The sequence below is a fragment of the Tachypleus tridentatus genome, chromosome 1 (assembly GCF_004210375.1).
Source record: "Tachypleus tridentatus isolate NWPU-2018 chromosome 1, ASM421037v1, whole genome shotgun sequence".
In the NCBI taxonomy this organism is placed as follows: domain Eukaryota; kingdom Metazoa; phylum Arthropoda; class Merostomata; order Xiphosura; family Limulidae; genus Tachypleus; species Tachypleus tridentatus.
Genome location: NC_134825.1, coordinates 37,840,978 through 38,086,758, shown reverse-complemented (window position 1 = coordinate 38,086,758; position 245,781 = coordinate 37,840,978). Strand labels below are relative to the sequence as shown.

Genomic DNA, 245,781 nt, shown 5'->3' with positions numbered 1-245,781 from the left:
AGATACCCATGTTGCCAGTCGTCATATTTGTGGTTCTTCCTCCTGGTATTGTTTAAAAAAAAAGTTGTGATACTAATATAGTTAAAAACTTCCAAAATAGCTCTAAAAGATGATGAAAACTATAGTATGTTTTCACAATTGATTGGGAGTAATTATCAGTTGAAAGTAAAATTATGCTATTTTCACAGAATCTGTTAAACTTAATATTTTACATACTGTATGGAAAATAGTTACAATAAATATTTTTCTGTAAAACCATAATTATTTGTAAGATAAACCACCAGATGCACATCTGTGAATATTGATACTGCAATCTGGAAAATTAAGAAAAATACAAAAGTAATTTTAATCCATCAACTGTAATATGTCTTTTATAAGCTTTTTTTTTTAATTGATCTTCAAGAAACTGGATAGGAACTGATATTTTCTGTTGTTAAACCTTGTATGAAATGGAAATTAGAAAGGATCGTTTTTAAGTGAGACTAACATTGATACTTTAAAACGTATTTTACTCAATAACTAATATTCACATAAAATGGCTACTTTTAAAGTATTTGTTATCCATTTATTGAAGAATATACTGTTATGTTATTACACTGAAACTTGAAAAACATAATTTATCTGGATAATTGTTATAATAATAATGGAACGTTAACAAAATGGTTTGCATTGAAATGGAATAGATAAAAAATTGAATTAAATAAAATTTTCCTTTCCTTTTTTGAATTTAAACTGGATTTACACAAACAATAATTCAACCAAAATTATTTAATGTGCGTTTAAAAGATGCGTATAATCTGCTTGGTATTTATTTCAGGCTATTATGATACTCGTTGAAGAATTATTGGAAAAACTACTGATTACTATGAAAATATTAGTGGAAAATAACTGATATGTTTTTTACTGATAAATTAAACAAATTTTTGTGCAACAAAAGAACTTTGAGACGTTCTAAAAATGGCAAATGGATGTTTCTCTTTACACATCTACATTCCCAAAGCTCGGCTGGTAACACAAAAACACTTATTTACTTTAATTCTTTAAACTTCAGCTTAACGACTCAGTAAATCCTTACTTCAGATGCGTGTACTATTTCCTGCTCTCAGCATATATGTTTAATAATCTTTACTGAACTATTAGATTTTACTGCCTTCAGGTTTTGATTCATGATTCATTTATTCAACATGTTAATAAAATCAAAGATCATGTATATGGTTTTACACTTTTACAGTTAATGTCGATCTTTGAAGTAAACATTTACTATACTACTTGTTTCTTATAACTAAAACTGACAATCATCTTTGTCATAATGTCAAAAAGAAAGAACATAGCTTGTCCACAATCCAAACACTGTATAAATAATGTTTAATGATTTGATACAAAGAAAAAATGTCACGAAATTTTATCTTATCACTAACATTCTGTATTTCTTGAGTTAACCAGTTTTAGGCAGTTTGTCTCTTTGGCACTCAGTCTGAACAATAACATACTAAAAGTAAGACAAGTCTCGTGGTAGTGAGCAGCAAGCTTAGATGCATGTTGAATAAAGTAACTACTAGTATTACACTACGTTACGATACCAGGTGTTTAGAATTGTGGTTCCACTCCAGCCCTGAAATTAAAGCTAGCCTTAGGCAGTTCAAAAACTAAATGTTCATGGAAAATAAGCTACTTGATTTACCTTTGAAATTAAGCACATTTTATAATGAAACTTGGATTTTTAACAAACGCACCTACCGGTTGTAATTAATAGTGTTTGCTGGTAGAGCTCCATTAAACACTTACTTTACCTCAGGAGCTGGTAACAGGCACCATGAGACTGCATCCGATAAAGAGCAGGTATCTGAAATGTTAAAATGGTGCTTAAGACATACGAATATTGTATCATAATACGTAAAATATAATTTACAATTGTAATGTACATACTTAAAATGTACATATTTTAAAAGGCTTATTATTTGCATAAAGTATAGCAAATGTCGCTTTTTTCAATAAACCGTGTTAGCAGGACAAGAGAGTTGCAAGTATAAAAGCCAAAGTTAATGCTGTAGTATAGCTAAAAATTTAAAAACAAAATAAGGTAAAAGTTTAAATCTCGTTTATTGGTGAATTTTATGGTAGCAAGTTTTCTCTTTTTAAAGGAAATTGAGTATTGTGTGCTATTTCGGTAATGTATGCATATTTAATTTACTATTAATGTAAATGCTTTCAAATAACTAGTGTTTTTATATATTTTTTTATTGAAATGGTAGTAAAATAAGTTTTGAATATGACAAAACTTATCGTAGTGATGACGTCACATTTATTACACTTTTTGGCAGGTCACTCGTATTATAAAATTTATCATTAGATCCCTGTACATTACCTTATAAATAATTTCATATTCGTAATTTTAATTTATTTTCTGAAGTAACATCTCTCAAATTAAATCTGTACAATTTTAGAGCAACTCGTTACCATATTACATTGCAAATATATATGAAGTCAAATATATGTTTTAATAGTATTGGTGTTGCCTATCACAGCATGGATCCAAATATTGAAAAAGCAACGCGAGATTTTGCTAAAGTATTTAATTGAAATTTCGTGTTAAAGTGAACAATGTAACTTACCAAAGAAATTTGAAGTAGCTGAGGTTTAGCATAATCGTTTGTTTTTGAATTTCACGCAAAGCTACACGAGGGCTATCTGCGCTAGCAGCTCCTAATTTAGCAGTGTAACACTAGAGGGAAGGCAGTTAGTCATCACCACCCACTGCCAACTCTTGGGCTATTCTTTTACCAATGAATAATGGGATTGACCGCAAGAGTGTAACGCATCCACGGCTGATATGGCGAGCATGTTTGCTGTGACAGGGGTTCGAACCCGCGACCTTCGTATTAAGAGTCGAGTGCCTTAACCACCTGACCATGTTGGGCCAGCCTAATTGAAGTGACATAGTAAAAGGAAGAAGTTTGTGAATTATAGAATTTAATATTTCAGAAAAAAAAAATTTTAGTGGTGGAGATTTAATTCAATCACATAATTAAGAGTTATTCAATTTAACATTACAGAGATGTTGCATTCGGTATAGCATTTTCAGGTCAACCGACTTCTATTAAACGTGTTGAGTAAGTCTACTATATAATGTCAAAAATTGTAGATTACAAAGTAAATCTGAGTTTAACTAAGACTGAGTTTTAAACTAAACAAAATAACGAGACTAGCTACAATGTGTAAAACAAAATTAGCATTATTTATCAACTCTGTAACACAAATTTTTTAGAACATTAAACATCGCTTTCCACTAGACTTATGAATTCCCTAATTGACTTCCTTTACACAAGATATCTCAACATCAATGACTTACCTAAGCAACTTAGTTGAACTGTGTGAATCCAATGCTCCTTACATGAATGCAAATGTCAAAATTTAGCTACACTAACTAGAGCTATTCACATCGGGGAGGCTGTAATCTCTAAATATCTGTTCTGCCAGCAACGGGCATTGCTGTTACTGGCCTTGTGCAATGCACAGCATTATAACAATATCTCAACGTGCAGAGCAGGTATATCTGGAGGAAAAAGAAGAGGCTAGAATAAAACCAGTTTAATAGCTTTCTGAACCACGTGTTCATTCAACAGCTGCATTGCTAAGACTAAACGAATAGCGTTGAGAATATTTACATTGAAATAAGAAGGCAAAAAATGCATGACGTACCTACATACCATTATTTTGTAGCTTCATCAAGTCTTTACAGTGTACATCGTCAAACCTGTTTATTTTTTTTTCAGAAAAGCATAATCTTATAAATAAGTTCTGTATTTTTAATGCAGAAGGATCGTAACAATTTCGTGTCCAAAGCACACTACTCCATCCTTAATAGTTCCATAATTCATCTAGTGTACGAGGATGTTGTTTCTAGGTGTTCATTTCAATAATCCATTCAAGAAATAACCACGAAGCATGAATACCCATTTCATTCACCAACTGCTTTTTATGCATGTGTAACTCTTCCAAATAGAGATCCTTTTTTACTACATTATACACTGTTGCTTGAAGTACATGGATTGTTTTTGCCTGTTTTTTGTTGTTTTTTTTTTAGTTTATGGATTCTCATCTGTTATAAGATGACACCCTCAACTTACAACTTTCTGGGTTCAGTTTATTGTAGGTACTATATGGAAAGATTTGATAGCTCAAGTTGATCCATATTCTGTGTTTTTCAATACAATTAAGGGAAAGGCTTGAAAGCTTTAAATCCTAGACTTGAATACATCTTTATGATCTGATTCTATAAGTATTATGTTAAAAAGCATCGTTACTTATTATTATCAAAGAAGGTCAAGTTTTGATGGTATTATGTTACCTACAGAATATCAAACAATGTCAAAATATAATTTTGTTAACCCTATGTGTATCTCCAAAGGATTTTTCTAACACAACTATAAATCAATTTAACTTAAAAATATTCGCTTGAATAGATAAAAAAATCTTCATTTCTATGAGAATCAATTCAAATCTGTCATAAGTTTTAACCACAGAAGTTAAGAATACTAAAATCTACCAGGTATAATAGGTGACTGTAATAATAGTACATTGTAGAAGAAAGAGAGAGAAAAAATTCTTAGACGGAAGCCGCTAAAATTAGCCATAAAATTTAAAGCAATGTAAAATGAACAAAGACGTCACACCTAAGAACCATCTGGAATTTGCTTGTGTTCTAAGTTACTAATCTCTTGCGTATCCAAAAGAAAACCCGAACGTTGAAACTAAATAAAAGAAAGAAGTGGGAAAAGTTAAAGTACAGTTTGAATGGATGATAATATCACTTTTTATTCAGTATAATTCGATATTGAAGAGAAGTAGGATATTTCATAATATTGAACCATGAACGTAGTGTTTCTATTACATTCAGTGATTTCTGACTCATGTGGCACGGTGAAATTTGCCTCTTCTTCACTATTCTCTCAGAGCTTGATCTTGTAGTTGTTAATCTAACACCTGTTGTTAACGTGAAGGTTCTAACTTAGCATTTATTATAGGCAGCTGTAATTACTATTCCTTAAACCTCGATACGTTTTTTGTGGTATCTTCATCTATGATGAACACTCTTTGTTCATAGGTAATAGGCCATTTGACCCGCGTGCTTTGATGGAAGCTGGAGTCCAGCTAGGTTTCCTTCACTCTCAAAGCTTGATCCTGTCATCAATAACCTAATATCTTTTATTTAGCATGGAAACTATCTCAACTATTCCTAAAACTGATACATTCTGGTAAACTTGACTGCAGCAGATCACATAGAGCTCAGAAACAATCTTTGGCATGTATCCCACTTTTAGAAACTACATAGCCTTTCAAAAGACCCATGCCCTTGTCTTTAAAATCAGACATGAAAACCAGAGAGTTGAATTCAATTTCAGCATCTTTCATCGGCAGTTCAAAGACCACTTTGAAACCTTAAATTCTTTTCAGTATGAATAGTTTTGAGATCACTACTGACCATCCACTGTTAGGAAAACTGAACATGATTTATATCAGTTCCACAGAACATCAGTTGAATCAGATATACACCTGTTAAAAATTATACACTATATTTCTCCTGTCTCTCTCAATTCTTGTCAGATAGATTTAGGTGAAGAAGCAATTTCTTTGTTTTTGGTTCTACACTATTGTCACCTCTTTTCCTAAGCCTGGGAAGGATACCAAAGTTCCTTTTAATTGCAGATACGTATTGCTTTGACAAGCTGTCTCTGAGAAGTTATTGAGAGGGCATTTATTGCTTCTAGAATAAGGCAATTTCCCCTCCAACATCCAGTGAGTTATCCATGAACAGCAATCTGCTATAGATCCCCTGCCTATTTTAATTTAAATTGTCAATCAGGTTAGTCTTTCTCACAATAGGGTATCATGTTTTCAACTTTCCTTTTTATAATTTTGAGAACACTTATGATGCTTACAAAAGTTAGATATCTGGTGGTACCCCAATTTTTACTATACTATTTTTACATACACTGCTGGCCAAAATCTTAAGGCCAATGAACATAAAAAAAATATGCATTTTGCGTTGTTAGACTCAACCACTTATTTGAGTAGAGCTTCGAAAGATGAAAATAAGAAAAGGGGAAAAAAACATTTTTAGTGTTTAATAGGGAAAATGTGAACACTATGAAATTAGCCTAAATACAAGCTGGTCAAAAGTTTAAGACCATACCAAAAAGAAGTCCTAAACAGGGTGGGAAATGCCCAACAAGAGGTCTCAGTAGTGAGTTGTACGGCCTTCATTACGAATAACTTCAAAGATTCGCTTTGGCATGGTCGATATAAGCGTTTGCAGAAGGCTGGCTGGAATGTTATTCCAAGTGGTGTAGATGGCTTTACGAAGATCATGCGCTGTTTGGAATTGACGTCCATTTCTATAGACTTCCCTTGCCATCCACCCTCAAACATTTTCAATGGGGCTCATTTCGGGCGAACACGCTAGATAGTCCAAAAAAATCACGTTATTCACCATGAAAAAGTCCTTTGTCGTCCGGACATTGTGGATTGCAGCATTGTCCTGCTAAAAGATACAGTCATTTCCACACAAGCGAGGGCCTTCAGTCAATAAGGACGTTCTCTAGATACATGCCAATGTTGCCAGCTGCTGTTTGACGCTCTGTGTAACCTGAAGCTCCATTATTCCACGGAAGGAGAAAGCACCTCAGATCATGATGGAACCTCCTCCACTGTGCCGTGTAGAAAATGTCTCCGGTGGGATGTCCTTATCGTACCAGTAACGTTGGAAGCCATCTGGATCATCCAAGTTAAATTTTTTCTCATCAGAAAACAAAACCTTCTTCCACTTTTATACGTCCCATGTTTGGTACTTTTCAGCAAAGTTTAACCGAGCTGTTTCGTGGTGTGGAAGGAGGCGTGGCCTTTGAAGACTTTTCCGGTTTTAAAACCTTTCTCTCATAGCTGCCGTCTTATTGTTCTTGAGCTGCATTCTGCGTGCGTAAGGGCCTTAATTTGGTTCGACGATCGGCTGGTGTCTTGCCGGACAACCCGTCGAATTTTCCTGCTTAACGCCAGCGAAATTTTCTTGGGCCGACCACTTGAAATTCTCATTCCGTATCCCTCAGGGTCTTTTAAGAAATTTGCAACAGCAGTTTTACTACGCCCAATCTCACCAGCGATGGCATGTTGAGAGAGACCTTGCTTTTGCAGCTCGACAATTCTGCCACGTTCAACTCTGTCAACATTTTAGCCTTTGTCATATTTTTACCCAATGTAACACGGCAGATGTTGACAACGCTAATGCTTGAACACAAATGACTAAATTTCGTTACGTATTTACTGATTAACGCTTCGTTTCAGTATGGTCTTAAACTTTTGACCAGCTAATATTTAGGCTAATTTCATAGTATTCACATTTTCCTATTAAATGCTAAAAAAGTTTTTTTTTTTATTTTCGTCTTTCGAAGCTCTACGCAAATAAGTGGTTGAGTCTAACAACGCATATTTTTCTCAATATCATTGGCCTTAAGATTTTGGCCAGCAGTGTATATGATATATATATATATACACCTTCTCCACCCTTACTGTGGGTACTTTTCTTATATGTTCTCTGTGATACCCTTATTAATTGTGACAGTGGCATAAGCATGCCCCCGCATTTGCAGGGGACTCGAACCAAATGGGGATCAAATCATAACTACAATTATGGGGAAATAAGTGTTGTAGGGGTTCAATTAATTTTTATATGTGGGCCCATATTTTATAGTTACACCAATAAATGGCGATCACATAAGTAATTCTGTGAAGTTGTGGAGGGTATAGATATAGTTCATCTTCTTTACCTCCTAGCCACAATAAGGTAACTTTTTCATCAGATGAGTTGTCTATAGACAGCACTCCATTGTGGGTTATTTGATTCAGCTTTACTACCTTATGTAACCGGCCATTTTTGTCCATAATTCTTTTACCATTACTATGATATATTCTTTATGGTATCTTCATTCGTGGTGAAAACTTAAACCTTGCAGATCACAGAAGGCCTTGAATTGATATTAGGCTACCTTTAACACATATCTAATTCTTAATAGCTATATCCATTTTCATAAGTCTAGGAAAAATCCCATACTACTTCCTAATTATAAGCATATTGTGAAGTTGTGGAGAAAAAAGGGTTATTACTCATCATCTTCAGATACTGTAAGGCAACTTCTTCAATACCCACCCAGTAAGTTGTTTATAAGCATCAGTCCACCATGAACCACCTGATTCAACTTACTTATCAGCTTTCTCACCTTAGGTTTACGTTAGAAGAGTCCTTTTATTGATTTCTAATGGAATGTAGAATATAAAGTTCACATAAATAACTTAAAGTCAGGTATAGTGGACATGAACATCAGTCGAACCCTCTCTTTCACCTATTAGGGAATGGTCCACTATTATATGTTCAAGGTATCTTGTTCTTCGATTTTATTCAAACTTGCCTATAGTTTTACAGCATAATAATCCAAAAATAAGCTGTATAACAACAGTATAATAAGAAAAAGTTTAAAATAAAAGTAGACGTTCTAAATATTCTAATAAAATTTAATAAATAAAATTAGTCCAACATTTAATTAGTAAAATTAAGAAATAAGTGAACATTAAGTTAGAAATTATATATATGTAAGCTTCAGCAGTGACATTGAGCGTATACAACGCGAACTAGGTTACATAAGTTTGAAGAAGTTAACTATCCTATGAATGATAAAGTGTTATAGGTTAAACCACAGAAGATACGATATTAACTACAGTTATACACTGAAAAATATATATACTGTTGTAGATACAACGTTTTGAGCAATGCCATTTACTTTTTGCTTTTTCTCCTTGTCAGGGTTTTTGTCTTATAGACCAAAGCTCATCTATAACCATTTGGTTTGTTTTGAATGAACTTTGCACAAAAGTATACAAGAGCTATCTGTGTTAGCCGTTCCTAATTTATGAATGAAAGATTATAGAGTGAAAGCAGCTAGTCATCACCACCAACTCTTGGGGTACTCCTTACCAACGAATAGTAGGATTGATGTCACAATATAATGTTCCTAAGGTCGAAAAGACAAGCATGTCTGGCGGGAAGGGAATTCAAGCCCGCGACCCTCAGTTTGCGAGTTAAGTGCTCTATCCATCTGGTCATGTCAGACCTAATTTCTAACTGAACAGTAAAATCGTAAAAGTTCAAACTTGAAGGTCGCCTACCAATATAGCAAATAAACATGTTTAACAATGTTTAGAAACGTTTGAAACAATACGAGAGAATTTCATCTCTTATGTAAACACCCTTTTGTATCACCTTTTATCCTCACCACACGAACAAGCTGGTTAAAGACATACTGTAAACTATTTTCACATTTTAAAAGCATCTGAAACCGCTAAATATTTTTTCCAGAAATCTCCCCTTTACGATTTCCTATTATCACGAAAAATAAATTTAAACAGGGCCTGGCATGGCCTAGCGCGTTAAGGCGTGCGCTTCGTAATCTGAGGGTCGCGGGTTCGCGCCCGAGTCGTGCCAAACATGCTCGCCCTCCCAGACGTGGGGCGTTATAATGTGACGGTCAATCCCACTTTTCGTTGGTAAAAGAGTAGCCCAAGAGTTGGCGGTGGGTGGTGATGAGTAGCTGCCTTCCCTCTAGTCTTACACTGCTAAATTAGGGACGGCTAGCACAGATAGCCCTCGAGTAGCTTTGTGCGAAATTCCAAAACAAAACAAACAAACAATAAATTTAAAATTATCTAGTTCAGAGCAGCCTTCAAAAATTCAACTATTATTCTTGGTAGCTGTCGTGGTAATAGAAGATAGTGCAACACTTGTACTTAAAACGACTCAAGAACATCGGTGCGGTGTCGTAAATCAAGTTTTTACATTAAGGATCAGTGTAACTGTACATAAAAATGCATCATATATTCCACTGTATGCAAGTGTTGTGGAAAATTATAGATGGGAGAAACCAGCTGATTATTAGAACAGTGAAGCCGAGATAAATGTTAGAGACATAAGAAATTGTAAATAGATAAACTAGCGGTTCGACACTTTAGTTTGTACAACCATATCTTTTAACATATTAATGATGTCAGAAAAATAAGTAACTTCAACAAATCTTGATACAAAAGTATAAAAACCTGTAACCAGAACGTTTTCGAAAGGTGGACCTTTTTTTCTTGTCAAACTGTGAATGGTTTGTTTGTTTGTCTGTCTTGAATTTCGCACAAAGCTACTCGAGGGCTATCTGTGCTAGCCGTCCCTCAATTAGCAGTGTAAGACTATAGGGAAGACAGCTAGTCATCACCACCCACCGCCAACTCTTGGGGTACTCTTTTACCAACGAATAGTGTAATTGATCGTCACTTTATAACGCCCCCACGGCTGAAAGGGCGAGCATGTTTGGCGCGATGGGGATGCGAACCCGCGATCCTCAGATTAGGAGTCGCACGCTTTAACACGCTTGGCCATGCCGGGCCCTGGGAATGGTGGTGTATTCGAGTATTGTAATCTCACAAAGTGAGATGAGTGATGTTATGAAAGTATAGTTATAAATAACCGGATGACTTAAGTGTTTAAGTAAAATAAAGGTGATACCTGGAGGCTGAAAAAAAAAGAAATGTTAATCTAATTGATTTATACAAACAGATATGGAAAAATTTAAAACAGTTTTAGGAAAGGTAAGGTTCACACTACACGCAAGAAATCACAAAAGAATAAAAAATATGTCACTTTTGAACATATTAAAAAAATACTTGTTTTGAGGAAAACTTCTACAAAGAAATACAAAAACAAAATCATTTTAACATGGGAATTGTCCACTGCGAACATTTTAGTTTTGAGATACTTCTATCTGATTACTTTTATAGAATAAATGACGTAGTTATCTATTTTCTTTCCAATAAGTGTTTTCTTATGAATTGTATTGACTGTGCCTTTTTAATTTTACCAGACTAATAGTTTATTTATATGTGTGTACGTATATGTTCATACACGTTAGTATGTGTGTATATGTAATGATTTTTGAAATAAACCTCAAACTCGAATGCTTTCGAGTAGTTCATTTCATGCAACTCTCATATTGTTTTGAGTGTTTGTAAACGCTAAGTTTGTTTTGTTTTGAATTTCACTGAAATGTAACTCTCTCTCGTTGTTAACTTGAAGATGACCTAAAAAGGTCGAAACGTGGTTCTGTATCAACTGTCTTAACAGCACGAAGCTACACACTTGTTATGTGCGGGAGCCGTCCTTAATTTAGCTGTTTATTTAGTATGACAGGTATTCGAATCCACGAACCTCATATTACGAGATGAGCGCCATAACCACCTGACCCTCCCCGGCTGTGTTATTAAGACATATTTATTTGTTATATTGGCATGCGACCTTTGATTTAGAAAGTTTTTGTTTACAGATTTATGGTTCAGTTAGCTCAGAATTTCCCAAACTTTAAGGATCCATGAGTTACTTTCGAAACTTCAGCCTTACCGTGTAACACCAGATCGGGGAAGATGTGCAGTCAGCGTTGTCCGATCACTGTCTGAGGGAATAGTATAGTCATATTATTATATGCAAAAAGAAAAATACACAAAAGTTTATGAATTTATTAATATTGTCCATTAAATGTAATTGTAAAATAATAATTGTTACATTTTTTCATGCGAAGGATGGAACCACTTGCGACCAGGCAATACAAAGGAGATATCCGGCTCGATATTGGCAGGCTTTAAACGAAGATGCGACTATACATCAGTAAGACTATTTCGAGTTCAGAATCAAAACTTTATAAACAGCGTATTCTTGTTTATTTTCAGTCCCTACCAGGTACCTTACTTTCAGAAACATCGAGTTACACACCCGATAAAGGGCATTGCTCGACCTATTTAAATGGTTTTACCTACAACGTGTTTAATTTTCAACAACTACTATAGTAATTTATTTCAGTTTTATGACTGACATTATTCACGTGTAATGACAATGTCACTTGTTTTGTAATAGTTTCCACAAATATATCTCTAACTTGTTTTCAAGGGAGTGTTTATATAGCAGGTGTTACGATAATGTCCTCACAGTAAGTGCGTTGATTTTCACTACCCCATGCAATCACACCTCTAATGTGACCAGCGGAAGATTACAAGCTCACAGTTGATAAAAGTAAAGTATGTAAAGTTAAGAAGACTTCAATTTCTTCACTTAGCGCTGTAGAACGCTGAGTAAACAACTAAATCCTTAATCAGTGATGACGAGAAACCCACTTGTTGAGAAATTTATATGCAAAAACGGCTCGTTTGGGCTGAGAAAACACTTTACATAGAAAACTCTTCTATGTAAAGTGTTTTCTCAGCCCAAACGAGCCGTTTTTGCATATAAACTAAATCCTTGCTGACACCAATTAGATCAGACAAACACACTTAACCAAATGCTCAATGTTTCAGTAGGTATTTGAGAGGCTTGTGAATAGATTCATGATGTCTACCTTGAACATTAAAAAGAAAAGCTTGTCCAAAATTAGCATACAATTACAGTAAATTTTAAAAATCAATTCGCCAGCCGCCAGTGTACTCCATCCTCGAGCCAAAGTCTGGCTCACTTCACTTTCGCTGCTTTCGTCCAATTCTCCCGTCCTTCCTCTCACTCACAAATACACCACTACTTTTTTTTTGAAATGTTAAAAATAAAGTAAAAATTCCACGGATATCTTAAAAACATTTCTCGTGTAAGGGGACGAAGAGGAACTACAAAGTTCCTGAACACCCCAGTTGGAGAGAGAACTCTTCTGATTTCTCTCTCTCTAAACTGAACCCCTGCCACGTTAGTTTAGTTTAGTTTAGTTTAGTAAATTAGCATAAATAATCAGAATCTGAAAGCAAGTAGTCATCAGCAAGTGATAAACTCAGACACTGGGGTTGTAAGAAAGTTTGAGTGTTCGTCTTAATCTAGCAACCCAACGTCTTCATAATCTTAAGCAGTAAGTGATTATTTTATTTATCTATTTTTTATGTTGTTTTAGAAGAAACAAAGTAAGAATTAACTTGCGAGAACGTGAATTGCGAAGAGGTAACCAGTTTAAAATTGACTTACGTATGCATAAAATATTTATGATTTAGTTCTTTCAAACAAATTTTATTTTGATGTAATGAATAAATAAAGTACTTTATTTATATTATATATTTTCTTACTCTATTTTAACTCTCACTGTGACAATGTAAACACTTTTAAGAGTAAAATAAGTTTTGAATAATAAGTAACTAATTATAGATTACTTGTACACAACTACAGTAGTGAGACAGTATAGCCTTATCCTTATATAGGTCACGTGACAGGTTAGCAATGGGATAACCGTTATTCTTAGAGTTTAAAAAAAAACCCATTAATATTCTAAAGGTGCAGTGTTTTCTGACATTAAACTGTGAAATAAAGACCAGGAGAATAAAAACAGCTCCAGATAAACATAGAAATAAGAGCATATATTCCAAATCTTAGAAATGGCTACAGGTGGTGAGCATCATAAAACTGAGCCAGAATGAGATGTTAAACTCCATAACAAAATTGACAGCACCACCACCTTCTTTTGCAAGAAGGGCTAGGTTATAACCAAAGCACTAATAATCAAGAACATACTGCTACATCTTTTAGACAAAACTAACAAGTGCTTCATCAATGTAAGCTAAATTTATCAGGATAGTTTCTTAGATGCAACACATGAGGCAGCAAGGATATCATGTAGCCAGGTCCTCAAAAAGCAGATATCTTGAGATTAAAGCTGAAAGCTTCACTTTGGCTTATGATGAACCAAAAGCAACAAATAACTTCTTCTTACAAAAGTAAATGCTAAGAGTTATAGGAGTTACGAGATAAATTATGAGACACTTATAAACAACCAAATAATGTGCAGGACACATAACTTCAAATTATGAAAAACGAATGATTAGTAACCTTATAAGAGTAAATTGTAATGTAGGTAACATCCTCAGACAACCTTAATTAGGTTTAATAGAAATCGGAACTAGGGAAACAGATAAAAACAGGCATATGAGCCAAAGTAATGGATACATTTTGTCAAAAATAAAAAACTAATTAATTTAAGTATACCTGATTACCTGGAAGACATCAAGTGCTTAAAGAAAGATCACTCTGCTAGGAGTTGTTCTGGTTCTGCTTATTATAGAGAAACTCAGAGGTAAACTAAAAGCTGGATACTGATAGAGGCATGAGGAACAGGATGAAAGAAATGTTACAACTGTGGAATGTCATGACATATTGTAGCAAACTCTAGAATCCAGAAAAGTATTTAAAAATAATAACATGTACAGGTGGAAGCACAAGGAAATGAAAGCTTATAAAATAAATTCACCTAGCAAATTGGAAGGCAAAAAGAAAAAATTGCCATTTACAGGCAGGTTGTCATTTTGGAAATTAAAAGAAAATTTTACAAAATACAATGTTAATGTTATTTCACCAATAAGTTTAGAAGTCCAAGGAATAGACTATGGTCTATTGATTGGCAATGAGATAAAAATATTCATTATTAAGCATGGATATACTAAAACACAATACACAATCACTGGATTATGTTTTGCAAAAACGTATCCAATAGCATTTTAACCTCTATCATGAACCTCTTTTTCAAAGTAAAAGGAAAGTATATGGTACAGATACAAATAGATGATATAGTAATAAAAACAGTCTTCTTGTGTGATAGGGCAAATCTAGAAGTTAATAGAATACTAGATCAAGATTTTTCTTAGAAGTTTTGATAGATAAATTCTAATCATATTTAATAGACAGGATATAGAAAGAGGAAGTGACATTCAAAGTCGTAGATTCCGACTCTTGTGCACTTCCAGGTAATGGGAGAATTAGAGATAAGAAACTTGTACACCTTGGTTTCTGCAAAACTAGAAAATAATTACAATGAAGATACAGTACTTTTTATGCAACAGCATGATAGTAATAATCAAGGAACAGAAACAGTATTAGATTTAAGAAAAAAAAGGCACTTATGATACAAATAACAAGGTAGAAAAGGTTAGAAGAAATACGACATAAAGGAAACTAAGAAGAGATGTAGTAATGGAAATACACAAAATATTAAAACTAAGAAAGATGATAACAAAAAATAAGTCAGAATATTTTAGTAATTATGCACCTAAAGTAGGCAACATAATTATACTAGTGAAAGCACTGTTTATTCCAGTCCTATGAGATTAAACAGAGTAACAGAAATGTGTGATCAAGATAATGTTAGCACAGAAAAACATAGATAAGGAGATATTAATAGAAACAGAAGGATCTGTTGTATGTGTCCCTTCAAGCAGTATCTAGAAATGTACTGTAAAGGTGAGAGTGCTAAACCTCAATAAAGTAAAACTATTAAAGAATAAAATAATAGGAAAAGCTAATGAAAAAGAAAAATAAGGAACTATTAATAATAAGATAAATCAAAGCTAGCAGGATAACAAGCAAACTAGGAAATGATAGTGCAATTGGTAAAAGAACAAAACAACAGTGAAATTCTGAAGTTTTGAGTGAATATAACGTTTGTGGAGAAGATGAGCCTACAGAATGTATAAACATGGTTGTATAAAATAGTACCAGAGAACAAGATAGCTGTAGTTCAAATACCTTATACAGTACTCATGAATTACAGAATAGAATTAAAATGCATGTAAATTAGAGCTGGACCAGAGCATTATCAAAACTAGTATTAGTAGCCCACTAAAAAAAGATACAACTGAATCATACAATAAGAAAAAGTAGGCAAGTAAGGATGCATCCTTGGATGCAGAGTGACAAGGGCATGGCAGACCATATTCAGTACATCAGCTACATCCAAAACCTCCTTGTTGTGTACTGATATTGCCTCAAACCCAAGAACCAGGGAAATGAGAACCACTCCAATTCCCAGGTACAACACAAGGATTAACTTCAAGGTATTGATCCAGTAACAGGAACACAACATCTGGTATTATAAATAGGTGTTGCATGCAATTAATTCCCTCAACTATGAAACAGGCCTGGATCTTCCAAATGGTTCTAAAATCCTCATAAGAGGGAATAAAGGATAGCCAAGGATAGAACCAGAACAATCTCATATACTACTGCTGTGACCCACAACACAGAAAGTATTTATGTTGGTTGATTTACTCTAAATCCAACCCAAAGTCAGAGGGTATCAACATCCCACCACTGAATGTATGAGAGCTCCCAATCAAAGGGGTGAACTGTATTTTTAATGGCTTAACTCCAGCAGTTGTGTAAGTGGTATCAAGAGACAACATCATCCAGCAAGGTGACAGCTCCAATTTACTCGAGGCCACATTTACATCATCAGAACACCACTTGACTAAATGGCTATAGCCATATTTTTGTGGAACCATTTTAGGAGGGTGCCTCTACCATTTACCCCTGTGGCTTAGAAGTAGAAAGTGGTAAGAACACTCCCACACACACACACACTTCCTAACTTCACTAGAAGAAAGAAAGATGAATATATAGTTGAAAGTGTGGTGGAATGTCAGCACTAAAGACAGTGCAATGAATGACAACAGAACCATATTCTGAAAAGCAGACCATACTGATTTATTCAGTCAAGGCATGGCAGGGAAGATAGCTGTCACCTTCTGCTTTATCCATGCAGTTCATGGATATACAACCCAGGGTTGGCATGTTTATGAAGCAAAAAACAGCACAAGGTTAATCTTCAAGCAATCTCATGGAAGACTATGCCACTAGTAAGCATTGTGAAACTAGTGAAGAGAGCACACTTCAATACAATTGTACAGTGGGGATTTCAATTGAAGGATATCTGGTCAAGCACTTACCACCATAAAGCAGGATCCAAATTGTGAATAAAGAAGCAAGAGCATCTAAGAGGAAGGAAATAATAGAAATATACCCAGTTAGATACACAGAATATGAAAAATGGTCACAGGTGATTGACAAAAATCCATCAAGGAAGAAACTGCAACATGGTGTAGACAAGGGGAGAGGAACATATTAGATGTAATGATCATACATGAATGTAGGAGTTCCCCCAGCTGCTGACAAAGACAAGATGCCAGGTAAAAGGTAAGAACATTGAATCTGATGAGAAGACACCTGGAACAAAGTCTGGAAAGAAGATGATAAAGAGAAGTAAGCCAATAGGATCAAAAGCTCAATACAAGTGGTGAGAGCAGAATGAAAAAGATAAACTCAAGGAATACTGCTGAGGAATAAAGAGGCAGGAGTGAGTACTATAGAAAGAAGCCATACAAGCATTATAAAAAGAGCACAGATGTTACATAGGAGTCTATTAAAATTGGAATGAGGATAAGATGGGAAATGAAAGGAATTAAGCAAAAGAAGTTACCTCTCTCTAACCCCTGATGTCTTGGGGAGGAAAGAAAAATCCAGATAAATGAGAAAAGAGGGAGTTGGGAGAGAAAGTGAAATAATTGAAAACAAATCCAATCTTGGACATACACAGGCATAGAGAAGGAATTGCTTGAAGGGAAGGTAAAATGTAGAACACGAAGAAAGTGATGCAAATGAAGGTAAAGTGAGGGAGTAAAAGATTACAAAAATATCCTAAGTTGAAATGTTAAGCAATCAGGGTGGATGATTACTCTGATAACCCACAATTAGGGGACCATAGACCTCTGGTAAGTAAACCATAGTAGAAACTGCCACCAAACTAGATAAGTTAGATCTGCAAGAAATTGAACACTTAGATTGATTGCAGTATATTTTTCCATTTGTACCGACAAATTCTCTCTGAAGAACAGGAAAATGTAGCCTTCTTTTTGCTTGTTCCTGCAGGTATAAATATGATCTCCCTGCCAAAGACTGTACAAAAGCCAAGTATGAAGACAAAGGATGTGAATGTCTGGAGGGAGTACTGGTGAACAAAGTGGGGCAGAGGCAGTAGAGGTAAAAGTTGAAGTTGGAGAAGTCATACAAACCACAATTGAGCTGATCATTAAAGAACAATGAGAATACTGCAACAGAATGGTAGGGATGAGGGAAATAACCCATGTAAGTAAGAGGATTGGAGGGATGAACACAGAGCAACTACTGGGGCAAATTCTGGCCAAATGCATCAACAGTCCTAGCTAGAGAAGGAGGTGTAGGATACCAATAAAGGTAATGAGAGGTTAAGAGATGTAGTGTAGGAATCTGTGTGGGTAGAATCCCATGGAAGACAAAGCCACCAGAAAACAAGAGAATCAAGAGACCACGTTGATAGAAAGAATGTGTTGGGACAAGAAAAATGAGAAGAAAATGTAGTGAAAATGGGAGAAAACGGTGTAAGGAATGAATCCCATACGATATAGTGGTGAAGAAAAGCTGAAACTTGAAATATTAACCCATCAATAAAACAGATAAACAAATAAGTTATACAGTAAAGAAGCCAAATCTAAGAAAATTGGTAACAAGGAAATCCAAACAAACTACAGCAAGAATGAAAAGAATGAAAACTAGTTAAGCTTAATGAAACTGTGAAGAAGAAAGGATAAGATAAGAACAAAAAAAAACAAACTTAAAAAATAAATAGACACAGTACTTGAAGTCTGTGTGAATTCAAAGTCAAGGGTTGCACCCAAACCCAGAGGAGAAAAATACTGTCAACAAATAAAGTACAAATGGTACAAAAGTAAGGAAGTAACAAATTAATGAAGGACATGTTTAGTCTAATCAAATGGTATAGAAGAAAACAATTAAGACTAATAAGCAACCATAACATAACTCATTAACTAGTCTAAATAAGCAAATATATATCTCAAGATGGATGGTCTGGGTGTTAAAACTTTTATTAAAATAAAGTAGTGAAAAATGTTTCGACCTTCTTCAGTCATCTTCAGGTTAAGATCATAAATAAGCAATTGTTATGGAATTAAAATAACTACAGATTAAGAATCAAATTACAAGATGACTTCTTTTCAGAGTTGACAGACTGTACAGTAAATGATCAGGAAGCACCAGGTGATGCCCAACAAAAGTTCAGAGAGTAAATGATAAAACTCTCAATAAAATAAGATGGAAACTACCCATTAAGAAATGCAAATGAAAGCCGTTATAAGTGAGTGAAAAGATAGAACCCTCGTATTTGGAATCAAGACTATATAATAACAATGAAGAACAAAACACTGGAAATCTGTGGAAAGTTAATATTTTCCTAAATTGAAAATGTATTTCAAATAATACTTACCTCTGCTGACCATAGAACTGTTTTTCAATTTCTAGGGTTTCCACTATTTCCTGCATTTAAGTATCAAGAATGTTCGCTCCAGCCTTCTATACCCCAACACACACCTGCTCACTTCAATGCCTTATGCAAATTCTAATTTGCAAATTTTCCCACCAACATCAATGTGTCCTCTACCTCGGTACTGTATATACAGTCATGTGGAAAAGTTAGGACACCCTATGAAAGCCTGTGTATTTGTGTAACATTTTTGGATATATAGATATTTAATCTCAATTTCAACAATACTAAGAGATTATAGGAATATAACTAAACAATTAAATTAGAAGAAAAGACTTTTCAAGATCTTCTGTAAATGTAATTCTACAAAAATGCATATTACAACTGAGGAAAAAGTTAGGACATCCTCACATTTATTCCCACTTAAAATGGCTCAACTCACACACAGGTGTATCACACCAGGTGCACATGATTAGAAGATTGTTACTCAGCATTTTGAATGAGATTTGCCCTATTTAAACCTCAGACATTTAGTTTGGTGTGCTCCTGACTGTTGAAGTGAGAGTGAGCACCATGGTGAAAGCAAAAGAGCTATCTGAGGCCTTCAGAAAGAAATTGTAGCAGCTTATGAGTCTGGTAAGGGATTTAAAAAGATCCCAAAAGATTTTGAAATTAGCCATTCCACTGTCTGGAAAATAGTCAACAAATGGAGGGCTTTCAAAACAACTGCCAACATGCCCAAGTCTAGTTGTCCAAGCAAGTTCACCCCTAGGGCAGACCGCAAGATGCTAAAAGAGGTCTCCAAATACCCTAACATGTCATCACAGGACCTACAGCAGGCTCTGGCTACTGTTGTTGTGAAAGTGCATGCCTCTACAATCAGAAAGAGACTGCACAAGTTTAACTTGCATGGAATTTGTGCATGGAGGAAACCTTTGCTCTCTAAGAGAAACATCAAGGCCAGACTGAAGTTTGCCAGAGAGAATGTAGACAAAGACCAGGACTTCTGGAATAATATTCTTTGGACAGATGAGTCCAAAATTGAATTATTTGGACACCAGAACAGAGGACATGTTTGGTGTAAACCAAATACAGAATCAACTGTGAAGCATGGAGGTGGAAGTGTCATGGTTTGGGGCTGCTTTGCTGCAGCAGGACTTGGACAGCTCACAATCATAGAATCCACCATGAATTCAACTGTGTATCAGAGGGTGCTTGAGGATCATGTGAGACCATCTGTACAAAAATTAAAGCTGAAGTGTAACTGGACCCTGCAACACGACAATGACCCAAAACATACCAATAAATCCACCAAGGACTGGCTGAAAACTAAGAAATGGAGAGTCTTGGAATGGCTGAGTCAAAGCCCAGATCTTAATCCCATTGAGATGTTGTAGGGTGACTTGAAATGGGCTGTACATGCAAGAAACCCCTCAAACATCTCACAGCTGAAAGAATTCTGCATTGAGGAGTGGGACAAACTTTCTTCAGACCGATGTCAGAGACTGGTAGATGGCTACAAGAAGCATCTCACTACAGTTATTTCAGCCAAAGGGGGTAACACTAGCTATTAGGAGGTAGGATGTCCTAACTTCTTCCTCAATCAGAATATGCATTTTTGTAGAATTACATTTACAGAAGATCTTGAAAGGTCTTTTCTTCAGTTTTAATTGTTTAGTTATATTCCTATAATCTCTTGGTATTGTTGAAATTGAGATTAAATATCTATATATCCAAAAATGTTACAAAAATACACAGGCTTTCATAGGGTGTCCTAACTTTTTCACATGACTGTAAGTACCTCATTCAAATAACTTAATCACTTTTAATATATTAACCAGCTTTTAGTAGGGGGATAAGGTGGGAAAGTGTCAGCAGAGGTGAGCATTATTGGAAGTACATTGAGTCTAAGAAAATGTTAACTTCGAAAACACACCATCTGCTGAAATAGTTAGAATCCCACATTGAGAAGGTAGAGGAAGTGGTGCAGGCATGATCCATATAGAAAAGGTATGTTGGGAATAGGAATGTACCATGATAAAAAATGGTACAAGAGTGGTGAACTGCACTACATAGAGAAGAGGTATGCTCTTTAACTGGATATTAGCTACTGCAGCAAAGGTGAAATAGAATGAGCAATCATCAGTATAGGCCAACCCCAACCAAATAGCCAAGGTTTTATAACTTGGAGTAGGAATTAAGAGATAATGTACCTATATCCCACTTTGGTGGCTATGGCTTTTGGGCTGTAATGATTGGATCCAAACCTGTAGCCATAGTAATGAAGGTCTCGCCATTGGAATTGTGATGTGAAAGTAACCAATCTCTAAATGTACAAACTTTCTCCTTAACCTGAAGAGGCCCAAAAGACAAAAGGTACACAATAAAATGGGGGTGGGGGTCATGTATGCCACACTTAACCAAAGGAACAGGAATTCATCTTGTTTGGAATTGTGAATATTCATCCCTAACATTCATTGCACTTGCCTCTGGAATTATGGAGAAGCAATGAAACCTGTGCTCAGCCAAGGATTTAGGATGGATCACTTCATGTTGAGTTATTGAAGAGATAAACTGCTTTTCATGAATAATGTACAAAACCAACATTGATAAAAAATAAAGGCTCTGATTCCCCAACTAGATAGCTTCATGTCAAATCTGAACCAAATTTACAAGTAGGCTCCTATAGAGGCTGGTGCCACTCCTACTGACATTTGGGAAAAACATTCAGGGATCCTAGTAATAGCTCCCCCTTCCCAAACTTTACTCTCTTCTTAATGAAAAACTGGTTCATAGTACCTTAAAGTGAGTTAGTATGAATCACAACACTTGAGGTCCCTGACAGGACATAACAAATGATGAGGATTGGAGTGGTCATAAAGTAGAGAAATGGTTGGCAAATGGATTTGTCAGAAAGCTATTTCACTTTCTCTGGTTGCCAGTCTAGGGATGAAAATACTTATCAGGATAAAGCAGGAAAATTTTGGAATGATAAGGATTTCTATGCAAATGGATTGCAAAGGTGTTACTGACATCCATAAGCCAACAGCAAAAAATACAACTTAAGAGAAAGGTGAAACAAACAACACAAAGCTGAAGGCTCAAAAGGTGAATGAGACAATGCATGTAAAAAGTGCAAAATCTCAATTCAGTAATTGAAAAGCTCATTTGGGATGAAAAAAAGTTTATTACACCCAAAAGAACAAGGGATTCAAAAGTATTTGAATATTTAGAAATAGTTGACGAGGATGCCTTATATAAAGGCTCTGTAGATGGAGCAAGATCCTTCTCAAATATCAAAGTCAGAAAATGGGAGATAGTACATACTTTTGGATGAAGAAGGTTTAAATATCTTAATACACCACTGAAGATAAATATTCCATTTCCATTGATGAATGATCATGGTTGTCACATGGAGAGATTGTTAAATATAAAGAAATCTTAGAAGTTAAACCTTCATTTCAGGCAAATGACTGTATAACTTCCATGCATGAGGATTGAGTTTCTAAATATGAGTTGAGAATGTCTGATCACTGTTTCTCCACAGAGACTGTCAGTGTGGAAGAGGTAGAAGTGAACATTCTTCCAGATACTGAAGAAGTGGAAATCCTGCTCAAGCTGGTCAATATGGTGAAACCAAGATAACTTAGTAGGGAGTAAAATGAACCACAGTAGGATACTGGGACAATAGCAAAGTCAGGGAAAGACATACAGATGTAAACCTGTCAAAAATGAATCCATCTACTGCCAATGCTTGAGTACAAGGTATTGGATACAAAAATGGCAATGGAGAATTCCAGTGATTCAGAGGCATCTATTGTTTGAGACCCAAACCAAGAGCAAATCCATTGAAAACCTCATGATTTAGCATCCATTCTGTTGAAATAATCTGAGTGGGTTGAGATAAGTGATCTGCAATTAAATCCACTCCTGGAATATACATGCTAAAAAACTAATATGATGAGATTAAGCCCAGTAGAAAATATTCAAATTACAAAAAACATAGATCTATGGAATGTGTGCCTCCTTAATGAAAAATTCGAGATACCACTATGAAATTGTTGGAATGTATGAATTTCCCCTCTTTCAAGAGAGACAGACTTAGCTACTGTCCAATGTACGGCAAGGAGCTCAAAACTATTGATATGGAGGGTAAGATTTTTTTCCATACACATCCTCTGCAACTCATGGCCTTAAAGATAATCTCCCATCCCTGAAGAGATGGATCTTAGGGATGAGATGATGGATGGGTACCCCCAATAGAGTAGTTATTGTCCAATGGCCATTAACAATCTATGGTGTTGCTCTTGAGTATGGAACAAGATGATTCAAAGGATTAGAATGCATGATCCATTGGTCATGCAATGACAAACCACTGAAGGAACCTCACGTGCTTATCCCAAAAGAATGAGAGGTTTGATGGATGCACGCATCCCCAAAAGAAAACCATCTGTGTGATTGGAGACAGAAGTAAAAGCTAGAGAGCTCTCTTCAGGGCTTGAAATCTGATAGGGGTTGGTTAAGTGCTACTTGAGTATTGATAAATACACCCAGATAGACAAGGTAGTGTCGATGATAAAGTAGGTTTCTCCATTCTGATAAGGCCACTTTTCAGGCTTCTGAAAGGAGAATGAGCATTCCATTCTATTAAATAACAGGATGGAGCCAATCATCCATAATGATGTGTGAATAAACAAGGAATGCAGGCGAAAAGAAAAGCTCAAACTCTACCAAAGACACTAGGTGCTGATGCATACTCAAAAGATGGTGCCCAGAACAGCAGCACACAACTCTTGTGCACAAACTAGAGAAAACTCCAGGAAGATTCTGTTATGGGAATATGGGGATAAACATCAGTAACAAACTTGGTCATCCAGAATCCTGCTGCAAAATACCATCATAAGTTGATAAAAGATTCCATGGTAAAATGAGGAGGATCTGAAAACTGAATAATGATTGTATGACAACTTTCATCTTGGGTACAATGAAGAAATGGGAATAAAATCCTAGATGAATGGAATCAACTCTCTGTCTTTTTATCTAAATTCTCTTGTGGTCTAGGAATGAAAATTGATCCCCAGTAAAAGAGTTCTAGGTGTACAGGTAGTTATGTAATCATGCTCCAACTTCTCCCCCAACCCTAGAAGTGGGACTAGTACTGTTGTCATCAGTCCACCTAATCCAAAGATCCTCGAGAATACAGATGGATCTCATTTTGGAAATCAGTAGACCCAGAAATCAAATGAAGGGTGGGTGAGTGGGGTTGGGAAAACTATGGGCAAATAGTCCCAAAATAACACAAGAAAGACAACAAGCCAATGATTATAAAAAAGAATGTAAACAGGCTGTATCAATTCAGGATTGTAACATCTCTGGAAGTCCAGCATATAACATAGGATGGAGAGAAGGAGCTTTCTGCAACTCCCTAAGGGCAGAAGACTGTAAACATTTTCTAACAAAGAGTCTACCAATAAATTCCAGCAACAACAAAGCCACCAAACCAAAGAAAGAACTGATGAAAACAATATAACCAAGATAGACGTCAGCAAAATCCAAATTTTATTCTCATATTGCCAAGGTGAATTCAGACAGGTTTCAGACAAATTAGATTGAAGAAAAATACCTCAGGACAATTATGAGAGTAAGACAAATCCAGGCCTACGTGGTCTGTGAGATAGCTCTAGTCATGGGCATGACTCCTAAAATGGCAACCTTGCCTTCACTATGAATGAAGGAAAACTTCAAACCCAATAGTCTTGGAAGTTCTAATAAATGAAGACAACTTCAACCATAAACTAAATACAAACGACCAAAACAGTAAAGTACAACTGCTCTCAAATGATAGTTTAGTAGAAGGAATAATGTGTCACATGAATCTATGTATTGAAATCACTTGATGCATTGAAATCACTTGATTCTAATAGGGGGAGTAGAAGGCTTTTGGTGTGTGTAAACAAAGAGTTTGCATATAAGGGACAGCAAAGAATGACAATTGCTAATCTTCTCAGTGGAGAGAAAGCTTTTTATTATCCGATACTAGAAAATGTTTAAAAAGCAGAAGCACATGAACAGTTTTCATAATCTTTCTATTTCATAAATTACTTGTGGTGTTTCAACACTGTGTAAAGGGAAACAGATTTATGTTACAATTTTATTTTGTGTACAAGATATGTTTTCTTATATCAAAGCTACATCAAGATATCTGCTATGTCCACCGAGGGGTATAGAACCGCTGATTTCAGCATCATAAATTTGAAGATTTACTGCTATCCCAGCGGGCTACATTTGTGTACAAGGAAATTTATCATTACAAAGTTAAATGATTATTTGTATTCACTGTATATATTTAACATTGTGTTTTTAAGATAAAACGTAAATATTTTCTCTGTTAACATTGGTTAACGAAGCACATGTTCAAGCTTCTTTTAATTGGTAACTGTTTTGAGACCCTTCATTTGGGAAATGTGAAAATAAACAAAACATTCAACACATTCTAATTACAAAGCATGGTTTTTTTTGTGTGTGTTTACCTCTGCTTCGTATAATTTTGATACTATTCAATAAGTTTTTTTAATGCAAACATCAGTCTCTCCATAAGATACTCATATATATGTGAAAGAAAGCTAACTCACAAAAGAACTTATATAACACTGTCCATTTACAATAAATAAAACTAAGAAAATTAGTAGTAGCATGTTTAGATGTTTTTTTATTTTGAATTTTCACAAAGCTACATCAGGGCTGTCTGCACTAGCCATCCCTAATTTAGCAGCGTAAGACTAGAGGGAAGGCAGGTAGTTATTGCCATGCACTGCCAATTCTTGAGCTACTCTTTTACCAATGAATAGTGGATTGACTGTCACATTATAATGCCCCCATGGCTGAAAAGGCAAGCATGTTTGGTGTGACAAAAATTCAAACCCACAACCCTCAGATTACAAATCGAGTGTCTTATCTACCTGGCCATGCTGAGTCACCGAAGAAGTCTTATATGATTTAGTAAGAAAAAAAAACAACAAATATACAAAAGCCTTGTAGATATGGGTAGATTTCATAAAAGCACAAAATGAGGAAAATGTTTTTTCAAATAATTTTGTTTAGAGGAAACATGAGTAACACAAAACAGCTAACTTTTTAATTCAACTAACAAAACCTTGTACATTGATTACTTCAGTAAATTACTTTCCTGGGATATTATCTCATTTCATACCAAAAAAGTGAAATTGTCAAAATTATTTTATTTTTATGCATTATGAGATATATAGATGAGGTATTCTTAATATTATTTTGGTACTTGAGATAAAACCATTAAAGATAAACTATTCAGAATTGAAATGTAAAAATGTTTGGACAAAATGTTTCACATTTTATTAACTCTTTACAATCTAAAAGTAATACAAATTTCATTGCAATGCCACAATAAAGTCATTACAAATGGATCTACAATTCCAAAATAAAAAAATAAATGACAGCTTAAATTAATGGCCTCAACCATAGAAAATGTAACTTATATATAATAATTTTTACAGATGCAATTAAATGCAAACATTATAAATATTAAACCAAGCATATACATTAGTACAAATTCAAGTGGAATTGTGTATCGAGGCATAGTGTAATATAATATTTTAAAATAAACTTACTGGAAAAAACCATATGCCTATAACTATATTTACATGATACAGTAATTACTTTACAGGTATAACAATTAAATCAGCAATGACTAATTACACAGACACATCAATGTGAGCATGCTTCAGGAAAGAATAGATATAAGTTATATTCTAGTAAACTTTAAAGGTTTTTTTTTCCTTTCCTCTTAAAACACATCTTCTAAAGATACTCATTCTGCATTTTAGATACAGATATTGGTTAGATCCCATTACTGAAAAATGCAAGGAATTCCATAATCAAACTTTTATATTTTAACATTTCATAATATGAACCATTAAATAACATTTGATTGGTAGACATACTTCAAGCTAGGATCAAGTTAATTTCTGGAATTTAAACTGAGTTCTTCTTTTATATATTTAAGTTGCATTGAACATTTACTATTTTTAAGCCTGTAGCACTGAAAAAAGATAAAAAGTATAATCTGATGTTATTAGTGAGAACACTATTTTACAACTATAGACAAATTTTCTGGGAATTTTAAAGCTCATGAAAAAATATTTGCTGTAGATATGGATATATATACATTTCAAAAGCAATGACTAATACATATTTGTTTCTAAAATTAATTTCTCTGAACTTTAGTGCAAAAGCATAAATTATGTATTATACAGTTCATTTTGCAGTTGTTTTTGTTTGACATGCTTGCTTTTCTTGAGTATATTTCACAGTGCTGTAATTAAAATACTAAAATAAATTTATCTATATTAATTAATTTCATTTCAACAAATAAAATTATTTTTTATTAAATTTTACACTTAATTGTTAAATTCATGAAATATGTATATATTTAATTTTTTGGTTTTCATTGCTCATTAAAATGATCTATCAGTAAATGCTATAATCTTAATTTTAAATATTTAAAGCAGTAATGCATGCATAATTTTACTTTTAAAATCTTTCACCTTTGAAACTAAATTCTTTTAAAAATTTAGTGCAGCAAATTCAAATTTCAATATTAACTAGTAATATTTCAGTGTTACATTATAAATCAAGTTGCTAAAAATCACTTGGAAGGTTTTTTTTTGTCAAAAGGCTACAAAGAATACCTTCATAGGCACAACTGTCTTAACTACTTAAGAAGACAATTTCATATTCTTCTTCAGTCATGTTATTTAAAGTTGTTTCTCACCTAGACCCCTCACACAGCAAACTTTTATCATAAAGAGATGTAGTTTTAACAGATGATGAGTTTTATACATGCATTTATGTATCATCAACATGAATATATGTGCAGATTAATAAAACAGTAAATATGTCAAGAAGCTATTAAAAACAAAAATATTAATTACTGTTTTTGTTTCTAAAAATACGAACAAACATATCATTACCATATTAATTTATTTAAGAGGGAAAGAGCATGTACACATTCAATCAAGTCTTCCTAATGAACTAATATAAGAAAAGTTTCCAAAGATAAACCCTTTATCTACAAAATGCTACAAATGCAATGAGATACTTTTAAGTTAAAGGGCACTCTTTAAATTTGTACTTTGTATGTAAAAAATACAGAGTTGTCCTATCACTACTGAAACCAAATAAACATGTTCTCAATTATAGCTTGAAAGAAACTAATTTCATAGTTATATCTCCATATGTTGGACAGCACTTGATATGAATAATTACGTTGAAATAAATCCTCTTGTTATAATATCAATTATATTATTATTTCATATAGCGTTTTATAGATCTCTCAATATTTAGGCGATGACCAACCTGCTTCACACCAAGTCCCACAAGGTCTTTATTGTTTATATTCATTAAGTTCAAACCTGTTATTCCTGCTTCAGTAAATTGAGCCTTGTACTCAGATAAAAATAAACTTTCTAACCAATCTGAAACATCTTTGCAACTCCATTGTGGAAGCGGTTTCTGACGGAATTCTTTTTGGATTGACTTCATAATGACTGTTTCACCAATGCTGCTTCGTTCTGGTGATGAAGAAACAAGATTCAGAGGTACACTACTTGGTGAGATGTGATATGGTAAGACAGGGGTTCCTAGCTGTCTCACAGATGGATGTACTAACTGAGGGCCTTTAAGTTGCATCTGAAGTGTTGAGGGACTATCCTTATATATCCTGTCAATGTGCTTTGAAGCATGGGAAACCTTGGCACCAGTAAGTGTCCTAAATGAGAGGTCTTTATTGGAGTAATTAATCACCTGAGGATTAGAAGAATGGATTTGTTCATATGAGTCACTAGCAGCGTATGAAGTGTTTTGGACATAAGGCATACCTTTACTCAAAGCTTTTTGTGCACTGCTATCACAGAACTCAGGAGGTGGTGCTATAGTTGGTGGAAACCGCTCAGCAGAACTAGTAGAAGAGGAACTAGATGTAGAAGATGGTGCTGCAAACTCAGGAGGAGGAGGGACAAGTTCTGTGAGTACATCTACCTCATTTACAGCTGCTCGACCTAAAGAGTCTACCTGAAGCCTGATCAGTTGAAGATTCTCATCAGTATTTTGATTCACTTTTAATTTCTTATCTTCATCCTTCCTCAAATGCATTTTATTATCTGGTATAGTCTTTTCACAATCAACACTTTTATATTTTGTACCTGTCTCATCAACAACAAAACACTGATATTTACTGACATTTTCATTTTCTAGAGTTTTATTTAGCTTAGCTGCTGAGCTGAAATTCTTATTTTGTTTTAAAATAGAATCACTTTTCTTAATACAAGATACAGTTTCTTGATTACAAATAGTTATATTGTTAGGATTGACTCCGTGTACAAGAACAGTTGAAGAACTATCCTTTTCTCTATTCAATTTATCTCTTTGACTCAATAAATTTTGTTTATCTGGCAGATCTAACCGGGAACTGTTATCACCAGTCTCACTTTTTTTGACAGAAAGGTTTTGTATGTCTCCTTCTTTCGACACATGACCATTTGCTGAAGAAAGTCCAGAAATAGCAAACTCATTTTGAATTTCCACATCTGATGAGACACCACTAGAACTGTTCTCACAGTTTTCAAGATCTTCAGAAACAAAATTTTTAGGAAATGACTTAGATGATCTTATTACAGTACTCACCGGCAAGGATATTTGATGGTGGTTATTTTCCGTACTATTCTGAGCTGCAGTCAGTGCTATACGAATACCATCATTCCTCCTGGAAGGTAAAGTAGCTGACTTATGGAAATTTTTCTGCTCAAAAGCAGATATGTTCTCTTTCACTAAGTTTGAAGTGGAACTTAAACATACTTCTTTGTTATGACTTTTCTGTTCATTTTCTATAAGACACAAGTCTTTGGAACCATTTTTTGTTTTGTCTTCATGTTGATCAGATATAGAATGCATCAAAGCATTGAGTGCCACACTGTGTGTTTCTCTGTTGAGCTCTGATGGTTTTGAATTATTTTCAACTTTAAACTTACAACTTTTCAACAAGATCATTCCTGTATGTCCATCTTTTGTTTGCTTTTCGTTAAAAATCTTGGTCATTTGTTTGGTGTTACTAGTACTAGTACTGGACTCATGAATGAAGTTGGTTGTTTTATTCTGTTGTCTTTGAGTAAACCTGAGTCTTTCTCTTGCTTCTTGGATGGCTTGTTTTGCTTCCGTGTGTGCACTTTCTAGCTGAGAATAACTTGAACCATTAACTATATTTTCTACTCTCTCCTGAATAAATGTCTCATTATCTCTTAAGATTTCTGACAAAAGACAACCTTCTTCATCACTGTTATCATAATCAGGTTCTGGGATGAAAGGTTCAGAAGATTTGGAATATACAGCCTTATGACAATATGAAATATCTGCCTGGTTAATGCTTTCAGTAGCAGCCTTATTTTTAAAAGGTTTAAAATTTCCTTTATCCGACATCATCCCACTATCAGAAGATAAAGAATCTCTTTGTCTGTGGCGTAATCTAGAAGTGGAGTATACTCCTCCAGAGTCCCCACTATTTTCTGTTTCAGAAGAGGTATTACTTAGAGTAGATATAAGTTTTCTTACTGGCATTTTTGGAGGCAAAGAATGAGATCTAAGAGTGGAACTCACACTAATTTTTTGTGGGTAAGAATGATCAAACTTTTGAGTCTCAGTTTTCGTTTTGTAAGCAACAGGCATCAGCAACTCTGGAGAAGTATACAGTTTGGCACTATCTCCAGGACGAAAACTTGACATAACAACTAAGTCCTGTTTTTTAACAACACTGATATTAGCATATTCTCCTAATGATCGTGAGACATCAACTTTTACCACCTGTCCTTTTGGAGGTGGAGGTGGACGGTGTGTTGGAGGAGGACACTTGTTTCTTGATGGTACTGGAACTTTTTCATTCTGATGGATAGGTAGAGTTTCTGCATAAATCTGAGAAGGTACTTTGATTGATATATCTGTCTTTTTCATATTAATGCCTTGGTTATACAAATCTTCAATAGATCTTTGAACCTCATGGTACGAAGCAAAATTTTCATGGACTGAAGAAGCAAGAAGTTTTTTGTAATTATGTGGAGGACAAGCCCATGAATGTCTACTATTTTTAACATTCCAAGCATGGATGTCTTCTTGGCTATGACATTTCTTGTAATAATTCATATCTTCAACCACATCCACCTCAGGTATATCAGCATTTAGGTCTGGTGTGCTGTTGAATGTTTTGTGTAGCTTTGCTATGTCACAAACCTTGGAACGTGTAGCCTTTGAACGTTTCATTGCTGCTACACTACCATAAACCTTTGGCATTTTAGTTGAAGAAAATAAGCTTTTTGACATTGTAATAGAATGCCCTATAAGGTTCTTCTCTCCTTGTCGAGAAAAAATATCTTCCAACTCTGCTGTGGAGATACGTCGTGAACTTAGCCGAGAACGAATAGAGGCAATCTTGTTGGACCCTTCTGCTACAACATTCCCTGGTTTGTTTGGAATACTTTCAATGGAACTACTTTTTGTAGATCTTCCTTCAGAGTCATATTCATTTATTGTTCTGTCAAGCATTTCTGTAACAGAAAAGTACTCTGAGTAGTAAATTAACTGAAATTATTTTTTAGAAATTCTTTTACTTTGTATAACAAAGAAAATTATATCTAAAAGAAAATAAAACCCTACAATAATGCATAGAAGTTTATGAAATTCTTAGTTTAAGTTAAATAGAACTAATTTGTAAAGATTAACTGTACCAATATCATGAACTAAAAAATAGTCTCTAATTTTTTTCAAGAAGGAAAACATAACATTACTATTAAAAATATATTAAAAATCTACATTTTCAAATTATTAAATTATATCCCATATTTGTTCTATTATGTGTTTGACAATTTGTTCATTCACAAATTTCTCCCAAAGTTTTGAAACTAGGAGGATCAAACATGGCAAGTAGACTCAGGGTTCTCTGGAAGTGTTATTATTTATATAGGGCAGTACTATTTTTTAGAAGTACCAAGAGAGATAAAACTTGACTAGAAGATGACCCAGGTAGGATGAAGACTAGAAGTACGTTTGCAAGGTTGCTGAACTGTCTAACTTAAGATTTTATATTCCTGGCCCTCCTCCCAAAGTTCTGTGGTGCTATTTTTGAAACTCAACTCATAATCCTACACACACACTATCAAGGCCCAAACTGGTAAATGTACTATATTTTTTCTTGTAATTATAGATAGTGAAAAAGTTTAATTGATACACCATGAAGAGACCTTTGAACCCTGCATAAGTATTTCTTGTTAATTTGTTTCAAATTGTTTGTTTATTTGGAATTAAGCATAAAGCTACACAATGGGCTGTCTGTGATCTGTTCACCACAGTTATCAAAACTCAGTTTCTAGCAGTGTGAATTCACAGACAAACTGCTGTGCCACTGGGGGGCATTTCAAACTGTAAAATCTCTTGCAGTCAACTAGTTTGATAGATTTCTGAGCCCGACTTCAGTATATAAGATTTTAAACCTGATTAATTAATTATCAACTATACATTTATTGTTAAATATTATGATAAAAACAATTAATTATCTACTTATATCACACTAAGTTCTGTGCCTTTTCCTTTCTAATGAAGGACAGATACAGCTACACAAATGCTGATGAGCTAAAACCCTAGAATGTGACCAGTATTGCAAAATGTCATTCTACACTTCAGCAGTTAATTTTGTGAGTGGAACTCTCGTAATAAATATCTTTGTAGGAACCCATTCATTAACTTCAAGCTATTAAACAGAATAAACAAAAGCAAAACCAGACAAACAGACCTATTTCTGCTAATCCAGCCACAAGAGAACGTGCTCGTGCCCTTCCAACAGAAAGGGTAGTCCGTGGATCACGCTTAGGTGGTGGTGGAGCTATAAAAATAGATTATAATAAGGAAGTTTCAAAATATTATCTAAAAATGCCATACTTACTTGTAATATTTGTTACCTGTGTCTTTGTCAACATGAAGTTGTTGTGTTTTCTCATAGTTGTCACTATATTTATTCAGTTTTATTCTTAATGTTACAAATGTATTGATAAATATAACAGTAAACTGATACAACCTCTCGCACAATAAAATTATTAATGAAAAATACACTTTAAAAATAAACCACATGTTTAACAACCATATTTAAGCAAAGAAGTTGACACAGTGACTGTACCTTTCTTGAGTGAGAGCTTACGAGGTAGTGTAGCACACTGCCGTTGAGCAGTAGCTGATTTATCACTCATATTTGTTGTCAGATGCGTCTGAACTGAAACCACTGTCATAGCAACTAAGTCTCCAGACTGACGTATTATTGCTACAGCTCTTTCATGTGGGGCTTGAGAAACATCTTGGCCATTGATCTGATGTTAAAATAAAACATTTGAGAGCCTAATTAAAAACTTGAGGACAGATAAATCGTTTAATCACAACAGAGATATTATTCTATTTTATATGAAATAAATGCAACCATAACTTTCACATTGTAGTTAACAGATACATTTATGAATGTACCTGATTTTGTTTTTTCTAAAATACAGTGTCTACCAGGTTATCTTTAATAGGTCACAATTCAATTCAGTAGACAGAGCTATTAAAGAAACATCATTATTTCTGATTAGCTCAGCTGAATATTGAAAGGTTTGTTTGTTAAGTACAAAACTATACAATGGGCTATTTGTGTTCTACATACCACAAGTACCAAACCCAATATTTAGTGTTATCAGCTCTTATGCATACCACTGAGCCACTGGGAGGTGTAGTAAAAAAAACCAAAAAACTTATGATTCAAGTTTGGCACAGAAAAGGAGTGTCTGTAACCTTTATTCTTGGTACTTGCCTCATTTGAAAGTGAGTAGACCTGACTGTCTCATCTCACATTTCTTACCATTTGGCAGTATGTAATAGTGGCAATACTGAATTAGATTTCTGCCAAGACCAATTATAAAACTTTAAATTGTATTGTATATTTGGAGTGTTTAAAGTGGTTTGGAGAAGGTGTCACTACATATGTAGTTGGAGGGTTGGGTGGATTGTTGACTTGATGTAAAATATACTTGTACTACAGCAGTGTAAACACTAAAGCCACATTTGTCTTTATGTAAAACTACATGGGCATGGATAGTATGTTTCATAGCATTATAGTTTTTTTTCTTTGCTGTAGCATCATTTTTAGCCATGGAATAGCAGGTCATAAGATGTCTTATAGTTTTTTTTTTCTGCAAGTACAAACCTTTAGCTCATAACATCATCACCTTTTGACTGACATGAGATTTAATTACATTTTGGACTCAAGAGGTCAAACCTTTTCAACTAATGTATCTGATCAGGCTTGGCACTGCTGACTCTCAAAAGTATAGATAATAAGAAGAAAAGAAAAAGAACTCTGGTTGATTTATTTTAATTTTGCCTTAAAGAATTCCAAGTGCTACAGTTATTGAGGATTCACTCTTGTTTTCTTTAGCAGTATGCATACTAGCAGACACCACTTTAACTACTGTATATTTAAAAGTAAACATTATTCACTATCCTACATGAATAACTGTTCCTTTCTTTTCCTGTTGTAAACATAAACTTAAGTCTCATTATAATTTATACAAAGCATAGAAAGTGTCAGCATTTTGTAATGTTTCATTTTTCATTTCTATGTTCCTTTTAAGTTAATGTATGTTATTTATCTCTAAGAGATAAATTTAAGAAAATTATTTAACTACATCCTCATAATGCTGCTTAATTATTTAACATTTTACTGCACAACTTAACACCTTTTTATGACATACATTAGAAACATATAACCAAAATATGGAGTGAAACAAAACTGTTACAAAATGAATGAATCAATTTCTACACATAAATTCAACACAAACGTCCCTCACACTATAAGCTATTATACAGTATTTAAATCACTACAGTTTTAGCAGCGTCTACAAACAGAGCAGTAAATTAAACTATTCAACTTGACATAATGAACTTTTTATATTCAGTTTGTATTTTTTATAGTTTACTGACCTTCACTTCCATTCATAAATGTGTAACTTTGATAACCAAGAGTAAATTATATTACCTGTATTATTTTATTCACAAGTCACTTACCTCCAAGAGAAAATCTCCTTTTTTTAAACCTGCCAAATCAGCTACTCCACCTTTATCTACATCATCAAGGTACTGCAGGCTTGGCCAGTTATCTGAGGGCTGTCTCTCCATTAATGGGCTTGTGGCTATTACAGATTTTGAGACTTTTTTTTTTATCTCATAGAAACACAACTATCAAACCACACTTTGTAAAACTTTTTCCAAAAGCAACAATTTATCACAGCAATATAACCTTAATAATGTTTGTATTATTATTAGCAGCTAAATATTAAAATTCTTATTCAAACATTATACAAAGGTAGTATTAGCATTATCCTATATTTGTTTAGTAAGTAAACTTAATATTAATTGAGTAATGATTAAGAAACACGCATTTAAAGAGAGCAGAGAACATATTAGTCGTATGAATATTTTCCAATTCAATTATTTTGATTTAGCTTTTCAGTTGTTGTTTGCAAATAATTTTAAAATTAAAAGAAACAATACAATGAAAACTATTCGGTGAGTGACAAACTTACAGCTAGTAAGAAGAATAAAATTTTTACCTTGTGCTCCTCTTAGAACAAAACCAAATCCTTTTTTTCCTTTGTGAAGAATTACAGTTCGAGCCTCTCCATACCTAGTACATATTGTAGTAAATAGATAGGTTTATTTAAAGTTTTGTTTATTCATTATAAACTAATAATTTTTTTTCTTATTTTTTTTCCTTAATCACATGTTTATGTTAACAATGAGACCAGAAAGAAATAATATATAATATACTGTTATGCAAAATAGTATGTCTTTAATATTTAATTTACATATATATTTCCAGAGATGCCACAAATTCAAATGATTGAGCATCATGATTGTAGACAGAGCCCTTTATCATTTGCGGCTACTAGGCCTGACCAATATCTCTAAGCTGTTTATTATTATACTATTATTATTTATTACTGCTATAGATTGCTCATTTATGACTATGTTTTGTGTATTTAATAAATAAATTTTAAAAAATTCTTTTGAAATTATGTCTTTTATTTAGTTCAGAGTAAGAAACATACTGGTAAAACAACATTGAACAAGCACAAACAGTCAGCAGAAAAAGCCTTTGTGTAAGGACTGGTTTATATCATGTTTATGACACTTATTGTAATAGTTTTGCAGCTCTTGCAGCCTTTGCTTTCATGAGAATGTCTCTGGATGGTTGGAAGTTATAACAACATTGTCCATTTGACTGCATACACATCTTGTGTGTTATAATACTGTTCATAACTAAGGTGCTCAAGTTTGGTCTGAACTTGCTTTTGTTTTTAGTCACTAAACTAAATATCCTTTCACTGTCAGCATTAGAATGGAAGATTGTAAGAATTCCAAGCATAACCTTACACAGAATGTCATATTTCTGGTCGCCATTTCCATCTTTAACTGTAGACAGCTGAATCCAAAACTTGTCAAAATTCAACTGAAGGGCAGTTTCCGAGAAAGTATCAATTTGATAGTTCAAATATTACCCTTCCAACTTGTCAACGGTGTCATGCTCTTGTGTATTGACAAGGACAGGATACCTGTCTGTGAAGAAGCATAGAGAAGAGAAATCTTTGCTGACTTTCAGTTTTGGATCAGCAACCTCTGTGTGAATCAGAAGTTCATCATTTAGAGGGAAATGTTTCATCATGTAATTTGTAGCTGCAATATAGTATTTTGTGACACTGGTGTAGAAGCTGATCAGGTCCAGGTCCTTTTCATATTTAACAAAGTATTCCTTGGCAACATTTCCAATAGAAACTGCCTCATCAGATTTGTGTAAGGATTCATTGTTGTAGTCAAGTTCAGTGATGTTGCCTTCAAGATATTCTAGCTTGATGTATCTGAAAAGTATATTTTTAACTTGTGTAATCAGAGTTCTGTGCATAATGTGTATGCAAGGTTCTTCTCTTTGCAATATCAAATTGGCTTGCTCAAATAGAGGAATTGCAGACTGAAAAAAAACCCAACAAAATAACAAGTTCATTTTGTTGTCCAAGAAAATTGTTAACTTATCTAACTTGTTCTGTGCATAACTTTTCTTGGTCACTTCCTTGCTAGTTTTCGTTTTCTTCTCTTTTTTCATTGATTGTCTCTTCTTTAGTTCAGAGTCAGACTGCCTAAATATATATTGAGTTATATCAAATGTTTCTTTGTCTGCTTTTGGAGACTGTTGTCTTGTGTTCCTGTGTGGCTGGGAAGGTGTCTTGACTGAGTCCCTGTGTGGCTGAGAGGATATTCTGACTGTTAAAGTCTTGCTGCCTGACTGAGCTGCATGTTTAGATCCTTTTGAATCTAGTTTTTTCCTTGTCACAGTGAAAATACTTCTTCAATTGCTTCCACATGTCCAATATTCTGTTGAAGCACACCCCAAGTGATAGCCATCTTGTGTTAACAAGTTGTAGAATTTTTCTTGTTTCTTTGTCATAAAATCCTTGAAACTCTTTGAAATGGTTTTTCTGCTAGCACTTTTGTCCAGAAAATAGTAGGTGTCTATCAATATATCAGAAACTGGGCAGTTCTTTGGAAGCTTTCTGGGCAGCAATATTCATTAGGTGACAGGCACAGCTCATGAATTAAATGCTAGGCTGTCATCCTGAGATGTGTCCCATCACACCTTTACTTGTACCAGACATAACTGAGGCATTGTCTGAAGAAAAACTAAGACAGTTTTCTCATGGAAATTTCCTCTTTGTCAGTTTGTGGTCCAAAAGATTGAAAATATTCTCTCCTGTTGAAGCTTCTTTCCATTCCACCATTGTCAAAAGAGAACAAACAATTTTTCCAAGCAAAGGGTCAAGATATTGTACAACCACTGGATACAGCAATGTCTGTGGATCCATCTGTGGCTAAACTGTAAACACTGTTAGTAAGTATGCTTGGAATCATTTTGCCATCTTCACAACCCAACATTTGTACAATGGTTGTAGTTTTGGTTCTAGCACAGCCATATTTTTTTGCTATATCAGAGTCTGGGAACATTTTTCTGAATAGATGTCCTGCATGATCGGCTACAGCTAGGGGTAAATTATGAGCAATGACAAATTGCGTGAACATCACTTCTGCATTTATGGTTTCATATTCTGAATTATTACTTATAAATGTGATTATCTGCATCGTTTTTGTCTTCACCTCAGCCTTTTGTTGGTGAGATGCTGATTTTGTATGTCTGGAAAAATAGTTTATCCCGCCATGCGCCACAGAAAAACCAATGTGACAAACTGTACAAAACGCATGACTTTCATTGACTTTTGATGCAATGACTGGATATTTTGCACTATACTCTTTCCTAAATATTTGATTCACAGTTTTAATCCTTTTAGATTTGCCAGAAACAAGACAATCTGGTGAACGAGGCCTCTTTTTTTCCATCTTGTGAACGATCTCACTGGTGTTTCTATGCCGCTTAGGAAATGAGAAATACCCATCTACGCGATGAGCGCTGATTGGCTGACAAGCACTGATGACGTATCTGTGGATTCCCCCACGTACCCAGCATGGAGAAGCACCGCACTCAAACTATTAGTAGGCATCAAAAATACAAATATCTTTTATTATTTCAAGCACAAACATGATTATTGCAAGTAGCTATTTGGACTATGTCTTTTAGTTATTATCAAAATTTATTTGTATCTCACTAGAAATTTTCTTTTCACCCCTTTCAAGCCCTGGGGGAACAATTTATCACTTTATTGTATAGGTCTATATCATATATAATAATTTGGGAGTTGCAACAAGTCTGCAACTTATATATGACTATATATAGTCATAATGTATATACCAAAATTGTAATGATTATGCTCTAATTATAATGGTTGGCATCTCTGTATTTCGTACTTACTTGTTGTGGAGTATAGATCACAAATCACTATTAATGATTCATTATAGTGAAGTGTTACAAATGTTTCTAATGCATGATTGTTGTATTGTTTGAATAAATCTTCAAGACAGGATTTTTATGAAATGAAAAGTTTATCATATACAACAGAAAAAATATTAGGGTTAATTTCACAAACAATTATAGTGAATTATATAAAAGGTATGAGTTATGATAAAAATAGAAAGAAAGAAGCAAAACCAAATTTCTTTTAAAAGCTCAAGTGATTTTTTTACACAATCAATAATTCAAAGAAAATTAAATCAGAAAGTAATTATGAAGAGAATATTTTTCTTTTAATTTTAGCTTTGATACAATGCTTATGAGAAAGGCATGTGCTTTTCCACAGTTAGGACTCTGTAAGTCTACTGTTGTAACATAGTTACAGATCAGTAATTTAATAAGTACAATGCAAGAAAATGTTGTAACCATGTTACATGGCTGCACGAGACTTAAATAAGTATAACATTTTTAAATATAATTTTACAAATGATCTCTTGTAGTTTATTTGTATACATCTACTTTATGACATAAAAATCTTTATTTCTAAAGAAGTTTTAATCAAAAATACAATTAAAAATCCAGTATGTAACAGAAGACACAAATTAATATTTGTACATATATACCTATGTCTGTATACAAGTATATATGGTGCTCTTGAAGTGTTTAATATTAAAACAAGGAGCTGTTCTTTCATTATTACTTTCCTTTTTAAAGTTAATGTCTTATAATATAAGTCACATAACTAATGACAAAATGTTTTAATATTACTGTCAATCAAACTCTTGGCCTTCTTGAAAGTCTTATAATTTCAACCACTTAATGGCAGCCCAACATAACAATGTGACTACTTGGTAACATAATTATAGCTGTCAATATTTTGTTTTCTCATGCTTATAAAATATGTGGTTCTTGAATATAATTGCACTAATGAACTTACCTGGAATTTAATTTTTTGGTTACAGTAAACCTTACTGACATGTTATTGATAATAAATTAATATTTTTCAGTAATTACCCTTTACACAAACTTTTTTGTTGTTTTTTATATGCAAAAAAACAATCCTTTTGTAAGTAATTTTAAAGAATTGGTAGAGAGATAGCAAATAGAGCATACATGTGGATTTGGTATATCTAATAATAAAATCTAGATACTTATGAATTATAAATACAGAATTATTGATTTTTAAAAGAATTTTCAAAGTAAAAGAATAACTTAAAACAAAACTATTTTTACGACATATTATATCACAGATCATTGCCTGCCAGATAACAGTTTATTCATATTTGAGATGACCATAACAATATTGATCTAACTTGCTCTTGGAATCATTACATTTGATGCCTACTGACAAGTTAAAATCAGGTACCAGTATAAAGATATATTTCAATATTTTGCTTATTCAATAATACTAAAGGAACCAAGTGCTATAGTGCTGTGTAACAATTAAGGTATGGAGATTTTGCTATTATAAGTGTCTTAGAGGTGTTTTTCTCAGTAAAAGAGAAAATGATAATATATTTAGTCCATATCAATAAATAGAATGATAATGCAACTCTATTGTATAAACTGCTTGAAATAAGCTCAGTCCATGGGTATAGCCAGAGGTGCATGTCCAAAATCATCATCTGGTTCGAGAGATATTTTAAAATTTGACATAATTAAACTATGATATTTATTGCTTCCAAGGAGTAAAATGATAGAGATAGGATTCTTTGGGTGCCCAGTCAATTTACTGATATAAGAGTGGGAGGTAATATAATTGTTACATGTAATGGCAATAGTCTTACGTTTTTACATTTAAATGGCTCACAGGTTTGATTATTTACTCTGCAAGTCAGAAGTTCTGGGTTCAAGTCTTGGACACTAATTTTTTTTAACCTTATTTTGAAAATCTCTCTAGAGTACATAAAATAACTGTAAAAGAAATATATGTTTCTCACAAAGATCATTATATTAATAAGAGCAAAAGGCAAAAAGCTTACATTTTCCATCTTCTAGGAATAGTATTGATCTTTCTAGCATTCAGTTCTCTTCGTCCTTCAACTCGAGGTTGGTCACTTGGAGGCAGGACTTCCATTTTTCTCAGTTTAACTTCTTGAACACTGGAAGCTGGAAATAAACCTTCCAGTCCATTTCTAAGTCTGCCCTCAAGCAGTCCACAATCAGAGACACCAACAACTATTAAAAACAAAGTGGAATGTACAGGATATAAAACTTATGTTTTTAACAAATTCTTTTGAATTTTAAGATAAACCTCAGCATATATTAAAATATAAAAACTTGAAAAGTAAAAACAAGATACAAATCAAAGGAAGTAATGTAAAACTTGTAAAAATATTCTGCTTAGGTGATAAAAACATGTTACATAAATATTGAGAAATTATAATAATTAACTAAAAAAAATTATTTAAAAAACCTAGACAAGAGAGAGAGATAATTTACCATCTACAATATCTCCTCTTGTTAACTGAAGGTTACCAGGGCTACATGGGTAGTAATCCTCCACACATACACAGGTAGTGCCAGGAAGGATGGGGCTGTCTTCATGTTCAGTAGCAGATTCACTTGCACCACTATTACTTGTGCACACACCTGATGAATCACTAGTGACACTTTTTTCTGAAAATAAAATAAAGTTAATGAATGAATGTTCAAAGAGTTTTAATTATCAAGCAATTAAGGTTCCTTGGTATGCTTTCTGTTATGGTATGTGACCAGTCAGTAGAAATACTTAATTAGTGTTGCATAATCGCATTGTATTAACCACTATTTTTATTTTTGGATTAGTTTCCATATGCTCCAAACTTCAAAAGAAGGAAATTTAGTAATTAGATGAAAAAAATACCTGTTATCACACTTGCTGATGCTGTATCTTCACTGTCTTCTCCACTAATTTGTGTGCAGGTGGATGAGGAACCAGTTGATGTCTCTGAGATTGTGGAAGCAGAGGAGAATGGAGGTAATGAACGATAGGAGGGACATGGAGAGGGTGGTTTTTCACCAAGAGCTAGATCAAGGTGTGATTCACTGTCAGTGTGACTAAATGCTGCCATAGCTGCTATACTAGCCCGCCTACGACAATTATACTCTGGAGTCTCTCTATATGGAACTATACAGTATAAAAGTTATGAATAACAAATAATTTAAGAAACATGATGTTTAAAAGTTTATAACCAGTATTTTTATTGATGGTTGAGTACATTATATTAAAATAACTTAACATTTGTCATGTGACAATTACAGCCAATATGAAGTTATGGTGGAATGGTATGTGTCAAAACTACATTTTGATATTGTTTCACACCTCCTAACTAGAGTGATGTCATTAAACGTTCATTGCTTGAGGGAAGTGTGTGTAACAACCTTTCCTAATGAAAAATATTCACACATTTAGATCATAAAAATTGGTTTAAAATTGAGGATTTAGAACTTCCAAGACAGGGCTATTCTTAACCATACTTAATGGCATTGGAAAATTATAGAATTTGGATCAGTTTGGGAAACTAAGACCATCTGGAAAAGAGACACAAAACAAGTATACCCCAGCCATGGTTAGCAAAGTGCTGCATCTTGCAACAGATGAGGATTTATGAACCCAAAGGGCAGTGGCACAGAGAAAATGATTTTAATTATCATTCGTTTTATAAGAAGAAAAAAGAAATAACCAGCATGCAAGGTAACTGTGCTGTGTATGGATGTTTCAATAATAAGAAAAGGACAAGTGGAAATGGAGATTTGTTACTTTCAGTTTCCTAAGAAAAAAGACATAAAAATACAGTAGATTCATTCATGCAAATGTAGGGACCATGTCAACACTGATAATACTCTCAACATTTCACAAAGAATGATTATGCTGACAATATGAAGTCGTGTCATTTGGGGATCCCAGGTCAAAGAAGTAAAAGACGACTGAAGAAGAATGCAGTGCCATCTTTATTCTTATAGAAATCTATGTCTGCATCAAGTTTAAATGTGTTTATTTACTGAATGAGTAAACAATCTCATGAAAATTTTATGTAATGAATCAACGTAATAATGTATGTCTTAACTAGACACTTTTGCATTTCTAACTTCTAATGGACTTTTTCAAGAAATAATATTTTGACAAAGGTAAAAAAAGATTCCCTGCATACTGTAAATAAAGCAATAATGAAATTACTGAACAAATACACTGTTCCTATCATGGAATAGAGTCGCCAGAGAATCTTCTTTATGGTGTGTGACAAATGCAATACGTATGGTATCACACAAATATACTGATGAAAAGTGCTAAAAAATAAGCAGTGTTGTTGTTACTATTGAATTATGCAATAATTATTTACCAAAAATATTTTTACCAATCTTCATTTGTTTATACTGGTACCTTCTTTTCCACTATACTCTATAATGTTACTTAGTAATTTTGCCCGTATTTAATCTCTATGTAATTTCATCTTAAAAAAAAATATATATATATACACACACGTATGTATGTATATGTATATATATAAACAGTATGTTTATATGTGTTTTGCCCCTTCAATTTTACTCAAAGAGTGATTCATCTGAACTAATTTATATCATGATATAAATTTGTTGGGTCTTTCCTACCCTGTTTAGGACTTCTTTTTGGTATGGTCTTAAACTTTTGACCAGCTATTATTTAGGCTAATTTCATAGTGTTTACATTTTCCCTATTAAATGCTAAAAAAGTGTTTTTATTTTCCCTTTTCTTATTTTCATCTTTGAAAGCTCTACTCAAATAAATGGTTGAGTCTAACAATTGCATATTTTTTTCTTTATGTTCACTGGCCTTAAGATTTTGGCCAGCAGTGTGTATATATATGTATGTATGTACGTATATGTATATAAACAGTGTGTGTGTGTTTTACCCCTTCAATTTTACTCAAAAAGTGGTTCATCTGAACTAATTTACATTATGATAACTAACAAACATACATCATTAAAAAGAATCCCACATCACACTTAATTGTCTAAAGTGTTGTTTATCATCCACTGCATCCAACAATATTGCATCCGAGTTTTAGGAGATCATGCTCTTCAAAGGTATTATTTAGTTACTGAACTGCATCTGAGTTGTGTCTGAGCTTAATATCTCAAGAAATACCTTTCATGTGACTTCACAGCTTCTCACATCTATACAGTAGACAATTATTTATAACATACTAAAAGTTCATAATTCCATCAATAGCCTATAGTGAAATATATTGCATTTAAAGCTGGATCTGGGTTTTAATTATGCCCCATTACTAGGACATTTTCTTTTTTCTCCATATAATGTTTCATCTTGTTCTTTGGATGTTATAAAAATTATTCACATTAATAACAAGTTGATTAATGCAAGATACCAAATATAGCAAATAAGAACAATCTAGAATGATATATGGTTGAATCACAAACATTTACCAGATTCAGAGCTATTTGAATTTGGTCAAAAGGAAAGTAACTGAGTATTCACTCATGGGAAAACATGATAGTACTTCTTCCTTTTCTAATTAGCAAGTTCCTTTTAAAACTCTTTGATTGTGTTGACAAACCTTATATAATGAGGTCAAATTGTAATTTTATATGGGTCTATGATTTGGAAAGGCAAGCAACTGGCCATTCTTATAATCCCCAAAATGGTTCAAAGGTGCCACTTCCTTCTCAATTTTGTTCGATGTTGTCACACCTACACATACAGTCAATAGTCACTCTCCAGGCAACAGCAGCCTCATCAAGGAATTTAGAACTTACAACAAAGGAAACCAAACAAATTTTTGTAAGAATATTATTCCCTTAAGAGGTTTAATCCAGTAGGACAGATTAAGGGGGAGGGTGTTAATGAGGTCAATAAGAACATAAGGAAAAAGAGATATGGATGATATAATGGATACCCAAACATAAATGAAAGGCCCAGTCTGACCTGAGCATTTGGGTTTATGGAGGGAATAACAATGTGCAGTGAATGATCATTTACCAATGAAAAGTTAGATATTCAAAAGTTTCCTGTGAAAAACTAAAATATAAATCGATATTTTTTATTGATTCAGATTCAAATTTAAATTTTTAAAAGTTTTTCAATTTGATTTTTTTTCTTCTGATTTCAGTTCATGAAAAAGTATCAGTTTTATCAGTTTACTGATTCAAATTCAATTCAGTTTCCATCCCTGATTTTAATAAAAAAAATTTTTATTGGAACCAATATCAACAAGATTTTAATCATTGTACCTTGCACCTAGATTGTGGTATGTGGGAAAAGCAGAAGTGAGGATTACTGTAACTTTAAAAAAACTATATAAAAGGAAGTTGTATGTGAAGGTTTTGGAAAGAATAAAAAGATAAGAAATTACAAGAAAATGAACTGATTAAAAGTTCTTTCCTTGGCTTATCTGTAGCTCTACAATGCTATGTGTATTTCAGGTTGTTGAAAGTTTGGTAATATGTTACAAAATGTATAAGATACTTCCTTTGATGTTTCTTTTACTGTTATATGTAAAATGTGTATTGCCAATAACAGTTATAAGCTTAAGTTTAAAATATTATTATATATGTACAAAATAAAATAAATGATGAAGAGTAATACTATAACTTGCTGATCACTTGAATGGTATTATGGTACATAACATCACGTTACACAATTTCCAACAACACCGTTAAAAAATTCATCAACTTAAATGATCATATTTTACATAGCAAATAATGAACTCTATACAACTTCCTGCAATTGTACTTTCACAATTTTTCACAACAATACTGCCAAAGAAAATGTTTAATTCATAAACTGTATTTTAGATATTAATATGAATTGACTTTGTAACTCTTACCCACATCTTCAGGCCTGTGGTTTTGTATTATTTTAGCCATATGATGGTTTCCTGCTATCACTGCTACCTGGTATGGACTTTGGTTAGCATAGTTCAAAGCATTTTTATCAGCACCTCGGAAGAGCAGAACTCGAGCACAACTTTCTTTGTCATTCACTGCACACACGTGGAGAGGAGTGTTGCCACTGGCATTGCGAGAATTTATGTCTGCTCCATAAAACAAGAGATGTTCTAGATGCTGAACTAATCCATGTTTGCAAGCCTGAAAGGGAAAAATGGTCACTTCATACAAAATGTTTTGTAGTTTACCTGAGAAAAAACGTAATATTATCTATACAAATTTAAAGTTCTTAAAACTATACAGTAAATATGATATAAAGTATATATATGTATGTTACAAACTGGACATTTATATTAATGGATTTTTTTTTAAATCAGGAATTCTAAGCAAGAAAAATTATAAAAAGACTATGCACTGAGGAGGGTGATTGATCTATGAATATCAGGTTTTGTAAGTATATGTGTGCCAGATTCTTTACAGTAAGTGTCTGTGGCTTGTTCGTTATAGATTTTATCAACAATCAAACAGTACACAGTTTTCAAATAATATATTAAAACAAGTCAAACAAATATATAAATGTTTGTTATACAGTTGGTTATCACAATTGTATCCAGAGCTTTAAATAACTGTCCTTTTTTCATCAAAGTCTACACAGTCTTGTTCAGTTACTTTAGAACACAGTTTAATAATAATTATTCTCCTCTTCTCTGTTGTTATAATGCAGTCTGTGATAATTTCATTTATGTTACACTGTTGTTTACTACAGCTGTATCTAGAACTTTAAATAACTGCCTTTTTTCCCTTAAAGATTTACACAGGTTTGTCCAATTACTTTTGGAAACAATTGATAAGACAAATTGTTCTTTTCTACCTTGTTGTTACATTGCAATCTGTAAAAATTGCACTTAAAAAACAAACACCACTACATGCTCTTTACAACTAAACTTACAAGCACACAGTATAGATCTATTAGATTATATTTCTCACTAACTTTATCTTAGTTTCAGCCACAATTAGGACACATATTTATAAGGAGTCCAACTGAGACATGAAACTTTCCACACACTATGAGATATTATGTAATAATACTCAAGAAAAACTTAGAATGTTCTAGTAACATGATGCAATAATACAACAGTTGCCAATTTATGACAACTGAACTACACAACATACAAATCACACATTTACATAAACAAACCTGAAAATAACCAAATTCAACACTCATACTACACTGAAATTGAAACAGTTGTGTGTATTTAACAATGAAGTTCTATATTATAGATGAGATCTTAAAAAAACATTATAAAATATAGACTAAATTCGGTAGGAACCTGGGACAAGACAAAGGTATTCCACTTAATGATCTTATTATTAAAAAACTAGTACAACTTTCAGTGTATATTAATCTTTAAAAACATCTTTTAATACAGTCACAGTAATGCACAACTTGTCTAATACTTTGCTTTATAATATTTGGCTTTTAACTAAACAGTATTAATATTCCTCTTTTTTATAAAGTAAACTAAAATTTATTTTGCTGGTTTCTAATTTAATAAAAAAAGGAAAAGTCAATTAATGTTCAATACATTTCTGCAAAAAATAAAGAAGGCTAATTTAATTCTAGGTACATTAAAACAGACAAAGACTGTTTTTCTACGTTTCTTGAAAAACAAAATAATATGTGTGAATTATTTCTAAATAATAAATAAACATTTTACAATCCAATCAAATCCAAACCTGGTGAACTTCTTGCCATCCTTGGTGATCAGCTATTCCAAAATTGGCATGATCACGTAACAAAATCTCTGTCAGCTTTGCATTACGGCCATATAAGACACTGAAGTAAAGAGCAGTCAAACCCCGATTATCTTTATAATTGGGTGATGCTCCAAGGTCAAGCAAGTTCTATCAATAAAGAATATTAATATATTACTTTAGTTTCTATATTTCATAAATGCATATTTTAATGCAAAAAATTACTTGTTTAACAGAAGTGTAACCAAAGGAGCCAAGAGGGGTCCACCCTAAAAAAAATCTAGGCATATTAATCACATATTGTTTTTCAGCTTTTATAAATAATAAACTCAACTTGTATCATCTAATACATATAAATAAAGCTTCTATAAACATTATTACATTTGATTTGATTTAATGATCATTTTATTAAAAAATTTAGATAAATTTCAGCTTTTTAAATTGTTGGCCCCCCTTAATGTTTTCTATCCCACTAAGTGATAAACCTGGCTACACTGTTTAATAATATATATATATATAAGCTATATTTACACATTTTGCTAACATTATTGATCAATAATAAATAATCCTTGCCAAAATAAGGGAAATAAATATCAGCATCTGATACACTTTTTAAAATGAAGAATAACATGTACTTATTAAAGACTTGTAGTACTATTAGGAAAAAAATAATTGATAGTACAAATAGTACACTTTTAGTACTGTTCTGCATTATGCAATGTTATTATTTTACAACAAAATGTAACATGTATCTTACTTGCAGATATGTGTATTTTATCTTAAATGTCAGTGAATATTTGGTATTTTGTCTAATTTTTAATCAAAGAAAATATACAGGATTTTACATGGTGTGTCTTTAAATTTAGGATCAGCAAGAAAATTGAATAGGAAAACAAAAAAAATTCAATGAATCCTTTTTTTGAGATTATCAAACTTTCTTATACTACAGCCTTACTTAGTTTCAATATGCTGTATCCAGTGGCATCAATCCTTTTAACTTTTAAATACTACCAACACCTCAGATTTCAGTTTTACATTAGATTGAGCTCTTTTAATAAACACTTACTGAAGAGATAAAACAATTAAAACTGTTATATTTTTATTAAATTTCCAGAAATAATTAATAAAATATAATAAAGGTAATCATAGCTTATTAACATTGTATCCAACTAATGATACTTATACAATATAATTTATATTGCTCAAAATTCAGTTTTTTGCTTGCTCTGATATGAAATTTATTAACCAATCTCAGATAATGTAACTCATACTGCAATTTATAAAACCAAAAGTGTTAAAACATGTCAATTACCCTTAGATACAGTTGGAAAGCATGGTAACCTTAAATACTCATTCCCTTCACAACTATGAATATATAAAACTGAACCTATAGCAAATATCACAGTATACCAGTTAAGCTAATACTGATAAGAATTCATAAATTCTCAAAGCTGTACCTCTGAGTCTAGTATTGTACATAGCTTAACTCTGATTAGAAGTTAATAGAAATTAATCTAGAGATATTGAAGACAATTACAAGATAATTTACAAATCACTAAAAGAAATATTTTTCTAATTATTCCTGAGCAAAATATCAAGGTAAACAAGAAAAACAGTTATTGAAAAGTGAATCTTATGATAACCTTTAAGGCCTCATAATTGTCTCTCTCTACTGCACGATGAAGTGCTGTTCTTCCATCTTTCATTCTGAAATCTAAATGAGCCCCACCATTGACAAGTTCCATTATCATAGCAGCTGGTTGAGGAAGTGCAGTAGCCAGCATCAATGGAGACTCTTGAAACAGAAACATCACTAATTTACCAGAGCAATGAAAATCACTCAGAAGTTGCAGTTGAATTTTTTTAAATCAAATTATACAATTCTTGAAAAATAATAGCTCTTGCATAGCAAATAGCTGAAATTATTGAGGTATTAAAATATTCCCAATTATCATCATATTTTAATTTTTGAAATGCAGACGTGTTTTATGGTGTGGTAAAATTTTTTGTAACCGTTTATAAAACTATATATTTAAACTATAAATTTAATATCTATTGCAAAACAAGATTATATTTTAAATAAAACAAACTAACAACTACAATTTCTATTCTTTGCCCAGCTCATTACTCTTCATGAAAAATATTTCAGTTAATTTGGCAGTAATTTCGTATGTGAAAGTATATTCAACAATGTCAATTTAACTATGAGCTACACAACGTCTTCTATAGCACTTGAATTAAGTTAGTATTTTACTAATTATATAATTAAAATTACTTACCACCGCTTTCTGGGCAATGAAAATTAGGATCTAACCCTTTAGCACATAGCTTGCTTACTTTGTCAACATTTCCATTAGTTACATGGTCAATCATTCGACGAAAATTTGCCTGGAAACAAATATACCAGCAGTTTTGTTGAGCATTACAATAGCAATAACATTACAGCTTATAAAATGTGAAAAAAGAAAAGGTTAATTTATATTCACTGGAAAACTTTCAGAAAAAAACAACACATAACTAGACGTTACAAATATATACTGTTGCATAATATTAGACTAATTCCCTAGAACCGTCTACAACAGAATGTAATAAAATTTATATATATAATAAAGAAACCGATAAAAAAATTGTAAAAAATAAACTACTAACTATAATATTTTAACAGTTCAAAAACACGATACATGCTATTCTAAACATTAAATAAACAATATATTTTTTACCCGTGTATGTAGTTGTTTATTTTGCTTGTCATCAGTGTTCATCATCATGGAAACACGACGTTTATATCGAAGCTAGAAACATAAAAACAACAAATTATCGCTATTGATCATTTTATAAACAGAAGGATGAAAATAAATACAAAAGTCATCACTACCCATGATCTTGTAATCATGGTGTTAATATCGCAGCTAAAAACAAGCAAACTATCGGTGTTCATCTTTTTATAAACAGAAGGATTAAATTAAATACAAAAGTCATCACTGCCCATCACCTTGTAAACACGGTCTTTATATTCTAATTAAAAATAAACAAACCATCACTGTCAATAATTTTATAAGGAGGAAAACTGAGTTACAAACAGAAGTCAACACTTTCCATCATCTTCTAAACATAGCGTTTAAAGTACAGTGAAAAACAAACCAGCACTGTTGATCATTTTACAAAGTTAGTTTAAATTACTGACAAAATATTACAACAGTCGTCCTCTTGAAAACACAAAGTTTATATTTCTGATAGAGAACGACGAATCACTAAGGTTTATTATTTAATAAGTTTGTTCGTACTTCAGCTGAAAGTAAGCAGAGTATAAATATGTAAATATACAAAAGGTACTACCTCAATATAAAATATTTTAATTTACGGATTTTAGCTATTTTTCGGATTACTATTCCTAAATACGTAAAATATCTCAACCAACAGCTCATGTATATGTGAATATAGTGAAATGTCTTGAATGTATTGTTAATAATTTTTAAAGGAATACATGCACGATTATACACTAAAATAAAGTAAAAAAATAACATTAACATTATAAGCCTGATTTCACAAATACCGAGTTATATTTGTTATTCAGCTATATAACACTGTAATAACACATTATAAGGAACATTACCTTCAAGGCTGACAACTTTTTAATGATGTATTAAACCCTTTGTTGCTTTTCTATTTGAGTCAGTAGTGGCTTTTATCTGTAAATCTGAGTCAACATTATTCTCTTGTGGAGAATCTACAAAATCCAATTTATCCTCCCACTTCATTAGGCTAGTGTTTTAATTTGATTTATTTGCCTTTAAATAACGCTTTTATTCGTTTAACTCACCGACAGAAAAAAACAAAAACAACAACATTCTATTGCAATCGGAGTCGCTAATTTAAGGAAATTTTGTTTATATACTCGAAAATCATCATTAGATCTCAAATACAAAAAGAGTTTACGGAAGAAAATTGCATAAAGCAGCCACTGAAATAATTAGAAGTAGTGATTTGCTAACGTTAAAAACGCTAACGCTAGTCTGTAAAATGATATTAATGGGTGTTTGTTGTGTATTACGAAAATTATTACAACATTTACGCAAATAAACTACCATAAAAGTATTGCTAAAATACAAACCTGTAAATACACAGTCAAATACACCCATCAAAAATAAAATACATGGGGAAAAGTAGAAAAAAATTCAAATATTTTCATTTATACCTATCTTACAACCTTAGTATTACGTTTATTATATTTTTCAACACTTCGTTCTTTATTCAGTTTTATTATTTTTCAAGAAGAAGAATATATATTAGTATTTTACCCACCACGACGTCCTCCATATATCTATTATCGACGACGCGTTTCGTGTGTTACAGAGATCATTAAGGCAGTTGGGATACAACAAATTCTCTTGTTGTCAAAATACTACTTACATAAGCCATTTGTTAGAAAAAACAATTTTTATATTGTAAACTCCTTTTCTAAACTGATGAAGTATTATTATGATTAATTAATCTCATCATAAGATATTAGTGCTGTTTGTTTATTTCTTGAATTTCGCGCAAAGCTACATTATGGCTATCTGCGCTAGCCGTCCCTAATTTGGAAGTGACAAACTAGAAGGAAGGCAGTCAATCATCACCACCCACCATCAACTCTTGGAATAGTGGAATTCACCGTCACTTATGACACCCCCACAGCTGAAAGGGCGAGTATGTTTGGTGTGACGAGGGTTCGATCCCGCGACCCTCAGATTACGAGTCGAACGTCCTAACCACCAGGCCATGCCGAGCCCATCAGTATTACACCTATTACAAGAGTGTATAACAATATTTAAACCTCACATTATTTTTAACCTTAAGGTTTTCATATCAATATACATCAGAAGAACTAGTTTTCTGCGTAATGCATCTATGTAGGTCAAGCTTAAGTTGGAGTTCTTACTGTCTTTAGCAATATACATTTAAAATTAACAAAAAAAAAGGTTGTTAGTTAATAAACTTACTTCAAGATAACCCACAGTATCAATTAGTGGATATTCCGTTAGTAGCCTCTCCTCATCGAGAAATTTTCCTGCTTTCCCGTTTTTTGGTAACATAAACAAACCATAGTTAACACTATCGTTCAGGTCCTGAGAAAATATCAGAGGAAGATTCTAAATACGTTGCATAATTAATATCGGACTACTATTAAACTTATGAAGTTATATTCTTGTTCATAATATTGAAATTACCAAATATTTGTTCTTTAAATAGAGACCTGCCTTTTAATTTAAAAGCACTAAACATTGCAGTTGTTTTTTTTAAATGGCAGATTATCATTAATATTGAGAAACTCTGTGCTGCTTTTGTGGTAGTAGATTGGCAAACATATAGAGAGATATTTGATTTTACAAAAAGAAAGCATGGGATAGATTTCGAAATTTTTATTAGTCTTTGATCACTTTATATCATTTATGATTAAAATGAATATGACGATAACATGTACGTTCTTTATTAAGTTAGTAAAATACGGGTACTACATTTTATTTTTGTTTGCAGTACACAAATGTAAAATATATTAATTTCGAAATTAATCTGAAATTAAGTAAACTTTGATAGCAAAGGTTAAAACAAAATTCTCTACAACTAGCGATAGAAAAGAACAGAACTCAAGACTTACACACTAAAGGTTACTCACTTTCGGAAGAGAAGACAGAATTTGTTGTTTCACATCCCACACCAAGCCGTCTTGATGAAACTGAAAACACTTCTGAAAAATAAGTGGAGACGTATGTGTTTTTCTTTTTTTTTTATTTATGTATATAAACTATACTGGGTTTTTAATTTTTTCACCGTTTAACTACTATATTACAGTTCTTTGTCTTTTTTAACCAAGTTACTTTGTATACACTCAAAAAATACCTGTTAGCACACATTTTTATGGTGTTAGTAACTTTAGCACTGATAAAAACGTGAAAAAGAAAATATAGTAATGAATAATATATGATACGAATATAAAGTTCCGAAAAATACAAGTTGAATTACACAATATGACGCAGTTAAAAACATTATGGTGCATTCATTCTCAAGCACTTTGTTCACCTTCAAAAGTTTCACTTTTGTTTTTGTACTCCACGAGCTTTAAATTATTCTATTACATCATTAGTACTGAAAGACATTACTAACAGCACAACTAAGACCTTTAGACAAAAATATTTTTCTTTGTTTGGCTGTGGAATATATAATTACCTTCATTCCGCTTACAAATTTAAAAATATTACGCTTCCAAAATGGACTAATATAAAGAATAAACCCAAAACACACAAAACAATAACGTTATGTTGAAAATATTTAGATATAAATGAATAGATTAAGTTACTCGACATTTACGACTACTGGTATACTGAGCAAATTAATTTATATATCTTAACAAAGCAGAATTACAAACAATAAAGGTGTTATTAGCTTAACAGTTTTTTTTTAATTATACTCGAATTAAACAATCAGTAATATAACCTCATCCCTAGACATCATTATTTTCTAACAAATTTCTCTAAAACATTCACACACTTTGCATCACAATTTTTTCTCGAAAAAGGCCTCTCTACGCTGCATAACTCATACTCTTTTTACTTTCTATTTCAAAGCAAAACTTGTTTAAAGGTTATGTCAATCAAACAGCTTCAGCGACATTGTTTAGTTGATTTTTCTCTCAAACTCACTTTAGAGTTCAACAAACAAAGGAGGTCCTGGTTACCGTACATTCATTACTTACAAAATTAGATGTCGTGAACACAAATGTTCCATTCAGGCTTCTCTCTGTTTATATTCACATACGGATATGTATATCTAAACATCCCACGTTTTCCCATTTCTCCCTATTCACACCGAAGTAATGTGAATGTTCTCTAGTATCTATCATTGATCCAGGTTTTCAGTGTTATTCAACCACTGTTGCACAAGGTTCTCAGTAGGTGGCAGTTTAAAGCAAGAGAAACAAATGCATGCTATGTTCATAGAAATAGGAGAGAGTCAAGTAAGGAAGCGCGCACTTACAAAAGGGACGAGAGTATACATGTACATAAGTAAAGGGAAGTGTCTATTTACGGAGAGAAGAAACGATTCACAACAAAAGAGAAGAAAATATACGAGTGAATGAAGAGAAGTTGGAGTATGTATAAGTAGTTATGATATTTACTTAACGTCCCTCATGTCATTATTCATTACACCTTGTGTCACAAGTTCTCCTTGCACATATAAAAATGTATAAAAGTATTATATTAATGAAGTGAAGTTTAATTCACAAATAGACTTTCTACTTCTATACGTCCAACCAACTTATGAGTTTTTATCATTTCAAATATTTTGTCACGGATCTCCACTAAAAACTTAGATGTATTGCTTGTTTTTCAGTCGGATTTACAACCCGAAACAAGTGAAGACTGGACTAAATAATTCATACTTGTTTTTCTCATGGAGCGTATAAAAATATAACTAATTTTTTTAAAATCCACCTTGTCTTGAAAACGGGATTTGATCATACAAATGCGAAAATCTGATTAACTTAGATTATTTGAGCATATTTTTAAAGCATGAAGCAATAGGAGAGATATATTTACACAGCAAAATAAATCAATGAGAAAACGAATTGCTTCCATAGAAATTGTAAGTTTGAAAAGTTAAACTAAATTGTGCATGTAACACGCACTTACGCACATACAGTACATCGTCATGGCAACATAAAGAAAAAAAAAACATGCAAACATATCACAAACAAGTATACCTCGAGATGAAGCTCCGGAACAAAAACACGCACATTCACAATGCCCTCACTAGTCTGGATACTGCTGTCATCTGCTGTTTCCATGGCAACTGCCTTCATGACCACCCAATTCCTACATCTGGAAGTAGAAGGAAATGTGTCGTGTAAACATAACACACGACAGTCTGTTTAAACAACTTCTGAGAGAGTTTTATGTAATCATAAGTAGATCAAACCTTCTGCAACCAATAAACTATATACTTTGTCAAATAAAAAAAAAAAAAAAACTATGAATAACATGTTAATATGTTATGGTAATTCAAAACAACAGCTATGAATAAAAACGTCTTTAATTTTCGTGCCTTTAACAACTGCAGAAGCAAGAACAAGCACACACTTGGTGTACAAAACACCCACAAAGAATGTGAAAGAAAGCACCACCACAACAACCACTACTATTAACACAAGTTTATTTGAGATCTCTAGGAGTGTTATAAAGTTACATTCATTGCCAACTTTTTGGTTAATCTTTATCAAATAAAGGTGAGACTGACATGCACACCTAAATTGCGAAAGATTAGTTCAGATTACCGTTAAGTGGTTTTGCATAATATCCAACAAATTGAAATTCACACACAGAAACTTAAATTGTAAGTTCACAGACAACTACCTTGGATTTATAAATAAATAGTAGGCTAATTATTATGTTATAAAATAAACAAAAGGCCAACTAGTATGCATATACATGAATAAAAACGAGAGCTTAAAAACTTACGTTGTTGGTTCAAGGGTATATAGAAAGTGAAAAAAATAGGTTTATACAAGTACAGAAAACTAATCTATACATTCATACGAAAATAGTAGATTTACAAATATACAGAACTAACTTAAATGTTTAAGTGGAAAGTTTCAAAAATCATTCTTGATTTACAAGTACACGGAAAACCAAGTTTCTAATTGTTTAGAGCCTCTGAACTATTTTTAGTCAAGTAGCTTCTTTAGTTAGTGAATACGACTGATAGATTTTGTAGGAAACAAACCAAATAGTTTACTTCTTTCCTTTCACTGACGCCTTTAAAAATGTTTTTTCTGTACAGCTTTTTCCTTAAGCAAAATAAAAAACATTTCATGGTGTATAAACAACATTTTACTTTCGTCTGATTTGTTTCCTCATCAAATAACCCTTTTTTTGAAAAGCTTAAACTTTGAAAAAAATTAATTAATGATTCTATTATTTTTCCTTCATGCACACTGAAAGTATGCTGGCATTATTTTTAATCACGAATATTAATATTTGAGAATTGCTTGGTATTCATTACTAGAAAAGATTGTTTGTTTGTTTGTTTTGGAATTTCGCACAAAGCTACTCGAGGGCTATCTGTGCTAGCCGTCCCTAATTTAGCAGTGTAAGACTAGAGGGAAGGCAGCTAGTCATCACCACCCACCGCCAACTCTTGGGCTACTCTTCTACCAACGAAGAGTAGGTTTGACCGTCACATTATAACGTTCTCACGGCTGAAAAGGAGCATGTTTGGTGTGATGGGGATTCGAACTCGCGACCCTCGGATTACGAGTCGCACGCCTTACGCGCTAGGCTATGCCAGGCCCACTAGAAAAGAAAAAGAGAACTTATTATATTTCATTCATTAAAAAATATGTAGTGAAACTTCTCTCCATTTTGTTTGTTTCAATTCGTCATTCCTTAATGTGGTGGCCCTGCATGTTTAGGTGAGTTAAGTCGTTCGACTCGTAATCTGAGGGTCGCAGGTTCAAATCCCCGTCGCACCAAACATGCTCGCCCTTTCAGCCGTGGGAGCGTTATAATGTTATGGTCAATCCCACTATTCGTTGGCGGTGAGTGGTGATGACTAGCTGCCTTCTCTCTAGTCTTACACTGCTAAATTAGGAACGGCTAGCGCAGATAGCCCTTGTGTAGCTTTGCGCAATAATTAAAACAAATAAACAAAACAAATCCTTAATGTGATAAGTCAATTAGACATAACAACACCTGCTTGTATGTGCGTAACAGTCTTAAAAACAAAATTCTATGTATTTTTTTTAAGCAGCAATGTCAATTAGTATTGTAAACTATACTTTTAAGTTGAAGTTTAGTTACATCTCAGATGACTCCATGTAGCAAACCAACAGTTCTGTATAAAACACACCAATCTCTACCTTACGACGCTATCACAGACCAGCCAAACTGTCGACATTGTAGCTTGTTTCGTATGCTATATCGATCTGTTTTGAAGCTACTCCCAAAGCATTAAACCCAATGTAATTCCCTGTTGATCAACTTTATATTGCAATTAACTATTTTATCTTTTATATTAATTCACTATAAAAAATATTAGTGTCGGTGTTATAACAACTATCTAAACATTATTTTTTATTCAAGTTTTATTAACTTTTTCTTGTACTTAATTTCATATCGTAAGTTTTGTTTCTCATGTCTTAATAAATGTTTGCTAGTAAACCACACAATAAACTAACTTCACCAGAATTTCATAGAAAATCTTCAAGAGATATTTTCTACGTGAAATGTTTTAAATGTGGTAAGAAAAGATAAAATATATGCACACACACACATATATATAGTTCTAGTTCAAAATTAACAATATACCTAGCTTGAACTAAAATAATTCATATTATTTACCTAACAAAATACAATAGTTTTGAAGTATTATGAAGCTAATGACAAATTAAAATTCAATAGAACAGACAAGAAATGCAAAAACAAAATAAATGGAAATAATAGAAAACTACTTATTGAGAGAACAAGTTGTTGTAAAAAGTGTTAAAAGTAATACGCCAGAAGAAGTGTAAAGAAAGGAAACGGTCTGAAAAGCGTAAAAGTTAATGAGAGAATAAACAAAGAGATACAACACAAAAGAATGATAAACCATTGAAGAAACGACAAAAAACAACAACCGTGGAAGAATATAACGTAATTAGTTGACATAATTAGATACCCGACGAGAAACCCAAACGTGATATTGAAATGTAGAAATAATTTGGAAAGATGTGACAACAATGATGCAGAAGAAAAGAATAAAAGACAGACAAAGAACAAGGGATTACAAGCACTGTAAAAGAAAAACAGAACGATTCAATAACGTAACAATTCTTGGAGAGAAAAGGTAGAATATGTTTGTCAGTGTGGAATAAGAGACAATATTTTAACAAAGTACATGGACAGCCTAGCTTACAGTCAGAGAATCCTCCTGGTGAAAGGTATGTGCTAACTTGTTTCTCATTTGCATGGTGATACAATACGTAGACGTCGAAAGTGCGAATGAATAAGTTTACTCCTACGTGCTAGGATGTTTGGTTTAGAAAGTGAAGTTTAGTCCTACGTGTATTTACATAGGAGAATGATGTAAGGTTTGCTTCTGACGAACTTTGAATATTGCTCAGGAAAAAAAAAAAGAAAGAAGGCGTTCAAACTAATACACCATATAAAGCATTAATATATACATCATATAAAACATTAATATATACATCATATAAAACATTAATATATGATGACGATTAAAACTGCAGACAGATATTTAAATAACTAGACCAATAACTACAAAGCTCTTTAAACAAAGAGCAAATACAGACGTTATTTCTGAATTATTTGTAATTATTAAGGCAAGGGTAACGTATTTTAGAAGAGTAACAATATTTTTCTTAGACTTGTTACACTGGTATGTCTTGAAAACTTACTTCAGTACTTTGCTACCTATCTAGAATATTGTTTGGGATATTTATTTTGAAGAAAATAGCTGTAGGATATCCACATCGCCACAATATCTAACTTCCTAACAATCCCAGTTCTCCTTACCAAAAGCCCAACACTTCACTAAACTTCGAAACTTCCATTCGTTGGAAGTTGAGTACATTCCTTGAAGGCAAGAAACCTATAAAAATGAAGGTTTTTCAAGTACGATGGTAAAGAAATTCGATAATATAAAAATGTGGATTTACTTTTCTTATAACAATATTACTGACAAACATGAACACTGTTAAGGAAACGCTTTGTTACTACTTAACGTATGCTAGTCAACTTACTCGGATCAGCCATGCACCATGTGCAGTATATAATGTGTTTCCTGTTTAATAACGTAACTCATCCACCTATACAAACACGTTACTCGGTTTACTCCCCGCGGCCTTTCATGTTACTTGTGGGTTACTCCCATCTCATCAGAAACCACCATGTAGTTTTCTGATTTGCACTTCTCTGATGTACCTAAGATAGCCCTCATGTATCTTTGTGCGAAATTCAAAAACAAACAAACAAACATTACAACTTTTATCTGCATTCAAGTTAAGGCTTAACCTCAACATACTTACAGGTCTTTACTCAAGGTTTTAATAGCTAGCCGTCCATAATTTGGCAGTGCAAGACTAGAGGGAAGGCAGCCAGTCATCACCACCCACCGTCAACTCTTAGGCTACTCTTTTACCAACGAATAGTGGGATTGATTATCACATTATATCGCCCCACGACTGAAAGGGCGAGCATGTTTGGTGTAACGGGGATTCGAACCCGCGACCCTCAGACTTAACCACGTGGTCATGTCTGGCCTGAATATAACTGTTTTATAAATCTATATACAAGTACAAAATATTGTTTTTGCGACCGTTTACAAAATGTAAAGCGAAATTTGATTTCAAAACTCTTGGGAAAAAAAATAAGAAAATTAGAAACTTGCTACTTCTGTTCTATATCTACACATACAGAGGGTTTTTCTTTGTAGCTTGTGATACGTAACTCTTTTAAGATAATATTCTAAATTAATTACAAAAATTTGTCTAACGGCAATTAAGTTTCAGATTATGAGACGCAGAAGGAAAAGTTGCAGCTTATTATTGGGGTTTTTTAACATCAAGAGGTTTTAAATCTAGATTTTTTTGCTTAATTTTTGTGTTTTGAATTAACTATTCTTAATGAACTAAAATTGCTGTAATATTCCGAAGAGTTACTTACACAAACACCATAATATGCTCACTGTAGCAAATTAATGGGAGAATAAAGTCATTCTATCAGTGTGAAGAATAGGAAAGAAAAGTGGCAAAAATTATATTATTATACCTGACCTAGAGTGTGAAAATGTGTAAAAAACATCATGACAAGATGTTGTTTATGTAACTACCTGATTTCACCTCTTGCCATCTGAACAGTTCGGAGATTTAAAGAGACAAGAACAAAGCTTTCTCATTATCTTCTGGTATAGAGTAACTACGCAAGAAAACACATTGTGTACTAAATGTCTTCTTTAGGGTTTACCTGTTTGTTAATAATCACTGTAAAACCAGTCTGAAATAGACAACAGAATAATGACTTTCACGCACAGTCTTGCATAACAAAATAAGGGCAGGCTTATGAGCAACTTCGCAAAATACTTTACCGAATGTTTTAAAAATCTAACATGTTTTTCAACCATCTAGCCGTGGAGGGGTATAAGTATCTGATCAAAGATTGATTTTTAAATATGTCTTAGAGGGGTGTAACTACCTGATCAATGGTTGAATTTTTAAATATGTCGTAGAGGGGTGTAAGTACAGGGTGTTCGGAAAGTCACTGTGCACTTATATATTTATTAACAGACATGTTTCAATATAGAATACAGGAGGTAAATATGAATGACAATTATGAACAATGTTGAAAGTGACCCCCGTTGGCATCAATACAGGCTTGGATTCTTCTTATTTTGTTTCTAAACACCGCTATCAGTTACTGGCTTGTAATAGACTGAATAAAATATGATTACAAAACTGCACAGTGACTTTCCGAACACCCTGTATATGATAAAAGAATGCTTTTGTAAACATAATTTATTTAATTCGTAGGAAGAGCTTATCAAACTAAACTGTTATTTATTTATTTATAAATAAACGAGAAAATAAGTTAATAAACCTCTTCTTTTCTCTAGCGTAATCATGTGGCAAGTTCATACATTTCGATATGTAAGCTTTGAGAAATACAGTGTTTGAATGAGTTTTTAACATAATTATTTTTTCCTTATAAATAAATAGATAATAATTCATTTCATTTCAGATTCTATAAAATATCTCTGCTAACACACAAACACACACAAATAATTTCAATTCTAAATAAAACACAACTGCAAAGCATTATGTTTTTGTGTAAAATTTCAAAACGAAGATTTCGAATACATTTGTTATGGATCAGCAAAGGTTAACGTGACTTTATAATAAAAAGATGACGTGGTTCCACACAATTTTCAAGAGGTTTGCATCTTGTTATACATATCAAGCTGAGATGGTAATATATTTTTACTTCTATTCATCAGTAGCTGGAGCACCCGTCCCCAGAAGTTACATAAATTCACGTTTAATAAAAGGTTACCTGTGTTACTTCCCTTATAGGTAATGGTAAAAAAAACCAAAAACAGCAAAAATGCTCATAAAAAGTTCAATACACAAAAAGTGCAACCACAATTCCCCACGTATTTACAAATGGAACTAACAAACCTCCACGCCAAATTTGGTGAAGATCCAACAACAGAAGGCGAAGTAGTAATAAAAAACCTGAAAACGTCCATAAAAACCACAAAACAGAAAACCACAATTCTGCATGATCTCCGAACGGACCCATCAAATTTTCACGCCAAATTTAGTGAAGATTCACAAACAGGGGGCGAAGCGGTGACAAAAAAAAAACACACGTGAAAACGCCCATAAAAACTGTAAAACTGAAAATCTGTGTGTACCTCGCATGGACTCCCATACTAATTTTAGTGAAGATCCATTTCTTGTGAAGAAGTTACATGGACATACAAGAAACAGTACCACTGTATTTACGTAGATACCTATAAGATTATGATCCTGTGTTTTTGATATTATTGGTTTTGATTAATATAAGTTTAATTAATGCAAACTACCCGCCTAACCATTTCAACAAGAACAAACAAATGGAAACAACAAAAAACAGTGAAACCACGCCTTTGAAATAAGGACATCTATAGATCAATCAAATTTTCAGACCTGCAGTTAACGTTGTAATGGTTAAAAGCTGTTTTCATATAACAACCACACACAAGTAGTAAAGTAGCTAATCAGACCCGCCCATGAGTGAAAAACTAAAAAAGAAAAAAAAGGAAATTAGTTTGTTACAAAAATTTATTTATTGTTACCATTATCTGTCAATCACAGTATATCATAACAGCCGAGGGGAGAGCGAATGTTAATGGTATTTTTTTGTTGTTTTTTCACAGCAGAATGAAAGACCTGTTGAAAAGTGATAGATATTTTGCTAGAAGAATAAAAAGAACAACATATAAATAAAGAAAAACGTGAAAAGGGGTTATATTTTAAGTAAAAATAGGTAATAATAAGGGTAATACAAGTGATAACATTTCTCATAGTTTCGTTCATTCAACTTGCTTATTCTTTAGCCCCTAGACAGTAAGATTGAAGAATTATAATGATGAATATTTGTTTATTGTAAAGTTTTGCACTTACACAAAAACATGCTCATCTCTTTCTATTATAAATGCGGTTATATTTTTGCCCTGGTGAATACTGGACGTTAGTAATTTAGTTAACTTAAGTTACATTTAGTTGCTGTTTTAGTTTGATTGAAACATGTTACATTAAAAAAGTAAAACTCAGCATAAATGTATGTATGAGTTGCAGATATAAATATGAAGTGTATTTATTATTTTAAGGGACTGAAACATCATAGTAACTTGTCATTGGATTTCGTGATAGTATATATTGTCAGTACCTTACTAACTGTATTATATACATGCATACATATATACAAAAACGATAAAACACTTAAATGTTTTCTTCTGTTTACATTCTAGGATTATACACTGTATTCACGAAATCACTTTGTAAAACAGACACGTTAAGTATGGTAATCAAACATATCCGTTTATGTTCCATCCGGAAGTAAAAATTACTTTCAACAACTTCTTGGTAGTATTTGACATCAGAGACATGAGCTGAACGTTAAAGACCTATCAATACAGTAAAAAGAAACGCGCACACACACACACACAAACAGGCTTGTAAAAGCTGTAAAACTGACAAATATCATTACATCCACAGTAATCTAAAATAATTAATACACAAATAACCATAACAAAGTGAGAACTATACAGTTCCTAATATTATGAAAATGTGAGTATATAATACTTCTCCAGATAACTTTGAGGTTTACGTTGCCTTGATTTATTTAGTAATTTAGTCTTTCAGAGTGATTAGCTGATACAATAATGCAGTATTATATGTATATATATCTTGATTTGTACAACAGTGTAGTGACAGTGTAATCTAGATTTAAGTGAATTGTAGTTATTATCAAGTTTATTTAGCTAAAAGAACGCCAAAAGTCAGACAGCTGGTCATCATGTAATAAACTGTATTTAAAGGTTCCTCTTATCATTACCTACGTCAAAGTAGATTTTAATATGTTAGTATTATCCCTGGTTGTGCATACACATGAGAAAAGGCAATAAACGTATAGCCAAAGAACGTCACTGACATTTCTTATGAACTATTTTATTTGTTAGCTCACGTCGATGAAAGATTAGGCAATTAGCTTAACTAAAAATATGATGTGTTTTTTGCTGGAAACGTGCTCACAACAATGGGATAAGTGTTATCATTATTCGTCCGTCTTCTCACACCCATGACTTTAAGGATCGTGAGGCGGGTCTAAACATGCTATAGGTTCAGAAGCATGACTTTGTTCTTTTACTTCTCATAAATCTCCTTGAAAATGCAAGTAGCAAAAAGATTTTTTACTGATGGCACGATGAGAGAGAAAAAAAGTGTCTTTTTCTTATTACGTCTCTGCATCATAACAAAAATCAATGTTAGGTTCTTCTTTCTTCTATTATACTGTAGAGGAGATTGAACAAGTCTTCATTATCAATAAAGCCTTGAATAAACAAAACAGAGACCGAGAGAACCAGCCATGTCCGTATCTCAAGGCAATAATACTATTAAAATTGCAACTCGATAAAAGTGGACACTAGTCGTTTCTTCACGAACTGAAAACATATTTGCGAGCTTCTGCCCTTCTAAGTTAATGTGCACGTCTGGTTTCTAGCCTGAATCGACGAACCTGTGTTCAATTAACATGTCACTTCAGTGCTATTGCTACACTACTTGAAGCAAACTGCTAGTATTATGTGTTCTGCAAACAGACTGTTACACTCTTCTATTCTTTCTTTAATGTTACTTTCATTAGCAGTATATATATATATATATATATATATATATATATATATGTTGTTGTTTTTAATTTATCATATGAAGAATAACAAGAAGTAACATATATTCGCAAACGTTTGTTTGGTTACCTCCTCACATTTTTCAGGCATGAATGTACTGTTTTACATGTTTCTAGACGATCACACCCTTCGAATAGAAAACACTTCTTGGTATAACTTACGTGAGATCCTTATTTTGAACATACATTCAGTCTTTATTTTACACTGATATGCATTTAACTATTTTTGTGTTCACGCCCGTAGTCCTCTTGGCAGCTCATTAAACATTTAATAGGCATAGTTGAAAATACCTCCCAAAATTTTGCTGTGACGTTGAAGGTCACAAGACCATTAAATTATAATTTATTCGCCACTTTATGCGAAATAATCACTTTTAAATTCTTAATACAAAGGAAGGGAAAGTACGTAACGGAACATAAGCTTTTCATTTCTAAAGATTTCACCGCATGGAAAATAATATGGTAAAAAATAATGACAAAAATGTCAAAAATATTCATAAAAGTTTAAGGTTGTAACCTAATTGTAAAATTGATCTAATTCGAACGATATAGGTTTACAATTTTATATTAAAAACTAAAAGAAACACTATACAGGAATAAAAACATAGTTATCTAAAAAAGAGAAATAATTTATTATATTTGCATGAATTTTTTTATAAATTGAACTTTATATGCGAAATGATTTCATCATAAAGCTTCATATATAGCATATAAACTTGCTTGTTTCTAGTTTTATTTTAAGTCTTTGTTCTTCTGTAAGGTACATTACATCCAATCTGTATTTATCATACATTATAGAAGAAAAGAGATTGTTAAATCAGAAACATTAGTTTATTTCTCGCCTTTATAAATCTTACTGAAGTAAATCAATTGATAAAAACGTAATTAATTATATTATTTCGTCGTTGGCTCAGCATTCGTTAACACTGTTGGTGTGAAAAGATATTATAAACATCTGTTTATTGGTTCTCATGGTGGAATAAAAATAATATGAAGTAGACAATGGTAAATATCAACTACAAACATGATGCCAAAATTATTCACTTCATAGAGACTCCATTAGAATTCTGGTCATTTGTAGAGTTAAATTTTATTATAGTTTCAAGCCCTTTGGTGATTTTTATCTGATACATATTTTTGTTTAAACAGAAAACTGTGTTATAATTCACTAGCAGAGGGGTTAATGAGATGAACATTTGCAGTTGGTCAGTGCCAAACCAGGGGTTACTATACCGCGACTGTCATCACTATAATAATACTTGTAACTCTTAGTAACACCATTTAAAAACAATCATGTTATGATCAGATGAAATACGCATTTATAGACTCTTGGTTTGGTTTGAATTTCGCGCAAAGTTACACGAGGGTTATCTACCCTAACTGTCCCTAATTTAGCAGTGATAGATTAGAGGAAAGCCATCTAGTTAACACCATCCACCGCCAACGCTTGGGCTACTCTTTTATCAACGCATAGTAGGATTAACCTACACATTGTAACGCCCCCATGGCTTAAAGGGCGAGCATATTTGGTGTGACGAGGATTCGAACCCGTGACCCTCAGATTACCAGTCGAGCGTCCTAACCACCTGGCCATGCTGGACAATTCCGGTAAGTAAACGCGCACTCTCCAATACCCGTGATTTAAAAAAAAAAAAAAAATTATAATTTAACAGCATAGTAAATATACTGAAAATATTAAACCGCAGTACAATATTTTATGCTGTGTACAGTATATTGCCTTTAAAACTGTTTTCCTATACAACGTACCAGATGATACTTACCTCTGTTGTAGTTTGTCAATACCAAAGCTTACACAGTATTCCAGTTTTATAAATATAATGCCACTTTCAGGTAAAGTAAAAAGTAAGCCAGACTACTCGCCACTTTGTCCATGTCCTTATTAGTACCTTTCCATTCCTTCTATTTCCTTCTTTCTTTCTCTCTCTACCTACATATGCACTACGTTCTATCAGCTGCTTCCGTATTCCAGAACCGTTACTCGATAGAATAAAATATACAGAATTTATATTCTTGCCACGTGTGACATCTCAAATGTTGACAAGAAATGAACGCCCACTTTGTTTATTTATTGGTTCACGCCCGAATGATGGTTGTTACTCAACGTTTAACATACACGTGTCACGGAAAACAGTAGAACGGCGAATTATAAACGATTAATATATTTTGGAAGAAAATACATAAGGACCAACTTTTTAGAAGATATAAAAATATGAATGAATATCAGTGTAATCCAAACCTGTGAATGCGAGAAGTGGTTGTTCTTGTCCCGTTGACGATCAAATCTCTCTGTTTGGTAAGACAAGATTAGTCCAAGAGGTGGTAATGGGTACTGTTGACCAGTTGCCTTCCATTTAGTACGCTATTTTAAAATTAGGGACGGATATATGCAGATAGTCAATGTATAGCTTTGCTTGAAAATTCTAGGCAACAAACAAACCAAACTTGAGAACTTAAGAAGATGAGGTTATTTGAAATTGATTACGAGATTTGAATCGTGAATTTCAAATTCAATTACTTTGTGTAATATAGAAATTAGAATTATTCTGAAATTAGGAAGACGAAGTAACATTTTAAATAAGATGATGGTAATTACTTGAATTATGTATTAAATTACACTCTCAATTCATAGAATTATGAATATCACAAATTAATTGGAATTTTTAACCTGGAAAATATCGTATTCTCATGTTGGCTGAACGATCAAGTCAGAGTCCCTGAGGAGTAATGTATAGCAGTTCTTAATTTTGTGTTGATCAGAGGAGGATTGTATGGGTGAGGTAGCCAGACACCATAACCCCTTGGTACAAGCGATTTGTTTTTGTTTTAAATTGAATAACATGATTGTCTGTCAGTTTTATAATGCGCCAACAGTTAAAACTGAAGAAAGTGTTCAGCACAATCGCGTTTCAAACCTTGGATCCTTTGACCAATTTCCCTGCACGCTAATTCTTGAAGAAATCAAGCCCACAAAGTACTTACATGTACTAAAAAGGTCTTCAAGCTCAGCTTCTAACATTCTTCGCATGATTTTAAGAAGCATTTTAGAGCACATACTGCTTTTTACCAACAATAAATTCACATGTATGCATAGTATCACAGCTCAATAATGAAATAAATATACTGTTACATATTATAATTTATCTCGGACGAGTCTCCGATTTATTGTGTTATGTACGTTACGTTCTACGATTTCAAATAACTGGACATTTTAATTCAAGTTAATTAAATGTTAATAAGTATCAAATTTATTATATTTGCCAACAAGATTGATAAACACAATTTTCTATTATAACACAAATGTATATTTCAATATACAAACAACAATACAATTTAGAATAACGGTTATTACACGTGGTGTGGCCCGGCATGGCCAAGTGGGTTAAGGCATGCGACTCGTAATCTGAGGGTCCCGAGTTCACGTACCCATCACACCAAACATGCTCGCCTTTTCAGCCGTGGGGCGTTATAATGTGACGGTCAATCCCACTATTCGTTGGTAAAAGAGTAGCCCAAGAGTTGGCGGTGGGTGGTGATGACTAGCTGCCTTCCCTCTAGTCTTACACTGCTAAATTAGGGACGGCTAGCGCAGATAGCCCTCGAGTAGGTTTGCGCAAAATTCAAAACAAATACAAGTATTGATATATAGAATATAATTAGCTCTATTCTTGTTTGGTCTAACGCGGTTTACAAGCTTACTTCTCACAGAGGAAGATATATATCTAACGTCTGAAATTATACGGTTCGTAATATTCGAAATTTATAAACGTCTCTGGTAAAATATCTGTAGTTTTCCGATAAATAAGCGTTTATTTCAGTTATAGTCTCCAAGATTTATAGTATACTGACTGTAGCAGACCAACAATATTCTTAAACTCTCTCTGGCGCATCAATTTATACTCTTTAGGCGAATTTCTCGAAAGTTCAGTAAGTAACAATGTAAAGAATATATTGTTGATTCAACACTTAAGGTCCCCCTCTGGTACAGCGGTAAGTTTATGGCTTTACAACGCTAAAATCAGGGGTCCGATTCCCCTCGGTGGACTCAGCAGATAGCTCAATGTAGTTTTGCTATAAGAAAACACACACACTTAACACTCGAGAACCTTCAACAAGAACAGACATGACTTGCGCAATACACATTTAACAATATAAGTTACACACATTTCTAGATATGTATTTAACTGAAATAAACATCAATATTAAAATAGATATACATTAGTAAATTCTTTACAGTACATTTCGTAAATCATCACATAAGTATTTACTGCGAACATGTGATTAAACAGTATTATAAAAGTTTTATAGTGTGTATGTGTATACACACACTATGTATATTTGTATGTGTCTATACTTAAACAACTAGACCAAAACAACTGTGCGAATACATGAGAGACAAATAAAATTATGTGGACTTGCAAGAAATACATACCTCTTCTATCAAATATATTTAATAGAATAAAAAGTGTGTGGTTTTTTTCAAGAGCTCTAATTCTTAACTACTTGGTAAACCCAGATTAGGTCACGGACTAACTAAGCCTTATGTAGTAATCTTTATGGCAAGTTGTCAATAATGTTATTTTCTATTTCAATGTCACTTTCAGTGTAGGGATACTTTAAGACTGTCACGTGGAGGATAGCGGTAGTTTTCAGATTTTGTGCCGCGATAAATTACAGCTGGTGTTGCGAGAATTTGACCAAAATTAATAATAATAAGGTAAAAATCTGTATAATAAAAGCATAGCAATGGGAAGCAAGAATGTCTCACGAATCAAGGTAAGTGTGTTAGGGTATAGACAGTGAAAAAGATTAGAAACCATTGGTTCGTTTGTTTTGAATTTATCGCAAAGCTACACGAGAGCTACCTGCGCTAGCCATTCCAAATTCAGCAGTGTAAGACTAGAGGGAAGGCAGCTAGTCATCACTACCCACCGCCAACTCTTGGGCTACTCTTTTACCAACGAATAGTGGGATTGACAGTCGCATTATAACGCCCCTACGGCTGAAAGGGCGAGCATGTTTGGTGCGATCGGGATTCAAAACCGCGACCCTCAGATTACGAGTCGAACGCCTTAACACACCTGGCCATGCCGGGCCTAGAAACCGTTGGAGTAGAGATGTTTCTTGCGAACCAAACTACAATTAGCTAGTCACAAATATAGAATGATAATTACAAGAGCGGTTTTGACTCTTTCAGACACTCGTAAAAGCTGTCACTTTAAAAATATGCACAAAGATGAAAGTACGTGCTTAACGGCATCACCTCTTCTATCTGTCCACGTGCTTAACGACATCATCTTTTGTACCTGTCCACGTGCTTCACGACATCATTTCTTGTACCTGTCAACGTGCTTAACGACATCATCTCTTGTACCTGTCCACGTGCTTAACGACATCATCTCTTGTACCTGTCCACGTACTTAACGACATCATCTCTTGTATCTGTTCTTTTTCATCTTGTCTGTTATGCATATTAGTTTTAATCCTTTTCATTTTTGCCGGTAATGAGTCAATCACGGTTTTGTTCACTACTTACTACACAAAGATGTGGTGTAAATTACAGTGTAGAGGAAAGTACTTACGAATGAAAGACCTACAGAATGATATGTATAACCTGCCATTAGGTTTATCCTGTTTATATATTGATATATATAATGTATATAGGGATTATATTCCAAGTTTGTAAGTTTTGAAAAATATTTATTTACATTATTTACGTTTATTTAAAATGTCATATTTGAATGTTTTTATTATAGATTATCTAGTAAATTACATCCCGAAAAGTGACTTTCAAGGTCATTAAATCAATAGAAAATAATAAAGACGAGAAAAACATGAGTTTAAGGATTGTAATGTTTTGTTATTTGTATCCATAGGTGGACTTGTAGATATTTTGATTTTTTATTTGGATAAGATATACGACTTCAAAAATAACCCACTATGAAATAATTACGCCAAGATAATTAGTGAGCTTCACTCGTAATCTTAGAGTTGCGAGTTTGAATCTTTGTACTACGAAGCATGCTCACCGCTTCAGTCATGGAGCATTATTATGTTACAATCAATCTCACTATTCGTTGATAAAAAAGTTGTCCAACAATTGGCGGTGGGTGGCGATAACTATCTGCTTTCCCTCTAGTTTCTCAATGCTAAATTAGGGATTGCTGTCGCAGATGACCCTCGTGTAGCTCTGCGCGAAATAAAAACAAACAAACAAACAAGCAAACCTCTTTTACCTTGACACGCAAAGAAAACACACATTATTTTTCTTAATGCATTTCAGTAAACAGTATGCCTGGAGAACGTCACCAACATATTTATAGAAGGCAAGAGCCCACATAAATCCATCGTAATCTGATGGCTGGAAATTTCCCGAGAATCGATCTTCCATGTCGTCTTTTAACCCACATCTTCTCGACCGTTGGAGATAGCGTCAAAGTTGCTTGTTTCCGCGTTTTAAGTTCTCACTGAACATGGAAATCGGCGAAGAAATGAAAGAAGAAAAAAAAAGGTATTATGTGTAGCTACCAGTGACACCGTGAACTTGTATTTATTTTATCCACGTGCTATTTGACAGAACTGAAACTGATAATGGAGAAAAATGAATTAGGAAAGGAAAAATAACTTCTACGTGATAATATTACGTGGTGAAAAACATGTAGTCACTACATAAATTAAAACAAGCTCAACATTTTTTCCTAACTTATCGCAGTATAGCGATTTAATAAAGTGATTTTTACGGCTTGGTTCAGTTAGATATCAAAAATATATTGCATTTTATTTCAATTACTGTGGTGCCTATAGTGTTCTACAAGTAATAGAGATTAAAATTTCAATAGAACATGAAAACTTTGCCTAATTGTAAAACTACTAAAGCATGTGTACAACGGTGACAATGAATTTCATTAGGTTTTTCATTGGATAGAGGGTACAATGAACAAACAAAACCTAAAATAGTGTGAAAATTGCTTGATTGTTTTTAATTTCGTCCAAAGATACACGAAGGCTATCTGCGCTAACCGTCTCTAATTTAGCAGTGAGAGACTAGAGGGAAGGCAGCTACTCATCACCACCCACTATAAACTCTGGGGATATTTTTTTTATAGTTAAATAACTAAGAAGCAGCGGTACGTGAAAGACGTCAAAAGTTGGGGTTGTGGATGGGGCAGCTGAAATTTTTCTGAAAAAGTCAAATACGATGACCGTTACTCCAATAAACTTCTGAACTAATTCTGAGATGTCTGTCATATGATCGCATACTGAATCGCAAAAAATAAATGTGATATTATGACGCCCCCTCAGTGGCCTGACAGACTTTCAGCTCTGGAAATCGGGTTTCAATACTCATGGTAGGAAGAAAATAACTACATATAAAGACATCAGGATATTAATTTTTAAAATATTTGTGTGATATGTCCTCACAAACTTTCTTTGAAATACAATTATAACTGAAATGTTGAGATTATTTTGGTATAGTTTCATTTAAAAAAACAAAACGTTAGCTCTAGTTGTTAATTTCTAAGTTTCTATTGGAATTTTCATTCAGATTGTGGAAAGAAATAACTTCTCTCCCACAAAGACAACTTGTCAATAGACGATACAAAGGCGAAAATGCATAGAGTAACAGCAGTTTTCAAGAATGCATTCTTAAAGTTTCGTCAAAATATTCATCCTCTTAATGTTAAAAGTGGGGAAGGAGTGGGCCTTTTTTTTTTTCAAAAGATGGCAGCCAATGACCTTTTGTCCTTCTTTCTGACTCTGAAGTACATGCTGAGAAGACGTAACAAAACGAAATGTTGATATATCGCAGCTAAATAATATAAAAGGCTGATATGTTGTAGTTTTTAATCTAAAAAACTTACATATTCAAGTGTCAGATATACATTCCTGTTATCTGTATTCTCACGGAGCACAGCCATGTGGTTAGGGCGTTCGCAGGTTCGATTCCCCATAATACCAAACATGCTCGGCCTTTCAGCCGTGAGGGCGTTGTATGTTACGATCAATCAGTTTGAGGATAAGCTCAAGAGTTAGCGATGGGTGGTGATGACTAGCTGCCTTCCCACCTAGTCTTACACTGCCAAATTAGGGGCGGCTAGTGCAATAGCTCTCGTGTAGCTTTGCACGAAATTCATAAAAATAAAAAAAAAAAAAACTCTCACGGATAATCCCATATATACCTAAATTTTGATCACTGGGGTCGTTAATTATTGCTTGAACTGATCAATGATATTTAGCGTATCTTAATGGGTATTCGAAAGTCTCGGGTTCGAGACGAGATGTTATCAAACATACTTCGAATTTTCAACCATTTTTATTTACCAATGTAAGATTATGTTTCTAACTAAATAATTTGTTTTTAACTTCGACCAAAATATACAGATTTGCCTATCATCGTATTTTATTAGATGTACTAATCTATATCAAGGGTCAACCTACATATCTGTTTGTTTTAATCCAACTATCTCAAATATTCTTTTATGCCTTAATTTTTAGATGTTTTGTACCTTAGTTGTTAAGTATGTACCCGTTTCCGTACTCTTGGGATCTCTGAATTGGTCGTTTAGCATAAGTCTGTGTTAAGAAAAATAAATCATATATATATGTTTGTATATCAGATGGTGTATAAACTTTACACATTGTTCTGAATTAAAGGAAGGTAAAATAACATCACTCTCTTCACGTATTTTCCGCTTATCAAGTGTTTTTGAATCTGTATGCATTAATTTGTACATGAAATTCTTAATGTCCAATAAAAATTGTTTCTATACACAGGACTTGTAAATAATATTGGAACAAAATCTAAGTACCATTACTTGAAGTATTGCAGATGTTAATCCTTATGGCAGAACCTACAAGCATGACGCTAAGTCGTCAGAATCAGTGTCCAAACTAAGAGTACAGTCATCAATATTTGAACTAAATTACTTCGTGTTATGTTACAGATTTCAAATAGAATGGCACAAATGAAATAGCGGGAATACCAAAACTGGCTAAAAGTAAAAAAAAAAAATGTTAAGAGTTAAAGCAGTGATGGAACTCAAACAATACATAAGTAACTCGTACAAAACATTCAGTAAACCCCTACTTAGAGAAGTACGTTCGATAATACTTATATTACAGTTTTTACAGGCCATGACATCATTTTCGGATCTTCTTTCTCGGCTCTCTCAAGTAGTGTAATAAAACAACTGAACACATATCTGCAACTATATTTCTTTCTTATCGTTTACTCAGCTATATGTTGCTGTTTTAATAAAACAAAAGATATGCTTCTCTACACGAACATTTACATTAATTAGCCACAATTAACACAGATGGCGTTTCAAGCAATCTATGTTTGGAACAAATTCTACGTGGGTATCGGATAAGAAAAGATTACGAACTTCCTTCAACACGAAGAAGTCTTATACAATTTTTTTTTAATGCTTGTATGGTAATCGTCAGTTTTCTATATATATCATATTCTACAAATGCCCCATTGTTTAGTACGTACTTATAATCTCAAGCACTGTATTTTGGTTTCAATGGTTTTCTTTGTTTAATCGTTCTGAAACCTACGTGTACATGCAGTTTCTAAGTCTTTTTTTTGTGTCTACGTCTGCTCACTTATTTGTCAATTAGTTGTTCAATATACTCATATAAAAATATAGATTCAAACTAAATACCTTCTTATTCGACTATCTAATTAAAACAACTTGTCCATCTTCTTATTTCATTAAATGAATCTAATGCGCATTAAGGATCTATCTGACTTTCTGTTCGTGTGATTATCATTTAATCTATGAAATGATATCTTTGCCAAACAATTTATCCGATCACCTATCAGAATATTTTGGTTAGGATGAATAACAATGTTTCCAAATTAAGTAAATAATATGGAAAGTATATTCCAAACAGTGACGTATTAAAAATATATATCGGTAGACTTTACTATCCAGTACCAATACGCAAAATTATTTCTCTTTTCCTTGGAAAGAGATGGTAAAACTTGGAGAAAAAACTGAACATGTGAAGTGTTTTTAGCGGCTTTTCGGAATTCAGTGGTTCAGTGTTTATAACCCTAAATATATTATTGTCTTTTTTTTTTATAATGTTAATCACAATAAATTTATTATTTTAACAGACTGATTCAGATCTTTGTAGCAAACTCACATCAGATTTAAGTTAGACATGATGGATGTCTAGTTTACGACGATTTGTAGAACAGATCCGTGTATGTTACCCTATGTCTGTCATAAAATTACCGATTACATGATCATTCGTTATCATTTCTATAATGGCAAAATTATTTACATACACACGAATTACGTCGTCTGAAATGTATGATTTTATCTAACATTCACGGACCTATAAAGATTTAGAACTAGCAAAGAATAGTGTTTGAAGAAAGTTAGTCAAACGTAAAGGAAATTGTTTTATTACACAGACACACGTCTTCGCTTGCGTGTATATATATGTATATCTGTGTGTGTGTGTGTGTATTCATGAGTCGAGGGAAAACTAGGTCAGTGAAACTGAAATATAATATACCAACCACTCATGTGTAATTTACATTACAATAAGACTATCAAGCTTATAAAAACTCCTCCAAAAATATACGACATCTTATAAAAATATTAAAAACACAATAATCTTTCATTAACTTAATCTCATATAAATTCAACAGCACTTGCAGTAATGAATAAATTTCGTACTCCGTTTAATCTCGAAGCCTAAGTTCAGTAAAGGTCTAGTTTAATCTGCGCTTTGATCAACATATGGTATTATGTTGTACTAGTTTCGGAGAATTGCACTCTCATCAATAGCTCTGAACAAAGTTGAACAAAGAAAGTTAGTGATGTTTATTGTAGCATGTATAATGTTTTGTAGAATGTTAGTATATCGTGTTCAAAGGATTTATTGTTATGTATTTATTTTAATATATGTGTTTGTTCCAGTTTGATGCATTTAACGTATATTGTTGGATGTGTATTGCGCAAATCCCGCCTGTTCTCTAAATTTGTAGAAGATTGTCTAGACTGTGAATCAACAATATATGTCTCATGAAAACACTAGCGTATCTTCGAACATTGTTGAATGTTCGAGAATCTCGCCTAATTGGTATAAAAGGTAGCCAAGATACAGCAGTATATTGTTTGGTCGCTACAGTCATTAAACTATAAGCCTAGAAGCTATAATTGTAATTAACACTTATTAATCAGAAAACTATGGAATTTCACCAGGAAAATTTATGGATTTCGAATTTTACAAATCGTTCAACTTCAGTGAATTAATTCTAGACGTTAGTATTTATGCGAGGAGATTAAATATCTTCACCGGTAAAAAGTCAGCTTATAAGCATTGTGAGGCCAGCCAAGAAAGGACAGCCAGCTTAAGCGAGGTATAACAATATCGACTCAAAATTAATTTTCTTGTCGTTGACCTGGTCTAGAACTGAATATTTTATCAATGGTCCAGGTCAACGACGAGAAAATTAATTCGTTATTTATATATTAAAATATATTTCTGTTAAAAAAGAAATTTGTGTGTATCAATCTTGTTGGCAAATATAATAAGTTTAATACACATTGACATTATGTTACTTTCTAAATTAAAATTTCCGACTATTTGAAATCGTAATACGTAACATAATAAATCGAAAACACGCCAGAGATAAATTATAATACATAACACGATTGAATCTTAAGATAAGGGTGTGAAATATGAGTCTAGATTTTGTTTAAAAATAGCTTTTTGAACGAACATGATTTACTAATATTATATACAAATCTAGGCATAATGTGGCATCTGTAAAACAGAATTAAATTAGTACTAAAAAACGTTTCAAAGATAGCTGAAACTGATGTTTTAAAAAGGTTTGGGGGAAGCTTTATAAACTGCTCTGATACGAATGAAATTTATTTTATCTTCACGCATTCAAGTTTAGTACAAGCTTAAATTTTTCGAAATTACAATATAATTAACGTAGCAAAAGTAGGCCCGGCATGGCCAAGCGTGTTAAGGCGTGCGACTCGTAATCTGAGGGCCGCGGGTTCACATCCCCGTCGCGCCAAACATGCTCGCGTTATATGTGACGGTCAATCCCACTATTCGTTGGTAAAAGAGTAGCCCAAGAGTTGGCGGTGGGTGGTGATAACTAGCTGCCTTCCCTCTAGTCTTACACTGCTAAATTAGGGACGGCTAGCACAGATAGCCCTCGAGTAGCTTTGTGCGAAATTCAAAAAACAAAGAAACGTAGCAAAAGCAACACTTTCAATCAATGGCGCCATATCCAGAGGATGTCGCACGCCTGCTGGTGAAATTACATAATATTTAACCATTCAGTTTGTTTGCCTTCAAGTTTTACGGCAACTCTGTTATAAACATTATAGCAAGAACTACGGTTAAAACAATTTCTTATTTTCTTAAATACTGAAATGTATTTTGATGGTGCTTTCGTTTTGTTAGCATGTTTTAACATAACAGCAACTGAATATACAGGCTAACAGGAGTTACAGTTTTATTGAATGATTTTAAGCACCCACTACTGTTAAAATTGTCCCACCACCATCAATTTCTTTAATATTAAACAATCGAGTTGGTAGTATGTGGTGTTGACCAGAGGTCTTTCCTCTAATCTGTCACTGCTAAAGTTGGGACGGCTAGCACAGATAGTTCTCGTGTAGTTTTGCGTGAAATTGAAAAGAAACCTATATTGCACTACAATAATAGTGTCTTCTTTTTACGTGTAAATAGGCTTAGACTATTGTTGCTGCACAAGATAAGTATATAAACACTTCTACCATTTTACCAGAGAACTTTACGGTATATATTTTTGTTAAAATTATCATGCAAATTATGATTAACCAGAAAATGTATAACAAATATTTATCTTGTACGATCTTCCAGAACTAACATGTTATACACCAAAATATTAACGTACCTGAATCCTAGAAAGTATATCTCAAATATTATTTTTACATGAACTCGTAATCTCATGACTTGAAAGTGAAGAGTGAAAAAGTTGTTAATGTTGCTTGTGTCAAGTTGTTTTAGTTTTACAGCCAACCAGGATAATTGCTGCTATTTTTAGTTAAACCGAAACCAGAAAAAAAATGTAAAAAACGATATACTTAGCATACGTAATTATAGAGATTAAAGTGTCTCCAAAACATTCATATCAAAATGTTCAAACAAGAACAGTATTTGTTAACGGAAACCGATGATTAGAAAATCTGTACTAACAAAAATTATTACTACGTGTATTTTAATTTCTATGATTCACAATATATATATATATATATTTAAAATTTGTGTGAATTATGAACGTGGTATTCTCTGGTAGAACTTCTACCAACAAATAAGTTATCAGACCACAATAACAAGAGGTTCGAAAATATTTACTAGGCAATGTTAAATTAGATAAGAAGCGATCAAGAACGAGATTACATGAAAAATGTTTAACAGATAAATCAATTTTGACACGTGAATTCTGTGACGTCCGTCAAAATGCAATAGACTGTCTCTTTTTTCTTTTCTTTTTCTGTAGGTCGTGTATTCCGTTTCCAGAAAGATGAAAGAAAAAAATGTAAATACATTTGTTAAACCGAAGAGGATCTCTATACAGTTGCATGCTATGGATAATACATATTTCAATTTCTGATATCTCTACCTCCATTACAGACGACTAACCAGGGTGGCAAAAATGGCAGGCACCAACCCACTTTGAATATTTCTAGCACAAAATTTTCTTGCCATATTTGATCATCAATTCCTCCTTACATGTGCCCCCTTCCCCTACACTTTTAGTAAAATTATGTGCACGTGACCTCCATATCTATATCTATATATATACATGAATAATAAACACGCCAGGGACTTATTAATACGAGATGAACGAATTATCTAGCAAGTCAGTGAGATGTAATAACTGTGGTCAAATCTATGAACGTGTGGGTCATAACCAAAGGTGAGATTAGCATAGTTCAAGGACGGACATATCCTGTTCGCCTATATAAGTCTTGTTAACTAAATACAGAAACCTGTAACAAGATTTTGAAAAATAGTGTCGTTTATACCATTTTTAGACCATGCAATCCATTTCCAGAGAACACAGTATTTCAAAGAATGAGGTCTCACTAACAACTGGCAAGAGAATATAATCAAGTAAAACCCTTATTTGTACTGTACACCAGATATGTGATGTTTGGTAAGATTCTTTTCATTCTTCAGCTCAGAATTAGAATGTAATTAACGAGTAGGCGATTGTATTCAATAAAATAGAAGAGTTGCAAAGCACCAAAATGTTCTGTTTTTTAAAATGAAATATGTTTTTTATTCGAGAACTGCTAGAAAAATGCCATGTTAACTTTTTACAGGCTTTTTCATTAATACGTTTTACAGCCTTTTCAAACTTTTAGGCCTGATATATATTGTGAAATGTTGCGGGACGAAACAATATAAAGCCAAACAAAGAAATAAAGAACGAATATTGTCTCGCACAAACAAACGGCTTTTACATTTTTGTTCTAGTCTGGCTACACTTTTGATATGTCGTTTCCTCGTGTCGTCTGGCTATTTGGAAACCTGGATACCTTTTCTTAGTATGTAGTTTTCTGTAAGACATCATTTTAAAAATAAGTTTGATGTTTATTCGCTTGTTGAATTTCACGCAAAGCTACTCGAGGACTGTCTACAACACTAACCCTTAATTTTAAGGGCTAGGTTAAAAGAAGCTTTTATTTTGGTTTTACAGTACACATATATTCTTTGGCAGCTTCATCAACAGTCATATATTTGAAACTTGATATGGAAAATATGACAAACATCACATTTACTGATCAAACCATTAATTTCGTACATATTGGTGTAATGTTTATCAGTACGATCTCTCTTCAATATTATATCCGTTTCATATCTTTCTTTAACATTTTTGTAAAATGTTCGGTTCCAGTACTAGCCCTTGTCCAGCAAGGAGCGACTTTCCCGTGATGAAAACAAAGTTTTTATACGTTATACAAGTTAAGTGACGTTAGTGATGTCGAACATTAGAAAGATTCTATTTAACATCAGTATTGCGACACTTGCAGTTAACGATGCCACAAATCTTCCAACATGGTCTCAAAAGTATTCAACAGTCAAGACAAAAAGATAATCATTGGAGGAAACTAGTATATGACGTCGATATAACCATACTCCTCTACATATCTCTATGTAACAGAGACACAACAATGGTTCCAGTCTCTAACTTCAGCACTCGTGGTCTGGCATGGGATTCTTTGTTTTTGAATTTCATGCAAAGCTACCCAAGGGCTATCTGTGCTAGTTGTCCCTAATTCTGCAGTGTAAGACTAGAGAGAAGGCAGTCGAGTGCCTTAACCACTTGGCAATACCGGGCCTTTACTGGTAAGCAGGTGATACTTTCAGGCCATACCAATAAGTATAAATCTTTTTTTGAATTTCGCGCAAAGCTACTAGAGGGCTATCTGCACTAGTCGTCCCTAATTTAGCAGTGTAAGACTAGAGGGAAGGCAGCTAGTCATCACCACCCATCGGCAACTCTTGGGCTACTCTTTTACCAACGAACAGTGGGATTGACCACACATTATAACGTCCCCACGGCTGAAAGGGCGAGCATGTTTGGTGCGACGGGGATTCGAACCCGCGACCCTAAGACAGTAGTACTTTGTAGTAAATACGGTATATGTTGAAAGCGTGGTCTGCTATCTAGAGTTTTCCATGTTTATATTTTACAGCTTAGTTATACTGTTGCAGTTTTAAAACGTTATCTTTCGTGGCCAACTGATGACCGTGAATTTTGATTGTTGAATATGAATTTTACAGATGTGTGATCTGTGAGAATGTAAAAGTTCGAACCATATAAATAGAGATGAAAATGTTCGTAGCTACATATGATATAATCTAGAAAGTATTTTTATCTGCCTGCGAATATTTCTTGATACATTATGCCTCCATTCACTTCTGATTGAATCCCTTTATGCCATGACTGCGTATCATAATTTCTATTGACATGAGATTCAGAATCAGATGAAACTATATCGAGAGTCTCTGGTGGAGTAGGTACAGATATGTCAGGTCCATGAGCAACAGGTCTTGTAACAAACTGAAAGTTTTATTTCAAGTGTTGTAGCCTTGCACCTTACATGAACAAAAAATAGTAGTCATCTCAGTGGTTTCTAGACTCACCCCAGACTACTGGAATACCCAACTAATTTTTCTCGCCTTTATTAATTCATTGTCTCAGCTCTCCGACACAAATGATGTAAACATTGTGCGAAGCTCATGATTGGTCCCCAAGTTTCATTCCAAAATAGCCTTTCACAGTGAATTTTTTACTGTTTCGTCTTTGGTTTCTTTACAATAAATTTTCCACTAACGTAACAAAATATGGCTGGGCCATTTTTACAACTTCTTATTATCATAGCGACGAATAACTAATATTGAAAAGACACGCAGAAACAAATACTATACATAAATGACACGTCGTACGGCCTATTAACTGTTTATATACTAGTGATGTGTTTCTTGTGGGTTTTAGAACGATAGATAAGACTTTCACGTCGCGATTAGTCTAAAGAAATCTATAGCCAGTGGTTGCCAACATTTTAAACATAACAAAATGTGACCCGATTTCAATAGAAATGATTCATTTATGTAAAAGTATATGTGACGTTTTTATGCAAAACCTGTACGTGATGGAGAAATATTGATATCATTTTCAGATTTAACGTTTATGATTTGCAGTAGAACGTGTAAAAATTTCAAGACAGTAACACAATTACATGCCCCTGTGTGTGTAAGAGGTATCACACGAACGATGTGTGCTGTTAAGATCACACGTGGCTGTTACGCTACGTCCACTGTGATAGTTACGGACTGTTTCATCGCTTCTGTATACGCTATTGAAATATTAAGTTTTGGTGTTCTTTATTCATCCTTAGTGAAAGCTGATCTGTTAGTCCTTTGATCGTTACGCCAGCTTCACTGATGTTTGTAGAAGTCTATATGTCATAAACATCGGGACAAACGCAATAAATAATATTACTGTCTTATGGATGTTCTATCCAGATTTGAAGCTACTAGATGATTAAGAAACTGTTGAATATACTTATTCTAACTTGTTACTGAAGAGTTAGGGTTAGTATCTACATCATACTCGGATGATTGTTTCAATATTATTGATGCTTCTGTCACGTTGGTATCGCACAAGATGGCTGGGATTGCTTATTGAAATGATATTTTAAATATCTCTTCAATAGGACATAAGAACTTTACAATACTACGCAGTATTTCTTTTCATAAAAAGATCTACCTAATGACTGAGTCACTTTCATATTTACCTTTGTATTGTAAATGTGGTAGGAAGATACGTGTGTGTGTGTGTGTGTATATAAATATATTTTGCAGGTGGAGTTGTTGCTGTCTTAAATACCGTATGCTATACAATTTTACTAATACAAAGCAGCAGGAAATTCGACTTCCCGTCTCATATCATCCCATTCTATGATAACATCTTTGTATTGTAAACACTTTCCCATTTTATACTAACATTCCATCAAATACAGTTTCCTTCTTAACAAAAGATAGGAACGTACGGATTTTCCTGTCAAACAAGCAGCATACCGAACTGCGAAGAACAATTAGATATCAGTGCTTCTGAAATGAAAAACAAAAGAAACGATTGGTTACCTACAACATCGCTTTTACAAATTTAAAACTATTTTTTTTAATGTTGAATATTTGAAAAAAAATACCAATTTCAAATATCTTGTTCTATTTTAGTAGGAGCAATGATACCAGTAATAAACATCAGCCGTCACCGACTCCAGGCAGTATTAAAATTGGTTAACATACTTCTATAGTAACAATCCTTTAGTAGTGATAACTGGTATTTCAGGCTGAGAAAATACTAAATTCAACGGCTTACTGGACATCTTCAGAATCTGAGGTATACCATTTCACATATGACTAGATTTTTCTTTATATAGCAAAAGAAGATGCAAAACAGGGTGAATCGATAGATGAAAGTGTCCAATGACTGCTTATTTCACCCGTAAAGAAAGAAAGACTGTCAAATTATTTGTGAGCATTGGAATTTCGTATACAGTACTCTGAAGGAACCCGCGACAAGATTTGGTTTTGCATTACAAGCCAGCTACAGGTGGGGTCGTTGCTGTCTGAGGTGTTCCAAGTGCAACGACTTGAGCGTTATGTATTCTGTTTCGTTGTAGCTGACTGCTCCACATTTAAACATACAACGCGATATAACTTTCGCTTTCAACACCAGGTGGCCAGAAAAGTTACTGTACACGTGGAAATGATATGAAAATGGCATCAACGTACTGTTGGTGACATAAGTCTGGGCTACATAAGAGCTATGAGCGCTAGCCGTTCCTAATTTAGCAATGAAAGATCAGAGGGGAAGGCAGTTAGTCATCACCACCCGCCGCCAACTCCTTAGCTATTCTTTTAACAACAAATAGTTGGATCGACCGTTAAGTTATAACGTCCACACGGCTCAAATTCTGAGTCAGTCACCCTAACCACGTAGCCATGTTGGGCCGGGGTTGGTGATATCAAGCTGACGAACATTTTATTTAGTAATAAATGTCAAAAAATTACCAATTTGACTGAACAAAATGCATTTCATTATACATATTATATATCGATAAAAAAAAGACAGAGAAACGACTTTATACTCCAGATAATTATAAAATAACTTTTTATTTTAACCAACGTTTCCCATTTGTAGCCTCACGTTGATGAAATTGATTTAAATAAAGTATTATTTTATATAAATATCTGAAGTATAAAGGTAATTTTTATATCCCCTTTATCAAAATGTGAAAATCCCTCCAGTACGCAAATCAAATTTTTGAAAGACAACAAAATATGTCACATTTCTATATCAATGTTTTCAGTCTTTGTCGGCCTGGCATAGCCAGGTAATTAAGACGCTTGACTCGTAATCCCTGTCACACCGAACATGCTCGCCCTTTCAGCCATGAGTGGCGTTATTATGTGACGATCAATCCCACTATTCGTTGGTAAAAGAGTAGCCCAAGAGTTGGCGGTGGGTGGTGATGACTAGCTCCTTTCTTCTAGTCTTATACTGCTAAATTAGAGATGGCTAGCGCAGATAGCCCTCGTGTAGCTTTGTGCGAAATTCGAAAACGAAAACAGTCTTTGCGTAACATTCTTTGCAAATATATTGTCGCACATAATCAAAGAAGACAGACTTTTCAACGTGAACATGTCAAAGATGTGAACGTCAAACCACTTCTTAGGGAATCGACAATTCTCTTTTATCCAGGTGTGATACCATTACATACCTACATTGTTACGTCATTACGTATGATCCTGACAAGGGGAGTATTAGAAAGTTTTTCTCTAATCTATGTAAATATAATGTTTGCCATTTTTGCTATTTTCAATCTTCACCTATTCTAATTTTTCTGTAATCCCACTAATACGACAGGGGAAGCTTGGTCCTGCTTTTTTGTTTGTTACAAGACTACTAAAACTACCTTTCTTTGACTGGTTGTTGCTATCTGGATGATATTGAGACGCTATCCTTATTATTGTCACTGCGACGTAATCAAATCTGAGTAGTCGTTGTAATTATCGTAATATTGTGATTTCGGAACTGAGTACAATTTTGTTCTTGTACTATCTAGAAGTGTAATAATATCAGTCGTGACTTTCTACTGTTGAAGTCCGGATAACTCACTCGGTAGAGCGTTAGGCTTTTAACCTAACGGTCTAGGGTTCGAGTCACTGTTCGCGCGAGGTTATGTTTTGGCCCGGCATGACCAAGCGTGTTAAGGCGTGCGACTCGTAATCTGAGGATCGCGGGTTCGCATCCCCGTCGCGCCAAAACATGCTCGCCTTTTCAGCCGTGGGGGCGTTATAATGTTACGGTCAATCCCACTATTCGTTGGTAAAAGAGTAGCCCAAGAGTTGGCGTTGGGTGGTGATGACTAGCTGCCTTCCCTCTAGTCTTACACTGCTAAATTAGGGACGGCTAGCACAGATAGCCCTCGAGTAGCTTTGTGCGAAATTCAAAAACAAACAAACAAACAAACAATTCTACTGTTCTCTAAGGCAATCTTCAAATTTTAGCAAATATCATATTTTGTCATCCAGTGATCTTCAGGTTTGAAAAAAATCGTCCTATCTCAACGTAATTCAGAAATATTTAGACTCAAGTAGTCATTATTTGTTGTTCTCCTATGGTGTTTTAATAATTTCAGCTGTTCATATTTATTGTTCTGATCTAGGATTTCAGAACTGTCTCACTTAATCATGAGGAACCGTTTTTTTAGTCGCGGCATTATGGCTCATAGAATGGCTCTGAGTTTTGTTTTTTAAAAAACAACATTTTCGCTCATAGCTCCATCATCACTTGACCGGTTTGAGATCTAATTATAGTTGTGGACTCAGGAGGTCAAACCCTTTTAACTGAGGTATTTGACCACGCCCAAGATTTCACAGATTAATTTACTTTAATTCTGCCTAAAATGATTTCCATTTGAGGGTAGACTGGCAAATGTCCTGATGAGTATTAAAATTGAACCCGGCATGTGTACGCTCCACGATTATATTGTTGGCACACAAAAATATAGCTAATAAAAAATCCTGCCTAAAATAAGTTTTAAGTGCCTCATTTGTTATTGAGGATTCCTTCTTGTTTTGTGACTATTCCCTTTTTTTACGTTTTTCAAAGCGTACGTTTTAATAACCTGCATTACAAAAAGTTGGGACCCGGCATGGCCAGGTGGTTAAGGCACATGACTCGTAATTTCATGGTCGCGGGTTCGAATTCCTGTCGCACCAAACATGGTTGCCCTTTCAGCCGTGGGGGCGTTATAATGTTACAGTCAATCCCACTATTCATTGATAAAAAAGTAGCCCAAGAGTTGGCGGTGAATGGTGATGACTAGCTGCCTTTCCCCTAGTCTTACACTACTAAATTAGGGACAGTTAGCGCAGATAGCCCTCGTGTGGCTTTGCGTGAAATTCAAAACAAACAAGCAAACCAAAAAAGTTATCAAATACATCAAACAAAATCACTTGCATATTGCTTCATATACAAAAGCTCATGTTAGTTAATAATTTTACATTAATTCATTTGAAACAAACAAATGACACAAAATTTCGAAATTTACTGAATATTGTGTAGATCTAAAACGAGAACACTGCATAAATCAGTTAATGTGTTCGCCGTTTGTGTTTTTTTATCACAAAACTTACACAGAGTACTTCCTACTCTGTGTTCATTTAGCGCTATAAATCCTTAAGCCTATGTTCAGGCATAAGAAAACATACCGTTAAAACGCTTCTGATAAAGGTTTAGCATGAGCTTAGCTCACATACATATATTATTCTTATATATATGAGAGTCGCGGGTTCGAATCCCCGTCGTACCAAACATGCTTGCTCTTTCAGCCGTGGGTGCGTTATAACGCTACAGTCAATTCCACTACTCGTTGGTAAAAGAGTAGCTCACTGCTAAATTAGGGACGGCTAGCCTATATAGCCCTCGTGTAGCTTTGCGCGAAATTCAAAACAAACAGAAACAATCTTGACAGCAATTTATAGCCATCTTTAAAATATTTTCTCTGCCATGTTGTACGTATTATTTGTTATTTTGTATTATGAAAATAGTGGTAAATAATTAAAAAAACGTCTCCAAAAGATTTGTCACAATACAGTCCAGTATGCAAACATTTATAATGTTCACATCTGCATTTATTATACGTTAATGAATTTTACAGCAATTAGTTTTTCTAGTTAAGAATTTTGTCCAGCTTGCTGTAAAGTTTCAAACACGCCACTCCAATGTCTTATATTCATCTCTAAATCTATGAATGTTTGAATAAGTTAACAACAAGATATATGGGCTGGATTTAGTCTTGTGGTTAGCGTACCAAGTTGCGGGTCGAAAGGTCCAAGGTTCAAACCGTTATGTTACAGAACACACTACGCAATTTCAGCTGTGAACGCGTTATAAAAATGGTAGTCATTCCCTCGCGTTATTATGTTTCAAAATATTGGACCAAGTAATTTTAGTGACAAGTATTGTTGATTGTCTGTCCTTCTTCTGACAATTAGTTACAAAAAAAATTAATCACAGGAGGTCTCCAATGTAGCCATTTAGTCCAGTGTCACATAAGATGCTGTTCTGGTTGAAAATACAGATTTGGTGAGAGGTAAAAAGGAATTACTTTGGGACCCCAAATCAACTGTAACCTGCCAGAAAGGAAAATTAAAGGTATCTAAATAGCTTCTAAGTAACATGTAATACAGAATTTGAATATGCAAAAAATATAAAACTAAAACTTACAAGGGTTAAAGAAAACTGGCTAAATGCGAAACATCATGAGTAACAGATGCAGTCTGACCTTATTCGTCTCGCGAGAAATTGTATAAACGTTTTGGGGATAAAACGTGAACTAAGAGAGCAAAAACACATTTTCTAATGCCACTGAAATCCTTAAAGGTACTTAAAGTCTAACACTTTACGACACTAGAATCAGAGGTTTGATTTCCCTCAGTAGACACAGCAGATAGCCCAAAGTGGTTTTGTTATAAGAAAACAAAAATCACCTTACAAACACTGCAAGTGATTTCAAATGATTCGATGCAAGAATCAAAAATTATGACTTATTTCTTCTACCATAATTAGTTCTGAAACTTGGTGGTCACATTTAATGAAATATAAATAAATCAACTACTGAACAGCTGAAAAAGGGATAAATGTTATATTACAAAAAAAATGTTTTAGAAAAGTTTACATATATAAGACCATATCGTTCGTAACAAGGTCGTTTGTTTGAAGTTAAGCATAATGCAACTCTGGGCTATCTGTATTTTACCCACCGTGGGTATTAAAACCCGGATTCTAGTGTTAGTTCCTTAGACGTACCGCTGTGCCATTGGGGGGCTCATAACAAGATATAAAAATAATTTGAAAACCAAATGGTTTCTTGTTTTATATTTTCCTTTAGTTTCAAACAATGTGAACCCCTATGGTAAAATTACTTGTTTTTTATTAATTATGCATAAACATGACTCAAGGACAACATTGCGTATATAACTGTGTATGTGTGTGAATGCGTATCAATTTCTCTTAGTTTATTCTTCACTCGTTTTTCTGAACGATTATTAAAAAATCTGAGATTAATTAAAATAAAATCTACTCAAAGTGCTAAATTTTTATATCATAACATGAACAAATACTTAAAAGTCAAACGAATGTGAAACAGATTTCCGTACGTTAAACACCCAGATGTTTTACTCCATAAGACAAATCACTTTGCTTTGTTTGTCATTACAAACCAGCTTGCTAGGCTGGTAAAATATTAAAGTCACTTTACAATGCTAATGAGCAAAACCGATATTACTTTTCCAAACTGCTATATACACAAAGAAAGATAATGTATAACAACCCAGCTGCTACGTATTGCTATTTCAAATAAACTGACATTCTAATTTTAATTTAGAAATTAATTAAATGTTAGTATGTATTAAGTTTATAATATTTGTTATCAAGATTGATACACACAATTTTCTTTTTTAACACAAATGTATTTTAACATACAAACAAAAACAATGCAATTTATAATAACGGTTATTACAAATAATGATTATATACAAAGTTTTTTCAAACTTACAAACTATACTGAGTCTTCTATCTAGTCTAAAACTGAATTTTTGATAGACGTCTGCGGAGAACAAATTAATTCTTTGTTGATACACCTATACACTTCTTTTGAAGGCTAGTTGATTGGAGCATCCGTTAGATTCCCCCGACGATAGTATCTAACGTCCTGTAGAAATACTAACGTCCGAAGTTAAACGGTTCGTGTTGTTCGAAATCTACAAACATTCCTGGTCCAATGCTGTAGTTTTCCAATTAATAGACATTAATCAGAATTAAAGCTTCCAAGGCCTGTAGCTGATGGTTAATATTCTTAATTGTTTCTGGCGGGTCGATTTTATATACCAATAACGCAAGATTCTCGAAGTTTCAACAATGTTCGAGCACGTCAGCCTTTTCGTAAAACAAATATTATTGATTCTTATACTCAAGAATCTTCTACACATTTAGAGAACAAAGGAGACTTGTGCAACATACATCTAAAAATACACGCTGCACGCATCAAACCGAAACAAACGTTGGTATAAAAATAAACGTATATCGGTAAATCCGTTACAAAGACAATAAACCATATGCTATGTCTGTGTTCAATAACAGCCTGCTATACTCCTGTGCAAGACAATAAAAATATTTGTTACGAAAACAATCTATATGATATGCTTGTTTTCAAGAACAACGTGGTTTATTAAGTTGGTATGGAAGAAGAAAACACATTTACAATATTCCTATAAAAATATATTTTTTTACGCTTGTGTACAAGTGCAACCCAACTTGCTACGGTGCTTTGTAAAAGCAGAATTTATTATTCTTTCCAAGAACAATCCCCTCAGTATGCTTGCTCACAAGAACAATCTTACTACGGCGCTTGTATGCAAGAAGAAAACACTAACAATACCATTGTATAAGTTCAATCAGCTTAGCTCATGTTCTTTACAAAGGTGCAATCTTGTTGTTAAATATCGAAAACACCATTTGCTACACTGCTATATACAATGAAAATAAAACCAATTTGATAGAACAAACCTGTTTGACATGTGCTGCAAGAGGAACTACAGTTTGATTTGCCCCTATTGAAGAACAAATCTGCTTGACCTATTGTTGTACAAGGATTTACTCTAGTCGCTATGATGCTCTATAAGAATTACTCTTACATTACTTTTACAATACACATGAATAACTCCAGTTGTTAGGCTTCTGTTCAAAACAACTCTTTAAACAAAGCTGCTACACAGAATAACTCTTTAAACAAAGCTGCTGTATAGAATAACTCTTTATACAAAACTGGCTTACAAAGTAACCTGTTCGTTATTAGCTTGAATAAAACCTTTTTTTTTTTCTGTGGTGTTGTATAAATGCAACATATCTTGCTAGAGTAGAAAAAAGTTTGCTGTGCTGCTTTATTGAAACTACATGACGTATCTGTAACGCGAGGAAATAACTTGATTACCATTTACGATTCCATAACAATTTACAACATCAAATGACTCCTTACCATTAATGATGTTCAAAACAGAAGTTTTAACTTGTTCAGTTCTGATGAGGGAAAGCTTTAGATTTGATGCATTTTCACATCTGCCAGTTTCGTTGTAACATTCACCACCGTATCACTTCCAACAGCTGATCCAAGCAAGACACTGATCCAAGGGTGTTTCCTGAGTTATCATTCTCTGGTACAATGTGTTTGTCCTCATCACGTGCCTCACCAACTCGATCAATAATTATTACTGCCAGGAGGTTAATTATAAATCGGGGTTTTAATTCGGCACCAGAGCAACACATATCTTTACTGGCCCCAATATCTAACAACTTCGTGATGTATACACGTCCACGAAGTCACGACTGACCAACTACTTCTGGAATCAAACTTTTTATTGTACTACAGATAAAATAAGATTGTGAGCAAGCCCTCAATTTGAATACACTTAATAATTTATATCTACAGGTCAAACCAATATAGTTAGCCGCCTTATGTCACGTTTACAGTTCTGCTGTTGATTAATAAACCCAATTGTTACAACGTAACACCCCACGTGTTGGGTGACCGCCGAAAACACTGAGCACGTGCGTGATTGACGCTCATTAAGAATGACGTCAAAAACGTGCAAGTGTCTTAGCAACAAATTGAACAGCCTAAAAACATAAATATTCTTACGCTTTCGCTTGTGGAATAGATAAAAACAAAAGCCACTACTTCAGTTGACTCTCTTGTGTACGCGCGACCAATTTTCAGGTGTCTTACACTACAGTACAGAAACATATAACATAATGCATATAAAACGACCCAGCTAGTCTGCACTATATAACTCTCGATATAGTTTCTGTCCCGCACCTTTCAATTCGTAAGTAAGTCATCAGTTTTGTTGCACCTGCTCTTTTGTCAAATTTTGGCTTCTATTCAAATTAACAGACATGTTTTGTACCCCATTCCTCTTAAAGATTCAAACAGAAAGAGTGGGTGTTACTAAAACGCATCAAAATCTGTACTCTTTTTAACTAATCGGTTTACATTTTATAGAATTTCCTAAGCTACCAATACTGAAAATCGCCTTGAATGCCTGAGAGAATGATAAATACATGGGTTCCTTTAGTTGCTGTGTTACCACGTCAAAAATGAGGTTTCTTTAGTTCCTGTATTACCACGTCAAAAATGAGGTTCTTTTAGTTACTGTGTTACGACGTGAAAAATGAGGTTTCTTTAGTTCCTGTATTACCACGTCAAAAATGAGGTTCTTTTAGTTCCTGTATTACCACGTCAAAAATGAGGTTTCTTTAGTTCCTGTATTACCACGTCAAAAATGAGGTTTCTTTAGTTCCTGTATTACCACGTCAAAAATGAGGTTCTTTTAGTTACTGTGTTACGACGTGAAAAATGAGGTTTCTTTAGTTACTGTATTACCACGTCAAAATGAGGTTTCTTTAGTTCCTGTATTACCACGTCAAAAATGAGGTTCTTTAGTTACTGTGTTACCACGTGAAAAATGAGGTTTCTTTAGTTCCTGTGTTACCACGTCAAAAATGAGGTTTCTTTAGTTCCTGTATTACCACGTCAAAAATGATCTGGAAAACCTCAGATAACATTTAAATAAAAACTTTTATTTTTATTGATATACTACTAATTCTGATCATTATCTCATGGAACCCATGAGATGATTTTCTGGGTCTCAAAAAAACACGGATTTTGAAGTTTGAAAAATACTTCCTTAAATGCCTGAGATTCTTATAACTATCTAAATATCTTCAGTTAACTGTAATACTACGTCAAAAACACTCTCCTTTAATACCTAAGATAATTACAATTATCTGGGTTTCTTGAGTTACTAGACTACCAGGTCAAAAATGCTCTCTTTAAATGCTTAAGATAATTAGTTATCTGGGTTTTTCGAGTTACTGGACTACAAGTCAAAAATATCCTTGAACGCCTAAGATAATTATCCTCGTTGTTTGAGTAATTAGACTTCCTTGTTTGCAAAAGGTTATTAGAAATGTGCAATACAATTATCTAGAGAGAGATAACCACAAGCAGTGGTTCTGATGATATAAATATTTTTGATAACTGTTGAACGAGAATTTTATTTCTACATTTATGAACTTCCTTCACTTAATATTGTAATATTTCAGTTACTTAAAAGCTACAGAATAACAAACGTTTATTATTATCTTGTAAGTATAATTATTTTCAAAACGATTTATGAGCACAAAAAATCGTAGTGAATATTTTAAAATGATACTATCATTAAACAACAAGCACATATAATAATAGGGAAGGTTTAAACAAAACTAAGAAATACTGCTACAGTAAAAGGTAATTTTGTTGTTAATGTAAATAAATTTAATACACCTAGCATATTTTGGTGCTAAATATACCTAAAGTTAATTTGTGATTACTGACACATGTACGGTTACTCAATGTAATTCATACAACCGAGTGAGTGTTTGTCTGCTTTAGCATCATTAAGACTTACTACGTTCTTGGGAATTATACAGCATACTTTAATTCCTCTAATACTAGTAATTATTGGCTTTATTACTGTATGTTTAAATATGCTGATGTCACTGTAGGTATTATTATTACTATTCTTTATTTTGTAAGACGGAATATCTTATCATTCAGTATTTTATATTAAGTAATTCATCTTAGTTATTATCGTGAATGATATTCTTCATTATTAGACAATGATAAATAATTGTGCGTTGGTAAAGTATATTCGTGTTTAAAAATAGTATTGTTGTAATGTGTTTTTTTTTTAGTTTGTCATTTGTTAGTATTAGTTGTGTTGTAAAACGTTGTACTCAGAAGGTATAAGCCGAAACGTCGGCAAAATAATACTTTACTGGAACTGAAGTCATTTTTACTTGTATAATTAGTTGTTTACTCCACTATTCATTACGTTACGTTACATACAAATTACTGTTAAGATTTTATAATTACTGTGTTTTTCCATGCAGGTGTGAAAATTACTGTGAGGTCTTACAGTGACCATACAGTTCAATTCGTTCGATATGTGATCTACTTTTGATATGGCTGAATGCAAATTCCCACGAATCTCGACTGATGTAAAATAAAATTATTTCTGTTTGTTTCTGCATTTCGCGCAAAGCTACACGAGGACTACCTTCTAACCGTCCCTAATTTAGCAGTGTAGTAGAAGGAAGGCAGCTAGTCATCTCCACCCACCGCCAGCTCTTGTTATAACCTTTTACCAACGACTAGTGGGATTGACCGCCACTTTATAACGGCTTAGCGGCTGAAAAGTGCGAGCATATATGGTGTGACGGGGATTCGAACCCTCGACTCTCATCAGATAACGAGTTCAGCACCCTAACCACCTGGCCATGCCAGGCCAGAAATTATTTCAGAGCAGTAGTTGAGAGGTGGATTGGGATTGGGGAGTAAGTCTGCAGACCACTGTGATGTCATATCATGTTAAGACAAGATAACTTGAAAAATACTTTTTTCCTTCTAACTATAAGTACATATATGTGTGACAAAGCTGTATACACATGTTGGAATATGGGGATAACGTTATACCCATATACTTATTTCATTTTCTGATTTGATAACCAAGTAAAACAATATTGACTATCTATGTTTAAGTGATTATTATATGTGTGATGATAACAAATATGCAATGCACCGATTTTCGGTTTCTGTGTAATTATATTATAGTTTTCTGCTCAACTTAAACTTCCAAACCAATATTTTGGGTGTCAATGGCATAACGAATCAAATATTGTTCAAATAATTAAGAAAGTCTGGTGTTCTAGGCATTCGTGCAGTGTTATCTGATTAGTATTAATATCACTTCTAGTTACCTGACTAAAAAATGAACATACTTTACTTCAAATTAACCTTCCTAGAAAGTACAAAAATATTTAATAACAACTGTATCTTACAAAGCTATACAATGTTACAGGAAACGGCTGCCTTGGATGTATTACCGGTATTTCAAAAATGAGAGGAAATAACGAATGGTGCATTAGATGCTGTGAACACACGCATATACGCAAAAAAAAGTCTATAAACCTCTGTTTTCCTTGTCCGCTAGAACGTAGTAGTATATTAAGCCATACATCACTTAAATGTACCTCCGCCACCTTACAGCGTTCACTTAGAAAGAGTTTAAAAAAAGAAAATTAACCTGTTTCTGTCAAGAGTATAACGGGTAAAATCGAGAGGAAGTTGCCGACATTGCTAAAAAAAAACAGGGAGGTCACCGCGCGCCAAGCTGGTGCATTGTTGTGTTTATTAACCTCAATAAAGGTCACTGGCACCAAATTAGGTAAATTATTTTTGACGCCCCTTTAACGAATCCTTATATCAATGTATTAAAATATATAGACATTACATTTCTTTATAAACTTCAATTATTGAGAAGGAAAACTTTCTTCTCAGGTGAACAAAGAGATAAGAAATCAGACTGACTGGACAACGCAGTAAACGGGATATGGAAAATGTTGGTGACTTATACAATTAGAACAAACAATAACTGTGAAAGGACTTCAATATTTTGTAAAGTTATGATGAAAAGAACGCATTGTTTTATTTCAACCACTACCACACGTACCGTGTCTACATAAATAGTTACTTGAAATAGAACTGCATAACGCCAAATATGGAAGGATAAAACCAGTTTAATAAATACGATATTTTCCTTGTTAATTACCATTTTAGAGTTTTAGGTCACCTTTAAGTTATACTGGTTTATTATTGTCATGGTTATTTAAAGATTAGCCTTAAACGATAAAAAAAGGTATTTCACATTTATACCTTTGAGTTATGTCGTAATCACCTAGGTCAGACATCTGTGCTGAGTTTAGTTCGTAATGTTAAAACAGTTGTGAATATACAATTCAGCAAGCCATGTGACAACCACGACCGATATCAAGCCTCGGTGGAACGATATATATAAGAACTGCATTTGTATGTTGTTTGACATTTTGTGGATAGTGTAAAGCCACCGAAAACTGATCGCTTTTGGGAAAAGGTGACATAAAATGTTCACATACTCAAGTCGTAAAGATTTGTTCAGATCGGGGATTTTGAATTTCTAAGATTTGGGTATCCACTGTTCTTAATGAAGGTAATGGCAATGATAAACAAATGAAAATGGATCAACTTGAAGATCCAGGACCATACATAAAGAAACTTGTTACAAGTCGTGCTGCAACCGTGGTAAGTAAAGTGTCATGTAACAGGTAAAATCCACAATTACAAAGATTAATGACGAAAGGCGTCCACCGAACAAACAGTATAATACAACAAAGAAGGATCTGTTTGGAAACGAGTCCAATAGATAAAAACGTACGGCTTTCAGTCAACCCCCCTTTAGTTCAACTGTAGCATACCTCAAGCAGCTGTAGAACAAAATGAGTATTCATGCTATTCTATTTGAAAATACACCAGTCAATTCACCTATAGATCTCTGTGTGATCGGGCTGTTGAAACGGAAGCTTGGAAACGACTGTCATTGTATACTAGTTGATTTACTGAAAGCCTAAAGGAAAGTGTGGTGTATTTTGTACATGAGAGCCTCACGATGGAGCCTTTTGCAACGGAAGCTAAGATTCAGGGATATTATTAACATTTACAGTCGTCAGTATGACCGGACGTTGTGACACGGTCTGTAATTACTTGGTGAGGCTCCAAAACAATTCTAACATAATGTACTCAATTTTTGATATTTCAATATTATTAACTGCGAATCTGCTCAACGAAAAAATCCAATAAAAATACTTCTAAACATATTGTTATATATATAATGTTACTAATATGTTACTGTTTAACTTAATTCAAAATTGGAAATATATTCACATAATCTTAAATTAATTATAGTAACTACTAATTATTTTATATGTATTTGTGGAACACTATCTGAACGTCTTTCAGCCTTAGGAAAAAACAATAACAATAACAAGTTTTAGATACTTCAACACGAACAGCAGGTACAGTTTGAATCATGAGTGAAACAGTACAGACCTCAATAACAAATCGTTTTATGAAAAGATAACTACTTCAGGATATAATGTAGGAGTTCGTAAGGTCTTCCAGTTCCTGGAGTTACTGTTATGTGTGTAAAAACATATAAATTACCATACATGCGACACTAGGTAAAATTTCCTTGTCCTCCTTTCTGAAAGGCCGTAATATCGAAAGTAATTACTAAGAGCTTCTGATCAAAGATAATTTACGTATATAGATCGAAAATAAAAAAGGGATTTACAAATTAACAACGCCAATCCCGTAAAACAAACTGATTACAAGTACTTCATCTGGTAAATAAGAACACAAGAAAGTTAAAACATATATTGATTCGTGCAATTATCAGTTGGTTATTGCCGTTCTTAAAGACATTTTCGGCCGTAATTCCAAAAGTCTCTTACGAAGTTTGGTCAGTTTAAAATACTCGTTTAGTTCTAAATCCAGGTTCTAACATAGCAAAGCAAAATAATCTTTATAAGTAAAACACTTATATAAAAGTATTCAACCTTTTTTGAAATATCGTAAACAATATTACACATAAAGTTAACGAAAAAGAAATAGTGAGTACGTCACTACTCTCAAAACTCATAAAACCAATTACTTGTGTCTCGATCTACACAGCTTAGCATTGCGTGAAATCTGAATATAAAAAATAAATGTTCATAGATATGCACAGTACACACCGTACAACAAACCTAACTAAGATAAAAACAACAACTAAATATCGTAAATAAGTAACATTTATTTGTCTAAATAATTTATAGGAATGGTTTTACTGCAAATAATTAAAATTTTCTTTTTTTTTTTCGTTTTTTGTCGTCAAGTGTTTCACTTATGACGCAAATCTTCAGTTATTTAAGAAATAAAACGATCCAATAAAGCTCAGAACAATTAAATAGGAATAGTAATTATGCAGAAAAAGTAAGGAAAGATCACATCATGATCATTAAAAATTACAAAAAAAAATGCAAATGCGAATTGTTTTGTGTGCGTGTATTGGGAAAGTCTTGTAAAATTACATGACCAACAAAATAAGTACCACACATTAACCTTTTTTTTTCTTGTAATTTTCTACAGAAACTAACCAATGTGACCTTATCTTTCTATAGTGAACTTGATCACATATAAAAAAGGTGGTATGAGAGCTTGTTACTTTTTACAGAAGAAAAACAACATGTATGATGATTTTGGATAGTTTTTTTTAGAAACGTGGTTTAACATGTGTTCAAAGATAAGATTAATCAAACGTATGTCATCGTACAGTCTATTGAAAAGATGAAGAAAAACGTGAATTCTTCATGTCTAGTTACTAGAGAAACGAACAAGGTATCAATCTATTTATTTACTAGTAAAACGAACAATGCATCAATCTGTTTATTTACCAGAGAATCGAACAATGTACCAACCTCTTTATTTACCAGAGAATCGAACAATGTACCAATCTTTTTATTTACTAGAGAATCGAATAATGTATCAATCTCTTTATTTACCAGAGAATCGAACAATGTACCAACCTCTTTATTTACCAGAGAATCGAACAATGTACCAATCTTTTTATTTACTAGAGAATCGAACAATGTACCAACCTCTTTATTTACCAGAGAATCGAACAATGTACCAATCTTTTTATTTACTAGAGAATCGAATAATGTATCAATCTCTTTATTTACCAGAGAATGTGTTTTCTTATAGCAAAGCCACATCGGGTTATCTGCTGAGCACACTAAGGAGAATCGAACCCCTGATTTTAGCGTTGTAAATCTGTAAACACACCACTGTACTAGCGGTGGGCTTACTGGTGAATCGAATAATGTATCAATCTCTTTATTTACCAGAGAATCGAACAATGTACCAACCTCTTTATTTACCAGAGAATCGAACAATGTACCAACCTCTTTATTTACCAGAGAATCGAACAATGTACCAATCTTTTTATTTACTAGAGAATCGAACAATGTACCAACCTCTTTATTTACCAGAGAATCGAACAATGTACCAATCTTTTTATTTACTAGAGAATCGAATAATGTATCAATCTCTTTATTTACCAGAGAATGTGTTTTCTTATAGCAAAGCCACATCGGGTTATCTGCTGAGCACACTAAGGAGAATCGAGCCCCTGATTTTAGCGTTGTAAATCTGTAAACACACCACTGTACTAGCGGTGGGCTTACTGGTGAATCGAATAATGTACCAACCTCTTTATTTACCAGAGAATCGAACAATGTACCAATCTCTTTATTTACTAGAGAATCGAATAATGTATCAATCTCTTTATTTACTAGAGAATCGAACAAGTTACTAATCTCTTTATTTACTAGAGAATCGAACAAGTTACTAATCTCTTTATTTACTACAGAATCGAATAATATGTCAATCTCTTTATTTACTAGAGAATCGAATAATGTATCAATCTCTTTATTTACTAGAGAAACAAATAATGTATAAATCTCTTTATTTACTAGAGAATCGAACAAGTTACTAATCTCTTTATTTACTAGAGAATCGAATAATTTATCAGTCTCTTTATTATTAGAGAAACGAACAAGGTACCGATCTGTTCATTTACTAGAGAATCGTATAATATATCAATCACTTTATTTATTAGAGAAACAAATAATGTATCAATCTCTTTATTATTAGAAAGACGAACAAGGTACCAATCTCTTTATTATATTATAGAAATTAACAATATATCAATCTTTTTTCTTAACCTCAAGATGACACGTTCTCTCCTTATCAGTAATGTTAATACCCATACAAGCCGTTCTGAGGTACAAAATATCAATCTCTTTATTATTACAGAAATTAACAATGTATCAATATCTTTATTATTACAGAAATTAACAATGTATCAATCTATTTATTTACTTGAGAAACAAACAAGGTACCAATTTTTTTCCTAAAGAAACAAACAAGATACCAATCTCTTTATTTACTATGGAAAGCCAAACTTCATTTCCTTCTCAAGAAAAAATACACTCGTGACATGGACACCTTTTTGTCTCTCTTCTGTAAGGAGAAAAATGGCACACATGCCATTTCATTTTCTATTTAATATAAACACAACATTTAAGTCACTTTCTTCTTCACTGAAATAGAACTCAAGTCACTTCTTTAGTGACCAAAGAAACAATACTCAAGTCGCTCCCTTCTTCAATAAGTGGAACTCGGGTAACTTTCTTTTTCACTGACTAAAGAAGCGGAACTCACGTCACTTTCTTTTTCACTGACTAAAGAAGCGGAACTCACGTCACTTTCTTTTTCACTGACTAAAGAAGCGGAACTCAATTTACTTCCTTTTTCATTAACCAAAGACGTGGAACTCAAGTCACTTTCTTCTTCACGTTCCCCCAGTAGGTAAGTGGTGAGCTTACGAAATTACAACGCCAAAACCAGTGGACTGGCCACAGATCCATTGCATAGTTCTGCACCAAAGCAATGAAATTTTTTTTCACAGACTGAATATTCAAATAAATTCATTCTTCAATGAGTGAAGAAACGGCACACATGTTACCTTCTCTTCCATTTGCTGAAGAATAGCCACAGAAGTTACGCCTTCTCGATACACTAGTGAAAGGGTACACAATCCTCTTTTTATCCCTTTCAGAAAAACATCCCCCAATCTCTGTATAATACAGTTAAAGGAATCTGTTACCATGCTCTTCTTAACTGCTTACATTGAAGTATTATGTCCATATATTCCGGTATAATTTACACAGTGTCAGCGTAAATTGTAACGCCATTACTGTAATTGTGAAAGTACATATGTAACTTTTAACATTTCACAGTCATGGTTTTGATCCCGGTAAAGTTATTTCCGTTTCATCTGTACGTGATATATGTTAATTTTCCTCTCACATGGACTGAATATACCCGACAAATAGCTAAACTCACGGAAATAGTCAATTACATGTTCAAACGTATGCCTACAGACGTTTCTTATGTTGTAGAGAATTATAAGAACTCATTAGTAATGAATATGATTTGATAAATATGAATACTGCAAGTATATCGTACTTCTGATACAAATACGTCTCTTTAAAACCACATGCTGTCCAAGTATTCAACCTATAATTATCACAGTATTTCGCATAATCATTAACTAAATGCGTCAGAATACGTTAGATGATTAGTTTCCGTTTTTTCTTGTGATTAATTCCAATCAACATTTTTGCAATTTACACTATTCAAAAATACGAATAAAAATTACTTCCTGTCAGAAATTGCCTACTTTCGATTATTTTAATCAAACTCTCAATTTTCTTTCCAGGTGGCACTACTTTTAAAAACAAAGTTAAAAGCTCCATTTATTCTTAATAAATGGAAAAGTATAGACATGTATATATATAAAAGGCACGATATTCACTAATTTATTTCTCACTACCATTGTACTGATCTTTAACTGTACAGTTAGTTAACAAAATTTCCAAACATATAACTTCTCTGACATGACCTGGGGTCATCAGAATCATTGCAACAAAAATATGATCTCAAACATATTTGAACAACGTGCACAGAATGGCCTTAAGAAACTTTCAGTATGCAAACGCAAACTAACGTGGCAGGGGTTTAGTTTAGAGACAGAGAAATTAGAAGAATTCTCTTCTTCTACTTGTTCGCTCTTATACGTAAAATATTTTCTCAATCCAAACGAGCCATATTTGCATATATATTTCTCTACAACTGGTTTTTCTCGACATCACTGATTATACATATACCTATGTGTGTGCGTATGTTTCGTTACCTTCCGCAATCTACACTGTCACACATTTAAAGCTTGAAAGCAGTTCTTACATTTAGATAAAAAGCAAACCTATACTTAAATATATTTTAAGGGAAGAGAGAAAATAATACATTACTTTTCCGCTTGGCAAAGTTGCTCCTGACAACGTAACTGGTACAATTCTTTTTTTCTTTTTTTTGAACAACCCCAGCACAGGTGCTGCTACTATGACCTAATTCCTTAAATTGGGTACCTACACAAATATTCCAAAGGATAGTTGTTGTCCATCCTGATTGATGAAATTTAGCAAGCACTCCACTGCTGCTACAGCTACAAACCACAATCTACCCCAGGGTTTCTATTCTGTTAGAAAACCCTAGCTAAAGTAGGTCATATCTTAGTAATCAATCAACACTACAGAAATTCATTAATTTATGTGTTGAAATCGCTTTCTCGTAACTTTAAGAACGCTTCAATCGGCACAGAAAAGTAACTCTGAGTTTTGTACGTTTTGTTATTGTGTATTTTGTTTCGTTTCTTTATCTCAGTTATTCTGTAAAAACTTCCCGTCATGTTTATCAACCGAAACTTTTCTTCGAAAACACAGTTTTAACCTATCACAGTATGGCTGACGTTAAATGATTATTTATACATGTGTCTGTGTGTATACTAGATGACACACCCAGTCAACGCACAGGAAACACACAGAAGCTCCAGGTGGGTAACATAGGCGATCAGATATAAACGAAGAACTCCCCATGTCGCTCTCCGGGTGGGAAGTGGGGTCCTAAGCTTTGTAAAGACTGGTAAAAAAGCATAGGCATGAAAGGCAGGCATGCATCTAGAAACTGAACATAATATGTAAGCAATATGTCAAATATGGCTGAGGTCGTTCAAGAAATATAGATGTGAAATGTTGATACATAGGCAAACAATGACCCCGGCGAGTGACATAGGGGTCAGGTCAGAGGGCTATTCCCCCAAAGACACTTCCAAGCTATACTAATGGTGCATACCAACTTGGTCAAAAAGTGAAGGTGTGAAAAGGAGATATAGATGACACTTCTGCTTTATATATATATATATATATATGTATATTTTAATTCTGTATATTTAAATTGTATTATTTTTCACAGCCTTAAATATATTTATATATAATAGATATATTTTAAATGTTATTATTTCCAGGTTGAAGAGAATCAAAACAACGAAACCTGTTCTCTAAAGAGTATATAACGTTTAAAAAATCTTCTAACTCTAAAGGAGAACAAAACGAATTAATGTAGAAGAAAATTTGAAAGTTACCACACACACATATATATAAATAAAAAAAGATGGAAGGTATATCTAAAACTGCGATAACGTTTCTAAATTTTTGGCTTCGTAAGTCAGTAGAGAAGGTTCGTACACATCATACAACCTTGAAAATTATTACTTATTTCTAGTTTTTATGGTTTCTGGTTTGAATTTCGCGCAAAGCTACACAAGAGCTATCTGCGATAGCCGTCCCTAATTGAGCAGCGTAAGAATAGAGGGAAGGCAACTAGTCATCACCACCTACCGCCGCCAACTCTTGGGCTACTCTTTTACCAACGAATAATGGGATTGGCCGTCACATTATAACGCCCCCACGGCTGAAAAGGCTAGCATGTTTGGTGTGACGGGGTTTCGAACCCGCGACCCTTAGATTACGAGTCGGGTGCCTTAACCACCTGACCACGCTTGGCTTCTATTTTTCTCCAAAGCTTTCATCAAAGGGATCTTGATGTGTTTGAAGTTAAGCACAAAGCTACACAACAGGGTATATGTGCTCTGGCCACTACGGGATCGAAATCCGATTATTAACGTTGAAAGTCTGTAGATATGCTATTGTATCATTGGAGAGGGCAGGGAGGGGCAATATGGTTGACGTATTTGATTTCATAAAAAATCCAAGTCCTTATGCACTGGACAAATAGTATTCAAAACACCGCTTGTAAAGTAAATAGGGAAATGTCATAAAGTTTGTTTTTTAACTGTTGAGAAGTTTATGTGAATCCAATCTCTACGCCAAACGTTCTTACATTTGATTAACACACTTCTTTTTCCTACAGACTTTATAGCAATAAGAGAAATATTAAAAAATCTCGTAGTAAATGTGGATTTATTTGTTTATTCAAGGAACATCAACACTTGTTTTTTCTAACTCTCAAATTCACCATAATCTTGTTAGAAAACGCTGTAACCACCCCAGCATTAATAAATGTAACTCGTCCTACTTCGCCAAGAACCATGCAGTTTCTTTCTGTTCACGAACTAAAACCTAGCAATGTTCTACAGTTAGAAGACCTCTGCATAACCTGATTCGTATTCTGTAATTAATAATTCAGTGCTGGAAGGGATGTTGGAAGTAACAGGAAGGTTACAAAATTATTATTTAATCTACCTCAATGGTAATTATTTAATTTCAATAAAATAATTTATGGAATTAATTTTCCGTTATTAAGTATGACAACTTTTACTTCTCACTTTGTACCACTCTGTAATAGTCAAGATGAACGAAAATACTTCAACCTCTATCTGTCTATTCATTCGTATGCTTGTAAGATTTAGTATTCGATTCACATTGTAATCAAATTCGACTCCTTAAGCCACAAAAGGAACTTTTACCTCAAGATGATAGGTCTCACTCCAAATAGCTGGTGACCAAAAGAACTGCGTTGCACGCCTATATAACACATTTATAAAAACACCGTTGAAATGCTGCGTGTGTATTTTTTTTTCTTATAGCAAGGCCACATCGGGCTATCTACTATGTCCACCCAGGAGAATCGAACCGCTGATTTTAGCATTGTAAATCCGAAGACGTGCTATGTGGTACAACCTATATGCTGGCACTGTTTGTTGCTGTTTTTTTCTTCTTTTTAGTTGCTGTTCTCTCCCTTCATCTTCAGAACTGGTGATTTAATATAAGTCAAAGCATGGAGACCATGATGCTAATTATGTATGAATATATCAAATCAAAGTTCAAAAGTTTTTGCATATGGTTGACAATCACAAGTACAAATAGTGACATCTGGCGTTCTTATTGTTTTTATTGAAAAGTTCTAAATACGTCCTTTCTAATATTACTCTTAAGTGTACGAAAAAAAGAAAAAATACATTTAGATTTACAAGGCAAATCAAAATTCTCGAGAATTTCTTCTAACAACAGTGACCACGTGACTAATGTGTCAGATCACAATTTTAGTTACAGAAAGTTAGAAAGTTCACTTTTCTTGCTTTCATTGAAACGAAATCGAACATATTAACTTCAAGTCTAATTTTTTGTGGAATTTCATTCTCGATCGAATCTGGTTTCGGTTCAACAAGTCTAGTTTGTCATGGTTTATCTAAGAAAGGTTTTAATCAACATGATTTTGGAAAAATTCTTTCTTCACTAGCAACAGTGATATGTATAGTTAACAGCGTTCTCAGTACGACACAATTTTTGGGAAACAACACAGTAGTACGTACAGTTAACAATGTTATCCATGCAACACAATTGTTGAGAAAAGACACAGTGATATTTAATGTTCACAGTGTTCTCAGTACGACACATTTGTTGGGAAACGACGATGCTTTTCTGTTCGTGCGAATGTTTTGCCGTACACTTGCCAGAATCACTTTAGCCATTTATTGTAAGTGTAACGCAGTTCAAAAACACTGTCTTCAGCTGTCTCGACACCTGATAAGAGATCTAATTTAAGTTACTGTAAAATCAAAAATTTAATATTAATATTTTATTACTTTTACAATACGTATCACTCATTTTCCATCTTTCCAATGGTGTTTTCATCATTTGATAAGCTTGTTTGAAGGTCCATACAGGGCTTCAGTAAGTCCCTTAAGCTAAGTTATATGAACAATTATATGAACATTATATGAACAATGGTTTTTATTCTTCTAGTTGCTGAAATCTCCTGTCATCAAACTGAATAGGTGTGTAGAAATTTTCACAAAGAATTAAAATTAAAAAGTTATTTTGGATCAAGGAAAGGTTAACCACAACGTTTATGAGAAAACCGTACCGTATTTTGTGTGAACAGATCTGTTATTTGAAAAATGTTAAAGAATTATATAAATATATATATTTGCACTTGCAAAATAATTATGCCAATATGTCTAACAGTTAATCTTACATAGCAAATAGTGTCATGCTATAAAACTAAACACAGATTTCAGATTTAGTATACCATTAGTTGTACCTTTTGCTTCTGGATGCGACTTTGTTCCATTGGTTCCTGTGTGGGTGTTGCCTTATACAATGGAAATCAAAACATTGTAGACCTCTCCGAGTTAGTATAAGAATGGATGAACAGCACAATTTATATTTTCTTATCACACATAACAGTTAAAGGAGAAACATTAGCAACACTTTGTAGTGAGGAGTTGTTGTTCACGCAAAGATACATAAAAAGTAATTGCGTTCTTTGACAGATTGTTTCGGCAGAGTATTCATGATGACACTTTGTAGAATGGACGGCAACTGCCTGTTATGGAGACACAAGTGTAGAGGACGTCTTCACTGACCTGAAGAAGAAAGGCGGAAGACTTTCGAAATATCGTCCTCTACACTTGGGTCTCCACAACAGGCAGTTGCCATCTATTCTACAAAGTTTCATCAAGTAATTGCGTTATTCGTTTCTAAGTTTGAAGTGACAGATTTGAAGGAAGTCATCTAGTCGACAATATCCAAGTCCCCCAGTGGAACAGTAGTATATCTGTGAACTTATACTACTAGAAATAGAATTTCGATACCCGTGGTGGGCAGAGCACATATAGACCCCTGTGTAGCTTTTTGCATAATAACAAAACAAACAAACAACCACATCCACTACCAACTCTTTGGCTACTCTAATAGAACAATTCGATTTGATCGTTGATCTTAAAATTAACGTGGGGGGTCCTATAGAGAGATTTTACTGCGGAAAAGGGATTTAAGTCAAGGACCATCAAATCCACAATCCAGTGCTGACCACTAGGTCAAATCCGGCTTAGTGTGAGTTGAAGCAGAAACTAAGACGTATATGCTTCGAATTAACTCGAAGAATCTCACAGTTGGATGCATTGCTAAATACAAGATTAGAGGGTCTGAACTAAGTGCGTGCTACAGAAAAAACAACAAACTAATAGTGTTAAGTTTCTCATTCATTTTTAAAGATTATTGTTCTTGTCTGTTATGTTGATTATGCGGTCACTGCCTTGGTTTAGTAAGTCTTCCGGAATACCACAATTTTTTTCAAGTAATGTTTACTGAAGCTGATTTCACCGTCTTCAGTTGCAAGTGCTTCAACGGTTGTAACAAGCCTAATGATACTTAGCATCTGTTCTGCGTAGATTACATCTGAAGTCCAGTGGAGCACAGCTGAACAACAATTGATTTTTTTTTTTTAGCATCAGTCAACACGTTTCTGTACCTCACTGAACAACAATAAAATCAGTTATGGATGACCAACCCAGATCGTATTTATAGATATATTGTCTAGTAATTATTGTAAAGTATACTTTGAGATCAGAACCAAATATGGTCGGTTGTTCAACAAGTTCCTACAAATATTCATTTCTGGGTGTAACTACCACGAAGAGCTATACTTTAAGTTCAGAGTGTTTAATCAATTGAAGACTTTCCAATTTTAATTTCTAAATCTGTCCATTCTTGAAATACCCCCATATGATCTATTAACTTTTCACGTCGATTTAAAGGTGATGAATTTTTCTCAATTTTCTGTTTTGTTTGAAGAAAGTGAAAAGTCAGTTGCACCAAAAGTCCTGCAGAAAACACACACATATACAGAGAAATTACTTTCAATACCGAGTACGTTTTCTGTTACTTTTTTCTTCAGTGAAAAGTCGTTGCTTTTCTTGTTGTGAAGTTTTTTTCTCGTGTTATTGAGGATGTCGAATTTGTCTTGTCCTTGAATGGACTGTGAGAAATTACCTGGCACACACTCAACCCAGATACAACACACACATGTTTTTGGTACCCATGTGTATATAAAATGGACATATTATGCGACACATGGACTAACCGGCCAGATCAGAAACCACAATGTTCAGACATGGCCATCCCTAGTTTAGAATACAATCAGTAAGTGGCACCTGTCGCCTACATTACTATTTTTAATAATAACGGATATAACCTTCGCTGTTATAATTTCCCACAACTAAACGTACAGAGCGTGATCAGCAACACATCGTGACTCGAACTTTGGATCTTTTTAATTTGCAATTGTACATACATTTTCACTTATTGTCTGCTTTTCTTCTCTATAATTGTCTTTGTTATAAAAAGTATGGTTTAGTTAATTTCTAAGTCAGTGTAGATGCAATTCCTGTTAGATTATTGGCTCGTGCTAATACAAGTTTTCACTTTCTTGCGTCTTGCACAAATTTAAGAAAGTCGCTATTTTGTATTTTCCAAATTGTCTATTCATTTTTTCTTTTCTTTTCCAGTACACTGCTTATAATGTATCAACATTTAAACTTTTTCGTCTTGCACTTTTTCAAACTTAAAATGAACGTTTTAATAAGTGTTTTTACTTTGAGCACTTCGAGAAAAAAGTTTGTTGAGTTTGTACTTTATCTATATTGCACAAATGCCCAGTTTACAGAAGTCGTTTAGTTACATATTTTTTCAATATTTTCTTTCTGCGCGCTCTCAGCACAAAAAAAAAACAAACAACAAAACAAGAGGAATTTACACTACATAGGGAAAGAAACAGAGTGCTCCGCCCTCAAGTACTCATTGGCTACCCGCAGCAGAAGTACTCAACTAAGTAAAACATAACACCACTAGATTACATTATAAATGTACAGTGACCTTGGCAAATAAATTCATAGGCAAAGGTACTTATATTGCAGACCCTATATTTTGCTGCCCTAGGCGGTTACCTATTTCATCTATGCGATGACGCTGGTCCTATTAAACAAATCGACTGCAGATTAAAAGCATTTTCAACGATTCACATTCCTAACCAGTAAAACACAGACTTATTCCAGACTCCTGTCTACTTCTCTCATTAGTCAGCAAGTGTTGGCCAGATACACCTTTGTACAAAGAAGCTTGGTTTGTAGAAAACAGTGAAGAATTTACACGAACAACAACAAATACCATAATTCAGATCTATAGATAAAAGTGTGAAGTATCTATATTTCAAATACTTTTGCTGTTTACGAAAAAACGAATTCGTCTACTTGATCTTAGAAACAAACCTTCCGTTAATACAATATTCTGCACAACTATACGTACAAACACCAAGAAAACTCCAACTTCTAATCACAGTGCACGTCAAAACGTTGCTATTCGTTTAAGATCATATAGGAATCCATATTTTTACCTGCGTTGTTATGTTTTTGAATAAACCACATGTTTGAGGCATAATATTTTTATTTCAAGTTCTGTTGTACTTTCAGGAATCTACTTATCCGTATCAAAATCTTTTCGACGTAGTGTTGACCGGTAATCCGACGGTCATATACCCTAAACACACAAGATAGGACACGCAAATGGCCCTCATGTGCCAGGATATTGATCATCTCATGCGGTCATAGGCCCGAAATGGAGAAAGGTGGCACGTGATCAGACTTCATAAAAACAACTAATCCTGAACGATACGATGCACTAAGCCTCTTTCTTTATACAAACAAGTAACCCAGGCTGCACTGTTTCTTAACGTAACCAAAGATGTGGCTGCATAGAGCAGCATAGTGTATTTTTACGTTTCGCGACTGAGCACAATAAACTAGTGTACACGCAGAACTGTGGTTTTAGGTTTATGGAACTTTCCTCACTTTACTGACTCTATTCTAATACGAGGAAAGTGCATTTCGTGGAGGATTACTCAAGCCTGAAAAAGCTGTTGATTGCACAATAGGAATTCATACTAAATTAAACCAAGAAAATAACACTGTTTTATAAGGCAACGTGCTGCTACTGGTATGTGCCATAAAATTCATGTAAGTAGTGCAGGGTGGATGGGTGTTATTATCTCAGCAAGAAAACGAATCGCTGTTTTACAATTAAACTGTTATAGCGACCGTAGAATCATGAACTGTGATGCATTTTTACAGCACATTTTTAGGGCTACTTGAGCCACACTACAGAGGCATTCTTTTATAATTTGTATTTTGTTTGTTGCTTAGCTTGTTTTTATACTGTTTTCCATTTCAACATACCATCAACTCATCCATGTCATGGTTTACTAAACGAAATGACGTGGAAAATATTTATAAACATTTCATTCTTTTTATATAAACATTTAAGTCGAATAATTCCAAAGTTTACAGAAGTCTACATTCTGTTATTGTAGGGTTACTCTGCTCTCGGTAACATGAAATCATGTAGTATGTCTGTTATACGTGTCATACGCACACGTTAGGAAGAGTGATCAACTACAAATGTCAGACTTTGTACAACACTGAATAACAACAGCGTATAAACAGTTCGTTGTGTCTCTTCTATCCATATATGTACTTAGAAAGATTTATATAACATTTATTGGCCCGGCATGACTAGGTGATTAAGACACTCGACTCGTAATTCGAAGGTTGCAAGTTCGAATCACCGTCACACCAAACATGCTCGCCCTTTCAGCCGTGGGGGCATTATAATATGTCGGCCATTCCCACTATCCGTTGGTAAAAGAGAATTCTGAGAGTTAGCGGTGGGTGGGGATAACTAGCTGCCTTTCCTCTAATCCTACACTGGTAAATTAGGTACGGCTAGCGCAGATAGCCCTCGTGTAGCTTTGCGCGAAATTCCAAACAAACAAACCTGTTGCCAAAATATGTTCTTTGAACCTTGGAGTTGCGGATAAGCTATTATAATGACGATAATCAAATCCCACTATTCAGTCAGACAAGAGTAACCCAACAGTTGACGGCGGGTGTTCTTAACTAGCTGCACTTTCTCTGATTTATCAAAATCATGGATGAATATGCGCAGTTAGTTTTTATACATCTTTGCATAAAAACACTAAATAAATACACGAACCCAGAATATTGTGAATATGCAAAAGAAATGTTATTCTACATTGAGAAGAAGGCGAGCTACCTTGAAAGACTCGCTGCGCCTCAGGTTATTTTTCGTGGAAAGTTGACAAATGTCTAAGGTCAAAAGACTGAATGGGTAGCCTAAAACAAACATTGGCCAGAGTCTGGTTTTTAATTTACCCGTAGTGTTTAATGCACAAGATGAACGAGAAATCCAATATAGATAAATAAGTTAGTTTATTAATTCAAATAAAATTAATTAAATTTGAAAAACTTCCAGATGTTCAGACAATACAATAAATATTACAAAGGCCATAGGTAATACATTAATATTACCACCTATTATACGAATTACTCAGTTAAATATAGATATGTATATGTGTTCAATGAATAAAGTTCGGTTTTGATTAACTATATATTCATATCTTTATTTCACATGAACAGTTACATGTCATTATTTCTGTTCTAATGAGTCTTTTCCAGTGAATACGTAAAGTCCTTTAAGTACAAAGTTCTCAAAACTTCTCAACATAACATCCTCAGATGTGGACCTGTTACTTAGTGACTTTGCACACAATAAGTATTGTGCACTTTCTACCACCTTCTGACACTTTTCTACGGCTCCCATTTTGGGAACCACTGATCTAAACAATGGGTAATGCCAAGGATTTCTATAACTGGTATTTGGGTATGATAGTAGATATTCATCTGTTAGGAGATTCGTAATGAAAATACGTTTATCAGACAAGCTTTTCAAAACTAATATCATCAGAGTGTATTAGCAGCGGCAATCAAACATTAGTAAGTCCGATACTAGAAAATGATTATTGGCAGCTTTGTGAAGTCTGATAGACAATAAGCTATAATATAATTGGCTGAACTATTCAATGATGGATAAACTTTGACTATCTCTAATCAATCCATATGAAGAATACTATTAATAGTACCCTGTAAACAGTCGAAAAACGGTTTACCTCAGATACAAACTGAAAAATACAAATTCATTAGTGAATAAAGAGCAAATTCTGAAAAATGAATAAGTTGAAGCATGTTATGTGGAGAAACCACATAAATGCACTTGATACTTGTCATACTGTTCAACAGCACAATCTGTTGGAGATGACATACTGATATGACATAAGACATTCTCTCGTGATAGAGCTTGGATTCCTTGATTCCTCCAGAAAAACATCCAACATAAATCTCTAATTTGTTGCTTTGTTCTATCCAAAATGGTTCGAAGAGCATGACAGTGCAGCCAAAATTTTTTATTCACGTTAACCAAAACAAATATTAATCCAACTGAATGTTTTTGGGATGAACTTAAAGGCTGCCCTTGTCACTGTAATCCTCTCATGATATGTGTGAAACCATTAGAAAGCCAAAGGTTTCGATAGATGGGTTGCAGTCGAGCTGTCATTTTATATATATACCACGACGAGTCAAAGACATTATCATTACGAAAGTTGGCCTGAGCTGATAATGGGTGGAGGTGTTATTAAACTTATCGAGTTAAAGTGATCCGTCAGTGTGTATATATGTTTCAATTCAGGTTTCAGAATTCTAGTTTGGGCTAAGATTTTAATTGTAAAACTGAAACATTACACACCAGTAATGTTAGAAACGAAGAAACAACTGAAATTTCTCACGAGCGACAGATGATTTTTGCGCTTAATGATTTACGAAACATTGCTTCATTGTTTCTTGTTCAATATTTCTTAAGTAAAACATAATGATTTACGAAACATTTCTTCATTGTTTCTTGTTCAATATTTCTTAAGTAAAACATAATGATTTACGAAACATTTCTTCATTGTTTCTTGTTCAATATTTCTTAAGTAAAACATAATGATTTGAGAAACTTTCATTTTATTGCGGTCATCAAAGATTCACGTGGCTACAATTCTCATTCATTACGTCTACTTGACTTAGAGTCACATACTGTTACTAATCCATGGAGTTTATTCAGCCACTGATGGTGTATACAGTTTTGTAATATAAATAGCGTCCAATCTATTTTATGCTTGTTGTATTTCAGCCGGTCCATGAAACCTGGTATTGTACGAAAGGTCTCGTTGGCATTGGATATTGTAGATATAGTGTGGTTGATATATTTTATGCGCTTTTCTTTACTTTCAGTCATAAGTTCTTAGAAGCAAGAAGACAATATCTGTCGAATCTCACTCATTTAGGTTACTTTGTTAAAAAATACACTAAGATAACCTATACCAGTACCAGCTACAAGAAAATTCTACTTTGAGATGCTACAATAGAATTCTTACCACGGATATTTTCAGTGTTTGTAATTAATATACAAAAGCGTTAAAAAGACATATGAGTACACAATGTCACTTTATAACTTAGGAAACACGTTTTGGTTTGCTTTTAACTAAGTTTATACAGTAAGCTATATTTGGTGCGCCAACTGTGGGTATCTAACTCTGAGTTTTAACGTTATAAATTCTTAAACTTACTGCTGAGCTACTGGGGAAGGGGAATAATAAACTCCTAAGAAAATTTGAGTTGTGGACTCAAACCACTGCATCAGACATTTTACAAAGCGACACTCTTTCGTCATTGACTTGTATAGTAAAAGTCTTATAATAACTTAAATGAATAGTTACGCCACACAGTCATCGATTTAAATATTTTGAAGACTAAAACAAATACTTAATGTACAACAACTTAGTTTACTTTTCAAGTTTCTTGAAATAAATAATTTACAAAATAGGAATATGACACGGATCTACTAAACGCATGCTCCGCCTTAAACTGTCAAGTCGCTCGAAAAAAAATCAGAATGATTACATTTGTACTCTTCTTAACTTCTTCCTATTTTCAATATCTCACGATTAAGATGATATTAGTTTTTCATGATGAATGATTGTCATCTTTGGGTTTCTTCCAATCACGGATACTTCATCATCCTGGAAAATTGTTTTCCACCAAGAACTTTGACTGTAGTTTTTTTTTGTTGATGTTGATAACCTCTTCAAAAAATTTGATTTCACTCAGAGTCAAGGATCACAGTAATGCCTTATCCTGCTTCATTTGTAAATACCTGTTTTAGTAATTCTCCTCTAGTCTATTTTCTTATATAGATATCTAATAAGCGACGTTCACTTTTTATATGTTCATTATCTTTTAATACGAGTAACTCTGTGTTTGGGAAATGAATACTTCTTGAGTTAGAAAACACTAAATTTCTGAATCTACTTATGAACTTTTTCAAGGTCATCTTATCACCAGACATATATTCTCTTCTTTCTCTATGAATTGACGACCATGTTTCTATATTATTCTATCTTCATTTTCACGTTTCATTTGCCCATAAGACCAAATTTCATATGCTTTCAACTATCGGTTTTATTTAAGCAGACAATATGCTACTTCATATGGTGTTATATTACCCCATCTTTTCAACACGTCAATGAATAGTAAACTTGAAGTCAGTGTCAAAAGTGGAGAACAGATTTTATTGGTACTTTTCCTTTTCAGAGTGACATGAATGAACTAATCATATTTTCATACTACAACTTCTGGCTCTCGTCCATAAATATGGTTAGATAATTTAACTTATCATTCAATTTGTAGAAGAACGTAAAGCCGGTGAAATGTTGTTTTGTATTTCTCAGATACTGCGGATTCAAATGGTTTTATCCTAGTTAGACTGAAATTTAATGGGCTCATTTTATCTGGACTCAAGTTACCTAGCTTGCGTCTATTTCAGTGTTTCAGTTGTTTGACTTGCTACATCATTTTCCAGGGTAGATTATCACTATCATACTGTATTAATTCTATCAGCTACTTGTGCTAGTAAATTTAGGATGTTAGTAAATAATCTTAGAATAACCTTGAAACCATGGACACATTTTAAGTGCTCTCTCCTTGAAGATACCCGAATAATCTTACTCCGATATACATCTTCACCTGTGAACAGTATGAAGTTACTGTTTCTCCAAATGACCACATGTTCATTTAGTTCAGTATGAAGGCCCGGTATGGCCAGGGTTAAGGCGTTCGACTCGTAATCTGAGGGTCGCGGGTTCGAATCCCCGTCGCACCAAACATGCTCGCCCTTTCAGCCGTGGGGACGTTATAAGGTAACGATCAATCCCACTATTCGTTAGAAGAGTAGCCCAAGAGTTGATGGTGGGTAGTGATGACTAGCTGTTTTCCCTCTAGTCTTACACTGCTAACTTAGAAATGGCTAGTGCAGATAGCCCTCGCGTAGCTTTGCGCGAAATTCCAAGACAAAAAAACAGTATGAACCTCAGTAAAATGTTCTTTAAACTGTACATTTTGAACATGTGTTCTTTATACTTTAATTTATCACTGTTCTGAAACAAACATTATTCGAATGTCAGATTGTCTGTCATGTTGACCTTTCTTTACTTTATTAGATCACGTGACGTTCATGGCATTAACAACTATCTTCACGGCAGGACATTTATATGATTCTGTCCAAATTAGCTTCCCATGGGACTCTTTCTGGGAGGAGTGGGGACTAAAATACATTTTCACATTTTCAAATAGTTAATAAGATAAAAACTGTTACTTGCTGTCTTCGATAGGGTTGATAATTACGTGTATTCCTTAACACAGTATACCAGTTTCCTGTGAGTTTTACGATTAAAAACAAGTTTCTTTTTTGTTAGACTGACTTTTCATGAAATATATATATAACATAATACATTCAACAGTTCGTATACATATCCACTATTTCAAATACGTGTTTTAATGTTTACACTACAAACCTGGATGTATTCCATCCCACCAGCAAGATGAAAAGGTTCTATCAAATAGTATTTTTTTAACGGTACCCCGTCTATGAATTTACAACGCTACAATCCGGGTTTCGATTCCCCTCGATGGACTCAGCAGATAGCATGGTGTGGCTTTACTATAAGAAAACACACGGACACTTATTTACGTTTCTTGGATGCACTTCCTTTGTCCTAAATGACACTGATGAAGTGTTCATATTACACAAAACCCATAGTGTGTCTAGCTCTATTTTTTTAATACGTGAAACAAAGTTGATTAAATTATTTACTCTAATCGTTTATAAAAGTATAATTTGAAGTACAAATACATTCATACTATCATACTGTTCGTACTCTTAATAGCTAACATGTTGTATTGAGGTTTTAACCGGATGCAGCTTTATGGCACAAAGGGAAGTAATAACACAAACACACACATACATAGTCTAGTACGTATAGAGGCAAACATTCTAATTTTTAATAGAATATAAATGAATTCAGACTGAAAATAAAGTAGAAGGTAATAAATAGCAGAGGCAAAACTAATAACCACATCAGTTAAGTGGGGTAGAAACCAATCACGTACTGACATAACAAACGCATCGTAACAGAAGACTGTTATTTAAGTGCACTTGACATCAAATATTTTACAAAATGATATCGTTAATCCTACGATTTTTATAAACAAATCAGAAGTTGAAAACTTCTTGGAAAATGAGGAAACAGTAAGGATTACAGTTATAAGCCACTCCTCTGATTGTATGCTTGATATCTAGCCTATTGTTGCTTTGTATTGAGTTGTCATCACGTGCGCCCCCTAAGGCTGTCAACAGAACAATGACATTTTTATATGGATACAAAATAACAAAAATTCGAAGACAAAAAATGATGAGTGACATTATTAAAATCAGACCATATTACTTTCACGGGTCCGTATTTCATACAACGTATTCTTAAGTAAATAATGTAACGTATTAAATCGTTAACACAAATCAGTGAAGTTGTTATTCGTGTCATTTTGTTATCAACTTAAATAAAATAAATTAATAAACATAAAATATACAATATCTGTGCAAGTTTAACCCCACAACTCAATATATTGTGATGAAATAAAATACCTAGCTAGAAAATGAGACCAAGTTCTACTCAGAACTTGCAACGGAAAAAATATAATAGGACAGGCACCCAGTTTGTTCAATAACAAAAGCAAATTGATTATTCTTCAATTGCTTGAAATATTCATCAAATAATAAACCATAATGAAATCAAGAACATTATACATATTTTCCTGCATTTCCTACTACGCACAGTACATTTTTCTACTGTACACAGTACTGTTAATCTATATTATAGTTCTTACATTTACTATAGTTGAGATATTTTTTACTATACACAGTACTATTAATCTATATTATAGTTCTTATATTTACTATAGTTGAGACAATATTTTTATTAGTTCAGATTATATTTTATGAATGATAGTAACTGTAAATTGGTAGACGATTTTATCACTTATGACAAATACATTACTTTACCACAAAGATAAGAATATACATTTTCAGTTTGGTTTTCCACTGAAACATATAAGATATTTTGATTCATTTCAGCTACTCTTATTTTATAATTTCGATAGCAGTAAAACAACCATACCTTGTCCATTTACTACCTGTAAGCCTACTTACTGATTTCTGTTTTCACTTTCACATTTTGTTTTCCCCTAATTTTACTAACGAGTTTTCTCATTTTATGCTCCTGTATCAAAACACTCTTGAAGAACTGCAAGTGGTTCTAAGTTGAAATCTTATTTTAACATTTGTTGAAACACTTGATATTTTAGTCCCAGCAGATAAATGAAGCAAATATTTAAGGTAAAAATGAACATAAAATACATTTTCAATGTAAACAGCAGTAAAGTGTATGTAATTAGACCAGTAACTGTCACTATTTGTAGTGTTTTAAAATCACGGTGTGAATGTTTATCAAGATGCTAAGTCAGACCTTCGAAACAATCCTTTTAAAACAGAGATAACACTAACATGTAAAACCTGCTACTACGTAGTGGTTTGTGCACAGTTAGATATAACTAAGCTAAATTCAGTTTTATTAAGAAACAAGAGTAGCTCTAACACAATCAACAGTATCATACTTTGATTTGCAGCTTGAGTTGCTATAAATACAACGTAGTTATGTCGAACAAGTAAAACTTAAAAGGCTGTTTGAATATCTAACTATGGTATTTTAAGAAGACAAAACCACTTACCTGAGTGAGAAAGTGTTTACAAATATATGTTTTGTAAAATATCAAATAAAAATAAACTTCTATTGAGCTTGCAGTAAATTTTCATTCTCTCTCGTTGAACTTAGTTACTGAAATGCTTGGTACTATCGATATAAAGGCAATCACGCGCTCCGAATGCGCGTGAGATCAAACTAGCCCAGTTAATAGTCATTGCTATCACTTGTTTTCTTTACTTCTTAAGAACCTAACATCAACACGGCTGAAGTCATTTCTTTCCCTCACCAACGATGCAACGAATGTGAACAAAAAGCACCTTAGATCTATCTGTACTGGAGTCTATACTGTAGATCTATCTGTACTGGAGAAAGAAATGCTGTTTTGGAAAAGAACTGAAGCAACGTTTGGAGTGTAACTGGCGGAGACGTATGACTGCCTCTGTCCAACACCGGTCAGGATGTCACGGCACACAAAATCAAGAATTGTTGCTGCGTAAGTTTAGTCCATTCCAACGTACGGAGGGGAAAGCCGCCAGCGTGGGACGGAAACAAACATTCGAATCCTTATTTCTGATAAACGCAGCATCACTTATGCTGTCATTACCACGGTATATATGTTTTGTTAGTATAAACAAACTACACAGAACTGATAGTACTTCTTTCTGTCGTAGAAGCCTCTTATTGCAACTTGGTTACATAAATCTTTATCTAACAAATGGCGACGTCTACAGCAATTGATTTTTCCAGACATTCGCGCTAGTGCGAACTCTGCAGAATAAAAACAGCTTTTGGCAGATCGAAGAATGTAATTCATGACACGTGGCGTCCTTTTAGTGTGCGTCTATTTCACCTCATCGCAGGTGAGATGTTAACAGTGGATACATTATCACAGACGAATAAGTACATAGATGTACCTAGAAATTATGGCTAATAATATTCCACACTGTAAAATCATGTGTTAATAGCTTTTTGCAAAAAAATATTATTTTTTTTTTCACATAAGATAAGATTAAAAAATTTTCCTTCTACACATCTTAGGACTAAAACAAAATCTTCTCAGCACATTGCACATTTATTATAATTATACGAGGCGCAAAACCGTATTTAAGAGAGACATTTCTCCAACTTGTACTGCAGTAGTTTGAGCTGTTAAAACTGATATGGTGAAAACTGTTTGCAGGTTAATCCTGTAGATTTGTTTGTAATCCATTTGTCTGGTGTGTGGAAGATCAGTAAAGCTTTAGGATCCATAGATTCAAAGCTTTGAATAAAAATATTTCCCCAAAAATGGTGAATAAAAATGATGAAACGTGGAAACAAATATAACACTTTTAGGGATGTATTTTGCAGATAGTTAGAAAAAGTAAACTTGAAGCTATTAAATAACAGTAGAATAGTCTACAGAAACTAAGTTTTGTTCATACCAAACAGAATTTCTACAAACATTTCCATAAATATGTCACTCTTTATTCTAACAAAAAAAGTTTACGTTATATGATCATTTTACGCGAGGTATATGGAAACCTATCATTGAGATGATCCGAATAAAGTTAACTCTTTAGGGTATTTATCAACGTATCTGTAAAACTTTCGTTCTTATAACTAGTTTTATAATCTGTATTTTAATTGTTTTGATTTAGTTGTTAGTCAGAAGGCGCGTGATGTTGAGATTAAGTAAGTTAATATTAAAATACCTACAAATTTCACAATGACGTCAATAATTTAGTTACTTAAGCTAATATTTAGACTTGGATTCAGAATTTATAGATACGAGTAACTAGTTAGTTCAATGATTAGAAATTCAGCGAAATACTTAGTGTGTTAATGATGAAACAGTTGATGACTGAGTGGTTAGTTAATGAGTGAAAAGTAGTTGATCGAGTAAGACAATTTAGTGACGTCAGGACAATAGGAAAAGCAGTAAACATCACCCGTCGCCAATTCTTATGCAACTCTTTATCAACGAATAGTGGGATTAACTGAAAAGACTGAAATATTTTAACGTCCTCACGGCTGAAAGGACGAGCATGTTTGGTGGGGCAGGAATTCGATACCGCGAGCCTCAGATTGCGAGTCAAACGTCTGAATCACCAGGTCATGCCAGGCCTTTATTTCTAGACTTCGTGAACAAGATTTAGTTCCATTACGTTTCAAAGAATTAAATATTTGTTCTATCAAGACACACAGTAATGTGTCGTGTGGCCAAAACAGTCTTCAGAGCATATGGTGTGGTAGTTATTAACAGGAGAGACAGTTTAGCAATTTTACACTTTCTGTAACTCGAACTGTGGTAATCCAAATCAACACATATTTTCAGTACATATCCTGCGCTAGAACCTTACTTCATGTACCAAACTACAAGGTGATCCATTACGTATTAAGAAATTAACAAGATATATAACCTCCAATTTTGACTGGTTTGTACTCCTATATTTTTTTGTCTTCGCGCCGAAAAAGTACAGAAACGTTATTTCATAGAAAAACATATTTAACCTTCATGTATTTTTTTTTCAAATTTAGTAATATACATCTGCAAAGTTAGTTATTCAACATAAAAAGCTCAAATTTGACTAAAATATTATGCACGCCTACGAAAAAAAAGTCACGTGAGCTATCTTTATGAACTTGTTTAAGTACAGCCTCACATAAGTGTAAAAGTGGACCCATTTTTAGTTTTTTGTCGTTTGGATTAAAAGCGAACGATTTAGAGCAGCAAAACTATCTGGTGAAAGTACGTGCAGGTACATAAATTTCAGTTAGGCCAAGCAAACTGGATTATCAGTTTCTGGCTCCAATTTTCAAAAGAATTATAAAGGTTAACTGTTGTTATTAATTACTAACCTTTCAGTAGAAATTTACTGTATTTTATGAAATTATCCTAATTAAGAGCGTTTAGCGTCACGTGATATTAACTTAAACAATTAGCATAAATAATGATGCTTGATACAGCTATAAGAGTGCATGCGGTTGATGACAATAACCTGTTAATCTAAATTCCATGACGTTACTATAAAAGAAGTTATTAACACTGTTTTAGAGTGGAAAAACTATCATCATATATTTTAAAGAATCTGATTGGATGTGTAAAGTATAGGTCTGTTCCGAATAATAGGGTTGCTATCCTTAAGCTGGTGGTGGTTAGTGTCGAGAGTCGGTTTCTTACTTGCTGTAGTCTGTTGGTGTGTATCAACATAAAGTCATGAAATCTAACAAAAAATACATTACGTGTAAAAAACAAAAACGGGTTCAGCCAAAAAGAGAGATTGAACACGCGACTTAAAGAAATAAATTAAATCAACATTGATGACCAAAATGGTAGCTGCAGGAACATCACATTCTTATAAATGCTGTAAGTGTAGCTATCACTTTGGTCGCAAACTTTGATTTAATTCCTTTGAGTTGCACACTCAATAGTTTTTGGCACACTTTTTTTTCACACTTAATGTGTTAGATTACATATAGAAGGTAACAAATATACTTTATTTGCACGGCTTACGTTCTTCAGTGTTTGGAATTTCTCACATCAGGAAATAGTTTTGGAATAATTGTGTATCAAAATTTGGTCTAAAAGTGTTAAACTAGTCAAGTGTGAATTCGACTAGAATACGTTTGTAAGCAGAAAAAAACAACAAAAAGCAAACTCAGTTAATGTGAGTTATATGAGGGGGGTACATCAAAAACTGATATGCATAACTAGATGACAAAGTAATTTTGTAGGCACGTGTGAGCCTAACCATGTGCGAAGAGGTCTCACTACTGAAACCATAGGCTAATCCCAAATCTGAAACCTAACGTAGCTCGAGCGAGCAGTCGTCCTTGAGGTGTAGAAGGAGGGTTGAATAGACACACTGCTTGAGAAACGCCTGTGGAGGAAGTTTGGTTAGATTCGAGTAGTGCTGAAATCAAAAGTTCTCTGACACTCTTCAGCAAAACTGAATAAGATAAATGTTCTCTATAAGTGAGTTTACGTCACAGTATTTTTGTTGTTGTTGTTGTTCTAAAATAAATAAAAATAATATAAAATAATAATAACTGTATGTGGGGCACGACAGAGAACACTGGATTGAAGGAAAAGACGCATTTAGATAATAAGAATATTTATAAAACCGAAGAGCTTGAAGAAAGTAGCAAAACAAACTTTAAAGAAAACTTCCCTCTACATTAAAGATGATAATGATAAATCAAGCGTTATCCGGATTATGCTTCATTTTTCAATTTCATTTTCACCGGGGGCCTGGCATGGTCTAGCGCGTTAAGGCGTGCGCTTCGTAATCTGAGGGTCGCGGGTTCGCGCCCGAGTCGCGCCAAACATGCTCGCCCTCCCAGCCGTGGGGGCGTTATAATGTGCGGTCAATCCCACTATTCGTTGGTAAAAGAGTAGCCCAAGAGTTGGCGGTGGGTGGTGATGACTAGCTGCCTTCCCTCTAGTCTTACACTGCTAAATTAGGGACGGCTAGCACAGATAGCCCTCGAGTAGCTTTGTGCGAAATTCCAAAACAAACAAACATTTTCACCGTTCGAAACATAAACACGCAAGCTTTATTTGGGTTTAGTTTGAATAAAAGATATCAGGTGTTTAGTTTCTGTTCATGTATGACGAACTATGATTTCGTTTCATGTAGCCGCAATGAATTATGTAATCTCTTTGGGTCTCTTTACTGACGTACGCAATGGAGATAAAATAATGATTTATTTATCCTATTTTTCGTTCGCTGAGATAACCGCGAAACGCCTATTTTCTTTTTTCGGAAATCAGTTTTGGCGGCAAAAGATAACCTTTGACCTTGTTGCTCGGTGCCATGGATATGTATATATTAGCTCTCAGCTCTTGACATCGGATCGAACTTTGAGACAGATGTAACAGTTTGCTAATTTTAACGTTTACTTTGAACTTAAAAAAACAGTCAACATATCTGTATAAATGTACCAGTAGATTAGTCCTAGTTTTGTTAAAGTACAATTTAATTATTGCAATAAAAACTAAAATATCATATATTTAGTCTGAATTAATTTATAATTTACTCATTTTAAATTAAATTAGAAGTTGAATGTATCAAAGATGTTTGTAAAAAGGGTGCAGAGACATTGTAGTCGGCTCTGCATGGCTAAGCGTGTTAAGGCGTGCGACTCGTAATCTGCGGGTCGCGGGTTCGCATCACCTTCGCGCCAAACATGCTCGCCCTTTCAGCCGTGGGGGCGTTATAATGTGACGGTCAATCCCACTATTCGTTGATAAAAGGGTAGCCCAAGAGTTGGCGGCGGGTGGTGGTGACTAGCTGCCTTCCCTCTAGTCTTACACTGCTAAATCAGGGACGGCTAACGCAGATAGCCCTCGAGTAGCTTTGCGCGAAATGCAAAACAAACAAACAAACAAACAGACGCTGTAGTCTTTAATTATGAACAAAGTTATTTGGAGAAGTAAAGTTAAAGGTTCATTCTGTAGAACATAGACAAATATCTCTGTCTAATTACAGAAATAAATTTATAATTTTTTTAGTTATTTTTGTTTGCATTTAAAGTTCAATCACGCTTTCTACTTCATGTCTTCGGTCAATGTAATTTTAATGATTTCATGCTGCAACCTAAACAAATGACCTTCAGCGTAAGTCTTCATTTTTTTTCACTGAATTTTAGTTTTTAAACTTGTTTTATTTACCAGATCATTAAACCTGAGTTTATTGTAAAGTTTTGTTCGTGTAAATTATTGTCTCACAGGAAATCACAGCCCCGTAAGTGAAAGGGAACTGTGACAAAATTATTACTACAATAAAGATGCAGTAAAACAAATATAAAAGTCTAACTACATTTCACGTGCGACTAAACAAAACACAAGTGGACGAAACTAATTACACTAAGAAAGTTAGAAAAATAGATAAGAACGATCTAAAAATATAGTTGCCTTAAATGTCAAAATCTAAAGAGAATTCCAGAGCAAACTAGATGTTTGCAATTAATAAGGGCATTCCCGACTTCCACTTTGGAAGTAAAATTCTTCTTTCCTAAGCAGTATAGCCAATTAAGAAATACAAAAACGGCCTCCTTACAGAATTGTAAGGAGTATGAACCTCTTTACGAAACTATGAAAATTGAGTTTCTATTGAGAATATGAGAAAGGTATAGGGTTAATATCTTTACACACGAGTTTTTATTCTGAGTTAATGCATTTTGTCCAATATGTATGACTGAGCAAGTAATCTCTAGTTTTCTTCATGAAAAAGGTTGTGTGAGATACAATACCATGAGCAACACTGAAATTGATCACTTCGAGGAAATCATGCAATCTTTCTATTTCACTATGAACGCCTGCAAAGACCTTTCTGACATCTTTAGAGACCTTGCAGGTATACAGTTTATTATAACTGTAGATTTAGCAGTCCCATTAAATGTGTAAGTGTAAGGTTATATCTCATAGTATGTTTAGCTACATACTTGGTTCTTTGACAGTGTGTTCAGCGACAAAATTAGAAGTTTGGCAGTGTGTTTACCGACAAACTTAGTAGTCTAACAGTGTGGTTAAAGACAAATGTAGTAATCTAACTCTATATTTAGTAACTGACTTAATAGTCTGACCGTGTGCTTAGAGCCAAACTTGGTCATCTGACAGTTTATTTAGCTACAAAGTTTGTAGTCTAATATTGTATTTAACTAGAAATAGTAGTGCGAGATTGTATTTAGCAAAAGGCTTAATACTCTGACTGATTGTTTGACAGTAGATTTAGAAAACTACTTGCCTGAGAGTAAAGAAATTAAGACGGTACTAAAAGATTCTCAAGGACCTTGGACAACTTTTCTATAAATTTACGGCTATATATAAAACGAATATTCTATATTACTATGTTTAGTGTTAATCACACCCATTATCATATCATCATAAATTTACAGGAACTTATATCTTCCCCCAGAGACCTCTTTTGAGCTACAAGTGTGATGGATGTATATATATTTGAATTTTAGGTGTAACACCCCCACGCCACGCCACAGATCTTAGCAGGTGGTGTGAATTTACGAGGTGTCTAAACCCATAAATGTGTAACACATACAGCTTGATTCTATGGTCATTATACTTATGGCCTTTCTGGCGCCTCATATTAGTCAAAAGATAGAGAAATACTTTAAGCATTTATTACTACTGCGTCAGGTACACGTACACGCTATTTAAGTTTTCCATTTTGTTATAGATTTAGTGATAATAATGAAATCTGTTATGTCTTATTGTAAGAAGGCCCTGCTGTAGATGGGGGCTGTACATTTCGTTTAATGTTTATAACAAAAGAGTTAATGTATTAATCTTAATTTAAGCACACTAACTTACGAAATTTGAAATTACACATCTTCGTACTTCTTCATTCTAAAAAAAGTAACTATATTAAACTTACAAAGAAATATGTATCCATCCTCAAATCAACCTTCACACTACATCGCAATGTTTTAAAAAAATAGTTCCTTATCTTTAATATAATAACTTTATCTTGTTGATATGGATGTTGTGTTAAAGACTTATACGTGCTCCAGATGAAGAAGCTTGGTCGGTCTTATGACGGATTTAATATTATATATTTATTTTAATATCGATGCTTATTTCAGTTAATACATATATTTAGAAATGCATCTCACTTATATTGTTAAGTCTTTATTGCGAAATTCTCGCCTATTCACTAAAGTTGTAGAAGATTCTCGAGTGTAGGAATCAACAATGTACTATGTGAGTATGTAAATACTAGTGATTGCCAGTATTGTTGGGCCAACTGAAATTTCTAGAATTTCGCTCACCTAACGCTTATAAACCAATACGACACGCCGAGAGACTAAAAAATGTTGGTTTACTACAGTTAGTATACTAAAAAATATCGAAAGCTAAAACTGTAATTAACGCATACTAATCAGAAAACTACAGATACATGACTAGAAATGTTTATAGATTTCGAAAATTACAAACAGTTTTTCTTCATCTGATTAACATCGGACGTTAGTATTTTTACGAAGACACTAGATAACTTCAGCGATGAAAAACTCATGTGTGATCAGCGAAAAGCTTGTTAGCTTCCATTTAAATGAAGTGTGCCTATATCACTTCAGAATTAACTCGCTCATTATGAACCGTCAATAAAATATTCAGTTCCAGACCAGATAGAAGACTTACTATTGTTTGTAAGTTTCAAAAACGTTGTATATAAATCATATTTATAATAACCACTATTATATATTGTACTACTGCTTGTATATTGAGACATATAATTGTATTAAAAACTGCGCGTATCAATCTTGTTGGCAAATATCATAAATTCGAATATATCGACACTTAATCAACTTCTGAATTAAAATTACAATTTAACTCAGTTTCAGGCTATTTCAAATTGTAATGAGTAACAGTCTTCTTAACTAACACAAACCGTTATCTGACTTTTTCTATGTACGGAAATAATGTAATAATTTCAATGAAAGGTTTGCATTGTTTAATTAGGCGAAGTGGTTAAAATTAATAACTAGATAAGGAGTTTGTTTCAACTATGGATTCAGCAGATAGCCTGATGTAGCTTTGCTATAAGAAAAACATACACACACGTGTTTCAAATAACAACTTAGGTGGTGGGATTATAGAGATACTACCTAACTAGGAAGTATATTTTAAATAACAAATTACATTATGGGATAACAGAGATATTAACTAAATAACAGGTACGTTTTAAATAACAGCTTACACGGTGGGATCAGAGAGATACCAACTAAATAGGTATAGAGATACTAACTAAATAAGAGATACCTTTTAAATAATAACTTACATGGTGGAATTATCATACTATAATGGAACTCTTGCTTACATGAGACTGGAAAAACTATTTTATCAAGCAATGTGCAACCCACAACTGCGCGAAATTTTTATCCTGTGTGCATGTAAATTTGCAATAGGAGTCACGATTTTCCCGTTTCACCTACGTTTTCCTTCAAGGAGAATTTTATTGTTTTCCATTCTGGGAGTGCAGATACGACGACATAATTACGTCACACGTCATACTATAATGAAAATATTGTTCATATGTATGATATTGAAAAAAATCTTTAACTACACGATGTTCACGTTTCACGTCCGTTTTCCGTCGCAGAGAACTTTATTTTTCTTAGTGTGCATATATGCACTGGCGCCACGAGTATTCGGTTAGTAAAGATTATAACTAAATAAGAGGTACCTCTTGAATAACAAATTACATTGTGGAATGAGAGACCACCACAAATTGTGTGTCACGTTATGAGAGAACTTTTCACTGCAATGCTTGAAGCTGAATTTTATAAGTAAAGCAAAATAATCTTTATTTTCTATAAATTTCAAGAAAAAAAAAAGAAATGAAATGTAAAGAAATAATTCGGACCACCTCATAATTTCAGAGTTTCGTTACGCCCCAAATTTTCCACTACGCGTTTATTGACACTCTCCCTATAATAATTGTTTTTTTTTTTTCAAGCAGTGTGTAAAGTCTCAAATAGGTTCCAGAAGCCATGTGGAACACTAGACTATTTCTTCGGATGGTTGATCACCGTTTGCTTAAAACCAAAATAATTCGGCGTCAGAGTAAGCGTAAAATTTTAAGAACACATTAATAACTTGAAACCGGAATTCACCATAAATTCTAATAATCCTTGTTCAAACTTAATTCTGTTTATTTGTTTTTGAATTTCGCACAAAGCTACTCGAGGGCTATCTGTGCTAGCCGTCCCTAATTTAGTAGTGTAAGACTAGAGAGAAGGCAGCTAGTCATCACCACCCACCGCCAACTCTTGGACTACTCTTTTAACAACGAAAAGTGGGATTGACGGTCACATTATAACGCCCCCACGGCTGAGGGGGCCAGCATGTTTGCCGCGATAGGGAAACTTAATTCTCTTAATGCTCCTATGTAAATAAGACTACTTCAAAACTAAAGTGAAAGACCATGTACAACGTGGAAGAGAATGTTTCATTCGTCGCTGTTTTGAAATAAAAGTTTGCCTAATTGTTTTATCCAATTTCATGCCTACGACTTTAAAGAGTAGAAATAAATCTGTAAATGAAAAGGCACGTAGTATTCAATAAACTACGTAGTAAACAAGAAAGGTATAGACGTAGACAACTAAACTGAAATTAGTCGAATATATTAATTTCATTAGAATCGCTCAACTTATAATTCGATAAAGTATAGAAAGCTAGATTACTTTGCTTTATACTGATAAAGCAAGCTTTAACCTGAAGTAAATATATATTGTATTTTTTGTAAGTTTGAGACCACTTGTGACAGCTAGGACTCTTTAGATATTGATGCATCATCGTTGATTCTTAAGCACTTTACCTGGTGGCACCCATCTCTTCTCAAGGTAGCGTCCCTAATTTAGAAGTAAAATACCAGAGGGAAAGCAATTAGCCAAGACCACCCACCGCCAACTGTTGGGCTGCTCTTTCATCAACTAAAAGTGGTACTACCGTCATCTTAGTATCGTATTGTAGGTTTAAATAAAATATGTTTAAGGTAGGAAAGAATGTTAGGAACCATTGATCAAACATGAATTATTGAAGAAAAACAGCTAATAAAAATAAAGAGAATCATTACAAAACATAACATTGACATTGTGTACTACTAGTTGACCATTATTTACTGAATTAGCTTTAGTTCTAATCTTTGTAGGTAGCTTTCTTTGTTAAGAAGTTACTTAGAATAAAATCGAAGTATCAATACAATCCCACCTTTAAAGTCTATCCAATGTGACGTCTCTGCTGTTTATTAAAATATTGTATAAAGAAATTCCAAATTCGCTACTCAACACAAAATACTTACGAAGGCGACTTGTATTCCAATTACAGTAACATCTCATCTTCACCAGTGATATTATATGTACGACAAAATACGTTTGCTTAGGGTAATCTCCGGTTTCACATGGTACACTTTGTATTTCATGAGTTATATCTTTGAAAATTAAAACGTACCGTTACTAAGAAATGCTTCATCGCATTGACCCCCACCCCAAATCTTTCCTTGTATAATTATTTTCAAAAAATAGCCCCATAACTGTTATAGCAATTAATGATTTTTAAAGGCAAAAAACTTTCTTATCAGTTTCAGGTATATAATCTTTAATGTCATTGACTTTGGCATCTATCACACTACTGCAAAGTATTTATCTGCAATAGTAGTTAAACATACACACACACGAGTTGATTTCATAACACTGCTTACCAACTTTTAGCCATGTTAATGAAAACCCGTCATAGAGCAGGGTTTACTGAATACAACATGACTGATGTTGTAATACTTGGAATATTTCTATTCATGGTCACCGATCATCGTTACCGTGACAACAGAATCTGAGATTATAGGCTAGTCACCGGTATCTCAAGCATTCTGTGCTTTGGTATATTCGATTTTTCATCAACGACACTTTCGGTGACGCCATACACGTAAACAGTCACTGGTCAGATGCAGAAACCTGTGTGTCATTCGGCTATTGATCAATTCAACAACACAAGTAGTGTAGACTGAAAGGACAGCTCATTTTTGCTTGTGTACTTCCGCTAACATCGTGATAAACCTAGCACGTGATGTAGTGGTTAATGGTGGTCACTATAATAAAGGTAGCACTTTATACAATGAAGAATTTGCTGCGGGACATTACAGCTTTACTAGGATCATGGTCTTATGCAACAAACCACACGTCACCACCCCATTCCATATGATAACTTGCTCTGTGTATCAATATAAAACATAAAGACAGTCAGCAAAGGAAATTAGAAGTATAAAACGTGATGTGTTTTTTCAGAGGTTTTTACAAGTTATATGAGCCTGGCATGGTCGGGTGGTTAAGGCATTCGACTCGCAATATGAGTGTCATAGATCAGAATCCCTGTCACGCCAAACATGCTCGCCCTTTCAGCCGTATAGGCGTTATTATATGATGGTGAATTCCACTATTTGTTGCTAAAAGAGTAGCCCAAGAGTTGGCGGTGGATGGTGACGACTATCTGCCTTCCCTCTAGTCTTACACTGCTAAATTAAGAATGGCTAGCGCAGAAAGCCTTCGTGTAGCTTTGCGCGAAATTAAAAAACAAATAAACATGTTCCATTATCATAACATCGAACCATGATCCTTTACAAAACACTTTCGTAGTGCTATTTGTGTGGGTAATTTATCGTTTATTTTTTGAGCTTTAAGTTTCAGTCTCACAGTATTATAAATCACTACCAAAGTAGTTGGTGCTAAGAAAGAAAATCTCGAGTTAGGTACGTACAAACACAGAGTTTTAAAATGATCAAGGTTTGAACTTTCAAAATTATTTTTTTTTTAATTTCTAAAGTTAAATCATCTGCTTATTGTTATTTTTTACTTAGTTACATAAAATGATATCAGTATCTCAAATAGATAATAATTTTGTATTTGTTTAAGATGTTACACAGCATTACTAAGATCATGCCCCCCAGTAGCACAGTGGTATGTCTGCGGACTTACACACTTAAAACCGGGTTTCGATATGGTACAGATAGCCCATTGAGTAGCTTTGTGCTTAATTCTAAACAAACAAACAAACTAAGATCATAGATGTTACACAGCATTACTAAGATCATATACGAAAACAAAGAAAATAGCTTTGAACGAAATCGAAAATTCTAATTTGTAGAAAGAATAAATAGATATCTTTTCACAAAACGTCAAGCTTAAAACGAAACTTTTAATTATTCGAACAAACAGTGATGACGGTAAATAAAGGTGCAAATTAGTTTTAATATGTTATAAAGAATCTTTAATCGAATCATGAACGTAACAAATATATTTATGCAAATATAAATAGAATGAAAAGTAACTGAATAATTATTCTTTCATTTTTTAGTCATTATCATGAACTTGGAATAATTTTAACTGTGTTACGGCTGACGGCTGGATATTTAATTTTTATCACCTCCAGTTCAGAAAATTAAAAAAAAGTATGTATTCCTTGAAAAAACAAATGTAAAAAAAAAAAGAGAGAAATCTGTTTGACTCTGCTCTAAACTAGCAATGGCAGCTTATTATCTATGGTCATAGAAAACAAACAAAAATATGTATTTTACTTTCGTATTCGTGGTAGAACATTATGGTGCAATTTTATCAAAACACACTAGGCATGGCCACGTGGTTAAGGCACTCAACTCGTAAGCCGAGGATTGCGGGTTCAAATCATACTAGCCCTTTCAGGCGTGGGAGCGTTATAATGTGATGGTCAATCCCACTATTTGTTGGTACAAGAGTAGCCCAAGAGTTGGTTGTGGGTGGTGATGATTAACTGCCTTTCCCTAGTCTTACACTGCTAAATTAGAGACGGCTAGTGCAGATAACCCTCGTGTAGCTTTGTGCGAAATTCAAACCAAATACTAGCCACACCTCGGTATTCGACCACCTCCTGATCAAATTAACTCTATTTTGTTTTTTACATTGAATAGTATTTATTGTTCATTAACGTACATACAGTCAGTAATATTTCACATTTTTAATATACTCATTTTGTGTTTCAGTTAATTATATTACGTATTGCTGGTGTACAATGAAATATTATTCAGTATTTTTATTGCGTTTTATTTTATATTTAATGATGTATTAATATAAGTAGTGTTTATATACGGCCCCTGTCAGACATTGAATGGTATTTATTGCTTTTAATGCGAAGCTTTGTCTGCATTTAATAATATACTGTATAGTTAGTAGACAAGGCCTGCCTTGTTTTTAATGTTATTTAGTAATATAAAACATATGATCCATCAGGCATTGCAGAGACTTGTTCTACCTAATGTTGTTTGGTATTTAGTAATATTAATAGATCGATTTCATTTTATGATGAATGATATTTTGAAACGTTATTCTAAAAAGGAATACTTGACGCAATAAATTTTTATTTAAAGTGTACGTTGGTATCGTTTCGCGGACGTTTTCGAAAGCTTCAGTTTTATTCCGGATACAGCACGTGCTCGGTGAGAAAGCGGTAAATATACAAGGTTACGTTCGATTGAGAATCGAAAATAGTTTTTCTGAAGTCTTAAAATGGAAGCTTATGTAACGACGTTGTGTCCTTGGAAATATTTTCATTCTGTTAAGGGGTGGGAAAAAATTGGTGTCACTGTGTTAGGATTTAGTCAATATGTTATACCACTGATATAAAATAAATTGATAACTCACAGAAATGACAAAGGGAAGAAAACCTCAAAGCTGCTATCACAGTGAGCCACGTGTCGGAAAGCATCCACAGAAATATCTACATCAAACCAATAAAAATGACTATAAAAATAAACGCGATGGGAGAGATATGTCTATTAAGATAAAGTCTGTATCAACAAGGAAGTTTAAAGACTCGCGTTTATAAAACATGACTTAGTGCTCTCAAAATATCGATTCACTCACGAGCAAAATGTCCGTCTGAAGTGAATATTTGACAAACATCCTGTCAGATATTGAATGTTATGTTCAAGCTTTGTCTGCATTTAGTGGTATTTACCATTATCAGAAGACAGGGTCTTAACGAATTAACAGTTACCACTAGATTTTTATCCCTCCAACTTTTCATTTCTTTCGTGATGTTTCTCGTGTTTAACTATTAAACTATCACTTGCTTTTCTGAATATCGTATTTCTATCTTGCATGTACGGCAAAGTTACGGAAGTTAACTTTTATCGTTCTTAATTTTAAACTATTGACTAGAGATAAGGCAGCCAGATAGTAGCATTTTACCATCTACTACCCACGTTAAAGAACTGATTGTTACTTTTATAACGCATCTATAACTTAAAAGTGCGAATCGACTTATTAACTCTGAAATTCGAAGCTCTACCGTAATGTCAACGCTCGCACTGTAGGTGTTGTCCAAAGTTTTACCATAGGGCCAACCTGCGCACTCTAGACTTCGTCCAGATTTCTACGAAAAGGCCAAAGCCTTGCCCTATAGATATCATAAGAGAGCACAAGGGTCACTGGTCACATAGTTCCTATCCATTGCTAAACTTGTGAGTTATGTTTCTTTTACGTTTCTAAAGAGTATAGGCAAAGATGCGTCATTAGTTGTAGTGACATTGACGTTTGTATTATGGTTATCAATATGAAAACGTTCCCCGCTGGTACAGCGGTAAGTTTATAGATTTACAACGCTAAAATCAGAGGCTCGATTCCCCTCAGTGGACTCAGCAGATAGCCCGATGTAGCTTTGATACGATAAAAATGGCACTGCATGGCCAGGTGGGTTAAAGCGTTCGACTCGTAATCTGAGGGTCGCGGGTTCGAATACCGGTCGCACCAAACATGCTCGCCCCTTTTAGCCGTGGGAGCGTTATAATGTTACGGTCAATCCCACTATTCGTTGGTAAAAGAGTTGCCCAAGAGTTGGCAGTGGGTGGTGATGACTAGCTGTCTTCCCTCTAGTCTTACACTGCTAAATTAGGGTCGGCTAGCGCAAATAGCCCTCGAGTAGCTTTGTGCGAAATTCAAAAACAAATAAAAACACACACACACAATATGAATAACGGGTTTCCACCATATTATACATCTCGAATACAGTTATTCAAACACACAAACATAAGTTAAAGAATAACCATTCGTAAACTCCAAGGGTTAAGGGGGGGAAAAATAAGTATTTAATCCGATATGTTTTCATCCAGTAATAGGAACAACTAATAAAACCAACTATTTTCATAAGAAATGAAGATTATACTATAGGATATTAATTAATTCATTGTAACACGTGAATCATTTGAACTCTGTGGCTTATTACAAGCGTAAAACATATGTTTGCTTTATATACCTATAATCCTCTTTTTTGTTGCCAATGTCTTCAAAGAAGAACCATATTGTTTAGTACTATGTAGATTATTTGGTGAAATCAGCTGTATTTAGCCTGTAGGTTAGTCCTTTCTCTTCGTTAATTTGTGGAATGACCAAATGACGTGGATGACCAGTGGACTCATATTACGATATATATAGATAGTGTTTAAATATCTTTCTTTGTTAACACTTCCCTTGGTAACATCCTTCGAAAGTTTGAGACTAGTGTTATTCATTTTACGTGTTCGTCAAATTTGACTCGTGTTGTTAGTCTCATGAGTTTGTCAGATTTGACTAATGTTGTTAAGCTCATGTATCAGTGAGATTTGACTAGTGTCGTTGAGCTCATGTGCTCGTCAGATTTGATTAGTGTTGTTGAGGTCGTGTACTCGTCAGATTTGACTAGCGTTGTTAAGCTTGGGCGATGGTCAGATTTGACTAGTGTTGTTAATCTCATATGTTCGTGAGTTTTGATTAGTGTTATAAATAAATATTATCTTCACTTTGTATTCAGTTACTTTTTTGTTCAGTTCAGCTAAGTCATAAATTCGGTTTTTAACTGTAAATAACGTTTGAATGATGAAGGAAAATGAAGACAGTATATGATTGAATATCCAAGGGGAGCCAGATAAGGAATCACCAGTGAAGGAGAAGCATGACTACTTCGATGATTGGATATCCAAGGGGAGCCAGATAAGGAATCACCAGTGAAGGAGAAGCATGACTACTTCGATGATTGGATATCCAAGGGGAGCCAGATAAGGAATCATCAGTGAAGGAGAAGCATGACTACTTCGATGATTGGATATCCAAGGGGAGCCAGATAAGGAATCATCAGTGAAGGAGAAGCATGACTACTTCGATGATTGGATATCCAAGGGGAGCCAGATAAGGAATCACCAGTGAAGGAGAAGCATGACTACTTCGATGATTGGATATCCAAGGGGAGCCAGATAAGGAATCACCAGTGAAGGAGAAGCATGACTACTTCGATGATTGGATATCCAAGGGGAGCCAGATAAGGAATCACCAGTGAAGGATAAGCATGACTACTTCGATGATTGGATATCCAAGGGGAGCCAGATAAGGAATCATCAGTGAAGGAGAAGCATGACTACTTCGATGATTGGCTAAGATAGCAACATCACTTCTGATCTTGGATAACTGACCAAGTTAGAACAGTTAGTTGGTATACAACGTAAGATAGTCTTTAGTAGTGTTATGTGATAAGATACAAACGTATATCATGCGATACTACTTAATTATGTAATTCAGTTAAAATGATTTATTAACAAAACACTTAGCGAGGAGAAAGGATATTATGACCTTTACTTTCTGAGCAATGTAGCAGAGTTTCGTTGAGAGACTTAACCTTTAAAGAATATCATGTAATAGCTACTTAATTATTATACAGTTATAATGGCCGACGCTAGTAGATGTAATCACTGGAGTATTTGCAACCTGCACTTCTGTCAATAAATGTTTGGAATCTGAAAACATTTTTAAGCTGAAATGTTGTTTTGATCCTTACTTACTATTGCTATCAAGTGAGTTCTTTTGGTAGGGAATATATAGAGTATCTCATAAGATAGCCACTTGATTACAGTGACGTTGACTCTAATACATATGGAGGCTCAACAAAGACAAGTACACAGATGGAATTTTATGACGAACTTCGCCAGAAAGTTTATGTGAGAAAATACGTGGGGCTACTCCTGTATGTAAAACTATTAAATTTAGTTAGTATTTACATACAAGTGTGTGAAACATGCATATACAAGGCTTCCAGATATGCTATAAAAAAGAGGTTCTGGTCCCAGTCAGCTCGATTCACCAGACTTTTACCTATTTTTAACCTTCTACTAGGAAACCCGAGTTATTTTATTCTTAAACTTATACTTAGCCTACATCTGTCTGTGGGTCTAGCATAAATATTTACCTAGGTTGTATTAAGTGGCTTGAAAGCCTAAATTTGGCTCAGTTTTCCCTGCGATTGTTGATTTGAAGATGGTGAGAGAGAACCAAGTTTATCTGCTGATCAGTGGTGGTACTAGGTACCATAGTACTACTTTTGAAACAGAGCTCGCGAGGCCAACAGCCCCTTATTCTGTCCCTATCCATATTAGAACTTGTTACACTACTGAGAGAGCAATTTAGTGTTTTAGTTTGTACTGAAATATAATTAAAGCTAAAGTGAATTTTATAGCGTATGTTTGGACTTTAGCTACTTCAATTATATTAATTAATGATAAAATGAGTTTTTAAACTAATATGTGTTTATAAAGGTACCTGATTATGTATTACATACATGAATATTTTGGATATACTTTTTTATCTTTGGGATTTTTCTGTTTTGTTTTTCTTGTGTACTATTATTACTTCATCTAAAGGATCGTTTTAGAATACGTTTTCGCGCTTTTAATTTGAAAGGTGGATTTTTGTTTATACGTTAAAAACAAAACTTGTATATCTTCACTTTTATTTGAATTCTGGTGTTGAAACTTAATGTAATTATTAAAAGATAACGTATAAGAAAGAATTGTTATTGTGCATTGTCACGTATTATTTTGTAAAATTTGATGCTTAAATTGTGATAACTATGTCGTCTATTTTAAGGGTATTTATTATATAGTAGATCAATGTCAAGTTCAAGGACTTGGAATACTAGAATTCGAGTGCAGATTCCATGTGATGACCATAGCACAAATAGTCTATTGGATAGTATTGCACTAAAAAAAAACTAATCTATTATATACTTTTTCTATTAAAGTTCTTGATTTTTTTAATAATTGCTAAAAGGCTTCGTTTAAATAGTGAATTTTCAAATTTTCTATGTTTTGCTCTCTAAATTAATGTTTTTTTCACAAAAACATTTGCTAGTCGTTATTTTATTAGGTATTTTATGTTATATGTGAGAAGATGTTAAACTGTATTTTGCAAGGTAATTTTGTGAAATAATATTTCTTCGTTGTTTAATAGCCATCCTATATATGTTAGTAAGGTATAATATTGTCCCTGAGGAGTCTTTGTTAAAGGGATTGTTTAAATCTTGTATTTTGGAAGTTTAACACTTTAAACCGGGTTATGCTTGTCTGTCTAGTGTACGTGTCTTGCAGCGTAATTATTCGAGCAAGGTGTGACAGATGCATACCTATTACGTCATTTTTTAAATATAGTATGATGCAGTTGAAATCGACTTAAGGATTTATTTGTTTGGTTATTGTTTTTTTATTTCTCTCAAAGCTACACGTCTCTCCGTTCTAAATTTAGCAGTGAAAACTTAGAAGGAAGGCAGCTAGTCATCACCATCCATTGTCAACTTTTGGGCTACTCTTTTACCAACAGATGGTTTGACCATCACATACAAGACTCCCACGGCTGAAAAAGAAAGCACGTTTGGTGGGACGCGGATTAGAATCTGTGATCGTCAGATTGCGGAGTCAAACGCCCTAACCACCTGACCACGGCTTGAGGACAAGCCGAAAGTTAAGGGAAAAAGAAATGCACGGCGTTTATTTTAGACTAGAATTTCCGTGTTTTTGAGACTTACGCGCGGTAGAAATAGTAGTTATGGAACATAGTCTTATCTCTGACCCACTGATTACATATAGCTAAACGATGTTGCTGAACTCTCCTGCAGATAATTGCCACTGGAAAGCTATGTGATGTAGTATCATGTATGTTGTACAAAGATATCACTTTTATTCTTAACTCATGGAATGACTACGTGTCATAGAATGCCAGTGCACTGAGAGATAGATAACCTCATTGTGATTTTTTTATAGTAGTTAACTATCTCAGTTTTAAATGAAATTTCTTCGGATAAGATCTCTCGAGAATTAAAGAGAGGTCTCGGGTGCTTGTCAGGTTTAGTTTGTGTTACAGGTAAATAAAAATTTTGCTTCATATTGTGCTCAAATTCTTCTTTTCAGCTCAAGCAATTCATAAATTATGCTTGAACTCTGTATAACATTTTCTGCTTGCTATTGTAGTACCATTCTTAGCGGTAAGCCGAATAGTTTGCCATTTAACGACGTGGCCTGTTCCAAAGAGTACAAACCGAGTGTGACTTCTGCGTAAATGAAACTGTTTAATGATGTGGCATCAATATAAACATATATACTGGACCTACCTCATAGATATGTGAAATCCCTCAAGTATATGACCTATTAACAAACTACAAACTGAGTAAGCTAGCTAAATATGTGCAACCAATGAATAATGTGGCTTGTTCAAAAGGATAAAACTGTTGTGCTTTTGGCATGTGTGAAGCCATTGAACAACGTGGTGAACAATGTGGTCTGTTCAACACCCCACAAATTGGGTGTCTTTGACCTAAGTGAATACTACTGAACGATGATACCCCATCAGAAGGTGACAAAGTTCCGAACTCTTGATATATGTGTGAAGACATTGAAGAATGTCACCTGTTCAGTAACGTATAAACTGTGCGTGTCTTTTATATATGCAGGAAACCACTGAATTCTATGGCTTCTCATCAAACATATATACTGGGCGTGTGATAAATATATGTGGAGCCATTAAACTCTGCGGGTTATTATCAAGGTATAACTGGGTGTGTGATCTATATATATGAAGCTATGGAATTCTGTGGCTTATTAACAAACGTACTGGGTGTGTGATCTGTATATGCGAGGTCATTGAAATACGCGGTTTGTTATCAGATATACAAATTAGGTGTGTGATCTAAACTTGTGAAGTCATTAGACATTGTAAGCGATTAAGAAGCTAAATGGAGAGGATATATTTTATACCACTGTGAAATCGTTAAGCAGTGTAGCCTGCGTAGAAGAATAAAAATTAAGTCTACCTTCTATAACTGTGGAGACATTTAACGATCTGAGCCAATCAGTGACAGCAGACTGGGTGTACCTTTTACATAGTTGAAGCTACTGAGCCGTGAAGCCTGTTTCGTAGTATATAAGGTCGACTTGCTTCTGTTCTCAATTGTTTATTGAACATAACTTCGTACAAAATAAGTTCAGTTGTACTACTCCTGAACTGTATACTTTTTATTACACAGTATTTCGCCTTCAGACTTTCTCAGGAGTTTTTTCCTTCTAGATATACTACTGATAATTAGTGTAGAATGGAATGCAGTTAGGGATTAGTGAGATGCACGAGTTATACAGATTTTACTAATAATGTAAAGCGCTTAATATTACAACAATATTAACTACCATGTTTCTCCGAAAATAAGACAGAGCTTATATTAATTTTCACTCCAAAATATGACACTAGGGCTTATTTTCGAGGGATGTATTATTTTGATATATTAAAAAAATGAAGTTACAAAGTAAAACTATTAAACTAACCATTTAAAATAAACTATTATTAAACTATTAAACTAACTGATTAATACTTAAACAAACTAATTAACTAACTATTAAACTAATTAATAAATTATTATTTTTTTATTTCTTTCCTCTTCCTGCCACTCTTAACTAGGGCTTATTTTAAGGGTAGGGCTTATATTAAAACTATCCCCAAAAATCACACTAGGTCTTATTTTATGGGTAGGTCTTATTATCGGAGAAACACGGTAGTAGGATAGTTCAGACATTAAAAAGCTAAATCATGTTAAAATAAATAGAAGATTATAAGGTAAATAACACCATCTATTTCCAATTTACAAAAGCCAAATTAATAAGTGTTGACCTGTTTATCACTTTACTTGTGAATGTGCATGGTTATAACATCAGAAATTTAAACACGTAAAATGTTTTACATTGTTAGACATGAAGAAATGTATTTACTTACTTCTTAATTGCATTTCATTTCAACCACCCCGCTAGTACAGCGGTATGTCTCCGGATTTACAACGCTAAAATCAGGGGTTCGATTCCCCTCGGTGGCCTGAGCAGATAGCCCTTTGTGGCTTTGCTATACAAAAAACACACGCATTTCATTTTAACTTATAATTTTCACTAATATATTTGTAGTATTAAAAAACAGCTCGCAAGGGGTCTATAAAGCGAAATGTTGAGCAACACAGAATTTTGTTCATAAAGTAGATATAACGTAAAAAAACTTACTATGAAAGTATAGTCGATGTGTCTTCTAAATATTTGAACATGTTTAACGTTGTGACTTGGTTAGAATTGTACGCATTAAACCGTGTAAGCAGGGAAGTATATTAACATTAAGAGGCCCGGCATGGCCAAGCGTGTTAAGGCGTGCGACTCGTAATCTGCGGGTCGCGGGTTCGCATCACCTTCGCGCCAAACATGCTCGCCCTTTCAGCCGTGGGGTTATAATGTGACGGTCAATCCCACTATTCGTTAGTAAAAGAGTAGCCCAAGAGTTGGCGGTGGGTGGTGATGACTAGCTGCCTTCCCTCTAGTCTTACACTTCTAAATTAGGGACGGCTAGCACAGATAGCCCTCGAGTAGCTTTGTGCTAAATTAAAAAAAAACAACAAACAATAACATTAAGTTGGTCCATTTTTCAGATATTGGCCGTATTAACAAATTACTTTCTTTATAGTATAGTCACACTTCAGAGATAAGTGCTTTTTAAACTGTAGCCATATTAAAGTGTTGTATACTCCCAAACTATTGGTATGCTAAATGTTGTATTGTTCACATTCTAGCTAACAGAGCATTGTCTCAAAACTGTAACCATGGTTTCGAATTAACTATCTAAACTGGATTCAATTTAAAATTTCCTTTCGTTTCTGGCCCAGCATGGCCAGGTGATTAAGGCACTCGATTCGTAATCCGAGAGCCGCAGGTTCGAATCCCCGTAACACCAAACATGCTTCCTTTCATCCGTGGAGGCGTTATAATGTGCGGTCAATCCATTCCACTATTGACTGGTAAAAGAGTAGCCCACGAGTTGATGGTGGGTGGTGATGACTGGCTGCTTTCCCTCTAGTCTTACACTGCTGAATTATGGACGGCTAGTGCAGAGAAAAGCCTGCGTGTAGGTTTGAGCGAAATCCTAACCAAACCTATCGCTTTTAGTCATGACAACAGGATAATTTCATCAATATTTCCATATACTGATAAACCAAATGTTTTTAGTGTAAAGTCATTATGAAAGATAGCATAATTTTTCCAAATGTGATCATATTTTCTCCAGTACAGTATATATATTTTTACAAGTAAGAAGTGGGTACAACCCTAAATGGTAAGTCAATATTTATTTTGACCACGTACACTGTACCCGGATACGTCTTCATGAATACAGTTTTAATACAATGCTGTACTGCCCTTATTCTCAATAACTGGTGATTTTCTGCGAAGCGAAATCTCAAATAAGCCTAGAAGTGAACTTTGTTTCCATTGTTATTTCGAAAGCTTGGTCAAGTGATAAGGTAGCGTTTGTTTCTTATATAATAGTTTTCCATAGACGCGTTAGTCTGGATAAGAAACAAAGGATGTTGGAAAGAAGAGGGGCGGACATCAGAAGGTTTCTGGTGTAATGAACTAATAAAAATAAAGCAAATGGAAAAAAAAAACACACTATAAATCAGAAAGGTACTTTTAAATATAGGTAAGAACAGAAGATGACAGATTAACGATTTCATTCAAAAATTTTAGATATATCTCGAGAAGCTGAGCACAGAAGAGGGAGCCACAAACGCTTTTAGAATTCCGAGAAAACGATTGAAAACGACGATTTGTGTTTAATTTAGGTTGTAAAACTTTTCTTTATTTATGGTTGGTTGTTTGGAAACAAGCACAAAGCTACACAATGGGATATCTGTGCTCTGCCCACTACGAGTATCGAAACCAGGTGTTTAGCGGTGGAAGTCCGCAGACATTCCGTTGTGCCATAGGGGAAAGGGTTTATTAATTATGAACTACAGGAAATAGCTTTAATCTTGGAATACAATATTAAACTATCCTTCTCCTATTAGGCACATAAAATGAAATCCGGACATGTCTCCATGAACGTCCATCACTTCATTATATTTATAGGATCTGATTTATTAGATGTAGATAGCCTATTTTTCGTGCTCAACCAAATACTGTACTGTTTATTGCAATTCAAAATGCCGAAAACATACTATGCAAAGTGACTGATATAAAATTTATTATGGCATTTTAAAACGTACAACTAATTTTTACTTTTTACTGTCCGAATAAAAAATATAAATTTAAGCTGTTAATCTTATAAAATCATACGATATAATGGATTATTTTCTGTTTTGGGTAGGCGTAGGTTGGCGAATACTCTGAACCCCATTTGAACAGGTAAGTTAGAAGCAACAAACTGTCACTGCAAAAAAGTAACTCTCGATTGAAACATTTAGATAAGATAGATTTACAAAGGGTGTACGAAAAACAATTACAACCTTTTCTCAGGCTGGTCTGCATTCTTCAGTTGTAACGTCAGAACTCCTAAAACAACCCACCAAAACAGTGTTTTACTGGTTGTTGTGGATATCAAAAAGTGGCTGTCATGGTTTGAATCATACATATTCCCAGGTTAATGTCAGTTCTGTAAATCCATGCGGGAAATTTGATATGAAAGTATATTTTAATTAGCAACAATACATGTTACAAACCTTAAGGTCATGTTTATTAAAAACCACGATGGACTTACCAGATCAAGCCAGAACCGTTTTGGTGCTAAAAAAAATAAATAATCTTAACTGTAAACACATAGGAATGTTTAGTTTATTATGATTCTATATCACAACAAAAACTGAAATTCTCATAACGTTTTGAACTAATATCTTCACATTGGTTCAAAAGGTGTTAAATAGGGTTAAGATCTGAAAAGTGTTTCCAAGATTTTATATCTTTACTTTGAGTCGTGTGTGTTTGATGTGAGGCAGAGAACGTTCTTTCTCCGGGAGAACATATTGGTTTGTTAGATATAAATCATTGTTGTGTCCGTAGAATGTGCCAATTTAAATATCTCAATATTAATGGGTATTTGGGAACTTTGATATATCATAAATGGGTCTCACATTCAATATGCATGATGTAGCCCACACTATAAAACCTACTTAACACTATTAAGTAATAGACATAATACAATAGATATGAAGTGTGCCGTTGTTTGCTTCCACGTGCTTATTTAACCATAGTTTAAGAAATGGCAAAAGTGAATCCTAAAAGATTACAATCATTTAGCAGCCCTCGATATTTTCATGAAGATGGCTTTCCACCAAGTGAATGGTAACACCAAATGTTAAATACTCTTGGTGGTGTAAGGTTTTGTGTATCTCAGACCTTTCAAAATACTTACATTTTCAGAGAACACGTTGTACAGATGTTGCCTATTGACACGTGGCTATATTGGACCCAGTAAAATCATTGGAAATTTGTTTTCTGGTAGCAAGCACCTTAGGCTGACGTGAGCTTTTTTAAGTTGTTGTAATGTGATGCCACTGAATGGTCCTATAGATAGCAGATTACATGTGACAAGACAGTTAAACTATTTCACATATTGATTTGCTATATCTTCAGAAAAACTTCAATCGCTTTTCTCCTGAAATTACATAATTAAGAACGTTCTGATATTTTGTATACACTTCGACGTTAACCAAGCTACCAAAAACTGGCATATCTCTGTAAACAAACTCAATAAGAGCTTGTTGATTTTGAGGTTTAGCTTATAAACGTTTGGTTTGTGGATGCTGAAGTTATTGTAAATTATTTTCCTAACGATACCAGGAGATATGCCCAGATTCATCCCAATGTTTTTTTGGGTTTGGGAGTCTAATTTGTAACCATAGCCTTCATTTCTCGGATGAGGCGTTGTTCTACATTTGGTTCGGGGCGTCGTTTCCAAACCTGTTGGTAACCTAAAAGTTCTGCTGTGTGAGTTTTAATGCTCTACTGTAGGCTCATTTTTTTACTGTCGTATTTGTTATCTGTAAATCATTTAATAGATTTGTCTATAAAGGAAAAAAATCCTAAAATGAAATTACAGTTCAATATGCATAATAATGAAATTAGATATATAACATGCTTGAAACGTATAGGATTTCATGTTGGTAATAGATGTACCAACAACAACTCAGTTGAAATAATGTCATTTTTTGTCTTCATTTTTCCACGTTGATTTATTTATTAAATATTTCGCAAAACTACATGAGGGCTATCTACACTAGCTCTCTCCAATCTTAACGTGACAATCTAGAGGAATAGTGGCTAGTCAACATTACTCACCACCAACTTTTGACCTATTCTTTTACCAAATAACAATGGAATTGTTCGTTATATTATAGCGCCTCCAACACTGAAATAGTAAATCATGTTCGGTGGGGAAATTTGGTACCTGCACCTTGCAGATTGAGAGATGAGGGCCCTAACTGATGGGATTGTTCGTTTATGAATGCTTGCTTGTTGTGAATTTCGCACGAAGCAACAAGAAGCCTACCTACGCTAACTGTCCCTAATTTAGCAGTGAAAGACTAGAAAGAAAGTAGCTAGTTATCATCACCCACCGATAAATCTTGGGCTCCTCTTTTACCAACGAATAGTAGGATTGCCATTACATTACAGCTCCCCCATAGCTGAAAGGGCGAGAATGTTTGATGAATGGGGATTCGAAATCGGGACCCTCACACTGCGATTCGAGCGCCCTAACCATCTAGACATGCTGGGCCTCTAACCACTGGGCTATGCCAGTCTTTTTCCACGTTGAACGTAATCCCACACAATATTTTTAGTTTGTTTAAGAAATGTTGCCCATAGCTACACAAAAGGGTATTTTTGCGTTGCAGTTCCTAAAACAAAGGACAGACAGAGAGCTAATCAATAGCACCTACCGCCATTTCTTGGGCTACTGTTGTCTGACCAAATAGTGGGGTTTGACAGCCACTTTTAAAATGCATCTGCTGCCTTAAAGTATGAAGCACGTGCGTTTTTGCGACAACAGGCTTGAATCCTTGAATTTTTGGGTTCGCATTCCGAATACTTTAGTTATTAGGCCAAGTCCGGGAACGATTCTTTTAAGAGTCAGTAGGAAATTAATTCTGAAATGCAATATTGAAGAAATCTTTTCTGATACTATTTATTTATTAATAATAAAGTCTAATCAAAATTAAAAGGTAAGTTCATTATATACTAGAACTAAAAAAGTAAATAATAAATTAATTGAAGCAGTTTCGTATATCAAACCGAAAATAAATACATAATTCAATAAAATCAAAACAGAAGAGGACTGAAATGTATAATAAATAAAATGCTTTGGATCATCAATTGGTACTTTCGCTAATATTTTCGGATAGTGCAAGTAACTTTGATTAGTTTGACATCAAATGTAGTTGTTATTATAAAATCTAGCTTAATTAAAAACAGACATTTTGGTCGCTATCTGATTAATATACTCTGTTAGTAATACTTTAATAATAATAACTACAGTTTTATTTTTGTATATTAATTTTCTTATGAGTTAAGCATTTAATTTGTTTGTTTAGAATTAAGTACAAAGTTTCTAGTGTTGTGAGTGCGTAGACACACCGCTGTGCCACTGAGGGGCGTTAAGCATTTAGAATTATAATAAAGTTCAAGATGTTTTAAATCTGATAGAGTGTGGAATCAAACTCATTACAGACCGGTTGTGACTGGGATATTTATATAACACATTGTATTATAAACTAAATTATATATTTAAGATTTGTAAAACTTCTTCTTTAGAACTAACTATTTTAAAACATGATTTTCTAAAGAAACCAATGGTTTTTATTAATCTCAATGTAACATTAAGATTATCACCATGTATGAGGAAAGGTTTCACGTCTTTACAGTATTATCTTTAAGTTATCAAAGTCTGTAATCGTCTTTGGTCTCACCTCAAATCACTAAAGGTGTGATGGATCATTAAGGAAGATGTAGACTACTAAAGGTTTCTAATACATCATTGCTCCCATAAACAGAGAGGAATGAACATGTCTAGTTTCCTGCCCAATAGTAAGTAAATAAGTATCAGAAATATCATTCAACTTTATTCTAATAGAACGATTGGTAAGCTACTTAAGGTTCTATGCAATAGCTTTATAAAACCTGAACTGTTATCTCAAAGACAGCATTAAATTTCGACAGAATTGAGAAAAAAATAAGACAGTTGTACGTTTCACAAATACATCATTTATTCATGACCTTGGTTTCGACAGTAAAGGTTGTAATAAATGATGTATTTGTGAAACGTACAATTGTCTTGTTTTCCTCAATTCTATGATTGTGGAGTTTCACTGAATACTGACAGTTTCAATTTTCAATTACATTTTGACAATAGTCACTGAATTGTCACTTTATTGGAAGAAGTGATTTTTTTTAAAGTAGGTGGATCAGTCATTAAAGGAATAATTGAAAATAATGTTAAAGATTCATAAAATTTGTCTAAATACAAACGCAACGATTTACTACAGAAGCGTACATATTTAGTCCATATTAGATAGAGAACATATAATTTCATTGTTATGACCAAGAAAAGTGAATTACTGACATTCTATGTTCTGTTGGCTTAAATTGTGCTACAATTGCACAATATTGTATATAAAGTAACCAAATAAAGTCGAAGGGATAAAACAGGTCGAACTTGAAATCTTCAGGGCGTTTTACTTAAGTATTTTTAGACCTGATACTCTCATGCAGGCACGAGGAACGGGTTTTACAATTACTTGTTTAAATGTAAGAGTAAAAAAAAAGACAAAAGATAAATGAAAAGGAAAAATTATTAATCTAGAGAATATAAAAACAACACTGATAGCTGTCGCATAAAGGCAAAATCTCTAAATTTTTGATGCAAGACTTGATCTTACCCAACCTGTCGTTAAAGTGGAATGAATTTAGATTAGGCAGAGCAAGCATTCCAAGTTTGGTTTGTTTGGAATTTCGCGCAAAACTATTCGAAGGCTATCTGCGCTAGCCGTCCCTAATTTAGTAGTGTAAGACTACAGGGAAGGCAGCTAGTTATTATCACCCACCGCCAACTCTTGGGCTACTCTCTACCAACGAATAATGGGATTGACCGTCACATTATAACATCCCAACAGCTGAAAGGACGAGCATGTTTGGTGTTACGGGGATTTGAACCCCCGACCCTCAGATTACGAGTCGAGTGTCTTAATCACCTGGCCATGCAGGTCCTAGCATTTTAAATAAGCAATTAAAAAGTTATGTTTGTGTCACGCTGCAGACAGATCGCTCACGCTTTTAAGGCTATATATAAAATATGTTTGTTTCACAAGATACAAAAGTCACCAAATGTGACGAATGAATATTCCGCCTTTACAAACCCTTGGTTTAAGAAGTCAGGAAGAGCACGTGTAGCTGTTGATTAGCAGTTGAAGTCATGCGATAAACCACGAGAACTACGACACACTACTTGGGTTTTTAGAAAAACACAAGGCTTTGATTTTCACGGTTATCGACTGCCATTTTGTTCTTCATTCCTTTCACTAAAATAAATCAGTTATTTTGTTTTTAAATTTTGTTTTAAGTAACCAGCCAATAGCACCAACCATCGCCAACTCTTGGGCTATTCTTATGCGACCAAATAAAAGAATCTCACCTTTGCTGTTGTAGCGCAATCATAAAAATAAAATTAGGGACATATAGTTAAGGCAAAGGGATGTGGAACATGAACCCTCAAACTTGCAGTCCAAGCACGTTAATTAATATGTCACAGCAGGCTTTAGTAGGAAAGTGGGTTAGAAATATAAAAGTATGTCGTAAGCATAGATTTTTCTTACTAAAAAAGTAGTTAGGATTTGATGTTTTTTTAGTTTTATTTATGATATATACATGTTATTGTCAAATTCTTATTGACACTCATTACGACATAACAATGGATTTATTTGTTATGCCACTAGCTTCGAATATATTCTCACCAGAATTTGTTGACTGTTTATTTAGTGAATCTCATAATTCCAATAAAAGTTGATCTAACTTCAATTCATAGTGCTTCGTGAAAGAAACACGCTCACACTTAAGAGTATAATATAACTCTCTTTCTGTCTCTTTCAGATAACTACTGAATGAAGCCAGTGATGTAAAACATTTAAATACGTCTCATGTAAAAATTTTTATTTTGAATTTCGCGCAAAGCTACTCGAGGGCTATCTGCGCTAACCGTCCCTAATTTAGTAGTGTAAGACTAGAGGGAAGGCAGCTAGACATTGCCACCCATCGCCAACTCCTGGGTTACTCTTTTACCAGCGAATATTGGGATTGACCGCACATTATAACGCCCCCACGGCTGAAAGGATGAGCATGTTTGGTGCTAGGAGGATTCAAACCCGCGACCCTCGGATGAGGAGTCGAGTGCTTTATCCACTTGGCCATGCCGGGCCATTGTGTTTTGAAGTTCTTCGATGTTTTACTAAAATGTTACAATGATCTTACTTGAAGACTAGTCACGATAGACAATCATTTAATAGCTTTATTAAAATAAATATCTATTAGTGAAAATAACTGTTACTGGTTACCTTTTTACCTTAGTGCTTAAAGTTCCATCAGGGTATACAGTTACAAACAGCTTTAATTATTCAGAAAACCACAAACAAACGTATAAAGTAAAGACTTACCTGATTCACTGCACTGCAACGTTTTTCATTCAAGCAACTAGAATTAACCAATCAGGCATTTTGATGCTGGATTAATTAGTTTTTCAGCGTTGAAAACAAAACAATTATGCAAAAAAAAAAATGGAGTCGTTTAGCATTGTTTTCAATAACTGTAACTTTTGGAAAAGAAAAGAAGAGAAACTTAAAACAATTACTTGTAAAATTTAAAAACAAATCGCGGTGCCAGTGCTAATGCTTTCCTCGTTAACTTAATGGAACTTATCTTCTTTGAATTTCACACACAGGTTGTACATTAGTGTTTTGTGAACGAAGCTAGCATTTATTTCTTCAAGGCAACCACAGAGAAACGCCCCTCCTAGTGTAGTTCAAACTGGCTTCAATTCTAGCTATCAATCATTATCCTTGCTAGAAGTAAACAGAGAATTAAAAACCTAAGCCTAAACTTCATAGTGTTTTTTATCTTCATTTCATCTTTTGGTTATTACAGCCAGAAAGAGGAACAGCATTGTAACCATGGGCTATTTAGAAAAGAAACAACAAAATCCAGCCTTATTGCTTAGTTACTAACATATACCAAAACTGTTTAGTGACGTCAAGGTTTAGAAGTTCTGATCTACCATCCTGTTCACCTTGATGTAAGTTCTCACCCATTATGTGGGTCATTATTAAGACCCTGTTATCTAGCAACATCGTGAATGTAGTCAATCATTAAGCAATGACACTTATGTCCTTGCGTTACCTTCCTACTGTTGAGAACAAATCAAATATAAAATTTGCAAGATATATACATATATATGTGTGTGTGTGTGTGTGTGTGTGTGTGTATTTGGGTCATTAGGATTTCAGTTTTCAACTGATCATGGTAGGATTCTGTTCTGTGATATGAGCCATATTAAACTTTACCTCACAGAAAGATCTGTAAAACCGAATGCCCAATTTAGCTGGAAAAACAAACAACCTTAATTTTCCATGGAGTATAAATATACAAAATGCATGATGTCATAGTAACCTATAAACAAAATGGTAAGCAGACGTGTGTCATGCCAGTAACACCACATTGTAGTCGGCAAATACTCCATATCTGTATAAATTTGAAGTTCTTGACATTAGAGCGTAAACTTGTTTTGTTTTTTTTACTCTTAAAGCTAGAATATAATTAGCTGTTATGGTGCAAGAAGCACTTAAACTCCTAAAGTTGACGGCTGTTTTCATCTCTTACAATATATGTATACACACACACACAAATAGATACAAACTTGCAATAAATAAACAGACTACATATGAGATAACAAGCAATTATGTGATACATTACAAAATTAGCTACAAAAAAGCAAAATTTACAGCTATAATTAAATAAATCTAAAAGTGTTTAATTAGCTAGTTCTCTGATGTATTGTTTCTAGTGTTTGTATCTGCTGGCTGAAATATATAATCTACTATTTTAGTATATTTCAAATAATACAATGCTGCTCTCCCACGCGCAAAAGGATTTCGGGGAAACGTATCTAATCTGGTTATGCGGGTGAAACACAGTATGGGATCTGGAGAGTGATATATTGCTGGAATGGAATACGAAGTGCAACTGGGAAATTAATTAGGAACGTCCGAGTTGTTTGTTAAGATAACGTTTGTCATTTTTTGAAGTTTCCTAAAACGACTGCTCTTGTTCTCGTTCTAGTTGGTTGTATGGAATAAATATTTTAGAAACCGGTTTTAGCCTGTCGGGAGTCGTCATAAATTCTTCAACTTTTGTAAGAACGTGAATATATATTAACACCTGACACACTGCATTCCCTTCTTTCTATTGTCTAACATCAAACACCGAGCTTCTAAATAAAAACTCAAGCAATTCGTCTTAAAACAATAATTGTTTATCGGATTTTAGTTTGCGGAATACACCAAAACCTGGAAAGTATTCGTTTATAGGTAACTGACAAACAAGGAGATGAGTTTTACTTTTTTCTTTAAAATGACAGCGTATTATTCATACTATTAAATACAAAGTAACTAGTTAAATATTTGTTGATTTTAAAATAGAAGAGTTAACAGGTGTTAACAAAAATATTTATGTAATCAAAGTACGTCACTAGATAATTTAATCATCCAATTCAAATTTTTTTGTAATTTATTTTCAAGATTTAAAACACGAACAAGAGGGATTCGAACTCATTCTACTACTAGACGAGGTATAAAAGATCATATTAATTGTTCTGGAACACCACAAGCTTCCGGCCTCATTTCATCATTTTTCTTCTCTTTGTTTGTTTTGTTTTTGCTTTGCTTTTTGAGTCAGAATCACCAGGGCTCATGGATTATGTTTTTAATTACGAATTAATACTATTTGGTGGTTTATACAAAGATTAAATTACCATATCTTCAGAACTGGTAAAACGAAAATGGTAGTTTTAAAAACCAGTAAGCAAACAGGGATCTAGGGTTTGAATACCGCTAAGTCGAAGTTTTAATTTTTCCAAAAAAAAAATTCAGAATATTATACTGTTACTTAAAAAAAAGAACAACAATACTACTAATAAAGTACTACTCCGTGGAGTAATTATAGGTCTTAAGCTGAAAAGTTAAATCAACTAAAAGAACAGTGTAAACAAAGTAAATCTTAGCTTGAGTTTCGACTATGAAGTGATATTTTACATTATTACACGCATGCGTGAAGAGAATGTTAGAATATTTCATTTCATTATTACCCTCCTAATGGCACACAGGAGTAGACGTTGCTTCTAGGCTTATTCGGTTTTGTATTTATAGTGCAAGACCGCTATTGTTTTGTTTTTGAATTTCGTGCAAAGCTACTCGAGGTCTATCTGCGCTAGCTGTCCCTAATTTAGCAGTGATAGACTAGAGGGAAGGCAGCTAGTCATCACCACCCATCGCCAACTCTTGGAATAATCTTTTACCGACGAATAGTGGGATTGATCGTCACATTATAACGCTCCCACGGCTGGGAGGGCGAGCATGTTTGGTGCGACCGGGATTCGAACCCGCGACCCTCTGATTATGAGTCGAACGCCTTAACACGCTTGGCCATGCCGGGCCCAAGACCGCTATTAACTAACCATATTGGTGGCTCCGAATGCATCACCGGCTTGAAAAATTGAGTGTTACTAATAAGAAGTGCGAACTTACGTTGTTAAAAGAGTGGGTACTTTACTTATAAACCCTCGTGTTATATACTACAATGTTTTTCACAATATTTCTTTTCGTGATTAATCTTTAGTTACGAAAGATCTTAGTTTCGATATAACCTTGAAAAAATTGCATTAAGGTTTTTCATCATGCCAGTATATTTTGCCAGTTGCATAACAAACACCTTTTGTGTGATTAATGCTGACATCTTCAGTGACGTGAAAACTGTAAGGCAAATAACCCTCGTGACGATAGCGCGCAGTAGGAAGTGACAGACACGATATATATACCAGTGTGGAACTGTAGCGAGTAACTTTGATATCCAGTCTAGTGTAATCTTAAACTAGAAGAATATAAGTAAATACAATACCTTGAGTAGGCGGGCAGATAGCGTTAGAATGCTTCATTTTGACTTCACGTTCCAAACGTGTTATGACATCACGTAGTTATGGTGACCGGAATCCGTAACTTGATCTTGCACCAGGGGGCGTTGATCTACCTTGTGAAACTCCGTACCAAGTGTTAGTCGTAAACTGCAATATAATGCATTTTAAAACAGCTATTGCAGCCATTGTGTGCTAAGTGAAACACTATAAACATAAACATAATAGTGCAACTTGCCTTTTTAATGGGTCTTTTACAATGTGTTTTGAAACATAAATCTGAAAAAATTGGAGTTATAAAGTTTATCTAACCAGTGTTAATAAAAGCTTACGAAATATTAGGTACTATTTAAAAGTTAACTTTAAATTGTAAATTAACTTCTTTAAAGCGAGAAGCTAGCCTTAGACAGATAAAATTACGCATTTCTAAAAGTGATTTATAAGCTGCGATTTGCTTGTAAATCATTAGACAACGTCAGAAACTCACAGACGTTTTACAACTAAAAATAATATTTTCAGAAAAACAATAAAGTTTAGAATTACATGAAATTAAACAACATTCTATGAAGTGAACAGTTTAATACATTGTCAACTGGTGCTAGAAAAGGTTATACAGTTTCACAAAGAATAACATTTTTGTTTCTTTCAGACTTTAAGAAATACTATCCGGAACGTACAAACTCTTTATAGTATTTTCGTTTTATGTTGTGTACTAAAACCGTTTTTATGTTACTGAAATGCTATAGTTCTTTCATGTTTGACACCAAACGTTATTCAAATATTAAGAGGATAAGGTCTCGTTCTTGAAATACAATATAACACAATATGATATGTATGTATATATATATAACACAATATGATATGTGTATATATATATATCTGTCATTTGCAGAAAGTTTTCCGTTTCCACTTTTATGTTGACTTTTAAGTCATTTGACAATATAAAACATACTTTGAGTATAGACTGTATTATTTTTCATTTTTACCGTGATATTTGGTCATGCGACTGTAATTTGAGTACATGATTTTCTTCATCATTATTATTGTAAATTTTGGTAATGTGATTCTACTTTGTGTATATATTGTGGTATTTTTGCATTTGTGTGGAGAGTCTTAGGTGTGTGTGTGTTTCACAACAAAGCCACATCGGAGAATCTGCTTTGTTCACAGAGGGTAGTCGAACCCCTGACTTTAACGTTGTAAATTTGTAGTAGACCTACTGCTATCCCATCGAGAGATAACGAGTTTTGGGCACATGGCAATTCGTTGACTGTAGAATATTTCATTTCATCATGTTTTAGGTCACTCAGATATTTCATGTTTTACTTCATGCCTTATTGATGCAAACATCGTAAATCCGGAGTGTTAAACACGTGTTCCGATAGGGTTGGTTGGCAAATTATCTTATCAAAGCAATAATGCCTGATAAATCATAAAGTGACTTCTATGTTAGTTTCAAAACGTAGACTTCTGGAAATGAAAATAAGATAAAATATTATATTCCGAAATATTTTTACACGTATATTACACTTGCTGTGTATATTCTAATTGATGAAACATTTAGAATAATACAGACATTATTATATTCCCTTGTGCAAATTAATTGAAACAAAACGGAAAGTTACGATTTTTTCAATATTATGCGTTTTAATTCTGAGAATCCAAAAATTACTCACAAATTAATACATGATATGACCGCCTTTATTTTTCAGAAGATCATTAATCCGCTTTGGCATCGAGTCCACGAGTTAACTGCAATCTTTACTAATTTTTGAATCGCGGTACCACACCTCAATTATGGCCTCAAATAGCTTATCTTTCGTAGTACAGTCTTTTCCCCGAAGTCTTTCTTTACAAATCGCCCAAAGATTTTCAATAGGATTTAAGTCCGGGGAGTTTCCAGGCCAGTCCAGCACATTTATTCGCGTTGTAGTCATAAAATTCTTCACAAGTTTCGATGTGTGGCACGGAGCCAGATCTTGCTGAAAAATGCCAGATCCATCTGGAAATATCTTTTTCAATTCTGGAACGACTCTTCTCTGCAAAACTTCGATATACTGTGGTCCTTGCATCATACCTTCTACAATATGTAAGTTTCCGACGCTATAGTAGCTGAAAAAGCCCCAAAACATCTTCCTCAAGGGATGTTTTACGAGCTGATTGATGTGAAATTCTTGAAGTTTCTCACCTGGAGATCTGCGAACATGCAGACTTCTTTGACCCTGTACGAAGAAATGAGTCTCGTCACTGAATAACACCTTCCTCCATTGTTCTTGCATCCAGTTCTTGTATTTCAGACCCCATTGATACTGTTTTTTCTTCATTGAGTTGGTAAGAAGTTGTTTTTTGACTGGTCTCCTTGGCCTTCTAACACAATTTCGAATGACATAATATTCCTCAAAATTTCGTCATACTGTATATCCCAAAAATAGATCGACCGTACTGCAAAACACACCTAATGACGCCATCTCTGTGACAAAATTACTATTAAAGGAAATCAGCGGGTCCAGCGAACCTACACCGGCCGCCATGCTGAAAATGTTGTAAAATGACCATTTGTTTCAATTAATTTGCACAAAGATGTATGTGTTACGCAGTAACCTCCATAATACTCATTGTAGAAAGCAAGATGTTTAGTTCTAATAAAATGTCGTCAAATAATAACAAAAACACCCAATATTTTAATAACCTTTACAAGTGACTTTAAAAGTAGCATTATTTTAATGCGTGCGTACATCGAAAACAACAAATTAGTCGATGAATAAGTTATTGCCAAATAGAGACTAAGAAACATGTTCATAGTTCTGGAAAGCGTTAAGTGTTGTACTGCAAATAAACAGTCTTCTTTAGAAGTGAAAAATATCGGGAAATTTTAAAACAACTACGGGTATTTAGTTACTCTTTATAAAGTGTGATAACTAGCGCTGAGTGACATCCTTAAAAATACTTTATGTTTACATAAAAGCCAACGTTCCAATCGACTATCTAGGATTCTAGGCGGTGATATATTCAGGTTTGTCTTTGAAGTCACATAACCACTTGAATTAAGTTAGTTTGGATCTGTGCCAAAAAGGAGAAAAATAGTTATAACTCAGTCAGATTACACCCTTTATGTGGCATTACACTTGGAGATTCACACTTACTTCACAGCGAGAGCCTGCAAAACACTCTCAAATCTTAAAATTCCTCTTAGCAAGACTTGATATAGCAAGCAAGATGATAACAAGGAAGGCACAGTTCAAAGGAAGCGAAAAACTGCGAAAGCAAATAACCAACACGTAATGGCAGACTTAACAGTACAGTTTCCATTGATCTTTCGACATGTCCAAGTATCTGTTTCCAAGGGAACGAAGATTATTTTAATACAGGCTGCAGGAACAGAGAAAAGTGTTTCTACAAGTTTCGAAACGTTTAGATAAAATTACAGTACGATTGATTGTGATTTGCGTAGTTGATGAGATGGAGTAACTGTAGTAAAGTGGTGTAAATATATATATGTTTAGTTACTTATGACAGCTGATTTCAGCTATAGTTCCGAATACATACTATCTACCTAAAGACATGTATACAGGCTATTGTATCATACTGATACTATCTATGTACAGGAAACATATCTAAGTTGTTGTACCATACTAAGATTATCCATGTACAGGAAACATATCTAAGTTGTTGTACCATACTAAGATTATCCATGTACAGGAAACATCTCCATGTTATTGTACAATAATAAGATTATCCATGTACAGGAAACATCTCCAGGTTTTTGTGCCATAATAAGATTATCCATGTACAGGAAACATCTCCAGGTTATTGTACAATAATAAGATTATCCATGTACAGAAAACATGTCCAGGTTGTTGTACAATAATGTGTGTTTTCTTATAGCAAAGCCACATCGGGCTATCTGCTGAGCCCACCGAGGGGAATCGAATCCCTGATTTTAGCGTTGTAAATCCGAAGACATACCGCTGTACAACCGGGGGGCAGTACAATAATGAGATATCCATCTACAGAAAACATATCCAGGGTGTTGTATCATAATGAGATTATCCATGTACAGGAAACACGTCCAGGTTGTTGTACCATAATAAGATTATTTAAGTACATGAAACATATCCAGTTTGTTGTACTGTACCGGCATTATATATTTAAAAGAAATATAGAAAACTTATTGTACCAAACTGAGAATACCAGTTTGTAGGAAACATATGCAGTTTGTTTCATTATATTGAGAATACCTATTTACAGTAACTACGAGGGATGGGGGTGCGGAAACTTTTACGTCCTCTAACGAGTTCTATTTGTTTTAAAGCAGCCAAGGGACCCACGTTACCTCGAATATAAGAAATATTTTCACTGTGACACACGATCACTAAGTGACACCAAGCACACCAAAAGTCGTATAACATACATAATGAGAAAGGTAAATAAAAAATGTTATAAGTAAATAACTAATGCCTCTACTAAAAACTTAATTAAGACTGATTAATAGTTACTTAGAAAACTGACCCATAAGAGGTTGATCTTCTATAGCTATTTGTTTGAATATTTTCATATAAGAGCAATAATTTCTTTTGCGAAGTAAAATATAAAATCCGTGATATATGTAAAATATTTTCTCAACCCAAACGAGCCGTTTTTGCATATAAATTTCTCAACAAGTGGGTTTCTCGACATCACTGGTTACATTTTATAGATACAAGTTACAGATACACTAAATTTATAATGCTATAATGTGTAAAGTATTATACAGAGAGTTAAATTTAAACAGACTTTATAATAACGACGAATTACGTATGCTAAGCACATGCTTAACGTAAGTGTTTTTGGTTTATGGCGAATTCCAAACAACACCATTTTTTCGAGGAAGAATATTTATATTTCGATATTTTTAAGTACATAGAGCCAAATGAATATTTGGAAGTAGATTTTTCATTGTTCTTCAAGGAATTAAAATAACTTTTAAAAAAGGCACATTTAAGACAATATTTGGCTACAAAATCAAACATCAGATTAATATGAAGCGATACCTTCATCCACAATATAAAAACTATGATTACGAAAACGAATTCATCTACCCCGTAAAACAAGCAAAAGAAAAAAATAACAACCACAAAACATTCAAATAATATAATGAAGTTGATGAAGGCTTCCAGGCTTTTAAGCACAAGATGAACTTAACGACTGTTTTCTTAAAAAAATAGCCAAAAAACAAAACAACAAAAAAACGAACAGTAACATCTGGAATCATCGCAATCTCATTCAAACACACACCTGCCAAATCTTCTGAAGTGGCGCCTTTATTCTGTTGGAAAGTAGTTTTGAAAGCTGACATCCGATACAGTCAAGATTCTGTCGTTATCTGTGGCTTAAGACGTATCTTAATCTCCAACAGAACATGTTAGAATGGAGATTTCAGTATCGACCAATAGCTCGTTATCAAGGCCACCAGAGTGATCTCGATTAACCATCTAGAAGAACTCCAGCACAGGATCTATGACGTCACTATTTTGAAAGCTAAAACATCAGTGTTCTCCTCAGATCTGTTTGCGTAAAAGTGTTTATTTTGCTTAATCGTCCAGTATAATGGAAAACACTATGCTGACTGAATAAACAATTATGATATAACACAAGTGAATGTCTTATTTACCTCGGAAATAACCAACTATCTTAACCATTATACTATAAATAAATCGATCTCAGTATCAAATAGGAGCTAATATGATTAGTGTGTATAATACTAATATGATTAGTATGTATAATCACGAGTTTTAAGTGATGATACATTCTTATGATTACAAAATCTTTGTCACCAGTTATTACAAGATTAACTTTGAGACGAAGCCGTGTTTGTCACACCGTACACTGGCCGTAGTTTTCACTTCCCTCGTCGGTTTTAATGATTTTAGAAATATATGATATTACTTTTGTTGAGTTACTACTTTTATAACAGCACTAGTTACATAAATCTTTGCAATGTAAAACACAGAACAATAGATATGACAAAATAAGCAAAAGGAGGTGAAAGTTTTACACAAGCGCTCAGATTAACACAATCGACATAAGAACACTCGCAATGTAGAACGCTGACAGTCGCTGTCCTATAGAGACACGCCATCTTCAGGCCATTCACTCTCTCTTCAGGTCACGAGGTCAAACGACTTTCACTAGTGGTTGTAAAACGTCAAATCCGGTTGGGCGAGTGGAGAAACTTACCCCGGTGGGCAACAAAGTGGAAAAACTTATATCTCCCCATGAACTTGAACCCTCCGGCAGGTTTACATGTCACATCTTTTACGACAGGGACATGATAGAACGTAGCTTGACACAAAGCATTAACAATTTATGGTATTGTTATTATACAACTGTTAACAATGAAGCATTCTCACAATTTCCGAGTTTAACAATGATGAAGGCTCAGCCAGCATCATTCATCGTTCGGTTTATTTTCACTACGGAGTCTTTTAAACATCAATGTGTGGTAGGACAGAGAACTTGAAAGTAGCGACCGGTTGTTCCACCTTCGCCCTACACTTCTCCCTGGATGTTCTAAAGTTTAACGTGCAGGTGTCCTATTTTCGTCTGATCTACTGCAAAGATTCTAAGACCATTTAGCACAGAAAGTAATTTATTGTAGACAGAGATTAATGGAAAGCCACGGGTGTTAAGACTCGATAAGCAATAGTTTTACATTACTAGACAAAAGAACGTCAGTACAGTTACCAACGCATAACACAAACTTTCGTAATATTGCTAAAGGATTCTCATCTGTTAAAAAATAACACGTTAAACGTGTTTAATGATCTCTTCAGTTAACTTTATCTGTGTGTTATATGTAGTAATTCCGCGTAAATTTTGTCGTCTATAGAGACCCGTCTTTACAATTAACGTTTCAGTTTCGTTATTTTTCTATCAAAACATTGAGAACAATTAGTATCGGTACAAAAACCAAATTTTCAGAAATAATCACCTACAAGCTACACTAAAGTGAAATGAAACAATGAATACTGGAACACACAGAGATAAACTTAGATTACTACATAATTCATAAAGACAAACATAGCAATAATCATATAGATAAATAGATGAATAAATACGTTTACGTGTGTGTAAATTTATATTTTTTCTTGTGATTGTAACGTATTGGACAAAGTCAGTTCCTAATGTATGGAAAAGAAGTTTTAATACAATTTTATTTTAACTTTTAAAGATTTTGTCAGTAGTTTAAAGTTAAGAATTAAGCTATGAAAGTGTTCTGACGAAGAAGAAACGGTACTGTCATATTATTGTTCGTGTCATCACTTTTTAGAGATATGGTCTCAGAAAATAAGAGATTTATTCCATCAACTGATAGACAGAACGTCAATATCTAACGCAGTATTTTAGTTGCAGTATTATAATTATTCATTTCCCTTAACACATTGTTTAAACTGACAACCAATAAACAGGTTCTTCAGCCTCTAACAGTAGAACAAAAATAAAGAACCATTATAAAGAAATTAAAAATGCGACTTGATATATATATATATATAACATTGTACTTGTAATTCTTTTATAACAGTTCTTTATTTTATACATATATATCAGTATTTAAGAGTCTGTATTTTTCTTATAGCAGAGCCACAGTGGGTTATTGTATCAATCGAGGAGAATCGAGCCCCTAAATTTAGTGTTGTAAATTCGTAAATTTACGGCTGTCAAATCGGGAGAACTTGCATTTACGAAGTTAATAAAACATATACTTCATTTTTAACATTCAAAGGATTATTTGTTTGTTGTTTGGAACACTGGTGCAAATCTACAACGATGGACGGACATAGCTGTCCTTTATTACGAATTGTCTTTTTAATACAAGGCTAACAATAGGCTCCCTACGCTCCGTTCACTGCAGAAAATCGAGTTTTAACAGTGTAAGTCTGTAAGCTTACTGCTGACACGCCGTGAGATTGAATCAATAGATTAGAAAAAAAAAACAGTAGTGTGTTGTTTGTCATTCAACCTGTAGACACTAAAATGATGTCGCATAAGGGACACTTAACACTGCAGTTTGTACTGTCATGGTGGAACGAAATTGCGATGAATCACAAAACAAATTATGCACGTTGTAGGTTAGCACACAGCATAACATGTGAACATCAAAAGCAAGAAATGAACATATTTGTTACTGTTAATTTTACTTTTATTCATTCTTGAAATAAAACTCTTTACGAGAACCTCCATAAATACGTCTAGTACACTTTTTATACTTTTACCAAATACTCATCACCAGCTCGTGGGCTACTTTTATCTCACCAAGTAGTGCCATTTTATTATTATAGCACACTCACGGTTGTAAAATAAAGATATCATTTCTTTGTAGCAATGGAACACGAACCGTTAACTTTCGAATTTACATATCGAGCATGCTGACCACTGAGCCATTCCTGGTTAAATATAAACCAACGTGGACATAAAAACAATCTCTTTATTTTTCACATTATTTGTAACAACTTTTTTAGACGACAATGTTAGAAAAGGAAAGTGTGATACGTAAACGACAGACAAATAAAACTAGGTTACAAACTGCGTTAAGAAAGATTAAAAATGTTCATGAGCGAGAGAAGCGTAGTTTAGTATTTTAAGATACGATGTTGTGCTTTTCTGAAATGCATATCGGAAAAAAATAAATAAAATCTTCATCTCATAATTTTTCTATCATTACTTGTGCTGCCATCTATACAATGAATATATAAGATATTTTAATCTTTACGAACAAAGACAGACAACTCAATGTTTATATATATATATAACGTTCATAGTATGCTTAGGAACTTATTTGCTTAGTGGAGCTATAGCTAGACTGAAATATGGACTTTTTCATATAATACCTTATACCATATTAATACCATTACCACACACACACTTCGTATTGTAATCCGACTAACATTCTATTGCTTCCTACTCTTATGATTACGTTTCTAGTATGTCTGCAGACTTACAAAGCGAGAAACTGGGTTTCGATACTCGTGGTGAAATGAGCACAGATAGCCCATTGTATAGCTTTGTGCTTAACTATAGACAAAAAGTTATATTTCTGACAAAAACTGAAGAGAAACAATTTATAAATCAGAACTGATTTGATATATATATTTTATTTTGTTGAAATAATATTAAAACCTGGCGGACACAAACAACTGACACTAATCTTATCTGAGAAAAGATGCTAATAAGGTTTAATTAAACGACTGTTTCCTACACAACTGGTATGCAGCAAAAATTACTTTAGTATATCTCTACCAACCACTAGACACAAGTATCACACTATGTTTAAAAATATATATTACCACAACCAACTGTCATTTTCAGTTCGGGCCTGGCATGGCCAGGTGGATTAAGGCGTGAGACTCGTAATCCGAATGTCACGGGTTCGCAACCCCGTCGCGCCAAACATGCTCGCTCTTTTAGCCGTGGGGGCGTTATAATGTGCGGTCAATCCCACTGTTTGTTGGTGAAAGAGTAGCCCAAGAGTTGGCGGTGGGTGGTGATGACTAGTTGCCTTCCCTCTAGTCTTACACTGTTAAATTTGGGGCGGCTAGCGCAGATAGCCCTCGAGTAGCTTTGCGCGAAATTCAAAACAAACACTTTCAGTTCACTCTCTATAAAGCTCTACGTGTTAAATAAACCTCCTGATAGCAAAACTATGAGTCTGAGGGGCTTAAAACGCTGAAAATTGGTTTTGATACCTGCGCTGATTAAAATATAGAGTATAAATATAAGTTTGTGCTTGTCAACAAATAAGAAAAAAAACGACTAATATATCTTTTTGTATGTTAAGTTTGCTTTGATAAGCCACTATTATGCATGTATAGTTTAATAACAATAGATTTTTCTACGATCAGATTGCAAATTTATACATGCAATTGCTTAGTAACGAATTCTTTTGTGATCCGTATGTCACGCCTCAGAATTTTCAACGTTCCGAAAGAAGCTTCAATCAATATACCCTAACGTTATACGTTTCTTGCGTAAAGAGACTATTGCTTACATTTTCTTAAAATTGTTTTTACATGAAACTCGATATTGTGATCAGTTTAGTTGTACGTAAAACCAACAGAAAAGAAATATCAGAAAATGTGAATGTTCATAAACACGATGTACGTGCACATACATAGTGTTCATTTTCTAACAGTTAGGGCTAGCACAATCATAAAGACATAAAGTAACTCATAATTTTTCTCCATACATTTATGGAAAACGTGATAGTTAATCTGAAACCTTAATTTAAATTTTCAGTCCTTCTCAAACTGAAATGGCTTTGGATTTAAAACAGAAAATAAAACATTATAATTGTGCACAAGTGGTGAGCTTTCACAATGCGGTGCCGCATAGGTTTCATTTTAAATAAGACTGTATACTGTCTACTTTGTTTTTTTACGAAAACCTAAACATAAGTTTAAAAAATTACGTAATTATGCTTCTACTACAGATGGTTAATATTTTTTCATTCAAGTGTTAATAACCAAGATGTAAAATCGATAAAAATGTTATCTATTAATCTGTATAAAAAGCGTATTAAAAGACAGGATTATATCTCCGTCTCAAATAATACATTTGTTTGTTTTAGAACAAAACCAAATTAGACTATTTGCTGTGCTCGCAGAAAATCGAACCCCAGACTTTAGCGTCATGAATCTGTAAATTTACCAGTCCTCCCAGAGGAATGAAATAATTATCACTTTTACCAGCCTATTTTTTAACACGGAGAGAAAACAGAAATTGGATGTGTTAAGGCACTTGACTCGTAACCTGAAGATTGCGGGTTCGAATTCCCGTCACACCAAACATGCTCGCCCTTACAGTCGTGGGGGCATTATATGTGACGGTCAATCACACTATTCGTTCGTAAAAGAGTAGCCCAAGAGTTGGCGGTGGGTGGCGATGACTAGCTGCCTTCCCTCTAGTCTTACACTGCTAAATTAGGGACGACTAACGCAGATAGACCTCGTGTGGTTTTGCGCGAAATTTCACACAAACCAAACCAGACAAAAAAAACAGCCATTCTGTGCTAGATGGAAGAATATTTAATGGCATATCTAAGAAGTTATTTTCCAAAGGACTGTGTCTCCGAAAGGGGGCCAAAGGCTGCCTAGAGGTTTACTTGTTTTAACCACTCGCAACATTATACAGTAGTGTGTTCTTTGTCATAAGGGACACTTAATGTTGCAGTTTGTACTGTCATGGTGCAACTAAATTGCGATGAATCACGAGACAAATTATGCACGTTGTAGGTTAGCACACAGCATGACATGTGAACCTCAAATGCAAGAAATTAACATATTTGTTACTATTAATTTTACTTTTATTTATTCTTGAAATAAAACACTTTTCAGGAATCCCCCGGAAGTACCTCTAGTACACTTTCATACTTTTACCAAATTCATTAGCTTTTCAAAATAGTCCCACTTTATTTCTTAAACCTTTTTTTTTTTACACAAACGAAATGTTGAACCTTGTTCTGTATTATTAGTCACAATTTCGTTTTCGTTTTTCAATAACACAGCTTATTCGTTTTCTAATGTTATTTAAAATTTTTCAAAACTAGTCTGTTTTTCAAACAACCCCATTTTTAAAATTTTCTTAAACACTGATCATTCTTTCCAAAATGTGTAGTAGTGGCGAGTCCTGGTGGTTAACACGTCAGACTGTATCGCTGAGGTTCCGTGGTTCATGTCCCCTATCACCAACAAAATAATAATAAACGACGCTTCACGTACTAAGGCCGTAGGTGAGTTATAAAAAGGACGATCATTTCCCACTACTCGATGTGATAAGAGAAGCCCGAGAATTGACTGTTGGTGGTGTTGACTAAGTTGCCTTCCCTCAAGCCTAGCACTTCAAAATTAGGGGCAGATAGCCATCGTGTAGCTTTGCGTGAAAACCTAAAAATACACAAGAGATGTACTTAAAACCGTTGGTGTTTGCATCTTAGACATAAATGTTGCTTACTACTTGTGTAGTTATTTTTGTGAAACCAATATATACCAATATCTTGGCAGGTTGCCAGATTTTAAAGATAGACCAAATTCATCAAACCACTGTTTATTCATCAAAACATGTATCTGAAGAGACTTTACATCCATTAAATTTTGTATAACATCATTTTGGACTGATTCAACTTAAGTAGTTTGATAGTCAATACCAAGTTACAAAATACACTCACATCATAATGATCAATACGTCAAAACCCAAAGTATCGGCCATTCTATTTGCAGCTGGCATTTTTTTTATATTCTTAAACGCTATTGTTTGTTATTAAGCACAAAACTACACAAAGAGCTATCTGTGCTCTGCCCACCACAGGTATTGAAACTCAGTTTCTTGCAATATGAGTCTGCAGATATACCACTGTGCCACTGGTGGCCGTCTTAAACACCTTCATTCTGTACATAACTAAATAAAAGCTTTGAAAATATTTGTTTAGTAAAACTAAAGAAATAACATGATATTTAGTTTGACGTTTTTAAGCTTGTTTATCAGCTGTTTATGACATTAGGCTAAGTACCTTGTTAATCAATATAATAGCTTAAAACAACCATAAAATAATATTATTTCGAAATTTTTAAAATAAATAACGACATTAATTTGTAAGATAAGTAAAAAATATATACGAACCAGTATTACGATGTATAACTATACATTATATATATATATTTAAAGTCATATCATTCGTAAAATAAGATTCATCTTTCCAAATGAAATGTCGAGTCTAAGTAAAGTTCAAAACGAGTTCAACATGCTTTCTTTAATTATTATTTCTTATTTAAACCTAAACGGTGGCAAACGTTATCTTTTACCCTTAGTTTTGTGCTAATTTTGTGCTGATATTTCCAAAGAGACAAGCCATAATGTTTTTTTCATCTCGATCGCTGATAAGTTCTTCGCCACAACTTTCTCATTTTGATTAGAGAGTTGCTGATTTAATATATTTCTATCCTTGTCTTTAGCGTTTGTAACTAGCCAAAAAATTACACAATGGGTTATCTGTGTTCTGCCCACCACCGGCATCGAAACCCGATTTATAGCGTCGTAAGTCCGCAGAGCTGCCGCTGTGCCATTAAGGCGCCGCCGTTAGTGCACTAATTTATTATTTTGATAAAACTACATTGTGCACTTTCTGGCCATTAACGTAATGAAAACGAAACGAAAGAGCGACTGTGGCTCAGTAAAGCGTTTTAATTTAAGCAAAGTTTGAGAACAAGAGTTTGCTTTTTAAAAAAATTATTAAAACAACATAATCGATATTTTGAAGTTTGAACAGTATTTGTAAGAAAGAAAAATATATGGAGTTTCAAGTCATGGTCTGGGAACTTAAACGTCTAACGACGATTTTTCATTAATAATTAAACAGTTGTTTGAAATATCTTTCGTGTGACAGTGCTTAAATAAACGGTGGAAATCGATCTAACGTCTGCAAAGCAGTCGCAAAAGCAGGATCAAATAAAAATCTATTCATAACATACGTCAACAGGAGTTTAACGCTAAGCTTCATCGATCACTGATAATTTTAAACTTGGTTTATTCTAGAGTAATTTCACTTTTAAGTAATGTTAAAAGAGGAACAATGAAGCTGACATTTACAGTATGTATATACATATATATTATAAACCGAATAAAGCAAGACTTAGTTTAAATAATAGTTTCTATCTATAGTTCAACAGAAAGAATTACATATACAACGTATTTAATATAGGATTAATTAAGAGTTCTACAAAAAAAATCTGGGTTTTTGGAAAAAAATGCCTTTAACGAGTTCATTTTACTTTTTAGCTTTAAAGTAACTTGAAACATGTAAAACTAAGCTTAGCACTAATTAAAAGATATCTTATTCTTTTCTGTCTCATCCAAAATATGGGAACACTCATTTTGCACGTCCTCCGCTGGTACAACAGTAAGTCTTCGGATTTACAACGCTAAAGTCGGGGGTTCGATTCCCCTCGATGGACTCAGCGATGTGGTTTTGTTATCAGAAAATACACACACACACGCACACTCCTTTTGTACGAAAATACGCGAATTAATCATTTTTGTCAATGTTGTCAACGTTTTTTATTAATGTGTCATGTATTCGTCTAAGTAAATGTGAATACTAATATGAGCGTATTATAGGGTGAATGTTTCGTTCGTTAAGAGAAACAAGCATTTATTAATTATGGTCCACCTCGACATCCAAGGTTAGTAGCTGGAGATTTGTAAAAAAAAATCTAGGTCAGGGTTGTTGCTTTCGTCGTTTTTTTTTTTACGAAAAACGATAAGCTTTTTCACCTAAGCTATTGCAACACTAATGTATTTTTTTTTGGGGTGGGAGTAAGAATGAAAACAAACAACGGATATTAAATGTATATTACACAAGTACCTTCACTGAGAGCCAAAATTTAATTTTTACTCGACAAGATCAATGCACGTATAAAAATAACGTCTTTAAAAGATCGATATAAATTTCCATGAATTGTATTTGTCGTCACTGAGGGTTAGTGACTTTAAAATTAACACTCCTACGAAAAGACGTTTCTAGTCCTGATTTCTCCAAGCCCATTCCCCTGGCTGTGGTTTCGCTAGATAGTAGATAGGGACAGTGGGAATCTCGTTAATCCATTCATTAATGCATTTAAATGGCAATTTCATTTAAATACAAAATTATTAGCCTAATATTAATAACCTTTCAAGTTGCTCTGGGGCTTATTAGGCCCCACTTTTCGTAGGAGTGTTAAATTTGTAAAGTTTGTTTTTAATGAGATGTTCTTGCCTTTTTGTAATGATTTGGCAGAATCTTGTCTGTTAGGTTCAAGATGGCGTCATTTCTTTATTTATTTAGTCAGTGTCAAACACAAGTAATAACTTCAAAGCACAAGAGGTAACATTGACACGTGCACAATGAGTAGCTTTCTAGGAGGTCCGCCGCCAAATAACAGACTAACAACAAATCATAGACTGACTGAAGGACATATTTTTCAGTCTCACTTTTTTGTACAAAACCTCAACTAAAACATACGATGTAGCAACAATGAAAATTTCAAATACGGTGTCTTTCAATCCTGTTCCAAGTCGATACGTTTGTCACGATATTTATTAAAAATAAATCTATGCTACTTTATGAAGAGTTACGTATTCAAAGGAAACTTCATATAATTATCTAAGAAATGTGAAATACTGCACAAGTTATCTGCCTGATATTATTTCAGATTTCGACAGGATGAAATAAAAGGGCCTAATTAAGAACTTGTAGTTTTTTTGTATATGTAAAGAAAATACTTTTGAGAGTTTGTTCTGTCAAATCAAAAGTTGTTAAGAAATCTATTTCTTTGAAATCTGGTTGTATCAATGACTCAAAAGCTAGTTAGACGACTGGTCATTTTTTATAAAAAATCAAAAATGTATCGGCAGTTTCATTGTGTGAGCGTGTGTCATTTCATTCATCGAAACATGCACACATAGATAAATTCACTTTGAAACCCGGGTGAAGAACGTTTCGGTTGGAAAAGGTTGAGAAACTGGTTTTACGGCCAGAAGGGGACAATGAACGGGATTAAAACTTCGGCCATTTATGAAGAATCCAGCTTTCTTTACACAAGTAACATTAATGCGGTTATTCAGAATTCCGTAAAAAAAAAACCAAAAAAAACAAAAGAAGCTTAAATTGTAATTATTATATCAAGAATACTTGGTTATAAAAGTGTTCACGTAATCCCAAAATTAAGGTGTCTCATTCAAAGTCCTTTGCGTTTAACTCCACAGAACTTGGAAATAGCACATAAACTAAAACAAATATTGTAAGCAAACCTTACTCTCTAGTTTACAAACCTAAATATATATTGCTATGAAACTTATTAACGAAACGATCCTAAAATCGTACGGGTAAAGATAAATGTCACATAGAAAATATTTTATTGAACAGAGAAACAGAAAGAACGTTTGTTTGTTTAGAAATAAGCACAAAGCTACACAATGGGCTACCTGTGCTCTGCCCACCAGGGGTATGGAAACCCGATTTCTTGCAATATTATTCCGCAGACATACGGCTATACCACTGGGGAAGATAGAAAGAATGGAATATACTATGAAGAATGACAATTGTGATGTCATACTCTTCAGTACTAACTAGCTATGTCACGATAAACTTAAAACAGTCTTGAATTTTTAACGTGATTTATACTGTAAACTATCTCTCACGAGTTATCTTGTTCATGGCATATAGATTGGATTTACATGCGTTAATAATATTTGCTAAATCACTTTTATGTAATGTATTATGCATACACATACACGTTTATATATATATGTATAACAAAACCGAGATGTCTAGTGTTAGATTTCAACATAAACCAAGAAAAACTGACAATTTGCAATCCCTATCATAATAGAAAATGTCTGCAATCATAGTAGCCAATAGTGTTAGAGACGTTCCGACTATTAGACATATCGAAACGTAAATATTAAAATTGGTATCAGAGACAGAAAATCAAATTAGGGGTAAGGAGTCACGTGTTTTTTACCTACAGCGTCTCAGCTCCTACTATCTTTCGCTGTCTGCAGCCAGAGACAGATGGTAGTTAATACTAATAATCTGACGCACAATAAAAAAATAGTTGTTAAAATAATCTTATGGTAGGAATAAACCCACTTCTACGTCTGTGTGACTCCCAACCACCATTATTTAAATATAAAATGATGGAATTTATAACTATAGACCCTTAACACCATGGTTGAGCACTAACTCCTACTTTGACAAAACGTATTTAAATATAATCTGGTAAGTTGCTACAAGCCCATCTACCCGTTGTTGGTCTTTCTGGACCAGCATACCGAGCTACTTAATAAATGATATATTAAGACCAGTCACTTACATTCTATTAAAAATAATAGTTATCTCATAATTGAAAATATGTTTAACCATTTGTAATAGCAGTAATTCTTTTATACGTAATGTTCGATTGCTTGCATATAAATAAAATATAATGGATATAAAAACTGAGAAGTTAGGAAAAGATTAAACTGCAGCATTTTAAAAATAATTTGTTTATGAATAGAATAACTAAAGCTTTGAGATCATAAAAATGGCACTAGATATTCCACATCATCTAAAGTTTATAACTGATTAAACTTTATATTTATATAGTGACGTGGTTGGTAAATAGGGTCCAAATGACGAATTTACCTGGTTTACAGTTAAATGGTTGTTTAGTTAGTTATTATTGAATTATCAAGGTAAATGTTTATAGTTATAGTCATTTTGTAATAATTATTTGAAGGGTGGAAGTTGGGAGTTATATAAAAGTTGAAAATATAAAATGGTTTATTTCTATAATAAGTTTATTTTAGAAACTGCTTTTTATGTTGAAATATTATGAGTGACTCCCTTCCATCACTGGTTGGAGACAACGAAAGGCAATGAGAGGTGTGGGTCAAAACATCTGACTCATAACCCCTAATTTGATCTTCCACAGCGGCCGTATAGTTGAAACTTTTGACTGATCATTGTTTGACTGAATGTTGTTTGTTTGTTGTTGTTTTTTAAAGCTATACTGCACTATCAGATTGGGGAATAAAACCACAGATTTTTGGATTTCAAGTCCGCAAACTTATTGCTATATCAACGATAGACGAAATGTCCTCAATTCTTTTGAGTGTTGATTTATTAAATATTGACAATAATTTACAATGTATTTTTTAAACGCTAGAATCTTATAATAGATATAGGGTTTGTTTTTCATCGCCTGTGTATAACTGATGTAATTTATAGTATTAGGACTGTTTACACAGTTTATGTATATATATATTTATACACACACAGGGTGGTCCGTTTATGGTTGCACTACTGGTTTTAAACTTCGCATATAAAAAAACCGTGAGATGTCAGTGACTTATGATTACGCATCATTGTAAACAGATCAAACTGGCTGTGTTGGACAAAGAGTATTACGAGAGTGTTAAAACATTAACTGTATTTTGAGTGGTGGGAGACACGAATTAGAACGTTGTTTTCTCTCTAACTTTTCCTTTTATTTTATTGGTTAAACATCTGTTAGTGTCTCAGACGTCTTTTCCTTCTACTGTAACAGCCTTATTAAGTTCAAGTGTATTACTAATTGTGTATTTTTAAGTGCATAATCTAACAACTGGTTGTTTTTCTTAGGTGAAAACTTATTTTCCATTACCACAATTACATTGGACTAAATACAGTTGTATATTGAGCCAAAGATAGTAGCATCACACATTCTGACAAACATTAAGGATGGTAAGTAATTACAACGTAATGCCGTATAATGTGTAATTAATTAGAATAATATCAAATGTGTCTCATTCATAATAATTACATATTATTGATTAGATCTGTGTAGATACAAAACATTTAGCGGGTGTTATCATCTCCTGTTCTTCCCGTAAAAGATCGTAAAACCACGAAGTTAACTAATGTAACCACTGCCGGTTAGTACCCGGTTTCTCCCTCACTTTTATTTCGTTGAATATTTGTAAAAGTTGAGCTTCCCTCTGTCATGTATCAGATTTTTCGTTAAAATCCGACACTTTGGGCGTTAGAAACGAGACAGTTAATTACCTAACCTATTCAGTAACTTGTCAAACACGTGAAATATTGCTAGATCTCAAAAAGCAGAGGGACACGAGGAACCTAGGAAATACATAAATAACAAACCGCACAAGTAAGGATATATATTGCTATTCTTTCATTAACAAACAAAGAAAAAACACTTCAAAAAGCAAAGTAGTACCATTTGGACGAGATTCTCTCATTAATCAATAAACATGCGTAAGTTTAGTTTCAATTAGATATACGTGATGATGTGCAGTTCAAGTCAGTAAACCTGCATTTGACATTTTAACTGTGTTTTCTTTCCTTTAACGTTGTGAACTGGTTACATTTGTAACGTGCATTTTAGTTTTTGCTTTAATGACTTTTTTTTTCTTCGTAAAACTCGTCCACAAAAGTATCATTTTAAATGTATTTAAGTTGTATCTATAACTGTGGACCTCCTATTCACGTCCCACTAGTGCAAAAAGGTATTTTCGCATTTTCTGCACATGAATGCTTTATAAAAGTGCCGATGACCATCTTTTATTTGGTCAGAAAGGAGCAGCACGCCATCTGATGATGAATGTTGTTGATACTTCAGAATATCAACTAGTCCAGAGAACCCTTGGGAAACCACGTGAATATTCGAAAAAAACGAAACAAATACGCGTGAGTGTGATTGATTGCTGTTGTTGTTGCTGTTTTTTAATTTTCAAATAATTGAGCCAACTGGCTAACGTTAACTAGTTGTTGTTGTTTTTTATTTTATCGGCATATGCGGCTACAGGATTATTCATGCACGAATTGGAATCTATTTTGCTATTCAGGACTTATGTGGTATCCAATTCTGAAACCTCTGTTGTTGTTTTTTTGCGAATGCTGTTTCTTTATTCTGAATTTCGCTCAAAGCTACACGAGGGCTACCTGCTCTATTCGTCCCTAATTTAACAGTGTAAGACTAGAACGAAGACAGCTAGTCATCACCATTCATTGTCAACTCTTGGGCTACTCCTTTACCAACGAATAGTGGAATTGACGGTCATATAATAACGCTTCCACCCTTGAAAGGGCAAGCATGTTTGGTGTAACGGGGATTCGAGCCCGCGACCCTCAGATTACAAGTCGAGTACGTTAACCTCTTGGCCAGGCCGGGCCTGCGAATGCCGAAGAAATAAATAACGCGCAGAGAATTAGTGAAAACGTATTTATTTACGCAAGTCACATACTCTTTTGATAACTCCTTCGGTCTTCTAAAGTATCTTATATTAAGGCAATAAATCATTATATTCTGTAATCTTGGTCTGCCTCAAATTACCAACAATTTGCCCCACCCCCAACTTTGTCAGTGCAACAGTTCAGCGACCGATAACTGACTTATAAAGTGTCTCTACAAAGTTGGGATGTGTTTTTTTTTCTTGTTTCTTCTCCAGCGTTCAGTGACTGACGGTTTTTAAGCCTCACCATCCTGTTTCGAGCAAGTAAAGTTGGCAGACAGTTACGGAGCGAACAATGCCACCCGCGCTATACTTCATCAAGTATTACATTGCTTCAAGCAAAGTATTAGTAACACTAAAGCGTCCGCGGCGGCGCTTTATATGCGATGAAAGTAATTATTAGAGTTGCAATGAATTGGCAGCCTTATATACTTATGCGAAGAAGGTCATGGCAGGGTAATGTTTTAAAAGAGTTAGATAAACCATGGTTACGTATAAGTAAAGCTATTCATTGTTAGAATATACGGAAATGAAGTATTTGTAACTACATTCTCCAGTAACAATTACTCTTGAAGACAAGTGCCTTCTCTTAATCACTGAGATAAAGCACGTCTGTATGAAACTTCAATATACCGATTATCTGAAAAAGTTTGAGTATATAAATTGAAGCCAAGAACAAATTGCTAGAAAATAATACAAAAGCGCTCTGACAAGTTTTATGGATACGAAAGCTCAAAGTTACTATTAAAAATATATGTTTGTTTGTGTTAACAGTTTTTATGCTTTTCTAACCGTATTCTTAAAGTAATCTCCAATGAAATGTAGATGTTATAATAATTTAGTATTCCCACAAATCGAAAATAAACATAATAAACCGTTTTTTCCTTCAAGTGATTCTCAGTTTTATTGATATAGAATAATTTGTGTTTTCGCCATAGAATAAAAATATAAATTCTACTGTTATGCATTGTAAACGTATCGTGTTTTTTACTGTGCATTGCAATTTTAAAATAGTGTTTAAAGTTATTATTTGTAAAAGTTTCATGATTATTTATTGTTACTCATTTGAACATTCAGTAAAATGTCCAACAGACTTTCTTAACTCGAATGAACCAATGAAAGAAATATAGGAATCGGAATGACAGTAATCTCAGATTAAAAATAGTATTAAAAACTACACAAATATTTTAGGCTTCTTCACATACCAGCTATTTTTCTTACTTACGTGATTATCCCATTTATTCAAGTTAAAGGATTAACTTAATAAGTGTCACAAGTAAGGCACATTTTAACATCTAAATCTACCACATTCTTAACCTCTTAGATAAAGGATTAACCCAATAACTGTCACTAATAAGGCACTTTTTAACAATTAAACCTACAGCATTCTTAACCTCTTAGATAAAGGATTAGCCCAGTAACTCTCACTAATAAGGCACTTTATAACAACTAAACCTACCACATTCTCACCATTTCAGCTGAAGGATTAGCCCAGTAACTGTCACTAATAAGGCACTTTTTAACAACTAAACCTACCACATTCTCACCATTTCAGCTGAAGGATTAGCTCAGTAACTGTCACTAATAAAGCACGTTTTAACAACTAAACCTACCACATTCTCACCATTTCAGCTGAAGGATTAGCCCAGTAATTGTCACTAATAAGGAACTTTGTGACAACTACATTTTCCACATTCTTACTCTCTTAGCTAAAGGATTAGCTCAGTAGCTGTGACTAGTAAGATACTTTTTAACAGCTGAACCTATCACGTTCTTTTTCTCTCACAAACAAGTTTTTGTCCACACCACAGGTCGTATGACGTAATCCATTTTTGTATTTCTTAGGCTCATGCTCGAGACGGAGGTGGTTTGTATGGCAAATAAGGGTTGTACTAGTCACGTCAAAAGGTTAATTCCTAAGTACTGCCAGTAAGGCACCTTTTGCAACGCAAAACATCATATAAATACATAGCTAGCTATATTTTCTAACATTATCTGCTTTGGCAACTGATCAAAATATATGAATATACAAATATCCAATGTCTTTACGATAATAATTCCAGAATTTTCTACTAATCTTCTGTAAAGTGTAATAAAATACTAATATTATTAATTTAAAAAGCCTGTTCATTTTAACATTTACATTACAGGTGCTAATAATTACGTTATTCATGTTGTAAAATTTAAAATAAAATATAATGCTGGCCCGGCATGGCCAAGCGTGTTAAGGCGTGCGACTCGTAATCTGAGGGTCGCGGGTTCGCATCCCCATCGCGCCAAACATGCTCGCCCTTTCAGCCGTGGGGGCGTTATAATGTGACGGTCAATCCCACTATTCGTTGGTAAAAGAGTAGCCCAAGAGTTGGCGGTGGGTGGTGATGACTAGCTGCCCTCCCTCTAGTCTTACACTACTAAATTAGGGACGGCTAGCACAGATAACCCTCGAGTAGCTTTGTGCGAAATTCAAAAACAAACAAATAAATATAATGCTGGCACAAAGTAGCATACTAATTTACCACTAAAAACTCGCTGAAATAATAATATTATTCACAGTATTAATTAGTTTCCCCCGTTGGAACAGCAGTAAGTCTTCGGATTTACCTATCAGCAGATAGCTAGATGTGGCTACATACGGTATCAATTAGATTAATGATATACGTATTTCTTTTGTAAAACATTTGTTGGAATGGTTAATGTTAACCTAGTAAACATTTAGTTATTTGTTAGATCTAAAGTTAAAATGATTAAAGTTAATAATGATGTGATCTCCAAAAGTGTCTTACATTATCCGGTATACTAGTACAGGAAGCATTGTCCATTGATAACATACGAATATGATTATTGCGCGAATTTTAAAATTTTATTCTCTCTAATGACTACGGAAGTATTCAAATTTGACCTCCGCGACACTAAAAGAATCCACGATTGTATATGTTATCACTACAGGAATCCAGTTGTTATCTACTGCAACATTTAGAATAACATATAAGACTCCGTGAAGACGAGAAAAACCCACTTGTAGAGAAAAATATATATGTAACAAAGGCTGGTATGGGTTTCAAAACGTTGTTCACTCTTCTACATAGTGCGTCTCTTTCCCCGCCAGTCGTTGTTACATATAACATATAAGACTGTTCACTGCATCACTTCAGCAACGTATTGTTATTTATTGTAACATTTATAGCAATGTTCATTGTAGCATTTCAGAAATGTATTGTTATTGACTATAACTTTTATAGGAACATTTAGTGTATGCTTAAACTTTACGATGAAATTGCACGGTTATAAGTCATTGTTTTATATCTACGAGCTCTTAGGCTTAAAAAGTTATTTTTTTAAATGGTTTTGTATATTTTAATGCTCATCACCAAAGGCGCGAGCAACAGGCTTGACGTATATTTGAATTCCGACGAATTGCTAATCCTTTTACACTACAATACGGGAATTTATGGGACGGAGGAATATAAAAAAGTAGTTTCAAAGATAATTACTACAGCGAAATTTTTAAATGTGGTGTAGTTTTGAAATTTGTAACATTTCGAGGAAGGTAATTTTTAACATTCTCAACAAAAGCAAAAAAAAAAACACCCAAAAAATTCGTACAACAGAGCTTTTAATCACATGTCAATTCAATACTGCGCCAGAGAAAAAGAACCTTCTGACACCCCGTACCACTACATTGAAGTTGAACATATATCCTGTTATAGCTCATATGTTAATAAATAAGGATATGAAGTTTATGAATATTCCTAAGCTTCCAGATATACCTCGAATTCAAGAGCAGTTTCCATAAAAAAAATGACCCGGCATGACCAGGTGGAAAAGACACTCGAATCTTTATCCAATGGTCACGGGTTCGAATCCCCATCACACCAAATATGCTCGCCATTTCAGCCATGGGGCGTTACAATGTTACGGTCAATCCCATTATTCGTTGATAAAAGTGATAAAAGAATAGCCCAAAAGTTGGTGGTAGGTGGTGATGACTAGTTGTCTTTCCTCTAGTCTTACACTGCTAAATTAGAAACGACTAGCGCAAATAGTTCTCGTGCAGCTTTGCGCGAAATTAAAAATCAACCAAACCATAGGAAAGCCAAAGAAACTGTAATCACAACACACTTTCATCCAACCACATACTTTTCATGCTCTCGATGTTGCGTTAACGGACTTCTTTTCTTGGCTTTGGTTTGTTTAAATATGGCCAGTGGAAAATTTATCCAGATATGTATGATACAACTACTATCACTATCCTTAGTATAAAATTATTGCAATGGAAATTGTGGTATCGGGCAACAGTGTATGCACAAAGCCATTAGATTCGAGGTTGTCGAAGGAGGAGAAAATAGTTCTAAAAGATTCTTGGGACGCAGAACATCGTTCCTATAATATGACATTATCCTTAAAATATGGACGTGCAAGCGCTTTTGTGTTTAAAATAGTTTGTTTATTTTCTAACTTCGCATAAAGTTATACGAGGGCTCTCTACGTTAGCCGTCCCTAAGTTAACAGCGTAAGACTAAAGGGAAGTAAGCTAGTCATCTCCACCTACCATTAACTCTTGAGATACTATTTTACTAATGAATAGTGGGATTGACCATCACATTATAACGCTCTTACGGCTGAAAAGTCGAACATGTTTGGTGTGACGGGGATTTGAACCCTCGTTCTCATGTTTAAGTGGCTTACGCTATACACATTCTAGAAACAATCTTCATTGAGTTACATGATACAGAGATTCGTATCAGAAATATATATTTGCAGTTCTGTGTCCAGGAAATATAATTCAGTAAAAGAAAGTTTCTCTGGTTAGTACGAATCCGTCCCAACTTTTGTGTTATTTTTCGTGTTTAAACCTTTCGTTCAAAGAATCAGTAGTGGCTAAAAATTATTCACGGTGGACACAGCATAAATATTCAGTCACATAGTTCTGTGATTAACAACAAATAATCATTGAATACTGGACACATAGTTACTTTATTGCTGGTCGACAGCTTTTCATATGAAGACGGTCTGGGAGAGATAATGTATTGAGAAATGCAATGAAAAGGCCAAGGTTCGAACCGTGTTCTGTTGATCAACACATTCTACAATTCCGACTGTTAAGGTTTTAAAACTCTTATAGTTCATCCTGCCCTTAAGTCAAGAGCAGCCACATAATAGGCTTAGTTGTTACCGCTTAGTTGCCATTGACCATTGACAGTACTTCTAAATCAGAAATGGCTATTTCTGAATCCAATAAGACGATTTGGCTGTTTGGTAGATATTTGCATAATACGCTATTTACTTTTGAAAATGCTAAATATCAAATATTAAAATATTAAATACTAAATGAAACAAAGATTCAGCGAAGTGCTTCAAACGTACTTTAGAGTTTAAATCTGTGATTATAGGCACTATAGTATATATTTTACTTGCATTAATGTAATTGTTTTGAAATGTACAAGGGTCTCTTGTTACTTTGGAAAACGAATGTACTATTAGCATATTTTAAGGCTTTAGGCATTAAATCAGGTTCAGGAAGTTTTATACCGCATATTTTTACGCTGAGGCGAAAAACTCAATGCTATGAGGTATTTAATGGTGTTAAGTCTCACTTTGTACTTGTAATCAGAAAAACATTTTCCTAGAATAAAACAGTATTTTAGATAACCATGACGTCATTCGCAGTTGGTTTGCAAGAAGTAAAAGGTAACCGCCTTTACAGACTGCATGATCTTGACGTCATCGCTAGAAAGGTATCCAAACATCTATAAAAGAACATGATAAATGTGTGTACTGGGTATGCATATATATATAATAATAATAATTGTTTTAGCTGACACAAACAAAAGTAGTTAACACGGGTTTAAAATTTTCGTTGAAGTAAAAATAAAACAAAACTACGAACGTTCCAATAGTTTAAATAAGAGACAAATGGCTTTCAAAAATTTATAGTTGCCCCGTCATTTATACAAGATCTAGCAATCCCAAACCTATAAAACTTTGTAAGACCTTTTACCTATAAATATATGGATCTTTGGTCAGTAACTTTTGGTGAGGATATTGTTGCAAATCTCGAGGTTATTGAGTTTGGCGTAAGAAACTGTGAAGTTTTTTTGTTTATGAATTTCGCACAAATCTACTCGATGGCTATCTGTGCTAGTCGTCCATAATTTAGCAGTGTAAGACTAGAGAGAAGGCAGCTAGTCATCACCACCCACCGCCAACTGTTGGGCTACTCTTTTACCAACGAATAGTGGGATTGACCGTCACTTTATAACGCCCCCACAGCTGAAAGGGCGAGCATGTTTGGCGCGACAGGGATGCGAACCTGCGACCCTCAGATTACGAGTCGCACGCCTTAACACGCTTGGCCTAACTGTGAAGTTAAGGCTTCCAAAGCATCTTTTGAAAATTCTTTTAGAGTCACTGCAAAGTTTTCGGACAAATAAAATAATTATTTAAAACAAATTTAGTCAATCCATCAAAGTCTGCAAATACATATATGATATTATGAATAATACTATATAATTATGCTTTAGCAATTTACAAAAAATGCTTTGTAGCTAAACGTTCCCTAGTAATTAGTCTGTAAATTTAAAGTTTTCTTGGCTAATTTATATATATATATATTTCCCAATTTATACCCCATTAATAACTTTATGTCTTTACGAATTTGAGCTCAAATAGTTAACACCAGCAAATCGTTCATTTGGACACAGGCCAAGTTTCAGCACAGCTGCTGTGAGGAAATGTTGCTATTGGTAACGCTTGTCTTCAAACCATCTCAGTATGACAAACTAAAGGTATTAATTACATTAGTTTAAAAAATATATATTAGCTTTCTTGGTTGATTCAACTAATTGATTACACACATTGAATCTTGTTGAAACTTAAACTTTTATATTAAACGGTTTAGTATAAATATTATATAGCTATTTCACGCCGATTCAGTTTGTCAAAGTTGTTCAGGGCTTTAGTAATTTTCATTGCAAGCATACATCTTTGAAGATTAGGGTTAGGAGGTGGGCCAGTCGGTAAAATGGATTTATAATGAATAACCTACTAGGATGTTTCTTTGGAGATAAATTTTCGATATACTTTCCATCAAAGATTTTCAAGCAAGTTGTGCATTAAAAATATGTATTTACATACCAGATTTGACAGTGATTTTGTCCCACCTCTACCACCAATAAAATGTGCAACAAAATGATTTGTTGTCAGGTCTTAACGAAGCTCAAAAGTATTTTTATTATAGAAGTAAAAATTAGATGCTAGTTACAAACATGCTAAGCTTACATATTTTTACTATACTTTCATAAAATTTAATAAATATCTCAGAAAATACTGTGATGTAACTAGTAGTAGGACACTGTACTATAGTAGCTTTGCCACAAATAGACATTCCAAAGCTATCTTTCACGGTCTATAATTTTGAACTACCTACTAGAAAGGAAAACAGCCAGTCATCAGCGCTCTATCGCTTATGCGTCCATGCTAAAGAACTGACAACCACTCTTATAGCGCGTGCACGCACACAGCTTAATATTTATTATACCTCACGGATTCAAACCTGGCTCGCCATATCCCAAATTCAGAGATCTATTATGGGGTCATTCCGCGATTTCTGAAATATAGAACCATAATACTAATTTCTGAAGAAAGCTATTTACGAAAGAAAAAAAAAATTAGTTTAAATGTAGCATGAGTCAATACTTAGTTTGAACGTAATAAGAGTCATTCCTATTAACTTCAAAGTTATATTTTCAAAAACATACAAGTCTTTTGGTGGCTCTGCAGGGAGATTGTAGTTTTATAATATTAAAATTAGGGGATAGATTCCTGCATTAGTCGATCCACAGGTAACCAGTTATGCAGATTGGTATTTAACAAATAAAAACAATATAAAAATTTAGATACGCTATCGGAAATGCCTTTATCTTACATTATTTACGAATTTTTAAAAATAAAAAAACAGTATACAATTTAAGTATTGTTTAACATGTTACGCACTGTAATTTATCTCGGACAAGCCTCCAATTTATTATGTTACGCACGTTACGTATTACGATTTCAAATAACTGTAAATTGAACTTAGAAGTTAATTGAATGTCGATATTTAACAAATTCACGATATTTGCCAACAAGACAAAAACCTGAAATTTTCTTTCTTAACACAAATATATTTTAATGTAAAATAACAATACAATTTATAATAACGATTATTAGAAATAATGATTTATAAAAACATTTTAGCCTTCTATCTGGTCTGGAACTGAATATTTTATCGACAGTAAATATCCACAACGAGCGAATTAATTCTGAGTTGATTTTGTTACACTTCACTTTAGTTAGCTAGCTAGCTGTTTGTTCATGGTTAGCCTCACACAACTAACAAACTGACTTTTTACCGACGAAGATAATTAATATCCTCGTAGAAATACTAACGTTCGAAGTTAATTCACTGAAGTTAAATAGGTTGTAATGTTTGAAATCTATAAACTTTCCTGGTCAAATAACTTTAGCCTTCCTATTTATATTTATAAACGTTTGTGACAATTATAGCTTACGAGGCTTATAGTATACTGACTGTAGCGAACCAGCAATATTAAACTGTCTCTTGGCTCGTCAATTTATAAATGTTAAGACGAGGTTCTAGAATGTTCGATTGGCAACAATACTGACAATCACTAGTATTTTACATACATCGTGTTTTGTTAATTCTTACTCTCAACAATTTTATACAAATTTAGGGTACAGGCGGAACTTGCGCAATACACATTTAGCATTATAATTTACATAAATTTCTAAATATATATCAAACTGAAACAAACATAGATATTAAAATAATATTAAATCCATTATAACAAGCACAAACGCACATGAAATACAAATGTTTAAAACTATTCTGGGGTTGTTATGATATCTATCATTATAATTATCTTGCACTTTATTATCTCGTAAAATATGTTTACGAATCTTGTTAAATTCAATTTAGATTTTACATCATCAAGTTTGTTGTTTATTAAGCTCTGAACTAAATTATTCGAGATTGATAACTTATTTACTGAGAAACTTTAGCATCATCAGTTAAATATTAATAAGATAGACACTTAACAGTGGTTTGGAATGGCTGCATGTTTATAACGCTCGACTCGCAATTTGAGGACTGCAAGTTTGAATCCTGTTTCCGACCAAATATGATTGCCCTATATAGCCCTGAAGGTGTTATAAACTCTATCTCCTTATCTATTGGTATTGACTACGTTTTATTTTTAATCTATCATAAGTAGCTTTCGCGTAGCTTGCGCGAAGTTCAGACAGAATACATAAGTTAAGTCAACGCTGGACATGTTTCAAAAGATGGATCAAATTCCGGTATAGAATTGAAACTTCGTTTGCTCCATATGTAAATACAAGCATAATCCTTATTAGGAATATCTTCCAGTTCAATTTCTATGTTCAGCTCCAAGTTCGTACATTGGATACAACGTATAAAAAGCGACACTATCTAAAGTTCATTCATTAGTTAACATATAAAACAATCTTATTCAGTCATTATTTTACTTTGATTTGAGGCTCTTAAATTCTGATACTTTGCTTTTACCGCGGACGCAGATTCGCTTATATAGCATAACAAAATAAATTGCTTAAATTCTATAATGGTCTCCACTAACTAAATTCAATGTTTATTGTATATAACACAACGCCCCAAGTTATATTAACTGATCAAACATGTAACGCAAGAAACAGTCAACAAATATTCATATTAAAAATAACATTATAGTTTTCACACTTTGTCATAAGCAACAAGTTACGAAATAACTACACAACTTTGTTCCATCCTGCCTATGAACTTTCCCATTATTGAGTGTAGTGGAGACATACTGTTGGGCCCGGCATGGCCAAGCGTGTTAAGGCGTGCGACTCGTAAGTCGAGGGTCGCGGGTTCGCATCCCTGTCGCACCAAACATGCTCGCCTTTTCAGCCGTGGGGGCGTTATAATGTGACGATCAATCCCACTATTCGTTGGTAAAAGAGTAGCCCAAGAGTTGGCGTTGGGTGGTGATGACTAGCTGCCTTCCCTCTAGTCTTACACTGCTAAATTAGGGACGGCTAGCGCAGATAGCCCTCGAGTAGCTTTGCGCAAAATTAAAAAAACAAACAAACTTTTCTTTTTAATATATTGCACAACTACAGCACGCTGCAGTGCTGTAATCGAGGTTACTGTAGCAATATACCATATATTCATCTTGTAACTGGTTGACCTCAGTTTCTCACAAACAAATGTAAAGGACCCACCAACAGAATTCTCTGTTTTTGAAGTACGTGTAATTTATAGCTACATGTAGACACTGTGATCTTGTCCACGATTCTTTAGTCTCTGCCTTTTTCTCTTTTTGCCTCTCGTCCATTAGTATACGGTTGTATGATTCTATCTGTAGAATCTAGAACATTGTTAGTTTGGTATCTTTATTTATAAAATGTTACGATTTGTACATTTTGGCAAATAGTACATATTCGAAGGTCATCTGTTCGTGGTAAAAATAATAATAAGAAAATCCCTTAAGTATTTCATATTTTGCTGGGTATCACCAGCTTCCTCACAATGATTTATATTTCTTGCTTTATACCTCCGATAACTGTATTTTGTTTCGTGTGTGATGGTAGACCAGACTCATAATAGCCACTATAACAGACTCATAATATCAACGTGCGGTCCAACAATATGTTATGCACTGTTCAAGCTGCTTTTTGTTTTCCCTTTTGGATTGTTTGCTTTTTAATTTTGTGCAAAACTACACGAGGGCTATCTGCGCTAGCCATCCTTAATTTAGCAGTGTAAGACTAAAAGGAAGGCAGCTAGTCATCACAACCCACCACCAACTCTTGGGCTACTCTTTTACCAACGAATAGTAGGATTTACTGCCACATTATAACGCCTCCACGGCTAGAAGGGTGAATATGTTTGATGTGACGGGGATTCGAATCCTCGACCCTCAGACTACCAGTGAAAGACTGGAGGGTAGGCACCATCGCCAACTGTTGGGCTACTGTGTTACCAACGAATAGTGGGATTGACCATCACTACATAACGCCCCCACGGCTGAAGGATTGAACATGTTTGTTTGATTGAACTCTCAAATTAAGAGTCGAGCGCCCTAACCACCTAGCCATGCCAGGCCTTCTTTTTGGAACAAATCATAGTTGTTACTAGTGGAGTTACACACTTTTATATATAACATTGAACTCACTAGGACTATACACACCTTTTCCACAATCTTCGTAGCACTGATATGCCCATTTGTTAACTGGTTATGAAGATAAAGTGCTTTTGTTTGTAGTAATGTTGGAAATATTGAACATATCTGCTCACTTGTGGCCTGTTAGATCTTCTCATGTTTTGTTCAGGCTATCTTCGGGTAATTCAGTTGATTTTAATCCGTGTAATATATGTATTAGTTCTGAAATCCATGTCATTACTAGCTACTTGTCAAATAATCTTCCTGCTTTAATTTTATTCTATTTCACCTTTAGTTTTTAATCCATTATTAAACTGAAAAACGTTTCTTTAAATTTATCTTGGCTTACTTTAGAGCTTTCCCTAAATGGATATTAACTTTTCGTAATCATCTCCCACGTAGTAAAAGTGTCATCTGATTGCCACTTTTACAGAATGATAACGGCTATAGCATTTTTACTAATCACATTTAAGACATTCCACTAAGCTGTCTTCTATATCTTCTAATGTAATTTTAATGTTTGCAGTGCTAGCGTTAAAATATAATTTTCCATTACTTTAAACAGATTCCTGGTTTGGGAAAAAAAATCAAAATTCTTAAATCTGAATCTGCTAATTACCATTCATTTGGTCTGATTTCAGCAGTTTGAATGAGTTCAATAAGATATCTGTAAGAAAACTAAACATTTCAGATTCTTAACATATATTTAATATACGCATACACGTATTGAAGAAAAAGCTAGTGGAAACAGGGTTTCGATTCTCTTCAGTAAACTCAGCAGATAGCCCGAGGTGGCTTTGCTATAAGAAAACACACACACGCACACACCCTAGTGGAAAACTTCAGTACTGAAGCACTTGAATGGAAAGCTTAATTTGAAAGGATAAAAAGTTCCTACAGTTTTTGTTTCAATTCATTCTCTTCGCAATCACTTGCTGGTTTTATCAAAGCTTGTTTCACCAACAAGACCACGAGAGACGAGAAACTGAAAACCCTCTAAGTGAATCGCTTTACACAACTAGGTCAAAGAGAGGTGACCTCATTCTTGACCATCCTTTATTATTACCTTCAATAACTGCCAAGGGAACTAGACCGAAAGAGGACAATATTTATAATGACAAAACTTAATATATGATATTTTTCAGAATATTTTTTAATGTCAATAGGATTCTAAAAGTTGTTTTCGAAGAGGTAAAATATTTGTGCTGGAGAGTTAACGTTTCTGGGATTTCGGGAAATTTAACATGTATTCGATACATTATCAAAACGTTCCCTCGTAACAAATATTTGTAATATACGCATACATGTATCAGAGAAGATTGGTTTATTTGTTTTAAATTTCGCGCAAAGCTTCACAAGGGCTATCTGCGCTATCCGTCCCTAATTTAGTAGTGTAAGACTAGAGGGAAAGCAGCTAGTCATCACCACCCACCGCTAACTCTTGGACTACTCTCTTACCAACGAATAGTGGGATTGACTGTCACATTATAACGCCCCCACGGCTGGGAGGGCGAGCATGATTGGTGCAACCGGGATTCGAACCCGCGGATTAAAAGTCGAACGCCTTAACACACTTGGCCATGCCGTGCCTATAGCTATTGGATAATGTTGAGATTATCTAAGAAATTTACAACTCGAGTGCCTTATCAAAGAAGAAGCTAATGCAAAAGTGCAATAGTGTGATAGACAGAATGCATATAAGCCAATGGGAAGTCTGCGCTGAAACAACAGTTAATATTAAAACGTTTCTATAGGGAAATGGCCAGGGGAATAATTTCTACTGGAAGAAAGTGAGTTACGTGATCATGATTCAAAACTCGTGCTTTCATCCTTTGCGAATCATGCCCTGCAGTTTTGTTCTCTCTTATCCGTAGACAGTGGCGGTCATTTAGGGTGAATGAATAGGCCTAATGACATTCTTGAGAAATGCCAGAATGCTGTTGACGCAGAACACGCTTGTTCGATCTGAGGCTACATCCTTGTTTTGAACGTGTTCAGCAACGCCTCGTGAACGTCCATGTTCAGCACGCCATGTCGGTCGTGAACGATATAACTTGACCAGGAGGGCGTTATCTGTCATTTGGTGTTCAGTGTGTTATTATATTTGGTAGTATGATTACTAAATTTTACGTCGAGACTAGTGGCTTAAAAAGAAAGAACATTCAGGTGTATAACCATACCAATGATTGTTTAACTTTATTGCATTTGTAAGGCGTTTCTCGATATGTAAATACATAGTTAATAGAAGAACTGCGTTCACATTGTAAACTGATAATAGTGTATAACAAAATAGATCAGTGAAATGTATGGCTATCATGAAGAAAGACAGATCTGACCCAGTTGTAAATGAGTACCATCGTTCTATGTATGTGCGTATTGAAATCTATTTTAATAACAGAGATCGTTTTGTTGGTCTGAAAACATAAAAAAACAAACGATTTCTATACTTATATAATGTTGATTTCAATTTCACGTTCCAATTATATGTGAGAGTGTATAACTAGTATACAGAAATCAAAACTCTGTTTTTGTCTTTAGTCTTACTAGTGGAATCTAATATGTGTATATTTTATGTTACATAAACGTTAACGCTATAAATGATAAGCATTACAACGCAAAAATGAATGTCAAATACAGTTATTTGTTGACAAAATTTAATAATCATTTGTTACATTTGTTCTTATTATTTTCGATGTCATTATTTTATTTTATTGAAAATCCGTTGCAGCTCCTGTAATTTATAGTTTGAGGCAACGTGACGAGACTTCACGAATTCCTCCTGTCTGTGTTCAATACAATACCTATTAGTTTCAACAGTTGTTTTCGGTGAATGAATATCTCTCCAAGTTTGTCTATAAAATAACAAGCCAATATGTTTTTCAGCCTTTTACAAATGTTCAGCTTCATCAATCAAATAAGTGGAGTTGTAGTTTAAATGGCAGGTTAAAAAAGAAAGGTATCTAGACATGAAAGGTGGTACCAATTCCCTTGTTGCAGATCTCAAGAACTACATTGTTTAAATGAGAATAACTCTTGGTCATCTAGCCAGAAAACTATAGAAACAAACTGTTTTCCTTACCCATGATTAACCTATTTATGCATGATTGAATCTAAGGAAGCTAATTATTTTCAAATCTAGCATCATTTGGTACTGTCATACAAGAATAGGTTAACGAAACGATAATCCAGACTGCACGAAAAGAGTCTTGTTAAAATGTTTAACAAACTCTCTTTATTACGTAACTTACATAATAGTTGTATTTTATTTCGAAGTTTCAACGTAAAATACTTAGGTTATGTAGGTTGCACATAGCAAGATTTTATTTAGAGCTTTAACACACACTATCTTCTAAGTTATACATGGGCTTTATTTAAAGCTTGAATTCAAATTCTAAATTATCTGAATTACTCATGAGAAAGCTTTATTACCAGGTTAAACTACTAAAGAAACAGCAGTTACTGCGCTATATAAAAAGTGATCGAAGCTAGAAACTTACCGTTAGATTAATATCTGAATAAACATCACAATACGAACATCATAAACATCATCTTACTTTAGAACATCGCTTATGTTGTTCACCTGTGATTTGTTCTATCGAACAAGGTATCTTTATGTACGACAAAGTTTAGGTTATATCTATTTATCCACCTATTTACATATATAAAAGCAAAAAAAAAAATCAGAAAAAACGAAACACGTCAAATAACTCAGAGGTTTCAGGGTAACGACATACAACATAAACCTGTTTCATTAATTTGTCTTCTTTTTCAGCTGCTAATTACGAACATTTTCTAAAGGAATTCCCCTAGATAACAAAAACGTGGCATATTTTTCCAAACCGAAGGCAGTTTGAAAAAGTTTCAATAGATTTTTTGTACGTTATTGTACAAAATTACACGTCTTCGGGCAACGTCTGTGTCCCAGTGCGCGTGTTGCGAGCGGTTCACGCGCACACATTGAGCTATCATGGTGCGGCCAACCACATAATAATTCTGAGAGTACGATAAAAAGGATAAGGTTAACTGTTTAGTCAAGGCCAGCCAATGATCTCACCATCTTTGAAGAAAATAAAAAAATCATAGAACAATGGGGAATTCCCTTTCAATAGATTAATCTACAGGAAGCATAGATTATAATACAACTGGGGTGCTAATAGTCACAGTGCTTAATAATCTATTCCTCTGTGATCTAGTTAGCAGATACGTTTCCTGTAGAGTCTAAGTTGCATTGTTGCGCTGAATCTTTATCATGGTTCTCATCTAAAGTCCAGCGCATGGGTTTACGAATCATGACATCTCCAAAACAATAAGCGATCATTTACTTACAGTCAAATTACATGGCAGCACTTCTGCTCGCAACTCATCACTCGTGAACCAACAGATCTATTGATAACCACAGGTTGTAAATTTTAGTCTTGCAAATAGACAAAACAACTGAATTAGTTCATAAAAATGTGCGATTAAAAGTTGCAATGCAAAGGAAGTTCAACACGGTTGATATTTTCTCCATCAAAATATCGAATAGATATACCCTTTTGTAAACAACATTATGTAAGGTACCTATGCTTTGCATTCCGAAAATCATACTTGGTACACTCGTAGTTTTATGGTCCAACACCACCTGGTGTCAGAAAGAAAATTGAACGATGATTGTTGTTTATTCTTCGAAACAAGATAGTAGTTCATTATAAGTTTCGCAAGGAATTGCACAAAACCCGAAAGGTACGTTAAACACTAAAGATTCACTTCAAACAACACTTTAAAACCTTTATTCTTGACATATAAGGCTGCACACGTTAAAAATATACGAAAAATATCCACTCAAAACGACCAGTTTCTTAGTTTTCTTCTTCTCTTGTCAGGTATATTGCATCCGAACCTTTTGTAGAATACGTAATAAGCTACTGCGAAGGTCATAAGGGTATTGAAAAGTCGACAGGTTTCTTCTATATTTTACTTAAGCTAAAAATGTATTAATTTTAGTGTAAACGACGTTATCATTACCTTTGGAAGCTAGCTTTCGTGCAAACATCTGGTGTTCCTTTAAAAACTCAAGTACAGGGTGGAACAGGAAATATCACCCGATAATAGAGAAACATTATAAGTCTGTAACATGTAGATGCTCAATGCTTTGTACACTATACAGTCAGTATCTTTATGGAGCCAACCCCTATGTTATTATGAAGTGAAGGAGTAAAAAAAAAATCATGATAATATTAAATTTTATTACACATTCGTAGAATAATTACTTTAAACGACAGGAAGGTTTTTTTAAAGTCATTTTTCAGATGTGTATGTTTTGGATTGACAAGGACAGGCGACTAGGGCACTTCACTCGCAATATGAGGGCCGCAGGTTCGAATCCCTGTCTCACTAAACATAATCGACCTTTCAGCCCTCGGTGTATCATTATGTGACGGTCAATCACACTATTCGTTGGTCAAAAAGTAGCCCAAAAGTAGTTGGTGGGTGTCTTCTCTCTTGTCTTTCATTACTAAATTAAGGATGACTAGCACAGATAGGTTTTATTTGCATCCAGAACAAACAAAATGTGTATGTTTCATTTTAAAATGCTGATTTTTTTACAGGTAAAATTGTATACGCTCTTAATTGGGATTGTTTTGGTTTAGACATAAATTTACCCATTGCTGTGCATTGTATATAGAGAATTTAGTTACATAGAAATTTCAAATGCTCACTATATTCTCAAACAAATCTCCATGACAATCTCCAGCTGCAGCTTGACATTTCACTTTTTGAACTAGTGCAATCAAGTAGTCAATAGCTACAGTAAATCATCATGCACCGTATCAGATAGATACTAGTTATGTTTATCATTACAATGTATAAAGTTATCTACCATATCAAGTAATTCTTTTCTAATAGTTGGGCATAAAAAACAGAAAATAATGTAAATAAAAAAATTGATAATTTAAAAACCTGCAAATAGGAATTGTAAAAATAAGGAAGCAAGCCTGGAAATGTCGTAGACATTATTTTTTAAACTATAAATCCCTATTTGGCTCCTTGTTGTTACCTAGAATTATATTTGGTGGAGTCAAAATAGGGGGCCTGACATGGCCAGGTGGTTAAGACAATCGACTCGTAATCCGAGGGTCGTTGGTTCGAATCTCCGTCACACCAAACATGCTTGTTTTTTCAGCGGTGGGTCGTTATAATCTTACGGTCAATCCCACTATTTGTTAGAAAAAGAGTAGCCAAATAGTTAGCGGTGGGTGGCGATGACTAGCTGTTTTCCCTCTAGTCTTACACTGCTAAATTAGGGATGGCTAGCGCAGATAGCCCTCGTGTAGCTTTGCGCGATAATTCAAAGCAAACCAAATCAAAATAGAAAATTGTAGTTTGAGTAAATGATGTCCACAGTATATCCAGCCTTGTTTCCTTGCTTTTTTACAATCCCTTTTTGCAGGTTTGTAAATGCCCAATTTCTATTCATCTCGTTAATATTGAAAGATGTGAAATAATAAAGAATAACAAGAAAACGTTATTATGAAAAGCTTCCTCTTGTAACATTCGCGTATTCGATTCACGGCTCATTTGAAAAGTACTATATGTATCATAAAACGTTTTATAAATAAATTTTCTTATCATTACCCTGCGACTGGGGTAATAAGAAGTAAGTAAAGTTCTGGTTTGGAAGGTGTAAGATAAACATCTGGAGTAAATTTTTGTTTGTTTTTCAAAATTTTCGCACAAAGCTACAAAGGATTATCTGCGCACAGCAATCCCTAATTTTGAAGTGATAGATTAGAGGGATAACAGCTATCGTCAGCAACCGCCGCCATTCCTTAGGCAAACATTTCTACCAGAACATTAGGATTTCACCGCCGCTAGTGTAATATACCCATTGTCCCAAAGTGAAACACATTTTGAAGCATTTAGATTTAACACATTTAGAATTAACAGGAGGGCCTGGCATGGCCTAGCGCGTTAAGGCGTGCGCTTCGTAATCTGAGGGTCGCGGGTTCGCGCCCGAATCGCGACAAACATGCTCGCCCTCCCAACCGTGGGGGCGTTATAATGTGCAGTCAATCCCACTTTTCGTTGGTAAAAGAGTAGCCCAAGAGTTGGCGGTGGGTGGTGATGACTAGCTGCCTTCCCTCTAGTCTTACACTGCTAAATTAGGGACGGCTAGCACAGATAGCCCTCGAGTAGCTTTGTGCGAAATTCAAAAACAAACAAACAAATTAACAGGATGAGTGTGATAGCCTCTGAACACCCGCCTTGACTTTGATACATATACATATATATTATATTTAAAACGATAAATCTGAGAGGGATATAGAGAATAATATCAGAAAAATAATTTAGAATAATATGATCAGTAAAATAAATAAAAGTTATTATTTATGGCTGATAATGAGTAAAGACACAGGATGTTTAGAACATAATAAAAATCCAGTTTTATCGCAAAAAATATATACTCTGTGTATAATTTGTAATATCGTATTACATGATATCTATATTCTTTCACATATATTCAAAACAGCGAGAGTGGTTCCCACAAAAAAAATAAGGTAATAAACAACAACCCTCACTCTGCTTCAGCGTGGTCTCTCAAACGTGGTTTTAACAAGTTTTGACGAATAACAGCGCAAAGTCTATGCTTGTAACAGCTTAGATTGCCCAGCGGGTTTATCGTTCATCAACTATAATGGGGTCTTGGTGAAAGCACTGTAAAATTACGTCATTCAACCAAAAGCCGTGAATAGTCAGCTGCTCAATGATTCCTGATGAAGTAGGGTCAGCCTGACCATCAGACATAAACACTTTTCGCTAACCCTAGATTTTATTTTAGGAATGGGGAGGAGCGAAACAGGAAGGAAAGTGATTATGGCTTAAACGTGAGCAGTCTTTCAAAAGAAGTTGAACCATCACTTTGTGACAACAAATAAATTCGATCACTTAGGTGGTTGGGATCAAAGAAACATAGAAACTTATTAAATTTAATGAATAAGATAACATGATAACAACCTATAAGTCAACAAAACTGGACGAGATAAATTAATAAATAACAGTGGCCTCGAACTCAATCACCTTACTGAACATCTAAGTTAGTCAAACGAGATGTTTTGTGCTTGTAAGTGATTATCTGGCGTTCAAAACACAGGAATAATAGGCCTAGCTTTTGTGATACACCAAGTAAAATGAAATTGTTTTTTTTTAGTTCATATTCTTCCTAATTCGTTGATTTCGGATTCTAACTAAGAATGGAATTATAGTTTAATTACGTAAAGCTGTAATTTTTAAAGTTTTATATTCCACATACAAATAGAAATTCAGGGAAATCTTTCTAGCCTAACTAACGAGTTCTACTAGTGAACGAAGTTTCTTTTTGGTAGTGGCTCATGGGAGATGAAAAATTGGTCTGAAATGCTATTTTTACGCCACAAAAGGCCGTTATTTAGACTGCTGTCGTAAATTCACGACAGATATCAAAAGATATTCCAATATCTTTTATGACTCATCAATATTAAGTTATAAAACGATGGTTAGAACTCTTCACCACAATTACCAAAGAAGAGAAGTACTCTTGTTCACAGTGAGTCTATGTTTGCAGACAAGACGCTGACCTACCTGTCAGTTGTCTGCTATATCATAAGATAATCTGGAGGCATTACAATATCTTTACACATTTAAAACATAGAATTGCGAGGACACAACAAGCACACAAATTGCTTTAAACTCTCACAGCAAACCAGCCTTGTTTCTCACCCACGCATCATTACATAATTTATTGTGTAGAAAAGTAGTTTGAAACCAGAAAAGATACCCTTTATCTTATATTCTCAGGTATTTATTTAAGTAAAGTTTTTTTTTTAAAGACGATTCCAGTTCCCACCCCTCCACCCTACCGCCTCCTCTTCGGGTCTTGTATACCACACCTTAAAACATACGCCTACGTTCCTTTGGAAATTCATTGACTGAAGGACAAGAAATCTGTTAAGGTAATCTATATACTCCGCAGTCAAGTGTTCATCTGCTAAAACACGCAAAAAAAGGTGTCCCATTGTGCAAGAACTCACAGACGCCTGTGAAAGCATAAGCGGGCGTGTACCTCCGTTGTATCGTTGTGATGAGTTCGTCTTTTAGACTAAATAAATATATATGTCTGTCTGTACCTGTACTACTCGAGAAAATAAGGATTTTGTGGGCGAGAAAATTGTTTCAAACCTCTTGTTAGATAACTGAACCACCTGAAAACATCTGACTCTAAGAACAAAGACCTCTATTTTATGGCGTATTTTGGCTTGGTCTATAATTACCCGACGCATGTTTTGGATAACTAAGAATGTTTTCTATATTTTCTTCTGGATATGGTTTTAAAAGTTTCAATTTTTCTTTTGTTTTCTAAGAAAGTTTTTCTACAGAGCAGCATAAAAACAAATAAAAGCTATGAAGATAACACAAACGAAGGCCCGGCATGGTCAGGTGGGTTAGGGCGTTCGACTCGTAGTCTGAATGTCGCGGGTTCGAATCCCCGTTACACCAAACATGCTTGCCCTTTCAGCCGTATGAGCGTTATAATGTGACGGTCAATCCTACTATTCGTTGGTAAAAGAGTAGCCCAAGAGTTGGCGGTGGGTGATGATGATTAGCTGCCTTCTCTCTTGTCTTACACTGCAAAATTAGGGTCGACTAACGCAGATAGCCCTCGCTTAGCTCTGTGCGAAATTAAAAAACAAAACACAGACGAAAAAAATAATAGTATTTCAGGTGACTCGGAAAAACAAACAAATCAATCACAGAGGAAAACAAAAATAAATGAGTCCGTATGGCGGGATGTAAGTCCACTAATAAACGTAACGTGATATCTTTGGAATATTAATTTACATTAAAAGATAACATATCTTTATTACATTTGCAAACAACTCCTACACCCCGAGTTTTTACTATTTTATAAACAGTTGTCGGTTTGCTGCATATGCACTCATATGAACCTTTAAAAACTTGAAGTTGAGGCTCGCATTGATATACTACTGTTGTAAATAATAATTAGTTTCCTCTAATGAAAACAAACACACAAACAATACAAAAAAACACTAAAGTTTGATATATTATTGTTTAAGCTCTTTAAAAGCTACTAAGGTATTAATTACTCTTTAAGAGCACGCGAAACGAGTTAATATATGCAATGTAACGCTATCTATCTTGTTAACCTATAAGATGACCATCGTCTACAGAGTAAAGACGAATATAAAACGTAAAGATAAGTTGAATGCAGCTTAAAAGTGTATCCCACGATCCACTACACACTCTTTAACCTGGTGTTTCAATTAAAGAACTTCACATTTCTTTCTATTTGTGTAAATCAGTTTCACTAGAAGGGTCATTATCATCTCCTTAAATGATAAACTTTCTATGATTGAATTTTGACAAAAAAAGATCAGTTTGTTATGTTTCGTGTCTTCTTGTTAAACGCAAAGCTACACAACTGGCTCTTTGTGTTGTGCCTGCTCATGTTTGTCGAAACACGGCTGTCAGCTTTATAACCCTTCAGACATACTGTTGAGTCACTGGACACTGGAGGTGTGTGTGTTCGGGGGGAGTATTCACTATGTAAACAATTATATAAACATTTATCTAACACAGGCAGTTAATGCAATATGTTAAACATTCTATTTTTGTAACTTCCTATTGTTCAAGTTAATTAAACTTTCTTAGCTTCTTTACCATCAAAATTTCATGTATTACTCTGGTGTTAGATTATATTTTTATTCTACCATTCAAAATCCATTGTTTTGAACAAATAGTGTTTTATTTTTAGAAAAGGATTGTATTTCAATCCACTTTTAAATGTTTAATACTTATCACATAACATTCTGATATAGACTGAAAAAATTAATAGGATGTTTACTTCTCCCCCTGGCCCGGCATGGCCAGGTGCTTAAGGTGCCCGAATAGTAATATGAGAGTCCCAGGTTCGAATTCCTGTCACACCAAACATGCTCGCCCTTTTAGCCATGGGAGCATTATAATGTTACAGTCAATTCCGCTATTCGTTGGTAAAAGAGTAGCTCAAGAGTTGGCGGTGGGTGGTGATGACTAGCTGCCTTACCTCTAGTCTTACACTGCTAAATTAGGGACGGCTAGCACAGATAGACCTCGAGTAGCTTTGTGCGAAATTCAAGACAAACAAAACTTCTCTTGAACTCGATCTTTTGTTTGTTTGTTTGTTTTGAATTTCGCACAAAACTACGCGAGGGCTATCTGTGCTAGCCGTCCCTAATTTAGCAGTGTAAGACTAGAGGGAAGGCAGCTAGTCATCACCACCCACCGCCAACTCTTGGGCTACTCTTTTACCAACGAATAGTGGGATTGACTGTCACATTATAACGCCCCCACGGCTGAAAGGGCAAGCATGTTTGGCGCGACGGCGATGCGAACCCGCGACCCTCAGATTACGAGTCGCACGCCTTAACGCGCTTGGCCATGCCGGGCCAAACCTGATCTTAATTAAATGAGCTAACACATTGATCACAGCTACTCTAACAGTAAAAATCTGTGATCCTAATACCGAACAAAGATAGCAACAAACGGATTAAATGTACGGAAGTAAAGTATTAGTAACTTTGTAAGTACATAAAATCATAATAATCAGAAATATCAACATCATCAGACATTTCTAAACAAAAACCTGTGTATTTATTACACAATTTGAAATCGTGTTGTAGTGGGCACAAAATATGAAACGAAATAGCTTTAAAGGAAACTGAAAATAAACGAGAACAGATGAAGTGAAACCCATTTATAAAAATGTTTAAAATATTGTCTATGTGTGTGTTTTACGGACAATAATTTTTAGAATCAAATAAAATCACGAAAATTATGTATTATGAAAAAAAAAATTGATAATTTTAAGGCATATTGTTAGTTAGCGAAGAGGTTTCATTTCTAATGCAAATTTTCTTGGGTCTTGTCAAACGCATAGCTATGTGCCCTGTACCAAAAGTGAGGATCGAGTCTCTAATCTTAATTAGAGGCTACAAGCTTATTGCTGAGCCGAGAAATTGCGATTGAGCTCTTATATTAAAAGAGTTGCGCTTGGATGTTAGCAGAAATACTTGAAACATTTCACAGTTGTGATGAAGAAACTAGTACTTTTATCGTTGTTATTTCGTGAGGGCGTTAGACTGTGATGGTTAATTCCACTACTCGTTGGTAAAAGAGTAGCCCAAGAGTTAGCGGTGGGTGGTGATGACTAGCTGCCTTACCTCTAGTCTTACACTGTTACATTAGGGACGGCTAGCGCAGATAGCCCTTGTGTAGCTTTTCGCAAAATTCACAAACAAACAAAATTGTCTTCATTTCTAACTTCAGTTGTTTCTGACATGAACTCGACTCGCAATCTGCGGGTCACGAACTAAATGTTTTCACCCGAATATGCTCGATCTAGTTGTGGTGATGTAAAAATATCTCGATCAGTCCTATTATTCGATCAGAGTAATTTAAGAACAAGCGATGGGCGGTGACTTGTTTGCATTCCCTCTAATCTATCACTTAAAACTTAGGGACGTCTGGCGCCTTCGAGTAGCTTTGCGAAAACGTCAACAAACACAAGAAAAATGAAAAACGAAAGAACGTTAGCTTCGCCTGTTGTTAGTAACAAGCATGTTTACACCTTCTATGGTATTGTTTAAATAATTATCACAAGGCATAATTTCAAATGGTGAGCAAGTTGTGAAGAAACCGTAACCAGGGAAACACAATGTATAGTAACGTGTTTCTGCACAAAAGAACAACAACAACACTGGCCACAAGAATCCGCTAAACAACGGACCCACCGATCAACTTGTTCAGCATACCGTAACATCTCAGATCACAAGAAAGCTAAACAAAAACCCCGCTAGTCTCTTTAAATGAAAGGAACGTTTGAATATGTAACAAATGTTGTTTTTGCTTTTTTAAACTTGTGTATAGTAATGTATACGTACTGAATATATTACATATGTTTTTAAACTTGTGTATAGGAATGTATACGCACAAATTGTTTGTTTTTCATTTCAGTGGCGCTTCATAAATATAAGATTGCCTTTGATCTTATATCTTAACGTATTATATTATATTTTCACACACACATCAGTTGTAAAATTGTGTATGTGTGTGTTTGGGGGCGAGAGCAAGGCAAAGTTTGTTTGTTTTAGAGCAGAGCCACATTAGGTTACACACTGTGTCCACTGCAGGGAATCGAACTTTAAATTCTAGCACTGTAAGTCCGTAAATATATCGCTTCACTCCAGGAGTACTCAGTCCAAAGTAGTAAATAAATCAGAATAGCTCAAAATGAAGGCAGAAGGTACTAGGAGGATTCGTGAATGTGCTTCCACTGAACATCTGTAGTGTTAGCGTGGCAACTTGAGCTTATGTTCTTGTAACGAAGGCCGTGATGAGATATAAATAAGAGAGAAAACAAAACACGACACATGATCGCAGTTAATGAGAAAGTAAACAGTTTCAAAACTAATCTCTATGATGTATTTTTTTACCTCAAACAGTTCATATTATGTTATCTCCATCTACAAAAAATCACTTTATAATGTTTACCTGCATGTAGTAATGTGAAACAAAAACATAGATCAAGCTGGTGAAACCGCATAACTATTGGAACTAAATTCGAGGTTAAAACTTCTACAAGTAAAACAGGTTGCGCTTTCCTTCCTCCATCAGTAACACAGAGTTGACAAAACCGATAAAAGTAAATCATAGGAACATATTTAAAATTTTATCCACGATCAGAAACTGGAATAAACGTAACTGTTATTGTTACATTTTATTTTAAATTACATTGACCTATCTTCGTTCACGTTTCAGGTGATTTTTAAGCTAATTCGTCACGTAAGAAACGTTTAGTTGTGTTACTGTATACATTTATTTATTTTGACAACGTTCTGAGTATCAACAAAATAACGGGATTACAAATCTATAACGTGGTGTTGTTTTTCACAGATTCATTTACAATACAAGCGAAAAAAATATAGGCACAGTACCAGCTTATAATAGGCAACCTAAAACAGGCTATTACAGTAGTTCTGCGTAATTTCAATTAAGCTAAGTTTATGACATTATGTGTTACCTGATGTAACTAAATACGTGCTTAAGACTGTTTTTTTACGCCTCCAATCGTTTACAGCTTTTGTAGCGACAGAACATTTGAAGCTGACCACGAATAACATTATCTCAAGAAGTGAGTTTTTCATCGTAAGAATAGTCAAGAGGACTTTGTGTACACCCCTCTTAGAATTACAGTATGTTTCACTTACGCATTTAACATTTGTTACTCAAATCTTTACACGTACTACCGACACTGTTTATCTAAGATTTCTGAAATATTTGTTTCAATGTGCGTTAAAATGTCCTTCAACGAGAAGTAAACATCAGATTCGGTTAAAACATTCCCTCTACAGAAGCACGCTATGATCACAAGATGTAATCGTTCGTTTAGAAACAGCAGAATAAACAGTTCTACTCGACCCAAGAACTCTGTCGATATTAAAAGTACAGACGTGTGCACAAGCTGATAATTAGCTCGGAATATATTTTGTTTTGGAAAGAATTAAATACTAAACATTTGAAAATAATGAAACTTAGTAATTCATAAATTAATCTGGCATAACAAATAACAAATTGATTAACTGTAAACGGAAAAATGTTTAAAATTATTTTCTAAGCTAATTACTTATATTCTAAATATTTTAATATAATTACACCCTTTTTAGAAAAGGTTGTGTCATCAGTAAAGTTAGAAGCAAACGACACCTGGAAAAGTTGACTTACCTTTAGTAGAGATTCCAAGAACCTGAACCCAGAGAAAGAGGTTGAACCCTCGAGAATGAGGCGTTGAATAAACTCGAGAGTGCGCACCTCAGTGGAAAGCTCAACTAGAAGTTAAACAGGTTCACCCATCCAATCACCAAGTTGCGTCTGGCCTTCACCTTGTCCCAGACTCCGACTCATGCACCGCGGGCCTACTGACCCACCTGATCCGCCGCAACTGGTTCTGCTCGAGGCTACGTGTCTTCTCTGACATTCCAGCTCGCACCTAGGGTTCACAAAGCAAATCGAAGTTTAGCACGATGCTTTAGGTTTGTCATGTTATGTCATTTCTGACGCTTTCATGTCACTAGCTTTTCTTTGTCTAAAATAAACCGACTGCTTTTCACTTTTCAGCTTGGCTAAGCCTAATGTACACTATACCTAGGATTTTCGTACGTAATTACATGTCGGTTGAAACCAGCTATTGAATGGATATTATATAAAATAATGAACAGTGACTTTACAAAAAGTATTATAATCACACACTTTATATATAAACTATAACGAGTATTTGACAGTTTAAATAAAATTGACGAATAAAGTGGTATTAGTTATTCAGAATATTAGAATAAAGTGGTATTAGTTGTACAGAATATTAGAATAAAGTGGTATTAGTTATACAGAATATTAGAATAAAGTGGTATTAGTTATACAGAATACTAGAATAAAGTGGTATTAGTTATACAGAATACTAGAATAAAGTGGTATTAGTTATACAGAATATTAGAATAAAGTGGTATTAGTTATTCAGAATATTAGAATAAAGTGGTATTATTTATTCAGAATATTACAATAAAGTGGTATTATTTATACAGAATATTAGAATAAAGTGGTATTAGTTGTACAGAATATTAGAATAAAGTAGTATTAGTTGTACAGAATATTAGAATAAAGTAGTATTAGTTATACAGAATATTAGAATAAAGTGGTATTAGTTATATAGAATATTAGAATAAAGTGGTATTAGTTATACAGAATATTAGAATAAAGTGGTATTAGTTATACAGAATATTAGAATAAAGTAGTATTAGTTATACAGAATATTAGAATAAAGTATGGGTAGTGGGTCAGAGCACGCTCTGACAAAGGAACAGTGAGGTGCTCCTTCCCTCCGCTAGCCCATGGGAGGTCCTTGGGCAAGACCGAGTACCCATTTAGTCCCCTGTGTCAGGGTTACGATGAAGTCATGGAAGGCAGGTGGTGGATGAGTGTGAGGCAACTGACATAGTGTCATTAATGGCGCAACACTCAATCTGGCCAGGCAGATGACTCCAATCTAAGGAACAATGGCTGGGCAGAACGGTCCTGTATGGACACTGCTCCTATAGCAAGTAATTGCAACCTACTATAGGTACCATTTTGCAAAGAAAAACCTATGGCAAGCCAAACTAAAAATATGTCAGATAACAGCGTGAATGGGGTTTCCAGAACTTTGGGAAACTCCTCGCTCGGTAGGGGAAGTCATGTGCGACAGGTGACACCAGACCGTCATCAAGCGACTGGTGACAGAAAAAAGCAACAGAAAAACTAAGAATTGGAACTTGGAATGTTCGAACAATGCTGCAAAAAGGTAAATTAGAGAACATTAAAGAAGAAATGAGAAGAATGAAGACGAACATACTCGGACTTTCGGAGGTGAGATGGAAATGAGCAGGCAGTATAACATCAGATGAGTTCACGATTCTATACTCAGGAGGTGATGACCATCAAAGAGGGGTTGGCATAATATTGGATGTGGAATGTGCAAAGGCCCTGAAAGGTTCCTGGTGTGTCAACGACAGAGTCATGGTTCTAAAACTTAGTGGAAAACCATTTGACATCGGCATTATTGAAACTTACGCTCCAACTGCAGACAAGATCATGACAGAAATTGAAAGATTTTATGAAGACGCTGAAAAGGCAATGAAACAACTAAAATCACAAGATATTAAGATCATTATGGGAGACTTCAATGCAAAGGTTGGAAAGAACAAAATAGACAAAACAGTGGGACCAATTGGAATCGGAGAGCTAAATGAAAGAGGAGAGAGACTTGTTGATTGGTGCAAAGAGCATGATATCGCTGTAATGAATACTTGGTTCAAGAATCATCCAAGAAGATGTTGGACATGGAAAAGCCCTGGAAACAGAGTGAGAAACCAAATTGACTTTATCTTGATGCAAAAACGATACCGTAACTCCACAACATCATGCAAATCTTTGCCAGGTGCAGACTGCAGCAGTGATCACATTCCAGTCGTAGCAACCATGGTAGTCAAACTGAAAAGTTAAAGAAATCCAAAAAAGAGCCAAGACTACAACTGAACCTTCTAGAAGAAGACGAAGAGCTGAAGAAGAAATACATCGTATGTGTGAAGAATAAATTTGATATCCTTGACAGTTTGAATACTGCTGAAGAAAAATGGCAAAAATTGAAGGAAAGCATCCACGAAGCTGCTAAAGAACATATTCCTACTACCAGAAAAAGAGTAAACAAAAAATGGATTACTCCAGAAATCCTTAATCTGATGGAGGAGAGAAGAAAAGCCAAACCTAATAAGAAAAAATACCAAAAAATAAATAGACTTGTGAAGAAAAAATGCAATGTTGCCAAGGAAGAATGGATTAACACCCAGTGTACAGAGATTGAAAATAACAAGGTAAAAGACAGCAAATATATGTATAAGAAAATTAGTGAAGTGACAGGAAAGACTCCATCAGCAAAACAGGATGCTTAAAATCTAAGAATGGAGAAATCTTGATGGATAAAAAAGATATACTTAACAGATGGTCGGAATACATTGGGGAACTATACAACGACAACAGAAGCCCAACCCCACACATAGAAATAGACACAGAAGGCCTTCCAATTATGCCTGATGAAGTGGAACATGCAATTAAGAAGATACATAAAGGCAAAGCAGCTGGTCCAGACGACATACCCATTGAACTTTTATTAGCCCTAAAAGAAGTGGTAATCCAGGAAGTGACAAAACTACTGAACACTATTTATGACACGGGTGAAATACCGGAAGACTTTAAAAAATCAGTCTTTATTGCATTGCCGAAAAAGCCCGGAACAACTGACTGTGAACAGCACAGGATAATTAGTCTAATGAGTCATCTTACCAAGGTTCTTTTAAGAGTGCTCATGTCTAGAATGAAGAATAAGATGAGACCAGAGATTTCTGATACTCAGTTTGGATTTATAGCCGATAAAGGCACTAGAAATGCAATTTTCGCTCTAAACATGCTCATGGAAAGATCACTGGAAGTACAAAAGGATTTATATCTATGTTTTATCGATTATTCTAAAGCCTTTGACAAAGGGAGACATGGTGACCTATTCGACATGTTGTCAGACCTAAACATCGATGCTAAAGATCTAAGAATCCTTAAAAACCTTTACTGGCAGCAAATGGCAGGTATCAAAATTGAAAATGAATTGAGTGAATATAGACCAATTGAAAGAGGGGTGAGGCAGGGATGTGTATTTTCACCAGATCTTTTTTAACTTATACAGCGAAATAATCCTACGAAACATCAATGAACATCGGGGAGTCAAAGTAGGCGGATGCAATATCAACAACTTGCGCTACGCTGATGACACAGTCCTCATTGCGGACTCCGAACGAAATCTACAGACTCTCCTCACAACAACAGTAGACGAGAGTGAAGAAAAAGGCTTGCAGTTAAATGCAAAGAAAACAGAGTGCATGGTTATCTCAAAACAATCAATTACACCCACATGCAGCATAACCGGCAAGGACGTGAGAATAAAACAAGTCGAAAGCTTCAAATATCTTGGATATACTATAACATCAAATGCAAAGAGTGACACAGAAATAAAGAAAAGAATTGCAATGTCCAAGGATACTTTCAATAAAATGAAGTCCATATTCACAAACAGGAACATAACAAATGTCACTAAAATTAACACCTTGAAATCATATGTATGGTCTGTTCTTTTATATGGCTGTGAGAGCTGGACACTGAATAAAGATACAGAGAAGAGATTAAAAGCTGCTGAAATGTGGTTCCTTAGAAGGATGCTAAAAATATCATGGACTGAAAGAAAAACAAATGTGGAAGTCATGGAACTGGCAGGATACAAAAGGTCACTCATGAAAACTATAAGAAAGAGACAAATGGAATTTCTAGGACACATCTGCAGAAACAATGGGATAGAGAAACAGATGCTATGTGGAAAAATAGAAGGGAGGAAAAGCAGAGGGTGTCAAAGAACTAAATATATCGACAGCCTCAATAACTATGTCACCAAGAACTCAATGAGCAACATCGAGTTGATAAGGAGGATTGACAACAGAGAAGTCTGGCATGCCATGGTCGTCGATGTCTGCCGCAGATTTGACACATGAAGAAGAAGAAAGTGGTATTAGTTATACAGAATGTTAGAATAAAGTGGTATTAGTTATACAGAATATTAGAATAAAGTGGTATTAGTTATACAGAATATTAGAATAAAGTGGCATTAGTTATACAGAATGTTAGAATAAAGTGGTATTAGTTATACAGAATGTTAGAATAAAGTGGTATTAGTTATACAGAATGTTATAATAAAGTGGTATTAGTTATACAGAATGCTAGAATAAAGTGGTATTAGTTATACAGAATATTAGAATAAAGTGGTATTAGTTATATAGAATGTTAGAATAAAGTGGTATTAGTTATACAGAATGTTAGAATAAAGTGGTATTAGTTATACAGAATGTTAGAATAAAGTGGTATTAGTTATACAGAATATTAGAATAAAGTGGTATTAGTTATACAGAATATTAAAATAAAGTGGTATTAGTTATATAGAATGTTAGAATAAAGTGGTATTTGTTATACAGAATATTAGAATAAAGTGGTATTAGTTATACAGAATGTTAGAATAAAGTGATATTAGTTATACAGAATGTTAGAATAAAGTGGTATTAGTTATACAGAATATTAGAATAAAGTAGTATTAGTTATACAGAATATTAGAATAAAGTGGTATTAGTTATACAGAATGTTAGAATAAAGTGGTATTAGTTATATAGAATGTTAGAATAAAGTAGTATTAGTTATACAGAATATTAGAATAAAGTGGTATTAGTTATACAGAATATTAGAATAAAGTGGTATTAGTTATACAGAATATTAGAATAAAGTGGTATTAGTTATACAGAATATTAGAATAAAGTGGTATTAGTTATATAGAATATTAGAATAAAGTGGTATTAGTTATACAGAATGTTAGAATAAAGTAGTATTAGTTATACAGAATATTAAGCGTATTTTATTCATGATTAATTGTACTGTGTTTCACGAACTATACTTTGTTTTCTTTCTTTCTACAGTTTCATTAAGTTAATGTTAAGACGCATATGGTGATGTCAACTCATTTCCCTGAGGTAGCTAATGTTAGTACATTGATCAGACCAACAACGTTCCTAAGGTTATTTTGATTACTTTCTTATAAACATCTATATCATAAAGCGGCTTGTGTTTGTCGTTAATGGATGTTTTCCAAACTCCCGATTTCTGATCTTAATGCGACATTTAGGGGTTTAGGGGATTATTTTGAGTCTCTTTAGTTTATTCTTTTTCATGATTGATTAAATTTTTCGGGGAAATCAAAATATATCAAAATTAAAGAAAATATTAAAGAAAGTGGTATGCAAGAGTGTGTGATACATTCTTTTATTGGTATTAAAGATGGTCCTTTTAAGTAACCTTTTAACAGAGAGGTGCAACAATTATCAAACATTGGTAGTAACATTATCAAATAGATTTAGAGTGTTAAATTAGAAAGAGGTTTCTAAAGCAAGATTTACGAGCGGAGTAAGAAAGAGAGAAGACACCTTGGCCAAATTTGCGTCAAATATCGAAAGACATGTACTGTTATCTTCTCCAGATGCTCTTTGTGAAATCTGTTGGCACATGGCAAATTCAGTTTCCGTAACAAATAAATATGTGTGAGTTAAGATAAAATGGAATAGTTGTACCTATTTAAGGAATAGTCGCTGATGGAACTTGAATCTCTTAAAGTCTTCGAAGAACAACTGAAACTTCCATCCAGTAATTATTAAATAGACAAACAATATAGTGCAGAAATATAAACGTTTTTTGGTGGAGACTTAGAAGATATAACTACATGTAGATGTTTCAATTACACTTTAAAGGCATATTTCCAAAAACAGTAGACAGAAGGCTTTACTTGGAAACTATTTACTCAGAATAGAGGATATTTACCATTAGATAGAAGGTGTTTCAAATGACATATTATCATAAACTGCACACAAGCCTTTGAGAAATACAAATTATTCCAAGGGATGACAGTAAAACTGCTATACGTGTGAAAAACATGAACATTACATCCAGAATTGTGAATCAGTCATTGGTAATAAACCAGTTTTGAAGATAAGAATACTCCATCTGTCCCGAGTTAGATAAAATAAACAAATAAAGTGAAGTATTTCAATGAGTTCTTCAAATTTCTATCCAAAGCTATGCAATGAGTTATCTTGTGCCCCGGCTTTTTGTATTGAAATATCGTTAACTTACTATTGATCCAACAGGGAATTTTTAAAAGAAACTAGTCCACAAGTCAACATATTTATTGATGGGAAGTCTTATAACATGTTGGTCAACATTAGTTCTACAGTATCATTGGTATATCTGATATGGAGATAAAACAAAAATATGTATTCATTTTAACAGTAAGTAAGTAGAAATCACCTTTACGATGTGAAGCTTCTAGAAACAACATACTAATTGGATAATTAGCAAAGAGAACGGGTGTACGTTTAACGTGTTCTAAGCATTGTCTTAGTCTGTCTACGAAATTTCTGTGCACTACATTACAGTTACTCTGCCACACGTTGGACTTTAAGTGACAACAAGTACAATAGTACAAGGTAAAAGAAACCTTCAAACTTAAAAGCAACATAGCAGAATGCATAAAAACTGATTGTCCAAACCAAAGGTCATTCACCATGATTACCTTTGAAAGTAGGTTGGTAAGAAATTGACCAACTGGAGGATTTTAGAGAAGACATCATCAGAATTATGTTAATTTGCTGAATAACCGGAGATGCCTGTCGAGATTACTTCCAGAGTATCACTATTAGATTTCCTATATCATTTACATGAAAAGAATGCACGTTGATAAGGATAAGCCGCGGCAAAAAATAGCATAAAAAACATTTGAGTTAACAGCAACCGAGGAAAGGAAAAATTACTTCAGTTTGTTAACTAAGATATTTTATTCTACTTATATACTTTCAGTGTTGAAAGACGTTTAACATTTGGTGATGACAGCGACTGGGTGTAATAATTTGTCTTTCTTCATGCATAGCATTGTGCATGCATCTGTATATTTTGCTGAAAATGTGGCAATTACCCTGGAGTGTTTTCTTGAGTGTCTGAAAACGAAAGCCATCTTGTTCGTGTATTAGTACATGATTTATTTTAAACATAGACAGTTTACCTTCTAATTGCATTATACCATCCTTTATTATGTCTCAATACAATATCAATTTTTAAATATAGTGGTGCCCCCAGTGGCACAGTGGTATGTCTGCGGACTTACACACTAAAAACCGGGTTTCGATACCCGTGGTGGGCAGAGCACAGATAGCCCATTGAGTAGCTTTGAGCTTAACAAACAAACAAACAAAATATAGTGGGGGTAAACGATATATTGCTTCCTTAAAATTATTGAGCAAATTTTCAGGGCCCCCTTTTGCTATTCAATTGAGTACCCCAGTGGATTTACAGTGCTAGAAACCGGGTTTCCACACCCGTAGTAGACTGAGCACAGCTGACCCATTATGTAGATTTGTGAACAAGAAAAACCTATTCTATTGAATTATTTAGCGATAATAATGCTTAATTTAATAAATTTTGGGCAGGGTCCTCCTTTTGAAGTAAATATAAAAGTTATTGGGAATAATAAGGATCTTATTTAGCAGATTGTGACCTCTGTGGATCAAGAGGAGATATTCGAACCTTAAAGTATAAATTGGGTATTTTTTGTTAATTAAATGTAATTACCACATTTAAAAATGATTCTTTAAAAATAAATAAGCAAGTAAGAAATCGAAAACATACTTGAATATGTATGCATTTAGTTCAAAACTAGTAGCCTTCTTAGTGGTGCAACAGATTTATTGTTGTATATTTATTTTAACGCCTACGTTTGTTTTAGTGTAGTTTTCTTTTTCGCCTATGACGTATATTTTTGACTGTGTATAATGCAAGTCCCGCTTATTCTCGAAATTTGTAGAAAATTCTTGAGTAAAAAACAACAATATTTGTTTCACGAAAAACGCGCTAGTACATTGTTGAAATTACTACAAACTGGCGTGATTCGTATAAAAAAGTAGCCAGCCGAGAAACAGTAGAAAGAATATTATTTGATAGCTACAGTAAGTGTGCTATATAGGTGTCGGAAAATATAATTGTGATTACCACTTATTAATCGGAAAACTAGGAATTGTGTTATGAACGTTTGTAGATTTCGAATATTACAAATAATTCAACTTCAGTGAATCATCTTTAGACCACAGTGTTTCTACGAGAACATTAACTATTTCCTTCGGTAAAAGACAGCTTATAAACGGCGTTAGGCCAGTCAAACAAGCTAGCTTAATTAAGCGAGTAATGACATACCAGCTCAGAATTAATTTGCTCGTCGTGGACCTTGATCGTCAATAAAATATTCAGTTCTAGACCAGAGAGAAAATTCAGTAGAGTTTGTAAACATGTTGTATATAAACCATCATTTATAATAGTTATTAGTAATAACCGTTATTATAAATTTTATTATTTTTATATTTGTGTATTGAAATATATTTGTGTTAAAAAAGGGGATTTTGTGTATCAATCTTGTTGGCAAATATCAAAAATTGGATACATATTAACAGTTAATTAACTACTAAGTTCATATTCAAGTTTCTTGTTATTTGAAATAGTAATACGTTAACATAGTGACACAATAAATCGGAGACTTGTCCGAAATAAATTATAATACGTAACAATGGAATAATAATAATAAGATACAAATCCTAAAATTTGAATAATATCAAGGCTTTTAATAGACTTAATAACCTGTCTGTGAGACGTATTTTTGATAGAATGATTCACAGACAAAGCATTCTTGCAATTTCTCTTTTAATTAAGAATAGTTTGAACTCCTTGTGATATAAGGAATAGTAACTGTTTGCCAGCTTTGCCGAATTTATACTAGTTTTCAAGCTATAAGAGAGTGAAAATCTATGTTCCAATCCAAAATCCCACAAAACACATTGGTGACTGTACATACAAAATCTGAATCCTTGGCGCTATAAAGCCGTTGTCTCTGCGGCTTTCGCGAGTTATGTCGATAGATATAGCTGAGGAAGGCTTAACGAAGCTTATCTGTCACTGCCTCTGTTTTCTTGACTTTTGTTTGGAATAGCAAACAAATACTTGCCAAACCGATTGCAGAAGATAGGTTAGCATTTGAAGGATGGCATACAGTCGTATCAGCAACAATAGTTATAGTGACCAAAATCAGGCTTGGCAGTATAGCAGTAGAACCAGGGTGAAATTATCGGCATGGCAAAGGAGAGAACATACACCACTTAATGGTTTTAATGTAATAACATAACCACAAAACCGAGGGGGAAATACAGAATTTGGTGTACATGTAACCTAAAATTATATAATAGGTACATTTTGTGATACAAAGACGTCAAAGACGTGTGGAATGTAACTTTATGTACTAAGGACCACTTATATGTATAATTATAAATATTTTAAAAATAAGTTATATATAAATAATGTAAACAAGTTACCATCTTATCGTTACTTCGAAAAATCATGGAATAAAGGTGTTAAGTACATAATAGCTATAAAATATAAAAAAATAAATAATGATTATATTCTAAAATTTAATTATTCTACAAATTGGTTTTAGAATGGAGATATCATATGAATAATTGGTTTGTTTAGAATTTTGCGCAAAGCTACACGAGATCCATCTGCGCTAGCTATCCATAATTTGGCAGTGTAAGACCAGACGGAAGATAGCTAGTTATCACCACCCACCACCAACTCTTTTACCAACGAATAGTGGGATTGACCATCACATTATAACACCCCCACAGCTGAAAGGGCGAGCATGTTTGGTGTGATGGAGATTCGAGCCCGCGACCCTCAGATTACGAGTCGACTACCTTAACCATATAGCCGTGCTGGGCCCGTATGGTAAATAGAATTAAAGATAAATTAGCTTTTATTAATTTCAATATCCAATAAAGTTAACAATTTTTCAATTAAAATTTAAAATCTGTAAAATACAGAATAAATATGTTGTTGTACCAATCGATACTGTCTCTGTAATTTCGGCTTTATCTGTAAGTTTGTTTATCAATAATATAAATACCAGCTAAACTTGTAAATTACAAAATATGTCTAAAGAATATATTATTAACCATTTATTTAGAACTGCAAAAAATTGCAATACTTCAATTATATTATTTCCCATAAAATTTCGTTTTATTTCTAGTTCTTTAAAACAATACTGAAACAGCCTTCAGTGTTATTAAGCAACGTACTGAATCATTTATTTGTTAAAATACAACAAAATATAAATAATAAATAATTTCTGGATGATTAAAAATGAATCTGTTTTAAAAACATTGGAAAGTGTAAATAAAACACGGTTAGCAGGTACAATCAAAATATACGGTTTCACTTCATCGTTTACAACTATATCCATTTAACTATTTCGTATTGATAATAAATTCGTTAATAAATCAATTTATTGATTTACCTACAAAACAAGAAAAGCAAACTTGTACAGCTGATAATACAAAACCATATTCACAGGTTTCTTATACATCCCCCCCATCCTCTTGGCACAGCGGTATGTTTGCGGAATTATACCGCTAGAAATCGGTTTTCGATACCCATGGTGGGCATAACACAGGAAACCATTTGTGTAGCTTGGGGCTTAATTCCAAAACAAACAAGCGATCAATGTTTATACAAATAATGTATTACTTTTGATAACCACATTCATAAATAAACAGTAGGTATAGTGATGTGATCTAATTATTTAACTTGTGTTGCTAAATTATATTTTTATTATTAAGAAAATAAAATTTGAAATAGCTTTATAAATCTGTAATTATTTTCCTTAACACATAGATATATTAACTATTTAATTAGTATTAACAATCCAGTAATACGTAATTGTGCTGGTAATATTTATCCTGCAGTTATACAAATTGAGAAAACTTCCAAATCAAATACTGAAGCACATTATTTAGATTTAGATATTAAGATAATTAATAACTATAGTAATATTAATGATAACATAAACGATTTCACATTTCAAATATACCGCCTTTCTTTACTAAACCGTAACAGATATCATATAGAATATTCTACATTCAGATATTGTTAGATATTGTAAACTTCGTAGCAATATAGAATTTGTAGAATCTATATAAATATTTTAGTGTAAAAATCGATTTTCAATGGCTTTGATAAAAAAAGTTTGAGTTTTTTTATAGCAAATAAAAAACTTAATAAATATGAAAATAATGACATAAAATTATATTATATACAAAGAAGGTAATTTCTAAAATTTAATGGAGGAGAAATAATATGAAGTTGGATAATTGTGTATCTCATACAGATGGACTTATATAAGATCAGCTACTGTGTGAATCTCTTAAAGCCTTTGAAGGTCCATATAGTAGCATGTAAGGATGGAGGATTGAAGCTATATTAATAATATTGGTTAGGCTTAGTATGGCAGCACATTAAAATCTTGGTATTTATGTCCAAAATAACATTGGGGCAGAAATACCAATTTGAAAGACAGTTTAGGTGCCTTCCCGTTGATATCTAGTATCATAATTATCTTTCTTACTATTTTATCACAATTATTTTTTTCCTTTCCTTACCTGGCTGCATACAGCAAAAGGCGGTGTGAAGATGTGTTTGTGGGCTTAAGTACCCACACTTCCTATTTTTCTCTCTCTCTTTTTCTTCAAGCATGTGAGGATGGCGAAATTGAGGTGTATCCTCAAAAACGCACGTCACATTATATAATGTCGCACCTATGATTTATGCTCCAACGTTGAATATTTATTTTGTGGCTGCATTTTTTCAAATATATTTTTCGTTAATTAATTAATTTTCTCTTCTCTATAAAATTAATTATAATTATAAATGTGTGTGTGTATACGTGTGCTGGCAAATAACCTAGAATTTGGCAACTATTTATATTAAACTAAAACCACAGGTAACTGGCGAATTATTCCGTTAATTTCATAGAAACTATCGTTTTATTTGCTAACACCATAGATAACTTGTCTTAAAATTTCATTTGAATTTTTGCAAGAACTCTTCTATTTTGTCTCAGGACATTTGTAACTAACAACTTAAAATCTGTATAATAATTAATAAGAATTTTGTTTTTTAAATCGTTGAAAATATGGATTTTTTAAGCATCGCGCTTGTTTTCCAAACTCCTTCATATGAAAATTTGCAAGTTAGAAGATCGTTCTTTTATAAAAATTCCTTTTCATCATGTGATGCCAAAATATCTATACTTATGTTAACATTTGTTATGATCCCATTTTGATAAGTTAGAAGTGATTTAAAATATCATTTATTTTGTAAGGATCCTTTTTGTAAACTAAACTCACTAATAAATGACAAGAGTTACCACTTTAACTGTTTGATTAGTCACGTTTTTCCTCTGAGTTAAAGCAATTGATGAGTAAAAAGGGAATTATCTTAGTTGTTTGGTCAGGAATTCTTTTCACGAGGTAAAACAGTTGATGAATGAAAAGTGAGGTAGTATCTTGAGTTGTTTAGAGTTCATTTTTACAAGCTAAAACAGCGGATAAGTGGAAAACGAATAAGATAGAGGCCCAGCATGGCCAAGCGTGTTAAGGCGTTCGACTCGTAATCTGAAGGTCGCGGGTTCGCATCCCCGTCGCGCCAAACATGCTTGCCCTCTCAGCCGTGGGGGCGTTATAATGTGACGGTCAATCCCACTATTCTTTGGTAAAAGAGTAGCCCAAGAGTTGGTGGTGGGTGGTGATGATTAAACTGCCTTCCCTCTAGTCTTACACTGCTAAATTAGGGACGGCTAGCACAGATAGCCCTCGAGTAGCTTTTTGCGAAATTCAAAAACAAACAAACAAACGAATGAGGTAGGTGTGTATATGTATTTTGGGAATAGTAATGTCACATCCAGCTATCTGTTGTGTCCACCGAGAGGAATCGACCCCCTGATTTTAACGTTGTAAATCAGAAGAATTACTGCTGTCCCACCGGGGGGACATTATGATAGGCTTTAACAACATAACTAAAGTTCTTTGTTTTTAAGTTAAACTATAAATAACTGGACAAAACTAACGCTTTGGCTTTTTTTTTCTTCCTAGCCTAAACCTCATAACAGCTCGTGGAACATTTCAGTTTTGTTTTTTTTGTGAGTAAACTTCGATCACATTTATCAACGAGGGGAACATAGTAAAGAGTAGTGAGTGATTAATTGAATCTAAAATTAATGAATAGCATAACTGTAATTACGTTCACCCACCATCCTGAATAAAAAGTTTACTCTGCCTTGGTCTTTTCTCTAGCCGTTCGATAATATTATTTATTTGAATTACCCACGCTTAAAGTATGTGGTGTGGGCTTTTGTACTAACCAAACGACTTCCATCAAATAAAGAACCAGTAGAAAGATAACTGAGAAGGTTGAAGGCCGTCAGGTCACTGTGCCACTGTTGCTTTCAGCAGGTGTTTTACGCATGATGTAGACATAAATGTGGGAGGAATATGTGCACATACGTCATGTCTACTTGGGGGATATGCCATTCACTCTCATTAGCATCGTAAATTTTCATCTTAAACACAGATACTCTTTGTTTAGCTTGGTAAAAACAACCAAATACCTCACTTACTTGATAAAATACTGTGATTTTTCGAAAAAAATAATATCAATAATTATTTTTCAAAGGTAATATGTTATTTTATCAAATCTACACAAACAAACAAAAAAGCAGTTAAGGTCCCGGCTAATGAAACCGTAGTAGCAAATCAGGTTAAATATCAAGTAAAGGTTCCCTTTTAATTTATTTAACATCTACTGAGGAAAAGTTATATATTACCTTGGTACAGCGAGTTATTCTTGCTGTGCCCTTCGCAGAGATCAACCCCTGAATTTTAACGTCATAGGTCCTTCAGCTTATTACTGACTCGCCGAGAGGCTAATGCAATATATGTATATACGAACATTGTTTTTGTGTTTTCTTATAGCAAAGCCACGTCGGGCTATCTGCTGAGCCCACCGAGGGGAATCAAACCCCTAATTTTGCGTTGTAAATCCGAAGACATACCGCTGTACTAGCGGGGGACATAAACGAAAAATAACGAACAAACTAAAAACTGATTTACTATTTTAAATAAAAACAAGGCAGAAACTTCTTCAATTAATTAACTTAAACAGTTAATTCGTTGACCAAATAACCTCAGATCGTTTCATTAAGGACTAGATCTAACTGAAAACATGTGAAATTATAGATTAACAAATTTTTAAAAATCTGGCAATAAATTACGTGAATAATATAATCAATAAACACAAACGCTGACTTTCTATTGGTCTGAATCTAAGTTTCCTATCTCAATTCTTGCTGAAACATCAAAAAGCTGTGGTCTTGAACGGTATCCCCGTATTTTGATGTTTAAACTACCATTACACTTGTTCAACTTCTAAGTTACCTGTATATATATACGTGTGTGTTAACTTCGAAATATTAAGATACATATAGATATTATCATTATTCATTTATTTGTGTTCGTGTTGGTCTCTAATTAAAGTTTTCCCAAGTAATTCACGTTCGCTCCTTGTCGGATTTTTTGGTCTTGTAGAGCAGGGGGGGGGGTCAGTTTCTTCCTCCTTTTTCCACGTAGTTGAAAGTGTTTGTTTTTTAATTTCGCGCAAAGTTACACGAAGGATATCTGCGCTAGCCATCCTTAATTCAGCAGTGTAAGAGTGGAGGGAAGGTAGCTAGTAGTCACCACCCACCATCAACGAATAATATGTTTGGTGTTACGGGAATCAAACGCCCCTAACCATGTTAAGGCGTTTAAAATGTTTTGTGATGTTCTTATATTATTTTAAACTTAGTCATTAATCAATAACCGAAACTTCTTTTATTTTATTTAATCATCTTCAACATTTTCCAGTTGTAGATGATGAAGTTCGACAGTTTTCCTACTGGAATTATTAAGCATTTTATAGTTTGTATAGTCAATACGATTATTTTGATATGTATGGCTCTTTAGTAACATTAAACAACACTCTGACAGAAAGTAAACCACTACTACTTTTGAACACAATTCTATACATTAGATAATTTTAACCAAGATCTGGCTAGATGTATGAGGAAACGAGAAGAACGGTTCTTTAACTTTGTGAATTAAACTGATTTTTGTTCCCCATGTTGTGACAAATATGTAACTGGTGTTAATGACAAGTAAGACACCCCTCGACTGTCTACTTGAACTACACTACATGGCCAAAAGTATGTGGACACCCCTCTAATTAGTGGATTCGGCTATTTCAGCCACACCCATTGCTAACAGGAGCATAAAATCAAGCATACAGCCATGTAATCTCCACATACAAACATTGGCAGTATAATGGATCGTATCGAAGAGCAAAGTGACTTTCAACGTGGCATTGTTATTGGATACCACCTCTCCAACAAGTCAGCTCGTCAAATTTCTTCCCTTCTAGAACTGCCCCGGCCAACTGTAGGTGCTGTTATTGTGGAGTGGAAACGTTTAGGAGCAGCAACAGCTCAGCCATGAAGCGGTAGGCCACACAAGCTCACAGAACGGGACCGCCGAGCGCTAAAGCGTGTAGCGCATAAAAATCGTCTGTCCACAGTTGCAACACTCGCTACTGAGTTCCAAACTGCTTCTCGAAGCAACGTCAGCACAAGAACTGTTCGTCAAGAGCTTCATGAAATGGGTTTTCATGGCCAAGCAGCCACATACAAGCCTAAGGTCACCATGCGCAATGCCAAGCATCGGCTGGAGTGGTGTAAAACACGCCGCCATTTGACTCTGGAGCAGTGGAATCGCGTTCTCTGGAGTGATGAATCACGCTTCACTATCTGGCAGTCTGATGAACGAATCTGGGTTTGGTGGATGCCAGGAGAATGCTACCTGCCTGAATGCATAGTGCCAACTGTAACGTTTTGTGGAGGAGGAATAATGGTCTAGGGCTGTTTTTCATGCTTTAGGCTAGGCTATTTAGTTTCAGTGAAGAGAAATCTTAATACTACAGCATACATTCTAGAGAATTTTGCGCTTCCAACTTTGTGGCAACAGTTTGAGGAAGGTCCCCTTTTTGTTTCGGCATGACAATGCCCCAGTGCACAAAGCGAGGTCCATAAAGTCTTGATTTGCCGATGTTTGTGTGGAAGAACGTGACTGGCCTGCACAGAGCCCTGACCTCGTCGAACGCCTTTGGGATGAGTTGGAACACCGACTACGAGCTAGGCCTTCTCGCCCGACATCAGTGCTCGACCTCACTAATGCTCTTATGGATGAATAAGAGCGAATCCCAGCAGCCGTGTTCCAAAATCTAGTGAATAGCCTTACCAGAAGAATGGAAGCTGTTATAGCAGCAAACGGAGGACAAATTGTATATTAATGCCAATGGTTTTGGAATGAGATGTTTAACAAGCACATATGGGTGTGATTGTCGGGCGTCCACATACTTTTAGCCATGTAATGTAGGGTTCAATTGTCATAATAGTTTAAAGAATGCTGACTTTTTTTTCAATATAAAATAGTTTTTATTTCGTTCTTTATGGTTTTCTAAACCATAAAGTTTGTCTTTAGGCCATTCAATATATTTTGTGTGTATCTGCTTCTCATACAAACAGTGAAACAGATGAAACGTTCTTAAGAAAAAAAAAAATTGAATGGCCTAAAGACAAAGTTCAAACATGTAAATACATTAAAGACGTCGACGTTTGCTGGTGAATGCAACATATCTCCACCACGAAATTCCAACATGGTTACTTTCGACACTAAAACAATCACAAAAATCACAGAAAAATCGAAAACTGTCTACATCATTGCTTTAGACCTGCAAAAAGATATCTTTTATACAAATTCCATGTACGTTGTTTGACTACACGCATAGTTAAAGAAAATCCCAAACTGTGCTTCCCTCACTAAAAAATTGAGCAAAGGACAAAAATTAAACAACTGTCTACATCTCGGTTTGGGAATTGTAAAGAGCGTCTATGGACTAAATTTCGTCTAAATTGGTGGAAAAAAAGTTAAATGATTGACCAAAACCCCAAAAATTATGTTTTTTTTTTTTTTTTTACCTTTTGGCCCTTTAAAGTGAACAAAATATACATATCCCATATTTTTCTATCTATACGTATCTATGGAAGATGCAAAAGTATCTGTGTAACAATTTTTATGTAAATTGGATTAAATAAGATGGACTAATTGATTAAAACATTAAAATTATGCTTTTTGTTTGCGGCATATTGATAATTAATATAAATGGTTAAGTCCACTATCTTTGTTTGATGATATATGGAACCTGTAGAAAAGGTTTGTTTTGAATTTCGCGCAAAACTACTCGAGGGGCTATCTACGCTAGCCGTCCCTAATTTAACAGTGTAAGACTAGAGGGAAGGCAACTAGTCATCACCCTCCACCGCCAACTCTTGGGCTACTCTTTTACCAACGAATAATGGGATTGACCGTCACATTATAACGCCCCCACGGCTGGGAGGGCAAGCATGTTTGGTGCGACCGGGATTCGAACCCGCGACTCTTGGATTACGCTGTAGAAAAGTATTTTGTTTATTTGTTTGTTTTTGAAATTCGCGCAAAGCCACATGAGAGCTATCTGATAGTCATCCCTAATTTAAAAGTCTAAGACTAGAGGGAAGACAGCTAGTCATCACCACCAACTGCCAATTCCTGGGCATTTTTTTAGCAACGAAAAGTGGGATTGATCATAACATAACGCCCTCACGGCTGAAAGAGCGAGCATGTTTGGTGTGACTGGGCTTTCAATCGCGACCCTTAGATTTGGAGTCGAGCGCCTTATCCACCTGGTCATGCCGGGCCTCAGTATTTTTGTAACCAATTCCCATGAAATTCCTTAAAACATGGACAGTTGACTAATCAAACTCCCCGAATCATGCTTTTTGTTAGGTCTGACCCCTAAAAAGATTCATAATGGGTACATCCATATCTTTTGTATACTATTGTGTTGAGCCAGTGAAAATGTATATTTGTGTCAATTTTCATCTTGATTGCTGTAAATTGCACATGAGCCAAAAATATACGTTTCTGGGTTGTTTAATCTTTTACCCCGTAAAATCCTCAAAATGATCTATATCAGGAAATTAAAAATAAGAACATATCTCGGGTGTATTAGGTGAAGGTATAATCCTATCAAGTTTCAAGTCAACCCGCCGAGAAATAAAGGAAAGATGATCGACTGAAAAGAAATTGGAAAAAGAGCCAATAGAAAACAATGTCTTTCTGCGGAAACATAAAAAACTCAATGCAACCTCAACAAAAGATAAAATGTCTAAAATTTGAAACATGTTTACTAACGCTCAGAAATACGATATTGTGGTTAACTACAGACAAGGCCTGGCATGGCCAGGTGGGTTAAGGCGTTCGACTCGTAATATGAGGATCGCGAGTTCGATCCCCGTCGCACCAAACATGCTCACCCTTTCAGCCGTGGGGACATTGTAATGTTACGGTCAATCCCACTATTCGTTGATAAAAGAGTAGCCCAAGAGTTGGTGACAAATGACAAATAATTTTTTGTTCCGTTTGCTTTTAGAAAAATAAGAAATCTGAATGCAAGCAAATATTAAATATTTTAGTTCACTAATTAGAGCAATCACATTATTATACGAGTGAGGCCGCGTCAAACTACACATTAATTCCCAAAATATTATTCCAATATCGTCATCATAATGAGCTATGAAAGCGTGTTTTTATAGTACGACGAAATACATTCACATTACTATATGTATGTAATAATAAATTAATGTTGTAATATCATTTGTATTCTGTCGCAAGTATTAATTTAAATCGTTTATATGGTCCGGCATGGCCAATTAGGTTGAAGTGTTCGATTCGAAATCTGAGAGTCGCGGGTTCGAATTCCTGTCGCACCAAACATGCTGGCCCTTTCAGCTGTGGGGGCGTTATAATAAAAATACGGTCAATCCCACTATTCGTTGGTAAAAGAGTAGCCTTAGATTTGATGGTGGGTGGTGATGACTAGCTGTCTTTCCTCTAGTCTTACACTGCTAAATTAGTGACGGCTAGCGCAGATAGCCCTTGTGTAGCTTTGTGCGAAATTCAAAAACAAACAAACAGACTACAGACAATAATTTTTCAGTCTTGTTCTGTGGTCAGTGACATTATATTTAATTAGTAATTGCGATTTGTTTTATTTCAAGGTTACATTATCGTCAATTGAGAAGTACAAATATAGTGATCACTTCATAATGCTATTAAGACTCTACGCCAGACCACATCACGATCTGTGATTTGAAACAACTAACCCCTAAAAAACTTCTCACGATATAAAATCATAGCATCACCAGGATTAGACTCCAGTTTATACAAACAGAAAGTAACAATAAAATCAGATAATTACCTTCCATTCTATCATTGTTTGTTAATATCATTACCAACTAAAGAATGTAGTTTATACCAACGTATGGTAATACCATAATTAGTTGGAGATTATGTTTTATAAGTTGAATTGAAAACAAAATTATCGATCTACTATAACAGAGTTTAGAAAGATTTATATGGTGAAGTTTAATTAAGTTTTATTCGACCAGGAAGAAGAAACTATATAAATTACGGCTCAGTAAATAAGAATACCTATTTGACGAATGAAGATGTGGCTTAGTTACTTTCAACAGGACGAAATGTTTACCATTGAATATAATATTTTTCTTCACTTCAAACTGAGTAGAATCTTGAAGCCACTAAAATTGAATTTTTAAGTTTTAACTATGATTAGGTTTATAATTTAAATCTCAAGCTTTGCTAAAACTCGCAGAATGCGAAGTCACCTACTTCATTATTTAAGTCTCATTAATAAAAAAAATATTTCGACTTCTCTACTTCCATGTGTTACAAATACTCTAGTAAACACGTAGGTTCGTTTAAGGATTCTCTAGCGAGATGGCCAAATATAAAAATACATAAAAAAGTGTTTTAAAACAGGTTTCAACTTCTTGCGAACTATTGTTTTCGAAGTATGAAAATACACGTTTTTGGTCAAACTTTAATCTTTGTGCGGCAATTTCCAAGGACAGTAACAGTGCAATTCAAATTGGATTTCCTTCTACGAAAATATACATAAAAAATTGTAAGGCTAAAGATACAGTATATTTCATGAAGAAGTTCAGTTCATGATGTTGACACAATACATGGCCACGTTATAATCACCTGAGGATTACAGTTTGTAATGACGCCAGAACCATCGAAGAATGTAATTAGTATTGACGTCAAATAATAAGCCACAGACAATAATTTAAAGAAACTTATAGGTCACAACAAAATCAAACGATTATTTCTGCTTGTAAGAACGTCATAACCAGCTCATGACTGGTAATTTTTACCGATATCATATCACATCATGATCAATTACAGCGTGCAGTTTGTTTAGATGCCATATCAACGTATGATCAATCATCTGAGGGCTGAACTTTGTCGTACATTACCATCATCAATTAGAGATTCTAAAGACAGCGAGGCTGGTGTTTGAAACTGAAATCTTCAGTTGTCGTATAATATTTATTTCTTTGTGTGTTTAATATTATTTTGTATTATCATATCAGCATATTTTAGTGGAGTAAGACCAAATCTATGCATGTTGATATGAAACTTAGGATAAAATAATTGTTAGTTTATGATAGATGCATATAGATTAAATTAAAAAGAAGTTTAGCTGAATGAAAGCATACATCTGACCATTTCATGATTTATATCCAACCCCCTATAATATAATCAGGTCTTCGATAATAAACTAGTTTGTCTCATAGATGTCGGTCGTAAAATCTGGGATGTTTTAAAGCACAGTTGAAAAAAAGGGAAAATCCTCGAGCCTGGAACACCTCACTTGAAATAATGTTTTAGGAAATGCCAACTTTAATACAGAGGACAGGCTTTGCATAGTAACAAGGTCATAAATTACTTCGTGTAAACCTGTTGTGTGGTTTAAGCAGAAGGCGTGGTTAGGCATAAAGATTTATAAACGATAAATAATAATCAAACTGAGGTATCGAATCGACATATAGAAATTTCAAAACGGTTTTATTCAGAGACGAACTGAATGATTATGCTCCATGGAGGTATAACAACTACCACTAAAGGTACAAGAAAGTTAAAGCATAAGCAATGTAAAATATTTATTCGGATGTACGATACAGTAAAAATTAACAGCCAATAAAACAATGATTAAATCAAGTCATGATGAAAACAAAAACGGTAATATTACATATACTGTGTAAGCAAAACGTCCAATGAAGGGAAGTAAACTTCACCTTCAAACTGTGTGTTTATATTTATTAAAAAAAAAAAGTTTACATCTCCTTTGATGTTTGGCTTGTTTCTGTGACGTCATTTGGAAATACCATATCAATTCAAAATATATATTTGTCTATTGTGAATTATTAAAGATGTCTAGAAGCTTAGAGTATTTTTTTTAAATTTTCAGCGCGTGCAATGGATACAGAAAGTCTTTAGAATCTCCATAATTTATTTATTATCAGCTTGTTTATTTAATATATTATTAAAATAGTGAAATTATTTATCCAAGTAAAATTCTTTGCTATTTCGCTAGAGGGCAGCATCTACTATGTTTAATACTGCATTTCCAAAGAGTAAGTTGCAGGCACAAGTAATGTGAGCTCCGGACTTAGTGTGATATTGTTTAAATTACTAAAAACATGTATCTGGTGGAATATGGTTATTAAATCAATACTGTGAAAACGTTCCTGATAAAACATGGTTTTTGAATTGTTTAACTAAAAACACGATCATGTTGTAATATGATTATTGTTTGTTTGTTTTTCTAATTCGCGCAAAGCTACACGAAGTGTATCTATGCTAACCGTCCCTATTTTAGCAGTGTGAGACTAGAGGGAAGGCAACTAGTCATCGCCAACCACCGCCAACTCTTGGGTTACTCTTTTTCCAACGAATAGTGGGATTCGCCGCTACATTAGAACGCTCCCATGGCTGAAAGGGCGAACACTTTTAATGTGACGGGGATTCGAACCCGAGACCCTAAGATTACGAATCGAATGCCTTACTCCACCTGGCCATGTCGGGCCTTCAATATGGCTATTAAATCATATTATCAGAAACATTTACTTGTTGGAACATGGCTACCAAATATTTGATCATGTGTTATATTAATACATTCGATCTTTGACGTGTAAGATTCATATTGATTTTTTTTGTTTGAAATTGCAAAATGATAGGAAGATTTCTCCGCTGCCGTAAACTTTAAATAAAAACAATAATGACACTAGGTGGTGACAGTTTGCATGGCATTTTTTGTTTTACTCGTATAGTATTAGGGGTATTGTAACCCAGAAAATTATAACCCACATACATTTTTTTTTTCATAAACAGTTAAGAAAAATTTTTAAAAAATGATAATATTATTAAGTTTAATCGTAATGATATAAGAATGAAAGTAAAGGAGAAAGCATAACGATATGACAATCACACCATATCTGCTATATCCAGTGTTTAAAATGACCATTCCAAGTATCAGGGCTCATCAGGTCGGCTGGGATAGAACAAGTATAGTAATGGTTAATATGCCGAATTATATACGATTCTGAAATTATGAATCATGTTTTCCTCCTTAATGTTCAATATAGCACTCAGGCTACTTTCAGAGGAACAGGAAGTAACAAGTAATAAAAGCAAAGTTCGAAAAGAAATCGGTAGAAGAATTACTAAAGTGTCGATATATAAAAAAGGGAAAATGTATACATAAAACAAGCGTGTGTGTAGATCTCCGAAAAAGCAACCTAACCGTTTGAGCTACAACTGGAGTTCGTGATTTTATCCTAAGGTTTTTAACATCGGCTAGTGGACTGAATTCCTAAGAAACAGACAAATAACATATCTTTTCGGCATGTGCAGGGAAAGTTAAGGCCAGTGACACGTAGATAAGATGTATTCGAATACCCTTAGGTGTTAATTAAGTGACGTAAGCGTACCCCCTGTGAATAACCTTTATAGCGACATCTGTAGGGCATGGTATGGTTTTGATTTCATAGTTATACATGCGACAAGCCAAACCGATCTAAGTGAATATGCTGAGTCTATTTGTCTTAAACGATTAACACAAATCTTCAAAATCATGCAACATAATGTAATGATGAAAGTGCTTATTTTCAGTTTTGTCGTTCTTTGCATTTGTGATCCTTCATTCTGAGAATGTTTTGTGATAAAACATTAAAAGCAATGTTATGTGATCAACTTTGCCTGTGTAAGTGGTGTATTCTAATAGCATGTATATTTGTCATAAATCACCAACTTTTGTATAATGATTCAATAGGTAAACTTCCTGATAGGATAAATAAATGAAACTGTTAGAACAATATACAACTAAAGAAGTGCGAGAGCTTATGTTTGTTTCAGCGCAGACACAAAGAATAGATTATCTGTGACATAGTCACCGCGAGGATCGAGCTTCGAATTTATAATAGGTATAGCATAAAAACCATAAGTGTTGACAAACCGAGTCATTTATTCACTCTTCTTTCGCCAAATCTGAGAGCTGTTTGATCATTCTAATAACCCCTTGCTGGTACAGCGGTAAGTCTACGGATTTACAATGCTAAAATCAGGGGTTCGATTCCGCTCGGTGGGCTCAGCAGATAACCTGATGTGACTTTGCTATAAGAAAACACACACACACACCATTCTTAAAAAAAAAACAACAAAAAACACTCCGTGCTTTGGAGCAGTGGTTGCACCATAATAATTAACATCAAATTCCACTATTCAGTTAGACAAAAGTAACCCAAGAACGTTACTGTTAACTAGCTCCTCTAGTTTATCAGCTCAAACTTACCGTGTTTATATATATATAGTTTAAGGGTAAACTTCTATACGAAACAAACAATTTAAATCCATTCATTTGACGAGCTGTATTTTGATAAATATAGAATAATACATATCGAATGACCTGAATAATAATTTAAGGCTTTTGCTTAAATTCAAAACTAACGTTATGTCTGATATCGCTATTAGTTTCTTAATGTGGAGCAGAAAAGAAAACAAATATGTTACCAATAAATATAATTGATATCGAGACACACAACTATTTGTTTTTAAAATAGGGTGTTTTAGTCACAATTTTATTGAACGAATAAATGTAAACAAAGAGTCAGTAGTACTAATAAAAGTAATAAAGTTCTGTTTAAGTTATTACATTCACTCTGAGAAGTCAAGTATAAGAGTTTATTATTTCTAATAAATTACATATTTTCCAAGACTATTCTAAAATGTTTATTTCGGTTTCAAAACTCGGAATCACGTTTCTTTAGTGAGATTAAGAGAATAGTACATAAAACCATAGCACTAAATACGTAAATGCCCATAAACATAAAACGTCAAAGTTTATGGAAGGAAAAGTTGGACTGATAGACAGCGAGATGTGTAACTGTTAACGGATTATCTTTACGTTTTACATTTAGGTTTTGAATCACAGCAGAAATTCTTCTAATAAAGAGAAACAAATTTTGTGATTAAGGGTGTTGCTAAACAATAGGGTGTATTTACTCTGTCCATCAGGGGGAATGGAATCCCAATGTTTAACACTCAGTCTGTAAACTAATTGCTTACCCACTGGGAACTCTTACAGCACAAACTGTTAGACGTGGTGTAATGGTATGGGAAACATTTTTGTAACGAAGTTTTGGAGTTTTGGTTATTTTAGATTGTCGAATAACACAGAAAGCATATTTGAACTTTATTGGCAACTATATTCACCTCACAAAGCAGCGTATTCAATATCATAGAAAGTGACTTTCTTAATACCATAATGCAATGACCCACTGTACTCGTATTGTCTGAAATTTGTCCAAAGAGCATGACAGTAAATTCAGTTATTTTCCTTGGTAAGCACAATCACCGGTTCTCAGTGCGAATTACCATTTTGAGAAGAGCTTGGTCACCGTAATTCTCTGATAACTCCTGTGAACAATACTCTTCAATAATTGACTCACATTCGAACAAGACACTTTCTGATACCTTGTAGAGCCTACAGCATGCTGAGTTATCACAGCAAAAGGTGGTCCAACTGAATATTAGTTAAGGATTGTAATACGGTTGCTAGTCAGTTTAGTAGGTAGCAAAGGTACATTATATAGCCAAAATTATGTGAACATCCTTTCTAATTAGTGGGTTCGACTATTTCTGCCACATCCATTTCTAACAGGTGCATAAAATGAAGCTTACAGCCATGCAATCTCCTGGTCAACTATAAGTGCTGTTATTGTGAAGTGGAAAAGCTCAGCCGCGAAGCGATGGACCACACAAGCTCCATATTAATGCCCATGGTTTTAGAACGAGATGTTCAACACGCACATAGGGTGTGATGGTTGGGTGTCCACATACTTTTGGCCATGTAGTGTACATGCTTTCACTCGACTCCACAGAAATGGAAAAGAAAATGGCATTTATTAGGGATTTATTTGTATTGAGAAACGAAACATAGAAGAAGAAAGCGTTATTCAGGAAGAAGTTACGAGTTTTGGGCTTTTTCCGAATATTCCTGTTCTGTATTAGGTTCCAGTTGACAAACATGCTCGCAACAGAGTAGGGAATGTTAGATTTTAGTATAAAGTAAAGTCGACTTTTAGGTTTAGCGTTAAAAAAAACCACGTACGAAGTATTAGAAAAGAGAAGAAAAATATTTTTTAGAGAGGTTTGGTCCATACAGCCTATTAAACAACCTGCTTGTAAGTTGCATTTCTTATCTATATATCTAAATACCACTCTCTGTTTTGTACTTGACGTTAGAGCACTTGTCTCGCAATCTCAGGGACGCGGGTTCGAATCTAAGTCCCACCAAATATACTCGCCCTTTCAGCCGTGGGGGTGCTATAAGGTGACTATCATTCCAACTGCTCGTTGGTAAAAGAGTAGCTCAAGGGTTGGCGGTGGGTGGTAATGTCTAGCTGCTTTCTTTCTAGCCTTTCTTTACCAAATTATGGACGGCTAGCTCAGATAACCCTCGTGTATCTTTGTGCAAAATTTAAAACCAGACGTGTTGGTAACACTTACGTTGTCGGTAACGCTCGAATCTCCATTAGTAACGTTCAAGTCGGGTCAGTGTTTTATCTCAAGAGTAAATCTCGAGTTTAAATTCCAGTTAAGGGGCGATGTTTATATCTTTTTCAATTATTAACTCGTCAAGCATAGAAGAAATTATTAAAGTACAGTTATAAATCAGAATAACATGATAGCTTAATTAGGGATATCAATTATTTATTAAGATTTGATGATAAAAATTGGATGTAACAGTGGTTAAATTGCTCAACTATCACGTGAAAATTTCGTGTTAAAATCTGAGTCGGAGTTTAATGTAATTATTTTTTTTCAACATCGTATTTATTTCTTTTATGTATTCATTACCATGTTTACAATAAGTTCTTTGAATATTTAGGAAAAGTAACACTACTAAGATTACAATTGTAAATTAAATAATGGATAATATTGTATTACACAATAAAAACTAGTGTGTGTGTATGTTTTCTAATAGCAAAGCCACGTCGGGCTATCTGCTGAACCCACCGAGAGGAATCGAACCCCTGATTTTAGCGTTGTAAATCCGAAGACTTACAGCTGTACCAGCGGGAGTAAAAAACTAGTGACTATATATGTCAAACACAAATTAAATATTTGTTTTCAAAACAATAGATAGTTTTACAATAGGTTAATACTGATATATGTTACCGTAAGTAAAAGATTAAAAAAATTAATAACAAATTTATAACCTTTTTAAAGGAATAGTGATATCATTGCATCGTGTTATTAGAACTGTCTGAGTTTTTCTTGTTCTTTTAATTGAGTGTCATTGCATCATAATATTTAGTAATGTGTGGAAAATTCTAGACTTCTTCTGTCGATCTATAAGAACGCATGCAAAGTGTAGTTCGAGATAAACAGATCTAGACTGTGTGATTTGTATTCAGTCATAAAAGATGTATAGTAATTATTTTAAAGTAAAATCATCATAAACTGTATTGTAATAACAGAGCAAGAAGAATACTCGTCTTGTCATATTGGATTCTGACGTAAATGAATCAGCCTGTGTGGAATATGACGAAAAGAGACAATTATTTAAAGCTCTGGACACAAGTGCGATAACTAACATTGTAACAAACATGTGTATATATGTTTGACTTGTTTTAATATATTATTTTAAAGTAAATGGACTGCGTGCTGTTTGATTATTTTAGAAAGTTACCGCCAACAAATCACAAACACCTACTGTAAATAATCTAGCACGTATAAAAAAAAAAACAATACATTTCTTTATCATCACTGAAAACAGTATTCTATTTACTTTACTTTTTGTAATCAACATATAACAAATTAAAAAATACGTTTAGTTTCAACATATGCAGTCTGAATTATAACGGTGTTTTGAAATTGTTCAACTTAAAAAAAACTGAGCTTCGTACATTTTGAGATAAGGAAATGCTTGTGCATTTTTTGTTGAATCTCAACTTTCTTTATTCCTTAGATTATTATCATTTGAGTTTGCTACTCATTCATACATAGTGGGCCCGGCATGGCCTAGCGCGTAAGGCGTGCGACTCGTAATCCGAGGGTCGCGGGTTCGCGCCCGCGTCGCGCTAAAACATGCTCGCCCTCCCAGCCGTGGGGGTGTATAATGTGACGGTCAATCCCACTATTCGTTGGTAAAAGAGTAGCCCAAGAGTTGGCGGTGGGTGGTGATGACTAGCTGCCTTCCCTCTAGTCTTACACTGCTAAATTAGGGACGGCTAGCACAGATAGCCCTCGAGTAGCTTTGTGCGAAATTCCAAAACAAACAAACAAACAAACAAACAAATCATACATAGTGAGCTTTTATTGATGTTATTTTCAATCAGAGATGCATAACAGCAAAATTATCCATGCATAAATAATTTCCAGTCCAACGTTTATACTTAAGTATTTTTCACACGTAAAATTATTTCCAGTTGTTGCCTTTTTTGTTAGAAGTTATAGCATAATTCTAATCTTATTCAAATTCTGATTTAGGTAAAAAGTCGATGAATGTTGTACAACCCTAATTTTTTAAATTAAAATTTAAAAGTTCTGTTGTGCTAAATTGATCAAAATGTCCACACGACACACGACATTTGACTTAGATAAATAATTAGTATTTGCTCAGTCTATATACTCCCTACATGGAAATAAAGGTCTTGGAAGAATGGGAATAAAAAACCAGCTAACATCAATATTTTACTATAAGTTTAACATTTAAAATGTTGAACCTGTTTTTATTTTATGATGTTTTGAAAGTCATATTTTTACTTACAAAAGTATTTGTTATTCAAGGCCAGAGTTCCTTACCTATGAATTTATGTTTAAATGATTAAAATCGGATTAATTATTTTATTAGCAACGTGGGAAAGTTTAGAGAAAGGGAAAGCGAAAATAATATTTTTCCTCGGGTGTTTTTGAAACTGATGAGACTTGCCTCTAACTGGTGTGTAAAGAACTTTCTTCACGGAAAATTTCTAAAATATTACCTCCAGTTTGTAATATTTTTGTTAAGACATCCCGAGTCTGTCGGTAGGTGCTAGACAGAGAAAAACGTGGCAGTTAGTCTTTACTGAGTGAAGCCACTCCTGGAATGTAGCCAACAACCAAGTGACCTGATGTAATTCTTAGGTACAACCAAGGTTAGCTGGTTTTAGTTCTAACATTGGACTGGGAACTCAAGGTAAACATAAAATCGTTAAAGAGGCCCACTTTAACCATTTCCCATAATCCTTCTTTTTTTAACAAAATGTTTAACACGAGTGGATTTATTTATTTATTTTTTAATTATATCATGTTTTGCTGTTATAGTCAATACCTTTTAAAGAGATTAAATGAGTAAATCTACTCCCTTTACATATACTGGTACCTCAAATACAACTGAAACACACACACAAATTTACTAGTCAATAACTTGATATTTTTTTCTTGTCAACTCATCACCCAAATTGCTTCTTTCTGCACGGAGGTTCACCGCTGGTACAATAGTAAGTCTACGGATTTACAATTAGGTGGACTCAGCAGATCGCTCGATGTGGCTTTGCTATAAGAAAACAAACACATACACTCTATACGAAGGACATATCTACTTTTGAAATTATTATCGGATACATTTTTTTTCCAAATGTTGTTTCTAACAAATTTTGTTAAGCTACTTTGTAGATTAACATCCAGATACAGTATCTAATAAGAAAAATTCTTTAAGAACAACCTTGAATAATAAAATAAATTTATCAGAAATACATATCAAGAACAAATTGTTTACATCATTTATTTTAATTATTATCTCAATTTTTGATATAATCATAATTTTGGTTTTCCTTATGTACAGTTAAATTGATAATTTCATAAGGTAATATTTTAAACATGCATTAAAATAAATAACATAGGCCTGTAAATTTAAACTTCATAAAAGTTGTTTTGGATTTTCCATAATTCAGCTACGCAAATTTCGAAAATAATATTCTTTTTTTTTTTTTTGGCATGTAAGGATTTTTTGATAAATCTGAAATAAAACCTTACTTAGATTAAATTATTATTTCGTTTACCACAATGAACATTTTGTATTATCATGATTGTTAACTAAAATACAAACAAACCGAGGAAAAGGGAAGAACAATAATGCCAAACGAACATGCGTCCCCATTCATCTTAATTTTTGTTTGTGAATTCTATGTCTTTTACTTTCAAAGCTACGTGTGATAATCTTTCGTTTAGGTATTGCGCCTGGAGCATCTCGTTTCAATGACCTCCAGTAATCAGCCACCATGCTGACGTTTTCCCTTCCTTGATACCTCATATCCATTTCCCTCATGCCTTGATGAAACATTTCCCATTGTTCTTCGCTGACGACAATTTGATTTTTAGAGAAAAAATAAATGTATAAGTGAATGAAATCAACTTTTAAACCCTTATTACAACCCAACCATTTGAATTTATTAAGCATATTACTGACAATATTTTCGTAATTTGGATCCTTGTTTCCCAAAAATTTGTCAATAACACCTTTGAAGGCAATCCACGTTTATTTTTCAACTTTACTCATTGTCTTTTCAAGTTGTTTATCCGAAGTCAATTTCCCAATGTAAGGCCTAGAAAAAATCCATTATTTAAGTTTCGTTTCTGAAGGAGCTGAGTATTTTCCACGCAGATACTTGAAACAGTCACCAACTTTGTTTAAGACCTTTACAAACTGCTTCATCAAGCCCAGTTTTAGGTAAATCGAAGGTAATAGGAATTTCTTTGCGTCAACCAAGCTTCCATGTTCATTGTTTCTCGACCCTGGTATCAGGCTAACTTTGCGTGGTCGTTACTTCTTTATCCAGTGTTCATTTCATGCTCTGCTGTGACATTCACACAAAAGATATGGAAACATTGTATAACCGGATTGTTGACTTAAAAACGTACAAAGAACTTTTAAGTCTCCACAAGGTAGTCAACTATATTCTTTGTATTTGGACTTATTAAGAAGTTCTAGATTTTCTAACATTTCTTTCAAGTGACTCGAATGAGTGATGAAAACAGATGCATATATGTTACCATTAAAAAGAAGAATTCCTTCGAGATTTCTTTTTGAGGAATTAATTAGCAGTTGGGCCCAGCATGGCCAGGTGGGTTAAGGCATTCGACTAGTAATCCGAGGGTCGTGGGTTTGAATCCCCGTTGCACCAAACATGCTCACCCTTTTAGCCCTGCAGGCGTTATAATATTATGGTCAATCCCATTATAGGTTGGTAAAAGAGTTGGTGGTGGGTGGTGATGACTAGTTGCCTTCCATCTAGTCTTATACTGCTAAATTAGGGACAGCGAGCGCAGATAGCCCTTGAGTAACTTTGCGCAAAATTAAAAAAAACAAACAATTAGAAGTTACCACTCTCTTGATTCACAGACGGCAGCTCCTAGTGTTAGCTTTAATTTAGCAATATTGTTGCAATAAATCAGTGAACCATTTTGTGATAAAATTTGGTATAAATTATTTCTCATGACTTCTGTAAGTAAGTTCATGACCCGAAGTCTGGATCCTTAAATCCCTAAAGAATCCTTTAGAACATCCAAATATCTCACCAAATCCAGAAATTACACGTCGTGCAGCCTGTTGACCGTTTACATAATAGCAGTTTCTTTACTATGGGTTCTAGAAGGATCGATAAGACTCTCACGTCGCGATTGATCTATAACCAGTTAACCACTGGTTGTCAGAATTTCAAGCATAACAAAATGTGACCCGATTTCAATGAAAATAATTTACTAATGTAAAAGTACATGTGACCTTTTGTGAAAAATCTGTACTTGCTAGAGAAAAATGGATATCATTTTCGATTCAGCTTACAGAAATTACTGTAGAACATGTAAAAATTTCAAGGTAATAAAACCAAGCCTGTGTGATCTGTTTTACAACAAAAATGTAATGGATACAATCCTCACTTTCATTGCATAGTTTCATCATGCAAACACTTCAAAGTCATTTCATAAAAAGAAAACAACTCACTTTGAATCTCTAATCTAAAAGGCTTACGATTGAATATTACAAACGCTTTTGTTAAGCCTTTTTTACGTACCCGATAAAGTGTTTTGCAAATATGAAACCAGCTTTATGAAACGGTTCTTCAGCTTAACCTATAAGTGGAAAACGTACTCACGTATGCAATTTCACTTCTTTTTTTTTATTGTTAATGTTAAACTTCTCTCGCAAAATATGTTGTTACTTAAAACTAACTTAAGAATTAAAGAGATCAGTTTCATACAATCAAATAACTAGAAATGCATAACGTTGTAAATGAACACACAAACATATACTGATAAGAATGCACTGGATCATCAGTTGCTTCGCTAATGTTGTTGTTTTGTTTTTTGAATTTCGCGCAAAGCTACTCGAGGGCTATCTGTGCTAGCCGTTCCTAATTTAGCAGTGTAAGACTAGAGGGAAGGCAGCTAGTCATCACCCTCCACCGCCAACTCTTGGGCTACTCTTTTACCAACGAATAGTGGGATTGACCATCACATTATAACGCCCCCACGGCTGGGAGGGCGAGCATGTTTGGTGCGACCCTCGGATTACGAATCGAACGCTTGGCCATGCCGGGCCCACTTCGCTAATAAGAATATTTTTGTATGGTGTCTCATTAGTTTGTTTGCTTAGATTTAGGATAGTTCTAAATCCACATATATACTAAACAAATATCGCAAAATAATCTTCGTGGTAATAATAAAACTTATAATAAATGTCATTAATGAAATCGACTTTAAAAACAATCGAGTAAACTATTTTTTTTTCTAACAGCCAAAGTAAAATTGTTGTTTTTTTGATTTATTTATTTTTTTGGTGTCTCAATGGCGAAAGCTTAGATTTTCAAAAGAAATGTTTAAATGAATTTGTGTATCTTTATGACGATTGACTGTTTAACACAGAAAGCTAATTTGTACAGTAACCAAACGAACCAGCTACAACGCTATTATATTTACTTCCAATAATAACTATGTATTTTTCGCGGCTACATCATATATCACACAGTCAACAAACGGAAAACGTGGTGAAACTTGAAAATTAGCATATTTGATAATTACCAGAGTTGTAGCAAGAATGAATATCCAACATGAGAAAGGAAAATATGTCTTCATAGTGGAAACAGTCAATACCAAACTGTTAAACAAAGAAATTCAAATCAAGATTCAGTTAAGTGTTAAACTCACATTATAGCGTTGATCCAACAGGAGAAGTATATTAAAACCTGTTTACATATTATACTACTTCTGTCTAGTTAAATATATGTGATAATTAAATGTTGACTCTCAAAGTTTCCGTACTTTTATAATGGTATATTTTATGTTTAATGTGTAAAAATTATGTTTAATAGCAGCTTATGTTGACAAATCTCAAAGTCTAACTAATAGCAACACATATTTAATGTTCCTTGGACTCCTACTTTATATAATTTGTAAGATATTCTGATATTTAAAGGATTCCTGAGCTGAGCTCATCGTTATTGGTTTATGTTCAATCTGTGAAACAAAATATAAAATACATTCAATGCCCAAAAATTGGACCCAGGGACAAACATTCTCGCCAGACTCCCACTCTCCTAATAATTTAAAGAACTTGATAAAAAAGATCCTAAGTTAGGACGGCAACAAACTCATAAATAAAGCAACGTTTTAGTAGCAGCTGTTTATAGCTCAAAGTACAAGAGTTAAAAACGTTCATAACGTAACCGAAATGTCTATTAAATCTCTAAAGTAACAAATATATATTAATTATTACTCAAATTATTATTTAAACAATATTAATGTATCAATCGTCTGTACGTGATGCCTAAAACTATGTTTTTTTTGTGAGTAAATGAATATATAGACTAAAAATGCATTGCGGGCGTTATGGCATAACCAGGTTTCATTCGCCCGGGCCCCTGGATAGTCCCCCACCCCAAGCCGGAGGGTATGATTGTGTCAAAGGAGGAGAAAATACATTAAGTACTCTACCACATGGTAACTACCTCAATGGAGTAAAATATGTCGAAGACTCCAACCACGTGGCAACCGCATCAAATGAAGAAACATATATTATACCTTAATCACTTCGCAGCTGGTTCCAACGAATTTAACGATAATACTGTAAATTTAATGTCTCAAGTTATAAATTTTACATTTAGATTCCGTAATTTTTGTTATTGAAATCAGAAAAAAAATCCTGTGGTGACATTAAGAAAGACTAACTTATTCAGTGTCCTTGATGTGGCTGTGAAGCAGGCAACAACTGCCTCTTAGAAACACGTTTGTTGAAATGTTTTGGTGACCATGCGATAAACTTATGCAGCTCATGTGTAGACTGCAGGTCTAACTACCCGACTATGCAGGTCGTCATTTCAACATGGATCTGCCTAATTACATCTATCAAAGGACATTCAGTGCCCTATTGTTTTATCGCCACGTGTTCCAGACTTGACACAGAACGTAATGAATCATGACGCTCATGCATAATTTAACCAATCTTTTTCGCTTTCAAAAAGACAAATAAAGAAAATAATAATAAATTGTCTAGAGACAGACAGATAGTATTGTCATAGCTTATAAGCTATTTTTGTGACATTGAAAGGTAAAGAGTATTCTATAACCTTGCAATACTTGTTTCCTGTGGCTTTTGAATGACAAGGAACATAAATAACTCGTTATGGTTCAAGAAAAAAATATTGAACATCATGTTACACGTTTCAATACAGCATTATCATACTTTTTATCACGATCACGTGCAAGTAAAGCGAACAAAACAAACCATGCAACATTCTCACTTAGGATGTATGTTGAATGAGCCTAATTTTGCTGGCATGAGGTACACCTAGATTTTCACACTTCATGGTCAACCAAACCAAAATGTGAAGTAAGAGTTGTTATTGACAAATGTCTTTTATTCTATGTATAAAAATATTTTATGAGTGACGTTTTTTTCACATACACGTGGTAGAAAAACAAATATGCCAGAGTAACTAAGATATGTAAAATAACATAATAAAAAATACTTGTAGAAAAAACGAGATTACTTACACTAATTAAAATAAAATAGATAAATTCCAGTAAAAATGGAATATGTAATAATTACATAAATGGTTACGACATTCTGCCAAGTTATTTCGGCATAATTAACGTTATGATGATGAAGACAGGTTAGTTCTAGTAAACGTTTACATGTTTGTTCTGTTTAGAACTGTTGTTCTTGTTGTTTAGAATTAAGCACAAAGCTACACAATAGGCTATCTGTGCTCTGCCCACCACGGGTATCAAAACCCGACTTTTAGCGTTGTAAGTCCGCAGACATACCGCTGAGCCACTGGTGGGCCTGTTTAGAACTGATAGTTGTTACTGCTGTGTGATAATATCCTTATTTATTTTTGCCACTCCTATGATGGTTAGCATTTGTCAAGTAACACAGCGAAACGTGAAAGCTTTAGATAACGTTTTTCAATATGGACTCTTTGTTTATCTATCTAATAAGATCAAGCAAAACCTTACCAGTGTTTTAAATATTAAATGACGTTTTAAAACAGTTTCAAAATGAAGTGAATCACGCTTTTATAAACCGCTTTAACGTTGAAAAGCATGTTGAAGAGATCTAACTGTATAAAAACGTTTCAATAATTTTTTGATACAATAGATGTTTCCTGATGGGTCGGCAGTGTGTTTCGGCTTACACCATAAAATACGAGACTCGATTCCGCTCGTGGACAAAAATCAAATAGCCCGTTACGTAACTTTGAGCAAAAACAACAATGAAATGATAATAACTGCCATCTATTGGGGTTTCGCATCAACTGTTTATACACTAAAGTATGGTTAAATCATCATGCAAACAATCTGAATTATATATCCAGTATACTTCATGCTTTTATATCTAAAATACTGATTTTGTTTGTATCAACGACAAAAACATTTTGAGAAAATAGGTGACAAGTTGGTAATTTTTACAGACCTAAAGGGTTCAAGAATTCGGGATCAAGTGTTATACACTATCAACGTCTAATTAATTATTGTTCAGCTAAAACTGTTATTATGCTAAACTACAGAAAAAAAGTGTTATTTGTCACGTCACACCAGAGATAAAAAATTTGTTTGATTGTTTTGATTTTCGCGCAAAGCTGCACGAGGACCAGCTGCGCTAGTCGTCCATAATTTAGCAATGTAAGACTAGATAGAAGGCAGCTAGTCGTCAACACCCACCGTCAACCTTTAGGCTATTATTTTACCAAGGAATAGTGATATTAACCGTTACGGTTAAAATGGCGAGCATGTTTAGTATGAGAGGGATTCGAACCCGCAATGAGCGCCTTAACCACCTGGTCAGACAAAACGGCAGAGAGAGGTTAAATATAACAGAGATGTTATAGGATGTTTATCAGTCATTCTATGTCATATCTTAACCATTGATAATTCTTCATTGTAATTAGTTCTGTTTACTCTATAGTCCGGTGGTAATATTTTGATCATGTTTTCTATCAGTCAAAGCCAGTGATCCATTGTCTTGATTATTATTGTTATGTTATGGAAGAGTTGAACAATGAGAAATATTTTAGGAAAAACGACATGGCTGGAATTGAAAAGAAACTGGCTATAAAATATAAATATTTGTATACGTCTAGCGTGTGTTGTTGTAGGTAGTATTTTTTCTTCTGCCGTATTGAAATACCCTATGGGCCCTCTGTGACTTTAATATAGTTATGGAGGAAGGTTGGAGGTTAATAGGATTTTTTTTTATTTGTTTGTTTGTTTTTGTTTTGGAATTTTGCACAAAGCTACTCGAAAGCTATCTGTGCTAGCCGTCCCTAATTTAGCAGTGTAAGACTAGAGGGATGGTAGCTAGTCATCACCACCCACCGCCAACTCTTTTACCAATTAATAGTGGGATTTACCGTCACATTATCACGCCCCCACGGCAGAAAGAGCGAGCATGTTTGGTGCGACCGGAATTCGAACCCGCGACCCTCATATTACGAGTCGAACGCCTTAACATACTGGGCCAGGGTGAATAGGTATTTGGTGCTTTTATTGTAATATTGCCTTCTCAGAGTAATAATTGTGAAAAATATATATACGTGTATATATTCAAACATACAAAGTAGTACTAACCTCACATCTTATGTTTCTCTTCCAGGTGTCGCCAACCACTTAATCTTCTGAGTGTTATTTCAGCTTTCTTCAGGGAATCAGGCCAGGCTATTCTCGTGCAATACAGATCCTCTATTTGGTCCAAACTATGTTGTAAGTCTAACTGTATGTGTATTTTCTGTTTGTTTTATGTCTGCTCACTTTCTACAACAGATTGACACCATTCAATATGTCGATTTGTGCAGTTTCCTAGCTTGGGAGTTAAGGGATGGAATCCCTTACTGAACATGCACGCCATTTCAGTCGTGGAGGTGCTATAATGTGATGATCAATCCTATTCTTCCTTAGTAAACGAGTATTCCAAAAAATGGAAACGGATGATGTTGATTAGCTGCCTTCCCTCTAGTCTATCACTACTGAATTAGTGAGAACTATCGCAGATAAATAGCCTTTGTGTAGCTTTGTGCGATGTTCAAAATAAACCAAATTTTAACTGGGATCCTTAATATGCATTCCAAGCACAGCTTTGCAAGTTGTTGTTGCTAATGTGACTTCCTGGCTTTTGACATAAATTTCTACCAGAAACGCTTGGATGTAACATGTTTTGGGTCACATAATTTCTCACTGTCTCTCATTTTCTGTCTAGTTTCACGTTTATTTAGAACGCTATCATTGGGAACACGTTTCCACTCAACCCAATGTGTTTTTAAAATTATTTGTATTTTTTCATATTAATCGTACTTCCATTTATTCCATTCTTTTCTTTATTTCTGCACCAAATTCAAGATTATTTTTCTTCCTTAATTTCGTCCACCATGGTCCAAACATAATCGTAGCTTTGTTACTGGATCCAGCCTTTTTTCTTGTTTAAACCCATTTAAAGTCAGAACTCAAATTTGCTGTGCAAACTTCCTGATAATTTTGCAGGATCTGCCTGAAATATGTGTTTAGGAATACTAAATTATTATGGTTGTATGTTGGTTAACCCTAGAAGTCCATTTCCGTACTCTATCATGATTTTTTGGTATCTAATATCAATCTTTAGAATAATGTTTCAACCACCTTTTGCTTGTTTGGATTTTTTGCTTTTCCGGTTATTTCTATCCAACTCTAAAAGAAAAAAAAAAAACCATCTGGTTTGATTTAGATTCCTAAAATGCGTGGATTGTTTGTAATTAAGATACTATTAATTTTGCCAACAAAGCACGGGACGGTCCTAATAAATTCACTACCACTCATTAAGGCTCTTATTCTCAACTGTAGATATCTTTGAATTCAAACTAGATCTCTTCCCATCGTTTTTTGTTTGACATTCTTCCCTGAGGGCCTTCAACAGCCCCCGTTTTCTTTAATGAAATGCTTTACTGTATATATGTTTGTCTTTGTGTGGGCGCATTTAAATCGTGTTACAATTTCTTCGTTATCAGATATAGCATGTTATGAAAACCATTGATAAAGCCATGCTAGGAAGTTCTTTTTTACTGTTTTCATCGATTTCGTTTTATATTCCAAAGAACCAGGAAGTAGACAGTGATCAGCGCTCATTGACAGTTAACTATAGGTCTGAAATGCGGCTGCGTAAAGAAAGAAATGGGAATTTCCGATGTTAAAATTTAAAGTAGGTGGTTATAATTTTTACTAAAATAGTTTGCTCTCGAGTTTTTGATTTGTTTGGAAATTTCGCACAAAGCTACTCGAGGGCTATCTGTGCTAGCCGTCCCTAATTTAGCAGTGTAAGACTAGAGGGAAGGCAGCTAGTCATCACCACCCACCGCCAACTCTTGGGCTACTCTTTACCAACGAATAGTGGGATTGACCGTCACATTATACACCCCCATGGCTGGGAAGGCAAGCATGTTTAGCGCGACGCGGGCGCGAACCCGCGACCCTCGGATTACGAGTCGCACGCCTTACGCGCTAGGCCATGCCGGGCCACTTGCTCTCGAGACAAATTCATAAAGTCATTAAGGGTGCACAAATAAAGGTTGTCCTTTATTTTATCATGCTCGTTAGAAATTGGTTTTTCTCGTGTATTCTAAGAGTATACGTTTAGTTGTAATTCGCAGATATCTAGTTTTGTGATCAAAATCTACAAGTCTGTTGAATACAGGGATCATAATTTTTGATCATTTTACATTTTTTTGTTTGTTGAAATTTTCGCGCTAGCTATTCACGCTATCTGTCCCTAATATAGTGATGGATTAGAGAGAAGGCAGCTAGTCAACATCACTCACCGCCAATTCTTGGTATTGACTTCCACATTATAATGCTTCCATGAATATTTGGTGACGGCATTCGATCACGCAGGTCGTAAGTAGAGCTCTCTAACTACCAGGTCCATTGAGTTTTATTAACTACGAAATGTTTTAAATGTATATTTCTAACTTCAAACTAGTATAGCCACTATAAATTCACTTGTAGTTTTGAGTATATATTTAAGTTCAGTCCATCAAAAATGATATTTTAATATATTTTCAATATCAACCATGTCGCTTATACAGTAAGATTTAATTTTTTATCTTTTTTGCATTCTTACATTTAGTTATGATATTTATGTTGTTGTTTTCGGTTTGAAATAATCAAAGTCGCTAAAAATGTTGTATTTACTTACTTTATCTGTCTAGGTCCTCATTGATAACAGTTTTGTTTTAGATTTTTTAGATGACGTCTGAAATTCTTTAGTCAATGTTTCCTTTAGAAGGACGTCCTTTTTTTATACCTGCAAAAATAATTGGGATATATTATACACGTTACGGAAAAAGACTGGTAAGGCACTTAAATTTTCAACAGATATTCTAATATCGAAAGAAAACTCAAAACTGACAATTCGTTAATAACTCTTAAGATTTCCGAGTTTTTTTTTAACCGCCAGAGACAAACCGCATATTAGCAATTTGGCACTCGATGGTTATCATACAGGTAAAAAGAGTCAGTGATGAAAATTTCCGTGGACTCTTATTTAATTTGCCCGAAAGGGCTAGAAATGGATCATCCTACCAATATACAGTAGCGTGTTTTCGGTCAGTATACGCTGTAAATTGTACTGTCCCAATGTTGGTAAAACGTGCGCATGCCATGAATCTCAAGAAGAATTATGCACTCTGCTTCAACACAGCATGATACATGAACTTCAAAAGCAATAAAAAATATCTGTTGCTCTTAATTTTGGTTTTACTTACTTTTGAAACAGAACGCTTTCATGGACCCTGCGAAAGTACATCTAGTGTTTGATTCACTTTCAAACTACTGTAAAAATTAAATAGTACAAAAATCAGCCTATGTGTTTTATGTCTAAAATGTCATAGTTTATACAAAATTAAACAATAGGTTAAATTTCTCTTTGATTAAGGGGTTAATGGTACCTTCACCGTTACTGGGTTAAGTCGCTATCTTTACTTTTAAATTTAGGATATTTGGAATTCCAAAGTTTTGTCTGATAATTATAAATAAATTAGCTTATTGTATTGTTACGAACACCTCAAAAAGTTGCTCTGTTTTTGGAAAAGAATTTTCTAATTAATAACGTTTTGGTATTTGTATTGGACTATACTGTTTAGTTTCCAAATAAAACTCGTGTAACTCTTTCATATTATATTTATAATAAATATATATATATATATAAGTCAAATTTTGTTTTACTTACAGGCATTATTTAATTCAAAGGCATTTGCTTCATAGACACTAAAATACACCAAACCAAATTGTGTATTATTATCAGGTTTCCGTTTTTTCATTCATTTGTAAGGTGTAATGACTAGTTGAATAAAAGTAACATAATATAACAGAAAAAAAAAACTTAAAATGTTTGTTTGCTTTACAGCAAAGCCACACTGGACTACCTGCTCTGTCCACTGAAGGAAATCGAATATTGTATTTAGTGTTATAAATCCATAAACTTGCTGCTGTTCCACTGCAGAACAAATTTCAAATTAATAGCATTTTAATTAGAAAGTTTTTAAGCTTTGATCACTTACCTGAAAACAGTGTAATCAGATGCTATAAGACTAAATTGTAAGAAATGTCATAGGTCAATTTAGATTGGCTTGGATGAGTTTCATGCAACTCTCTGTTGAAGAAGAGAATAAAAACGAAGGCAAGGTTGTAACATTATACTAACAGCTTCATTTATTTTGTCCTATGGTATAAATTAAGTAAAAAAAAATCATTGACATCGATCACAGAATAGCACGACAATATATTTCACTGTATGGATCGCAAAATATTACATTTTAATCTACTTTCTCATGCACTCGTTTGAACTAACCAACAGCAAGGTTGCATACAAGTTTCAAATCTGTCAAATAAGGTGAAAAATTACTTGTTCCACATCTTGTTTGTTCAAACTGAAATTTAATATAATTATATCCTAAGTTGGTTAAGAAATGTGATATATAAAAAACACTTAATGTTATTAAAATGACAAAAATTTCCATTTTAGCACTTGTTTGTTTGAATTTCGCACAAAGCTACTCGAGGGCTATCTGTGCTAGCCGTCCCTAATTTAGTAGTGTAAGACTAGAGGGAAGGCAGCTAGTCATCACCACCCACCACCAACTATTGGGCTACTCTTTTACCAACGAATAGTGGGACTGACCGTCACATTATAACGCCCCCACGGCTGAAAGGGAGAGCATGTTTGGCGCGACGGGGATGTGAACCCGCGACCCTCAGATTACGAGTCGCACGCCTTAACACGCTTGGCCATGCCGGGCCCGTTTTAGCACTAAGACACATTTATAACATAACTGTACGTTTGGATATTGATAAACAAATAAAAACCGGTCTGACCAACATTTTGTGTTATTTTTTTTTGGATTTCTGTTTTAAACAGTTGATTTCTCTAAGAAAAATAAAGTTTAAATTACAATTGAGATTTGCAGTTAAATAATAATTAAAACATGATTATAAGTATTATATAAAACAATAAAAATGTTTGTATTAGATAAAAACATTTCAGTTGACCTGCGTTTATAATAATAATAATAAGTAAGCAAGCACCTAATATTGTACAAAGTGTTTGTTTTTTATCACTTTTGGCATTAATTAACTTTTAGTGCAAGTAAAACATTAGGATACCTAAACATACAAATATTTTCAGTGAAAAACTAATTACATAGAGTAAACAGTATAATTATATACTGAAAACAGTAATGTTTAGAGTTGTTTACTTTCCTAGTATATGGAAGTTCCACTTAACAGACTGTCTGGGCACACTTTTTAGATAATTAAATCTATAAACATTTTTTAACCTTTCCTTTGTTTTATCTATCTTTTGAACACAAAACTGTGTACATGAATAGTTTTGAAACAAAGCACATATTTTACTACTTATATACATTTGTATATGAATTTTGTAATTTTTTACATTTTTCAGACTACCATGTACATAAAACTTTTTCTTACAATTTGTGTACTAGTACCTTTAGTGTGTCTATAGTTATTCACATCATGTATAACTTAAATACATTTTTCTGGATCCTCATCACAAACTTCTGTAGATAACAGAGACTGTAAACAGATAAATATGTATATAACTTTATATACCTGAATTTAAAAAATATATAATTCCTAAAAATAAATGAACACTATAAACACAAGATATTTAGAATCTGAATTTTTTTTATACTGCATTTCACCTTGACATGAATGTGCATGTTCACTGTCATTTTCCCCAAACTAAAAAAAAACTGACAGAATCTTTATGAGATTATTCTGTTTATACAGGGTGTTTGGAAAGTCACTGTGCAGTTTTGTAACAGCATTTATTCAGTCAATTTCAAGCCAGCATCAGATAGCAGTGTTTAGAAACAAAATAAGAAGGGTCCAGGCCTGTATTGATGCAAATGGGGGTCACTTTCAACATTGTTTATAATTGTTATTCATATTTACCTCCTGTATTCTATACTGAAACATGTCTGTTAATAAATATAAAAGTGCACAGTGACTTTCCGAACACCCTGTATAAACTATTCTGTAAATACTGTCTAGAAAAACTAAGGTTTACAATATCAAAATTACATATATATGTATACATTTAAAGTGAATTACTCTCAGGAAGAAACAATAATGTAATACTTAAATATCAAGTCTAAGGTGTCTACCTATGTTTTCATAATCCAAAAACAATCCTGGCATGTGCACCTCGTGTCATAATTAAGAACTGAAAACAAAGTATACAATAAAAACATGTGGGTTTGACTAACTATTAAAAGAGTACCAAAACTGATGTATATTAAGCTCTTCTTGTTTTGGAGGAAAACAAAATTCTACTCGGTGAAATTTTCAAGTAGGATGTTAGATGTAATAGTTCACATTATCAGTGACAAGGTTTATTTCATACAAAAAATTTCATGCCAGTACAAAAAAATATATTCCACAAATCTGCACATCACTGGAGTTGGTTTGAATAAATGCATATTCAGTTTCTTTTTGTTTATAAAATATAAACGAAAGAGAGAAATAAATGATATGCCTTAAGAAATTATTTTGAATACCTAATTAAAATTAATAATGAACGTGACATATTCTTTTTTGAAAGATTCACAACTACACTTGTTCAAACGTGTTTTACGTTATACAAGAAGTTACTCTACAGGTTTTATTAGCCTCATGTTTTGAACTGTATGTAAACAATTGATGGCCTCCTCCCCCCGCTGCTTGTTGCTGATAAAAGCATTTTATCACTGTTTTTTGTTTTTTTAACTAAGAGCTGCAAATTGCTGCAGCACATGTTTCTTGATATATTAGGTTACTAGAATTTCTCTCTCTGGACATCAAGTACAGTGGTCTTCCTATTGAGAAAGGCCTTAGAGAATTACCATCACTTCTAAGTGCATATAAAATAAGAAAGGCTATTGTGTTTTATACATTGTATATTACATAAGCAGCCAGTTTATGGTTGCAAAAAAAGGAAACTGTTCTAAAGTATGAGATACTTTTTCTGGTATTCCATGAGAAAGCCACAGGTAATGAAGTTCTCTGCACCTATTTTTACGTAGACGGAGTACACTTCCATGCACCAGTCCTTGATCTGTTTCACCATACTTGTTTACACAAGGGGCAGCTAAGTAGCAACCTAAAAACAGTGAAAAAAGTAACCAGTATTCCATTCAGAAACACTCTGCTCAAGAATGTGATGCACTTTATGGGGGCAAAGAAATGAAAATGGATGAAGCATAGAAGTATTTGCAATAATAGGTGGAAGTGAATTTAATACAGAAAAAAAACAACACACAACCAAAGGCTCATCCACCTTATTCCCCACACCTGTCTCCTACAGAGTTTCCTTTTTTTCAAGCATTTTGACAAATTTTTAAATAATAAATGCTTTGAAAAACAGGCAGCTGCAGAAGAAGCTTCCAGGGAGTTCACTGACCATAGAAACTCTGATTTCTACAGTAGGAGCATAAACAACATCATTTTGTTGGTAAAAGCGTGTTGAAGCAAATGATGCTTACTTTGATTAAAGCATATTTTATAACACTGGTTTATAATTTTCCAAACTTTGCAGTTCAGAAATGACATTTATTTTTGAACAACCTAACAGTATTTCCTGATTGCCTAAGACAATCTACTTATGTAGGACGTTTTCTGAATTGTCATTTAACACATTCCACAACACTGGGAATCGTTAATCTGTTCATTTAAAAGTCTTTCTTTTTATAACATAGATGTGTTAATACCAATTAATTTGTGGTTGATGAAGTTGTACTAAAGTATTCTGACATCACATACATATCTGAAGCATAATTTGTGGATATACTGACACAGGAATAATAATAAAAAAAGAAGATTTTATGAAAGATTCCTCTTGTCTGTATGACATTAGTTTTTATTATTCAATACTTCTTGATATTAATTGTTAAAATAAATATTTTAAACAAAAACTTCTGTTATTACTGATGTACCACACTTGTACTTCCTTACTTTTTTCTTTTTGGATTATTTTTTTCTTTGAAGCATCAGTTGTGAGTCTTAAGATCATTTAAATAGGGTTGAGTGAGTTTATTAAAATAATTATAGAGCTTCATCTGTCATTACAGTCCACATCAACAAATTTTGTCATATCATTTCTGACAACCATGTATCTTGACATATAGACCTATAGTGTTGTTTTTATTCCAAAAGGATCAACTGTAAGGTACTGTAGCAAAATGGGAGTATCTTCCAAGCTTGAGATATACTCATAAATAGAGTTCTGACCTTCATTAATCAAGTCTACTTTAGTATACTAAGCTATTATAAAATTCCATGACAATATACATAAATACAAATTTGCTTACTTGACTATGCTACTGGTGACTTTATCCAATGTTTATTTTGTTATTTCATATATTGATGATATCTCAAAATAGATCAAAAGGGTCTTAAAAATATTAATATTAAAACTGTACTTAAAACGTTCAAAGCAATAAGGGAAATGAATCTGAATACAAAAGTAAATTGTCTGGTTATTTATATTAGTTTAAACTACCAGACTACGGAAAAATAAAAGAGACTACAAGTAAGGTAATATTTTTATATCAACAACTGTGGAACACACTTTGAATAAAAAAATATTATATATTATAAAAGGTTACTGAGCATGGATAAAACAAAAATATCATAAATTTTCTTGAGTCTTGGTACATAAATAATACAAACCAAAATTCATTTGAAATAATGGCTCCCCAAGTTCACATAGTTAATAATTACACTTTATTATTCTTATAAAAAAATTAAGATTAGGTTTAGGACTTTACAGTCGACAATTTCTTTAGAAAAATTTCTTATAAATTGGTTGTATATATGATACAAATATTTCTTCCATGTCCCTCATCATGACTTGAACTCAGCAATGTTAAGTTTTCTTGTTGCATTTTTCACTTACCCAGAAGAAGGGACCAATTGTTTCATGAAATGTTGAAATAAAGTTGTATTTTTGTCTGTGTTTATTAAACTAGTGTAAAAATAAAAAAATATTTCTTCATTATTAATTAAATATATATCTATCCATTAGTTTCAGCCTATACTTGTAACAGTAGGAGATAAGAAAGAAGAGACTTGTCACCTTTGCTGTATGTAAGACAATCTGTTTCTGCCATGATAACATCCTCCTGCCAAAGATTTGGCATGTTATCACAGAACTGTATCACCACAACTTCAGGTGGGTTTCTCACTGAGAGTGAAGTGGTACGTTCAATAAATTTATGAACATCGATGCATTTTTCAATAGTACCACGTTTAATAAATCTTCCTTCTCTGTCATTTATCAAAGCACAGTCAGTTGCTTCCTTTTCAGAACATTCAATGGCTCAATGTAGTGTATGAATAACCTGGAATAAATATTACTCACATTCATGTGACGAACTGCTCTTCAATTTGTCATACACAAATTTAAAACAAATAACAATTCAATTACAGCATAATAAAGCACAAAAATACATAAAGAAATGGTTAAAATGTCTACAACATTTCAGTCAAAATGCAGGTTGTTTAACTTGTATATTTATAAATTAATTCTGTTTTTGGTCACATTGTGGTGCTTGTGTTACATAATTTTGAAAGATGTAACCGAGATTTTATATAGAACATTTAGTAGGTAGCAGCTCAAGCTATACATACACCACAAAGCTATACTACACGAGATCTCCATCCTTGATATGATGCAGGCCAGTATTTCAAAATGAAAAGTAAGAATTAAATTTTGTTGTTATCAACATTCAAATTTTCTAAGCTAGTTTTGGTATGAAAAATATTTTATGTAATGCCATAGACTTATAGAAACATTGAAATAGGGCTGTTCCACCAGCCCCAGTAATTTCAAAACTTCTTATACATGGGCAATAATGAATCAATTACACTCTGTAATTTTGCTACTCAGCACATTCCTGTAACTGTTATAAAATAATGTCATATCGATTATTTTGAGGCCTAGCATCAAAGAATCAATATGTAAACCTTTTCTTTACTGACAAATGTGATAATTCGCAGAGATTTTTCACTTTTAAGAGTGTATGTATTTACCACATATTTTGAATATCTGTTGATTACTAAAAATGAATTCTTTTGCAACTAGGCTTGCTTGGTCAGTCTTTGAAAATCAGATTATATAAATATGGGAGAATAAGTAGTCCCATTTATTTAAATCAATCTTTGTTTTAATGAGAAAAATAAAAAAATAAAAAAATTATATATATATGTGTGTGTTTAAACTCTTATTAATCCAATAGGCATTGTCCATACAGAAAATGTCTGTACAGATCTTGGATATACCAAGATAAGTAGTGCCTGAATAGGGGAGCATCCATTACAGGTATGTTATTCACCCTGAACTTAGTTCCTGTATCAAGGACAGAATCACACATAAATAACCATCACTATAGGCCAGCCCCAACCAGATAATCAAGGTTTCCATTACTCGGGGCTGGAATTAAGGGGTCTCGGTCCCAGCATCCCACACTGGTAGCTAAGACAATTGAACTGCAACATTATATATATATACTTTTGATTGGATTCCAACCTTTAAATATAGATTGATGCATTCTAAGCTACTAGAATTACAATGAGACAAAGAGTTAATGATTTAATACAGAATATGGAAAATAAAATATATACATTTACTTTAAAAAAACATTTGATATTCATAAGAAGTTCAAGAGATTATGCAAATAAATTGTGAAAACTATTAAATAATAAATTGTATATTTATACTCGAAATGAAAATCACATTGCATATGAACTACTCAGAGTCTGAGTGCAAATAACAACATTAAATAATGAATGTTTTATTACAAATATTAAAAACAAATCACAGTTAAATGTCTTATTTTTCTAAAACTACATAACTTTAGGATTATTCAGGACACGTTTAAAACTATTTCATCAACTAGTTTCATTTCTATAAAGAACTTTCAGGAGAGTTACCTATCTACTTAACATTGCAAGTCATTGTCCTAGGGTTAATTGTATCTTTATTGCATACATAATTATTAATTTTCTAACCTTAAAATAAGAAATGACAACTTTATATGCATTATGATGAAGAAGACCCACAACAAGCTGATTTGATAATTTAAAATTTATCACCACCCAGTTTCACACGAGTTCATTGAATGTGTTTCAAATCTCTGCAATTACAATGTGTCACTTTTGACATTTGTCTAAAATCATGAAATATTAGTTTCTACTGTCTCTCTGTTAATTGCAGATGTAATGGGCAATAAGTAAGTTATAACAACGGCCCACCATCAAAAGTTCTGTTTTTCAACCATTTGCTTTCTACTTGAAAAACCCAAAATATTTAGTTTTCTCATTCAGAAGCAAGAAAACCAATCAACAATAATATCTGTTGGGCTACAACCAACTTTAAGGTAACTTCTTGGAACTATGGATATTTATAAATAATGGGTCTATCAAATGATGAAATGAAAAGCTGCAGCTGTTCAATAAGTTAGTTATATTGTAAATATTTGTATATACCTGTTTACCACTCTTAGCTTATAGTGACATCTCTAAAAATGACCATGCACAATTCAAGTATTTGACCTCCCACACTGGAAAGTAATGGAGAACTCCAAATTTTCAAATGCTGTGTAGTCATGTGCTCTTGGATGATTTCCCCAAACAATAAGCTGATACATGGTGTACTACTAATGAGTAGTTATATAGAGTATTATCCCTAGAACTTTGTGGGAAGAGTCCACAATGATTTTCAGCAGACACACAGTGTGTATTAATTTTATGCACAGGATATTGTTATCAAGTGAATGGTTCCTAAACAAATGGATGTGCTTTGCAATGTGCAGATAATTGTTTAACCTTTCTTTCATTCAGTGTATCAATTTAGTAAGAAACACATCTTGTTGTAACTGATGAGATTTTATTCTGTGGTGAATAATATTTCTAGTTTTCTGTCGAAATAAAAAGGAAAACGTATAGGGTCATGATTGTAAGTATACTTACAAATCAGAAAACTGTTGTGCATAAAGTGGTCTAGGTGATGTTATTTGTAATTTATTGCAATCCGTCTTATGTGGTTGAAAATATGAAACATTCTACCTATTCCAATTGTTGCTTCATTATGCAATAATCGATGTAATTCTGATTGTTGCATCAGTTATCGGTAAACAGTGAATATTAGAGATAGCCACTCCATAACTAGTGATAACTTATAACAATAAACTGTGGTCGAAATGTTATGTGAAAATTCAGAGGGAAAGGCAACAGAAGGATGAGAAGGGGAGAGAGAATAGCACAGTAATCAACTGTAAAAGATACACCATTTCTGCTGATAGGTAAAGAGGAAGAATGGGAACACAGAATGAGATAGAAGCTACACGTGAAAATGGTCTTGAACATTTTGCAAAGGACTTGACAAATCCCATATGTGAAGTTGTAGTGACAATACAGTTGGATGTAGATG

At 33.9% G+C, this 245,781-nt stretch overlaps 1 protein-coding gene and 1 long non-coding RNA gene across 4 annotated transcripts; one reads left to right on the top strand and one right to left on the bottom strand.

Moving 5' to 3' along the window:
• Positions 1–26,529: 26,529 nt before the first annotated feature.
• LOC143246344 (uncharacterized) lies at positions 26,530–196,506 on the bottom strand. Of its 3 annotated transcripts, none has more exons than XM_076492928.1 (18): positions 196,369–196,506; positions 150,559–150,721; positions 55,595–55,712; positions 53,492–53,581; positions 52,836–52,961; positions 50,574–50,645; positions 50,133–50,241; positions 49,497–49,648; positions 47,836–48,003; positions 46,038–46,299; positions 42,077–42,340; positions 41,674–41,850; positions 41,214–41,409; positions 35,891–35,964; positions 35,346–35,470; positions 33,430–33,616; positions 33,049–33,138; positions 26,530–31,807 (listed from the first exon to the last, which is right to left on the bottom strand). In XM_076492928.1, exons 5-18 carry the CDS (start codon positions 52,926–52,928, stop codon positions 28,524–28,526), a joined length of 5,253 nt encoding a protein of 1,750 aa, XP_076349043.1. In that variant the 5' UTR covers positions 52,929–52,961; positions 53,492–53,581; positions 55,595–55,712; positions 150,559–150,721; positions 196,369–196,506; the 3' UTR covers positions 26,530–28,523. The 3 variants fall into 3 exon arrangements, with proteins under 3 accessions (XP_076349043.1, XP_076349025.1, XP_076349035.1); XM_076492910.1 differs by having other exon boundaries at positions 53,510–53,581; XM_076492920.1 differs by lacking the exons at positions 150,559–150,721; positions 196,369–196,506 and adding an exon at positions 116,760–117,467 and having other exon boundaries at positions 53,510–53,581.
• A 32-nt stretch (positions 196,507–196,538) lies between these two features.
• On the top strand, positions 196,539–242,680 carry LOC143246359 (uncharacterized). Its single transcript, XR_013025924.1, has 3 exons — positions 196,539–196,676; positions 233,425–233,531; positions 242,377–242,680. It is a non-coding gene; the product is annotated as an uncharacterized LOC143246359 (long non-coding RNA).
• Positions 242,681–245,781: the final 3,101 nt, after the last annotated feature.

Excerpts from the sequence above, each read along its gene's own strand:
- LOC143246344 (XM_076492910.1), bottom strand. The coding sequence starts at position 55,693 with ATGAAGGCAGTTGCCATGGAAACAGCAGATGACAGCAGTATCCAGACT. Across the intron at positions 52,962-53,509 it reads TTCTGTCTTCTCTTCCGAAA|GACCTGAACGATAGTGTTAA; the intron begins GTGAGTAACCTT and ends ATATTTTCTCAG. Across the intron at positions 31,808-33,048 it reads GGCTGGATTAGCAGAAATAG|AAATGCTTGACAGAACAATA; the intron begins GTCTGTTTGTCT and ends TTTCTGTTACAG.